General features: G+C 38.4%; 2 protein-coding genes across 2 annotated transcripts; both read right to left on the bottom strand.

Annotated features, from left to right (window-relative positions):
- Positions 1-3,981: 3,981 nt before the first annotated feature.
- FEZ2 (fasciculation and elongation protein zeta 2) lies at positions 3,982-32,288 on the bottom strand. The gene is made up of 9 exons (XM_086631621.1): positions 32,044-32,288; positions 30,340-30,448; positions 27,142-27,258; positions 25,628-25,772; positions 22,001-22,269; positions 19,262-19,342; positions 14,700-14,775; positions 12,049-12,114; positions 3,982-5,308 (listed from the first exon to the last, which is right to left on the bottom strand). Exons 1-9 carry the CDS (start codon positions 32,286-32,288, stop codon positions 5,292-5,294), a joined length of 1,125 nt encoding a protein of 374 aa, XP_086487747.1. The 3' UTR covers positions 3,982-5,291.
- Positions 32,289-37,973: 5,685 nt separating this feature from the next.
- CRIM1 (cysteine rich transmembrane BMP regulator 1) lies at positions 37,974-229,561 on the bottom strand. The gene is made up of 17 exons (XM_086628070.1): positions 229,210-229,561; positions 215,196-215,369; positions 137,107-137,349; positions 129,119-129,239; positions 113,618-113,739; positions 100,945-101,127; positions 95,708-95,905; positions 79,791-79,919; positions 66,862-67,018; positions 61,507-61,628; positions 56,968-57,177; positions 52,040-52,255; positions 50,125-50,346; positions 45,426-45,620; positions 42,506-42,628; positions 40,896-41,083; positions 37,974-38,150 (listed from the first exon to the last, which is right to left on the bottom strand). The coding sequence occupies exons 1-17, from the start codon at positions 229,559-229,561 to the stop codon at positions 37,974-37,976; spliced, it is 3,132 nt and encodes a 1,043-aa protein (XP_086484196.1).
- Between the last annotated feature and the right edge of the window lie 14,232 nt (positions 229,562-243,793).

Raw genomic sequence — 243,793 nt, 5'->3', positions numbered from 1 at the left:
TTTTTATGTCGAAGGGTACAGGACAATGAATGATCATCAACAGTTTGCTAACCCAAGCATGCAGGATTAGATACAGGGCTCTTAAAACTAGCCCGGAGACCATAGGATTTTACTCAATTTTTACCCCAAACTTCAACACTTATTGTTCTAAACCAGCAGTCATATTTCAACTTCTTGAGTCAGTTCAGAGCAGCACAAAAATTTAACGAGGCACTGGAAAAGCAATGTCTACAGAAACAGGAAAAAAGACCTCCATGTCCCTCCTTCACGGCTGAAGGGCCCTATAGAAATCTTAAGGACGTCAAGGGCCTTGCCCTACGGAAGCTGTCACTGCCGCAGTGGTTCTGCAGGACCCTCCTTCAGAAGCAAGTGCTGGTGCATCAGGGCAGCAGGCAGCTGCGGTGCAGCGTTGTGCTTCAGCCAGCAGCATTTTCACAGGGTTCCGGAATTGCTCACTGCACCAAATGTAAAGTGAAGCCACCTAGGGCTCGATCTTTTACCATCTCAGATATGCATCTGAAGGAAGGAATTGTTCAATTTTAGGCAAAAGCTCAGTGGTTCTGGTGACAATGAGGTTTAAATCAGGCTGATATGACTGTTCCCTCCATGCATCAATGACAGACGCACGTAGAAGGGAGCAGGTCTGCACTCAACTGTTTTCATGCTATCGCTAGCAGACAGTACCAGCTTCTTCTGGAACTGAGTGACAGACGTTCTGCATTTGTCTTTTTCAAATTTATCTCAAGGACAATTTCTATCCCTCAGGTTGGGAAGAGGTGAATGCAGGTAATACTGTCGAGATGTTTATTCATGATGAAATAGCTGTAAGGTGTTTTGAGGGACTTCCATGCTAATTTAGCAATCTTCCGATCCCAGATTCCAAAATATGGAGATAAACAGCATGATCTATACGGCATTTCCTATGCACGCTCAGTTTTCCTGTGAAGGCAATACAAGTAGAAGGAGAAACATTCCTGGGAGCAGCCAATTATTTCCCTACAGATAAAAATGAATTAACATTTTAACAGCGATGCTGTCATTCCACCCAAAGGAATTCCTGTATGCCAGCCTGGTTGAGCTGGGCAATGGAACATTCCTGAAAGCCAAAAATGCAGCAAGTAGGAAAATCTGGATCATTTTCTTTGACTTGGTCAGTCTCCTCTGAATATCATCAAGCACGAGAATGGTGCAGGACAACATATCAACTGAAACACATGTAGGAGCAGAATTTGCTTTCTATAGTTTTGAAATTGGGCATTCTCCAAACAATTTTTGGGCATTCTCCAAACATTTTCCTGATCAAGAAAATCCAAACACTTTACCTTCTTTGCTAAGTTTTTCACCCCATTGTATTCAGCCTAAGTTGTAACATGTTGTTTCCAAGAAACATGTACTTGAATTCATAAATTTGCATGCAACACTACAGAAAATTAAAATTATTATTTATTACATAAAGTTAACATAAAACCCAAACACAAAGACTGGCCGGAAAACGAATACAATTACGAGCTCTGTTTAAATTAGCATTCAGTGAAAAGAGGGGCTTCTATCCAACTTTTGCACACTACAAAGGAGAGAAAAACAAAACAGTGACAAAATTCAGTAACTAGTTCTCCCAGTTCATACAGTTTCTTCAAGAATTATTGTCAGGACTGGACACGGATCAGCTAATCCAGACAGCCACTGCTGATCAATACATAAAAATGAAAAGGCAAGAAGTCTTGAGTTAGTCACTGCTACCTGCAAAATTGTAGACATTTTGAAAAGAAATTGCATTATCTTAGCATTAGAACAGGTAGATTTCCTGGATGACAATCAGAGCTTCTTTTTCGGCTTAAAGCAAACACTGCTGTGCCCCCAAGACAAGCAGAATACTAAATTCACCCAACGTAATTCAAGATCCATTTTGTACCAAGATTTCATTTTTTACTGGATGACAGAGGTTTTTTTTTATGGCTTCTGGAGTGACTTTATATAACCAGAGATAACTTGGAGGCCCATGAGAAGTTTTAAAAATTAGGACTGATACCTGAATCAGAAAATAGTTCCAAACCTAGGCAGATTCTGTTACTGTTACAATACTGCCCCATAGCCCAAAAGAAAGATAAACTTTGCAGAATGAGTCGCGTCAGTAAGTTCAGGCTTGAGTACATTGGAGCTGGGAACGCTTCACTAGGAAGCTTTGTCTCTAGGCCCTTCCCAACTGAATTGGGCAGATGCTGCGTTACGTGAAGCAAGCTGCCGATCTCCACTGCCTGCTGCTGCCACAGCCAGAGAAGCAGGTTTCCTGCTACATGGGCTCTGCACCATCTACAGCTTCAGGAGATGAAACCTGCATCTTAAATTGTCCCTTCGGAAATGAGGAGGCAGGTGCTGCAAACAATGCTGTGCAGAAAGATGCACTTGATAATCAACACTGTTGCCAAGCTCACACATGCAGGAAGAACACCAAGGTAACCCAGTCTGCAAGCAACAGCGCTGTGAACTGCTGCAATAAAACCACCGCTCCAAGTTACAGCCTACAACTACCTGGCACAGTCAACAGCAGATGTTCTTTATCACCAATTACCTAACACCAGCTAGGAGTCCAGCTGAACCACTATCTTTCACCAGAAGGGAACTGACATTGTTTCCAAGTTTCTTTCCTTAATCAAGAAAATGTAATTCTAAGATTCTTGACTACCTCTGACACACTGTCCAGACAGTCCCTGACTCAAGCATTTGACTCTGGCCAGCAAATGAATAACTTTGTATCAAACAAAATAGCTGAAACCCAGGAAGAGGGTTAGACGAAAAAAAAAAAGGAAAAAAAGACTATTAAGGCAAGTGATACAAATAATCTAATCATAAGTAACTCAAAATTCAATGACTTTAAAGAGACTTTGCTTCCAGGACCCTTTGTATTAAAAATGGAACAGATTTTGGTAAAAATGTATTTTTACCAAATTTCTTCTAGGGTATTTGTCAGCAACTCTTCTTGGGTGGCCATCTACGGCTACCACATGCTAAAAACTAAAAAGAATAATGAAATCCAGCTCCCTGAAAGAATGCAAGATTCCATAATGCATCTGGAAAAAGGATGCGTAACATAAAATATGAAGTACATAAAACTCAGCAAAAAAGCAGATTTGCATGGTTCTTTTTATTCCTATGTTTTGAGATCTATTTCTTATGTACATATACAGGTATATAGAGAATATTTGCCACCTTTGCCAGCTGTTGTTTAATGCCAGGATTCTACATACAAGGTAAACAGGTACTTTTCACAATGAAATCTTGTTTAGTCTGATGAGGTGCACAATATAACCAGGCAGATGCTTAGCTCACTAAAGCTGTTTCTGGTCTTTAGTGCTGGGTATACTTTCAAGTTTTACTACTTTTAGTATTTTGTGATTTAAAGTCATCCAGGATTTGCTACAATTAACACCACAAACTTTGTCTAAAGCTGGGGTTTTTTTTTGTATTTTTCTTTTAATTTCCTTCTTTTTTGTTTCCTCTTGTCACCTCAAGCCTCAAAAGTACACTGAAACATCTCTGAATAGATCTCATTTGGAGATATGGTGTGTTTCACAACACGTAATCTTTTTCTTTTTTTTTTTTTTTTTTTAATATGAAGCAAAGCATATTTAAAATTTCCAAGAATCAATAGTCAACACCAAGCATTTCTAAAGAAAAAGCATGCCATACTGAGTTCATAACACATCAGCTAAAGGAATAAATGGCAGCTTTCTTTATACACAAACCATAAATGAAACAGGATGAAGCATTAAAAAAAACCAAACACCTTCCCAACATACGAGACACTTATGCAGAGGATCTATTACTCCTGAGCAGGCTGGCAAGTATCCACTGGTGGTCAAGTAGGGGGAGAGGGAGAGGGAAAGAATTTTAAGCTGAAAACTCTAGCGACTGAAAAAGGCACAAAAGACAAAAATATCAAGGCATTTAGAAAAAAGAGAAAGCATTCTGAGAACTATGTGTTTTACTGATGAAAATGAGTATTTAGTGACAATAAAATTATTAAAGAAGCAACACAAAGTATTCAGGAGCAAATTTCTCCTCAACTAACAAAAAGACTGAAGACTTTAAATGGAAAAAACTGACTGAAGAAAATATGTTTATCTCTTTAGAACCTTATCTTCCAGTGCCTTCATATATGCAGTATATAAATCTGGACGTAGAAATCAATAGGAATTCACCCTAGAAAATAGCTCCTTTATTTTTATTAGTACTTATATTTCAATCTAATCTTTAAGACTGGCAAAATTATTCGTGGACAAGTATTTAATGTTGAGATTACAGGGTATGTTTCTTCTATAGGATTTGTAAAATACCTTCTCGTCTGTTTGAATGCAGGTACATCATCACAGAGGAGATAACGCATACCATTTACAAGAGAGATTTATAGTAAAATTTAGAGATACACAACAACCAATATCTCAATAGAATACTAACTTGGAACCCAGATGCAAGTTTTTCAAACTGTACATGTATTTTTAAAAAGATACAGCTTTTTAAAATGTTTATATACTGAAGCATTTTCATTAAGATCAAACTCTTATTAAAAACAGTAAAATTATAGCAGCAATATGAGAGAGTATCTAAGCCACATGAACATTAGTAATTAAAATAAAACCAAGTATGAAATACTACATTATTTGGATGCTTGCATTAGATAACAAAGACAGGTAACACACCAATTACTCATATCAAACCATCAGAGAATCCAGATTTGTTCACTGTATGAACAATACTGTTGTATAGCTCAATCAAAGTTACTGTTTTAGAGGAAGGGTTGAATGCTGACTTCCACCAACGCTGTTCTGGAGTGCTTCTTGGAGAATTCATTTGAATCTTTTAGTCCAAGTACAACTATGATCCTTTTTGGATCTTTGCTGTAGGAACTAAGGATGCTTTTAAATATGGACTCCGTAAAACTAGGCTTATTTTATTTACACTATTCAAAGTTTATTCCTCCATCCAACAACAAAATGTGCAGGAGGATTTACTACATGCTATACAATGTAAAAATAGACTTTAAAAAGCCAGAACAATGTGAGTAAAACTGTACAATGTTTGTTCCCTGCTCCAGTTCATTGCACTATTAAGTTAAAACGGATGAGTTGTCATGCCCAGAAGACTTACTGTAGGATCAGAAAATCCATGCACATACAGAGGAGCTAAACGCATACTGGTTTAGGTATAGTGCCAAATGAAAAAATACTGAGTTATATCCATGGAAAGGTTCTCTTCATAGGAAGGAGCATGGTTATTCTGAAAAGCAGTCCTCTTCATGTAGGACACAGAACTGCAAAAGAAACACAAATACATCTTGATAAACATCAGTGAAGTTAGTCTGTATAAAAACGCATTGTGTATACTAAAATATGTAAATGTTGAATTCTACCCTATCAGTAACACAGTAAAATCTAGAAATCAATTGAAACTGGCAAATAAGATATCATTCTCTTCTCAAAAGATAATTAAGTGACACAACCCACTAACTTTAACTAATATTACACAGAAATGAGTTAACTAAAGGTCATGTCTTAAACAGTGCTTTTTGAACATTAAATAAAAGGCGACGCATGCAGTTGTATTTTACAAATATGCACTGACAATCTGAGACTCTAATTCTGGTGAGTGTACTAGAATCACACAGTGGGAAAATAAGACATGCCCTTCACGTGTTTCTCATTCCTGTTTCACATGGAATGCACAAACCTCAGAGCAATCCAGCTTTCAAACCAGTGCTAGCACAACACAAAAGCAAATAAAGAAGTCAGGTGTAACAATTAAACAAAAACTTTAAAGGCAAGAAAACAAATGTTCTTGTTATCTGAAATACTTGCACAATTAAAAAATAGAACAAGGAGTAAATTCTTGCTTTATTAAAACAAAAAACTGGGCTTTTTTAAGCCTTTACTAGAAGCTTGAAAGATCAGATATGAAATAGCAAAGCAAGCTGAAAGACAGAAAACAATTCTGCTTTCATGACATCTACATTCAGAAAAAAGTCTAAAAGAAAATAATACTGGACATATTTAATGGATTTTACTCAGTAGTATTGTATAGTATATTATTTTTAGCACTGTATTTTTATGTCACAATTACTGTTTAAGGACAATTGGGAAAGAACACAAAGCTTAGCAATAAATACATCTTAGAACAGCTTACTGTAAGGATACATCTCATTTCAAAGGCATGTATTTCAGCTATAAATACATTACTTATATATTGTGGTATATAACAGTTGTAAGAATGCCGCAATTATTTACACTTACATGTGTTCTTGAATTAAGGAAAAGAAACCAACTAACCTTGCAAGGGTACAGAGAATGACTTTTTCCAGTTTGTGTATCATACTGGTAGTAAGTTATATTCAAAAATTACCCCAGTACATGAAGTTAGATCTTCAAACTTTGTAAAAACTGGAAATAAAAACTAACAATCTTGAAATAATGTGTCTAAATGTGATACTAGACAACTTATCCCTAATATTTTTATTCTGTGTGTATCTACAGGCTAACATTTCTTATATCTCATCAATTTGCTCCATACGTAGCTAAGTTAAGGAACTCTTGCTTCCAGCAGATTTCCTCAGATACTCCTCCTTAACCTCACAACAACGAAACTATGTAATTTCCCTTCCCACTGTGCCTTCCTCAGCTTCTACTTTAAGTTTGCTAGGAACTCCATCGTATTGTTCCTCTGTCCTCATGCCCCCAAACCGACAGGAGCTACTGTAAGCGCATTCACCAGTACATAAACACATAAAAGCTACCTGTCCAACTGGATGGTGGCTTTTAAAAGCTGATAGCCTTCAGCTCAATAGAAACAGTCGTTTCAGTCCTTCTCCTACATAGTCAGTTCCCTACAGTATTTGTGGAACGCAGTTATTCCTGCAACTCTTCTTTCTGTCTTGTAGGGTTGAAACTGGCAATTATTGTTTGTGAGGCTCAAGAGACACACAACATGACAGCACAGAGGCATTTTCTTCAGAAAATAACCTAAACTTGCATACTTCAAGGATTACAGATGCTACTACTTGTTGCATTCTTGTACTTGGTAAATAAATCATAATGCAGAAAGTCATCATGTTACACGTTCAAGAATAAAGAGTGAAAGCTTCTGTAAAAAAAAAAAATTAAAATTCAATGGGTATAGTCAATACAAACATGCCTTCATCTAAGGATACGGTAGCTCTTCTTGTTGCGACACCAAAAACCAATGCAACCAATGCAACCAATTGCTTTACTGCTTAACTTGTGCACGAGAAACTTCGCTGCTTACTTGCTTGTTTAGGTCTTCCAGTGGAAACATAAAGTTTTCAAAGCACATTGTATTTGTTCAGCCATCAAAAAAGATGAGTAGAAAGATGAGCACCAACAGCATTTAAATACAGTGAGCTTTCTAAGCTGCCAGCTTCAGTCCAAAAGTGATCAAAGATCAAGTATTCAAAGTGTTGGCTTGGTATTTCTTTCCCTCTCAGCAAATGCATCCCCCATCCTTCTCCCAGTCTCAGTTTCTATTTCATGGAATCACAGTATCATTTAAGTTGGAAAAGACCCTTAAGATCCTTGAGCCCAACCATTAACCTAGCACTGCCAAGTCCACCACTAAACCATTCCCTAAGGGCCACCATCTATACATCTTTTAAATACCTCCAGGGATGGTGACTCAAACACTTCCCTGGGCAGCCGTTCCAATGCTCGATAACCCTTTCTGCAAACAATTTTTTCCTAATATACAACCTAATCTCCCCTGGCACAACTTGAGGCTGTTTCCTCTTGCCCTATCACTTGTTACTTGGGAAAAGAGACCAACATCCATGATCCCTAGTGATAAAATATAATAACAATATTAATATATTAAAAATATATTCAGAAAAATACAAGCACAATTGCAAATGTTTTTCAATTTCATGTTGCCATCTATTTTAATTCTAAAACTATAAAATAGAGTATGAATCACACGCTGGTGGGAGAACAACTGCAACATACTTGCAAAGCAAATCGCTAAGTCTCTTTCATTACTATGAACTTCAGGACAGAAACGGTCACTGAAAAGTAAAAAGAAACAAAACTCCACAGAAGGAAAAAAAATTCCTTGAAAATAATTTAGGTTGCATCAGAGTAACACAAATAAGAGAAAGTAAGTTACTATATTGTACAAGACTCTACATGGAATATGTACATAGTCTGGCTTTGGGATACTTATCTCTGAGGAGGTACTACTCCCTATGGAATAGATCGAGGGGAGAGCTAACTGATCACTGGAAAGAGGGACTTAAGCATGAGGACAAAATGATGGTATTTTTAACATTTTGGGGGACACAAGGGGGCGGTAGAAATTGGGAAAAGAGAATGTTTTAAAGGAGCAAACACTGGAAATAATTTAAAAACTAATAATCCTATTCAGAAATGCATACAGAGTTTTCTTTTTTCCTAACATGAAACGCACTGAGTTCCACTGGCCTTTTTTGCTTTTTAATTATACTGCATTACACATCCCTTGTTCTGAGGATTTCTACTTCCAGCATTTCCAAAGCATTAGCTGGTTATGAAAAAGAGTGCAAGAATGATCCATGGTAACATAGAAGGTCAACAGCAGTTCTGGTTGCAGAACTCTCTTTCGTTCTAGTCCATGCTCCAGCTCTTGGCCAAACTGTCTTGTCAAAACACATTTACTCGATCATTATTAAATGAAGATATCAAGTATTAGACAACACACACAGCGGGGGTCTGTGTGTGTCTTCCTACATGATCCAAATTTAGTCTTTCACAGATTTCAGAATTATTTTGGCATTTAGTTCAAGATATTCAAGATGGTGACACTTCTACAAAACACCAGGAAATTCAGGGAAAATACAAACTTATTTCATTGTCTTTTTGTTTTTATCAGAACATCAGTGAATTTGGCAAGACTTCTTGTTAAATCAACACCTACTGCTCAATCTTATGGTTCCATTAACTTTTCCAGGTTCACATTATTCTTCTCTTATTTGTCCCATTACATTTTTCCAACAATACTGTAGCAATCATTAGAATAAATTTTGTCCTGATATTTTTAATTCAGCTCTTGATTCTAAACAATCTAAGTAACTTTTCAGCGTCAACCAACAATATCTGGGCAAGTTTCTTACTAAGTCTGTGGACAGCCATAATGCCCGTGCAGGAATGGCATGCTCTCATTTTTTAAATACCATAGAATAAAAAGACAGGGCTGTTTTAAAAAAAACAGTTAAGGACTTACTGTAAGTTGTTTTTTTTTTCCTTTGCTGTGTAAAATGGAATACAGAGCTAGAAAGAAGGTTTTACCTGTGCTGACAAACCTCACACTAACTGGATTTACCGTAAAGCTATACATATCCTATTGTCACATATAATTTACTGCCTGCTTTTTTGTTGTACGATTGGAAAAAATGATCCTCAAAGGAACAAGAGGTTAACAGATTTTAACAGAACTAAGTATGGTGATATAATTCACACATTTCAGAATGTCACTTCTTGATTAAAGCTTAATAAAAAGAAATGGCATTCATTCGGTGTAAGGCAATAGCTGGATCATAGAGTAAACAGATGTAAAATGAATACAATTATCACTATACTATAATGGATAATTATTAACGGGTCCAGAACTTGTTACCTTCCTGCTTGTTTTGGAAAATAAATTCAAACCTCTAAATCCTCATAATAATTTTTACCTTGCCAAGACATTTTTCACCTTCCAGTGAAGAGAGCAGACTCTTCAAAAAGTAGGTCACTCTTTTTATGTTGAAATTCAGCGAGTAGGTTGGCATTTCTGATACAAAAGGTGAGCTGAAAGTTTCTCTAAGTCATTGTATAAAATCATCTAATCTCCCTTTAAACAAGCTTTAAAAATAATTTCCAGACAATGGACAGGAGGCTGGGAGTATTTTGTGCCATGTATGCAGCCGCACTGAGGCTTCAGGCCAGAGGTTTTAGTGGCAGAAAAAGAAGACAAACAGATTCCACCTTCAGAAACAAGAGGAAGACTCTGCCTGTTCCACAGGATAAATCTACACTATAACGTAGGGCTGTTAGCTGAGCTATAAATATTTAACATAATCTAAACATAGCAATATGAAGCTTAGTTAAGGCTACATTGAAAGGAAGAGTAAAGTTTTGTGCTCACTAGTTTGTATGACTGCTTACTGTTTTGCAATCAGGCCCACAGAAGATTGAGAAAGGCTTAGCTCTGTTCAGTAATGGAACTGCGGTAGCTGAGGTGACATCACCTTTTCCTATTAGCATGAGCGATGCGAGTGATCACTTTTCATACTCCCATAATTTGTGTTTTACAATTCAGAGAGAACAGTGCTTGTATATGAAGACCTGTTTGATCCAACACATTCAATGTGTGCATGATGTTTTTGTAATTGTTGTATCTAGCTAGTAGAACACCCCTGCTGATTTTAAAGTCACGAGCATGCAGAGGTAGGAGGGAACCTCAGTATCAAGCTTCCTAGATCATGCTGTCATACGTTCAGCTAGTCTGCTTTTATAAGCCTTCTATGCAGAAGATTTCTCCATTTCTCTGGGCAGCCAGTTACTTCTCAGCATCCTAGTAATCTGACAGCTTTTCTGAACAGCTACGTTTAAAAATAAGAGCAGACTTGTAAAGAGCACTCTTTATTCCAATCAGTTTCTACCAGATGTATGATGATGAAAAGCAAACAGCTTTATTGACAACAGTTCATCATCTTGGGTCAAAGATTCTGCTTTACAAAACTAAAGTTTAGTGCCATCACCATTAAAAAAACCTTCATCTTGAGCCTAAATGGCTCTCAGCTCATAAGCAAATACATCTGTGTAATGTAAGGAGGATTTTCAGAAAGGGTAAGTAAACAATGGAGCAATCAAAGGAATCAATTGAAAGGATCTCTACATTCTTATTGTATGTGGTAGTTCTGCAACCCTACACAAAACTTAGAAATTACCTTTTTCCAACAGAAACTCAGTCAGAGCTTCTGGAATACCACAAGGTGCACTCTTCAGATTTTCTGAAGCAATAGCACACTAAATTTCATCCACATTTTTAACCTGAAACTACTTTCAAATCTCTGCAAGATGAGTCATTAGAAGTCTGCTAAGAAATACAAATACCTTTAAAAATCATACGGAGGGAGTTAAGTCAAAGGATTGTATTTGAAAAAATCATGAGACTTGGAAAGCATGACACCAAAAGAAGAGAAAAAGTTTGCAGCATATGAACATGAAGCAGAACATAATACATATTTGGCTGGCAAATAAAAAGGCATCCATTATCCTTTTGCATACCTGTTTGTTCAGATCTCGGGCGTTTGATACATATGCTAAACTTTTAACACTAAAGAAGGACCATTTATATGTCAAGAATTAAAGTACGAATACAATCATTAGTAAATCTAGGCAAAAATGAAATCAGCAAAAAAATATTTAGAACTAATTTAACAACCTAGAAACTACCTAGAGCAACTCCTTAAAGCTAAAGACAGCAGTGATTTTCAATGTTTGACATTCTATTAATATAATTAATGTGTAGACCTGGAAAATAAATGATTAGTACACAAACCTTTTAAAAAAATGTGAAGAAGGTGTAACAAGTAAACGCAAAATAAATAATTTTTACTATTGATCAAAAGGTAACACTTCTAAAATGAAACTATAAGCATTTCTTCTAGCAAATGTATTATTACCAAAGCAGTTTGAATTCAGATTCTGAAAAACATGTAAAACACAAGTTCTTAACTAAACCCATCTAACTTTGTAAGCCAGACTGCTTTGCTCCTGCTGATGTCCTTCAGCTATTTGAATATACACCACATACACTGTATTATACCATCACAAACAAACAAACAACATTTTATTTATGAACTATGTGCTCAGAAACCCCGGACAAATATAATAGCATATAAGTGAGAGCCGTGTTTGATATAAGAGCTACATAATTCATGAATGCTGTAGGACTACTCTTTTCAAATATACATGTATGTACATTAAGCTAATTTAGAATAAAAAAATCCCTGCTAATAAACATACTCACCCTTTAAAATATAGTCTGTTAACAAGCTTGGCACTTTCTCACTATCCTCTTTCATGGCATGCAGGACTGAAGTATAAAAAAAAACACAAAACAAAACAAAAAACAAACAGATATTTAGTCATATATTAAAGACAACCCTCAAAAAAAAATACCATGCAGCTGTTTCAACTACTCATAGGGATACTACTACAAGGTTAGTAAGAAAAATCTTAACTGGAATACGAGAAGATAAAAAGAGACACATCATATCTCACCTTTCACTTACATAATTCTCACTGAACTCTGCAGTAGATGGATGCAAGAGACCCATTTTACGTGGTTAATTTATTATAATAATCATCAGTCATAACAAAAAAGGTACCTCTTCCCTATTAAAAAAAAAAAATCTCTTTCCAAAAGAAAGTCATCACATCCAGCACTAAAATGCCCTAAAAACTGCTGGAGAGTTGGCGATCTTAGGTAAAAAAGTATGCTCCATTACTTAATTTATTTCCTTGCTCTTCATCCTGAATGATAGAATAATGTCAGTTTTCTCAAGAAACACTACTGCGAATGATCTGATGAAAACGTGGCATTTTTCTCCCTGAAATGCTGAACGTTACCAGCTGCACTTAGAAAAATCTTAAATACAGAACTGAATTTGGAATTAACTTTGAATAATGCCAAAACGCCACTTTTGTGACTTGTATCAAGTCAAAATTGCCCATCCTTACCCTCAACTTGACATATATAAGCTTGTCTGTTACTTCATAAACAAAACCAAAGACAAGCCTTTATGAAGTGCTCTGGACACAACTGAAAGAATCCGAAGTACAGAATTATACTGAATAGCGATATTTCATAAGCTCCAAATTCCTCATATGAGACTCTGAACTCGTAATATAAGTGTTTTATTTCAATTTTTTTGTTCAAGTAAGATACTAATGTTCATAACTACGGAATAATACACAGTTTTGAAAGAAAAACCAACCAAACCACCCCGAACACCTGCTTTACCATCTGCCTTAACAGCACAGAGAGCGAGTCAGAAATCTGCAACTGAGTCATGGGATCAATTTCCAATTAGCCCACAGAAGGCCATGCTGTTAATACTCTCTACAGTGCATTTGTTTAAGACATTTTATTAATAAACCATCAACAACACAAAACGTTTTCAGGAGGCTTTAATCTCTCTCTGCTTAATATTGAGTTTTTGAGAATATTATGAGTTAATAATATGTTAATAATACAATATATATAATATATAATAATATTAATAATATATTATTGAGAATATTATGAGTGAAATTTAAATATGGCAAGAGGATAAAATTTCTCTGCAATTCTCTAAAATGAAAAATACATTTGTCACAGAATAAGTATAAATTACTAGCTATGGGTGCCTACTGCAGAAAAATAAAGGGAATTTATTTCCTGTTAAAACATTGAATTTACTCCAGAATTTGTAGAATATTTATTTTCTCTTTCTAGGAAACAATCAATAAGTCTTCTACCATCCCTCAGCCACCTGTGGAATCACAGACCTGTGCTGATGGAAAGTACCTTAGGACATACTTAGATCCAAAGCCCTGCACTCAGATCTGATCAAATACATTGACGCAAACTACCATCTATTTTTAAACTGTTCCTATAAACCTCAAATGAAGGAGATGCCATTGACTCCCAGAGATGCTCTGTTGTATTTAACCACCTTGGTAATTAATTTTTTAAAAATACAACCTTGTTTTTCTTGTAAAATAGAATAAAAAACCCCAGAGGACTTAAAACTTACAAATAATTTTGAGGATCTGGCCTAAAAAGATATGAAGAAAGGGGAATTCAAAGCACTGTCAAAACTCTGTTTGGTTTATATTTCCTTATTATTAAAATTAATTAACAAAAAAAACCCCAACAAACCTCAGAGATGCAGGCTATTTTAAAGTTAATCAAGTGCAATCACCACAGAATTACAGGATCATAGAATGGTTTGGGTTGGAAGGAACCTTAAAGATCATCTAGTTCCAACCCCTCTGCCATGGGCAGGGACACCCTCCACTACACCAGGTTGCTCAAAGCCTCATCCAACCTGGCCTTGAACACTTCCAGGGACGGGGCAACCACGACTTCTCTGGGCAACCTGTTCCAGTGCCTCACCACCCCCAGAGTGAGGAATTTCTTCCTTAGATCTAATCTAAATCCACCCTCTTTCAGTTTAAATCCATTGCGTCCCTTGTTCTATCACTACACACTCTTGCAAAAACTCCCTCAACATCCAAATTGTCCTGACATCCATTCCAATTTTTGAAAGTCATTACAATAACCTCAATAAAGCACAGCAAGTTTAAACACAGGGGTATGTCATATACTGTAGGGAGTATTGCCAACTTGCATGACATATGCAGTATTTCCATAAGGCCCACCTGTTGAAATCATGTGAGAACATTTACTTTCTGGTATGTGCAGGTTTCAGAGAAAAGCTACAAAACAAATATACCATCAAGGCTCAGAAAACAAGTGAAAACTGGCCAAAACGCACAGTTAAAAATCATGCAACTTTTCAAACATGCCATAGGGTAAGGGGGAAGAGATAACCGGATGATTCATTGGTTTTGAGCCACCACAGTTGGAAACATAAAGAGGAAAGCATCAGTGGGGGAACTTCATATACTCACTTTTGGTTAACGTTTGAAGATCTTCAACAGATGGGGGTCCATTTTTCTTCTCGTAAGGAATGACGGTCGTTAAGTACTGTCAAATGAACAACAGAGTTATGTCACTTTCATGCAATTTATGTTGCTTGCATTTTATTTTGCAAAAATTGTAGCAATTGAAATTGCTTGCCACAAATAAAAGCTTTTCAAAAGATCGTATTTCACAAGAGATTAAGATTCTACCTTTCCTATCCAAAAGCTTTTATCACGGAAGCCAGCTTCTATTTAAAAAAAAAAAACCAAAACCAAACGTGACCATTTTAGAAGTCATGCAGCTAAACACTAAAAAAAAAAGTATTTTAAAAATGTGAGCTGCTTACAGTAAAAAGTTTCTCCGTTAGGTTTCTTCCTCAGAGCCTAGGCATACCCATAGTAAAACCTCCCTCCAAAAGTCAACCAGAAGTCCTTCACGTATTTAAAGTACTTCTTACAATGAAATAAAAGCTAGAAGAAAACTTCCACACCACCTCCCCTCAAAAAACACTATAAATACACATGAACAATTTTCAAACTTATAATTTATTTTTTTTTAAAAAGTATAAATATCATGTATGTGTCACTAGTTGTATCAAAAAAACAGAAAGTAATTCTTTGTTTCCAGGAAGTACATTAAAAAATTAAATCTTTCCAGATAAAATTGATGTTGCCTTCAAACAATTTGGGAAACTGGTAACAGTCAGCTTTTTAAAAGATTCTAGAGCACAAATTATACAGGCTGTAGGGGCACCTTAAATAAGGTGTTCAGATTTGTACAAGTGTGCTTACAAGTATTTGGGAAAATTAAAAAAATAGTAAGAAAAAAATCTTCAAACTGGGCATATGCTGTGTTTGAACAACCTCAAAACAGCTGTAGGATTTTCTCAGTTGCTAGTTAACTCGTACTAAGAATGTGAAACGTTTCAAGGATTTTGACAGGTCAAAGAGCATCGCCCAGTCCCAGCTCTGAAGGTGACCTATAGTCCTCTGTACAAAGAAAATTAGGCTGCCCTACAGTTAGGTGAAAATGAAAATAGACAACTTTCGCCTTGTGATGCTACACACTTCCAACCAAAAGGAACAAAGCAAACCTAATTAAACATAAAAGAACACTATTTGGATTTTGATTTAAATTCTCAGTTTTAATAGTCAAACGTGCTAACAGCTTGTTTCAAATCAACTCCACTTTTGTTCTATTTACTCTTTACTGAAATCTTTTATTCTTGTCAGCTTTAAAAAAAAAAAGGCAAAAATTTTCTTAAATCTTTCAGGATTTTCACACCTGCAGTGCAACCAAGATTTGTTTTCAAATTCTTGAAGCAACCCTGTTGCTCTTTTATTAAATGCATTTAGGCTACATCTTGACTTTGCAGCCTATCTGAATGCATATTCTTCTTAAAGAGGTCAGCATTTCAAAACTACTGAAATCACTGGAATTTTCCCTAATGAAAAAGCTTCCCGAAATCTCCCTCAATTCAATTTTTAAGAATTTAACAGGAACTTTATTCTGGGTTAAGAGCTACAAGGCAGCAGGCAAAGCAACCCTCCATCTCTCGTTCAACTTGAGATGTGCGGTTCTCCACGTAACAATCAGAAAACACGTTATAGACAAGGTCTTCCCCTCTCCTAGTAGCAGCACTTCAGCAAGAGTCAAGCTTAACTCAGACTTTGCAGAAGATTTAGTGCTGCCAAACGCAGCTGCAACCGTTGCCATGCTCAGGGCAGGATGACGCACCTGATGTCCAACTGTACCCTCAGCCTAAAAGCCAGACGGATCCAGTTCTGTGTAACTCAAGCGAACCAGTTGCACAGGATGTACCAACACCTCACCAAGACCTTATGCAAACCCAGAGTGTTCTTCTCCACCTCCCTATTCCTTTTGCACTTTCCCACATCCACTTCGCAGAGCAGAGGAAAGGATGTGATGCTTCTCAGGAAACAGGCAAATTTCAGTTTCTTTTCCAGCAGACATAACCAACAGGTATCATTAGAGATTTGCACTCTTACTAAAATTACCACAATCAATAGCTAGATATAAGGCTGTTAAATCTGCAAATGTCAGAGATGAAAGTTACATCTACTAACTCAGAAATCAGATCTCAGGCTGTCATTCCAGCCTTCAGAACTAAGTGGCATTCTACCCTTTATGTAGACAATAAATCACTAGGACATGTTTCACTTGACCAAATACCAATAATCCCTGTTCTCCTTCTCCTGTGAACTCCACCTTCCAGTTTTCCTTTATAACAACATTAATTAGGAAAAAAAAAAAAAATTATTTCCTAGTTTCCAGAAATCATCTTGTTTTTCTCACCAGTACTTTGCAGCTGAACCAATAAATCTCTATAATGGCACTATTAAAACTTATCCCCTGAATTGCTGTATGAAGCATAACGTATTATGAAAAGGAAATGACTAACATGTAGCTTACTGACACGGGCAAATGTTAAGTCTACTGCAACCTCTAAATTGCTGAAACGGATCTGACAATCTGATAAGCAGCAATTACCACTGCAATTTGCAATCACTCGTAAAAAGTGTTCGACATGCCTAAAAAGCAAAATGAAGATGACTATTTTTGAAATTTCTTCTGGAAACATGATCACAGAGTGAGCTACCAATATTTTAATGGCTTTTATGGAGTTGGTAGCATTTTCTTCCAATTGCATTATCAGATGGGAACAGGTAGTTTCCAATCAAAGTTTCTCTTTAAACGCTGAAAAATTCCAAGTCATCTGCACTTACGTCTCACAAAGAATTAAATTTTAAAAAGTACCTACTATCAGAACACTACTACTCAAAAAATAGTAAAAGTGGTAAATACCATTAAAGACTGAAAAGCGTTCTGATATAACGGCACGAGCTTGTCATAAACTTTATGCTGTGAATTTATGTGTATGAACTTCCACTTTCAAAGGGTACACAAAAAATTGTCCGTCCTTGGATTTTTTTTGGAGCACAACTCCAGATTGGTAACTAACTCTTCCCTGCTAGCAGAAAACACCGTAACATGAGTTTATAATAACAATATACCCTGAAAAAACACTTCTATTTTCTGAGAGCAGCACTAAGCAACTGACCATCTGATACTTTTTTTACTTTGTAACGTGCTGCAATAAGCAGATGACACCAGCATTTTAAAAGCAGGGCCAGGGTTTGGTAATGTGACGAAGCCAAACAAACAAAAAAGCCCCAAACAAAAGAACAAGCCATAGAAAAATGGATTTCCAGGACTAAATCAGAAAACAGCTGGTATCCTTCCTACCTTTCTCCCTATTTTTTAAGTTTTTGTTATTTCCATGACTGACTTTAGGATACAGGAAGGCAAAAAAAAAAATCTAACTCTGCTGACAAGGATATAGGGTAAGATAAATCAGGGGAAAAGTATGATCAATAGGAAGAACAACATTAGTAAACTAACTCAAAAAATTACTGGAAGAGTTATCCAACCAGTGTTATTGTTAAGACATGATTATGCTACTTACGTCTGGAAAGTTAGGAGACAGTCGAAGAAGAAAAGGTATACTTGAATAGACATATGCATATACAAGAAGTTTTTTAATCAAAAGTACGAAGGCCTGGTATAGCTAAATATGTTTACTTTATGAAAATACATGATATTTAAAATAGCTAAAGATACACGTAAACAGCTGTATTTTATTATTAAATGGTAAAGACAGCAAAGAAAAAAAAAAACAGCACTGCTATTACTTTACCAGTATTGAGATGATGTAGAGTGATAAACACCTCTGTTAGGTAATCAATATGCATGTGTTCAAGATCCCCAAAGCCTGGGACAAATAGCTGGATGCATCTATTCATGAACTCTCATACATACACCTTTCTTGAGAAAGAGGGTAAGTCTATGTTTTCTGACCTCATGATTCAGGAATGACTTGAGAGGAGTTGTTTCACCTCCTGAATTCCTCTGCAGGATACTCCAGTCATCTTCCAGACAAAAGTCTAATCAGCCATGACTTCTAAACTACCAGGCAGTTTACTGCCTCAATGGACTTCTCATTGAGGGGTGGTGGTGGAATCTAACACACTCTGACATAATGGCATAAACTACAATGAGTGGGTATGTATTAAATAACATGAAATACCAATATTTTGTGATTTGTGCCCAAAGCCTAAACAATAGCATAAGTATTAACACTTTACCAAAATATGGAATGCATTTATAAAATACATACTACAGTTCTCAAACAAACCATCAAGTATGACTTTGAAATAAAGTGTAAGAATCTTGCTTCTAAGGTATATGTAACATCCACAGCGATACCCACTGAGGCTGAGTCTCTGTGCTGTGTACTTCAACATTTAAATAGTCAACGAAAAGACACAAACTTGTATATAGCTGAGTGTTTAGAGCTGTTGAGGAGAGAAAGAGTCTGTAGGCTGACCAGAGTCCTGAAGCAAGGAAAGAGTACAAGCTTCTACACGTTTTCCTGTCTCAGCATTTAACTACTATCAATTTTCAAGATCTCAGCTCCCACTGAAAGTGCAGGCAAAGAACAAGGAAAAGAGGGAATAGAGCCCAGCACCTGTTTCTCTCCACCTGAGTTTCCAAACGTGTGGCGGAAGCCATTCTGTATGACATTTGAGATCCCTTCCATGCTGAAGCGCTAAAAGTAGTGAAAACATAGCAGAAAGAAAAAAAGGGACAGAAAAGTTCAGAAGACTATTAATCAGCATTTATCAAGACCATAAAAGATGAATGACAAAGACAAGCTCTAAGATGTATTTCAGCACATTTTTTTTCTTTCACCTACTTAATTTTTGTAATTAAAAAGCAAGCAGTATATCTACATCAAAATTTAATTAAACAAGATCTTCACTGCACACTGCAAACCCAACAATTGAGATTTGCCTTTTAAGGCTGTTTCATTTTGAAATGTAAAAGTTGTATTTTTGAAAGTTCAGTTCACAGTACAATCTCCTTTAAAATTCATGTTTGAGCAATACACTTTTACAGACACTGATGATACCAATTTTTCAGATTTTAAGCACCTACTAGAACCACTGTTCAGAGGTAATAATTTTCAGCTCCACTTCTTTAAAACATTTTATGCTTTCATGCTTCCTTTTCCACAACTGAAGCAACAATTTGCATTCCCCATTTCTTTTGTAATATGATAAAACATATACAATTAGTTAATAACACATCCATATTAATTTCAAGCTCTTTTACAAGGAATCAGGCAATGCATGTACAGAATAATTAATACATAATCAACCACAGGTTTTTTTCTTGAACTTTGTAATCCTTTTTGCTTGCTGGAGAAGACAAGTAAAAAAAAAATAATCAAAACAATTTTGATGTTTAGCATGAGATATAAAAATCAGCAACTGACAAGAACATGAAGAAACTGTCAAGCTGTTGACAGGGCAGTACAATGCGCACACCTCAGCATACTTATTTGACTGTAGTTATTTATGGGAGGGGGAATAAAATGTGCTGGAATACAGTATTCATTTACTTTCTAAAGCACAATGAGGTCAGTAAATAGACACAGATGCTGCCAAAGCCATCTTAACTCTTTTAAGATATGCTACTTAAAGTAACTGGTATCTTCAAGCCCTGACTATTTTTAATTATGTCCCAGTTTGCCCTTGTGAGAGAGATGAAAGTTTTAGAAGTCTATGAAAGTGATTTACCCAAAGACTGTATTAAGGACAAAGAATTAAAACCTCTATTTATTAAAATTCAATTATAGTACCTACAGGATAATTGATTTTCTCATGGTATGAAAATTTAACTCTACTTCCAATCTTTGTATTTAAACGAGACTTCACTATAATTTTAGTTAATAAAATTAATTTATACATTATTTATTAGCAGAAACTCACTCCTCACAAAGTTATTTGAACATACTACCTGCACATTCTCAGCAGTTCCTTAAAAAAAAAATAAATAGCAAAATCTATTTTCAAAGGAACCACACATGCAACCTACAATCTTATTTGGGAGCTAATTTGTTCAGTCCCTCTCAGAATCAATCTGACACATCTACATCTTGAAGCAACCAAATACAAAACCAGCTTATATTGAGACCACATACAGTTACACTGAAAGCATCATTCAACTCTCTAAACTTGAAACTAACCAGAATAGCTTAGGAATCACTTGACTCAAGTTTCAAAACCAAATAATTATTTTTCTTTCTAGTTAGAATACCACTTTTTGTTTTTCTTATGACTGAGAACCAAAAAGGAGTACATTTGAACTTTTCACTGTGCCCTTGGCAAAGGGATGACAATTTCGTATTGTTTTCCAGACATCTTAGAGTTCCATTAAAACTTAGCTATACACACAAAAGATGTCTTTTCATTAGATGGAAAAGATCAGAACTCTATGAAGTTGTATCGCAGGTATCTTATTCTTCTAAGTTTAGAAATAGATTCTGAAGAATTTATGTTTCATTACAAATGCTTATTCCTTATGCTTGAAAAACAAACCCAAAAGCCTTCTGATGTCGAACTGAAGCATTCCTTCTGGGACTTAACCAAGATCTTCCATACATTAACCACATTTTCCACATCCTATAAAAGACGCTTAGAAACTCTCTGATATCCCACTTAAGTAATTTAAAATTACACTAGACAGATAAGAAAGAAAAAAAATCAAATTGACAAGATAATAAGCTAATTTATTTCATTCTGTGCCTCCTATAATTCAAAGTCTGTTTGAAAGTAATTTTTCCTTTTGTTGCTATGTTCTGTGAAGAATAAACCAAATTACCTTCTCCCTGTTACAGCTGCACTACACTTTGGCCTCACCCTCGTCTCTCCTTGGACGTAGTAACTGCCACAGGTTTCAAAAGATCGAGGGTAGAGTTTTACTGTTTTCCTACCTAAAAACCAACATGATCAGTAAATATCTGTACAACCACACCAACAATAATACTGAATTTCCTGCACGACTAACAGTGGCACACACATACAGAATTCACACAGTGATTCTGAACAGATAAATGAGTTTGCCTACTGACAATAGAACACACAGCAGTACATCCGAAGACAGAATTTTTTGCAAGAAAGGTATGCTGATTACAGGCTAATTTGCAAACAGTAAAATATCTTTTTTGAGTAGCACAAGAGTACAATGTTACATGACCTTGTGAAAAACACAATCTCAATAGGAAGTACCTAAGCCTCGTCTGCAAATGAAGGCATGGAAACACATGTACCAGGTATCTTAATATCATCTAGGACTACTAGCTCCCATAGGGAAAAAACAAAAACTATTTTGAATGTATAAATAGTTACAAAAATTTTCTTACTGTTCCAGGCATATGACCTCTTTCTTGTTTGCCATTCTGAGGACTACCATTTTTCAGCTTCTTTTTCTTCTTCGCTGTTTCTTTGTGTTCTCTCTGTTTGTTTTGTACTTCGATGAGGACAGAAATGAAGCTGTTTTTCACTTCCTTCTCAAACTCCAACTCATCTCGTAGAGCCAACTGCTGTACCAGTTCCTCAGAATAATCTTTAATAGCAGTCTCAATTTCTTCTAGCAGTTCATTTAACTCGGCAACTGACAATCTTTTCACTCCTATAAATAGTTCATATAAAAAGTAATCTGTCAAGATTTTAAGTGTGAGAATATTTGTGGGAATTACAACAAAAAAGTAACTCTGAAATTTACAATACTCCTAAAGGAATAAACACATCACAGAGGCAAAGAGATTAGCAGCAAGAAGATGGTTAAACTTTCTTATTTTTGAGAAATCTGAGATAATCTGCAAATACAAAGAGCATGCTGGAGTTAAAGAAGCTGAAGTAAGCACTAAACTTCTAATACTGACACTTCTGCTAACTATTACTTTCCACCTACACTCACTGCTCCAAGTAAGAGATCTCCATATATATATTCCAACATGACAATCAACACTGGCATTTCTGGAATCCTCGGATTTTTCACCTACAGTAATACAGAAACTATACTCTATGAGCAAGGAAACCTTCTTGGTGATATTGCTGATGTATGCATGCATATCAGTAAAAGTTTGCACCAAGCTTTTATGATAATATTTTTAAATACATTTAGTAGAAAAATCAACAATGTCTTCCAAATTTTCTTTGTCTGGGAATTGTAGTCAAAAGCATGGCCTTGTATTGCCTGAAACAAGGACCTACATCAAAATTAGCTGACAGGCTCATTTCAAGCAAAAATAAGCATTAATAGTTCTGAGAAAGCACGAGACTGAATTGGTCAAAGCTGAATCAGAAGCCTGTAAAATGTCAGTTTGGAAATTAAAAGAACCTCTCCAGGTTTGCATTTTAAAGGTACTATTAGGTCATGTGTTACAGACAATGAAGTTATGACCAAGAAGAATGTTTTGAGACTTGCTTAGGTTAAAAGTCCCCATTTTTAAAAAGGGAAAAAAAGAAGACCCAGGGAACTACAGGCCAGTCAGTCTCACCTCTGTGCCCGGCAAGATCATGGAGCAGATCCTCCTGGCGACTATGCTGAGGCACACAGAAAATAAGGAGCAAATCCTTATTTGGACAGCCAAAGGGCAAATCCTGCCTGACTAATTTGGTGGCCTTCTATGGTGAGGTTACAGCATTGATGGATAGGGGAAGAGCAACTGACATTGTCTACCTGGACTTATCCAAAGCATTTGATACTGTCCCACACGACATCCTGTCTCTAAACTGGAAAGATAAGGTTTTGATGGATGGACCACTCGGTGGATAAGGAATTGGCTGGATGGTCGCACTCAATGAGTTGTGGTCAACGGTTCAACGTCCAAGTGGAGGCCAGTGACGAGTGGTGTTCCTCAGGAGTCACTACTGGGGCCACTGCTATTTGACATCTTTGTTGGTGACGTGGACAGTGGGATCGAGTGCACCCTCAGCAAGTTTGCAGATAACACCAAGTTGTGTGGTGCTGTGGACACGCTGGAGGAAAGGGATGCCGTCCAGAGGGACCTTGACAGGCTGGAGAGGTGGGCCTGTGAGAACCTCATGAAGTTCAACAAGGCCAAGTGCAAAGTCCTGCACGTGGTTCAGGGTAATCCCAAGCACAAGTACAGACTGGGCGGAGAATGGATTGAGAGCAGCCCTGAGGAAAAGGAAGCCGTCCTCGAGGAACATGCTTACTTTTCATAGAATCATAGAATGGTTTGGGTTGGAAGGGACTTCAAAGAGAAGGGACACCCTCCACTACACCAGGTTGCCCAAAGCCTCATTCACCCTGGCCTTGAACACCTCCAGGGATGGGGCATCTACAACTTCTCTGGGCAGCCTGTTCCAGTGCCCCACCACCCTCTGAGTGAAACATTTCTTCCTTATATCCAATAAGATATAAGACAAGAGTAAATCAAATGCAGAAGTCTACTTGGATTAAATCTTAGATATGTAGGCTAAAGGACTCACCTGTGTAACCAGAGCTGTAACTGGTTTTATTTTTGGACCATCTTAATACATGTATTTTCCTATCCAAGAAATAAGTAAATACAAGCTTTGATTTCCTGCTCTCAATCTCATTCAAACATTAACACCTCTGACTTGTCCTATAAGAGCCAGACAGTTTCTAGGAAAACCCTGCAACAATTTCAGAGAGATGCAGAATAATTCTGAAGCAGCTTTGCACACAAAAAAAAGGTAGCTAGAGCTTTTCATAAAATAGTGACCTGAAAGACACGAAGTCAGATTCTGAGAAACTGGTGAAGCAGTTAAATTATCTGCCAAAGTATCCCAAGGCATCATTTGGTCAAGGCTGACCTTTAAACCATAAAGATGCAATAGACAAGCTGAACGCCTGAGGCAAAGCAAAATAAATGTGATATGAAATATCAAGTAAGCTTGATTAGCTCCAAACCTAAGGACATATGGAACTGTCAAAAAAGCAGGAAGCCCTGCTGAGTGCTGAGGAGGATACACTTTGCTTTCTCGTTCCTGAAATTTATATGTTGAGACAGCTAGGAGTCCAACCATGAAAATAGAATCTCCTCCATAAATCTGAAGTGCAGCAGAAACTGTAAGTTATGTCACAAAAGGTCACCCAGTTTTCTGAATCTTCTACAGCATTTATATGGCTGACCCAGCCTACAGAAAAGAAAGCACCAAACCACGGGAGAGACCAAAGTAGAAGGATCATCTAGCAAATACTCTATCTTCCTATCATCTTCTAGAATTGATTTCAACAAATACATAGATGAAACAGATTTCCATCATGAAACTGATTAATCACAGGTTGGTTTACATACAATTCAACTTACTAAACTATACATGTAATCTCTCCTTTCCTTTTATATAGGGATGAACAGATGATGTCATTTGAGTAGAAGAAGATATAAAGGGTTTTTTTTAACTTCTAAGCTTTCTGAAGAGGAATGGAAGGAGAGGAGAGAAAAATATGCAAAGTCCTTACAAGAGAAAAGCGCAATGGTTTCCTTATCTTTGCATAACTGTATATCAAGATGTGTTGTAGTGGCTGAAACAGTACCAAAGAAACACCACTTTCATTATCTACTGCATAGCTTTCAAAAGCTTTAGCTAATCTTCTTAAAGACAATGTACTGGCCTCAAGAAAGCGTCTCAGTTTATAAATCGATCATTTTTATTACACTTTATTAGTTTCTATATTATAATTTCACCTACAAAGGGACCTCATTCCAGTGAATCAAGCTTGGACCTCAGTCCAGCGAATCAAGCTTCAGCATATTTGCTTTAATTTGAAATTCTTAAAAGTTTTATTTTTATTCTAAGTTATGAAAGCTGACAAAGATAAGTCTTCTATTTATGTTCTAAATCTAGTTTACTCTTTCAGGGCATTTTGAAAATATTTTTGAATGCAGATACTTCACAAGAAGGGCTTGTTATAAATCAGACACATGGCAAACTTACCCTTTAAATTATTTTCAGTAAGCCTAAGAGCGAAATACTAAATACATATCACTTACTCTCTTCATAGCTGTTGTTCGTACTGGATCTCTTAAGTGTCTGAATTTCCTGAGAAAGTATGGAAAGTCGATCTGATTGGGTGGGTGTTTCATCATCTTCTGGATCAGGTGATTCTTGCATCATTTCCTCTATTTCTTCAATCACCTTCAAAAAATGAAAACCGTTATGAAAACCCTTCCTGCACAAAGAGAAACAGCCTGCAGTTTGAAGCAAAGCTGTTAAGAGCTTAAGGTTGTGGGTTTTTTTACTTTCAGTTAGTGAAGATGCTACTGGACAAAACTAATACCAAGACTGGATTGAGAAGAATCAACAAAATCATAGCGACACTTCCTCCCCATCCTTGTTCTCTGGGAATAAGTCTACCCTTTCAAGTAAATTGGTGACCTCATAGCAAGCAGTGTGTTGAAACTACAGTTATTTCGACATGAAGGTACACATGGTTCTGCTTAAGAGAAGTGAACTAAAGAGTGAGCTGGAGTATCTTTCCCAAGTATTCAGTTGAAGGAAAACAAAACAACAACAAAAAACAACTACCTCCCTCCCATTTTACTACATTTCTCTAAGCAAAATAAAATAAAAAAAGCTCTGAAAAAACTGAAAATCTGCTGTGCTTATGAGAAGTTTTATGATCTGATCCATCATAACCTGAAGCTGACTCGTATCCCTTCACAAAAGATCTCAGCCAGAAAGTATGAGAACAGAAATCCTGTGCATAAAGAGGTTACTTTTCAGTACAGAAATGATCATATTTCTACAGGCTAAATTATTAACTGAACAGCTGAGTAAGTAACACATCAACATTTGCAGGTTTAAAGGCTCTAGACATTGCTGAGATCCATCTCAGTAAAAAAGAGCTGAGGCAGATCAAATGATACTGTCTTTCATGCTCTTAATAACCATGTTCATCAGAGTTCACAGGTAACCATTTAAACAACAAGAAAATACATTCTTGTGTTTGCTTACTAAAGCAGGATCTTAATGGACAGTCATTAACGTTACTCAGAAGAGCAATTTTCAAGATAACTTTAGTAAATCCATGGATTTGGAACAGAAGCCTTCAGACACAAAGTAATTTGAAAGCTTCGTAGCAGAACTGTTGATCTGCTCTCATATTATGCAAAAACTTCAAAGAATTCTTGCTAACCACAAAGCCATGTGAGGATATGAATGGCAATATAGTCATGCTGGAAAACTACATACTCTACAATACCTCCAACATTCTGAAATACTTTTGCTTCTTAACACATACATTTAATTTAGCAGTATTTCTGACTAATTCATCATAAAGAATGTATCAAGATTTCAAAGACTCTAGACTATCAACCTCACCTGAAGTACTGGAATACTTTGCAAATCTGAATGACTAGTAATATCTCACACATTATTACAACCCCAAATAAAGAACAATCAAGAAGCTTAGCTATGGTGAACAGCAAGGAAGAACAACCAAAAATAATTACAGACTAAAAGAAAATAATACAACAACAATGCTGTCTTTGGCTGAACACTTTACCTGTTCTGCTGTGAAGAGCGGTTCGTCATTGATGCAGGAAACAATGATGGAATGCATATCCAACTGTTCTCTCAGCTCTTCATCGTCTGACAGGTCAAGGTTCAGGTTATCATTTACCTAGAAAGCATGAAAATGTGTATTTTAATAAATGTATATATATAGACATGCGTGTATATATATAAAAAATACACATATATATAAAAAAAAAAAAGGGAACTAATAGTGAATTTTAAAAACGAAACAGATTCCTTGCCCGTCATAACGAAATCAATGATTCTTGCTGTCAAATACCTGGAAACTGAAATACCTTAACAACTGAAATCAAAACTGCAATTGGAGAAAGTTAAAATAGCTGTCAGTCTTTAAATACCCCCAGCATATAAAGACCATATGCATAATGACATGCAGATATCTGCATGGAAGGCAGTCAATCTAATGTAGATATTTAAATCTTAAATGAAGATAGACATTTGTCAGTGTGGGCTGAAAACCTATTTATATTTGCTAATGTTACACGAACCTATTATTTTATGTGCTTTTATAGTGCTACTTTTTCACATAATAAAAGACATTAAAAAAAACTGTTTTAAAAAACAGAACACTGTTACCACCTCAGATTATTTTAAAAATATATTGTTCAGTATCCCAGAGTCTTTTCAAAAAGAAACAGAAGTAACGCTGTTTCCACATTTTACTATCAAATTACACTCGTCCTTCAAAATCAAAGATGTACACACAGTAAAAGAAAAGATTTAAGTCCCCTCCTTAATCAGTCAGGTATATTTTACTCTCACACAGTGATATATTTTAGTTTATTTACAAAGTTGTTTGTTGTTTCTGCATTTTGTCTATTACTAGATTCCAGCCAAACCATCCTAGAAGAGTCCCCCAGCCCCTAAAAGCTGCAACCTCCAACATTTGACATTTTGAGCTCAATCACTTTAACTGATTTTCGGGCTAATTTACAAGCATTATGTCTAGCTGTATAAAGTCCTTGGTCTCACCATATCAGTTTTCGATTTTTGTTGTAATTCCTCCAGTTTTCCCAGTTTCTTCGGAAACCTTAATAGCTTTCAGATTCATTTTCAAGATGCTACTGATATTCCCAGATAGCTAGTCCATAGGGGAAAACACACTATTCGTATTTTTTCAGCCATCAGAGTGAAAACAAATGTCCACTTTTTCCAGAATCTGAATGCTAATAACCATGCAGTGACAGGGCTCCAGCACAGATATCTGTTCATCTACATATATCCCAGTTTTGACATTCTTTAAAGTCTGCAGTCCTCAAATGCTTGTCCATGTATATAGGATTATGACAACAACTATGGGATAGCAAGCAAGGATAACAGTTTATCTAGGAGGTCAGCTTCCCATTCTGACATCTCCAGAAACATTTTGAGAGACTATCAGTTACAGCTGATGTCAAAAGGACCACCTGGCTTTCCACCCAGTCAAAATCCATGCCTATTTCTGCCCTCACACTCCTACCAGGAAACGACCAGTTTAAAAGTAATCTAACGAAAATATAATAAATGAGCAATTGTACAATCCTGTTCCTTGTATCACTGTACAACCCTTCAATCCAACTACTTCTTTCACTGTCAGAGCCATATAAAAGCGTTCGCAGATCTGTGATGTGAAGCAACAACGATGATATAAATCACCCTCATTCGCCTTACATTTTTTTCCTACTAAAACAGGAAGAGAAATACTTTAAGCACAAGTCCAACAGCATATTATTAGTTTCAAAGGCATCAAAAAAGTGTTGCTTAGCTGTTAGTATTCATTGTAAGAAACTTAAAACAAGCTATTAGCTGGCCCATATGTGCTGTCACATAACCAGAAATACTGCTGAAACACAGAGAAGGAGAAAAAAAAAAGTATGTCAAACACTCCCAAACAGATGGCTTTACACATCAAAAGGCATGCCAGGTGGAGTGAAAGCTGAAAAAACTTGAGATATTTTTAATCCATAAACTGACTTTCCCTCTACTGGCAGCATACCTAAGATTTTTTCTAATGCAGCAACACCACTTTACATTTTATTTTATGTAGTTTCTTCATAACTCCCTGCAAAGAACTTACAAAAACTATAGGAAACTTTTTTTTTTTATATTGTACCTAGTTCCTTATCAAGAAATCCATCAGTCTTCCAAGTCCATTTTTTGGTCACACACCAGGGTCACAGCACAGGGGGTTGTCTTTTTACTTTAAATGTAAGGATTTAATTATTCTAAAATCACTTAAAAAATCTGAACAAACACTCTTAACAAAAATTGGAATAAACACTAGTCAAATTCAAGGGATAATCATCAGACTCAAATCGAGAAAGTGAGTTCCAAATTGCCATCTTCCCCTGCTGAACCCCGAAATATCCTCTTCAGCAAAACAATCTTTGATTCTGCCACAGTAAAAAGTGGCTGTGGATTATATAATGCACGGCAAAAGTCAAAGCATTACCCTATTCTCAGATTACATGCACATATTCTTACACCGTAACTCAACTTCACTATGTTTAAAAGTAAGCCACTCATTTCCTCGGAAGACCTGGGAGATGGGAATTCTTCCTAGCTTTTCTTCCTGAAGCGTTTTAATCCACTTTTAAGAAGATCAGAGGACAACCTTTGCCATAAACCTCTCTGAAGCTCTTCATTCCCTGCTCCCTCCCCAGACAACTATTCTATTTAATAAATAAGAAAATCAGAGCAAAACAAACTCTCAAACTCTTGCATTTCAGTGTCTCCTGGGTCACCTTTCCTGTAAAAGAAGCCATTTTAGTCTCCACCTGACTGCAGAATGAGATGAACTTAAAAAAAGTCCACACTGGATTTACTAAATGAGAATACTCCCGCCTCTTTTCCTCCCTTACCCAGAATAGTGTTTAACATGAACAGAGAGTAGAAAAATTTTATGTGAAACACTTTCTCATTTGATATTTTTTTCTATCTTGCTCTGGCTCTAATGAACATCCATCTAAAACTAAACCTGAATTATTCCAAACCAAGGAGACGTAAACATACATCACAGGTTGTTTGATATTCTGATTTCAAAAAAATCTCTCATGTATAATAACAAACACTAAAAATATTTTAAGCCATTTAATAACACTCCTTTATACAAACACAATTTGTTTTTTTTATATCCCTTCTGAGTATAAAAGATCCAAAGAGGGTATTTCTGCTGATCAGAACTTACTCCTTTTTCTGAAAGATTCAGTGTTGGCAAGTGCAAAGCTCTCGTGTGGGAAGATTTCCAGTCAACAGGCATTACGTTACCATAATTATCAGTCAAAGCATTCCAAATCCTGGAGAGAAGAATAAAGGAACAAAAATGCAGGCCTTAAAACAAGCAGCAAGTGATCAGCAGTAAATATATTTGTAATGATACTACACTTCTATCAACAACTATTTTTTCGTCTCTAAATATTCATCTACAAGTTACTGACAATATTTTTATAATGTTCTGAAGCTAAGAGAAAATGTTTTCTGATAAACATAATTTATTTCTCTTTTAAAACCAACAGTGGTGAAATAAAACAATGTGATGAAGAGAAAGCTTAATTACTAATTATATAATCATATTCGAAATCTTCTTTGGGAGTGTAAAGGAGTCCTATAAATTCCTTTCCTAGTATCGTTCCTGTTTGCCTTGCCTTTTGCACCTTAAAATCAGGAATTAGCAAAGGCCGAGTAGCAAATTCTGAGCCAAATCTTTTTCCTCTTTCTTTCCATTTATCACAGAATGACAAGCAAGCACAAGTTATACTAAAATTTTGTACGAATTTCATTTTATCCAGAAGCACTCTTGCTGCGCTCAGCCCACCACTCTCATCTACAGCTGTGTCTACAGTGGTCAACCTCTCTGGCTGCACTAGAGGCTTGAATACGCAGCCCTATTCTGGTATTCAAAGTTCAGACTTTGGAAGAGAGCAGCCCTGTTAGCAGGTCACCGCCTCACGCCAGGGAACAAACCCTGTTCCTGAGAGCTGTGCTGGGGATGTGTGTTCGGAGCGGTTGCCCAGCCAGGCTCAGAGCAGGTCAGAGGAATGGCTGAGCCAGACACAGCCTCACCACTGCACAACATGTCTCTGATTCACGGTTCTCCGAACTTAGCTCACTGTTTATACCATAGATTCCGAGCCTTACCGCTAAGAGAGGGTGATGTTCTTTTTTTTTTTTTTTTTCCTCTTGGTATAAGACAGACAATTTAGTTACCTCAAGGAGTAACTGCAGTATTTTTAATGAAGATGACTGAAATGTACTGTAAAATAACAAGTGTAAATACTTGTAAAACAGTGTTAAAAGCAGGAAGGCAGCACAGATCAGAAAGGCGCTGTTGCTCAGGGGAGAAAACAACTATCACAGTTGCAGCTGAGATTCTGTTCTCCGTCTGCTTTCCGCACTTTCCATGCTTAATTCCAAACACTGCAACGGTGTTTGCCATTCTGCAAAAAGCTGAACAAGCACCACCCTCAGCCACTCCGCGTTTCAGCACAGCTCCTCTTCCTTACCGCGGGGCTACGAGGCACTGGGACGCACACACACGCTTCCCCGGCGATGAGGGGCACAAAAGCCCAAAGGCCTCGATGTCAAACCAGCGCCGGCGGCCCGGCCGCGGCCGCCCCCGCCCCCTGCGCCGCGCAGGCCGAACGCGCCGCGCCTGTCCCCGGCTCCGGGCCCGCCGGCTGCCCGCTGCGGTTCCGCGGGCGGGGAAAGGCTTCAACCCCCGCGGCCCACAAGCCCCGCTGGGGCTCAGCGAGAGAAGGCCCAAGCCAGCAGGCCCCGGGGCAGCGCTTTCGCCCCCACCCCCGCCGGCCCCTCCGGCCGGGCCAGGCTTCCTCCCCGGGCGGCCCAACCACGGCCGCTCCCGCTCCCTGCCTCCCCCCGGGCCTGCACTCACTCGTCGTCCTGCAGGGCGCTCTGCTCCGTGAGGGGCCGCAGCGGAACGCGGCTGTCACCGCCGCCGCCTCCGCCGCCAGCCCGGACCTGCGGGGGCTCAAAGCAGAGGGACAGCTTCGCCCCCAAATCCCCCCCGCCCCAGCCGCCTTTGTCACGGGCGGCTTCGGGCCCGCTCCCCGCGGAGGGCTGGAACCCCGAGAAGTCCTGCCAGTCCCCCGGGTCTCGCTGCGAGGCCGCCGCCGCCATAGCTGCCACCGCAGCTGGAGACGCCGGGCTGCGCGCCCCCGCCCGCGGCTCCCGGCGGTGCGCGCTCCCGCCGCCTCCCGCAGCCCGGAGCTGGGGGCGGGGCGCGTGACGGTGTGGGACCGCCCAGCGGCCGCGGCGGGAGGCGGGAGCGGCCGCCCTGGCGGCGGTCGGCAGCGCCGCCCCGGGCCGAGGGAGGCGGCAGCTCCGCGGCGGCGGCGGGAACCGCTCGTCCGAGCGGCCCCGGCCTCCTTCGGACCGGAGGGGGAAGGGGAAGGGGGAGGGGAAGGAGGAGTGTTCGCGGTAAGTTTCATTGCAGCCCGGAAACCGAGGGATGGGTGGCTTTTTGGCTGTCGTTTTTCCCTCCGTTCAGCCACCTAATACGTGTAAAACTAAGTTTTGGAGATAACTGGTTGTTACTAGCAGTCACTGCTGTGCCCATCGCCTGCTAGCTTTATGTTGTTTTCTTAGGTGCCACAGCTTCTGGTGGGCGTTTTTTATCCAGTACTTTTCTGAGCTGCTGTAAACTTTTAGTATCAGAAAGTAGGTGGCAGGAATTTTCTCTGCTTCTCGAATTTAGTTTAGGCCTCCTTTAAGTTTCTTCTCATACATCCTACTCGATGTTTGGAAAGAGACACAGTGAGCAGAAGATTCATTCTCTGTTAAGCTTCTGCATGCCACTGGGGTATTTAAAGACCTCATCCTATTCTACTCGGCTACAGCTTTTTCAAGCCGGCAAACACCAGCACATGTAAGCATTTCAAATATGATCCTTTCTGACATTGGGAGTAGGGCATAAGAGGCCAGGACTACTTTTGAGCATTCAAATGTGAATGCACTCTTGTTTTATACCTTATCAGAATGATGTTTTCTGTACCATTCTGCTGAAAAAAACCCAAAATGTTTGCAGGCAGAATTTGAAGATGCTCTTGTTGAAGAGAGTCTTTCGTAGTCTCAGGAAGGAGCAAAAATGCTGCAACAGCTAACTAGCAAGGGAGAGGAAATTACTGGAAATTCAGCATATATAAATGTAAAGGGATGCATAAAAATACCCATCTATCCTAGTCGAAGTCAATTACAGGCTTTGCAGTAACTATTAGTACTTGGGCATTTTGGATTATTGCAGCTAGCTCCGCAAGAACATTGACTCAGCGGTCAGTACCAGTCCAAACAGTAGATACGATGCTAGTTCCAGGGCGTACCATGTTCGAACAATGCGGAAATTTCAGTGCCTTTGCCTTTGATCTCAAAATAATGTAATAAAATGGCGTATGGGTAGTCCAGCTCATAGATCATAAACAAGTTTCGGCAATGCCCAGCACACGCAGGCAACTGGCGAGGGGGTTGTAAAAGCGACCCAGCCTTGTACCACCTTGAGGCCCCATCTCTGCAGAGACGACCCATGGGGAGCTGTGTATGTAGCTTAGCCCAGAGTTGTCCAATAAGCCCTAGACTAAACAGGGAAGTGCTGCATCCTTCAAAGAACCGAAACTTGAGCTGAGCCTTGAAATTCCCTCAACAAATACTATGCCCTGAGTCTCAATCCAGCCATTATTCAGTTGCCTGATGAAGTGAGATAAAGGGAAGCTGGAGAGTTTCAGTTTCACCTGATAACCTGTGTACTCAGACAACCACAGAGCAGCAAAGAGAAGTAAAAAGTAGAGCATACAAAATTGCACCTCAGCCATGGATGAATAAAGAAAGGTAAGGGGAAATTCCACCACGCCGCCAGAGATAACGGTATGATCCACTCAGCTGTAGTCCTACACACAGTTACATAAACCAGGGGATAAGAACCCAAAGATTTGGGTTGGGAATACAGAGTCACTTCCCCAACTATACAGGTGGCCTGTGAGGAGACCCTTCCCCCTTGATTAGGACACTGGCCGAGGTAACTTCTCTGGGGGGTAAGTGAATATTTAGCATGCTTTAAGTTTGTAACCACGGGTGATTAACTAATACACATGTAATATTTAGTGCGCTTATGTGTTGTAATCTTATGTGAATCTCTCGTGTGTTGTAACAGTGTATTGTAATAAATAGCGTATTCTTGTTTTTAAATTGCAGTAGTGCGTTCCTCCGTTGTATCCGTAAAACCTGCAATAGTGGCATATTGTATATGTAAGTGTAGTTCAAATAAATTGTTTGCTTGAACCTTGTAGCTGAGTCTCTTTTCGCCACAAATGGGAAGTACAAAGAACAGCAAGGTTGGCTGGAAGGTATGGAACAGCTCCCAAAGACCCATCCTGGGCTTTTCAGCACATAAAAACTGCAGAGAAGATACAGGTCTCTAAATGAAGGGGTGGCAGATAGATACTGCTCCGCTGCTGCTTTGAATGCGGAAAGGAAGGGATACCTAATGAAACCATAAAGGGGTAGGTTCAGAGAAAGAAAGGAAACAGTTTTTCACACAGCAAGTAGTTACACCGAAAAAACCACCTTGCCTCAGGATGTTACACAGCAGAACTTTGCATTGAGTCCACTAATTTACAAGTTAATAGAAGAAAACAATATTATAGGCCAATAGGTCAACGAATGATTGGTGGCTCAGGAAGTCCTTGGAGGGCAAATTCTGGTTCCACACACTTGCTGAATTACCTCATCTCACAGCCCCATATGATTGATTATGGCTCTTCCACAGGGACAACAGGTGGGCTCAATGGCAGGGCAAAGGCTGAACTTAGTGTCTGAGAGATTGCTCTTTACTGGATGCTGAAACTATGTGGAAATTCCACAAATCCCTCTAGTGTGAAAATTCAGTAAAGTAAACCACAGAACTTTCTGTGACTGCACCCTGTTCTTTCCCCATTTTCTGAACTGATCTAAGGTCAACAGGACAATAACATGAATTCCAACTCCCGTGGGAAAAAACCCACCATAATATCAAAATATAAACTAATGTCTCAAGGACATTATGTATGGAGGCAATAAATATGAACACTTAAGAAAATACGCATTGATAGGTTTAAAATTTTTTTATTGTGCTGCCAAGAGCCAAATTACAAGAAACCGCCTTACAGTTAAAAAAGTAAACAAGCAATCTGCTGAACCGCAGTGCACTCCGAGTGCCACATATGCATCTATTTTTCAGAAAATTATATCTGCATTTCTCTTACAAGAGCACAACAGGAACCAAAGTAAAAGAGTGTAATGGATACAGCACATAGGATAAATCATATCTTTAAAATAATAATAATAAAATAATAATAATAAAAAACATTTTACACCATGTCCTATATCCTGCTAATATTTTCAGAATATGGCCTTGATTGTAAAACAAAAGCAAGCATTTACAATTTCTGAATAAAGACTGCTTACTCTTATGCAAGGAATGGATGTTTTGTCTTGACAAAATCTTTATAGTAACTGGACAGAAACATCTCTGTTTCAATATCAGATTGAGTACAAAACACTGGGGAGACCACATTTTTTCTTATTGGTGTTTGGAAACTGAAGTTATATAAGCAGAAAAAATGTTGACCCTTAATGATACACCTATTTTTTTTTTTCTTTGATGCAAACAGCTAGAACACCTTTTTGATATTCTAAAACAAAAAAATTGTTAATCTTCAGATTAATAAATTAGGTCATTATAATAATAAATTAGTTTTTTTTTTCAGTTTTAAAGTTCAGCAACCTCTGACCAAGTATTTACAACAATACTTGAGAGTTCCTTTACAAAAAATACATTTTCTTTTCACATTAAGCATACTGGGTATCTGTGTCTCTTATGACAAGCATTTGTAAAAGAAAAAAAGGCAATGCACAAATGGGTAATTAGTATAAAAGTGCCAAGACCTGTTTGAAAGTTAACATTGTATTATACAGTCAGAGTTATAAATGAGGCAAGCTACAACAAACTTCCAGCTTAATGTGGACAATATTCCAGTAGTTGTTTCAAACAATTGTTTGAAAAAAAAAAAGAAAGAAAGAAAGAAAGAAAAAAAAAAAAAAAGAAAATCCAGGAGCTGATGGTGTTATTCTACGGAGCTGATTAGTGCTGCATGTATATTGTCATCAGTGTCTTTAGCCAATGCATTCATTAAACAGCCTTTTTAAGGCTAAGCAGGAAAAGAAAAATAAGAAACACCCTGAAATGTAGCAAGTAGCAAGAGCAACGCTTACTGCTATAATCGTGCACGTACTGTACACACGCAAACACAAGAGTGCACACACACACACACGCGCGCACACAAACACTTTCAAATCAAATCAAACTGTAGGTAGAATGAGATGCTCTTTTCTTGTCTTTCCTAAACTCACAAGCGATTAAGCATTGATATGGAATGCCTGTTTATCTGTTTCTGCTCTGGGTAAAATCTCTCTCAGATAAAAATACATTCAACAAGAAAAAAAATAGAAAAAATATATACTGTATACATAGTGTTTTATATATACAGTATATATATGTATACTGTATATACACATGCACGTATATATACATATGTATACCTACATGCATTTGTATATACATATATATACACAAACATACAAATACTTTTTGTTGTTTTTAGCATAATTATATTTACATAAATATTCCTATAATGCTAAAGTTTAAAGAAGCATGATCTCCTTTTTTTTTTTTCTGAGCTTCAAAAAAGGTGCTTGAGTAATATACAATTAAAATTAAGCAGCTTCCTAGCATGGAAGTAGTTTCTAAATCTGCATACCAGTAAATAAGAACATCAACAGGAAAAAAACAACAACCTTAAAACAGTCTCTTTTTTACTCTCTTGTAAGCAAGAGCTTTGTCCGACAAAAATATTTTTCCTTCTCCTGTATGAACAACCAGAGATTGATATAAAATAACAAAACAAAACCACAACAGACAAAACAAACAAAAGCCCCTGGAACTGCATGGTGTTCTTGACTTTTCCTTCCTTCCTTCAATACTGCTGTCAGAAGATCCAGTGCTCATATCAGGAATTACTTAGGCCTCAGTTATTTGCTAACTCTGCCGAAGTCTGGCTAATCTAGCCAATCAGCTTTGAAGAAAACAAAAATAAAAACAAAAAGCAGCACAAGGTATAATTTTATACATCCTTAATAAACCCACCCTTTATTTTCTGCTATAACCTTTTCCTTGCTATTTCATTAACTACTGCAGCTTCTCATCATATAGAAAAATATTTGCAGCTACACCACACCTGTGATGTGACAAATTCTGTTCTAGGAGTATATTACTGTAGCAACAGCTGGGAAAAAAAAAAAATCAGACCTTTTCATATTTTTTTCACCTGGGGGTTAGGCTTTGCTGCAACAGATGCAATTTCAGAGCAACAAGAAAAACCACTATCCTGCTGCTCGGCAGTATGCTTTATTTTCTTCTCTAGCCAAGCACGACTAGCTTTTCTTCTCTGAAGCTTCCTTTTACCTCATTGCCTACCCCTAGCCCCTGATTCCCCCTCCCAAAAAAACTCTATAGCTATGTTACAAGCAAATACATCTTAACAAGTTTTAAAACTTTGGTTCTAAGAAAACACTTGGTCAGTTATCTCAAGGAAAAGTGGGAATGCTTTTTCTGGCACATTGCAGGAGTCAGAGCTCATCCCAGTAAGGTCTTAGAGCTGTACATGTAGTCACAAATCCAATACAATCCACTAAGCAAGTGCACAATTCTAGTTTTATTTTAATAGCAGACAGTCTCTCTCTCTCTCTTTCTGAAATCCTTGGTAAGGGTGCAATTCTTCAAACCGTTTGATAGAAATTATCTGCCTGTAGGTTGTTCTGTTTCTGCATGCTGTAAAATCCACTGTATCTTGAATCTGGGTCTGCAATTCTTAGCATCCTCTGAGAACTGTCCACCTGGACCATGGTACCTTTCTTGCAGTCCACATATACCAGTTGATTGTTTAGGCAAGAAGGCTGTTAAAACAGAAAGGGAATATTGAGTAAATTACAAAAAATTTGTATTCCACACATAATTAAAAAAGTCTTTGTGGTTCAAGTCCATAAGCACAAATCAAAATCAAATCGGCAATGAAAGAGCCTGGACTTTTGCTAAACTTGGTCAATGTTTATGGCAGGCACAGTAACAGATCAACCCTCTCTTCTCAATCACCATTTTTCATCTCCTGAACGGAGCTCTGGTATTCTCACAGCCCAGATGGACTGGTTAAACTCAACTCTGTTAGACTAGCACCACACAAGGGCTTAACCTTGTTGCCCCACACGTACAGCAGCTTGTTTCCAAGACTTTTAACAGCCTCTTTATTGCTGATCATTTTCAAGAATGTTTTGTTCCTGGCTGCAATTCCACTAAGAGAATGGGAGAGATCTTGACTCTTACAGTTAATCCTGGCATAGGGTGTCCTATGGGATCCTTCTATTTTCCTTTCCGAGGTGGTTTATGTATTACTGCCTTAATGAGGAAATCATCCACCTTTTATCTAGTGTTTGCTAGGCCTTACACCCTTGCAAATCAGTGTGTTATTGTGGAGATGCCAGTGTTGGCATGACACTTGGTAGAGTTGTCCTTGCTTGTAACTGGGGACAAATAGGGGATTTCATTTTAGACAAATGTCAGTAAGTGAGGGTTTGTGTATGTAATGATCAAGCGTGAATGCACATAAAATATTGCTCAAAGAAAGAGTTGAACTATGTTGTACTGGCTTTCCAGTCCTGCTCTTCCTCTGTTTGAGGATCCTTAACTGAAAGATTCTGCAGCTAGGAGGAAGGTGAAACATCACCGGGTGCACGTTACCTTAAACGTCTATGGGCCAAGCACGAAGGAAGACAGGCAGTATACGCATATGCTATGGATACGTACGAAGTTAGTGACAATGCGTATGCATGCTCACGCTGTAAGCATACAAATGGACTGCAAATCTTAAAAATTCCAGTTTCCACTGATGTAGCTTTTTTCCAACTTAAATCAGAAAGGTTTTTATTACTACAAATTCACATTTGGTAACCCTTATCACAAAAGGTTTTTTTAACCCAGATATTCTAAGTATCCGGGTTACCAAAGATTACAAAACATTCTTTCAAGATGTTCTACATTTGGCTCTTTAAAAGTCTGTGGACTGAATTCACAAAGAAGTCCTGAGGTTCACTGATGCTAATGGAATCAGGCCTAAACATCAGGAGTCCATCTGTAATTTTAAACATCTTTTCTACCATCTTTCTTTTGGTATTGATATGACTAAGCACAGTTGTTGATTTGTTCTTTAGTAAAGAGCTGGACTATTTTGAACAGAAAGAACACAAGCCAAAAGAGGCTTGCCAAAATTTATTACTAGGAGCCATCAGTCAGCCAGGAGGAATAGGAGAAACTAACAAGTGACATTTGGTTGAAGAAACCTTAAAAGAAAGATACACTTATGACAATGACCCTCACAAGAAATCTGAGTTTCAGTATATCCGCAGTCTTGCACTGAATCTGTGTGTGGCTTAAAGTGAGCTTTCTGAGCATATGGATGATGCCTTTTGATGACAGTGAAAAAAATGATGTTTCAGCAGTAGAAGTGTTTGAGGAAAACTCTGTTCTATAAGTAAAAAAGTACATAGAATTACTGATTAGAGTTCCACAGTTAGTAAGTTGTGATTTTCATTTCAGCTTCAACCATTTTGTCACACAGCACTTGGATGGAGAGCAGTCTTTCTGAGAGTTTAGGAGTGAATCCATTAGAGTTAAAAATGAATTTTTTAATGCATTCCTTAAGAAATTCAGAAACTGGTATTGCTTACTTGTCTTGAAAGACTGGAAATGGATTAATATCAGATTCCTCATGCTTCCTATTTAATTACAATTGAATTCAACTTTATGCTCAGATTGCTTTTTGGAAATGACTTTTTTTTAAAAAAAAGCTCTGCAGCAGTGATAGAATATGGACACTTCATTTTTAAAATTATTGTATTACTCTTCTAGGTGGAACTGAAGAAAAGATGCTACCAAATTGTGTTCCAAGTAAGGACAAAGTCTGATTAGAATTAGGAAGTATAAGTGGCATAAATTTGGGGACTGATATAAATGGCATTTGAATATCGAGTAAGGTCTTAGTCGGCTGATGAAGCTATTCCTCAAAACGAAACAATGCTCTTTTCACTGTTCATTTCCAAGCTACCTGTTTCTTCCTTTTTTTTTTTTTTGATAGTCTCAGAATACTTCATTGGTAGAGATTTCCCGAGATCTCTCTTAAAATATTAATCCCAGAACCATACGATGCAGTTACTAGAAAATGTGATAAACACTACTAGAACATACAGTACCTGATGTTGGAAAAGACTTTTGAAGTGAATAAAAGTTAAGAAAGCAAAAATACTCTAAGAGTTTGACTGCAGATAAGCAAATCGCATGTATTTACTCACACATACACAGAGCGGATTTTTTTTTTTTTTCTTCCATTTTTTTTGCTGATCTTGATTTCTGTCTAGTGACAACTCATTACTAAATGGGGCAGGAAATGTTTTCATTTGATACTGAAAAAAATAATTTAGGAGACTAAATAAATACCAACAGACTGCCTGGCATGAAACAGTTTAAGACATAAGGAGAAAACAACTTAAGAGAGTTCAGATGATGTGAACTCAATTGCATCCTACACAATACCCTAATTAATCTTTTCTTCCAAAAAAGTGAAAACCTGGAAATAGACATAAACACGGCACCTTTGTTGGAGCTTTGTAGCAGGACACTGGAATCCACTGCTTTTTCTGATTGACGAGCAGAAGGACAATGATCAGTAACAGCGCTATCGTGATTGGAATCGTCACCAAGGCAACAGAGCTAACTGATGCATCTTCACTTGGGTGTGGTCCGCTGCCACTTCTGTACTCTCCCTGGAGGTGATTCATGTCTGCGAGGCAAACGTGAGTGTTTGTTAGTCACTACAAATGTGCCTTGACCATAAAGAAGAATGCAATTATGAAAGTCCCAGTCGTGGATCTCGTCACCCACATGAATCTGGACTTTTTCTCCGGAAATGTCACCTTATTCATGTAAATTAGAACAACTGAAAGGTAGTATCTTATATAGTGACTATATTAGCTGGGAAAAGGCCATCAAAAAGAGAGGAAATAGCATGGAATCTAAAGCACAATAACAAGCAAGTGGAGCAATAACCTCTTAGCTCAGTTGTGTTTGCATCATCTTATCTGATCACAAGCAAATTCTGACTTGTAAAAAAGTCAGCCTGTGTTTCTATGCTGAGGAAAACGTGGAAGTCTTAGGATGAAAGCCTTTTTAAAAAAAACTCAACCAAACAACGACCAACTGGTAAGACAATTACGATGTGCACGCTCTCTCATTTGTTGAGAACACATCACAATACTTGCACCACTCAGCCTGTGAAAACAGACCACTGGCAGTCTACCAGACTGTAGCAACTTTTACATGTAATTGCAAAGAATAGTAATTTTCAATGATGTATACAATGCTCCCACACAGTTTGCAGTGTATGTTTATAATCCCCAGCTGGACAGTGGCAAGGCTACTAATGACTGAAATAAAAATTCTAAAAGTATAAGCTTATAATTTTGTAAAGCGGTTACATTTCATGTATTGTTTCTCCTAGCCACCAAACAACAGTATGCTATGAGATCAACCTTGGATTTTAAAAAAAAAAACAAACAAACACAAAAATACAAGTTTAAGTAGTTCTTCAATTAGAAAAGGTTAGCAGACTGTGTCATAGAGTGTTTCCTCTACCCTGGAATAATGGTTTTAGCTCAGTTTTAAACAAAAGATGGATATACATCCTTAGACAACTTTATTAGCCCTGTGTCATTATACCTATGAAGTGTTTTTTTTTTTCGGTCTGGCATTTGTCTGTGGTATATGTTAAGTTGCGGTAGGTATTTTCCCATTTTCGTTTATCAATATAAGAATGTCAAATGGATCAAATGAAGGTTTATCAAGTCCAGTAGCCTGACAACAGTCTGCTTTCTAGTTTTTGTATGAGAAAAGATACTGCAGAATCACTGCTCATTCATCTTTTTATTGCATTCTTAATTTTATAGAACTCCATCATACCAATACAGATGTTTCTTCCAAGCTGAAGATGGAATGGTAATGAGACCAAATTGCATAAATTAATGTAATAGACTGACTCATCTTCACTCAAAGCAAAATGCATGTAAGAGCTGTGCACTGGAGAATATTCTCAGATAATGCCTTTTCAAAGCACTGCACAAACGCTACCTGAATAGAACAAGTAGATACATTAAAACATGGGGAATAAACACAGACCTAAGTTAGCCCAGTTTATATCAGATCTTACCTCTGTGAATGTGGATGATGTCATTTTCACTTGGTGTTGGCCAGTTTGGTACTTCTAGTTCAATGTCTCCTCGATGATTTGTCTTCTCAATGGGAATGTTAGTAGGTTCAGGTACGTACATCTCTGTGAAATGAGATAAATATGTTCCACAAATTACAGGCTGCTTAACTTCCCAGTGCTGCTCTTAATTCAGAAAATACAGTTGGCCATCTGCAGCGCTTTGTCCTATGAATGATTTCATTTGTTTCAGAAGTTTCACCATTACTAGTCTGGGATTTTGTTCTAAAACCTGCTTCATACTGTATACTGGACATCTGCTGGCTGCCGTTATCGTTTTCCTAATGCAAATTGGATGATACAGTTGTGTGGAAAAATTTGCTTTTGAAAATACCATTTCAGAATACACACTTTACTACAGTCTTGCTCCTTTGTGATACTAAACAAGAAAAATACCAAGGGAAGGCTACATTTTCCTAGCTAGTGTGTAAACTGTCACTGCTGGTCTCTTTGCCTTCCTTTTTTGTAATCCTCAAAGCAGGAGAATTGCAAGAGGGGCTACTGCTGAATCTCCCCAGTTTTCCTGTCCTGTCCAAAGGAATACCAGCTGAATGACTAAGATGAGCAAACTCCTGCAGAAGTATGTCAGGACTAGCATTAAAAACTAGTTACGATTCTTATGTTCCTTGTGTCCGTAGCTAAGAAAATTTTATAATTACTTTTAAGCAAAGTTAAAATGATAAATAAAGCAATGAAATATTTGAAAAGTAATGAAGAGACTCAGAAAAAACAGAAATGTTAATCACTGGCAGAATCTATACAGATAAGAATATAGGTATGTAGGGGACAAAAGGAAGTCCAAGGAGAACGGAGGCCCCCTCCGGAAGGATACTGGTGCTCTGGTCACCCGGGACATAGAGAAGGCTGAGGTACTCAATGAATTTTTTGCCTCAGTCTTCACTGATAAAGCCTCTTGTCTTACCACCCAAGCTGTGGAAAGAACTAGCAGGGACTGTAAGGATGAACCACTGCCCACTGTACTTGAAGAGCAGGTTCGGGAACATCTGAGGAACTTGAAGGTGCACAAGTCCATGGGACCTGATGAGATCCATCCGCGGGTCCTGAAGGAACTGGCGGATGAAGTTGCCAAGCCACTGGCTATTGTATTTGAGAAGTCGTGGCGGTCTGGCGAGGTCCCTGATGACTGGAAGAGAGGGAACATAACCCCCATTTTTAAAAAGGGGAACAAGGAGGACCCGGGCAACTACAGGCCGGTCAGCCTCACCTCTGTGCCTGGCAAGGTCATGGAGCAGATTCTCCTGGGAACCATGCTAAGGCACATGGAGAGCAAGGAGGTGGTGGGTGACAGCCAACATGGCTTCACCAAAGGCAGATCGTGCCTGACCAACTTGGTGGCCTTTTATGATGGGGTGACAACATCGGTGGACAAGGGTCGACCAACGGATGTCATCTACCTGGACCTGTGCAAAGCTTTTGACACTGTCCCGCACGACATTCTTCTCTCTAAACTAGAGAGGCATGGGTTTGATGGATGGACCACTCGGTGGATAAGGAATTGGCTCAATGGCCGTACTCAGAGAGTAGTGGTCAACGGCTCGATGTCCATGTGGAGACCGGTCACGAGTGGCGTCCCTCAGGGGTCCGTGTTGGGCCCGGCCCTCTTCAACATCTTTGTCGGTGACGTGGACAGTGGCATGGAGTGCACCCTCAGCAAGTTCGCCGATGACACCAAGCTGTGTGGTGCCGTTGACATGCTGGAAGGGAGGGATGCCATCCAGAGGGACCTCGACAGGCTGGAGAGGTGGGCCCGTACCAACCTCATGAAGTTTAACCAGGCCAAGTGCAAGGTCCTACATCTGGGTCATGGCAATCCCAGGCACAATTACAGACTGGGTGGAGAATGGATCGTGAGCAGCCCTGAGGAGAAGGACTTGGGAGTACTGGTGGACGAGAAGCTCAATATGAGCCGGCAATGTGCTCTTGCGGCCCAGAAGGCCAACCGCGTCCTGGGCTGCATCAAGAGGAGCGTGGCCAGCAGGTCGAGGGAGGTGATTCTCCCCCTCTACTCTGCCCTCGTGAGACCTCACTTGGAGTATTGCGTCCAGTTCTGGAGTCCCCAACATAAGAAGGACATGGACCAGTTGGAGAGGGTCCAGAGGAGGGCCACGAAGATGATAAGAGGGCTGGAGCACCTTTCCTATGAGGACAGGCTGAAAGAGTTGGGGCTGTTCAGCCTGGAGAAGAGGAGGCTCCGGGGTGACCTTATAGCGGTCTTCCAGTACCTCAAGGGGGCCTACAAGAAAGATGGGGAGAGGCTGTTCAGGAGGGCCAGTTGTGATAGGACAAGGGGTAATGGTTTTAAAATAGAGGGAGGTAGATTCAGGTTGGATATTAGGAAAAAATTTTTTACCATGAGAGTTGTAGAACACTGGAACAGGTTGCCCAGAGAGGTGGTGGATGCTCCATCCCTGGAGACGTTCAAGGCCCGGTTGGATGAGGCCCTGAGCAACCTGATCTAGTTGGAGATATCCCTGTTCCTTGCAGGGGGGTTGGACTAGATGACCTTTGAAGGTCCCTTCCAGCCCTAACGATTCTATGATTCTATGATTCTATGATTCATTTTCCTACTTCCCTAATGTATTTCCATTGCCTTGTGAAAGGATACAGCAGGGACAAGCAACTAATTTTTGAGTTCACAGTTCTCAGAATAAGTAATATTCAAATGATATATTTGCACAGTATGCCCATCTGTTAAGAATATTCACTTTCCTGAAGTCTAAATGTCTGTTGTCTTCTTGATACTGTTCAAACATGGACTGATGTTCAAAAACCAATTAAAAAAACTTATTATCAGTGCTGGAAAACCAGCATTACAATAATCTGGGTTGTCACATCACATTACCTGGACACATGGGGCAACAGCTTCCCTCCACGTTGATGGGTTCAGCACAGGGGAGGGGTGGGCAGCTGACAGTGGAGCAGAGAGTCTGACCCTGCAGGCAGTAGCAGTGTGTGCAGCTGTCAATGTCCCAACGTTCCTCATCTGCGTATGTCTTTCCATTGAAGTGGCAGACCACTTTCTTTGGAACTGTATCTTCTGTTGAAGGACAAGAGAGTTGTGTGATCACGCGGTAATGGCCAATTACACACAAATCTGCTTTCTTCTCCAATGCAAAAGTGAAACAATGGCTACAAAGAAATCTCAGCTGTAATTAAAAAGACCCTCTACCACATCTTCCGGAAAATCTTTTTTAACAAAATGTCATTTCTGCTTCTTCGTGATGTACATAATTAGCCTGGGTTGCTTCTCCTCATTTTCCTCATGCAAGAGTCTAGAAGATGGATGATCGGAACATGAAATTATATCAAAAGCGCTGTGAAAATGAAGAAAAATTGATTTTTTTTTTTTATGTTTGACTGTTTGAGACTGCCAACTACTCCTCCTCCTCATTTCCTAGTAAATCCTATTTAACTAATAAAAAAAACAGACTACCTACATTTCTAATTATCAGGCTTCAAGAAAGATGAACTCAGTCTGGAATACTTGAAGAAAAGATTAGGCTGGATGCCAAAAAGGATGAAGTAACTCTAAGGTGACATAACTAGAAGTGCTTAGACTATTATGATGAAAGAGATTCGAAGAGAGCCTGATCATTCCTTTTAACTGCATCAATGGAAAAATCCCAGGAAAAGGGCAATAACCAAACTCAGTTTCATGGTTAGTATTATATAATTTGGAAATTGGTGTGATCTTAACCCTCAGTAAAAACTTAGGTTCCACCACACCTTTCCCAAAGATTGAGAGCTGTAAACTAACAAATTTGCAGATAGATTTTGACACAGTAAATAATAGTGCCCTGGACTTGAAGCAGCAAGTGGGTCTTGGGAAAACACTTAAAAGAAGCATTCACTCTCTGCCTAAACATTCCATATACCATCTTTTTTATGCTGCATCCTATGCAAGCCTTTTAGGTGGTCTGCAGTATACCTTCTATTTCACTAAGAAGACAGTCAGGAATTGCTTAGTCTAGGATGTTTTTTGCTTCTATAGCACTTTATAGATAATCAAAATAAAAGTACACAGCAGAACTTCCAAAAGCCAAACAGCACCTCATTTACATCCTAGCTTCTTACTACCTTTTTTTTCTTCGAGGCAAAAATTATTATGACGAAATCTGCTGATGACATGAATTTGCAGATTAAACATATACATGAGATGACAGAATGAAATCGCGAAGTTCTTAAGCTGTCAGAGAAATACTGGTTGAACATTAACATACATTACATATGTAAATATGTCAGTTAGAATTACCTCCCACATATAAATAAAAAGCCTTATTAAATTATATGGCCATCAGTACAGCTTTTAATTAGTGACAACATAATAGATTGACGTCATTCGGAGTAACAAGGTTAGCAGTCAGCAGACCAGTGCAACAGATCTGGACAGAGTAAATTCAAACACAAAAGACCAGCAAGAAGTACTGTTGTGAAAATACTAAGGGAATTATCTGAAAAGCGTAAATGTTCCATTGGTATGGGTATCTCATGGCTTTCATGGCTGTAAGCATGGGTCCCAACCTCTCCAAACAGAAGACTTTGTAAGTGAATATGGGGTAGACATGGGAAAGGAAGAGCGAGAAGAAAAGGTGCAAGCTGCAAAAAGCACATCAGGTTATTCCATAGATGACTTGCGTGTTGGCATATAGAGTCAGTGGAGCCCTGTGTTGGTGAAAAAGTAGCTACAGCTGGGGAGGGGGTGAGGTGCACAGCCTGAGCAGTCTGTCCCCTGCAGGACACCTGAAGCTGAGCACTCCCTGTGTGCTAGGGGCTGATTTGTTCCCAAAGTGCTCCCTTGCCCCACTCAGGACAGTTGCTTCAACTCAGCAGCGGTTAAGCCCTTTAACTTGATCAGGGTTTTGCAAGTTTGTGAAGAACACATCACATTTTAATATGGTAAATGCACTTTTTTAGAAGATTGAGCAAGAGTAAAAATCACAATAGCAGTGTTACACCTTTGAATCTCGAGAGGAAACTTCTCAATCCTAAGAAAGCAATACCCTGTGTGCGTCTCCAGTTTTGGTGTCCGTCTCTATGCAAGTATCTGCACAGGATGAAGATGAAGAACACAACACCAACAAGTGCTAAGGACAGTAGAGAGACTTGCAGTAAGAAACTCACATTCAAAAATGCAGTTCCGAATACCACGTGTAGCTCTACCTGCCTTCTCAAATTTCCTCTTATTGCACCAGTAAATCAATCTCATCTGGTAAACAAACAGTCATTGCTCTGTTTTCCCGCAGAAGACTAATCTTGTCTCTAATCAAATAGACATCCCTTTATCTGCTCTGAAGTAGAAGGTTATCTTTCCAATTTAATCTTTCTTTGCATGGGAAAGAAGAATGTTGAAGACACAGGATGAATTTGAGGATTCACACGAGAGAAAAAAAAAGCATCCAAGGCCTGTAAAATTTTGAATTTGAATCTGTGCTAACTTGCTAGGCATTAACCAGATCTGGATCTAGAAAGAAGCAGAACAAAATACAGTGCTAGAACCCTGCATTATTTTTGAAATTCCAATAAATGAAAAAGGTCTGTCTACACAGTTTGTCTACTAAACATGAAAGTAGTAAGAATCTGTACAAAAATGTACTTCACATTCTCAAGACAAAGAGTAAACCAGAAGGAACCAGGAAGACAAAAATTAATGTATGACCTTATTTCTCTGACAGAGAAGAGTATATAGTTCATAGAAGCCACTAAAAAAGTAAGTTTCCATTAATTTCAGTTATTTAGACCACAAAGCATACTGATAACATAGTACAGCTTAGATTAATACAATGTATCACTATTGAAAGTCTTCATATCTGAGCATTAATTAAAATCTGGCTTCTGTATTTTGTATTGCTGAGCAGTTGTTACTAGAAAAAAATCATTAGGTTTTTATAGCTCACACATGTAATTCTTTGCAATATTGTGCAACTATAAGGCACTCAAAGTGAATTAATTAAAGACATATCTACATATTATGTGTATATATTTGCAAACCTGACATGCAAGGTGCAGGCACAAAGTTCTAGAAGTTTTATTTTTGTAGTTCATGGAACTAGTCCCTGTGGGGTACATCCCTTCCTCGATCTAAAGAAGTCTCCAGTACTATCCTAAGGCTCATGTTCTGACTCTGCTGGTTTGATTGCCCAACTTTGTACACATGCTGTGTTTTTTTTAATGTTAAGATGTATTCTGGATTAAAATTATTTTTATGGTTGCAAAGTCAATCAGTGGAAGAAAAGCCTGCAGAAAGATAGCTGTCAAAGAAACTTTAAATCCTCCCCATTTTGTATGCAAATCGTGATGAGAAAATAGTAAGAGGATAACACAGTATTTTCTCCTCAAAACGTCATCATCAGGAATCTAAGTAGGGTTCCAAGGGCAACCGAAATTTTGATACTTTCTAACTTTTCCAGGCATTTATTTAATGGAATTCCTTCCATATCCTATAAAATTGAAAACTGTATCACCTATTATTAAAGATTTTTTTTTTGCAAGGAATTAAAGATTTCAAGAGCTACATCAATGGTACATGTTTGAAAGGACTTCACAACCTTTCCGATGTTTTTCTGATGAAGTGTGTTTTTTATAGATGGGTAAGCTGATTCACCTGTTCAGTTAACAATTATTTTATTATAGTCCTTTTTACTGAATTCTTTTCTACTGTATCTCCACCTACTACTTTTGGAAATAAAGGTTATAGTAAGCTCTGAATGCTTTCCAACAATACTACAAAGACTTAATTTCAATAAGTTCATTATACAATTCTTTTCTATCAGCAGCTTCCATTCTACAGCCTTTGTACTCACAGTGACCTCACAAAAAAGTAATCTGTAAATAAATACTCCTATTCAAAATAAAATGAAAAAGTGATCAGGAATCTCAAATTCTGCAACTTGAAAAATGCCTGGCAATTTTCACTATCTACAGCATCCACCTTCAACTCCAAATTCAAAACCACAGCATGGCCCTTAATTCTTAATGCATTTTTAGTATTTTAAAAAATTATTTTCCCTTTTTTTTTTCTCAAATATATTATTGCGCCTCTTCTATAACTATCTTTAACGAACTTCTTGTTTTTTCCTGTATTTTAATTTAGATGCCTTATTAACACTTCTCCATTCACCTCCATTCTCACATTCTCCATTGAGCATTTTCCATAATGCTTCAGCATATCTTCTGCTGTTGCAACTAATATTTTCCTCATATTATCACATCCCTTGACATAACGTATGTGTTACTTGGCAGATCTTCCTTTAAATAAAACGATTTTTGTGTATTGTTTTCATCCAGTAAGATATATTAACAAGTTTTCAGGATGTCCTCTCAAGTTCGTAGGCAAATTACATTTATATCTTCCTGCACTTCTACCTCAAAACCACAAATCATGATCCTCAAAGCTCCCTATGCAGATTTCACTCTCTAGTTCAACTGAAGGCAAAAATTGCATCTCCCCAAAACAGGGAAAATATATTTCAGTTTGGAAATAAAACTTCTTTCTTATTGCCAAGAAGGGAGAAGCAAGTTATCAACTATTTTTATTTGCTCACCAATACAGTAAGGACAACATTGTCCCTTCCTCAAAACAGGTCTCTCACAGGATACAGGTGGGCAAGACTCAGAGTAGCATCTAATCACACCATCCATGCAAATACAACTAGTGCAGACGTTGGGCTTCCAGGACTCAGCTGTCAGAAAAATATCTCCTTCGTCATTTTTGCAATAACTGGGCATGCTCTCATTGCTTGATGAAGAGGGCTGAAGAGGCTCGTCTGTAAATAGAAACAGATTAAGTTATTTAACTTGCAGTAGCTAACTTCTCTCATGTTTCCTCAGAGGGTTCAGTCTTGAATAACACAATGGAATTGTAACACATTGGCTCGCTACATCAGAAGAACTAGAAAGGCAGAATCTTATGCCTATTCAGTCATTACGTGTGATGAGGATCTCATGATGTGCTCTAGAATAAAGTTTATGTAGGCCTTTATTGAGTTTACTCAAAAAAAATGAAAACAGAGTAAAAAGGACTGCAAAGTGAAAAACAATCACCATCAGAAGCAGCTCCTCAGAAAGCCACTCAATGCTCTGAACTGAATGGTATATAGGAATTCACCTTAGATTAGAGAGATTACATTTTATATCTAAAACTTGAATCTCAGCTTCTGCCATGTCAGTTCAAATCCTTGAACAATGCAAAGTGAAAAGCTATTATGCTGCTGTCACCTTCGCTAGTGGACTTACATGAGCTAATTACAAGCTGTTGAGGAACAAATGGAACTCGACTGGGCTTCAGCCTGATGCCAATGGGTCTGCTTTAATTCTCATGCCCGCGCATGGGGGAGACATACTCTTGCAATGAAGCTCTATCTTAACAGATAGTATAGATCAAGAAATATGGCTGTATGTGCAGAACATATAAGAAAAAGAGGAGGAAAAAAAGCATTCATAAGGGCACTCAGATCACATTCTCAATCTAGCCGCATAAGTTATGAGACTAAGCTCCATATATAGCCAATGAGGAAAAATCAGCACCTCCAGTGTTTTGAAGATAAACAAAATGAGTATTCACTGTTACTAATAATGAGAAAAATACAAGTAAGGAGAACTGCCTAACTTTTTGACCGAAAATATTTTGTCAGAAAAAAAAAAAAAATCACCTGAAAATCCAACACACACTCTGTAGAAGACATGACAAAACCTAACTTTTTTTTTTTTCCTAAAGCAAAATTTTTAGATTTTGTTTTTAATGAAGACAAATCTTTTCTCAGTGAGTTTACATACAATTCACAGGTTTGGAATAAATTTTCACTTCAACAAACTCCCTTATTTGCTATGTAAAATAGGATTCATGTTCATTTATAATTGTATCCCTTTGCTTGAGGGAAAGCAAATCCTGTTACCTTCTTGACGCTGTGAGGCAGTCTAGGAGGAATCTTGCACACATGCTGTACTGGAATGCTTTGATACTACTCAGCTGGCTTCAAGTCACTCTCAAATCATACCAGACCAGGTAAAGCAAACAGAAGTATATTTGAGAGCAAATCCCAAATAAACAAGATAGTAATAAAAATGTTCACAGAAACTAAGTCACGCAGGAAGGAAAAGAAAAAAGCCTGTATCTGCCTAGCACTATACTTTTGAAGTTTCTCTAATCTTGCATGTTTCCATAAATGATCCACTGCATATTTTATAAACCTGCCAACTACAGAGTCTGATTCTCATGCAACCCTTACATCATTAGGTTGCCTTTAAAGATGATGTTCAAACTTCAGGGCCAGAATGTAAGATATCTCTTGCACACAGACAAGTTTTGCAACAGAGGACTGCAGGCTGTCACTCCAAACTGTTAAGAGAATGTAAGGCAACACAACAACCAACTATGCACATACCAAAACCTTCAATATTCACATCATACATTCTCAGATCAAGTAAGGACTTTGATGAAAGCTGGTTGTCAATATATACCTGGGCATTGTGGACAGCAGGAGTCCTGTGTGCGGGTGGGGTTTTGACAAAGAAGAGGTGGACAGACTTCAGTCTCACACAGGACACGTCCACTGTGGCATGTACATTGTGTGCAAGAATCAATATTCCATGTCTCTCCTTCTACGAAGTATTCCCCACCAGGAGCATGACAGATCGATGGACTGGTGAGCTCTGGCTTCTGCACAATTATTTCATCTGGGAAAAACACAATTGGAAGACAGGCAAGATCAACTGTGACTCTAATGGTTAACAAATGCACCCAAGATTAATAATTTCTGTTATTACTGAAAATATTAGGAATAACAAAACCAGCTATAACTATATTCTTAATTAACTTCTTGTGACTTTATGTGACTTTTGACTTTATGTCATCTGCATCTCATGGAAAGTGTGAAAAAATATAAACAAGAAACAATTTGAAGTCTGAACAAACGCTAGTTAATATAAATCAAGATACCTTCAAGCATTATTGGCATTTCAGAAAAAAAAAAAATCAAACCAATCTGTGATGTAGGAATTCCAAGAGACAACGGTCATTTTCTCATAAATTATACCGGACAGCATCTTAACTGCTAAATATTAGCATCAGTGCAATTCCTGAAAGGATGGATAAGTATGCTTCTCGCCTGGGATATAGGAAGTCCAGATTCAATTGCTTACCTTTAAGTTTCCTGAGTGACATATGTCTGTACCTTGGTGCCAGATTGGGAAGGGGGGGGTAAAAAAAAAAAAAAAAAGAAAAAAAAAAGAAAAACACAATCTCCCCCTTAAATCCCTAAAAATATATAAGCACCTAACATTGGTGGAAGTGCTTCACCACTTTGTTCCATTAAAATAAGTAAATAAGTAATTACAAAGTTATCTACAGTCCCTGAAGTAAAAACTGCACCCAAGGATATGCCACAGTGTGTAGAATCATATTTCCAGTGACCGTACCTTCACCAAATGAATCTTAACTCCTTTTCACACAATTAATTACATGACCTCTACAGCCCTGGCTAAAAGACTCACCTAGTCTGTACCCAGGCAGTTGAGAGAACAGATGTGGCCTTCTTCAAGTTAAGAAAGGAACTGAAACTGTTTTCCTTGTTTAACATAAGTGTCCTCCGGCCAATGGGGTATTAAAAAACCAGGAGAACTCTCCTTACACCTCTTGGTGTTTTAAAAGAATAAAAGAAACTTTGAAAGAGTTTAAGCACTTACCATCAAGAAGTTTATGCCACAAACTGCATATGCATCCCCACAGTCTGCTTAAAATGGTTTGAAGCCCACCCCCACACAAGGGGCAATAACGGGCAATAGTATTTTCCAGCTTACCACGCTGGTTGCTTTGGATCTGGAGTGAGCCAACTAGCTTTTTCCATGCGCTGTGTATAGGAATCAACATGCCTCACACAGCCTGTTTTATTCAGCTACACGAGCCACGAATTTGAAAGCTACATGCTGCAACATGAAGCTTCAGGCTGTTGTTCCTCAGAATGAATTCTGCTCATCTAACGCGAGACAGCCAAGTGAACTGCCTATGTCAAGAACTGAGCTACCCTGGGTTTCCTGTGCTATGAATGGAGGGGATGAGAAAGTGACTTCCAGGTAATGACTCTGCATCTCTAAACCACTTTCTGAAGGTCCCTCTCTCCCACTTAAATATAAAGATGCCTAATGTGAACATCATCCTAATGGAAATATCTTGGTTAAGGACAGAAAAAAAACCCAACACAAAACCAAAACGGGTAGCAGCTCCTCTAGTCATTTGGTAGCCCAAGGCTCAAAGTGCACGTGCTTCTCTCCACATCCATAGCACGGCTGTACTTTAGTCTAGACAACGGTGTTTGTGCACTCTGCTCTAAGACATTGCCCTGGAGAAGATACACCACTCTATTTGTTTTCATTTCTGGAGAATGATCAGTAGAACTCAAGGAACCCAACAGAGTTGGGCAATGTCTTAGAGCAGAGGGCACAAACGCCATTCTCTAGACTAAAGTACAGCAGTGCTGGATGGTTGCAATGCTTTATTGTTACAAACATATAACTATTATATTCCTGAGGAGCGTCTAGCCAAATACGCTCTTTCTGGGAAGCGTGGTTCTGCAAAGCACTAGCAGCTAATGGCTTTCTAAATCTTAAAGGAAACCTGGAGCTTTTCACAAGCATTGCAACCATCCACTTAAACCTCTTAATATATAGAAACACGGTTATAATGACTGTTGTAGCAGTCAAGGTATATCTTGCTATGTTGAAAACTAACTAAATATGAAATTGAACATAACCACTTTTTTTTCAGTCTGAAAAATGATCTCTGAGTGCAATTCAAAATTCAGTACATTAGGATTGCTAATTATTTCAATATCCTTACACTAGACACTTGAGTGATGTGCTCACAGTATCACAATTCCAAACTGCATACCTATTTACTGGAATCCATGATATTTATTTAGCAACAACAGTGGGGAATCAATACATTGCAAAATAGAATCGGAAGTATGTTTCTAATAAACAGAAAACCTTGGTGGGGGAAACAAAACCACACTGAGGCTAATTTGGCCATCTGAATTCATACACTCACATATGCAATCACTTTAAAAAAACCCGCTGTGTCTGCCCTAGCACTGTAAGAGTACGTACCAAGTATGACTTTGCTAACACAGAAGCTAGGTGACTAGTACCTCGAAAGCAGGAAAGGATGTCAGAGAGAAACCTATGCAGATACTGTATCTCAATGAACCGACACCACTGGGTAAACAACTGCTCTTGTATACAAGAGACTAACATTGGTGGTGCTCAGAACGAAACACTGATCTCATCCATGTGAAACGTGAGAAGATAGAGACTGCTCATTTCTTATACTGATCTTCCATGGACTGAACAAATGGATGTACCCACACTCATTCTCCATACACAAAGTAACTAGCCACTGGTGCTGCTGAGAGACCAAAGTTAATTCTACTCTTATTTGAATGCTCTGAGGTGTTATGCATGTGTTCAATAAATCAATACGCACAACCATGCTGATAGTAGAGTGAAATCAGGAATGAGTCTTGGGGACCTAACAACAGAATTGCTGGAACTGGAACAACTATCCTACATTTTAAATTTTGAATCTTTGATGTTTATCTAATGCAAGACTGACTTGATAACCTGTCCCCATCCACATAAAGTATACCATCCCCTACAATAACACACAAATCATTGTGAAGAGGTGAGTGACTACTGCAGGTATTCCAAAAGTTCTGTGCGGTCCTGAATTCCAGCTAGCGTGAGCAGAACACAACATCCCTCTCCAGTGACATGACTACAGGAATATGATATTCTGTATTTATTATTTTATTTGCTGTTTGGCTGCTCTTCCTGAAACAATATTCACAACTGAATCTTTTTTGTTGTTTTCTTAATTTTTTTTTTTTTTTTTTTGGCCACACTGAGGTTTCATAGGGGAGAGAACTGTACAATAAGACAGACTGTGGATGCGCATGTGTGTGGGGAGCTGGCGAAAAGAACAAGAATACTTGATGGAATGCATCTGGACCAACACTGCATACCACTGCAGCAAACAAAAGTGCTCCGAGTTGATAAAATGCTGAAGTTAGCTTTAAAAATCTTACCATTTCTAAATTCCCTGTCAGCCTAGGCAGATACTCTATAATGGGAGAGAAGCAAGCGAGTGAAGGATGCTTCCCCTAGTGTGCGTAACTCTTTAGTGTTGTCATCTCAGCTAAAAGTTTCATTAATGGTTGTCATTACTAAGATGCTAAGCACTAAGAGCTCAGCCTCATTAACCGCTGGTAAACTATTTCATATCAAAAATAGCTCTGGCTCCATGAAAGCCAGTGCCAAAAGCAACACCATGGCTGGCCCTGGAACCACAGACACTGTGCCTGGTTGTGATACTGAGGGGAGGGGAATGGTGCAGACTGAGAAAGGCTGAAAGGCAGGCAGGCCTTTTGGAATCCCGCATCATTTTGGGGATGATGTTCTTCCAGTTACCACAAGGTGTGAACGGGATTGGAGGTCAGTGTTTGTCCAAGCAACCTAACGAGACTGGTTATCTTGGGTCCTAGGGAAGATACACTGTCACTTTCAGAAAGAGGAGCTGGCTGCTTATTTTGCTCCTGTTCTTTACAAAGAATTTGAAACAGTTCGTAATCGCTTATGTCTTGTCAGTGCTGTCTTACCGTTTTGCCATTCACAGTAGTATCATGAGCCTCATAGTTCCTACTTGTAACATGACTTCCAACAGTCATAGACAATATCACCGTATTACAAATTAATCTATTTAGCACACAAAATATTGTAGGAATCATTCTGAAGACAGAGGATATTAATCTTATACTCTACCCACACTCTTAACATCTTTCACAGATGTTTTTCATATTAACACTTACTATTAAAATTGTCTTATTGTCTTTATTAAAATAGTCTTCTACTGCTGGTGGCATGGGAGCCTTCCCTCAGAACACAGAATCATAATGTTTAATTGCTTAAGACATCTGTTTAAATGTGTACTGCTTTGAGGGGTTGTGAAACATAGATCAGGAGGCAAAATTTAATGAAACTCCACTTCAAATTAAAAAAGAGAACATGTAATGGCTTGTTACGATATTTGCTATTATAGGTAACAAAACTTTGTATAAGTTTGCTATTATAGCTAATATAGACTGGAAACTTTTTCTAGCTCAAGATTTTTCTAGCTCATTTTAGGACCCAGAACATGCATATACCTTAAATATTTGAGTTCTCATTTTTCAAATCTGTGATCTTAATGAAACCTACTCATCATGTTATATTTTGGCATAGAAACCTTCATATACACCCATTACTGAATAAATCATGAGATTAGTTTCATGTGCTAGGAAACAGAACTCACGTGAAATGAAACCTGAGTACAAAGCACACAGAAGAAAGCATGTTACCTGGACATGATGGGCAACACTGCCCGGGATGTATGGTGGGGTTGCCACAATTAGGAACGGGGCAGGTGATCAAGGCACACATTTCCCGTCCATTGTGACAGTAACATTCCCTGCAGCCATCGTGCCAGCTCTCCTCGTTCTCGTGTCGGCGCCCATCCATTGACAGGCAAGAGCCTGTTTTAACGGGAGGCATAAGAGAAGCAGTTGCCTCTGCACAAAATCAAGGGAAAATGAAGTATCCTGATAAGCATGTGTTGCTTAGAAAAGAACACATCAAACTTCATGCATGGATTGCATTTATTTTTAAAGCACATATAAGACCAAGTAAATAATAATTCTATCATTTACACTCAGAAATAAAGTAACAACACATGAAACAACTGAAGTTATACCAAAGGGGATGGTACGATGTAGTAGAAAGTATTTCCTTGGAAAATGTAATCATTTCTTTCTGTTGCACCTATACTGTTTTTACTCATACAGAAATGCAGTACTGCCTAAATAATATAAAAAAGAGAAATGCAACGGAGGGAAATAGCAGAAAGCCCGAAGCATATTTAAAATTAAATATTTAAATATTACAGTGTATTAGATTATCTATCATATGAGTATCTGATAGCAAGTAGAATATAAAATAATTTACAAGAGCTAAAGATGGCCTTATTCATATCATGAATGAAAAACAAATACAAGCAAGTTCTAATGGGGTCATGCTAGATACTGGAAATATTTCATGAAACAATTACCTACAAGAAATTATTTGTTCACGTTACTATGATAACGGAGATGTTTGGAAAATAACTGCTCTGACAATTTTATCCCTCATTCCTAGCTTTTACTGAGATGAGAATACAGTAGCTTGGATTGCTGCATTACTTGCACTCAGCCAGAACACACAAGCAGTTGTTTTAGGGAGGATAAAGTCTCATTTGTATCTCAAGGAGTATTTAAGTGCTTCAGGATTCAGCCTCAATATATTCTTTGTTAATCAGCAGAGTCGATTTAGAGCCCAACACTCCCTGACTCACATCATTACTATGATGAAGGATTTAGGATCAGTTTGTCAGTGAATTGACTTGTTTTCAGTGGTATGTCAATCAAATTCTGCTGACATTTACACATATATATAAGGTTATTTGTATTAAGTTGTTTATTTAATTTTCTGTTTAAAAAAGGATGGGATATGAAAAGAAGTAATGGTTATATTTAATTTTAGTAAGGGTTTTGGTTTTTTTTTTTTAACTACCATGTAGGTCAGCAATTCTTCAGCTGTGGCAGCTCTGTCAAAGGTGGTCTAAGAACCACAAGCAGATGGTATGAAGTCAGTTTGTTGCATGTTATCAGAGTAAGAACCCAATACACTGAAATTACATTAGTATACCATTTCGTGAATTAAAAAGAAAAGCCATGGCATAAGGGTAAAACGCTTCTTAAAACAGACTTCATCCTATTGTATGAACAGAAGTACTATGAAAAAAATTTACATTCAGTTACTGCACTTTTATATCTTAATATGAAATTATATATTAATTTTTATTTGAATTAATATCACTGGAATACTGTCCTACATCAAAATGATTATTGACATGCAAAATCATAGATGGAAATATCCTTCCCCTTCCTTAATAAAGTATATGATGTAATCAAACTTTTTTTTTCCCCTGAAATATTCTAAAGTATACTCCAGAATTTGGAGAAAAGCATATAAACAACTATTCAAAATTAACTTCATAAACTAAGATTGTTTTCACTTTTCAGTTTTTAATTCAAATTAGTACAAAACATAATGCTTAAAGAAAAAATCAAATGCCCAAATACAAAACGGGAATAACTGGATAACTAGAGGTATGGTTGAAATGATCTGGGATTATAGTAGGTCACAAGTAAAAACGAGCCAGTAATGTGATACCACTGCAGAGGAGGCAAGTTCAATATAAGATACAAGTACAGGAGCACTGTAAATTTAAATCCAGTACTGCTATCTTCTACTAGTTTGAAGTGTTTGCTACTGCTAAAGTACAATATGCAGTTTTTGAACTGTGATGAGACACCACAATAACTGGGTTCATTTGACTTAAGGAAAAAAAAAAACAAACTCCAAAAATGTTTAGGGGGCTCCAGTTACAACCATTTAAATATCGCAAGAATTCTAAAGGGAACGGTGCTTAGCTGTTCCATATGCCTGCTGAGCTTAGGACAAGAAGTAACTGGTTCAACTTGTAGAAAGGGAGACAGAAATATCAGAAAATTTATTTTAAAATGCATTTTATTTCAGAGAGTTGGTGTTTTATGGTGTTTTTTTTTTTTCTTTCTTCTCCCTTCTGAAAGTGGAGATTCTTACTAAATTAAACTCTAGACAAACATCTGTCAAGGATTATCCAGATACACTTGAATTTATATGAGGGCAGAGAAACGGACTCTCAGTTTTCCAGAGAACTAAACCAGCCCTGTACTTCTATGCTTCTACTTCTATTAATGCTAGTGTAAGCTATTTCTGGCAGAAGCAATTTAGAAAGTGGAGCTAATTCACAGGCAGGGGATTTACCCATCCCTTTCTCTTACTTAGGGATTTTGAGTCAAGATTTTAACAAGGACTCACAGCTCCCCCGAAACACACTGGTGATTGCTCTAATTATTCTTAGACAAGCTACTAATGACCATGTTGAGGTGATACACTCATAGCTCAGTATCTTTATGATTGTTATAACAATAAATACTACTTAGAGAGAAATCAAATTATTTTTGCTAAATATTTGTGCATGTTTTAAAAGCCATCCTTGTTAAGGACAGCACTTAAAATAAGTGCATACACATAATTAGTAACTGAAGAGTTGCATCTGTGAATAGTCTGTGAGGCAATTATGGCACACCTAAGAGAATACCTTGTGTATATTCCATCACAGCATCATGACAATCAGGAACAGTGTGTTGATTGTGAACATGGAGACAAATGACAAGTGATGAGAATTGTCTCAATAAGGAGACCTTTCTTATTTAATTATTAAAATTTTTATTTCTAGTAAAAGTCATATACTGCAGCTTCTGTCAGTGAAATCTCCCTCTACTGCTCATATCTGCAAGGTATATTTATAACATTTCGATTTTTTTTCACCTAGCAATCTTAAAAGTTTTGTTACAATTGTCTGCTGCAGTGTATGACGTCATGTGGAGAAAATATAATGTCAGATCCTTCTGATTTGTATGATTGTATGTTTGCCTTCAACTACAGGAGAGTGACTTCAGGAACTCATATAGTTTCTTCCAGTCTCATGTTCTCATACCTTGTCTCGTTATATTTTATCAGTTTTTAAAATACAGAAGAAATAGCTGCTAAAAAAGTTAAGAATGGAGTCATTACACAAAGCAATTGGAAAATACTCAAACTGGCTTGCCTATAGCTGGAAATCAAAACAGACATGTCAAAGAAAATAAGCACAAAAGAGCAGTTAGGATCAGAGAGAACCTGAGAGCACAAACAAAAATTACTAAATGCAACACACAGATGAGCAATGCAGGAAGCCTGATATCCAGACCAATATAAAACATAAACTGAAAATATCTTTTATAAAAGAGACATGTTAAAAGCAGCACAAAACTAGAGTAGATAATTAATGAACATCTTATTTCAATCTCCACCTTGAACTTGGTGGTTACAAGTTTGGGATTTGCCATGTGTGAAACCTTTACCTTAAGAATACCTAGTCCTTTCTCCTGGGTAAGCCACTCTCTCTACTAATTGTTGCTAGAGACCACCTGAAAAGCATCCAAGAAACCGCACTCTTAATTTTAGGTGGTGTACAGGGCATCTATCAAATCCCAAACTTGAGTTTTTAAAGAAAAGATGACAGTGAAGAAGCCAAGATGAATACTGCTGCTGAAAAAAACCAAGCCCTCAACTAGCTTATTTCTAGTAGTTACTTATTAAGAGCCTGATCTAACTTTATTAATGATAACAAATTGACTTTTGTGACTTTGTAATGGGAGATGAAAGCACAGCTGAGGCTTTCTGTTGAAGCCAAGATGAACACAGACAATCAACATCTGTAAAACAACACACTCCTTTCAGCAAGTGGAACTGACTCCCCCACCAGTTACCAGATTTTAATTTCATAGATTTCATAGATTTCTAGGTTGGAAAAGACCTTAGAGATCATCCAGCCCAACCGTCCCTGATCTCCCATTAAACCATATCCCTAAGTAGATCATCCACCCTATTCTTAAACACATCCAGGGATGGAGACTCAACCACCTCCCTGGGCACCCTATTCCAGTGGCTGACAACCCTTTCAGAGAAGAAATACTTCCTAACATCCAACCTGAATCTCCCCTGACTAAGCTTATACTCATTTCCTCTTGTTCTATCACCCATCACTATGTAAAGAGCCCTTCCCCCACCTCCCCACCATCCCTTCTCAAGTATCTGTAGGCCGTCTTACCTATTCTTACCTATTCTGTGCAGTATTCCCTTTTCTTTTGCTCTAGCTTCCAACTGCTTTGAAAACAAGTTGTAATTAGAGGTGGCAATGCACTCACACCTACCTCTGCACTTGCAGATAACACAGCCATGACTGTTCTGCTGGAAGCCCATCGGACAGATTTTACCACAAGGCAGTTCCGGGCATTTCTTACACCGACAGATTTCACAGCCATGCTTGTTCTTCCTAGACGACCAAAAGAATTTGTAAAAGGTGAGCAGGTCACTTTAAATATCCACATGTCATGATCTTTAAAGCAAAAAATCAACCCCTAAAGAAGTCACTGATCCAGTAAAGAAAATTATCATTAACCGTCACCCTTAGGTTCAGTGGGTGTATGGGGTGTACAAGTCTCCATCCCTGGCATGTGACTGGTGAGATCTCCGCATTTGGTACTTTCAAGCCACAGCAGATAATATAGATGTATGTGCTTGTGACTACTATTGATGATCAATTCTTTTTTCAAGTGAGAAAGTAGAAAGAATTCACTTCTAAAACTGTGTAAAGTTGGAGGGGTAGTCAGGAATCTGTTATAATTACTATGTTTTTGTAACACAAATTACTGTTAACTTTTTTCCTCCAACAATTGGTGAAGTAGATTTCTTCTCTTGCATATTACAACTGCAGAGACTTCCAAAAACATTTAGTAAGCTTACTTGAAAACTAGCATGTGGAATGCCAATAACCAAATAAAAAGTAGCAGACACATTTATGTGTTTTGAAACAGAAAAACAGTCAACTTTTCAGAAGACAGAGTACAGAGAGTCAAGAACACAAATGCTTCCAAAGCTTCCAGGTGAAGCTAGGCAGGAGTCTAGAGCAACACCTGACAGCATCTCTTCACAGCACCATTAACATGCTACTTCTGAGAATCCTATACTGAACATTTGCTTCTCTTTTTTTCAGGAAGACAGATAATACCATTCAAACTTTAAGCACAAGCGTTCTATTTCCCTTTGTACACAGAATAATTTTCTGTGCCTTCCCAAGATACTGGGGGAGAAAAAAGAAGTTTTAACAAAGAAGTTAAAGACAAAGAGGGGAAGAAAAACAATAAATGTTTTTCATGAGTCTGCTGATAAACGTATCACTCTATGTAACTCACTAAAATTGGGAAAAATATTTATTGGGAAACTGGGATCCCTCATTGAGTACTACACCATTAAATGCACACCAGTTCCAGCCAAAACAAATACAAGTCATGGAAAGTTAAAAGAGAACATCTAGAGGGATAGAGAAGAAATAAATTATGTAAATCTCTAGAAAGTCTGACTTTAAGCTCTAGAAAACTTTATTTAATTTTTAGTTAAAGGCTGAGGGAAACAAATCATCACACAGTAGGATGGAGAATAAGAGACTTTCTGTCCTCCTGTCCATCGATTTTCCCCTCCTTAATGTCTGTAACCACAGCCCTTTTAATATCAAAATAAATGCTTCTTTCCATTACTGTGTAGAGCTTTCAAACGATGAACTCTATTGAGCAGGGTTTTTTTTCCACACAATTGTGAAAAGGTTTTGGTTTCTTTAAAGATGCACAAACTCAGATTTTCTAAGTACTAACCTTTGACATTCTTAAAAAAAATAAAAAATAAATAAATCACAAACATGATGATTACTCCTTAACTTTTCATCCTCTGATACACTTTGCTTTTAATACTTGCTTCCTTAGTCTTGTGTTTGTGACCAAAGTTTTATATTAAAATAGAGATTTGTCTTCCATTACATCCCATGCTTTTGATGGTCAGAACAGGCTTGGAAGCCACATAAGGCTTGCTATTTTAAAAAAGAAATTGGCATAGTAGCAGTAAAGAACTGAACAAATGTACTATATAACTGCAATAATAATAATTTTTTCTTAAATCGTCTGAAGACTTATTAAACACTCATGATTTAAAAATATCAGCCAAGCATTGTGCATAATTAAATAGAAAGCAAAAATTAGAAGTTGCAGAATAAAAATATATGTAAGCAGAAGTAAGGCATGCATCTTTACTGAAGGCTAAGGAAGAAAACAGGATTGAAGAAAATACTATTGTTTTTAGCAATTATACATGGTCTGGTCACTAATGAGGTAGACTTAAATCAATAACATTACTGCCAGTCACACACACTGGGAGCACAGGCTCAGGAACGGAAATGTACTGTCTTTACTTATCTTAAAAGAATATTTGCTTTTTCGTGAAGATTCAGAATTTTGAAGGTAAAAAATACTCAGTTCATCATAAGTTATTAAGGTCTCTATTATGTTCCATTTAAAGTTGTAAAAATATTGTCCATTTTCTTCTAAACAAAAATTACAGTTTATATAACCAAACCAGACAAACCTGCTCGTTATGTGAAAAAGAGTATTTCTTCCTAAATCCATGTTGTTGGGAAAGGTTTTGTACAATAAACTAAAAGAATGTAACAATACACTTAATATGTTTACACAAACAAAACACATTAATAGTACATGACTTTACTAAGTATAGTTCAGAACAATCCATATCAGCAGTAGAAAAACAGTTTTAGCACTTCATTGTGACATCTATGTTAGGACTGGCAGCAAAGAAAACCACTAGTAGTTAAACGAAAAAAACACAAGGAGAAACAAGCTTGACTGCTTTAGATACCGCAGGGAAGTCAAAGAATAGAGTTAGCTGGAATGGAAATAAACACCTAAACCTTGGTTCATGAATATATTCAAGGTATTTCTGTATAAGTCCAAAAAGGCAATGACAAAAGACATTAAATAGATCTTATTTAACGTTTTTCTCATATTAAAACTTTTGAATAGGATAAAGCAAATGGCCTTGAAAATAACAATTTATTTATGTACTTGTAATATTAAAATTAAAAAAGGCTTTTCCTGTTTCAAGCTGCACACTATTCAATCGCACTGAGTAAACAGTAAAAAATTCATCCAAACTGCCACGCTCACATCCTGTACTTGCTACTGAAGATGCTTTATGTATCATGAACAAAAAAGATGGCTTCCAATTTTGTTGTAAATAGCAATGAAGTAATATTCTGATGGCCATTACTCAGAACTTCTCTCTTCTGTGCCAAAGTTCAAAATCAAATATAAGCTATCACTAATTATTTCAGTGCCCCTTGAGAAACGGTTACACCCTCTGAGGACTATATGGCAATTTCTAGTAAATGCTTGAGTGTAGTTGTAAGTTGTATTCATTCACTGCTCTTTTCTCATCCCAATCACCCTTCCTGCTGATTCCAGCATAGAGTTCTCCGTTCCAGCATAGAGTTCTCCGTTGCAGACACCCGACACCATTTGCCTCTGGCTCCCAGCTTTAAGAGACTTCATCTTGGATTTTGTGCCTGCTCAATGGCATGGCTCAAACTTCACTCTCCCCAGATGCTTTCTAAGCAATTCTGCATGCTTTGTACTTCTTTTAACTCACTTTACTCCTTTGATCCTCAATGTAAGCAACTTTATACTATCTAAAAAACCTGAAACATCTAACCAGTCATTATTCCTGCTCAATATTTCATGTTTCTTTCGTTCTGCTACCCATCTTCAGCCATCCTTGCCTTTGAAGCCACTGGGCAAAAGTTCTGGGGACAACAAAACTGACATCCCTTTTCTGAAACTTCGCTCCTGCTCTACTTTCTCTTACTTGCAAAACTGAAAATAGCTCTTGCCACTCTTGAAGTCAACATGCCTAAAGATAATTCTATTAACCTTTTCATTTAAAATGTTTACTTGTCCTCTCTCACCTACTAAACTTTCGATTTTTGTGGACAGAAGTGAAGTTTTGTTTAATCTTTGTTGTCTTTCCCTTCTTTTGTCCTATTTCAATCCTATCACTCTCATGAGTGCTGTCTCCTGCAAAAATTTCTACTATTTAACCAGAGGCAAGTCTAATTCTGTATCTCAAGTAATAGATACAGGATTATATCAAATGGGATTACTTTGTTTTGCTGGACTGCTATTATGTAGGTATTTTCTAGTTATGTTAGGAATGCCTCAAGGATAAAAGCCAAGCATCCTTTCTAATGTAGGAAAAAAAAGTGACTCAATGTTTTCAAGGCAAACATTCTTCAAACATTATTTTTTTTTTTTGGCTGTGTATTGCAGCATATTTGTGCCATTATTGTTCCACGGGACATGAGTCTGCTTTTTGTTTGATCAATGTAATGCCATCTTCTGTTTAGCACCATGCGCAATGCACAAGCTGTATGGGCAATAAGAGGGAGGTCAACCAGAACGCTGTATTCACCTAAGTGGAACACCACACTCTGTAGCAAAGAACAGCATGAAGATTAAAGGAAGGTGTAAGGCTGGTTTTGGTTTGTTTGTTTTTTTTTTTTACTTTTGGAGCACAACTGGAGAGAATATAAACTGTTCACTGGCACCATCTATGAGCAGAACTCATTAAATCTGTGAGAATATCACTATGTTACAGCTTGATTTCTCTTTCTCTAAAATCTCTGGTACCTCTCTGCTTATTCAGGTTCTACCATATTTCGATTCCTCCAAACTTTATTAAAACCATGTACTAAGAGGAGGACACAGTATAGTAAAGGTTAACCTGCAGCATTTATGAACAAGTGTCAAACAGAACTTTGAAGTGAACCAGAAATTAAGAGTATTAGTATCAAACACTAAGAGTAGCAACATTAGTAAACTGCATTACAAATCCTAAGAAAACAAATTCCATATGAATGTTATCTGAAGATCAGTTGTCATGAGGTAGAAATTAAACTGTTATGAAAAACAGGCAGTAAAATGGAATGGACTCATCAAAAGTAAAATGTATTGGTAAAATACATATAGAAGCCACCAGACTGATTACTAAGAAATTTGTATGTGACAGAAGATCTGGCCAATTTGTCACTTGTTCCACAAATGAATAAATACTGCAAATATTTCCTTTTATGGAGAAACACCACCAGCTTTTGAATACATTTACAGAAACTCAGATAAGAGATGGCACTGTTCTTCACTAATCCTGTAAAGTAACTATCAGAAATGTCTCACTAAAACTAATCCACTGTCATATCAACATTAAAAAAACCTTGAAATATTATGAAATCATTTAAATAAAATAAATGGGCTATAAAATGAAAGAATATCACAGCAGAACATGCAAAGAGAATTTCAAAAAGCTATATGCAAGAGATGTCACTTGTAAGTAGTTTTTTCATCTCGTTCATCAAATATTCTTCAAAAAAAATTAAGCGCTGCTTTGCTTTTATCAGATACCACTGTTTTTTTAGTTGCTGTTTCTTAATGTCTTGATCAAAATCCATTTTGAAGTATACTTGCATCACACATCAAGTAATGACATTTCTACTTTCCTACATTTCCCCCTGCTTTGCCACAAACTAAACACAAGTACACATGCCTGGATTTTTGCACAATTTTCAGTATGTACAGGGATTGTATTAAATGCGCTTTCAGAACGAGAATACGTACAAGTATCCAAAGGGACAGTACTTGTCACATACAATGGGTTTGCACTTCTTAGGCCGTGGTCGGCACTGACAAATCTCACAGTTGTGGACGTCAGTCTGGAAGCCGAAGGAACAATCCAAAGAACAGCCTGAAATGAGGCCGGTGCACAGCTCCTCCCCTGCGAAGGACACATGCAGGTTATCACAACGTGAAAACTGATTATACCAGACAAATGCATCTTCAGCAGACTCAATCTTCTGTTCCCTTTTAGTTTGTAACTTTTAAAATATTGGTAATCCTTACCTTTGGACTGTCCTAATTTTAAAATATTTAACAGAATTCTCCAGTAATGAACCAAACTGTATGAGCAGACACTACACGACGTCTTCAGTTCCAGTGAAGAGCTTGGGGGGTACTACCTGGTACCCTAATCTAACATGATTTTGTGAACATATGCACAGCCATAGGAGTCCAGTGTCCATGACTCTGTTGGCCTTTAATAAAACGTTCAAAATAACATATACTTTCAACACATTATATAGGTTTAAAAGGTTTCTATTCAATATAGAGCATCTTTATTTCTCCTCTATTTTAAATAAGACCGAAAGGCTGAGATATATTAACAACTTTTATTCCTTACGCTGTTTGCTGCCAACTGTTGGGTGATTAAGACGTGTTTTTAAAAAATATAACTGTAGTACCCTAAGATGTGATCTTAGCTTAGAGATGCTAGACTAAAAGACCTGTCTTGAAGTCCACTACTGTGTTTTATCAGCATCTTGTGGCATAAGGGAGATGCTGGATTGCTGGCATCTCAGTTCCTCCAGTATAGAGGTATACAACAGTCATTATGTTTACCCTCACTGGAATTTACTGTTTTGAGAATGATCAGTTTCTTTTTGTTCTTCTTGAAAGAAGTGGTGCCAAAAAGACCACTCTTCACATACTCTAGGATACAACGTTCATTCGTTGATTGCACAGGTGAGAAGAAACAGAAGATATTGACTTTTGTTACACTAGGGATGCAAACCCCATTATTACAATAACCAAAGTAGATAAAAATAGAAAAAGAGGGAAATATAATTAAGATTCTTCAACAGAAAAATATGATGGGTGAAACCCAAAGGGCCAACTTTCAAAGTGATATTTAAAAGACGACTGATTTCCAGTTGAAACATTGACACTACTACAAAGTGCTGGTTATACTGAGGGCAGCTGCAGAGTGCTTCTCATTCGAGCTCTGAAGACCACTTTTTTTCTAGGGGTATGAACATCTAGTGATACAGTTTTTCCGAAAAGGAGGTCAGTGCATCCACTTACTTTGTTCCTTACACTACTTCTGGGGATCTGAAACACAAAGATAATCTTCATGTCTCTAACGCAGTAATATACTGAAGGCCAACCAGAGCAAGAATCTTTGTTTACTCAATTGCTTTTGGACTTAACCAGATGTCGCTGAGCTAAGTGTTTCCTTACCTATTCTACCAGGTTAATGCTCATTTGGTTAAGAAGATATGTTTCTTAGTACCTCAGAGTGAGACTGAAACCTTGAAGAAAACTGGCAAATTCACTGCCTACTTCTGCAGTGGAATTTGGGCATACAAGTGCAATGGAACCTAAGAGCCCAGTTCTCAGTTTAAGTAGGATGAAGATCATCAGGTTCATGGCTCCCTCTTCGTCACTTTTATGAGAATTTGGAGTCTGAAGCATAAAGGATGCAAGTTTTTCTGTCATTTGGAATATAGCAAAAGAAATGCCAGATTCTTTCACAACCACTCTAGAGGTTGTCTTTGTCAGTAGAGTACCAATGCCACAAGATTGAACCGTTTACTGTCAGTCAGATCTAACCTTTGCACAGCAATGGTAACCTTTATCTCAGGTTCTTGCTTTACTCTGAGAGAAACACATATACAAAGATCTTCATGAAGTCTTACAAGTTTTTGAAGGATAGAGTTTAGGCTGATATATCAAGAATACTAGACCTTTTTAAAACACAGCCACTAAAAAACCATTATAATGCAGAGGAAACTGAGACATCACTCTACCAGAGAAAAGTATGTATAACACAAAGAAAAATATTTTCCTTGAAGCAAGTTAAAATAATGAGAATTTGTTTTTAATTTATGAGCTTTTACACTAGGATGTTTGTACACCATTATTCCCTTACAGCATAGAGCAATAATAAAATTAACTAAATTTTTCATTATGTGTGACTTAAGGTAGTCATAATTTTTAAAGTTAGACTTGAACTTTATAAAGAATGTGCAGAAAAGTACACCTACACTGGAATATCCCCAAAAAGAATGAAGGTCAGTTATGATCTTTGATATAGAGTAAGTTAATGATATCTCCTACCGATGCTCAGACTGATCAGTTAATAATCCCAGAATTGCACAGGCTGGATCGATTAGAACAATTTATTTTCTGAAGTGTAGTCTGCCTTGGAGATGAAGTGTTTAGGTGGCCTTTTATAAATGTCAGTCTTATGGAACACAAGTCAAGGAACAAAAAGGTATAAATGGAAAGGGATGGAAGAAATGAATAGGCATCTTAAAAAAGTGAAAGGAAAAGCTGGAAATAAAAAAAAAATCTAAAAAAATTATTTTGTTTTTTAATTGGCATACATCTTTGTCTTATTTTTCTCCAGATTATATGTTAAGGAGATGTATCAAAGGGTAACACTCAGGTTTGAGTATGAAGTTATAAAAGGTGGCAAAACAGTAATTCCTCAGAATTCCATAGCCAAATATGTTTTTGTTTACAGTCTTCTGCTTTGATTTGGTTAGTGAAGCTGCTTTTCAGAAACACAAAACAAGTTTGTGACGTGTGAAGTTAATATACTTTATTAAAGTGGTCAAGGTGTCTACGACAGTGCTATACAAGCAGGAAGACACTGTCTCATCCCAAGTAGCTTATGATATTAAATATACTTAAAACTCAAATAGACAGCTGACATAGTAACCAAAAGATCCAGTCTCAAGGCAGTATCTTCCTTGCTTAAGCCTTTACATAGTGAGGCATCCTCAAAAAAGAATTTTCATTTCTTAAGTGGCCAAGAAAGAAAAGCTCTTCAGAGCCCTTGGGGTGGATGACTGACTAACCACCATTGCCCCTCAGGGACGGACAGTGAAGAGCATACAAAACATCAACAAAATTCTGGCTTTGTCAAACATACAGGGAAAATATGCTGAAGTCAATACAGATCACTCTTCACATTTGAACTTTACTAGTGTTCTGTCAACGCTGTATGAGGAAATCAGAATAATCTCCACAGATCTCCGCTGACAATCTAATAAGATGCTAAAAATGATGCCATCTAAGATAGTTGTTACAAAAATTAACATCTTATCCTACTTGAATTTCTGAATAGTATGACATTACAAGGTGTGGAGATAGCTTTTAAATAGTTTTCAAAAAACACCCTCTATGAAGAAATTTGGTGTCATGAAAATCAGAAAGTGAATTCTGGTCTGCTTTCTGACTTCACATCTAACCATTTAAATTCCTCCTATTAAAACAGCATTAAAACATTACACCTACAGGCAGTCTCAAACTGAAGTACCATCTGGTACACACACACAGTTTGTGTCTGGTGCACAGGCCTGCTACAAACCTTATTCCACAGTTTTAAATCGGGTATTTTTTTTCAGAAAACTGGGAGGGAACTCATCTATTATGCAGAGCAGAATCTAGCTATCAGAGAAAGTGGAAAAAAAAAAGAGGAAAAGATCACAAGCCTAAAGATTCAAATGTGACTCAAATTCAGCATATGCAATTGTCATCCTGACAATACCTCTATAGCCTTAGCTATAAAGCAATCATTAATAAAATAATCACAAGTTCATTATGAAAGGATAAGTAAAAACAGATTTTCTGCTAAGGTTTTGCATTTCAAGAGAGAAATAATAAAGAATAAAGAGAATTAGTCAATTGCAGTGAACCAAGGAAATTTATGTTAAAATGTTAGGAGGTTACTTGTTTGGGGGCTTTTTCTACCTCTGCTTAGATAAATTTAATCAGGAACCTGAATCCTACATCATGGAACATATTTGCAGAGAGGAGATCCAGCCTTAACTGGGCTTATAACTGCTTCAAGAGTATATGAGGGGTTAACCAGACAGTCTGAAAGGAGAAGACAGGAAACATTTTGAAAGCCAATTTCCAAAGGGAAACTACCTTTTGGAGTTTGAGAGAAGTGCATTACACACCTGCAACTCTAACAGAATGGGATGAAGCCTCTTGATCACAGAACATAAGTTATCTTTATTTCTCTAACTGATTAGTTATAATGGTATTACCTAGGGAACTAAATTAATGGCTAGATAGGAGGTAGAAGACAAACAAATAAAATGATGAATAGGAAACTAATCAAAGGGAAGACATCTCTCACTGCACTGCTTAGGGAAATATCTGACTGGAGAGTAGACTTCTTTTACATGAGTAGTAGAAATATGTTCATTAATTTTTCTTATAAAAAATGAAATGTCAATGAGGTAATGTCAATACAGAAAACAATCCTTTAATGCCAGGTGACAGGAGGGCTTAAGGGTATAAAATAATAATAGTGGGGTGAAATGTAATACTGAAAACGTGTAAAGTCATGCTGCCCACAGGGAATAAACAAGAATTTGTGCTACAAGCTGAGCTCATGTTCAGGATATTGCTTGATCTCAGAATGATACTGGCGTGATGTGACTTTAGAAAAAGATGAACATGTTCCTGAATGTCTCAGGCGAATATAACTGTATTTTTACCACAAATACTTAGCTTTTTAATGTGAGGACAGACATTAGCTGAAATACCACATAAAAATTGGAAAGAATTTCAACTGAAGAAGCCTAGGACAATAATCATGGAAAGGCTGTTTGTCGTCAACCAATGACATTATCAGAACAGTCTCCTGCTAGGAATGAATACTCACTTGAGCCCACACAACAAGACTATGCAGTTTTCTTTTCATGTGAACCATGACTGCAAAAGCAGCAGCAAAGCCAATTGTCAACAGGTCCACGTTTTCTTGTCACAGTCTTCACTAGACTACTGGCAAAAGCTATTGCTTGTAGACTTGGACCCCTCTGAACACTGTAGTTCTGACAAAAATTTTGTGCTGTAGTTTTCAACAATTTAACACATTCTATGCTGACCTGGATATAGGAATTTCAAATTATTGGATTCTTTTGGATCAATTTTGGATCAGCTTGTGCGGACGACACCAAGCTGGGAGGCTGTGTCGATCTGCTTGAGGGTAGGGAGGCCCTTCAGAGGGATTTGAACAGACTGGATCGTTGGGCTGAGGCCAATGGCATGAGCTTTAATAAGGCCAAGTGCAGAGTCCTTCACTTGGGGTACAAAAACCCCAAGCATTGCTATAGGCTCGGGGAAGAGTGGCTGGAGAGCTGCCTGGCGGAGAAGGACCTGGGAGTGCTGGTTGACTACCGGCTTGATATGAGCCAGCAGTGTGCCCAGGTGGCCAAAAAGGCCAATGGGATACTGGCGTGTATCAAGAATAGTGTGACCATCAGGAATAGGGAAGTGATCCTGCCCCTGTACTTGGCACTGGTGAGGCCGCACCTGGAATATTGTGTCCAGTTTTGGGCCCCTCGCTTTAAGAGAGATATTGAGCTCCTGGAGCGAGTCCAAAGAAGGGCGACTAAACTGGTCAAGGGGCTGGAAAATAAAACTTATGAGGAGCGGCTGAGGGAGTTGGGGCTGTTTAGCCTGGAGAAGAGGAGGCTGAGGGAAGACCTGATTACAGCCTACAAATACTTGAGAAAAGATGGTGGGGAGGTAGGGGAAGGGCTCTTTACATTAGTGTTGGGTGACAGAACAAGAGGAAATGGGTATAAGCTTAGTCAGGGGAGATTCAGGTTGGATGTTAGGAAGTATTTCTTCTCTGAAAGGGTTGTCAGCCACTGGAATAGGCTGCCCAGGGAGGTGGTTGAGTCCCCATCCCTGGATGTGTTTAAGAATAGGGTGGATGATCTACTTGGGGATATGGTTTAATGAGGATTAGGGATGGTTGGACTCGATGATCTCTAAGGTCTTTTCCAACCTAGAAATCTATGAATCTATGAATTTAATAAGATGCTGTTGGAAAAAAACCAAGTAGAAAGGGAAAGAGCAGTTGAAGATGAATTTTTTTTTTTTTTTAAATTGTGAATTATTAATGAACAAACAACTATTAGCATCAAGGTTCTTAAGCCTGGTCATCATTGCCCATAAACTCCTTTTAAATATAGTGGTTTCTTTCTTTCACTCACTCACAAACGTTTTCATATACACAGACTATTATAAAACAAATACTAGAGTTTCAGAAGAGCATGATACTGTTTAAGGGGAATCTGTTTGGGATATGGGGGATGGTACAACACCCTGAAGAAGAAAGTCTTGTCTTAAGAACAGATGATTACCAAGACATGGTGAAGCTCTACCCAGCACAGTACACGCAAACTATCTGGTGTCTTAAAACTTTTTTCCACTAAGTATCTTATTCGCAACCCTAACATCAACTCTTGTTTTAAAAGGTTGCAGGATCACTGTTAAGACTGAGTCACTAGCTGCTAAAGGAAAAGAGAGAGATGCACAAAAATCAGAGTGTGAGAGCAGCTGATACAGCAGCATGACAGGGTCCATCCTGTAAATATGACAACAACAAAATTCTGTCCCAGGATATGCAATGTTAGCAATCTTTGTATTTGTGAGGATTCGCTCAGCAGTCAGATATTTCAGACACAACACCATCTCCCCTTCTCAGGTACGGTATCTCGGAGACAATGTATCTCAAAAGGAATCACAATTCTTTGGCCTGAATTCAAACCACCAGGTGCATGATTTATTCCTGAGTTCAGACTGTTCACATTTCCACCTTGCATGAACCTATGAATACTGGAAGTGTTACAAAACATTGCTCAAAAATCAAAGAGAAAAGTAAAAAAAAAAAATCAATTTCATGAGTTGCACGTTTAGGCCTAAAAAAGGTCTTCTGTTTGAACTTCTAATAGCTTGATTGTAATTCCAGCTAACTCTTTTTTAAAAAAAGACTTCTCAATTTCCTTCTTCTAGCATATATATGGCATTAAAAAAACTCTTAAGCTCTTTAACTGGGATATTTATTATTTTTCTCCAATTTATTATTTTACATATGGACACATTGACAATTGTACTGTAAAGACCGAAAGTCGTCTTAGTCTATAATGTTTTGAAAATGCATTCTAGAGATGCATAGCCTGTTGAAATACTTTTAGTTTTCAATCCTCTAATTCACAGATTAAAAAAAAAAACTGCCAGAGAATATTAATAATTACTTGAGAAGAACTATATCAGTATTCCAACTTAGCTTAGGCTGGTGCTTATTTCTCGAAAATCTGTAGCGTGGCTACAAAAAGCTAGCTACATACCTTTACCATCATTATTTTCTTGACGCTGAGGCTAGATCATATCAGGAGAACTGTTTCACAGTACCTTTATAATTAAGCACTCCTCAGCCGTCCTCTCGGTGTGGATTGCTACTGCTGGTTAATCTTCAGGGGTGGGGATCTGGGGAGGCAAATTTATGAAGGAGAAAACTAGGTTACTTATGAGTAACTGGAATTCTCTGAATATATTGCCTCCACAGATCCACACTAACCCTCCCTCCTTTCGTTAGAATTAATTCACGATTCACAATAGCTGGATAAAAATGAAGGGACTGGGTACTGTGATGCTAGAAAACGCTGTTTAAAAAAAATAATCTCAAGAGTCCGTTGAGGCAAATTACCCGCTTGGATACTTGCTCTAAACAACTCTAAGGTTCACATACAACACATGACCTCATGAAAATGGATTTGTAGCAGTGGTATCTTAAAGATGGAAATACTGGAAAACAATCAAGCTTCCACAAACCTTCTAGGAGCACACTGTTTTGTTGTTTGTTTGTTTGTTTTTTCCCCACAAATCAAGTCAAATGAAGTTCTTATCTGCTTCTATTGCATTAGATATATTCTAAGCATTACTAAACCCAATATATTGTTGGAATCTTCAGAGATCCCTGTGAAAGACTTTCATCTGGTGAGAAGACAGATAATATTTATCTGGCACGAGTAGTTCATCATAATTCCACTCTCTTCAGGGAACACTTCCACTATCTTCCACATGTGTGCTTAGAGTTAATATTTCTATTCTAGTATGTGCTTACTTTTTTCTATCTAAGCCTTAAATTTTTAAGAAGCATGCTTCATCTCCAATTTTCCATGGCTGTATTTCACTAACTGAGGTCTAATATATAATAGGTATTTCCTTTCACATCACTGCAGAAGGATAGTAAAACATCCTTTTTCTGCCAGGTCCACAAAATTACTCAAAAATCCAAGATGCACTCTCCTTGCACTAAGGGAGACTACCCTGACTGTCTTTGTTTTTATATCTTTTTTTCCCCCCATGGAATTTGTTGCTAAATCAAGGTAACAATGGGAGATAATTGTTATAAAATAGAAGTGTGTTACCTATTTTACTTTATTATTTCCAGGAATTTTGTGTTGCCTGAAGTGTACACTTTGTGTGCTTAGTGTGTGTGATTATTTATCCTACCTTAGTTTGACATAAAAATAAACAAAATAAATTTATTTAAATGGACAAAACAAACACTGAGGGAGTTCAGAAGTGTTCAGAATGCCTCCCTGAGTATGGATTATTTACAAGAATAAAGGAACGAAACAATCAAATTTTGGATAGAAAGAGTGCAAGGTTAGCAAAACCAATCCTAAACTCTAACTACTGAATGATTAACACACAGAAAAGAGGAGTTGAGATGTACTCTCCCACTGTAGTCCCTGTTGTGTTTTTCTTAGGCTTTTCCCCATCATTACTCCGTAACTTTTTCAGAGCCTTAACTGCTGCTATTTATAGGCAGCCTGTAGATGCACCTATCTACCTTTTTTCAAACCTTCCAATCCTGCCTTTCAATGTCTACACAACTAAACCAAGTCCCACACTGCCTTACACAAATTCCATGTCAGAATTCCACTCTGCTCCATCAGCCATACAGGGAGATGGCGTGACTCACCAGAACATTGAAGTCCATGCTGCAGATGTCTGCTAGTATAGAGTGAATGAGAGAATGTCAGTACCTCCTTTTTAACTCCATAGTAGAGCACATTTTCTTCTCATCTAAGATAAAGGTATCAACACTCTTCCAAAAATATTTCTGTATCTATATAGACTGTGTTCAGGGGAAAGGTTGTGGTTTTATGTCTAGAGAACTATGCAAACACATAATACACCAGGATTTCTATTTTTTGAATAGTAATTTCATGGTTTGCTTCAACAGGCAAAAGAAACCAAGACATGAAGTGGATGATGGTGCCCTATGATGTGCAAGAAAAATGACTCGTCTCAGCCTTCCACAATTGCATCTCTCCATAAGCAGTCGGGAATTAATGAAATTGCATCTTGTAACTGCAAAGGTAAGCCTTCTAAATGAATTGACAGCAATGCTCTAATTTAATTTAATTGTAGTAAGATTTGAAAGGTTAAAAAATACTAAAGTCATACACACTCGCGGTTATACCCTGAACAGTACTTCACATTCTTCAGGTAAAACACTATAGTCTAAGTTGCAGGAGAGATTTTAAAGGCTTTTTCTTTTTCATGAATATAATACAGGGAATAGCCAAGGCCAGATAAAATACTAGCCCTCACTGCAGACTCTCACTGAAGAACGTTTTATCATCTAGCAGCAACAATCAGATTTTAAATCCTATGTTGCTGCAATCAGCAGGCATTATGTACTCGTTAGTCCTCTTCAGAGGAAGAGGAGTCCTGCCTCACAAAGAGCCAACTGCGGGTCTTGTTTCATTCCCCTAATGTACTCTTCCTCCTAAAGACTTTAATCCACTCCATTTCTCCCTATGAAAGCAAAGGCCTAGACACTCCAAACACAATAGCTATTGCTGTACCCTATGAGTAACAATTTTTGTTATTTACTTTTTCCTATTTGTTTCTTGTTTTCTTATATCATCTCACTTTTGTTTTTGTTGTTTCTTGGTAATGCATTTCATGTTGTTCCTAGTGTTTTAGTTTTATTCTTGGCATTCTTTAGTGGTTCTTCCTATATTCTAGATTATACTTTTCTCCTTTTATTCTCATGTAGTGCTGCTTCGGCTTTTATACGCTCCTGGTTGGTATGATCATTCCTTCTCCCTCATCATTTGGCATTCCATCTCTACTCACTGGAGCTTTCCCTCCATATCTATCTGTGCTCACCATCTGCTCAGCAGTAGTTTTTTCGTACCTTCTCTCACAACTGTGGTCTGCCCCTGCCTTTAAAATTTTTCTATTTATTTATTTATTTTACAGCATGTATGTTTTCATTGCGTGTGTTACAGCACGTTTTGTGTTCACTGTAAAAACAGGAAGAAGGATAAAGTAGAAAGTAAAATACTTCTATTAAAATTGTATTCTAGAAATGTTACGATTTGCTTCTTTCTTCCTTCTCATTCTGTAGTTGGCTTCGGTCAAGCTGGATAAACTTGAAACTAAATTACAATAAATCTCCAAACAAGTTTCATTATATCATACTTAGATAATTATTTCAAATAAAACTGTTGTACTGATTTCTGGCTAAAGGAATGTAAATGAAGGTAATAATGAGGAACAATTTACAGCTTTACTCCATGCTCTTCTTTGTCATTTTGCTTTTATTTTGGCTGAAATAGATTGAAGTATAATGAATCTTCAGCATAGATATCTAAAGAGAAATTAACAAGATAGGACACTTTATTTGGAAGAGATTAGTAGAGTTAGGATATCATGACTTCAAACAGTAATGGGAGGCATGTGGGCCTCCTTTACTCACATTTTAAATCTATCTCAGTTGAGCAGCTTAGATCAGCAAGAAGGGAGTGTGGTATAAAGATAGTGATGTTCCCAAAATTCCACGAGTCTATGTGAGCTAAAGATAATACTCATTCTCACATTCTTAGAGAGCCAAGATGCAACTAAACTGTTTTGGACATGACAATATGTAGGATCTCAAAACACACAGAACTAGTGCAGTACGTTTTCAGTACATTTGACTTAAAACTCTTCTCAGTGCTCACACACTCATTTGTCAAGAGCCTTGCAAGTGAGACACGTTACTTGACAGACAAATTTATTTCTGTCATTTTGACTGATAACCAACAAGTGGTGAAGACTTCTAAGCTGTTATTTTTCTTCACTTCTTTAGAAAATAAAGGTTTCCTTCTCTGAATGACTGAGGAGAAATTTAAGCAATCTAGAATTCAAGTTATTAAACTGAAAATGTCAGACAAATGATACTACTAAGTTTGCTCCAGATAGTTTGCTACTGCAAAATGAAAATAATTTCAAGCAAATCTGGCAAAAGAAAAATTCCCTTGAATAGGTTCTTAAGCACTATTTAATCAGAAACGCTCCAAGCAAGAACAGAGACTTCCTGGGATGTGGTATGTGGACGCGTGCAATCTGGTAATCTAGGACAAAAGAAATGATCCTTTGGAGTGATGGGCTGTCTGTGCAAGAAACGGGAGGGAAGGACTGCATACACAAGTACAGACGAAGAAATTTGCTGAGTACATCCATCTTCTTGTTTGCATCAAACTCCCCAATCAATTTAACAACAATGAAAAAAGAAGGAAAAGTCAAATTTCAGTGCTAATAGCAGAACTTAACATTTCTAATTTTGTCCTTAAAAAGAACTAAGACAGACATGTATGCGATAGCTTGGATGCAATCTATGTCACGAATACAACTTGTAATCAAAAGTATTATCTCGGCATTACCATAATGCCATTACTGCTTGCGATATATTTACTTGTTAAAATGTCCAGTGCTTCACCTTATGGAAATAAAAAACTGCATATTTCCCCAGGAAAAAAGTTTTAAAAAGCCAGGACAAACTCTTTTCTTGCTCCTTAAGCAAAACACTAATCCAAATCCTCAAATTCTTTCATTTGTACCAATTAAGAGTTTTATTCTGACTGTTTCTACTGAGGACCTCTAAAATCATCATATTGGTTTACAAAGTGGCTGAGAATGGGCCAACTGAAATCAAAAGAAGAGAGCTGAAGTAATACTTCAGTTGTGAAAGCCTCAGAGGTCACAAGTTGCTGCAGAACTACAATAAAATCACAAAGCAAGTTTAAACCTAGTCCTAGACTGGGCTGTCAGGCAGAGTGAGGCATCCTGCAGCTGAGACTAGTACTCCACAGGTGTCCCTTGTTGGGCCATTCCAGCAACCAAACTGACCTTGCATTATATTTCACCTGTAAGCACTGAATTCTTAAGGAAACACATACAGAAAATAGATTTTTGCTGCTTTGCTGATACACACAAAGTTCTCACACGGCACAATGATTTTCCTTGGGGAAGAAATAGATGTTAGTCTGCATAAAGCCTAATTTTTTTTTATATATACATATTATAAACACCAGAATATGTTATAGAAATAAAATTATATATGGATATGTTTGTATATATACACAAACCCCTCCAGGTGTATAACTTCTAAACATTTATCCTTAAAACCTAACTTTTGAGAAAAAAAAGCAGTTTTCTAGTAATACAAGTTTTTGAAATGCACAAACCTAGATGCTCTTAAACTCATTACATATATAGGGGGAAATGAAATGTGGAAGTCTGAATGAATATTAAGTCTCAAATTATTGCCTTTTCTACCTAGCTGTTAGTTTTTACAGCTTTACGTTTTAGTTTTATGTTCTTACATAATTTTTACAGCTTCACATTTTATGTTTTCCTCCAAACACATTTTAAGCAAGCCAACAAGCAATGTCAGAATCAGGAACTTATCCTTCAAAGATGAACAACTATAAAGCACAACATCGTGTATTAACACAACATATAATCAACATTGTGAATGGAAAAAACAGCGTACTAGCATTGTCACATATAGCTCGACACAAAAGGTAGAAGCCACTGTATTTTAGCATACTCACTAGTTTTGCACTGACAAATGCGGCAACCGTTTTGGTCCAGTTTGAAACTATAGATACAGTCTTTTTCAGTCAAAGTGCAGTTCACCAAAATCTCACAGGTTGGTGGACCTATTGTGATGTATGTTGGTTCTGAAGGTGAGAAAAAATAAAATAGGTAAATTTGAGATTTCTTGAGTATTTTAATTAAGTTCACAAAAAGGCATGCACATTCCACCTGGCTGGAGGAAAGGGATAATTGAGTTTACTGGTCTGTGTGGATTCGTTGGCTTGGCACATCAGACCACCAAAAGTATAAGGTCAACCAGGGCCGTCACAACAACGAGAGACAAAGTGGGAACGTTCCGTTTCTCCGCAAAGAAGTGAGCAGAGGAGAGATGATGATCTCATGGAGATGATAACCATCCCTACTCTGTCCCAGCTGAAATCAGGACAACAATGTAACAGTGAAGAGAATAATTCTTCATTAATTTTGCTTCTGATCAATGAGTATTCATTGTATTTCTGATCCATTCAAGAAACAGGCTTTGTTTTGAAGTAATGTACACTCATCACAAACAGTATAAAGCTGCATAAAATTTTTGCAATATTGAAACAGCAAAAATGAGCTTTCCAACATAAGCAATTTAGAACTGAATGCTGCATACTTATTTTGCCCACTTTTCTCTGAAAGTATTTGATCAAAACTTCGGGCAGATTTTTTCACTTTAGAAGCTGAACAGAGCTTTCTCCAGAGCTCAGCTGAATGATACTACCAAGCTGCAAATCAAAGCATGTGACTCAGTAGATCAAATCTTTCTCTGTGTGAATAAGATCACTTCTATTGAAATTTAGAGCAGAAGAGACTCTGAATATCGAAAGGGAATGTAAGACACATTGCATATAAAAGATCTCTGGAAACATTTGACATGTCTGTTCACTGAAAACATAACTTCTTACAGTATGCTTTGCAGTACCAGATTATGCTTTTTGAAGTTGATGATATTATTGCCAATTATTAGGTGTTTATGAACAGCTTAATACTTACTTTTGGACACCATTTAAATATGTTGGAGTATGAAGTTCGCTTTATTACATATGGTAGCCAGAAATATTAATGTGTTTTAGTATATAAAGTGGTTAAAATAAAGTAATATCCAAAGACTTATGAAAATAACAAGAAACCTCAACAGTACCATCACAAAATAAGATACAGAAGGAACAAAAAGCCTGTCTTTTCCTGAATGACTTTTTGCTCCGTGAGACTAAGTTAGTGTATCTTGTGTTTTCCATAGAACTCAAGCACTTAAGAACCAAAGAACTTATACTTACAAGCATTATTAACATGATACTAACTATTCAGGAAACACGAATTGCATGACTTTTAAAAACTAACTGTGAGCTTTCGTTTCACTGTTTCAACTGTTTGAGTTCATCCTGTTCCTCCACCTCAAGAAATCAAGACTTAAAGGAAAATACATTCTTAAAAAAATGCAATACATGTATCGATAAATTGTGAAAATATGAAGAAATGGTTTACTACCCATCAGGGCAATGAACCATAACGTGTTTCATGCAGTATGCAGATTTTCATGGACTGAAGGTAGCCACATCTTGCCACCTCTCATCCTCAAACCAAATACACTGAAAGGCAGATTTTGCCATCCTTAAAAGCAGCTACTCTTTACTCTCAGACTGAGGTCAAAACACTACTCAACCATTGATTAATTTTTTAGAATTATATACTGTTGTGTATACTAGTTTGGCTGGGATAGAGTTACTTTTCTTCACAGTAGCTAGTATGGGGCTGTGTTTTGGATTTGTGCTGCAAACAGTGTTGAGAACACAGGGACGTTCTAGTTACTGCTGAGCAGTGCTTACACAGAGTCAAGGGCTTTTCTGCTTCTCACACCATCCCACCAGAGGCTGGGGATACACAAGGAGTTGGGAGGGGAGAAAGTTGGAACAGCTGACCTCAACTGACCAAGGGGATATTCCACATCATATGATGCCATGCTCTGCATATAAAGCTGGGAGAGGAAGAAGGAAGGAGGGAACATTCAGAGTGATGGCATTTGTCTTCTGAAGTAACCATTAGTTGTGATGGAGCCCTGCTGTCCTGGAGATGGCTGAACACCTGCCTGCCCATGGGAGTGGTGAATGAATTCCTTGTTTTGCTTTGCTTGTGCGTGCAGCTTTTTCTTTACCTATTAAACTGCCTTTATCTCAACCCATGAGTTTTCTCACTTAGTTTTCCAATTCTCCCCCCTATCCCGCTGGGGGCGGGAAGCAAGTGAGCAGTGGTGCGGAGCTTAGTTACTGGCTGAGGTTAAACCATGTCAACTGTTAACCAAAATACAAATTTCTGGCTCCATGTCCAGCAGGCAGCTTTTACACCCATGCCTTCCAGTCAAGTGAAAATTATCCCATTACAAGCATGTGCTCTTCTGCTTTCATTGTCTTTCACAATTTTCAGCTTTCATAGCTTCTCCCAGCCCTACGCTTCCCTTCACAACAGTTTATACAGCAGATGAACATTTTTAATCCTTTTTAAGCTAGGTCAGCTAAGTACAGGGTTTGGAGGGGCAAACGGCATGAAGGATATTACAGTGAAATTAGATGACTTCAAACTTATCTCAGAGGTCATGGTTCAGATTCCTCGCTTTGCTGAAAGTTTCAAAGTAACATTGAAATTCTGTTATTTGTGTAATTCTTGTAGGAAAAGTAGCTATGCACTTTATACGTATATAAAACACCACCAATAGCTTTGTTGAAACACAAGCTGGAAATTTGTATAATGGCATTCATGTCTCTGTAGACCTCCGAATCTCTTCTAATTTAAGTTAAAACTTTCCCAGATTTGTTTTCCTAAGAATTTAATATAGATTACTAGGTTGGAGGTCAAAGGAGAGATTTTACAAATTTCTGTGAATTCTTCATTTTACAGCTCTGAGCTTGCACACATAGTATGGAAGAGTAACCATAATGAGTGATGTATTTTATAATCCATGGATTCTCAAATTAGACTTCTTTTAATCTCAGTGAACTCTTTGTATTTGTTTTCAAGTTCATTCAGTAAACTATCTGAATAAATCACATTAATGTCTAATATTTAACAGTTGAAACTTCAACAAACCATTAGTTTAGGAATCAAGAGCATATTGATATATACCAATAATATGATATATTCCAGAAATTCCATTAATTAATCTTGTCTGTTTTGGACTCAGAGTACATAAACTAGTTTTGCAAACAGACTTTTAGCATCAGGCACCTATTCTGAAAATGTTCTTTCCTACCTTCCTCCATTCTCTAACCAAAATACCCTAAACATGCAAAAGACCAGAATACAAGAGTTACCCTGAAGCTACATTCAGGTTACTGGGCAGTCAGCCCAAGTCCTACACTTCAAATGACAAAAAAGCCACAGTAATGCTTATAGTCACTGCTAGTTAAAACCACTACAAATCATATGAATCATTAATACTACCCAAAGCAAAGTTCACAGACAGTAGCACAAGCTGGAGAACTGAAGGAGATTGTAACTTTACCATCTGACTGCAGAACCGTTAGGTAAAATACGTAGTTAAAGAACCCACAAAAACTCACTGAAAGGTGAGATGCAAGTTAGTATTCATTGATCCACTTGGGTGTAAACTAAACCTAGAGAGAAAGAGGATTGTGTTTCACCCCTATCACTGAAGTTCACCCCTCAAAGTAACTTCTCTAACTGCAGGTATAATTTCATATCTAGCAAAAAACCAGCAGATATTTTTAATATATTTTTCGTGGTGACTTTTCAAACATATTTCTGTGTTTTGATGCTCTTGTGTCTGGGACAGACGGACACAACAATTTTTTGCCCCCTTGATGCATCCAGTAGTATAGTTTTTCTTACAAGGGTCAAAATTAAACTGTCATATTAATTTGAAAGCTTTTTATTAGTTCTCTATTCATTGTGTTTTATTATACCGTTTCCTCCTACTTTTGTGTTTGCTCTCAGCATCCTCAGTGTTTCCAGACAAGCTTACAAATCTGGTTTTGCTCCCTCCAGTCCCTAAAGGTAAGCCCCGAGATACAGTAATTTTATATGCATGCCTGCTTCTCAATGAGCTGCAAGTAGAGGACAAAAGAAATAATTTCATTCCCTACCCCTACATGTGCAAAAATGCAGCCATTAGAAAAAAAATAAAAAAAAAAAATCATCCCCTTTCACTTCACTAGACAAGACTCAACAAATAAAGCCAGCTCTGCTCTACCAGGCTTCTGGCTATTTGAATAGGCAAGCAGTAGTTAAGCTTGAAAAACCATGTAGCACCACATGATCCAAGCTAGGCTTTCACTGCCGCTCTTGGTAGAAATTGCAGAAGAAAGATCCAATGCACAAATGCAGAGACAATGGGTAGGAAAAACAGGTGCTCTTTCTGTCTGTGTGCTTTACAAACAATAAAACTACCGCAGAATGAAAGAGAGAAGAAGAAAATTAAGAAAAGGGGATATAAAAGAGTTTGGATGAAAGCAATGGATTTTTTAATAGAGCATACATAGATTTTGTGGATGTCGAATGCTTATATATATGGTTAAATGCAGATTTCTATCAAAACATCTTGCTTCCATATACTCTCTCTGAACCTGATACTTTCTATGCTGAACCTTAGGTGCAGAGGATTATTAATTAGCCTGCTGGGAGGCTGATATAAAATCTTTAATTCTTTACACTGCCATTTACTTAAAAATAAGTTCAAAAATTTTGAAACCTGCAGTGGATATTTCAGCCACTGATAGTCTGTCAGTCTCACTGGTCCATTGAAAAATATGGTATATGTGATCAAAACCTTGAATCTTGTTCGTCCCAGCTAGAAATCAAACTGTGTATTTACAGAGAAAGAAGGGAAGATGGTGACATCAGACTAATGCCTGGAGCTGGCTGTATTCTTACAGAGCCTACATTAGCAATACCAACACAAAAACTGGATGTCACAAAAAACAAACCCAAAGTTGGCAAGGTGGAACAAGACTCTATTTTCACTGATATTTTTCTATCTAGGATACTTTTGTAACATGAACGAAATCAATCCCCAGGCCCCTCTTCTGCTACTTTCTAATTTTTGAGACCTCCCACTGCTCCTATGAGTGATGTGACATAGCTTGTATTACAAAGAGCAGACATTTTCTTCTTTTAAAAAGGTAAAATGAGATATAGATATATATGTATATATACACAGGAACATAGGATGGTTCATCTGGTCTAGTACTGTGCCTCACACACAGATTTTGTTATACTTGGATGAGTATTGAGGTGTTAAGATTACACTCAGCTGAAGTATTCAGAAATGGAGAGAAATTGATGCATCCACATTTCAGTGAGAACAGGCAAAAATTCTCAGGATTAGAATTTCATTATCCACACAGTTTGATCAATTAAAGCTATCAAAAAGAAGAGAAAGAAAACTAAAATTCACCATTGCTGAAGTCTTGGAAAATAAATCAAACAAAAAAGTCAGTGACAATTTATTGTCATCTTGTTGACTTCTACTGTTTATCTGAATATTAAAAAGGAATCCTTCACTGACGATTTAATTTTTCCTTCTAACTTTGGCAAATTCATTTACATAATTCTTTAGTTAATTTTAAAGAGAACTAAAAAAAATCCCCCTTAAGGTTGGAACCAGAATGAAAAATGTTACTTATCTTCCCATCATACCTTTAGTTGTTCCAAATCTGAACTCTGGCCCTTTAATTCATACCAGAAAACAAAGGGATTCCACTTAAGTGTACTACTGCAAAGATGCATATATTAGCTGAGCATCAAGTGTTTAGTTTTGGTTTGTATGAAGGACCAGAGGGAATTGTACCAGCAGGAGCACAGTGTGCAGATGCAAGGACCTGATGTTTCTCTTCTATTTAGCACTTGCATGACTCCATGAATTTCACTTTCACACAAACTCAGGACATTTCCCAGTGAAAGCAGTGATACTCTTGACAGATCCTAATCACAGCACTGAAATCCAAGACAAACATTTAAAATTCTGATGATTTCTGTATGCTTTTGCCAAGCACCGATTACCTTCTTTCCACAATAAAAATACATGTTTGCCTAATACTATCTCTCTGAAATCTACTCAATGACTTAAATAGTAGCTTTTTATTCAAGAAGCAAAATTTCTTCCGGCAGTTATAACATTAATTCTCTGTGAATCATTACTTAGTGACAACCACAACCAACTTTAATTAATCTCAATTTTGTCCTCCTTTGAGTTAATACATTACCCATGCTTCACCTCATGGCAAGGTATTTTTATTGTTACTACATGAAAAACACCTAAAACAAGCCCTTTGCTTTGTTTCACTTGGAATGCAGTATTTTGACCCAAATCAGTTTTTGTTTCACACTTTCAGTAATACCATGTGAGGGAAACACCTACTCCAGGCTTTTATAAAATTGATTTTAAGTAGAGAAATAGCTATTGCCTTCTAAGCTTTTTCTTCTGCACATTATTCTTCCGCACAAATCTACTCAGGATTACTCTACTCGCATTTGCTTGAAATCTAGCAAGTCCCACCAACATTTGGTGTGAAGTGTCCCAAACATATCACAATATTATTTGCAAAAGCCATAAAAGCAAGCTACAACACAGTGTGGGTTGACAGCAGTCCATGTATATACATCCAACAAAATCAGGCAAACAGAGAACGTTTTGGATTCCAAAGATGCGTTTTATGTATGTATGAATGTTTTTCTTGCTTTTTAAAATTTTTATATATAAATCTGTTTTCATATAAAACCGGCATTTCCAGCCAACTTCACACTAACAAAGAGGTTTCAATCTGCACCATAGAAACACATCTCTCCATTAAAACTATAAAATTGTAAGCTCTATAGATATATCACTACATAGAGGTTGAAAATTATCTTTTGAGATCCTTCTTTGAATATCGAAACCACCATGGATTTCATCAATTCCACTGTAAGACTGCAAACTACTGCACAAGTACTTATCTTTTACAGGGAATGTAGGAGCACAGGCCTTAAAAATCCATTGCCAAGCAAACAATTTTTACATTAAGAGACACTAAAAACAATGTCGCTGGAACCCCCCGGAATACTATTCCGTAATTTCTTCGTATTTATTCAGTATTTGTATATTGACTATTACTGGTGTGCTTAAAAACAGTTTCAGGTGTTTGTTGTCATAGTTACTATATAACAAATACAGTATATTCTAATCAAGATATTTTGAGGAATTATTTGGAGAATATTGCTCATGCAACTGGAAGATAAAATTGCTATTGATTTCTTCCCACATATAAGAAAAACATTTGGAAAAAAAGAATGCAAAAAAAAGCATGCAAAAGAGCATTTGTACTTTTCAAAGGCTAAATTACAATCAAGACAATTTCAACATTCATGTTCATACCAGCAGTAACACATGAGCTTTTCAAACATGCCAAACTAACTGTTCAGCAGCAGAATAAAGACACCAGGCCTAAAAATAATCCTAAATTTAAATGTGAAGACTATGTAGTCATAACTGTAGAATAAGAAACGGGATTGTGTGCTTCACTGCTCAGTGCTACAGCTCCCCCATCTCCTCTTTGATTCACATTAACAAGATGGGAATATAAATCTGTCGTTTAGCTAAAGACAGTCAGATAAAATAGATTAATTCCTTGAGCTTGTGCACACTAGTAAAAAGGCTGAAGCATGGAAACACATTTTCAGTGTATAGCACAGGGAAGCTTTATATCCGCCTGTGAGCAGCACTATGTATGTTCTCCCTACCTTTGGACCAGCAGTATTGTTCACAAAAAAGCCCTTTTCAGTATGAATAGGAAAACAAGTCAAATAACTCCAAATTCTGCCCATTGATATTTCCAATACTTTTAACAATAATTAACTATGGGTGTGGGTTTTTTTTGTTTTGTTGAATGTTTGGGGTTTTTTGTTTGTTTGTTTTTTCCCCAAGAGGTACAACAATAAGAAACTTTGTATATAAAGGTCTTATTTTTTGAATTTGTGGCTGAGCAGAATAACTATTTGAAGTTTACATATTTAGATTACAATGATTTTTAACCCCAGAGAGAACAACTCATACAAAATAGCAGCGCATTTAGATTCTGCAGCGATTGGTCTTGGGCTATTTGGAGAAAGTGTTAGCCATATACAAAGAATAAGCTCAACAGAAGAGGATTCTAGAAAGCCCAACATCTCATTAGGAGCATGAAATGAAAACCTCTTCTGGGGGAGGAAGGAAAAATTATTCAAAATCACGTTCTACACATGGAGGAAGACCTCTAACATCAATAATAAAGAACATGCCTGTGTTTGGGGAAAGTGAAATAGCTCCCTCTTCTGTAGTATTTGATAACACAAGCTACCTCTAAAAGGATCAAGTTGTTCTGATTCTACGAAACCACCACCAACTGATTTAAAGAAATACAACATCGGTGCATTCGAGCATTTACTCTAAAAATTAAGGGGAAAAAAAAAAGTGAACAGTATGCTAACTTTTTACCTCATGCTTTTCGTGATAAATGGCTAAAAACTGGTCCTGAAGGGTGTGCTGCTCAACAGCCTTTCACTCTAGTCTGCATACTTGAATTTTGTCTGCTGTCCAAAAAAGTTAACTGCAGCCTACTAAGCAGCAGCATGTGTGTTTACTTAAGCTTCCTGTAAAAACATTCATATCATTCCAAGAGTGACTAAATGTTTTCCATCCTCATAGTTTGCATTCCAGCCCTCCCCGCCCCTCCAGTTCATTACATGAAAAATATCAGTCCCGAGTCCTGGGCAAGAGAATTTCCTTCCTTGGTTTGAAATATCTAATGCCTTGCAGGAAATTTTTTCCCAGCGTTTAGCTATCTGTGTTAACTATTAGTGTTCAACAATTCAGCATCACATAACTATTTATAAAACGTATGCAAGGACTTATGTGATAAATTTCTAATGTCACAAATAAGCCCGAAAATACATTCTAGTAATACTTCCAAACACACAGTTCAGTTTGGCAGGCTTTTCTTTCAAATTTTATTCCTGCTGTCAACCTGAAACTACTTAAATATGTATTTTTCCTCGAAAGTAACTATTATAATCCAAGACAATTGTTGCAAGCTGAAGAAGCCTCCTATGAACAAAAGCTGCATGGGAGGGGGGTTCTTTTCTGCAGAGATGCAAAGTTTCACAAACTTTCCACTCCCAAGATGTTGGAGTTAATTGTTGTAATCAATTCTTTCCAGTTTCGGTATTCCATTTCAAATACATTTTAATGCTGATGAGACTTTTTTGCCAATTTTAGGTGGAGTGACACTAAGAAATAACCACCTTTAATAAAGCAGAATCAATTAAGCCTGCCTATCAAGAAATGTCCAAACAGGTAAGAAGGTTGTTCAGTTATCGTTATGAGTGAAGATACAGCAAACACAGTAAATTAGCGTGCATCTAGGGCAAATCTATGAACGCTACAGGCACTGAAAAGAATTAATTAGAGGATCCATGAGGTTCTTTATAAGCAAGACATCCTTCACTGCATTGATACATATTCATTAGGATTCTTTGGTTATTTATCCTTTAAGTAGTTTTCTACTGAACTTAATCGATCACCGAAAATTAGGAAAAGGTTATTTTCTACTAGTATAGTCTTCCTGACTTAAACTCAGAGAGACTTTCATTGGCAGTAGATTTCATTATACTCTGGATTGTGTGATTCAACAACTTCAGCTGCCTTGTCTAAAACCGCTGTACTAAATCATGATCTGGCAGATGTAAGCCCAATTCTCTGCAGCACAGCGTTTGCATCCCTTAATTGACTTTGATGAAAAGGCTGGTTGAGAGCTACAGCGCTGCTGCCGAACAATAACTCATACTTCACACTCTAAGGAGATCTCTGGGCTCAAATCCTGCACCGGTGAACACTGCTCACTACCACTGGCTTCATCCTGAATGAATCAAATTTCTTTTCATTGGACTCTGTCACCTGTTTTTAGTTAATGAAGTGCTGGGCACGCTAAAGGAACTGAACTGAATTACATCTCAGCTAGAGTTTGGAGCCCTTTATTGATGAAAATGTTAATTTCTTTTTGTGAAGATAAAGTGTCAGCTATACTGACAGCAAAGTAACGCAAGCCTTAAACAAAATCCCATTGGAGGATTTTCATGAGTAACAATTTTTCATTCACAGCTGATGCAGGCACCCTGCCCCCTGTACCTGAGGGCTCTCATGCAGAAGGACGTACTGTGAGATAACTGATTACTGCCTATCAGCAGACTGGGCTGCAGCTTTCCCTCTGAATAGCCTGAGCTTCTGGGAGATGCCAGGGAACACAACACAAGTGACCACAGACTTCCCTACAGGACATTTTTGACATCAGTGCCAGTTCTGAGCACTTGTATTTAATATCTTGTTTAAAACTTAAAAGAAAAGAAAAATCTGGTATTTTCACACTATCCAACCCAGTACTTACTTTCTGTGAACACGACTATTATTCCAATTTGCAGACCATTGTCCGCAGATGCAGACAGCCTGAGAGAAACATGGTTATTTTCTTCAATGTAGCTTGTTTGATTTTATGGATACGCTATTATATTTTGATAATAAATAGCTATTTTAAGCTCCAGTATCCACTATTTTTTTGGGAGTAAAATTCATTAAAAACAGAATTGCTACTTAAGCCACACCCATTTTATTTAGAAAATAAACAATGGTTAGCCCAAAGGAGAAGCAAGCAGCTCTGTAAGCAGCAGTACTAACAGCAGCGTGACAGCCAATGGATCTGGTTACCTGCAACTGGTCAGGTACATGGATCAGCTCCTGTGAAGAACCCTCTGTGCTTAAAGAAGTGTGAGTGCACACCAAAATTTTGCAGTCCCTTCTGACACTTGAAAAATAACTTCTTCCTAGCTGTCTGTTTTCATTAAATCTGTAGCAATGAGTTCTCTTTGAGGCTTCCTCACGCTGCAAGAAGTCACTGGTTCTAAAACTGTACGGAAAGCAAAGAGGGCCAGTGTGACTACCTAAGCCTTAGCTCTTAACGAAGACGGTCTAGAAAACAAAGAAAGATTAAATAGATAATAGATTAAATAAACAAAGGCAAATCCCAAAGGACCAATATCTTTACAGCAGTCATAGAAGCTATATAGAAGCATCCATCAGAAGCTTAAAATGAATTCCTTAGGTTGGATCCACGGGATTTGATGGGCCTGCTTTTCCCAGCTCTCACCAGTGAAAGGAGGTGCCTGCCTTGAAAAGCTATAGATTGAAGAGCTTGAGTTTGCAGACAGGCTAATGAAGGAAGGTCTTCCCTCATCAAGAAGGCTCACGTTGAGAAGCTCAACATGAGCCAGCAATGTGTGCTTGCATCCCAGAAAGCCAACTGTATCCTGGGCTGCATCCAAAGAAGCGTGGCCAGCAGGTCAAAGGAGGTGATTCTGACCCTCTGCTCTCGTGGACCTCACCTGGAGTACTACATTCAGCTCTGAGGCCCCCAACATAAGAAAAACATGGAGCTGTTGGAGAGAGTCCAGAGGAAGGCCACGAAGATGATCTGAGGGCTGGAGCACCTCTCCTACAAAGACAGGCTGAGAGAGTTGGGGTGGTTCAGCCTGGAGAAGAGAAGGCTCCGGGGTGATCTTATAGCAGCCTTCCAGTACCTGAAGGGGGCCTACAGGAAAGCTGGAGAGGGACTTTTTACAAGGGCGTGTAGTGATAGGACAAGAGGCAATGGCTTTAAACTGAAAGAGGGGAGATTTAGATTGGATATAAGGAAGAAATTCTTCCCTCGGGGTGGTGAGGAACTGGCACAGTGTGATGTTGTGGATGCCCCATCTCTGGAAGTGTTCAAGGCCAGGTTGGATGAGGCTTTGAGCAACCTGATTTAGTGGAATGTGTCCCTCGTGGCAGGGGGGCTGGAACTAGATGATCTTTAAGGTCTCTTCCAACCCAAACTATTCTATGATTCCCTTCCACACTATACTGTCTCAATGTTCCTCTGTCTCTCACCTCATTTCTTATCTTTGACCTTTCCTTTCTGCCTCCTCTTTAACTCAGACGCACTCACCTCGAATCAGCCAGCTCCCTGCTCACACCTTGGGCTTTTATCTATACACTCCTTGCACCAGGACAACTCACAGGCATTGCTGTGTTGGAAAACTGGCAAGAAGTGACAGCATGGACATGCTATAACAAAGGTCTTACCAAAAGGGCTTTGATCACTTTGATGTTTACTCAAGAAAACCCAGCAGCTATACAATGGTGAGCCACAGCCATCGCTTGCATAAACATCAAAGCTACGTGTGAATTACTGTTACTGCTTTCAGTTGTGTGTGCAAATCCCTGAGCGAATCTCCTTTTGCCGAGGTAGAAAATACAAACTGCAATGCCCTGAACACATCAAAAGGACAATCTTAGTCATGACACGCCACAGGAGAAATTTTGTTTTCCTCAACAACCTTCTATTTTTCTCTAAAACAGATTTTTCCTCTTGCAATTCAAATCCATCCCTTCCTGTCCTATCTTTTTCTTTGCAACAACCTTTTAGGCACTTGGAAGACTGCTACCTTCTCATTCCAACTTCGTAATTTCCTCTTTAAGATAAACCAACCAAACTGACTCCTACATTCTGCACTAGTCCCCAAAAAGTGAAGCAGTTTATGTAAAAAGTAAGAGCTATAGCTTAATTAAGAAATGTAACATGCAATACATGTAAGAGCAGAAAAATAAAGTATATTCATGATGAAATTGTATAATAGAACTTTGAAATTAGTATACACTGTTATTTTAAACTGATCTACAAAAAGAACATTATTTCACTATGGTATATTCTCTATGGATTGAACATTGAACAGCCCCTAAGTTTACACTAATTTTGCCCATTTATTGAACATCTCGCTACCTCCCTTGAATTCCTTTCTCGGATAACTTGCACAGTTGAAAATATGACACTATATACCGTTAGTGATCCCAGAACTCAGCCCACACTAGATACAGATTTTGGTTTTCTATGTCAAATAGTAGGAAATAAGAGATGCAGAAGGATGGGAAAAAAGAACAGATTGGAGAGCAAAGGACAGTGGGTTTAAGCTGTTAGTGCTACGTTAATAATGTTTGAGCTTCCATTCAGTTGATACTTCTGTTCACACTCTAAACTGCAAAATTAAGGTTAAGCTACAGATGTGCACATTTAATGGGGTAGTATACAGAAAAGCATCATACAGCTGACATTGAAGGTTTTTAATTCCTCTTAGGAAAAACTGCACCTGGGATGTATTTTATTGCCTGTAGATCTTCACTAACCGTATTGCACATCTTTTTCATTAGTAACATTAAAATCAAGGGATTGATTTGTCAGCCAACTTCCCAGCCAGGACTGACTTCTCACCTGATCCCACCAACCCTGCAGGTCACTGATGATGCAGTGAGTATTGGGAGCAGAACCTCATCAACAGAAAAGACACTCAGGAAAAAGAGTGAGAAATTGATTAAAAAAGGGAAGGAGCACCAACCCATGCAGCCTACCTGGTTAAGAGAACAGAGATATCGGCTGGCTGATGGCAAACAAAACAGCATTTCAGATAGGACCATGTTGTCATTAAAACGATATAAACAAAATTCAGGACAGTAAGATTTGCACAGAAAGCTATGTTTTTAAGGCCTGTCTTCCCCTGTCATATCTATCAGTTCAGTCCTACCATAAGGAGAAAACCAGAGAACAGAGATCTAAGCAGCCCCTTGCCTAGTGGGTTAGCAAGCAACAGCTGTATTGTAAAAAAGCAGACAGTACTTTTTTCCACCCATGCATCAAACTCCAACTAGAAACACTATTAATCTCAGATTTAAGTCTCAAGATACAAGATGCTATCTGACCTTGAAGGTGGGTCATAAGTCCATGGTTAATGCACAAATCCCTGTTGCCATCAGCTCAAACATTTACTTTTTTCAAAAATAATTTAAAAATACACAGTATGCAGACAGCCAGCATCTAATAGATTATTATTTTTTTTGTAATGTTCTGGGATTTTTCTTAATGCAAGCTTCCAAAGAAAAATGTTAACAGATCCAGAAAGAAACAAAAATCTCTGTAATTAACAAGTTTCCAATCTGGTAATGCCTTGATCTCTAATACATGTAAATATTTTTATGCAGGCTGCTAATCACAAGGCTTAGCAGCCTTGAGCTTGTTTGATGCCCTAAAACATAAATTCAAGGCATTTGCTGGTACCCTTGATTTGTTAATTTCTCAGGGATTTTTTGATTTATTACTATTGCAAGATAAGTTTTTCAGTCTCAGATGCTGAAGTAATTTCTCATAAAGTCATACAAAGCTGCTTCTTGCAAACTCTATTTTTTGTATCTTGGGTTCCAGCATCTGAGCTCACTGTCGCTTTTTAACAGTTCAGATTTTTGATCCTTGAAATACTCCCAACTCTAAATTCCTGAAATTAAGTAACTTGGCATTATAGAGTATAATAATCTGTTTTGTTTGGTTTTGTTTGCTCTGGAGGACGGAAGGGAAGAAAAAAAGAGAACTGCAGAGTGTTTTCAGGTATCTTCTGATCACTGGCAGCTGAGCATGCTCAAATTCTCTCCTAGCATGAAATAAAACAACTTCCACTAATTGTTGGCACCATCATTTATGTAATTTCATTAACCCTTGATTGTTTACTTGGCTGTATGTGCTATCAAAACACCACCAAATGTGATGCTTTCTCTCACTGGAGGAAAAAAAAACCCTCAACATATTGAAAATACTTCCATCAAACTCTCTCCCCTTGTACTACCTTTTCAAGCTTGCTCACATACACACTAAATAATGAGGGGTGTCAGCATATGCTCTGTGATATCCATCATGAGGGGATCATCACTGGGGTTTAAAAGAAGTTAACCTGCTTCATCACTGTAAAATTAATTCAGCGCAAATACCAAGTCTCTACAATTCACTGGCAGCTATTGTACATTATCAGACACCTTCTTATCTTTTGACGTGCATTTTGGAATGAACGCACACCTATAAGAAATCTTTATGCTCCTCAGATTTATCCTAAAAGTTAGTATCCCAGTGAAATTGGATGGATATTGCAACCCAAGAAGGGGCCTGAGACATATGCACTTACACAAAATTCTTTCTGTCAAAGATGGAACAGGAAATACATAAATGGTAGCTCATTGAGCACCCACAGGCATTTGTGAAGATGGCTCTGGAGACATGTCTAGATTTACCATTTCTAAACTTAGCAGTCTGATATTTTTCATGATGAGCAACTACTCCATAAAAAGCAACTCTGAACATACACACCTATATGTTTTTATTTTTTATTTTTTTATAAAACAAATTTGTTCACAAGTCTTCACATTTCCATCGCCAGGCTGGGCAAGCATTTACCATGTAGTTAAGTTAAAATCTCATGTCAGTTATACAAGATACATGTATTTCCGCAAGGTAACGAAAACCACATTTTAAACTCTAAAAATTAATCTATCTCCCAGATACCATCATCCTTTGTAAGTTTCACTGAAATAACGTTTTATTCAGAGAATAATTATGTCCAATATCAAACTATTTTGCACAAAATGTAACTAAATGAAACTGATGAATAACAAATTGGAATAATCCAATTATCAGTAATACCAGTTGATGAACATTTTTATATTTTAACTTGATCTATGTTTATTAATAAGCTTTAAGCATAACTAAGAGTAAAATTACTTTATAATGCTGATCTTGAGTGATCTCTAACTATACACTTTTGGGCCAAAAGAGTGTCAGACACTGCCACATACAGATGTAGCTAAACCATGCTTCCCGCTGCCTCCCCACTAGTTTATTCAGACACAGGCAATGCTGCACCAGCTACTCCAATCCTCCAAAGTTTTCAAGGACACCAGGAATTACCAAGTAAGAAGCAGCCCTGACAGATGGAAGCACAATACAGGACATGGAGAACTTACCTTCACACACGGGACAGCACTCCCCAGGGACTTTAACAGGGTTTAGGCAGCTCTGCCCACAGGCCGTTGCAACACAGTGCGGATCTCCATTGATGCACTGGCAGAAAGTACAGTCATCCTCTCGCCAGCGGTCTCCATGAGCTTGGATCTGACCATTGGCATAACAGCCAGCAGGGTTATTTACGGGATAAACTGGGTCTGAAATGAGAGGAATCGCAAGAGAATAAGAAGTTTTATCTTCCCTTTTACGTCTGAACTTTATATACGAATAAAACCCTAATATCGTGATTTTACATGACCTCAAAAGGGCTAAGGGCAGCCACTATCGAAACTTAAAAGAACCACAATGTGGTGTACAGTGATAAAAAGATAGGTAACAACTTAGATATTTCAATATTGAAACTTACTGTTGAAAAATTTAAGTCAATTTATACTGAACATTTGCAAATTCAGATTTTTTAACTACTTCAACTCAGATTCTGTATGCAACAAGCAGATCTAGAACAGAAAATATATCTTCAAATGCTGGGCTATTTTTTTTTTTTTTAAGAGGCTTAGTTTTTGGATTTTCTGATTTTGTTCTTCAAAACAAAATGGATCTTAGATCTATTGATTCATTTTTTTGTAACAACTTAAATTCTGAGGGGAACTGAAAACACCTCAGTGAACCACTTGAATGACTCCTGCCAGCACTGCACCACTATTTTATAGATGAGGCTTCTGGCACATTTCCTGCTAGAACAAGCAGGAAGCTTGTTAAGCTACATCTCGTCTCAGTTTTGGAGACATATTAGTTTTCCTGGACATATTATCTGGCTCAGTTTTCAATTTCATTTCAGTTGGAGCTTTTCAACCCTTAAAAACTAAACAGTTCATTTCCCTGCTAGCAATCAAACTAAGACTCTGGTATTTAAATAACAGGATTTTTGGGGATATACTTTATGTAAAGATTTCTACTCAGGTTTCATGCAAATAAATAACGTGACTCTGTATATGCTAATCCATGACTTGAAATTAAAGCAGTTTTTAACCTTAGAAAAAGAACATGCTTTATTCTTCAGAAATGTGACAAGTGACACTGATATTAACAGTAAAAACATATGCATTTGTGAATGTATGCAATTTATCATGGTGGCTAATAAAAAGAACTGTTAGACTCAAAAATTAAATATCTGAGAATGTACGGTAATCACATCAAGTTTTCAAAGCAAGCAATAATACAAGTTACATATTAAAGCAAATTCAATATATTAAAAACAATAAATACAATTGAAAGTATTGTTTTTAGTGGAGATCAGATAGCAGAGATCATAAGCACAGGTCATTTAACCATAAGTCAGTTTTCAGAAAGCATTAGGTTTGAAGGGCTTGGGAGAAAAGAGATGTCCTGTCTAAAAGGGGTGAGGGGAAGGGACTCAATGAAACTTGGACTATTTCTCTGAAGTTTCATCAATCCCCTTTGAAAGGAAGGCAATCCATGTTAAGTGTAGATAAATCCAGTAGCAGCGCTAATAGCTGTTGTCTTATTACAAGCCATTGTATCCCTTTATGACAGTATCAAACTCTGAACATTTGGAGTGAAATTGCACACAACTTCTACCTGGCATTTGCTCCCATCCTGAATTTTAGTGATAGTCCCAATTTTAGCAAAATGGGTTAAGTCAACATAAAAAACAGGAGTTTGAGAAAATAAGACATGTAAAAATTAAGATGTTTCCTGATCTCTTAATTTTGCACCTTTTATATTTTAGGATTATCTTGAATCTTTAATTAACTATTTTGACCTAGCCCAAAATCAAATCATACACAAGCAAATGAAGTGAATTTTATTATTCAGCTCATGTATGGGATTCTGATTGACACAGGAATACAGAGAAAGCACAGAAAAGCTATATAAGACTCGTGTTATTTGCAGTAGTCTTTTATGTGAGTCAAAGCACAAAGTTTTTGGTACCATTAAAGGTCAGTAGTATTTAAAGCTATAAATTGAGCCCAGCAAACTACATTTCCTGACGCTGAGGAATCCTACAGGACTTTGAGAATGAATTCCTCCTGCAGCTATGGCAAAAAGGGCTTGTGCCTCTACGACACAATGCACAGCAAATATACCAGTTGCTATATTTAAATTATTGCAGAAAATAAGAAAGTATTATATGTCTTTATATTTCTATCATCAAGAAAACATTAGTAGGAAAAAATTAATCACCTTGAAAATCGGTCATAAAATAATCAAACAGAAAGAGAACAGGTAGAAAAAAATGTCATCTCTACACCAAGTAGAAAAATGTGAATGAGCAGGCTGTTAAGTATACATTCTGCCCATTGAAAAGACTAACTTTGTCAATTTAGGTGTCGCTTAACATAACCTGAGTTATGTAGAAGGGATCAGAGCTTTCTTTTTTTAAATGAAGGAATCAGGAAAATAAACAACATATATCTTACTATCCAATCATTCAGAAGTGAGAAATCAGACTTCCTTGATCACAGAATCATAGAACAGTTTGGGTTGGAAGTGACCTTTAAAGGTCATCTAGTCCAATCTCCCCTGCAGTGAGCAGGGACATCTACAACTAGATCAGGTTGCTCAGAGCCCCATCCAACCTGACCTTGACTGTTTCCACGGATGGGGCATCTGCTACCTCTCTGAGTAACCTGTTCCAATGCCTCACCACCCTCATTGTAAAAAAATTTCTTCCTTATATCTGATCTAAATCTACCCTCTTTTAAGTGTAAAACCATCACCCCTTGTCCTATCGCAACATGCCCTGCTAAAAAGTCTGTCCTCAGCTTTCTTATAAGCCCCCTTTAAGTACTGGAAGGCTGCTAGAAGGTCTCCCCAGAGCCTTCTCTTCTCCAGGCTGAACAGCTCCAACTCTCTCAGCCTGTCTTCAAAGTGAAGTGTTCCAGCCCTCGGATCATTTTTGTGGCCCTCCTCTGGACTCCTCCAACAGGTCCATGTCCTTCTTATGCTGGAGTCCCCAGAGCTGAAGGCAGTACCCCAGGTGGGGTCTCATGAGAGGAGAGGGGCAGAATCACCTCTCTCAATCTGCTGGTTTGATTTAGTGCTACAAGCCCTTTCAGAAAAGCACACAACAGAAACAAGCAAATCAAACAGAGCCAGATCATTCAATAAAGGACCCTGTAAGTCAGCATTCTCAGTCAGCTGAGTAGAAATTAAATCACAGCCATTACTTGAAAAAGAAGACTGTACTCAATTATAACTCATTATCCATTTTATTCTACTACTGTAGAACACTAGCCTGTCTTGAGAAGTTTCCATTGCAGGCCTAATACACACCAACTACTTCAAACTCAAACATTAACAGGTTTTCTTCATAGTCCAAGTCAAACGTTGGAAAAATGGAGAAATCAGCTTTTAACACTGTATGATGATATTGCAGAACAATTTATTGATAAATCATAAGATAGCTGAGTATTTAAATCACCAAAAAGGATGAAGGACATATTTAGAACTGTAAACCCAATGTGGAAAATCAGCACCTACATCTGAGTATGACAGAGACAATACAGAGCCCCCAGATTACAGATACATTGCTTATGTATATAGATACATTGTCATAATAATTTTGTAATGCCATACCTCAGAATATTCACATATGTGAAAAATAGTACTTATACAAAAAAATAACAGATTCCACATACTCTATCGACTCAGCAGTTCCTTCAGAAGTGGATCTGCACTACATCAGGAAGGGTTTCATCTCATCATACATGCCTTCTCTAAACTTTTTCAATCATTAAATGATGATATAGCACTGAATCTTTTCTTTCCCCACAGTTGGAAGGCTCTTAAAAGCAGAGGTACAGCTGTACGAGGAAAGACCAAGAAGTCTAGCATCCTGTCTCCAACTACAGGCAATAACAAATGGCTAGATCAGATCTTAAACACAGGGTGAACGTGCACTGGAATCTCTTTAGAATACTTAAGCCTAGAGCATTCGTATTTCAGCGTCTCTACAGGTTGATACACAGACTTCACAGATCTGATATAAACTGATACACTAAAACATATAAAAATAAAAATATACTTTAAAGAATTACTTCCTACTTTACTCACTCTGATATTTCACTATCCAGTTTTTGTTCTTTTAAAAACTTCTTCAGAAGTTTTCAATAGTTTGTAACAAAACAAGCCACCAAACCTGTGTCCTTCACTAGATCCTGTGTTGATTGAGAAGTTCCAACACTTACAGCTGCCTCCTTTAGACTCACTTTTACGAGGTTCTTTAGTTTCATAATTCTCTGTTTGGAACAAAGCACAACTGTAACGGATCTTTTGGCTTATTTGCTCCTGTAAGGAACTACACGAATACTGAAATTAAGTACACTGGAAAGTGTCTGAAAGTGACATCAATAATTAGATTCCTCTCCTTCTAGGAAAAGATTTGAGCTTATTTTGATTATCGAGAAGTAATTCCTAAGTTCACATTTAAGCACAGGGATCAGGAGGGCTTCACAGGCCTTTGACTATGTTGTGGCCATAACATGACCCCCACTGGGGCAAGACCGAAGTGTAGGGCACTGGCCCCATCTCCCTCTGCTGGAACTCTAGTTGTATCCTGGCAGAAGAGGCGTCAAATATTTTCTAGTGTAAGCAAGAGCGTCAACGTAAAATTTCCCAAAGAATCCTTTTTAGGAGGACTGCATGCCCAACAAGCAGAGGAGAAGGCTATCAACATGGCAAAGGAGGAAGAGAAAAAACAATGAAGTCGGATTACTGCCCCATTTCTTTGCTATAGTTGTAGAGAAGAGAAGGTGTATGCACTGGAGTAGCTGAATAGAAGACTGGAAGAAGTAGGCTGAAAAGCAATGGAAATGTGTCTTAGGGCCACCACTGCTGCTTTGGAGAAGCCTGTCTAAATACTTGTGCAGAAATCAGGAACAACTTATGTCCTCTGGGAAGGAGGACCCCTCCCAAAAAGTACTGCATGCTTGACCACACTAGAGGAAGCTCTGACACAGAAGGAAAGGAAACCTAAACAGATATATATGAAAAGGGCAGAGTGTCAACATCACCAAAACACTGCAAAAATCAAGACACCACATTCAGACACAGCAATCAGGAAATGCAGAAATAAACTGAATTAAAGAGGAATCTGCAAAGATTCTGTCTTAAAAGAACAAAATAAGCACTTATTTGCTCATTTGCATTGAAAAAGTGAATAAAAACAAAGCAGCGGAATTAATGAAGAAACAGGATTAAAAAGATACTGTACCTTCACACACTGGGCAGCACTCTCCTTCTGGCACATAGTACCTGTCGCAGTGTAGCTCACCACACTGGGCAGAGAAACAAATAGAGACTCCACCTTGGCATCGACAGAAATGACAAGCATCCATTCGAAACATCTCTCCATCATAATATTCCATGCTGTTAAATATGCAAGTTGGCTTCACTTCTGGAAGAAAGAGGGAGAAAAAAAAAAAAAGAATAATGTATTTTACAGATATTGATAAATGGGAAATATTTAAACTCATGTCGCTACTGACAAAGTATCAAGAGACAACTGGTTTTTCTTTCATTTTTTAAACTCAAATACAAGGTTTTTTTTAAGAACATGGTATATTTTAGTGTGTTTCAAAAACAGAAGAAAATAAAATGCTGTTCAAAATTACTTTCAGAGTAATTATTCATAAAAGTCTCCATTTTAAAAATTAAAACACTGAAGGAAGGTTAAGGCACTCATATTTCTTCATAGGTGTTAAATATTTCTCACTCTGGATGAGCCAGAAGCTATTGCAAATTTCAGCACACGAAGCAACAGATTTTTCTGTTTTAAGAAGAGAGTTTCTGATTTTTCTTAAGTGTAATCTTTCTTTCTGCAGGACTTGGTACATAGGTGGATAAATTGCACTAAAGCTGTCCAATCCATAGAGATATGTTTAAAAAAATCCCAACAAACGTATGTTGTGATTGAATGATCTGTTATGCAGAACTGAATACTTCTCAGTTGTGCTAGTTAGCTCACATCTATACTCCCCACAGAAAATAACCTCCATTGTAATAAATATTTATGTGATCACTTTCGTGTTTCAAAAACACAAGGCTATTTCTTGTATGCCTCCATCTACAGTAGAGCCTTAACTTATAATTAAATCCAAACTTTGTGGGAAACTAAAAGCCTCTGAAAATTCCTAAATATTTTGGGAAGGATATTTCCTATTTACTTCGTTAACATTAAAAAAAAAAAAAAAAAAAAAAAAGGAAAAAAAAAGGATGCTAACTAAAAAAACCCAAACAAATATTTTGTAGTTTTAACCTTTTTTTTTTTTTTTTAAATTTTTTAATACCAAAGAGGCTTGCTTCCAGAATATGAAAAGCAGAACCACACACCACTGATATATCATAAGGTCTCCTTTGGGCTTTTGACCTTTCAGTTACTGCACACATACACACCTTCCTCCACCACCTATGGCCAGCAGAGCGTATTCTGTTCGACCAGCTATCGACACACACACAATGCTGTACAGCTCCATGGCCGAGGCCTGAAGCACTGAGACTCAAGACACCGTAGAAGAAATACTCCAAATTGATGTTCAACGATAACACACCTCATTAGTCATTAGGAAATCATTACTTCAGTTTCATCATTATGTCACTGAACGAATTAAGCCTCCTCCCTCTTCCTCACTTCAGAATAAACTTTTTGGCCTTCTATGACGCTAGCCCAAGATACCTGAAAACAGCAACCTGAAGTAAACCAGTATCTAGTAAACAGATGTATTTTTTTTGAAGCTATGAATCTAGCAGTCACTAGCACAAGGTTCTGCAAATAGGAAGCTAAGTATTTCAGCAACAAAGTCAAAATTAAAAATATCAAATTTCTTTACATCTGAACTAAACATAGCAAAGGAAAGAAAGTAAAATTGTCTATGTTGATAATTTCTGTAGAATATATGGAAAAGACTATTTCTTTACTTACACGTGTAATGCCTAGCCACACAGGGCTGAAAATTGTGCTCACTTAGCAATCAGGTGATTTTTCATTTTTGGTTAGTGCTCAATCACACATGGCAGATGAAAAATATTTAAATGAAAATTCATGATTCCTTGTTATTCCCCCCAATCCTCTTACTTTTGGGGGCTACAAATTTTTCATCTGAGTTACTCTTGACAATGATACAGGCTTTCTTTAGAACTCTAAAGCATTTCAGGGACTCTAGGATTTCTGTCCACATGTGCTTATATTGATCTTCAGCCTCGAGTCATTTAATACGATTGTAAAGCATTAGAGTTGAAACTTGGAATTATCCTTAGCAATGTTCGATTTTTATATGCCTGTTCTGTCTTCAAGGCATAATGTAGAAAGCAGCATTAAAACAAAACAAAATAAAAAAAGAGAAGGAAATACCACTGTGTCCGGGAAAACAGCTATGACCTCATTAGAAAGCAATTCACATAAACAAACACTTGAGAAATATTTCAAGTTTACATAGCTCAAGCTGTTAGTCTAAAAACCTTCTCAAAAAGGAAAAAGTGCCAACACAACTCAAAAGGCCTTTAATCCATTTGCTTCTGACTTTACTGTTTTGATTACAGCCTTCCAGATTTTTACTGATCCCTCCCCCCCGCAAGAGCGGATCTGAATTCCATCCTAGTTAGAACTAGAAACATCATCTTCCATGAATTATCATTCATTTTTAAAATGTCCAAACAAGACCAAGCAAGTAACTGTAAATCCTGAAAGCAAACAGCATGTTTTATTCACACAATGAAAGCCACCAAAGAATTTCACTATATGCATATTTTTACCATCCAGATTTATGGTAGTGTATACATCCCTACTAAACTACTGACCTAAACCTATACATCCCGCGATGAGACAAGGATTACTTTTGTTAGAATCATATGTGAGACTGCAGTCTTAAGACTCAGTCAAGCCAAAACAAGCACTAAACGAAGAACTCTAGCTGTAGATACTCATAAAGTAGAAGCTTAATGAAAGAGTGAGAACCATGCTGTAGAATTGTAACGATGCATTTCTTCCACTACAACATGCTGGAAGATTCTCTCAGTTCTCTCTTTTTAAAAAAGGTGCTGATTTTGTTGCCTTACTGGTCTCTGTAAGGCAGTCACACATAAAGCTAACATTAAATAAATGCATCTTTTCCTAAAGGCCAGTAACCACGATTTCATTATTCTGCCAATAAAGAGAATACTACAGGTAGAATTCTTCAAGTACCAAAGCTTTGCTGCATGACAAACTAATTTGACTGAACTTCATAGCACAAAGCACTTAAACATATCCAAAACCCCAAATCCCATTTCTGATGCAGACAATCACAAGAGATTGGGGAGCATGAGAAGACACCCAGGCCATGGATTCACAAACATGAATTCAATGCCTGCTGGATTTCAGATAACCCAGTAATACAAGATGGATCTTGACCAAGCACAGACATACAACTGTCCATCTGTGATAGGAGCCATGACAGCGCAGATGGTACCCAGCACAATACAGAGTTGATACTGGCTGAGGAAGGACAGATGATATCACATCTCTGCTCCTATGTAAAGTTAAGCACGACTAAGAGCGTGGACTTGATTTCGCATTAAAGTTCCTGCCACAAAGTTAAATTGAGAAACAGTTGTGGCACAAATTTAGCTCTACGCATCTCACAGCCGCAGTCTTTTTGCTCTGGAAGTGAGAGCCCTAAAAGTCAGCGTGGCAGCGAAACACACAGCCTCACACTACATAGACACAAACTGTGCTTGTTTCTCAAGACCTTTATCAAATCGGTTTTCTAAAGTATTTTACCTTATGCTTTTGAAACTAATTAAATACAGTTCTATAGGCTGAACTAGCCCAAAAGAAAACTTCTGTTACTGCAGTTTCCTGAAACTTGTGGTTTTCTTTGCTTAGAGTGACGGAATGGCTCAGAAACACACAAAGTTTGGCAATCCATCCCTTTCGAGGCAGAAACTCTGCACATGGTTATGCCGAGTGCACGAGGTGCTTCAGGCATCAGCTGTTTGTAGGCAACTTTGGGCACTTTCTTTTGTAGTATCAGGAATTCCAGCCCTCCTGAAGCGGAAGGAAGATTCAAAACAATTTTCTGTTGTTTAAAGGATTAAAAGGTTCGTGATTCCAGCACTTACAGATGTTCCTTCAGTGTACAGAAGGACTTGTACCAGACTCTTGGAAGGAACTGGGGCAACTACTGTGAACTTTTGATTAAATGAAAAGGAAGGAAACCGATAAACTTGAATCCTGTCCCCTTATAAACAAAATACAGAAAAGCTTGCCGTTTTTCAAAAGCTGCGCTGATACGGAGTTGAAAAAAGGATACTTTCATTGGAATTAGCCCATAACAATGCTAAAGGACAACACACAGCATGCTTTTGTTTCCTTGCAAATATATATAAAAACATGCTAGGCAGAAAAAAAATATTTGGGTTCTTACTCTTCAGGTTGTACTGCTTAGTGCAGCGTACTCCCTGTTAACACAATTGCAGGACCATTCTGAAAGTTCCTTGTTCCTGCTTCTTCTGTAAAGTTCATCCAGAAAAACAGAGTTCAGAATTAAATATTATTTGTAAATCAATGCAATTATTTATGCATGCTTTTATACAATTATTTATATATACTTGCACATCTTAAAGGAGAGAAACATTATGTTGTTGCACCTGTGGTCTGTAAAAGATATTAAAAGATACTCAAGATGCTCAGGAAAAATCAAATTGAGCAATTCACCTTTAAAATAAAATTGAAATAATCAGATTTTTATAGTAAGGTTTCTAGCAGAGAAAGTCCATATCATCGCATTAGAAACCACTTTCATAGCCAGCTGCCTCAACCTATATGCAGTACTGACTTCCAACAGTCTTAAAATTTTCTGTCCACCTCAGCAGTAGATCCCAGTTCAGTAATCTTTAGACAGCTTCGGAAGACAGCTCTTGTATAGGTCGATATATGTGTCCTTTTTACACACAGTAGACAAGACTGTGAGGTGCTCCCCATAGAGACAGAAGACTTATTTCTAAGTCACCATATCGGATGGTGGTTGCATCATGGAAAAGAGCAGAGAAAGATCCCCAAGAGAACCAGCTCTACCTGACACATCCCTGGCTTAATCTCTTCTTTAAAACCACCAGTAATGGAGAAATTGCAACCTGCCTATTAAACGATTCCACAGCTTTAACTACTGTAACTAAGTTCAATTCACAGCAAGGGTAATTCAGCTTAGAGAGAAACGGCGAACAAATGGAAACGAAGTTTCCCAAGTTTCATTACTTCTCCCATCTTTAAGGTATATGTCCTACTGTTTTTCACCTTCCTCCAATGTGCAAATTTTTTGCTAAGAGGATTCATCCTGGATGTCCCTGCCACCATATTCTCTTACAGATAAAATGCACATATTTCTTTCAATTTTAATTTTTCTTCATCAGGTCATGCTTTTCAGTGTTTGTTTCTCTGGCTTTCCTCTAGGCTATCCCCCTTCCTTCTGGAAACTAAGCAGTGCCACTTTTTAACATCCTGCAGCAGGTTACAGAAAATCACAGAAAACCACCAGAACAGCCAAAGGAGGAGCCAGGGCCACCAAGGGCCATGGCTGTGCTCTAAAACCCCCAGACGGCAAAAGATTTTTTCAGTAAAATTGCCAAGCAATTCTTGGAAGCAAGCCATGTTCTTCATAAGAGAGGATGCGTTTAAATCCCAGTAATCTCTGTCAGTCTATCACAGGAGAAAATACAGGTTGTGATCAGTTTGGCCTTATGCATGTTACCAGGACACAGATGCCTGAAACAATCTCAGCACTACTAAAAGGTACTGGCATAGCCCCTCATTCATTGCCAGTACATTTACGATAAGCCCCCATGAGAAGTTAAAAATTGCAAGAAAAAAATCCCCAAACCTGTAACACAAGGCTGTGGTTTGGTGTTACAACAGGTCTAACAGTTTCTTCCATTCTTTGAGAAAAATATTTAATTCTAACTTTGTCCTCCTAAGTATTGGCAATCTTGTCCAAGCTTAAGCATCTAGAAATAGTCAGAACATTACCGAAGACATTATTAGCTTGCCAAGAAAAATCACTTTGGCAAAAAACATTACAACTTCCAAGTAAATACTAGAAATACTTTTTCTTTTTTAAAAAAAACTTTTAAAACCAGACAGAAATGCACCATCTGGCATCTAATATTTTTCGTATACGACATATCATCAGTTCCACAGAATCTATCTAGCATCTTGTTTTTCATTAACTCATATGAATGAAAGAAGTGAGTTTGACTTTATCCTTATGTTATTTAAAACTCAGCCTCTACTAGCCATTGACCAATCCCTGCTCATAGTGAACCACTGTAAAAGCTTTGAGATTGGTTTCATATTCAGCTGTGATCCCGACAATTACTATCCCTCCTCTTTTATTTATTTACATCTTCTTTCTTTTTTTTTTTTTTTTTAAATATATATCTGTAAACTGAGTATTTTTACCAGGAATTTTGGATTGACTGGCCTTTTGACTGGCCTCCAGTTTTCTGCATTTTCTCTTTCCCTCCTGTTTTAAATGTAACTGGTAATCACTTGCATTGTTTCAGATACTTGTCCCAATTTGACTACAGTGAGTATAATCCAGGTTCAGAGGATCTAAAACATTAATTTGGTTTGGCAGACTGACCTTTTTCACTACACTAAACCAAATTCTCACACTGCTGTGGCTGGTGATTAGCCATGATTTTCAAATACCGTTCAAATGTTCTGACTGAAGAAAAACCAAGCAAACCTAAAAACCAAAAGCCCACCCTCACAGCCAATAAATCTCTCTCCCTTTTTGGCATCAGATTATCTTCCTTTATTATTAATCTTCCTTTTATTACTTATCAAACGGTTTGTTATCTTTTGCTCCTTACAAGCTGCATTTTGCATTCTGTTATTTTTTTTAAGCAGATGTTTATTTGAAGTCCACCACAAAATTCTGTGGTTTTGGATGTCCACAGAGAAATATGCAGTAATGCTTAATTAACATCAGGACTAATATTCAGTTCTCTGCTCTGGGACAGACTCTGTTACCTTGGTCAATTCCTTAAGAGCAGACAGAGAATAAGTTTAATGAAGTGCAATAGAAGTTCTCTCACAATTAGTGTCATAAATAATGGGAACTCTGTCATAATTAGCTGGTGTCTGTGAGGTGGTTCACTTGGACTCCATTTTTCCTTCTTAAGTGAAGATTTTCCTTGCTGACCTGATATTCCCAAACAAATCCTTTCAGTATTCATTGATGCTCCCTTTAGAATCAGGTGATTCTTTCCCTTTAGAAATAAAGGAATCACCTTTATCCTCTTCCACATCATGAGCTTAGTAACAGAACTGCAATCGCTGTGAGGAGTAAGTGCATCAACAGGTAGCAAGAAGTGTGATTAAAGAGGGATTTTAATCTCTCCTCCAATGCAGTACCACTGTACAGAGACACAAGCATGAAGAAAGCCGGAAGGCACAGAGACAAGACGAATGTCTCACTTCTGTCAGTGGTATCTTCTCAAATGAGGGGAAAAAAAAATACAGAAGCAGTTACAAAACACAGGTTATGTATCATGTCAAGTGAATGAGCTTGATGATTAGGAGATCACTTCTATACCATCATGTGATCATCAGCACAGCCTGACACAGCAGTATAGACAGGGTCACAGTCTTAAGTTCCAGGGGAAGCTGTCTTCCTTTCTTCCCTGCATCAATGCCACCTATTTTTGTGCATGCATCAGGTACTGCCTTTTTAACCGACAGGGCAACAAAAGTCCATACCTCACCATCAGAGGAAAGTGATGTGAAGTGGGGCTGCAGAGCCATTCCTGGTGAGGCTGGACTCTCAAGTCACAGCTCATACGTGGCTGTGGCAGAAAGCAGCCTGGTCCCCTCGACCTTGGACCACATGGACATATTCAAGGATCACTCTCACATGTGCACCTTTCATAAAGGGATTGGAGACCCTTTTAAAGTAGCAATTGTATTCATGTAAACTTCTAGAGAAGTGGACACACAGACTGACAGAAGGAAGCAGCTGCAGGCTGCTTGGTAATTGCTCTCTCAAATTTCTAAGGCTCAGCTCACAGTCAGTATGTGCTCTAGCTTAACACATTCAAGAGCCCCATGCATCAATACCTAATTAGAGAACAGGCAAGTCTGGATCCTCTCTTGTTTCCAAACACTTCTACTCTTGCTGCACGTGCAGCTTTCAATCTCTTTGGATTCACTCGTTGACGTTTGTAATTTAATGCTGAATCAATTTTTTTCTTTATGAGCTCTCCCATAAGAAAAGGCAGCACACCAGGATTAGTAGACAAAAATCTTTTTGAGTAATATATTTTAAGCGGATCAGAAGAAACCTTGAATTAACTTCTGTAAAATGCAGGATTTTGGGAAGGACTGCATCTTGGGAATCCCTTGCTCAATCTTCCCCAAATTTATATCATATACTATCTAGTATCCTCTATGTGGAAAGCAGATTTCAGATAAGTGCAAGTAGGGAAACTTCACAGCCATTGGAATAACTTGCCTTTAAACAAAGTAATATGCACTCTGTTACAATGCACTGGAATCACACAACAGGCAAAACCTCATTTTCAGCTTCAATATATTAAGATGAAATTATTTGGTACAGATTTCCCACATTGCCTTATTTTCTCTGTGTTGACCTGACACTTCTCAGAACTGAGCACATTTGACTATGGACATAGCTCTTCCCTGAAAGCTTCACTACTAAACTCCAATATACTAATCCCTGATTCCCAGACGCAACAAGCAGCGATGTATATAGCTACACCAGCTATACCTATATTTGTACGATTTTAAAGCAGCCAGAGATTTTAATTCAGTAATTCACGCTTCTGTCTCCTTCAGGCTAAATCTGTTACACGCACGACCTGGGGCTTACCCTGACAGTCACCAGGAAAGCAAGATTAGGAGAAACAGCCAGCCAGTCATCTTCTCAGCAAAGATGACTGACCAAATTATATCACCATTGCTTTGTAAATCAGTGTTTATCAACAGTTCCAGAGAGTTGCAAGGATTAATTTACAAATTAAACACTAAAGACCTTTCTTCTGACAAGGAAAAAGGAGCAAGAAACAACAAAGTTGCAGCCATCATTATTGTCCAAGCTACCATTTTAACACCCAAAGACCAGATAGGGTATATGCTCTGGGACGGCCCAAATAATCACACCACATAAATGATGACAGAGGAACTTCCCTGCATCAAAAGGGAACTTTGGCTTGATCCCTACCACCATTTAAACAATATAGAATGATTTTATTTACAAAGATACTTTCCTTCAAAATTAAGGAATGAATACATGCCTCTAAAATGGACCTTTTTAATTGACTGACCTTTGGGACAAGAACCACATTCTAACAACAGTAATACTTGTGCAGTAATTGTAATGATGAATTCTTTTAACCACAGCAGTGTTTTAAAAAGCACAAATCTGTGTCTCCAGTTAGTGAAACAGTTTCATATAAAATACTCTGATCTCTGCATAGATTCATGACGATTAAAACAGAACTGTTAGGAGCATCAGCTCTCTCTAATGTATTTTTTTTGTTGTCACCAATGAGAAAGTTGTGCTCAGTACTTTCAAAGTTATTGCCTGCAAAAAAAAAAAATCAAAAAGAAGCTCAACCTATACGAAGATAGAACAGCCAAAGATAATGGGTACTTTACAACAAGCTACAATTATATCAAAATATCAGGACCATTTCCAAGCAGGATAAAACATTATTTTAGTGATAAATAATGTTTATATAATCATATAACAACATAAGAGAAACAGCAGATTACACATGATGGGAAGCTTAAGGACACAATATACGCCTGAAGCATGAAAATAATGATTAGTTTATTGACTTACTGCTGTATTTATAATCAAACAGGAACCCTCAATTATTTAATTCTAACATTAAATAGATATTATAACAGCAGGAAAACTATACTAATGTGGTTGTGCACATGTCCTTTTTATTTCATCCTCTTGCCTGTTTTCAGAGATTTTTCAAATACTTAAGTAACTAATAGAACTCACTGGTAACATTGATTACAAAACTTCCCCCCTTGCCGTCTATAAACCCATTAACTTGCATTTGATTAAAACACACTCTTTAAAAAGGCATCTAATCCTAATTGGAAAAGATGAAGATAAGGAATTCAGCATCTTCCTGGCAGTCTGTGCCAACAGCTAACCACCCTCACTGCTGAGAACAGCATGTCCTAGATCTTACAGATTTGGCTCTTGTTACTTTGATGGCAATTCTTTTTAATGAAGTGAAGAAACTGATCTAAGTCTATCACTGTAAGATATTTCCTCCATCTGTCACTGATATCTACCATATCTCTTCTGTACTTGTTAGTATTTCAAGACCCTTCTAAAAACCAGAATCGAGTATTATATTCAACTATCAGTCTCACGCACAACATTCCCCCCTGCTTTTCTTCATTTTAAACTGACAGAAGTAATGGTAGGGATTTTTTTATATATATATATATATATATATTTTTTTTTTTTTACCAGTTTGTCATTGCACTAGACATTTATCAAGTAAGTTCTTGTCAGAGTTAGTTTTCTAGGAATTTAGAGGTTTTAGAGGTGTGGCTTGCAATATTTGTCCCTGATACAAGAAAAACCATCCTAAAATGCACTTGAAAGAAAACAAATTATATAGCAATGCAGATCAAGTTCTATGACTATTCTGTCCTCTTTACAAATGATCTGTCAAACAATTCAAATGTCACATAGAGAACTCCTCACAAGTAGTTTCACATTTGCTCCCAGCTTGTTGATAAAAATATTTAACATCTTCAGGCTTAGAATTATTTCCTCTTTCCCAAATGAAGCATAATTAATAATTGCACCTAGAAATTTCTCACTTCTAAATATACTTAAAGTGCTTTCAAGTCACATCATACAGCATTATTTTTTAACATCTGACTGTAGCATTAAGTAGCATAAAGAAAAACGTCCTTTTTAAAAAAAGTAAACAAACAAACAACCAAAAACCCCAACCCACAAGTATTTAACTTTTTTGACTAGGTTTCTAAATTTTTTTTTAAAAGGAAATGATAAAAAAAAAAATCATACTTGCCTGTAATATTTTAATACTGATGTTTTAAGGACATAAACAAGACAAAAGATTATCTCTTCCTACAAACCATCGTTTCCCTCTAATCTGGCCTCTCTGCTTCCCTCTCTGGCATCAACTTCCCTTCAAAAACTTCTATTTTTTCTTTCAATTTACTCTGTCTTCATAGACTACTAAGGTGAAGATTAGGAAAGGGAAAGGCTGAGAGGCAAAAAGAAATCCTTATCCAAAAGCAGGCTGAACCTTTGGAGTGAGTTACAGTGAGCAATAAGGCCATGATGCACAAGGCAAGAGTGCTAAGACATTCATTTTCCATAGTTAACAGTGAATGTGGACTATAACTCCTCCTTGGAAATAGGATGTGAAAATTACTTAGGACAAAAAGCGTGGGCAATTTAAACAGCTCTAACGGCTGATATGATATATACTACAACAATTTTGATAGTGGTACCCACAAATAATTTGTGAACTGAAGGGAAACAAGAATGTTAATAAGCTGGTTTGAACCTTTAAGACTGTTTCACACCAGCAAAGACATTGTATCAGAAATTGGCTTCACATTTCTTGTTCAAAGTGCTAAAGAAAATCCTGAATCAAACATTCCATTGAGGTGTGCCACGCAGTTAAATCAAATTCAGAAATGATACTTTAACAGAATGACACCAATATGAAAAAAAGAAAGATGAGTATTACTTTAGTATAATTGGCACTATATAATCAGAAATGAGGTAAGTTGCTTTTAATTCTACAGTATCTACAAACTTATCTCAAATAGTGAAAGAATTAATCTGAAAGCTAAAGAATCTGTGATTCTTCCTCATGTAAATTCTTCTATTCATATAAAAGAAGTTAATTTTTACATATAACATCCCATTATATGTACTAAGTGTTATTTTTGAATCAGTATTTGAGTATTTTAAATATTGTTTCATGTAAAGACTCTTAACATTCTCCTGGGCAATGTCTTTATGTATGTTTATGTGCATATGCAATGAAAAATGTAAAATAAAATCTGGTTTCCAACATATGATACATGCATTAATAAACAAAATTAAATATTGCTGAATAAATATTAATTAGTAAATAATGCCCCAACACGTAACTTTTTATGCTCAGAAATTACCTGAGCATGCAACCCTTCAGGAGTATTTTTCCCCTTCTACCTACCAACAGTCAAATATCTAAGTCTCTTTCCAAGTCACCATATATAACATATATGCAGTTCTATATATACAGCATAGAGCAGTCCTGAGATATAGTCACCTGCATAATAAATTCAAGGTTTTGAAACATTTTCTAAACATTTACATTGGGAAGCAAAGAATGCAGATCAGTCTGTTTTAACTGACTTTAAATTTCCAAAGGTTGTACATTCATGTTAAAAATTACTTTGCAAATGTTTCTTAAGGCAAACCCCATAGTCTAAACAGTATGCTTTTGCTTACAGGACTGCAACAAGCAGCTGCAGTGCTTGGCAAAAGTTTGCTAGTGTAAAAAAGTGCTTAGCAAAATGACTCTAGTGTATGCTACTGGCAAAGTAGTACCTGAAAAACATGCAGTGAGGGAGTCTTGCTAAACTGTCATTCCCCAAGTTACAGGGAAAAGTGCTTTAGAAATTAACAAAACACGACAACTTAAAAATGACACAGTTTCTCACTTAAGTATCTTCAGCAGAGCTTCCAGTCCCCTCTTACTGAACAAACCTTAAGAAAATTATTTCTCTTAGATCTTGACAACACAGTGAAAATAACCAAATGCCCAGCATCTTCCACAGACAGATAAAATCCTCCTCTGCAGGTGGAACAGAAAGCATCACGTACCATTGACACATTCAAAGACATCACAGCACTTGCCAGGTGTTCCATCTCCACGCGAGACTATCTGGGGAATGGAGCCTGCCTCGCACATGGGGAAACCACATAAACCAGAGAGACACTCGCATCTGAAACCAAAGAACAGTAAGGAAAACCCCATAAATAAATGAAGCCACGTATAAGAGGAAAGAATAAGCAAGAGGAAAATGGAAAGCTACAGCACAAGTTCTAGTATTAGCATATTCGTATCTTAGAATCACCTTTTATTCACTCAACAACCAAGATAACTTATCAACCTGAAGTTTTTTTTAACAATCTGAACTCCGTTTGCTGGTCAAGCAAACAAGAAGGTGGTATTGGGCAACACTAGCACTTCTCTAGTGCTGCATGTAAAAACATAGAAAACTGTAATATGAGATTGTTTGAAAATAATTGTATTCTCCAGACTTGCAAAATTAGGCTTCTCCTCCAATTTTCTCTGAAAAACCAAAATTGGTGAAACACTAATAGTAGGAACAGCACCCATTCATCAGAAGAATGCTCTCTCATTAGGAAACCGCATTATGCCCAGTTTTACATAGGGAGTCATTAAAGGGAAAGGAAGACCATAAAGAATCATTAAATCTGAGCCAAATGAAAGTAACTGCAAGTTCTCTTCTGTTTTTTGATGATGCTGCCTTCAGTTTGCGGTGGTGGGGTAGTGAGGGGCAACCAATTACATGAGATGCCAAATAACGTGGGAGGTTAAGTATATTAAATACTGTGGTTAGTTTTAGAGACCAGATCATTCTAAAATGAATATTTTCTCTATGTAAGTAGTATTTATTTGCTTATTTAAAAAAAAGCCTAAAGAACTGGAAGACATAAAATGCAGATAAACAATAGTCACATTTGTTTCCAGATTCTTTGCTTTATGATTAACATCATAGTTTAAAAGTCAAACACTTAAGACTTTTGATAAGTTTACATTTAACAGAGTTCTTGCCTGGAACAATGGGCGCATTATAGGGATAAGCAGCAATGATTCAATAAAACGAAAGACAAAATGAGCAAAGAGAAATATGCAAATATCATAGCTGAAAACTTTATGGAATAGCATTTAAATTTTTCAATTGCAAATCACTAATTTTTTTTTGGTAAAAAGACTTGTAGATTAATTTAGCGTACTGCAAATACACGTGAATTTCGAAAGAAAAAAGAACTCAGCAGAAGATCCTGTATTATGAGTTAAAGAAATGAAAATAAGAACTTTACTTGTTAATATTTCAAATGTTTTAAACTATTTCAAATATTTTAAACATTCCAAGACAATCTCCACATTAAATTACCATTAGTAAGAAGCATCATCAGCACTTAATGAATTTGCTTATTCTTTATGTTTAGAAAGCAAGAAGTTTGGTTCTCCTCTACAATGCATATCTCCTTAATTGCCCAACAGCCATCTCCTCTCAGAGCCGCATTCAATTAATGACGAAGAGCCACCTCTCAACAGACAGGGTTTTAATATCTCTCCCTTTAACCTCATCAGTGTTAGACAACATTGTTATATTCTCCACCATAAGGTATTAACCAAAAGAAAGTTTGCAAGAAGAAATACAAGTAAAGGAATCTCACAGAATCTTTATTATACTAACTGAAAAGGATTCTTAAAATATTGTCTTATACCAGTGTATTACTATAAAGGGATAAATGAATCCTTGAAAAAACCAGTATTAATTATATCACATTTTACAAATAACATTAAATATGTCAAGATAAAGTGAAGCAACTCTATGTGCACATATATTCTGCAGTACAGTAACAGTTTAAAAACAGGCATTTCAAGGAATTTTTTTTTTTATAATTTTGTGCTTACCATAACAGTAAAGGATAATGAACTAAACCAACAAAAAAGAAGAGTACAGAAACTAATGCTGTATTTATCATACTTTTGCTTTTTTTCATTTTCTTCTCAACTTACTTGTAAATACAAAAAAAGGGAGAACCCAATTACTTTCTTTATTGTACGCCCTTTGCCTCAGAGATGTACGATGAAAAAAAGCATTATGGCTTCTACTACAAAGGATCAAAAAACCCAAAGGATTTCTGACAGCAGCTTCCCTTTAAGATGACTGTAAGTAATCTTACAGAACTGTATACTAATATCTCACCTTTTGCTGCCCCAGTAAAAGGAAGATACTTATGGAGGAGGGAGGGGTGGACGAGGAGGAAAAGAAAAAAAAGACAACCTCTAGCAATCAGTGAAAAAAACCCCAAACAATTAGCACTGTCACCTTCAAGGAATTTAACCCACCTAGCAGACATCGCTTTGGAAGATGCTTTTCCCTCATGAGAAGAATGAAACACAGAAATAAGCATCTACATACTACTAAAGAAGAAAGAAAAAGACCTTTCAAAACATATATACAAAAAAAAGTACAGACACAATCTGAAAGCAGTATTAAAAGCCTAGATAAAATACTAGGTTTCACTTCAACCATCCTACATTCAACGTCCAGATAACCTCTAGGAAAGTAAGTAGATCAAATTTCCTGAAAATTCATGTCTTTCACAGAGAAAATGGCACATGATAGAAATACAGTTGTAGATCTTGATTTTCCAAGTCTCATGAGCTGAAATTACCACTCTTAGCTTTGTTGCCTTCACAATAAGCTTTTTCAGACATGCCTGTATCTTCTCTATTCTTTGCATCACATTTTTTTATCATTGATGATTTGAATTGCAGGAGAATATTAAATGATTAGATTAATAACTTGTACTTTTCCACTCTTTCTCCTCAGTCAACAGCTTTAAAAAAAACCCACGCAAAACCAAACAACAAAAAAATACGAATCACCAGATTAAATAATGTAAGATAGGACAACCTTCCAGAAAAAGGGCTGAAAGAGATGTTTACAAGCCTGGTGGGAGTTAATACTCCTTTCTGCAGAAAGGACTCCCTCCCATTCAGAGTAAGGCAAGCTTCGCATACTCATTCACAGTGTAAGCAAACAAAACCCCACCCTCCGAAGTTTTATAAACTGACTTCCCATTTGGTTAAAAAACAATCCACGCATAGGAGAATGTCAAAGTAGCAAATGGTCTCAGATGGACTTTTAAATTGTTTGCATTCTTTTCAGCCAGCTCTGCTAGGAAAACCTTTGACCATCATCCAGGCTATTAGCATGGAAAACATTGTTTTGGAGACAGAAGTCTTTCAGGAAGAAACCCAAGGAATTCTGGTAGCCAAGCATGGCTGTCACATTGCCAAAACAACATCTAGAAATTCAGAATAAGTGATTCCGTTCCTAGTGAGAGAGCAAAATGAGCTTCATAATACTAGACTTTGCTGAAGTGCCTTTTGGAGCAGAGGGACAGACGGAAGAGAAGTTGCCATCCAGCTCTGTGCTCTATCACGGGCAGCTATCCACATCCAGGGTGGATCTTAGCCTTTGTATTGGGAATTAGGTTTGAAGAAATCTGTCAGGCTAGATTGCAACAAGCCTGTTGATAGTGACCGTGGTCCCTCTCAGAGTAATTTTTACAAAATTTATCTGACTGCTGATCAGTAAGGCACAATGTTGTTTCTGAGCTGCTCCCTCTATAACCATAACTTGCCTATGGAAGACAGACACAGCAGAAGTTACTACAAGCAAACCTTCCCAGAGAGAAGACAACTTTATATATTGCCTCTCTTTACATAGCCACACCACTGCAACATTAAATAGCACAGTGACATCCAAAAGTTCCAAGATTAAAGGGAGGTGAGCACTTTAGGTACCGAGAAGTTGGCACTCAGTATCTGCCCCTCACGCACCTTATTAGCAAAGGCTCTAAGGAAACACGTCTCTTGAGTGCTGTTACGGTGTCACATCTCAAGTCAAGCCAAGAAGAATGTGTCCTTCTAGCAAGGAAGAACAGTCCCGTAAGAGAGTACAATGTCCCCTAACAAGAGGGCCAGAAAAACAAAAAGAAGAATCAAACAGTTATGCGAGAAGACTTAATGAAGTACAGCCGGAAAAGGTGGTGGGATGGCCTAGAAGGAAACAAGAATCCCAAGTAATAAATCGGCTGTACTGAAATTTTGAAAATACAGAATCAACAGGACCAGTAAAAGGAACTGTTTCCAGTTCTTAAGGTTAAAAGAGTAATAACAACAATAATCCTAGAAATATCAACAACTGAGCAAGGGAAACTTCAGTATATAAAGAACCAGAAACAAGACCATGTTCATTAATCAATGCTTTACACACTGAGGAAGGTAACTGCTTCAGTAATACAAATGGCCTGATTTTTGATTTTCATTTTTAAGTTCTTCAAAACAGAAATAATTTCATTACTTGTTTCTTTTGTGTTTGAGAGGGTTTTTTTGCTTTGTTTTCTTCGTTTTTGTCACTTTTACATAATAATTTTCCTTTTTCCTTTATGTTACCAAAAGTGCAAAAAGGAAAAGGAAGAAGGGAAAAAAGTAAATCAAACTGAACACTTGTAAATGACAATTTTTATTTAAAATCTAATTATCTTGGTTTATTTACTTCTGCTATTAAACAGATGAAAAGAGAGAAGGGCTTGGTTAGCCTCAGAAAAGCTGTTTTGATGGTAGGATCAAAAGAGTTCTCCAGGCACAAGGCATAATGGCTATGAAAATAAGAACAGGCGCCCTGGAAAAAAAGTACCAGTGAATGGGAAAGTCAGGGTGGGGGTGTGTTGAGAAGAGGAATATTTATTTTGAGGTCAAAACAAAATTAAGTCTAAAGCAATGAGACTAGAGAAAAGCATTCCTGAAATATACATCACATTCCTATGGAGATTTTATCATGGTTCTCCTTTTTTCCTTGCAGGAATCTAATATAATTTGCATTAATGTTATTGGCATTTAAGTTATCTAAATGTAGTAGAAAGAACTCCCATAGATCGGTTAGCAATAGAAACACTTAAGGATACTGTAAAATAAGGAATTTTCAGAGGAGAACTCCCAGCATCATCAAATCATGACAAGCTAGTGGCAAGAAAAACAGATTAAATACAAGACCCTCTCTATCACCAAGCATAGAATTTAAGAGATGACAATACAGCAAAATGAAGTATTAACACAGAAATCTCATTAAATCAGTGCAGGATTATGTCCACGTTATTTACGCTTGAAGCCACAACATCACTTAAGTAGGTAAGACAACGAGTTTTAAAATGGTCAAGCTACAGATTAAGAAATCAACTAAATGCTAGTCTTAAAAAAGAAACTCCAGTCCTACACAGAAAGTGACACTGCAGGTAAAGACAAAGCCATTGGGACACCTCCATCCAAGAAGTTCAGCTAGACCTTTCCTAAGTCTTCAGAAATACAGACTGAAGAGTTTTTGCCTAGAAGTTCAGGGGCACTGTTTTATGCATTCTGAATTTTCAGTTTTAAACATATGATTAAGCAAGTCAATAATGAAAACATTCCTCTTTCCTGGAAAGGTTTTCGTATTTTATTTTGGAGATCAATAATAAACCTGTAGAAAGAGACGTCAGAAGAACTGTGGAAGTTGCCTATAATACATATTATCGGACCATTTCCAAACGCTCAAAAGTTTTGCACCACTTCTGTATGAACTAAGTGACTCATATGGAAGTTGTTCCTATTTTAATTCTCCAGGGGGCCTACTTACCAAGAAATCAAAGCCAGTGTGCTCCCAAGTAAGAAATGCTTTCTAAAATTCTGGATATTGTTACAAACAGATACCAAATACAATAGTGCATATTTCCATGAGTATAGTAATCTTTATACACAGGGGACATCTAAATATTACAAAAGGCAACTATCTAGCTTTTAATTAAAGATGGTGTGAAAGAGAATGGTTTTCATGCATCTTCTGCATATTATTAGCATTACAAAATAGCAAACAGATGCTAAGCACGGGAAAAAGTTGTAAAATCTGCATTCACATCAAGACAACTACCATCTTTCTAAGTCTTATTAGAATTCAAAGAGTTCATTTGACTAAGAGACTTGATTTCATCCTTTGACTAATGTTAAATCAACTGCTGTGTTTCCCAGAGGGATGAGACAGGAAAATGAGAACAGCCACAAGAGTCACGCCATGGAATCAGTAGGCATACAACCGCAGGCCAAGCACACAGATTTTTCAAGTGCACTGACTTTTTCAAGTACACTGATACATACAGACTTTTTTGAATTCATCAGTATATGAAATAAAACACAATATAAACAAAATATAAACCCTGCATTTTTCTCATATTTTGCCCTACCAGCTTGTTTTTCTGTTTAAGATCTCTTCGGTTTTTACCGATATGTACTTCAGACACTCTTTTCTTAGGTTTATCAGCCTCACCCTTCATTATATAACAAACATTTCAAAACCAAACATAAGGTACTAGTTAAGATGTTAGACAAATGTCAGTTATCTAGTATTATAAGAATCTATTTCTTTTCTTATTTCACTGCTTTTTAAGGAGGAATTATAAATACCTGATCTTCTTTTAAATAAAACACAATTCCTAAGGACTTGAGGTCAAAAATCACTTACAAATAATAGTTTTATAATCAATTCACTAACTTCAATATTCCTGTAACTCCAGACTTTTACTCCTGAATGATGTATGTCCCTCAAACTAAGCCACCAGAGGCTCAACATAAGCAAACAAAAAAACCCGGAAAAACAAACAAACAAGGCAAAAATCCACATCATCCTCCCCAAAACACATTATTTTTGATTTATCTGATTATTTAATTTGGTGTCCACTCTTTCTGCTTTGAAAGAAAAAACCTTCCAATAATCATTCCATATTTAGCTTTTCTATATCATTTGTGGTATTAAACACCTTTCTTATAATTTTACAATGCTGATGAAAACTGAAGGCACAGCAAAGCTTCTGTGGAAGCCTTAACATGCTTTTGTTAGACCTTTGGTTCAGTTACCCAGGTTACTCAGAAGTCAAGCCCTGAATAGAAATTTCAGGAAGATACAGGTGCTTGGATTTGTATTTGGTCTTACCAGTTCCATCTTAACTTTCCTTTAACAAAAACTGGGATCCACAATCACTTTCTCTTGGATATCATTTCTTGAAAATGAGATGGGTGGAAGACAAGGATCTGAAAATCTAGAACAAATACAAGGGAGACCTCTATATCAGCAAAAGTTGCTTAAGAGAGGTGACTGGTACAAGGGGAAAAAAGAAAAAGTTACACCTCCTGAAAAATCGTGACTGGCTTCTAAAGAAGGTTTGGAAAAATGAAGTGGTGAATCCTGTACTGATCCAAACAATATATCATAAAATTGAGGTCTTCCACAGACAGGAAGACCTAAGAAAATAATCTAGACAAACATACAAGAATCATGTCATATTTTGATATGGAACAACGTAGAAAATATCTACGATATCTAAGATATCTAAGAAAATATCTTAGCCCAGTCAAGCAGCTAAGAATGAACAGAAAGGGTGTACTCCACCCCTCCTATTGAGTGGGACAGACGCGAAGGTATTTAGGGACTCAGAGGCCACCTCTACAGATGCTATCAGAAGAAAGTATTATCCAACTAGTGTGTCTGAGTACTGTCAAATGTAATGCAAATATAAATTGATAATAGCTTAAAAGCGAACTTACAACTATAGACTTCTTCCCAGTTATGATTCTGGTGGCTGCCATAAAATGGGAAGAAAAGAACTGTGCTGGTTTATGTGTAGCTGCCACTAGGATTCCCTGGATGCTGGTGTAACATGAAATACAGAATATTAGCTGGTAGGTCTAATGTTGTGACAGATGTAGACACAACAGATGACACCATGACAACAGGTCCAAGTGTCGTAAAAAGGGATAAAGTACATTAAAAGCAATTGCTCACTAGGCAAAGTAATCTAGAAGAATAACAAAACCATAAATAAATTTAAATGGCCTCTGAAGGGGTGTGATTTTTGCCACAGGACCTCTGTTTCAGTTCACTAACATGAAAAGACAGCATGGTTGACTTAACTGGCATCTACAAGTTTTCTGAAATGTAAAAGTGAAACTACTAACAATGAGTTTCAGGTATCATCTATATTGTACCTAAGACAGGACAAAGTTCTATTAGAAACAAAAGACAACAAACAATAAACTGGTTGATTTCTTCCTTTGGAATAAAAAACAGTTCAGTAACAGTATACAAAATTTAGAGACTCTAATATAAACCACTACTATTCCTTAATGTCTTTAGAACTGCTAAATAAAGCATACTGATTTAAAAATCTTTCAGTATAGGACAGATGCAAAAGTGTGTTTTCTTAATGTAATAGATTATTCTTAAAGTGAAACATGTTTTTGTAAATTTACTCTTTTTCCTACTATTTCATCCCTTGAAAGGTAATTTTACTTAACTAAATATGACAAAAAATTCTAGTTTTGTACTGTAATAAGTTGTATTCAATTTCTATCCAAACATAGCTTAACATAAGCCTTGGATAAATAAATTATTTGCTACTACATCAAAGTATTATTCATTTTCTTGAGCTGTATAAAAACGTAAGTATTTAAGAATTTGGGGAAGGAGCAGGGTGGAGCTGGGCTGTTTTTTAAGTAAAACTTTATGTTTGGGGAAAACAAAATGCACATATAAATTGCTCCTCTGATCATCCAACAGGACTAAGTAGATGATTACAATGTAAACCAATATTTTACTACACAATCTGGAGAACTAACACTTTCGCTGGCCAAGCATATTTCACTCCTTTACCACACTGCAGATCAAACTGTGGTGCTGCCATTCACAGCAGCCCCAGATTAAGACATTTTAGCTACATATAAGGAAAAAGCAACAGGGAAAAGACTATTCAAAACAGGAAAAAAAAGTTCTATGACTAATTCTTTTAAGAAACTTTTCCAGAAGTTTTCTTCCAAACAATAAACCTATAATCCTACTCCTCCACGCTACTTGAGCCAATTGAGAGTTTTGCATTTGCAATGTCATCCAGCCATCTGTAACTAAGTGACAGTGAAATGGTCCAATTCAAAGAGTCTTCATTCACTCATCCCTCAAGCCCAAGTCTTTTGGGCTCCAATCTTGCAAGACTGTATCTGTAAAAAGCTTTTCTTCACTTTTTTAACTTATCATAGAATCATCTGGTTGGAAGAGACCTTCGAGATCATCAAGTCCAACCATTCACCCTGCACTGTCAGGGTCCCAAAACTATGTTGCTCAACACCAAATCTACACAGTTTTTAAACATCTCCAGGGATGGGGACACCACCACCTCCCTGGGCAGCCTGTTCCAATACTTCACAACTCTCTCTGTAAAGAAATTCTTCCTGATATCTAACCTAAATTTCCCCTGGCACAACTTGAGGCCATTCCCTCGCATCCTGTCATTCATAACGTGGGAGAAGAGACCGTCCCCCATCTCCCTACAACTTCCTTTCAGGTAATTGTAGAGAGCGATAAGGTCCCCCCTGAGCCTCCTCTTCTCCAGACTAAACAGTCCCAGCTCCCTCAGCCGCTCCTCATAGGACAAGTTCTCTAAACCCTTCACTAGTTTTGTTGCCCTTCTCTGAACCTGCTCCAGCACCTCAACGTCCTTCTTGAAGTGAGGGGCCCAAAACTGGACACAATACTCCAGGTGTGGCCTCACCAGTGCTGAGTATAGGGGGACAATCACTTCCTTGCTCCTGCTGGCCACACTGTTTCTGATACATGCCAGGATTCCGTTGGCTAAAACATGAAATGGGAATACAAGTTCCGATGACTTGTTTAGATATATTAGGTAGTTCACTGCTGTTAAAGCTTCTGTCTCTCTGTAACTTGTTACCTGCTTCTGTTATTCTTCATTCACATTTGTTTTTATCTCTCCTCCTCCCATCACAACTTTCAAATTGCTTTTTTAAAGCTAAGACTCTGATAGAAAATAAACTACTGGAGATTTTGATGGATAAACATATATCAATTATTTTTCAACTTTTTCTAATCTAGAACATTTTCAGGGTTATAGTGTGAGGTTTTTTAAAGTAGTATGGCAAGCAAACTTATCTGGGGGATTTAGTGAACATACTCCTGGATGCTTGTCTCCTCTCAGAAGGATATTATTCTACCCTATATTATCAGCAAGATATTCAAGCCAGCGTGTGCTTGCTGCAAGAGCTCATCTCAGGAGGTAAAGGACCACAACGCTGACTCATCAGGACTGATTCACTTGCAAAATCTGGTGGATGAGGGGGTGTGGGAAATATTCTTCTTCAATTTTAAGTAGCTCGGGGAAGGGGATAAATTTCTGTTTTATATAGCAAGCCCTGTGAGACAATATTAATTAAAAAGTCCTAGGGGTTTTTTTGTTTGCTTTATTTTTTTTTATTATTATTTTTTAGCTAGAATCCAGTACAAGGAGAAGGACTGGTGACAACAGGTGACAGAAATTGAAAAGGAAGGCACTCTGATGGTCAGATTTTTAAGGCAAATCTAGTATCTTCAAAAAGACAAAATCAAGTTTTGTAAAACTGCCTCTGTCAAAAGGAACATCAGTTGATTTTAGCTATACCTACATCTTCTTCTCCTCAATTCAATCCTCTATCAGTTTTCCCACTATTTTTCTCAGAACTGGTATCAAGATAACCAGACTTTAATTACTTAGTTTTTGTAATTACTTAGTTTTTGTTCTTTTTAATATTGGCACAGTACTAACATCTTTCTAGTTCTCTAGAGTTTTTTGGTTTATCTGATTTTTTTAAAAAGACTGCCCAAGAATAGCCGGGAGTGGGGAACACCTCTGAGAGCACTGAATGAATCTTGAAGTTACCACATTTGTAACAGGCAACAGCAGGAAGAATGGAAACTGGCACATGGGAAAAGACTATACATAGATTATATGAAAGGAAAAGAGCATAGAAGCAGGGGGATAAAACTAGAGCAAGAAGTGGAGACCCAATAAAGACTACATTTCCGAATTTTTCTAATAAAAAGAGCAGCCAGATAGAAAAAAAGATAATCCACAAATACTTTGTGCAAAGCTATCCAAATATGCCATTTACTCCATTGTATATTATCCTACGAAAAACATACAAAACCATGTGAGCTATAAAGATATAAGCCAACACTAATGACTGAAATCAGCTCCTGTTGTTACAGTCCATTCTTCATAGTTGAAAAATTAGATTTTGATAAAGATCTTCACACTTAAAAATAAATTCTCAAAGGGATCTGAAAATTTGAAGAAAATTAATTCACAACAGAAAAATGGGAAACATCCAAAGACAACTGATTCTCTACACTTCATATTGATCGTCACTTCATTTAACTTCGTAACAGAAGACAATAAACTTGTATTAACAAAACTGTGATAACGTGTTCTCTTGCAAGAGCTCTAACACATTTTCATTTGATAAGCTCCTTGGAGAAGAGAGAGTCTTTACCAATACCAGAGATAGACATAAAATTTACTTTTCCTAACATAATAGCTGGAAATTTAAGGTAAGTGTTCCATGACAATCTGATGAAAGCTGAAGCAACTAGTATTTTGATATCAATGCCATATCAGAAGGCTGTTCTATTTGCAGTACTGCATTAGAAATCAGTGTGAAACTAAATGTAATGAATGCAAGTACAAGAACTTTCAGTATCAGACGTTTGTTTACTATTCCCACCTTCTCCCCTGGCACTGCTAGAGGAGTTTTCAATATTATGAATATACATTCAAGAGCTCACACATAAAACAAATGCCAACTTAACAACAGACTTCAGGATCTCTGTTTTCCTAGCATATTACATACAAGAAACCAGCCAAGAACAAGATGTGGGACAGAGGTCAACCTGCTCCTGCTGTACGTGAAGTTGTCAACTACTTGTTAATCAAGTCAGTGACATCCCATCCATCCTTATCCATGCTACTCTCATTGACACCTCTCTGGTTCTGCCGTGGTAGTAAATGAAACAATTGTAATTTCTTGAAAAAGTCCATAATCTTAAAAATATTTTCATGAAGTCTAAAGACTATGACCTTATGAAACACTATCTCTTTGCTTTTAATAAATTATTCTCAAATGTACATTAAACTTACAGTGCCACTCTTTTGAACTTAATTCTAACAATTAGAAAGATACACGATATGGATTTAGGTGATTTTAAACTGAATCACAGTCAGTGGAATGTTAATATTTCATCACGAGCTTAGTAAGAAAATCCAGAATCAAGGAAAAAACCAACCCATTTTCCCAGTGTACAGTCATTCATTCATAAATCTGCACTTTATTTGACTTTTTTCCTATAGTTTTGAAACACAAGTCTCAGGATAGACTCCGGCTTCAAATATAAAGCTCCAGTGTTTCCTCAAATCTGAGGAAACACTGAACCTGAATTCAAATGGTTTGACTTTCATGTTCCAAGCAACTGAACTTAGTTTCCCTTTCTGCTCTCTCTCTCTCTCCATACATAGACTTCTCTTTCCTCTAACCTTTATTTAATCTTTCTTTTCTGATCATCCCCATGTCTGTATCCCTTTATTATTAATATCTGTACCTCCAGCACATGACTTACTATTACAGCACCATCTTCCTTAAGAAGCACAACAGTATATTAAAAAACTAAATACATTTCTAGCAAGCTCACAACAATAAAGCATCTATATGATCTTATTGCTGCCAGATTTAGCTTTCCTTCTTTTCTTCTCACCTACTCTATCAAAAAGTGTGTTACTGCTTCGGCTGAATTAAGGCAATCCAAAATTCTAGCAACCCACATAATAACTATATACAGCAACATAGACTGAGCCAGAAAATTAAAAATTAATGGAGGATTATGACACCTATAATTGTTTCAACCTGTCTGCAGACTCAGAATAGGTTATGCTAAATGATTTTTTTTTTTTTGGCAGTTTTACACATCAAGGAGGACAGATATACTAACACAACACCCCCTCAGATCCAATCGTAAGACCCCAGGAGCTAAGAATCCATTTATCCCAGCTCTGATCTCTTCTTAAACCCTGATCCCAGTAATGCACAGCAATCTGATTTCCAAGAGGTTTCAGTGCAATTCACAGTTATCTAATAATTCACACACTCTTAAGTCTGCTTGTATAATTGGGTCTGTGTGCAGGAGATGAGAACACTGGTTTTGTCACTTAAGTACCATGCATGTGTACAAGTACTTTTCAGACACCAGCTACAGTTAACACGCAGCAAATTAACTAGTTTTATTTTCAAATGTTACCAAAAAAATAAAAAGATTCTTTCAAGAACATGCTTGCTTTAGGTGTTTTATTTAAGATCAGTACCCACGTGTGTGCTAGAAACAGAAAATATTTCCAACTGATCATTTTTCTGAAGTAAATGAAGTTTCATAAATGAAGTTTTATTTTCTTGGTACTCTACGTTTTGTGATAGAAGGAACACTGAAGTTATCATCTACAAATAATAAAGTGGATATTTTTCATTCCCTCCACCCAAGTGACAGAAAAATCAAACCACAATTTATATTAGTCTGCAGAAAAATAGAACACAATTTTACCTTTGGGAAACAAAAATAATTTGGCTATGCATCACTTTTTAATCCAGCAAGTTGAAACAAATTTGGAAGTAAAAAATCTACCATTAATCTAAGTTTTCTATTGTGTCTATTGTGTCAAGGTATATGAGAGTTAATCTGAACTAGAAACTTAGAAAATTTTAATCTGAGATTGCTTCTTTGACTTTATAGTCTATTCTTCTGAATACAGTCCTTAGTAGCATCTTAGTCTAGTTACCTGTTTTAAAAGCAGAAGCTGAAACAGTGGTGCAGAATTTTGGAACAAAACCAACTCCAAATTGTCCTGAGTTGTACTGAACTATACCTACTTGAACAACAACAGAAGTAAAATGGACGCAAGTACTTGAAACTTCTGTTTCCCTACAATTCCAGATAGTAACGGTCTTTTCACGTTCTTACGGTGGTTTTCCACATACAAAAAACGAGAATCACAGAAACACAGAATGGTATGGGTTGGAAGGGACCTCAAAGATCATCTAGTTCCACCAAGGGCAGGGAACCCTTCCACTAAATCAGGTTGCTCAAAGCCTCATCCAACCTGGCCTTGAACACTTCCAGGGATGGGGCAACCTGTTCCACTGCCTCACCATCCTCAGAGGAAAGAATTTATTCCTTAGATCTAATCTAAATCTGCCCTCTTTCAATTTAAAGCCATTGCCCCTTGTCCTATCACAACACGCCCTTGTAAAAAGTCCCCCTCCAGCTTTCCTGTAGGCCCCCTTTAAGTATTGGAAAGCTGCTAGAAGGTCTCCCCAGAGCCTTCTCTTCTCCAGGCTGAACAATCTCAACTCTCCCAGCCTGTCTTCACAGGAGAAGTGCTCCAGCCCTCAGATCATCTTTGTGGCCCTCCTCTGGACCTGCTGCAACAGGTCCACATCCTTCTTATGTTGGGGACCGCAGAGCTGAACGTAGTACTCCAGGTGGGGTCCCATGAGAGCAGAGTAGAAGGGCAGGATCACCTCCCTCGACCTGCTGGCCACACTTCTTTGAATGCAGCCCAGGATATGGTTGGCTTTCTGGGCTGCCAGTGCACATTGCCAGCTCATGTTGAGTTTCTCATCCACCAGCACTCCCAAGTCCTTTTCCTCAGGGCTGCTCTCAATCAGTTCTCCACCCAGTCTGTACTTGTGCTTCGGATTGCCCTGACCAATGTGCAGGACCTTGCACTTGGCCTTGTTGGACTTCATGAGGTTCTCACAGGCCCACCTCTTGAGCCTGTCAAGGTCTCTCTGGATGGCATCCCTTCCCTCCAGCGTGTCAACCACACCACACAGCTTCATGTCATCAGCAAACTTGCTGAGGGTGTGCTCGATCGCACTGTCCATGCTGCCAAAGATGTTAAACAGCGCTGGTCCCAATATCGACCCTGAGGAACACCACTCGTCACTGGTCTCCACCTGGACATCGAGCTACTGACCACAACTCTTCAAGTGCAACCATCCAGCCAATTCCTTATCCACCGAGCGGTTCATCTGTAAAATCCATGTCTCTCCAATTTAGAGACAAGGATGTCATGCTGGACAGTGTCAAATGCTTTACACAAGTCCAGGCAGATGGTGTCATTTGCTCTTCCCTTATCCACCAGTGCTGTAACCTCGTTGTAGAAGGCCACCAAATTTGTCGGGCAAAAAAAAATATCTTTAACTAGGTGAAATTTTCTCTGGCATATCTTTTGCCATCTCCATATTTTAATTCCTTACTATCAAAGGCCTTCAAAAGGTTCTCAAATAATTTACTTTTGTAAAATTAATTGAATACATTGAAAAATTAATGTAGAGGCACAAATCCCTCAGATAATTTTAGCAAAAATCATTTTTTCATGCATTTCATGCATTTGCACTGAGAAGAATTTATGTCTGCTTCAAAAAGATAGATCTCATATTTCTATCAGCCTGATTATATCTTTAACATACTTGAACATACTTTATCTTTTATTCTGTATTAACAGTTATTTCCACAGAAGTATGTGTTGTTATCCTGTATTTATAGTACTTCAATTGTAGAGAACAAGTTAAAAATACTCAGCCATTAAGACACCAACCTTGTGGGCAGGGTACAGCAGCCATCAGCCGTCAACCTGACTTGCGTTTCATAGCTATCCAGGGGGCATACAACTTGTTGAACAGGAGGACATTCGACTGTGCTGCAATCCACACTGAACACTATGGAAGAAAGGGAGAAGAAAATTCCTTTTACTCATGCTTTAGAAGCTTTTTGCAAATTACTACTTCATAAGCAACCAGTTATGCATCAGCCTTTTAAGTCAGAAAAAGTATCCAATGAATGCATGCTCGGTAGGTAACATTACAAAAAGACTTCAATTCTCTTCGAGATTCACTTTTTTAAATTATTGACTTGGTAAGCAATTGAACTAATATTAGTTAATAAAAAAATTTATAAAGGTTAGACAGGCAAACTTACAGGATCGTTACACCTGTGAATAATATTCGTTACTACAAATGTACTAGGTTACTGAGAATATATTTTCCCCACAGCTTTTAAAAGTTAACAATTCATTGTTTAACTTTTTCCTGATTAAAGTCTTTTTTAAAAAAGTAAAATACTTAGGTTGTAGGAAATCAAAAATACATTAAAGATATACTGTGGATTTATATCTGTACATGTTAACTACATTTTTAAGGATTATTCCATCAGGTTGTGTTTAAGTATTTACATATGCTGAAAAAGAAATGCAAATTACCAAATCTATCTGCATTAAAAGATGAAGAATTCCACAACAGGCTGAATATACATTTAATCCTACGAGTCATTCTCAGGAAAGTTGGAACACATCTTTATCTTATTCGGTCCTAAATCTCCCATGTTAACAAACAATACCAGCTCAGGCATTATTCATTTGCTATTCCTTATCATAATTATACTAAGAAAGTACAGAATAAAACATGGTTCCCTCTTTAAAGAAATAAGTTACCTACCAAGTAGGCAGGATAAACAGAATGTTATCAGACTGAGAATTATACAGTACGATATCCCTGATAACTGATTAAATGTCACGTCAGTATTGACATTATTATGACTGCTTACTGCAGTGCTAAAGCAGCGTGGCAATGCTACACCACACTTCCTGCAAGAGCTGATACCTTTCAAAGTCCCATTTTCTGTCTTCTAGTCCTACATTTTTCAGGCTCGATCCTCAGAGGTACACAGCAACAATAATTCAATTGGTCATAATGAGACATCAGTCTCAGAACTACACCTACTTAACGTATCTCATTAAGTATTTAAATGAAAGTACAAGTTCAATGAAACCGGTTTGCAGCTCATCAATGTCAGGACTAGTAGGTTTGTCCTCAAGACCATTAACTTTCAAAGTATGTGAGTATCCTCTGTATAACCAACATTCAGAATCTGCCTTTTTCCAGTTATTTGGGAAACAGCCATCTCCTAAATCAGAGCAACCTGACAAGTTCAAGAAGCTCTCACTGTGAAAGGTAGAAATTTAAATAAAGTTCATTTCTAGAGCAATGCAGAAAGTCATTAAATTTCAATGGAAAGATTCCAGTGACTGATCTTGACAATGACAATTATGGAATTCACTTTTACATCTCTACATAAGCACACAAAGATACCCATTTGCTTTTAATTTCGTAATATTTCACTTTAAAAAAAACCTGGAGTTTTATGCTCCATTTTATTTACAAATAACATGTTTGAAACAGCTCTTCTGTAAGAAATATACATCGCAGTCCTCCATTATCCCAACAGGCACTGAGAATCATGAGCTCGTCAGTATGGCCCAATAAGAACAATACAATTAGTATGATTCTGTTGTGCCAAGTAACTACCAGTGTTCAGTTTCCTGAATTTAAACTCGTAACCTTTCTACCTCCCTAGATTCAAGGCCCCCTCTGCCTCATGCCCAGGCAAACAGCCTGGGAAAACAACAGTCAACGAGTTCTACCAACAAGCTGCTACTGCACAGCTATTTCTGTGTCCGTCTTTCCATATACCAGTAATGACAATGAAAGAAAAGAAAAAACACAAGGAAACTCCCTAAACTCAGCACCAACTCTCAACTAAGGTGCTCTTTCTTCCTAAATAGTTTCCTATTTCTTCCTAAAAATTCTTTCCAGTGGTTACAGTGTGCTAGTACCTGCCTCACTAACACTGAAAAAGAGCCCAAACAATCTTTATTAAAAAAGTACAAATCTAAGAAAAATTACAAATTAACCTTAAATAAAGAGCATTCAAATAGAAAATTCTCATGTGGCTGTAGTCACTCAGTGGTTCCTCTGTTTGATTTAATTCACAGAATGGTTTGGGTTGGAAGGGACCTCAAAGATAATCTAGTTCCAACCCTTCTGCCATGGGCAGGGACACCTTCCACTACACCAGGTTGCTCAGAGCCTCATCCAACCTGGCCTTGAACACTTCCAGGGATGGGGCAGCCACAACTCTTCTGGGCAATCTGTTCCAGTGCCTCATCACCCTCAACATAAAAAATTTATTCTTTAGATCTCATCCAAATCTCCCCTCTTTCAATTTAAAGCCATTGCCCCTTGTCCTATCACTACATGGCGTTGTCAAAAGCCCCTCTCCAGCTTTCTTGTAGCCCCTTTAGGTACTGGAAGGCTGCTAGAAGGTGTCCCTGGAGCCTCCTCTTCTCCAGGCTGAACAGCCCCAACTCTCTCAGCCTGTCTTCATAGCAGAGGTGTTCCAGCCCTCGGATCACCTTCATGGCCCTTCTCTGGACTCACTCCAGCAGCTCCATGTCCTTTCTTGTGTTGGGGACTCCAGAGCTCAATTTTGGCTCTAGACGGGGTTTTAACTTGCATCTCGGTTCCAGCTCACTCGTTGGTTCTAGAGCAGGTTCTAGCTCACTCGGTTCTAGCTTGCTTGTTGGTTTTAGAGGGAGTTCTAGGTCACTTTTTGGTTCTAGATTGGGGTTCAGTTTGGTTCTTGATCGTTATGTAACTAGTTTGGAATTTAATTTGCTTACTGGTTTCTGATTGTTATGTACTCAATTTCATGTTCAGGAAGATGGTTGTTTTGTTTTGGATTGCAGTCTAGCTTACTACTTGGTTCCAGAGCATGTTCTAGCTCGCTTATTGATCCTAGAGTGTGTTCTAGCTCGCTTGTTGGTCCTAGAGCAGGTTATAGAGTGTGTTCTAGCTCACTTGTTGGTTCTAGAGCAGGTTCCACGACAGCAGTTCATTCTAGAGGCGAGAGTGGGTTTTTCTTTCCTTTTTTTCTTCTTTTGAGAGGCAGGCTCATAGAATGGTGATCCTGTCATCCTCCCATAACTCTCCTAAGTTTGTGGCCATTCTTTTCTCTGGAGACAAAATTGGAAACTGGTTATCACACTAGTGATTTGGAAACAGGAAATCAATTTGCATGTATTTGTTTTAGATTCAAAGTCCCAAGGAGCTGAGACAAGGGGAACTCACGCATTTTTATTTATTTTATACTGATTTTACTAGTACCAGAGCACCCTCCAATTCTTGTAAGGTTTAGTAGGATTTGGTGAACAAAGGGTATGCACTGAGCTTATCTACCACCCACAGAATTTTATAATCCACACTCATACCCCACCTCAGTCTTCCCTCCAAACTGGGAGATCTTTATTTTTACGTTATTAGATTAATCATAGAATAGCTGAGGTTGGACAGGACCTCTGGAGGTCATCTGGTCCAACTCCCTTCCCAAGTCAGGCCATGTAAATCTGGTTGCCCAGAACTGTGCCTAGATAGCTTTTGAATATCTCCGAGGATGGAAACTCCACCACCACTCTGGACCACCTGTACTAGTGCTCGGTCACCCTCATGGTGAAAAAGTGTTTCCTGATGTTCAGAGTTGTTCTCCGTTGTTCAGTTTGTTGCCCATTGACTCTGGTCCTCCCATTGTGCATCATAAAAAAAGAGCCTGGCTCTGTCTTTACATCCTCCCTTCAGGTATTTATATACATTGACGAGACCTCCCTGAGTCTTCTCTTCACCAGGCTGAAAGGTCCTGGCTCTCAGCCTTTCTTCACAGAAGAGAGAGGGAGAGAAATAAGAGATGAAAGATATTTGAAGAAAAAAAAAGTTTCTACTTTTTTTCAAATTTAAACAGGTTTCTCAAATTGGAAAAAGGATTGAGCCCAACTTCCACATAAAATGAAAATACTTTAAGATTACCAAACAGTCTACAGAGATTCTTCATTACTTAAAAAGATGTCCCCCAGATTAGTTGTACTACCGTCCTAAAAAAATAAGACTGCAAGCATTTTCCACTGAACTACTAGTTTTGTTTTCACATCTTGCTTTGATTCTGATAATTACAAAGTGTACTTTTCATGAACAGGCTTCTTATAAGGTGTTACTATATATTTGATTATAAGCTAGAAAAATTTAAAATCTTGTCTAAAGAAAATTATTTTTGTCTATCCTAGAAGCTTTAAATATATAGTTTGACAAATATATATCTTCAAGAACTCAAAAACATGTTGCAATTTCCTATCACTGAAGAAGCACCTCATCAACCTTTGCTTACAAGTCTTCAGGAACTTTCTCATGCGCTGAATTTGTATACAGTAGCATCTGAGAGTTACTAATTTTTCTATGAGAACATAGCAGAAACCTTAACAGGGCTGCAGACCCTGACATTGCTGCAGTAATATGCAACCTCCTTTGTAGACTACAAAACTGAAGGTATCTTATCATGAAACTGTTAATATCTAAGTGTAAAAAAACTTTACAGTAGACTATATTAACACAAGTATATTAAGCTTCACCTTACATATTATGCTGTCTTTTCAATAAATAGAATGTGCGGTTTAGGGACAAGATCTAAATAGCTACCTATGCATCTAAAGGTCCAGGATCAAGGCAGTACTTGCATCTCTGATGCAACACAGTGGCTCAGCACAGGAAAGACTTCATATTTTTCCAGTAGTCACACTTTGAGGGCCCAGCACAAGTGTAAACAGTCTGCTTCTAGAGCAGCTAAGAAGCATCACATAACACCCTTTGTTTTCAGTTCAGATGCATTTCAACCGGTCCCTTATAAATAACATGACAAAGTCTGATAACAGTAGTTATGCTTTCTGCTCTGGGAAAAGGAGAAGGAAAGCACCAGAGTATCTCTCCATGACAATGCATAATTTTTACATTCCTTCACACTTCAGAATATATTAAATACAGCCAGAACTGACGGCGTTCCTGGAGTTTCAATGCAGTTGTACCACTGTTTGAATCACTTCCTTAACTCGCCTATTACAGATATTTCCCAACATGGGCTCCTGCATTTGTTGATTTTTTATTTTTTCCTCCCTCACCATCACTGTCAACTTATAAGCCATTTCTCCAGCTCCATTAGAAACATATCTGTAATTCTTCCCCAATCATATTCCAATCTAATCTCTTAAATCCTCTCAACATTAGCTTCTAACAAAGTGTCCAATAAACACATAGTATTTCTGTAAGCAACACAGAATAGAAAAAAATATTCTATAGTTCTATTTCTCTCAACTATGTATAAAAACTTGATTTTGTTGACCCTTGTCCTTAGTGCAATACTATAAAAATTGCAAACCTGATTTCCAACGCTGAAGCTGTACCAGGGTGGAGCACAAGTTACTTCCCTGTGCATCATTACACACTACCTACTAAATTTTGCTGCTGATCTCAGACTTTCCATCAAGCTCTGACTGCACAGAATTCTCCAAGGAAATAAGCCAAACAATAATGTTCTCTTTACAATTGTGTTCAAACCAAGATTTGGTACCAGAAGAAACCACTACATTTCCATAAGAGTAACTTTCAGGCCATGCAGGGGTGCTGGAGAAGATGACTGTATGAAATCTCTGCCAGAAAGACTGCTAGAATGACAAATGAGCAGTCGTTTCAACAGAGGTTCTGTTTAGCATGACAGACATTTCCCAGTGCTTTCCCAAGGATGTCAGAAACTAGGAGATGACACTCCCTATCTCACTATATGCAACAACAACAAAAATATATCAATGAAGGTACAACAAACATCTGTTGGATAAGTGTCAAACTAAACTATTTACCTTTCTTTATTCAGAAGTGGCAGTGAGAATTCCTATCACAAATTCAGTAAAATACCTTTTAGATTAGATTTTAACAGCAAACAAAAGAAACATCTAGACCAAAGTTATAAAAGTCAACTTGTACAGCCATTGAAGCCTAACTTGACAAAAATTAGGCTATGTAGTGATTAATAATCCCATATTAATTGCACTTTTTTTTTTTTTCCCCTAAAACCAAGGCACTGCAGCAAGTAGGGGCCCCACTTACTCTCTAGTTTGTAGTTTAGTCATTACATCTCTCATCACCTATCGCTGCAGGGATGCACAAGCATACTCATCTGTGGTCCTCAGCTGCCAAGACACTGTCTAAGAAATACACTTTCGTTATCTCCCAAGGTAAGGGAGAACTCTGCTTTCCTTTAGCCTCTTGATTTCTAACCCTCATTGCAAAGCTCTACACTTCCCTTAAATCCCATTAGTCTCCTTCCCCAATCTCTTCAAACCCTCTGCTCTTCCACCCTCCTAACATGCATCTTCATTTTTGCAGTCCCGTGTACCTTCACTTCTTAGCTCCCTACAGCAAAAATACAAACTACTTCAGAAAACAACATACACACAGTTAAAACTCACTAATGCAATAAATAATTACATATTTGATTTAAAGATTCTGTAATACTAACAATCAGAAAACAACCTTCAAGAAGTAACCTACAAAGGTAAGTTTAAACGGAGTTATTCGCAAACTACAAGATGGGAATGCGAACAGTCGGAAGGATATGATCAGAGATAACATTTATTCTGAGAAAAAAAAAAAATCCAAAGTCAGCAGGCTAAAATTCAGTAAAGGAATACTTGAAGTATATAGCTGAAGAATTAAAACGTACAATCATGCTACAGAAGGATCTGGGGATCACAGCATTTCACAAACTAAATATAACTCTTGCAAAAAAGTTGGTTCTTATTTAGAGTTTTACATGAAAGACAGAAAGAAATTATTCTACAGTATTTAGTGCTGATGAAGACTCACCTAAAATAGCAGCCTGCTTTTGGACACCACATTTTATAGACATGTGGATAAACTTAAGAAAACTTATAGAGGGACAACATAACAAGGAAGGAGTCTAAGGAAACAATACCATAAGAAGCTACAGCAAATTCTGGATGCAAGTCGACTACGGTTGACAAAATGTTCGAGTAAAAATTATCATAAAGACTTGTTCACCAACTACACAGGACAGAGAACAAAAAAGTTTGCTTAAATTTCCACACAGGCAGATTTGTGTTGCCTATTAGGAAAAACACAAAGAGAAGCACTACAAGATACAAAGACTGTACAATCTTCTTCTGTGGAGGATTTAAGAAAATGTTAAACAAACATAGGAAAGGCACGGCTTAGGCATACTCAAACCTGTCTGCATATAAGACTTTGGATTATACAATTTTATATGCCTGCTTTCATCCCTCTATTTTTATTATTCATCTTTACCAAAGCCTGGATCAAAAAGAAGAGGGAACTACATCTTCCACTTCACCGAGAATAATAGATCATAAGAAAGAGTGATTTCTGTTCTTATGAAATGGAAAATGGGAAAATACTGAAAATGTTGTAGTCTTTCAATATGACCCTCCACAATCCTTTTGCTCTTCAATTTAAGGGTCATGACTTTGTAATCTAAAGAAATCTTAAAATAGAAACCTTAATTCCCTGTCCATGTACAATACATTCCTACTATGAAAAGTCTTTGTATAATCTAATTAGTATATAAAGTATGTCACTTTCACTAGTAGAAACCAAAGAATGTGACATTCTCAGTAGGCTACTTTTCCTTTGTTGCTCAGTTCAAATTAATGTCTGAAGTAAAGCAAAATTTATCATAATATTTCTCATCGTTTTTTTTAAATGGGTATTGCCCACACATCATCATTTTAAGAAGAATTTAGAGGCTATGTAAGCTTTATTAGATGCAATTATATAGGTTACTGTGCTTGTCAGACACAAAAAATTGAAATGGGAAAAAAAGAATCATGCCCACTTTTACCTGGTTTACATTCATAGAGATCACAGCATTCCCCTGGCTTTCCTGATGCCTTAGAAACCAATATATTCAAGTAGCCAGGTTGGCAAACCTTCCTCAAGCAGCCTGCAGGATTACACACGCAACGGCTCGGGAGTGGACAGCATTCACCGGGAGGAGCATAACCTTCAATCAAGATGGAATCTTCTGGACAGCGAGGAGAAAACTGGACCTCACAGCGGGCCTTGGAGCAATCGGGTTTCTCTTCTGAAAGGGAGAGAAAAATCAGCATGCCATATATGTCAGTAAACACTGTACTGAAGCTATAAAGATGAGCACAGATAAAGCTCCCTTTCTTCTCCCTTCCCCCAAAACAATAAAAAGGAAACTGCTGCTTCTGAACTGATTAGCAAAAATTATGGAAGATGCTTTAAAAAATCTTGGTATTTGCAAGTTGGCAGATACGTTATGAAATAATTTACAAAAATTCTTATTTGTGCTATGTGCATGACTGCTGCACCTACACGTTTAGGCATGACATCAAGAAACAACTTGTCATAGGAAGCAACTTGTCATATCAAGCATAGCCCTGATGTTCACACCTTCAGTTTCCTAAGACTTTCCAATATGAGCAACGGATTTTAATTGAATGACTTACTACACTTGATTGGCCTGAACTGAGCTTTCACATATTCAAAAACCTGGTTAAAAGTTCAACAGCTAACATATTTGATGAGTCCATATATTAGCAGAAGAGGATTTTTCCTGTACATGCTCCCAATGCCCACATTAAAAATATTGTTCCTATGTACTGCAGCAGCTTGAACAGCAGGAGAAGATTTTCACTAGCACTGGCTACAGGCACAGAGCAATAAGAAAAGGAATACTGAGGAGCAAGGTCAACAAGTTGGTAGGAATGGTGACAACCTGGACAAACACTGAGATAAGACAAGAAGAGAACAAAGACATAGAAGAAGGTTTTTCTTCACACTTCACCAGGTGACACACTTCCAAAACTTGGAAAGGAAGTCAAGATTCCCCATTCTCAAAAAAACTAATCTTAATTCTGGCAAAAATGTTGAGACGTGCCCTCCCATGACTAAGCCACACTGGAGAAAAATGAGACCACTCCCACGACCGATTTATTCTGTAGCTCAAACAAGTGACAAACTTTCTTGTATTGAAGAAGGTCTCACTTTGCTCAATATACCTGGAGCACTGCTAAAAAACCAAGTGGATTCAAGATGCTCAAAAGAGCATTATCTTTAGGTCAACAGGATATGGTGACTTAAGTGTTTGGAGGCAACGCAGGGAGTCTTCTCAGGCTTGACCAGAAAAAAAACAAACAATAGAAAACCAAGACGTGAATTTATAAACTTTTTGTATCACTCTCTGGTTATTTGTAAGTTTCTAAACCAGATGGTTCTACTACAAATGTAACTATTACCCCTACAAAATTAATTAACTGCTTTACTTGTTGTCATTAAAGTTAGATGCAGAATAGTAGAAACAAGTAAAAACAACACTAACTTTATTAATCTGATGTTTAAGCTAAGGTTATTTAAAAAATTAATCCCTAGTGATAATTTCAATGATTGAATAGAATGTATCAAATATTATAATCTCTGATAAAAAAAAAATCAGGAATGTCTTCTCCAAAATTTTAGGAACTCAATGTTTTTGGATTTACTAAAGTTACTGGATACTGTGTTTGGTTTTTTAAACTAAAAGCAACACAGTGAATGTGTTAGGAAGCATAATTACGTACACTGAATGTCAATAACAGCATTTTTTTCTTTTTCCAGAGGATCATTTTTACACTTAATTCTAGTATCTTCTTTGGAATCCTAGGTCATATTGAAGAATCAAAGGATGTCTACATGGTTGATTTGCTAACTGTGCTTCAGTTTCATTTAAACTTAGAGGGATATAATGCCTAGACATGTAAAATATTAATCTAGGTCTTAGCAGTACTAATTGCAGAAGGACATAATGAATATAAACATTTGCTTCAATTTTAGTTGGCAAATATCGCAAAATAGCATAAAAAAATATTACACATATTTCCTTCCTGTGCAAGTGCTTTATATTTTTTATTACAAGCAACAGAGATTTAACTTAAATGTGATAGTAGATAGCATCATAACTCTTTTCCTACAGTTAAAAACCCCACTATTTCCATCTGTCTTTAAAACAGCCTAGGCTAGATACATATTTTGCCTAGAATTTTAAATAATGTTTGTAAGACAAATTTTTTTAAAACCTACCTTTATGTTTAGGCTCTTATCCGCTTTATTAAACACATTGTTCAGACTGAACGTTATGGGTTACAGAGGTTCTCTGCAGAAAGTTGTATGAATAATAGATAACATACTAGTTTCAGTATTCTATTGATATTCTTTAGTTTATGGATATAATAAAAGGCTCGACATTTTACCTTTTACAATATTTTCATTTTCCACTGCATGTTGCTCAATTGTGCACAGAGACATGATAGAATAGCAGTGAAGTAGCAGACCTTGAAGGTCGTACTCATGACAGCCCCTTAAATTCACACTGTTCATTATTTGATCTGCCCTAGCACTATACATCCAGTGATCTTCTGATTTCCGTGACTAACAGATAATCCCATCTTTAGGCAGTCCTCTCTCGTGAAAAGACTTCATATTATACATATTTTAAAAAGTTTACCTACTATTTTTTACTTGACTGCATTTACATACATACATATACCTATACCAAGGTGTTTCCCTAAGGACTGTTTGTATTTGACCAATTTAGCCAACTTTCAGAAACCAAGGTTTGCCAGAAATGCATGTCAAACTGTTGGGATTCAGACTGTTCAGGACTCTAGATATATTTATTTTAAAGACCAATGCAAACCTTACTGTTGGAGTTGATAAGATCGCCTAGCAAAAATATGAAGAAAACAAGGATATGCCACTATCAGCATGTAAGAAGCATCACGAGCAGTAGAAGGAAGAAATTTTAAACAGACAACTGTGACGAGAATTTTTGTATAAAGTGTTCACTCAGTGTTTCATAGTTATTATTTTTTATAATCTTTTCCACAGCATAGTATTGTGCTCAATGTAATTAGCTAATGAATACGAGAAGGCTCTACTATTCAATAAAACCAGCATCACTTTCAGAGGAAATGTTTTAAACACAAGCAACCATCACTTTGCAAATACATGTCTATATTTTAAAATGAGGTTACATAACACCAGCAGATATTTAGAAATCAAACTTTAAGGTTTTCTTTTTAATCCAGTGTCACTGTCACTTTTGTACTTCATAGTCCTGAAAAATACACAAACAAAACCCCCTCCGTACTACTACTTGTGTAAATATTGTGCTTCCAAATTATAATCTCAAACTATGTACATGGTAAAACACTCCTTTCCCAGTATGCAAATGCAACTGAGCCATAGGAAAGTCAAATGTATTAACCCAAGCTGGTTCAGACAACAGACAATTGTCCTTCAACTTCCTCAACTCCAACTCACAGCAGAGTCAAGGGTAGGTGAAGAAACTTCCTGGAGACTACATCATGATTTGGCTCTCGATTTAGATGTGGGTCTCCTTTTGTGGAAAGGAGCAAGTGGCTGAAATTATATGTGACTGGCAGTATTTAAAGTGTTTTCTCGTAGAGTCCCTACTTCATACTTCTGAAAATAACCTTCATCTAAAACATTGAGATCCAGCAGCTCCCAGCATAGTATTACTGTATTTTAGTTAAAGCTTTAATCAGTTAGCACCACATCAGCGTAACTGCATCCTGAGCCCACCACTCACTGCAATAAAGAAGGTGGGAGTTCTTTTTTACTACAGTGCAGTAAAAACTGATGAGGGCTCCTCATTTTGATACCAAGCCTGAATAAAAGACATTACTTCTAAGAAACCATTAAGAAAAGTTTTTCTTATCTCAGCAAATGGCAAGCATACCCTTCTTCTCTATTTACAAGGATAAAGGTTTGTATATGAGACATATTTCTACAATTTATTGTACTAAACTTGTTTACCTTTACATTGCTTGAACAAAGAAGGCATCAAAATGAAATTTGTTCCCAAAATAAATTACATTAATACACCTATAAATGTCACTGCTTTAGCAAGATTCCTGATTTAATTCTGTCACATACAGCTATTTAAGATTTCATCAAACAAGAGGAATCGTTTAATAGCTCTTTTTCCTTTATTAACAAATACTTCCAGGCCTTACAAAAGGAATAAATAAGAACACCCATCAGAGCAGAATAATTAAAAATACAACAGGCTATCTCAAAAGACAGACAGGCAGGGCAATGGCAAGCTGCATTCCACAGAAAACAACTGTGAAATCATTCACCAGTGATGTTTTTGCTACTTTACACCCTTTATATACAAAACAGGGACTATTTCAAAGCAGCTTCTCAATAGACCAAGGCAGATTCACAATAATAACCTACTGCTTCTCTGTCAAATACATACATACACTATGAAGCATAGACCTGTCTCCCAGACATTGTTTTAAGCTACTGTCTAGTACACAAATCAGGATCTTCCTAACTGTCTTCGAAGTCAAACAAGGTACCAGGACTTAAAACTTCATTTTACTCTCTTCATTTTGACATTAAACAGATTAGAAACAATTACTATATCTGCCAAGACACAGGAGAACTTCATTTCTCAAAGCAGTGTATCAAACATAAAAAATTAGATTTTTCAAGGAAAGGGAGAACTATATATGTGACTTACTACAAAATAAACTAGCATAACAAATATTTAAAATACTTATTCCTGAATAAAGAAGCATCTTAACACAGAGATTACATGGCAAGACAACAGGTATGCATCACATTCTCCTAATCAATAATGTAGATTCTCTCACAAGAACAATTTCATGCAACCTTATTCATATGTAGAAAGAAAGTAAAACTATTTGTTAAAGATGTCTGTTTTTGCAATTAAGAAGTTGTACTCAGAACACACTAATTAAAAAATATTTTTATAAAACATTGTTTTACCTCTACCCTTGAAGAAGCTGATAGGTCTCATTTAATAATTTGACCCTTCTAGCAAGGCAAGAAATTGCTTGTACAACTCACCAATTAATTTAATGAAATGTGGAGACATATACACTTCTGCTGTTTGATTTTCACAGAATCAGATAGTTAATGGAAAAAGCCTAAAAAACTTAATGGCATTTCAGTCTCTCCTTTTAAAAAAAAAAAAAAAAAAGAAATCATTAACAAGGAAAACAATTACTTGTCAAGGATGCATCCATCAAACTTCTCTTAAGTCTGAACAGATAACCTACAACCCACTAAGAAAAATGTAGTTGGCTGCAAACATTGCCTTTATGATCAAAAAAGCAGCATTTCAAATGACTACACAAAGACCAGAAGCTATCAGTCAGTTTGCTGATGAAGTTTCTCTGTGGGACACACTCTCTTTATAGACTTTCATCAAAAACCTCCGAAGCTGGAAGCATTCTGCTATCTCTGACATCTCACCAGCCTGAGCCAACAAAGAATCTCTACAGAGATAAAGGAAGAGTCTGGATCAATCAAGCTTTTACAAACTATCTGTTCTGAGCCAGTCAATCTTCTCAAGAAATTCAGAAATGTATCTGGAAATACAGCATTTTTAATAAACTGAACACAATCCAAACAGGAAAACTGACACTTTGATGAATTCAAAATAAGACTCCTATCCTTGGAAACAAACTTCCTATCTACTCTAAAAGGCAGCCTTACAGATAGCTTAATATAAAATTATTCAGTTTATCAGTGACAGTGCTATTTCCAGGTATAAATTACTACTGCTACCAGATTTGCACTGATTTACATTTCAAGACAAACTTTACTTTCTGTAGGTCTGAAGGTTGAGGCTTACTTGCTGTTACTTTGCAATTAGTCTGCAAAAGAACCTGCTGTTACTAAGCACAGAGGATGACAGAGGATGCCCTACAATTACCAAGAATAACTAAACCACCTAAGTTACAATGTATAACTGAAAAAGAATAACTAAGTTACAGTGTATTGTGTGCTTTAGTACTAAAAAAGTTTCACAAAGTTTCTCCATATCAAAAGCTACTACATATTTTAAAAATTGTGTTTCTCATGACCTTACGAAGTTAGTAGAGGGGAGTGGAGATACAATAGCGAGTTACTACGTTTCAACAAACACTTTCTCTGAGAGGAGGTAGCTTCTTTATCTTCCTGAAAGGTTTATACAATAACTAGTAGCCAGTTTGAGAGAGTAAGAGGTGTTTTTATTAAGACAGCCATTGAATATAGGAAGGCTAGATCTCAGAGGGTTTTTGTTTGTTTTTTTAAAGTAGAACAGTTGTAACCAAACCCAACCAAGCACACACATACACACACACACCCCCACCCCACCCCCTGCCACCCTGTCCTGGCTAGTACCAAAGTAGCGTGGAAATAAAAATGGTTCCTGAAGAAGAATTTAAAACTTCGCTTTCACTTCTGTATCAAATTCTTTTCCTTCACTATGTTTGCATGCTCTGCTTTGACACGCAGAGAAAGCATATGCCAAGTTTAGTTAATGAGAAAAGCAGAAGAGTTAAAGCACTGGTTAGCGCAGTGAAAGGTTCTTAAGGTATAACCTAGTGCGGGAAAATGGAGAAGAAAAGCCCTGATGGGGGTGAGAGGGTCTTCTCCTCATTCTTCAGGTGATATGACAACAAATCCATGCTTTTCCGGAAACCTTTTCAGGGCCAGATTTTTATCATTTTGTCAAAACTTCGTGTGACCATAGTAATGCCTTTACTCAGTCACCACAGATATAAGCACGGAATGTTTTCATCCAAAGAGAAGGCTGAAGAGAAGTATCAGAGACTCAAGTCTGAACGCTTCCACCAAGATACTTAAACTGTTCTACAGCTGTTCCTTTAAAAACAAGTTTTAACACGTACACATAGGGATATACACATACATATGTATCTACAGAGAGAGAAAAAAAATTTACTCTTTTGTGCTACGTCCCTAAGAAAAATACAGAATAAGAAGCATTTTGAAATAGCTAGCTTCATATATCATTTTTCAGAACATTTCAAAATAGAATATGGTTCATAAAGATGAACATTTAGTACGACTAAGTGAAGCGATGCACTAAGTTCAGCATACATGCTTTGAAGACACGTGTTGCTCAGCTTTGCATTTGTTTCATTGTAAACCGGTTTTGTGAAATCTAGGCTAAAATAGAGCCACTTTTACTGTACAGTCTTACAGTCGTCGCTGAAACAGTTTCCAAACAATAGGCATACTGTACTGTTATACAGCAGCAGGAAGGAAATATTAAAAGGATTAGGGATAAACAAGAAAAATGATTACCCAGCTGAAGCAGTCAGACAGACAGGGATCGATATCGGAATGCAAAATGCCCAAAAGGATTTTCAAGAATCAAAAGGACAGTTATAGTAGATTAAAAAATGAGATTACCTTACACATACACCATGCACAGTACTGTATACGGATGAACTGCTGCAAATAAAAAAAAGGAACTAGAGCCTGACCTTTTACCTAAAACTGAACTTTATTTAAAATCCATCCTGTTTTTGCAAATGAGTTTTGCTTTGCTTTCCAGCATTCTGGCACTCTGGATTTTATGTACGGCACAGTGGAGCAACCTGTCTCACCCATACAATAGCCTCATCTTCTTTGTAATAAGAGCAACAGCCTGCAACTAACCTCGGTTAAAGTCACACACAAAAAGACAGTCATAGACACAAGTTTTACTAAATACGGACTTGTTGACATACATCTTTGCAACATGGTATTCACTACAGATTTGCCAAAGATTTTTAATTTCAGAACCAAATAACCAGGAACAAGGGTTTGGCCGCTCGAGATAACCAGAGCCAAGAAAAATTTGAACAGCAAAACTATTAGGACATTATAATCCCACTTCTTTAACTTCTTTTCCTGTACTGAAAATACTAAAAAGAATGGTGGTAACTTAAAATCAAACACACACCAGAAATGTAATCAAGCCTTAACCCAAGCTCTTGTCTACCAAAGAAAGGGTTTTAACAGAATCAATGAGGATTTATCAGAGGTCAGATACTCTGCATCTAAATGCAAATGCAAGTTCTATGAAACCAATGTTGTTTCTGGCAGTAGCTGAGTTTGGGTTTAAACCTCCCAACTCAAAGCATTTCTCCGTTAGGCTTGAAATGGTCCTGTCTGGTAAACATTTTCCATTTCCCCCATTTAATTTCAAGTCTATTTTCAACAGATACGTATTAACATTTTTTAATATAAATTAACAGCTTGACACCAACAAGTTAATCCAAAGCTATAATTGATAATATTAGCTTTCTGACAGAACTGTACATGCAGAGAAGGACATGAACCCAGCCCACTGCCAGCAGACAGGGAGGTGTGTCATCTCAGGGATAGGATCCATTTCCACTGCTAACTAAACTGCTTTTCATAGCAATAAAGCACTTTTAAACTCCAATATTGATAATCCTTCAGAAGTTAGATGGAGAAATGAGCAGATAACTACCTACAGTCAGATTTACAGCTGAGTTGCCTCCATTGTAATTACAAAAAAAGTGTTTTCAATACTGTCATGACTGCAATAACATCATATGTTGCTATATATATGAGAGCCTATTACTCTGCATGAATGACGCTACTTCTACTATTGGTCAATCTTTATAGTGGCAAATCAATTGAAATCTCCAAAGAAAGAAAGAGTATGTAAACAGTAATGAGGTAGTCTTAACTACAGAGCCAAGACTTTAAAGAATGCCAAAACATTTTGGAAGTAAACCAAAAATGAAGACACTAAATTTGCAACCAGTATAAACTGCATACGCTTCAATGACTTAAAAAAATATTCACCAGTAGTAAATTTACCTAAAACAGAACCAACTCTTTATTGCAATGATATAAGCCGCTGCAAACCAAAGGTAACACTGAATACGTACCGAAACAACCACAAAGCACAAATATTTGGAACAATTCTGCTTAATATAGCTTAAGAAAAATATAAGCTAGCTGACATTTGGATAAATAATCACAAGTATTCACTGAAGGAGGAGTACTGAAACACATGCGTTGATGTGACAGAGAGAAAGGGATTTGAATTTGAGCACGTAACTTATACCCCACAAAGGACAAAAACCTCTGGAGGCAGCTCGAGGCATAAGGAACAAACAACATGCTATACCACATAAATACAGTAAAAAGTAATATTCTTGAATCACTGTTTGCTGAAAACATCTGAAATCAAAGTTTGAAAACATAACAGGGACCCAGAAAACACTCACATTTGCAACAAATGCAAACTACAATCAAAATAAATGCATGATTTTACAGAGAAATGAGAATTCATGTATAGAAGAAGTTAGCAGCCAAGACAGAACAGCAGGAAAAGCAATTAGTTTTCTAGATCTAGATTAAAAAAAGGAACTGAGGTGTGAAAATTAACTTATAAGTGAGGGTTTTGATATTCAAAGGAACACAACTTTTTGTTATTACTGAAATTGAATCAACTCCTGTTTGCCCTTCAGTGTTTTAATTTAAGTCGATAAAAACAAATTTAAGGTATGAGCTTTCTTCAAGTTCTTTAATCTCTGCTAACATTAAACCTCCCCCCCAAACAAACCACCAAACAAAAAAACCCCACCAACCCAAAAAGCCAAACCCACACATAATAAAATGAGGACTTAAATGCCTTAAGATAACTTCTGGAAAGTAAAATCTATTATGCAAACTAGCTTTTCTAGCTATTATGTTCAACGTACCTCTGTATATTTGTTAGCAGCTCAACCACATATTTCTTAAATTCTTTCACAAAAACACTCAAGATGCATAAAATCAGAAAAATCAACTCTCTTGAGTGTTTCATTCTTTTCTTCTCTTGACTAACCTGAGACACCATAGGTATCAAAGTACGGAGAGAGGCATAGTTTCCTTCTTTAAGGAAAACAGAAGCTGACTGCTTCCAATGGCGAAGGCCAATGCCCAAGTGTTTCAAGACATTTTCTTTCTCCAACTGCTATGGTTCATCTCTCTTGATTTCTCTGGGTTGGCTTCTTCCTAAGTTCTTTCAAATATTCTGGGCAATCCCATGCACAAGTACAGGCTGGGCGGAGAATGGATTGAGAGCAGCCCTGAGGAAAAGGACTTGGGAGTGCTGGTGGATGAGAAGCTCAACATGAGCCGGCAATGTGCGCTGGCAGCCCAGAAAGCCAACTGTGTCCTGGGCTGTATCAAAAGGAACGTGACCAGCAGGTCGAGGGAAGTGATTCTACCCCTCTCTTCAGCTCTCGTGAGACCCCACCTGGAATACTGTGTTCAGGTCTGGAGTCCCCAACACAAGAAGGACATGGAGCTACTGGAACGAGTCCAGAGGAGGGCCACGAAGATGACCCGAGGGCTAGAGCACCTCTCCTATGAAGACAGGCTGAGAGAGTTGGGGCTGTTCAGCCTGGAGAAGAGAAGGCTCCAGGGTGATCTTATTGCAGCCTTCCAGTGCTTAAAGGGGGCCTACAGGAAAGCTGCAGAGGGACTTTTTACAAGGGCGTGTAGTGATAGGACAAGGAGCAATGGATTTAAACTGAAAGAGGGCAGATTTAGATTAGATATAAGGAAGAAATTTTTCACTCTGAGAGTGGTGAGGCAGTGGAACAGGTTGCCCAGAGAAGTTGTGGATGCCCCATCCCTGGAAGTGTTCAAGGCCAGGTTGGATGAGGCTTTGGGCAACCTGGTGTAGTGGAGGGTTTCCCTGCCCATGGCAGGGGGGTTGGAACTAGATGATCTTTAAGGTCCCTTCCAACCCTAACCATTCTATGATTCTATGATCCTCTCTAAATTTGGAATTTAAATGCATTTATATTACATACGATTTTCCATATTACCAGAGACTTCACTTAATTCTTCCTTTTTAAAAAAAAAAATAAATGAAATTAATATTTCTGTTAAATTTGTCTCCCTAGAATGGATTTTAATACTCCTATAACTATCACTCTGCAATTCATCTATTACTAAACCTGCATCAACTCACTAAAGAAGTTTCTATGCATTACTTAGGACAACAGAAAGAGAACTCTAGCTAGAACAGGAAATATGACAGCAGAGCAAAAAGGGGTCATTACAATTTTGAATGAAATCTATACTAATACAGTGAATTCTTATGTAAAGATTCTTTCTGCCTCGCAGTGAAGAGATTCTACAATATTTTTACTATGTGTTCAATTACAAGAAAAATTGCCAACATGAAAAAATTTACTAAACAGTTCAGTCCTCCAGAAAAAGTAGATCTGAGTTTTCACAAGATTTATTTTCGCAGAGAAATGACACTGAACAAAACTCTAGTTAAACGAGTTTCACTGAATACAGAGATGGTAGAGATGCTACATAAAACGTTATTTTCTCTCCAAAGACGAAGTCTTCTAATAAACTGCCACATCTGACACTTAAGATGATATACTGCTTATTTGTGCCTCTTGCAACAGTCTTTAGTTATAAAAGAAGTTAAAGCACTCTGTTCTTTGGTTCCTATACTGAAGGCAATTTCTCATATTCCATGTAAAAATATGGAATATTTAAAACATAATATTCTCTGGATATAGGCTTTCTTGAACCCAAAGAACATGTGTTTTGGATTCCAAAGAACAGGAAAAATAAAATTAAATAAGGCACTTAACGCAATTAATTCTGTTCAATTCCAAGTTCCTGCTTGCAATACCTGTTTCAAGTGCTAGCCTGGATGGGTTTCTGTTTTTTCGTAACTATCAATCACACAAACACAAAAAGAAAAACATCTATTTATTGGGAAAAAAACATCAAAAGACAAAAGGAAGCACATGAAATTTAAATTTTAGTCTAAGATCTAAGCAGCTTAAGTTTGAGAAGACAGTTGTCCAACCGTTTGCACAAAAGTTTGAGAACTGATCAGAAAAATAAACAGAGAACTGGAAATTTGAGAAACATCTTACTCTTCCTGCTTCCAAACTACAGTATATCCAAACCAGAAATACCTACACATCTAAGTAATAATGAAATAAAAATAGCAACATAAGTCACACACACACGTATTCATAACCAGAAGAGCCCTAAACCAGACTAAAGACCACAAGGAACCACAGTATGGGAAGAGCAAACAACTTGCTCCATTCTGCAATACTGCCACACCAAACCCAACATAAGAAGCCAGATCACTTTTAACATGACCTGAGACACATGCAACATCCACAGTCTTTATTCCTCACATGGCTACTAAACAGGTGCCTGCGGAGGGCTCTTCAGGCATGTAAACAAAACACTCGAAACGGACATTATCAATTAAACACAGCTTCATGTCCATCATACATTAAATGCTACTAGATATCGCCGCCCTGTTGCAGCATCCCTTTTTCTACCTCAGAGCAGCAACATTCCACAGAGAGAATTAAATGTCAAAACTACAAAAAAAGCAGAAAGTCAGAGCTTACACAGTACTGAGCTTCTGTTAACACTAGTACAAGGATTTTGATGACTGCAGTAGTCTTTCAACTTGGACCCCTCTATTTCAAGCTGGAAGAATGCCAACACCTTTTATCATGAACAAAAGACAGCGAGTCTGGAAAAAGACCAACGATTCTATGCCAAATATATAAAAATAATCTCTCAATTTCAGAATATTGTTGGCTGCAATGTTCTTTAATTAGATGCAGTTTCTGATATCATTTGAAGCATACAGTTGAGTATTAACTAGCTAGAAAGCTCTTTTCCAAGAGCACCTTAAAGGAGAATGATCTAGAAGACTGCAAGTATGGTAATCAGCTTTTTCCAAGTGTTCTCTTTTGGGGTTTTTTAGGTGGTTTTTTTTTGGTTTTGTTTTGGTGGCTGTTTGGGTTTTTTTTTTGGTGTGGTTTTTTGTTTGTTTGGCGATATATTTTTTTTTCCCCCCAGAACTATCAAACTAGAAGAACATCACAAATTACCCTGGCTCAGAGATTTATTTTGATTCTTTACCCTGTGCTTTTCTTATTCTTTCTTCTTCATTGTCCTTTCCTCTTAAGTTATCCACTCATTGTTTATGCCTCCTTTAAAGCAAACCCCAAAACTATCTATTGCACATATTTTCTAATATTTTGTCTTTCTTACTATACATCTCCATTAGTATAACATACAGCAATATACTTGGTTTGCGTAACAGTCTCCCTTAATACAAAATACTATTTTTTTTTAAACAAAGAAATGCACATTGTGGTGTTTTGCGTACCAACTTCCATGATGCAACTAGAAAAAGACATAACTCAGAGATTTAGTGGTAGAAATACTTCATTAGTATAATTTCTTAGGTCAGTTTGACTAAGCCTCGAATGTAGAATCAATTTATGAGCACTAAAACGCAGGCTACATACCTTTGTGCAATGTCACGCGTACTGACAGAAGTTACTGCCAGTGAACTGCAGGTACGGTTGCACTTATAAAGTGAAGTGAAGCAAGATAGCACTATTTCTATTAATATTTCCATGATGGCACTCCTTGCATAGGTTTGGAATTCAGTCAAATCCAAAGCCATTTTTAGATCAAACTCAGTACAGGGCAAGGCTCAGGAATCTGACACAATCAACATACATTAATCCTACCCATAAGTTTGCAGCAAATGTTATTTTGCAGAGTAAGGTTCGGAGACAAGGCATACTGGTTTATTAATAAACCAGTGAAGCAAATGAGATGGCAGCTAATCCACAAATGATGTTAGTATCTCCAAAACAGGAGAGCGCCATCAACAATGTACTTGAAGACCTGACAGACTCCTCATGGAACAAGGACAAACTCTACAAGCAGGAAGATGACAGGCACAGTTTTGAAGGATAACCACCCAGTCCCCCAAGGAAGGGACTGGCTTTGTACACTCTCATGTTACAATGATAGCGATCCTACCTGCTAAACACACACTAAGAGGCAATACAAGCAGGAAGACCAGAATTTTAATTGATAGCTGTTGTGAACAAAACTATTCTCCCACTCCAACCAGATTAAAGAAAAATGGAAAGAAAATAAATTGTTGAGGTTACTAGGAAATTATATCTCAAAAGACACAATGATCCTTACAACCATGATACTGCACTAATCCATAAAGTCATGCAATACATTTAAGAAATCCAAAGACTGAGAAACATATTCCTTCATACAGGCCAAGCTGAGAACTGGTATCACAGAATTCAGCAAAGCCTGAGAGGTGCTAACCAGGAAAGTCTGCTGACTTCCAACAAGGTAATGAAAGAAAGCAAAAGCTAACAAATAGCTTTACCAAATACCACAGACACCGACGTTGATGCATCCCAAAGCAGAGTGATGCTACTTTAAACGATACTGTTTTCATGGTTTTTCACCATTTGGCTAGAAAGAGACATCAGATAGAATAAAAACTAGTATTGCTACATGATAAGGTACCTCACATGTCACCTGAGATACCTCCTCCATGGTACCCTCCAGTGAACAGCCGTCCTCACAGTCTTTCTATTAAACCAGAAGCAACGCAAGTAAACGAGAAAGAATGAAAACATGTTTCTCTATACCTGAAACCAGATCCTGAGTTAAAGCAGTTGTAGGTGTTAATTGTTAATGAAGACAGTATTAATGAGGTGAGTTTTAAACGTCACTTTTCCTTAGTGTAACTCAGAATGCACACTTTTTTTTCAACAAAGACTAAGTTGTGTAACGTACCACCCAGTATTACTGCTGACAATCAAACAATTCTCCTCTAATCTTTTGTCCAATCCATGCGACGAATACTTTTTCTCAACACAGAATGAATACTTGCTTTCATGGAAATCTGGATCAAGACTTAAGACGACTTATCAGAAATCTCTGTAATATAAGCACGCAGGAAAGACAAGGTTGAGTAATACTGGTATGTCAATAATGGTAAAATAGGATGCAAATATGTCAACTCTGTCACCTGTGAAGCATGCCTTCAGAACCTTACCAACGTAAAAAGAAACAATAATTGAAATAACAGAAAAATTTTGTATGTTTCACTCTATATTTCTTACCACATGCATACCCTTCCCATGCACTGTGTCTCATTAATGCCTTAGATGAATGCTTCAAAGCAAGCAAAGCTATTAAGTTTAATAAATCTTTTACATACTTGCAGTATTTATCCTAACCTTATGCTTCATTCAACTAATGTCCTGTGAAGCAGGTTTTTAAATATCACTGTTAACATGCTGACCTTTTCCCATTTCATGTCCTTCTCTCAAATCATACTGTAGATCTCAAGATATTTTAAAATAGCATTTAAACACTATTTCAGAAAAAAAAATTAAACTGAGGTAAAAATTAGCCTAAAAGGCTAACAAAGACTAAAATGAATGTTATTTTAGTCAGTCTCACTTTCTACCTACAAATTCTATTATGCTGCAAAATAAGCAAAACTTAGATCACACAGAAAAACGGACAGTAGGAAAAGCTTAAATAAATGCACAGTTTAAGATTCTCTTTGGAAACAAATTATTTATCTACCAAGATTTAACAACAAATCTTCAGTTATCATAAATTATCTTAGATGCTTGACTTTGTAATCAAGATCTTCAAGGTACTTATGTGAACTTATGCTGTCTCATGTCCTACACATTACAACGTGGTAACCAAGAGCACTGACTAAAAAACACAACTCAACAACCCGTAACAGAAAACAACAACAAACCAAAACAAACCCAAAAAACCTGCATCACAAGAAGGTAAGACAAAAAAAACCACAAAACCCCAAAAGAACAGAGATGCTTTGTATGCAGTATTGTGCTTTCTATAACACATGATCCTTTTTTCGGTCAAGATCCCTAGGTGCTGCCAAGAAGAAAAAAAAAAAAAAACCACAAAAAAAGAGAAACTGTGTAGTATGTGTCTGAGAACACTATGCAGCTGCTAGAAAATCTGAGAAATGCAGAATATTCAGGAAAAAATGCACAATTTTTTGTTCGACAGAAAAATTGCATCCGAGTATAATTTCTTGACTAGAATCAGCTGAAGAGAAGTTAACACAAAATACCATCAAACGAATACTCACTGATCAGTTACTGGCAAGCAGTTGTGCATTGGTGTTTTGCAATTAATACTAAAGAAAGGAACTTCAGTTTACCAAAGCTTTAAACTAAACCAAAGTATGATGTATTCATTTTTCTTTTAATTAAAGAAGAAATCTAGTCTATATACCCACGATGCAGTTAGATAGTTTGCTAGAAGCATATTATACTGATTGGAATAAAGGAAGAATGGAAGAAAACATATTTTGGTTAATCTTTCATAAACATTTTTTTTTCAGCAGGCAGATATTTCAAAGGCCAGGTAGAAGAGCCAACCATTGACCCAGCAGAGCGAGCTCTAGGAAGTAAATTTTTAAGCTGTCCCAAATACATCATAAAAAAGAAGAGAGATAGGAGATACGTAACTGCAAAGTAAGAAGCAGGTAAAATATTAAAAGTCTCATAGAATTTAACTCTCTACAAGACGACAACTATCTGTTCTAACTTACATCATATAGAGAAAGAGAAAAAATAAGAGCACGAGACTTGCATGAGTCTTTGCAAAGGTCTCACAAGACTTTTGTAAGAGTGAGGGAAAAACAACTCAAGGTGGCCCCTAGCCTCTCTCATTATTATATTCATTACTGCACTATATTTTCCATCATCGGAAACAACCAGTCATTCACCAAGGGGATCAGAAATTCTAAGAGGAAAGTATGCTGACTGGAGAACTTGATTTTCAACACAAACAGCATTATAGGGCCATCAAATTTCTTTGAGAAAGGACTACTTTACTTCCAAACATAAAACACAGTAATGATATTAGCAACCTTTACTTGTCTACGTTGACTTACAATGAGAAAAGGGAATACATAACGGTCAAACCACATACTGGGGCTCTGGTATGCAGAAGTTAAGACAGTACAAAGCCGGTGCTCTTCTGTGTATACATTGAACTCTTAAATTTCCATTTTTGAGCTTCCTAATCTATAGATAAGACATCCACCACGAAGTGGCTGGATAGGTGAGGGAAATATGAAGGACTTCCTTTCCAAACGTTTCTGCAGTTGACATTAAGAGACAGTATTAGACTTCTCTCGAAACAGAAACACAGGAATGTATAACATAATGATGAAGTGTTCAAAGGCCACAACAGCATGCATCACATATACTGTCTTGCATATGGTGTCTTGTAAATACAGCATCAAAACGCTCCCCCCTGCAAAACAGGAATATTCTTGCCCTTTGCAGTGATCGTCCAGCTATTTTGTAGGGGTGCCAGTAACATTTAGAACACTAGAGAACAAACCCTGGCAGGTAATAAGCAGTCCATAATTGCTCTGAAGAACTGTAAATGTTGCTAAGTAACATCTCTGGGCATTTACCCCAAGGGAAACCATTTCAGAACTCTCAAGGTAGGCCTGACTCACTCCACCACTTTTGGTGAGGGTTTATCCCTTCTGAGTCTGCCAACTGCAGAGTAATCCCAGTCCAAAGGGGCATCTTGAAGTCACCTGGTCTCATCCTCTATTCAGAGCAAGGCTGATGCTACATCAGCTGCTCAGGTCCATGTGAGTTTGGATGATCATGAGGATAGCAATTCCACCTCCTCTCTGGGAAGCCTGTCTCACCATTTGACCACCCCCACAAAGCACCTCCCAGCATCTAACTGGAGTCTTCCTTGTTGCACCTGACATACGACGCTTCTCATCCTTCCACTGTGCACCCTGGAGTAGCACCTAGTGCCCACCTTCTCTGTAACCAAGTACAAGTCAACTGAAGACAGCAATAAAGTCCCTTCTGCTGCTTCCTTTCCTTAAGACTGAACAAAACCTCTTCTCCCTCTAGACCATGTTCCCCGGCCTCCTACTTTGAGTACTCTTCTTGCATTAGGGATCCCCATAGTGGGCACACTACTCCAGGTGAGGTTCCATAAATGCTGCAGAGAAGGTACGCCTGTCTCCCATCCTGGTTCCACTGCCTGCCTCCCACTCATACAACCTGGCATGCAGTCCGCCACCTTCACTGCAAGGGCACACTGCTGACTTGCCTTTGACTTGCTGTGCTGCCTGTTTTGGTCAGGGTCAGTCACTACTCCCACCCACGACAGGTAAGCTTTTTCCCTGCCGAAATTTTCACGAGTGCAGAAATTTCTACAATTGGCAATGTGTTGCTCCCAGTGTGACCTTTTATTTATCAGTAAAGCATCCCATCATTGGCTTTGGCAGTCCACCAAGCCAAGCAGAAACTCCAAACACTTTAATTTTCTTTTGGAGCTAGATGCTTGTGTCCAACAAACGTGATAAGGGAAGTTCAAAGATACATTTTTTTTTTTTTAAATCTTGGATTCAATTTTTATCCTCATTCCATCTCAGTTATGTCTCCTGAAGCTGCTCACACATTGAGTAGTAGCACAGGCTCATGCACTGCAAAAAAATAAGTTCATTTTGTCCACAAATTACTACTGCAGCAGGGAATTTATGTCGTCCTTATCTCTTAAATTGCAGCCAGAATTCAACTTCACCTATAGCAGACAAATTCTGAATAAACAAGAGGAAATTTTCAGAGTATTACACTTTATTTACTGCTCGATTCATAGAGAAGTATTTATTATTTTTGTTAGGAACTGCAGCTTGTTTGGACTATGAAGGAAGCAATCCTGCCTAACATTTTGTCATCCAGCCTTCATCATTTCGGAATGCAATCTGATCTCCACACAGACAGATCAGATGCCTTCTTCCTTCTGCTCTTGATCTAAATATTAACAATGAACTTAGCTTGATTCGTTAGCTAAGAAAGAGCTGTATAGACAGTAATGTGCAAATAAGCTTCTTTCTAGAGTTAACATATGTTCTTCAATAATTTACTGACTTGATTTGATATAAGGGGATAGTGCCAGAAGCATTAGGATGAGTTACGACAACCTTCTCTCTCATCGCAACATTTCTATTTCCAGTACTTGAGCATGGGGTGGAGGGGAGTGCGCTGGTGGAATATCTGTATTGAACAACAACAGAGGAGAAACAATAGTACTCTCCCCCCTAACTCCAAAACAAATTTGTCCCAAAATATTTAATATAACCTTAAGTTATCCTGGAAGCTCATCTGCTCCCAAGCAAGAACCCTGAGACCTAAGGGGTTGGCATAGTCTGAGAGTTATCATATCTCCTCCATCTTCACTGAGTCTGTGTAGCCCCTCTTCAGATGCCCGCTCTTGTCCAGACACGTCTAAAAAGACTACAGCCTTGTTTACACAGGCCAAGTAGAAGGCATGTCCCAACATACCAAACTTGCACACAACAGGTTACATTCCTCCATCTAAACACACCCACCTATACTAACAGCCTCAGCTCAGCTATCGGAAACTTTCTACTATGTTGAGTGACAGGCTTACCACACATGTTGTGTGGTCATGTATCAAATCAAAATGACCACTCAGAATAACTAAACAGATACGTATTATTTATACCTACATAGTGTTTAACTATGTACATGACTGGCCTGCAGTAACTTTTCCTGTAAGGACTCAATGTAAGTGAATGTAATAAGACATCATTTTCACTTTCACTACAAAGCGCTTGCCTTCAAAAAAGACTTGGCTGCGATGAACACTGAAGTAAATCAAATACAACTGCATTCATGCCCATGGTCACAGCTCCGTTTGCCCTGTAACACCAGGTATATCGATTCTCCGATAGTGGATGCAGTTGATTATTACAAAATACAGCAGTGAAATAATGATCTGAAAATAAAGGGAATAAAGTTGCACAGTAGCTCAACAGTATTCCAGTAGTTGCATAGTAGTCCAACAATGAGTGGGCAACATTTGTTATGTTAAAAAGGCTCAGATGTTATAGTTACATCAGTTCTGTGCTTCAAGAACACTACCATGTTATAGTTAAATAAAAGTATTGTCTGTGTTACAAGTGGTGCGAAATGAATTTTTTTTTGTAAATTTGAGATAGAAGTTGTTTCTTCTAGAGATTTCAAGTACTGATTTTCTTTATATGTAAAATACATAGACTAATATGTTAATAAAGTATTAAATCTAATATAAAATAACTGGTATATCATTATCTTTTTATTTAAATATGTATTCAATTCTGATCTGTACACTTAGCAAGACCAAACGTGTAATGCACCACACTTCTTCCTCCTGAAGAATAAGAATATTGGACCTTTTCTCCTACCTTTTAAAATTGTAATTACTTGAAGTATTTTAAATAAAAAATAAATACTGCTTGAACTTTAAAAGAAAATTTATGGAGGACATATTGACAAAACACTAGAATCTTGTATATTAAGTAAACAGTTTTCCTATTAAACAATACCTAAACATGATCCTACATCATCTGTGTGAAGCAGAAAGATTTAAACTGTAGCAGGCTCACTGCAGTCTCAACTTTACTACAGTGATTCAATTTCATGAGCAGTAGTATCAAACAAAAGGATTTCTGTAATACTCTTGTTTCCAAAGCAAGAAGTCAAAGTGAAATACAGAAGCAAAATGTCAAATCTAACATTAATATGGTGAAGTCTTAAAATAAGCAAGCAAACTCTTAAAGTATTTATAGAGGAAACGATGCAAAAAGCCACTGGCAGATCTTGAAAGTATGTGAGAGTCTAGATTACTACTTCACATTAACTCGAAATGTTCAGCAGGCAATCAGACAAACTTTTCAAGACTTCATTTTTATAAACCCTCATAAGTAAACTGGAGTTATGTCATGGCTTAACCCCAGCAGGCAGTTTAAGTACCACACAGCTGTGCACTTGCTGCCTGTCCACCAGTGGGATGGGGAGAGAATTGGAAGGGTAAAAGTACAAAAACTCATGGGTTGACACAAAGACAGTTCAATAAAGACAAAAAAGAGGAGAAAAAGAAAAGGCAAAACTCCCCAAAGAAAAACAAAACCAAGGAAAATAAGTGACACAAAACCCCCCAGTTGCTCACCAACTGCTGACCAATGGATTCCCAGCTAGTCCAGAGCAATGGCAGTGCTGGCAAACCTGTCCCTCCTCCCAGTTTTTGTTGCTGAGCACAATGATGAATGGTATGAGGTACCCCCTTGGTTAGCTGGAGTCATCTGTTCCAGCTTTGTCCCCTCCCAAATCCTTGTGCACCCCTAAACGACTCGCTGGCAGGGCAGCATGAGGAGCAGAAAAGGCCCTGACTCAGCATAAACACTATTCAGCAACTACTAAAACATCAGTGTGTTATCAAAACTAGTTTTATGACAAATCCAAAACACAGCACCATACAAGCTATTATGGAGAAAATTAACTCTATCCCATCCCAAACCAGCACAAGTTTATACTGGAATTGATCTTTGTGATCCAAGAGGAACGGGTCAAGGATCTGCTCCTTCGGCTGGATGCCCACAAGTCTATGGGGCCTGATGGTATCCACCCGAGAGTCCTGAGAGAGCTGGCGGATGTCATTGCCAAACCCCTGTCCATTATCTTTGGGCAGTCTTGGCTCACTGGGGAAGTTCCGCTGGACTGGAGGCTGGCGGATGTTACCCCCATTTACAGAAAAGGGCGGAAGGAGGATCCGGGGAACTACAGGCCTGTCAGTCTGACCTCGGTGACGGGCAAAGTCATGGAACAGGTTGTCTTGAGTGCTATTAATGAGCACATACAGGTTAACCGGGTGATCAGGCCCAGTCAACATGGGTTTATGAAAGGCAGGTCTTGCCAATCAAACCTGATCACCTTCTATGACAGGGTGACCCGCCTGGTTGACGAGGGAAGGGCTGTGGATGTAGTTTTCCTGGACCTCAGTAAAGCCTTTGATACAGTTTCTCATAGTGTTCTGGTGGAGAAACTGGTAACTGCTGGCCTGGATAGGTACACCCTCCTTTGGGTTAAAAACTGGCTGGATGGCCGGGCCCAAAGAGTGGTGGTAAATGGGGCTAAATCCGGCTGGAGGCCGGTCACCAGTGGGGTTCCCCAGGGCTCAGTGCTGGGTCCAGTTCTGTTTAACATCTTTATCAATGACCTGGATGAGGGGATTGAATGTACCCTCAGTAAATTTGCGGACGACACCAAGCTGGGAGGCTGTGTTATAAAAACCCCAAGCATCGCTATAGGCTCGGGGAGGAGTGGCTGGAGAGCTGCCTGGCGGAGAAGGACCTGGGGGTGCTGGTTGACTACCGGCTTGATATGAGCCAGCAGTGTGCCCGGGTGGCCAAAAAGGCCAATGGGATACTGGCGTGTATCAAGAATAGTGTGACCAGCAGGAGCAGGGAAGTGATCCTGCCCCTGTACTCGGCACTGGTGAGGCCGCACCTGGAATATTGTGTCCAGTTTTGGGCCCCTCGCTTTAAGAGAGATATTGAGCTCCTGGAGCGAGTCCAAAGTAGGGCGACTAAACTGGTCAAGGGGCTGGAAAATAAAACTTATGAGGAGCGGCTGAGGGAGTTGGGGCTGTTTAGCCTGGAGAAGAGGAGGCTGAGGGGAGACCTGATTACGGCCTATAAATACTTGAGAAAAGATGGTGGGGAGGTAGGGGAAGGGCTCTTTACATTAGTGATGGGTGATAGAACAAGAGGAAATGGGCATAAGCTTAGTCAGGGGAGATTCAGGTTGGATGTTAGGAAGTATTTCTTCTCTGAAAGGGTTGTCAGCCACTGGAATAAGCTGCCCAGGGAGGTGGTTGAGTCCCCATCCCTGGATGTGTTTAAGAATAGGGTGGATGAGCTACTTGAGGATATGGTTTAATGGGGATTAGGGATGGTTGGACTCGATGATCTCTAAGGTCTTTTCCAACCTAGAAATCTATGAATCTATGAATCTATGAATCTATGAATCTATGAATCTATGAATCTATGAATCTATGAATCTATGAATCTATGAATCTATGAATCTATGAATCTATGAATCTATGAATCTATGAATCTATGAATCTATGAACTCAGCTTGCAAGGTAGTATATTCTGCTGCATGCATACACGTGGTACAGCTTTACCCACCCTGAAGTACAGAAGTACACATTTTTGAGAGATTAACCCTCTCTGATTATTCTGAGATATTCAAAGAGCATTAGAATTTAACTCAAATACTGTATTTTCCTATTAGAGGAATGTTTTCCCTAACGTTCTCAGATCAACTTTATCTACATCACAATCTGGACATCAGTTTATGAATTTTCCAAGTCCCACTAATGTGCCTAGTAAATAATTGAATGCAGAAACATTTTACTCCATGACAGAAGTAGGAAGACTTTTAAAAACCATCTATGTATAGAAATATATATTTATGGATCTCTTAAACTAGAAAAAAAAATGGCATCATTTTGAATTGTATTAATTCACCAATAGGAAGGATATTTATTAGATTCACCACAGACTTATAATGTCTATAAATAATTTCTACCAATAACACCTTGCAAGATAGAGCAAGTTACGAATTTCTATCTAGACCAACATTACAGTGAGTCAAGAACCAACTTACTCTGTATTTGTTAACAAACACATGAAATTCGTCAATTATTCCAAGACTGGATTATAGAGATACAAGGTGCAAAGACCCAAACCTTTGCAGAACTTCCTCTCCCCTCCTCCCCAAGCATCAGTCCCTTATCACACCCCTCCATCGTCTCTTCTTCTTCCTTCTGAATTCCTGCTACTGTTTCCCTCATCTCCAGTTACCTCATGTTTACATTCCTAGTCCTCGCCCTCTTCCATACTCTTCCTTCCCCTTCTTCAGATCCCATCCCTATTCCACTCAGTTCCAACAAGCTCCTTCCACACACTGTCAAAGTTTGTGTGGAGCAATAAGAGCACAAAAGTCTGTCCTTACTTTCAATCCTTATACCTGACAACAGCGCAGAGCTATGAGATTGCATGAAATTCTCCTTAGCCTTCTCATGTCCAAAGCACACCGAAACCTCAGAGAACTAAAATTGGAAGGCTTTTTCTTAAATCTATACTGAACCTTTGCAAACTTTTTTTGAATGGTTTATATCCTGGCCAACTACAAACAATGTCTTTTTCGATAGATAATGTCATATCAAAAAAAAAAAAAGGCAGCCAATAAAGGAAAGAGTATAATGAATACAGATTCCCTACCAGTTATCTCCAAGTACAAAAATCAATGTCAAAGTTTAATTTGATGTACAGCATACCCATAGCAGAGCTCTTCTGTGAAAACACTGCAGAAAGGTTTTTGTGGGTTTTTTTGGTTTTGTTTTTAAAATCATGAACATCACAGTGTACTTAATAAAAAAACCTCAAAGATAACAAAACCTATACTCATTATTTGCTTTGGGATTGCACTTTGTTGTTCTCATTTTGTTTTTATATCATCCAAAAGCAGATGTAGCACAGAGCACTTCAATTTACACATCTAAAGTTCAGCAAAGAGCTACTCAGCTGAAGACAGAAATATTTAAATTGCTAAATTATCTCGACACTAGTCATAACTCACTTCCTACCTACCTCATCTCACATAGGGAATGCCACCAAGAATGCAAGAGAAGAGCACAGCAACTACCACAGGAGTTTTAACAGCCTTTCTATCCTGTACCATACAAGGAACACAGAAAGAAACAAGCAGCAGAAGGAAACACACCTTCTCCTCACTCTAAGAAGATTTTAAGTGATATGTTTGCCTTCATTTAAAGGTATACATGCAGAAGAACAAAAAAAGAAATTCATCATTAGCTTGAAAGGACATTTGACATGCACAACTGAAAAAAGAGAAAGACAGCCAGAACCCAGTAATTGTCTAAATAACTTTCCGAGACAGTAACACAGCTGAGCGGGCTAGTGATACCAAGTTTGCACCTGAAACATGATATAAAACAGGATCTTGATCTAGTCACTAACATAAAGAGAACCAAATATCCTGTGTACTTGCATATTTGTTCCACACAGTATGGCTGTACCCAACCCCTTGCCTTAATGAACTAATCTACCCAAATTTAGGCAATTTCAGCTGTTGTTGGTTCTCTTGACTTCATCAGGATCACGCTAGCAAAGCTATCCATAGTGCTTACACAACTGGACCACTCTTTCCGAGACAAGTATGTTAGAATATGTTACACTTTTCATTAAGTACTTTATAATTGCCATATTGATTCAGCAGTAAACTTCATGAGAAACGGGCAGATCTGCAACTGCACATTTATCCTCCTCAAAGAGAAACAAAATTAAGAAAAATCTCTTACATCAAATTATATTCTGAAAGATTTTCTGTATTACATACCATGCTACAATGCATTTACATTGTATTATGTATTATACATAATTATACATTACCTGTATTACATACCATGCAGACAATGCAGTCTGACACCTAGCGTAAATCAAAACCCTGTACATGTCTCTCTAAGTTTCTATAGGTTTTGTATAGGCCTCAGGGAGGGCCTATACATAAATCCATAAACACCTGGATGAGGGAAAAGAATGGTGTGTTGTGATTATCACAAGGGGACCTTCCTCAAGGACTTGGGCTCTAAACCCTGTCCTGGAGATCAGCATCTACAACACGCCAGCAGTTTCTCATGATAAAAGACCATTTCCTTTTTTCCTTAAGAATCTACAGTAAGCACACACTCACCACATTAAATGTGGAAAAAAACTCAGGTTCAAATCTTCTTTCTCCATATGAATCTAAATTCATTTTCAAGAGCATACTCATCACAGAATTTCACAGAAATTTAATTTTTCCAGTTGAGGCTACTTCATTATGCATTAAAAATTAAATACTATCTTTCTCTCTGCATTACGTTGCTCAGGAATTAGAAGCTTCACTTCATTGTAAAACCAAGTTTTCATTCCTTCATCAATTAGTACTTACATAAATTTATACAAAGTACAACATTTTCAACCACAGACAATGACAGAAGCCACTTTTCACAAAACTACTGTAGCTTAATGTAAGAACCCGGAAAAAAAAAAAAAAAAGACTTGCCAATTCCAGTTCCTATAAATATTCTTCTGGAGCCTATAAATATTCTTCTGAGCACAGGTGCTTCAGAAATTGAGAAACAGATGATCCCAACAACTGAACATTGAAAGTAATGCACTTAAATATACAGATGAAATGAAGAGAGAGAAGGCTTTAGCCTTAACAAAATACTAGAGAGAATAGTTCGATACATCTGAAATGCTATGCTTTAAGTGGTACAGCTGTAATAGTAAAGACTAGCAGAGATATTCTCTGTGAAAACAGCAAGAAAAGTGTCATCCCAGCTACTGAATCAAAGACATTCTCAGTATTAAGAGACATGGAGAGTATGACGCAGGATGAAAGAGGATGAAACTACTTCCCATATAACTTTTGTGGGAAACAGCAAGGTTTGGGGCATGCTTTTTTGGCTTCTAAGCTTCAAATTCAGCTTCAAACAAACAAACCCCATGCACTTTTCAGTGAAGATAGATTTCTCACATCTACCCAACAATATGGGGAAAAATAGGTAGGACAGATTAGAAAGTAGAAGAGCATGCTGTTAATATGCTAAATCATATTTTAGAGTAACAAATATGGGAATGGCAAGTCTAAGCTTTGCCATTTAACAATGTGAATTATTAAAAGGAAGCCTTCCTGCTTCAGCAAAACATCAGCAAAATGACAGCAAAAGTCAACTTGGGTTTCGTACAAAGACGTTTTCACAGAAGAGGACAAAATGACATGAGATGAAATGCTGGCGAACTCTTTGTTGACAGGAAAAAAACCCCATAACTATTAAAAACAAAACTAAGGTGTTAAGACTACTTACTGTACCTGGGGTATTCCACCAGTGGTAGAATAAACAGTGTGCTCTCAAGAAAAAGTAAAAGCAAGTTAATGGTAAGGAGTTTACCTCTCAAACTTCACAAGCGAGCCCACAGTGACTGCATGACAGAAGAGTACATACAGGCAGACGCACCCTAACAAATAATACACTGTAAACTTACACTCCCAACTTGCACCAAACACTAAGATAAAAATTGTGTCCTTTGCTGTCTGTTGTAATTTTATTTTTAGGATCGTAGTTTCTTGTTGCTGGTTCCAGCCTAAACCTGCCTGTTGAAGATTCATCAAACCTGAGCTGAAGATTCATCATTGCTGACTCAAGAAAATATGTAGTAAGAAGAAAATAAATGAGGCAGTGTTCATAAACATGAGATGCTCAGAAGTACAACTTTAAAAAAGGCAGGCTTTCCACATAATTCTATTGGATTTCAAGAAAACAAATTTGACGCACTGAAAATGAAAGAGACTCTTAAAGATTAAATGCATCCTCACTATTAAAATATGAGTTTAGTTACTGTACCAGGTACGATATACTTGAAGCAGCTACACACACTTATGAATGCAGAAGCAAACTGCATAATCCATTGAAGTACAAAGCATAGCAATTTCTTTGAAAAAATAAATATGCAATAGACAAGAATGATTATTAACAAGACTCTGTCCAAATATCAGATGGTAAAACCTGAGTTTTTATTAGAGAAAGAAGGGGTATGGAAATACCTTCTGGAATACTAAACAAGCAAAGAGCAGAATGACTACATGAACCTCGAATAATTGGCAGGATGTTATTTCTAGCTTTGCTGTTTCCAGTAACAGAGGCTGTAAACATCATTTAGATACCGTTCAGCTAGAGTTCCTAAATATATGGAAACAACGGAATCAGTTGAACTAAGTTTCCAAGATCACACCAGAAGTTATCATCTTAGTATTATATGAAACTGAAATTTTCAAAACAAAAATTTCAAATAATGTAATATCTTAAAGAAGTCTGCCTTAATATTAAAATATACTAAAAATAAATAACTATAATAAAAAAGTTAAATATCTTTGATTATAGGGAAAAAAGGTAATTACTATATTACTGTTTTAAGACTGTGAGAAAAACTTCAGGGGGGGAAAAATACAACAACCAAAAAACTATAAACCACAAACACTCTTCCATTATCATCAGTGTATTTTTCCTTATCACAAAGCATACTGTTTGGCTCCATATATTTCTGACCATGCTGAACTATGCATAACATTTGAGATGATACACAGAGTTGTTCTTTGAAATGATACAGAAGCAGTGAAGTACTTAACTGTTTTCTTTAGGAATTCAAATGGTAGGAAGATTTCCACATAAGTAAGCTAAAAGCCCAAAACAATAAACTATACTGCTTATTCTAAAAAGACCCCTCTCTCTGCCCCTCAAACACACAAACACAAATCCCATATTCTACATTAGTAGCCTCTTATGTTCCTGAAGTTCACACTACAAAAAACAAACGCTTTCAGGAAGCAGCTGATACATCAGGGTTATGAACCAGTGCTACAACATATGATGAAATTTTACTCAGATGGGTCTACAGGTCTGGTATAGTTCAGTTTATATATACATGTTAAAAAATACATAGATATATAAATAATATATATTAAAAAATACACATATAAACAACAACAAAACCCCACAACATTACACCATCTTGGTAAACCCACTCACTAAAATTATCATTGAATTTGCTACAATATTATTTTTACACCTACTACTACTAAATTATAAAATGTGTTGGTGGATTTTTGTCTTGATCACTGTTCTTAAATTAGAAACATAAAGTGTCACTGGAAACAAGCACTGGAAAATAAAGAGCCACCAGACCTGTATCTTCAGAAAAAACGAGCTACTGTCATTTTGAAATATATATTCCCAGAGTATTCAAAACTCATCAATCATATGCTAATTCTCTGCAACACCACAAATGTGGATGAGAAAGAAACACACAACCAGATCAACCCGAACAGCTCTGCTGCACTCAAAAGAAAAGGTGTTTGCTATTGCACGGTGTCTAATGAGGTAGTCAAGAACTCCTCCTGCGGAGAGGATCTCTCAGGGGCATCACTGAAGCAAGCTACAAGTAAACAAACAAGAAATACTTCTTTTGTCTGAAGACAGACGAGTTACTCAAAGGTACAACAAATTTGGGAAGAGTTAATTACGACTGCTACATTGTGAGGAACAGCATAACTGCAAAACACAGCAAAGACTAAGAACAATCTCGATCTTCAAACAGGCCATGTTGCATAGCAAGAATTGCTTGCACTCACCGGAAGCATTCCCCTTATGAACTGAGCTTGACCTCCTCACAGGACCAACGGAATCGTAGAAGCTGCATGAAATAAGATACAGCCAAAAAGGCGACTACATTTGCAGAATCAACCATGATAATGAAGAAAAACAGCCAACGTGTTGATCAACCAGCCACAGAGCGTGGTGGTGAGCAACATGCTGGAAGCAGTCAATCGAAAACACCGCAAAATGAAACCACAAGTGGGTCAAGGGCTACTTGACCCTTGGAGCAACTTTCAGTTTCTTTTATCACATCCGCTCCAAGCATATGCTTTCTCCATTAAATGTTATTGCTGGGACAAAACAAGCAATAAAGTCATTCATTTTTTCCTTAAAAGGAAAAAAGGTAAAGACAGGACAAAGGGTAACGGATTTGAACTGAGGGGAGATTTCAATTAGAGATAGGAAAGAAATTCTTCCTTCCAAGGGTAGTGAGGCAGTGGAACAGGTTGCCCAGAGAAGTTGTGGATGCCTCATCCCTGGAAGCGTTCAAGGCCAGGCTGGATGGGGCTTTGAGCAACCTGGTCCAGTGGAAGGTGTCCCTGCCCATGGCAGGGGGCATTGGAACTAGATGATCTTAAAGGTCTCTTCCAACCCAAACCATTCTATGATAAGCCCATACAGAAGAAAAAAAAATACCTAAATCAAGTTTTGCTGCAATTTTTGATGATGATGTTGTTATAAAATATGCAGAGCTTACTAGAATATCAAACAGTCCAGGGCACTGTTTTACTGAGCAACTGAAGAGACTGACACAACCCTGCCTGAAGGTAAAATCAACTGCAAAACCAGCTCTTGTGCTACCAAGAAAATTTACCATCAGATGCGCAAAAGATTAGTTTGGGAGGATTTTAAAGGCATAGAGGAAGCAATAAGGTTGAGAAGGAATATCACACTGTGCAAACGGCTTTTATTCACTGGCACAGTAAACACCAAAATCCTCCCTTGATGCTAGGCAGAGTAAACAGCAGAGAATTAACGCCGCAGTAGGGTGCTCCGCCTGAAGGCAGTGCCAGAGGAAGAGCCAGACAGCACAACCGCACGGTGCGGAGCACAGTGAAACCTGGCAGGGCTGCCCGCTCGCTTGCATCCCAAAACAATCCCAAGCCAGACTCAGTCGGCATCTCAGTCCTCACTAGTGTCTCAGCACGCCAAAGTGGTTTTGGCTACCTGCCCGCTACCAATTTCTCTGCAACAGAAACAGCTCCTGTCGCTCACCGAGGAGTCGAGCACTGCAGTAACTGCAAGCACTGCACCTCGTTCCTCTATCTGATCATATTTTTTACAGCGGGCTTGAAAATATCTGCATCAAAGGGAATTTTCATACTATTTTCATTCTCCAGTCTAATAGTGAAAAACATTTTCAAGGCATATTTGTGATAAACATGTAATATGTAGCTTCACACTGCAAAGATGTTTCCACACAGAGTGAAGGTACATAATTGCGCAATGAAATTCCAAAAACCTTCACATCAGACACTTCTTAACGCAGAGAGGATTCCTTTCATGGACACCAAATAGCTACAGTGACTACGTGGATGTGGTATTTGTGCATTGACTATGTCAGTTATAACAGACAAGGGCATTTTTTCCCCCTCAAATCTCATGCCTATCTAAAATATAATTCAGTTACTCAGAATCAGCAGTAATATATACCTGAGTACCAGAGATATCTTCCACAGATTTGGTGGGTATCATGCTGGTATTAATAAGGTCATCAACAAAATGAATTTACATACTACATCTAAATTCGGTCTACTTCCAGCTTGTATCTACTGATGCCAAATCTACGAATGCCTCCGCCTAATTAACGGATGAAGTACAGAGAGGGGCAAGTTGTAAACCCATGTCAACCAAAAGACTGAGAGAGATGACAAAGTATTATTTGAGTACAGATAACATTTAGTTTCTTACTTGTATTGAGAGACTATTTTGATCAAATGACACAAAAAACAAGTATAAAAATATTATCAGTCACCGCTTAGAATGTAACACCACCACCACTCATTTTTATAATAGTGCTACTGCTCCCTGCAGAAATTATTAAAAAAACAAGACATAAGCATCTCCAAGTAGTATGTTATGTTTTACCAACCCAGTTATCAGTAACTGATTTTTTTTTTTCATCTACTGTGTTTTCTAACATATTAATACAATGACAACAATATATTACTTAACACTGGATGGGACAACAGTCCCAACATTACACGTTAAACAATATTTTTTTTTTCTGGAAGGATTTTTCATATCAAAAGTACGTACAGAGAAGAAGTGAATGATAGAAAGAAGTAACGTACAGTCAAGGTCAAGACAGACCTAGAGATGAAGAAACATCAGCCATAAAAAGCCTCTAGAAATTGAAGACAAAATTTCTTCAAATTTTTCATATCAATTACAACTTGAAATGAGAAAAGCTTCAAATTAACATGAATATGGTTAATCTCCTTTTGTAAACAATGCAATTGTTTTTAATCTGAATTTAACATTACTTTACTTACATTGCTCTGAGAAAGGATTCACTAAGTCTACTTTAAATGACCACCATCTTGTCTGTAACACGGAATATCATCACATGGCACTCAAATCAACTACTGAGTACTCAAATAAAAAAATAGAGTACTATTTGATTAAGCAAAAGAATAGAGGTTTTAATAAATAAACTATTCTTAAAAATACTGAAATGCGAAATCTTTGTATAAAGTAAAACAAAATACTTCTAACTTGTGCCTCTAAGTACAAAGTACCTTTACTCTACCTCAAAGTACATTTACTTCAGAAGTCTCCTCTTGTTCTACTTTGCTTGCTCGCACACTTTTTTGTGGATGTGAGGTGCTATATTTTAAATAACGGTGGAAGATGTTAAAAAACGGCAACAGTCCTTTTACCACCACCTTCTTCAGACTCTCATTTAGGCATGTTTGCAGTCTCCACAAATTACCATTGAGTGCTGGTCCACAAACTCAAGGACCCACTTACTAAAAGCTTTAACAGATTATTGTTGCTAAATCTTGAGTATTTGGACCTCTCAGATACTCTTTCAGTACTAATGGCTATTATATAGCTTTTGAACTGTAGTTGTTTATTTTAGTGACAGTATTATCTAAGTCTTAAACAGAGCTACTAGCTAACCAAGTAACACTCAGTGTGAAGCTGAATTTCAATGCCAGCATTTTAGGAAAGAGAAAACTTGTTTATTTGAAAAAGTTTCTCTAACTTGTTGAATCAAGCACTGCTTCCAACCAACAAGAAAAGCTTCATCATCGAGTATCACGTTGAACTCCTTCAGACAGAAGATAGGAAACTGATCTTAAAAAAGGCCTAGAATTAAATAGTTTGTTTTCAACCTACAATTTCCTTTTAGCTAACCACCTCCAAAAACATACAGTAGTTAATAGGGCTTCTGTAACCTGCAAAAGATCTTTAAAAAATAAAAACAAAAAACCCTATCAGTGTTTGTTCTTCCCTCTCTCATTCTAAAGTAGCAGTCCTGCCTCTCTATACCAATTTCCACTATCAAAGCAGGACTTCATCAGAACCAGATTGACCAAGAGGAAGAAACAGAGCAAGCGCAAGAATACATTCAAGCCATGATCTGTAACACTTGGTGGTCTTTTAGCTTTGTGACCAAGATTACTGACGGAAGGAAGGAACCACAGAGACTGAGGCGCGCATGGGAACAGATGCTTCTTTCTCAGTACAAGGAGAAGGCGGCAGTTAACAGACTAACCAGGAGCTGCAGAAAGGCACAGTCTGATAACCCCGTAACTGGGAGGCTATTAAGAGTTTTTCTCCAGATGAAAACGTATGTCAAAAGAACTCTAACATACCTGTAACCTGCAGGGAAATGCAAATATTGCATGCCATACAGTTAAAGGTTGAGGGGAATTCACATGCTGCCTGGGAAGAACGGAAGAACAGAAGAACAGGTAGGAGGAGAGGCACTACTGTCCAGGCCTCCATCCCAATGGCCTCTACTCACCCACAGAACGACTGAGGCTGCTCCTCCTGCAAGGAGACCATCTGGGGCATCAGCAGCAGCGGGAGAAGTCCCACTGTGCAACCAGGAAAGTGGGAAGGGGAGAAGACCACCTACAAACAACAGAACAAAAAGTAAAATTCAATTTAAGGAAGCTGAGATAGGTCAAGCTCACTGGATCCTAAATTCTAAGAAAATATGCTTGAAACTTTAAAGGAAATCAAATTACATATCTCAAGCTTAGAAAATTTCATCTAGTGTGTTCTTAATAAAATGGAAGATTTTATCCCAAAGAAATTCCTGGAAACATTCCAACTGTAAACAGCTATGTGAGGAATTCAGTTCAAATATGAACCAATCCCATGAACAACAGATACAAATTACCTAGAAAAAACTATGACAAAGCTGCATCCAATAAATTAAACCAGTATTTTATGAACTAACATTTCCACACCCATGCCAATCTACAGCAAAGCAATGATATCTATGTAATTACTTAATGCCTTCTAGGCCAAAATCAAAATAAAACCAGACATGCTGCATCTGAAAAAAAGTCAGGACTTGAGGGAAAGGCAAGTGACATCTGTTTATATATTTTCCCCCAATTTCCCAAATCCTGTTATGTCAGAAGAAAATTATAGAGGGCTACACTGCACCACAAAGTGACATCGATTATGACTTACTATTACAATCTAGGCCTGGAGATCTAGCAACATAGAGAAAGAGACACATGAAATTACCAGTCTAAGCTCTGCCACAAGGAATGTAGGAGTTTGTTTATACCATTTAGTTTAGACACACAAAAAATTACAAACTCTACTAATCTTTGTTGTCTGCACTACAGTGTAAACCTTCAATAGATCTATTGCTGATAACTACTGTTATTTAAACAAGTATACAAAGAGTATTTTCTTCCTTTTAAGTACAGCTGGATAGTAGCATCTTAATTAAATTCTATATTGAAAAAAATATTAGATAAAAGCATCTTAATCACCTTGGACAATCGATCTCACCCTAAATGTTTAAAATAATTAATCATGTTGAAGACAGATGCGTTATTTGTTTAAAGGCTACAGTCATAAAACCAATCAAGTCTCATATTTATAGAGCTATTTAGAATTAATAAAAAGGCATTTTTTGCATGAATAGTTTCCTGCAATTTCAGAATCCCTGGAATGCAAATTCCGTTATGAAACCAATTAATCTTTTAAATTACTTAATTATCTCTCAGATCCAACAAACAGGCAAATGTAAAATATAATAGACATAGGAGGCAGAAGGACGGCATCTGTAACTGTACAACTTCTAACCTTCTGCAGATGAACAACCGCCCTTTGGAAGTGGCAGTTACCTGTGTACGGCAGGAATTCCTGTACTCCTGCAAGCAGTCGGGCTGCTCTGGTTGGAGTGTTTCCCAAGTGCCTGTGTACAGTCTATTTGAGATTTGCACATATTTTCATCATAGAAGATGAATGTGAAACAGACTGTCAACAGCAAGGAGCATCTTGGATTCAGACTTGATTTCAAAAGACTCCTTTCAACCTTTCTGAAGCAGAAGGTTCATGTATTTCTCCTATCTTGAGGCAGATTGAGTAATTTTTACTTTATATATGAGAATATATATTCCTTGTGAACAAAAGTTAGGTATTTTTCTTCAATGCAATTTATCGAGTTTATTTTGATTTAGCACCTGTTCAGATACATTTTTTTTAACTCATTTACTTGACTTTGCTAATTTGCTCTTATTTTGTCTACTCAGTGCATTAGTGCCCTTTCATCTCATCTATCACTGTTCCCAACGTGGTATGTATCTGCTGCATATTCTCAAAAGACCAATGCAGTACTCTACACACTCGCTTATTAGAGAATCCCAACCTTTTCTTCAGGCCTGGAGAGTCCACATAAGCTGCTTTCTTTTGCAAACGGGAACAGTTCACTTTTGGGAAATCTATGTCGAGATAATTGTAACTAAGAGTTTTTTTTTTTTTTTAAAGCAGCATTGATCTATCTCATTCCAAAAAATGACTTAAAATAGTCTATCGATACTGTTGGCCACCCAGTCACTAGATCTGCAAGCCCATTCTGCCCTCCAACTCCTGATTTCAAGCACATTTCAGATATACATGTCTGTGGTTTTCTTTGAAACTCAGCCACAAGTGTCGTGGATATTTCCCAAAGTTTTAAAACAAAAAGCACATTGTGCTGAAAGACTGTGTAGGGAAAAAAAAATAATTCCAAAGCAACAAAATAAGATAGCATTGAAAGTCTCTGGTTTGGCCACAATTTCTAATGATGAAATGCAATTAACATTATTTACCATTTGCCTTAGAAATAATATTTAGTTGTTAAAGGCAAATCAAGCCTTTAAACTGGAATTCTTTGTATTTCCATCTTCAGGCTCTACTATTAAGGAGAAAAAAACATCACATTTCAGCAATGTCAACCTGGATTTCTACAAGGAAATTAGAGGAGAGAAGCAATACTGGCATTTCTTGTCAGGGCTGAAAGCAAGTTGATCTTTTTGTATTCTAGTTTCCCAAGCTTATGTAATCCACTAGCATCTCTACCCACGTGCTTTTAAACTTGTTGCCAACTCCAGTCAAATAAGGACACATGCCAGTATGTGATTATTGCCATTAACTAGCTACCTGACAGACAGAAGAGTAGAAAAGGTGGAGTTTTTGTTGTTTGTGGTTGTTTTTTTTTTGTTTTGTTTGTTTGTTTTTTAATTCAATACTGTTATGCCTTTTAAAAGTAGTTGGCAGATAATTATCATATGTTTAGCTGTTAATTATACACTATGCATCTTTCTTTGCCTAGGGCAGGTGCCATGAAAGATGCAGAAAGAGTCAGGAAAAAGTAAAATAAGACACAAGCTTGTGTAACAATGACCAGGAGCTAGGAAGATGACTCCCAAAATTGTACCACCTAGATGCATTGAACTTGAGGCATCCAGCTGAATCATCTAAACTCTGAGCCCAAGTTTTCCTCACACTGATATAATGCTGCAGGCAGGGCTGAATATATGCAAAGGCAGTTCAGACCTTTGGTGGCCTGGATCATCTTCCCCAGCTTCCCTTCCCCTACCAGCTGCCATGCAACAAGTCCATGCTTTTGACACCCGAAAAAAAAGGGTAGAATGTATCAGAAGTACACTAATAAATAATCTAATCCAAATAGCCCAGTAAAATCTTCAGCCCTTTGGAAGAACAGGATTACCCCTGTATTTTATTATGCATAGTAGTACTCTGTTACAATATAAAATGACAAGTTGAAATATTGTTCCACATTTGGGAAAAATGAAGAGGGCAAATACAGTACCGACAACAAACACATGGGAAAACAGAGTATGATGCAAGGACAAAAACTCTTCTAGAAAGGAAGAGTTTGACCTGTTGCTCATTTTTCAATATTACAAGTAATTTTTATACTAAAAAATTAGGCTAGAAGTGGGGAGAAGATATATAGTCATAATTACATTTATTATTTATGAACTTTGTTACTGACATAATTTGTATAGAACAGTACGGGAGAAGGTAAAAGCTGCAGTGTAGAAGAGACGTAGGTGGAGGGGTTGGGAGAGGCTGATCTGAACAGACAGTGGGAAGCAGGGTGAGAGGAGTTGGAGCCATTCAGCCAGCAGACAGGAGATACTCTCCACACTGACGCACCCAGCATTAATTGTCAGATGGTTTAAGCAGCTCCTACTGCTGTTTGAAGGGGCAGCTTTAAGCTCCTGAAGGTTCTTCTACAAAGCTGCTTTTAGAAGGCCTTTTACTTCAGGGATAGAACCTCAAGCGCCCTCATCAACTCAAGCAGCAGCTTTGACAATCTCCAAATCTTGTAACACAGACAAGTGGTAGATGATTACTGATCCATATGCTTTAAAGTTACACTGCGAACAGCACATGAAAAAAAGTGAGCACAACTCAATTTCCACACCTTCTTCAATGAGGCTTTAGGGAGGACAGTTAGGAAATACCTCACAAATTAGAACATTATTTCCATCCTGCTGAAGGTCTCCTAGACCAGCTAGCAACCTAGCATGCCATGAAAAACATTTATAAATATAGAAATACTATACTTTTGCAAGATTTCCTTAACTTTAAATTAGCTCCATGAATTAAAGAATTAAGCACTTCATGGGGCAATGGAGACCAGTCTAGAAACCTTTACAGTGTCTTTCATCTTTTTGAATTTAAAAGAGCTATCATCATACTAACAGAAAGTTAAGGTTTAGTCTACTGTGCAAGTCAAGATTTTCACACTGTCAAAATGCTGAACTTTACAGCACACTCAGTGAACCAGAAAAAACAATAAAAGACTGCTGAGGCAAAGTAGGACATTCATGGAAAGCAGCAGGGAGAGAGGTAGAAAACCCCAAAAGCAGAATAACAAAAAAGCTCTTGTCCTTAGCTCATATTTATTTGAAACATAATTACTTCGGAAAATTAATTTTGGATGCCAGCATTTGTTGGGATTTTTTTCTTCCCCAAAAACGTAAATACATGCAGAGAAAGTTTTCATCTGTATTTTCAAACATTTTGTTTTAAAGACTGGATTTCTTAGACAACACTTCATGGTTACTTCCACAGTTCTGAAACAAGCCAAGAACATCTCAATTGGACTTTGAAATTAAAACCTGGCCAGTACAAAGGTAGAATATATGCTAATGAACATCATATACAAGGTGAGACACACTACCAAGAGCCATTTTCTTCCAAACTAGAATGACAGTAGTATGAAAATCAAGCCACAGTCTAGGGATTAGTAATTATATCTTCCTCCTCCGAGGTTTGAGGGCAGAAGATTGCAATAAGCTTTCAAAAAATATATTAAAATATATTTGGAAAATTGACATTTTCCTGCAATACTGTGGTATTTTAATACCACTATTAAAGCTATCATTTCATGCAGGATGTATCATTAATACTTTTACGTAATAGAACACTTGCAATTTGATGACACTAAGACAGGAGCATACTAAGAAAATAAAAGATGAAATTCAAACATTTGGTTCATGATTATCACAATTTCTGAATTGGATGGTATTTCTATTAGTCTACAACTCTTTTAAAATAAAACCTCCAGGGTTTTGCTTCTGTTAAAGTAGTACTTACAGCAATTATTAGCCTTTATGCTCAAAGGAGAGAATGGCACGACCCAGGCAGTGCCTTCCTGTCTTATGTGCCATTATGAGCACATCCTGAAAAATTCCCCCTGCAGTAAACACTTCATCTTTTTCAGACAAGCAATAGATATTACATGTCCTCTTCCTCAAAGACCTACAGAGAAGTTCACAGCTGTGGAAGAGGGCACAAAAGCCTTTACAAGCAGGCTTAAATTTTTTTTTTAAAAAAAAAGAAAGAAAATTCACTTTTTCTTCCATAAAACAAAGCCAACAGTTTTGTGTCTAAGGCAGGGCTGTGCATTGCTAAAATATTAACACACAAGCAAAAGTTTTGTTTGGAGCACACAACTTGCTTACAGAGGTTGACAAGTGGTACTATTCTGTTTAAATCAGGAGAGAAAAACACAATTTCACACTTTAACAATACAAGCCCCAGAGTTTTATTTAAGTATTCAATACATATAATATCTTCAATTTGGTGAAAAGCTTCAAATAAAAATCACATTACAAGCTGTGACACAGTTAAGTACTATTCTAAAAGGCCCACTTACAATTTAATTTTTTTAATAAAAGCTTTTTATGAAATTGCACTGTCCTAGCTCATAGAATCAGAGTGGTTGAAACAGGACAGGCATTTGGAAGTCATATGGTGCAAACTCCCTGCTCAAGCAGGCCACCTTCAACAGGCTGACCAGAACCATGTCCAGATGGTTTTTGATTATGTCCAAGGATGGAGACTCCACCAGCTCTGTGCCAGTACTCGGTCACCATCACAGTGAAAAAGTGTTTCCTGATGTTCAGAGAGAACCTCCTGTGTGCCCACTGCTTCCTATCCTGTCACTGGGCACGACTAAAAAGAGCCTGGCTTCATCTTTACATTCTCCCTTCAGGTATTTATGTGCATTGATGAGAACTCCCAGCTGATCAGTCCCAGCTCTCTCAACCTTTCGTCATGGGAGAGATGCTCCAGTAACTAATAATTTTTGTGTCCTTCATTCTCTCATTCTGGAGAGCCCAGATGTGGACATAATACTCCAGGTGTGGCCTCCTCAGTGCTGACAAATGGGGATGAATCACCTCTCCACCTGCTGGCAACACTCCTCCTAATGCAGCCTAGGATACCATCAGCTGCCTTTGCCACAAGGCCATATTGATGGCTCATGGTCAACTTGATGATCACAAGGACAGCCAAGGCCTTTTCTGCCAAGCTGCTTTCCAGCTGGGTGGCTCCCAGCATATACTGGTGCATGTAGCTTTTCCTTCTCAAACACAGGACTTAGCACTCCTCCTTGTTGAACTTCATGAGGTTCCTACCAGCTCATTTCTTCAGCCTGTTAAGGTCCTTCTGGGTAGCAGCATGACCCTTTGGTTTATCAGCCACTCCAACAAGTTTTCTGAGGGTACGCTCTGCCCCATCATCCAGATCGTTAATGAAGATGTTGAACAGGATTGGACCCAGTATTGACACCTGGAGTACACCACTAGCTACTGGTCTCCAACTAGGCTTTGCACCGCTGATCACCACCCTCTGGACCTGGCCACTGAGCCAGTTTTCACTTAACTGTCTGCTCATCCAGCTCACACTTCATCAGCTTTCTATGAGAATCATATAAGGAGGCAGTATCAAAAGCCTTACTGAAGGCAAGGTAGACAATTGTCCACTTATCTTCCCTCATCTACCAAGCTAGTCATTTCATCATGGAAGGCTATCAAGTTGGTCAAGTATGACTTCACCTTGGTGAATCCATGCTGACTAGCTTAGACAACTTTCCTGTCTTTCTGAATGTAGCCCATGTACATTACTTCCTCTCTTTACACTCCATTCAAATAAACATTGTAATATTTCATACATATGCTCCCTGAACTATTTTAACACCATGAGGAATAATCAGTATTACATAAACTGACCTGTGTAATACACACATAAAAAAAATCCTAACAGCTATTGTCTCCAATTAAGCTGAAGAATCTTTTTAGAAAGATATCCAGATTTTGACTTTGAAACTCCAAGTGGTGGTGGTGGCGGGGCGGGGGGAAATCTACAGTTTAAACAGTCTTAATATTAAAGAGATATTTTTCTAAGCTTTAGCTTGCAGGTTCTGGATCTGTTACATTTTCATCTTCCAAGCCCACATGTCCATCCCATTTAACGGGATCTTTTCTCCTGTTACCGAATTGTAAGAAAAATAACCAGTAAGACTTCTCTTTATATGCTAAACACACTGAAGTTGCCTTACAAGGTAGAATGAACTTATCCAGTTCTAAAAAAAGTTACAAACACATCTAGAAATCTTTTCCTAAGAACACAAACTAGTTATCACTGGTAAGGTTCTCAAACCGATTCACAGGAAAAAAAAATAGTAGGAGAGCTCTGAAATAGTATTATTTGATATTAATTTCCCTGAAATATATTCACAGTACTGAAGAGAGCTATGCATATAGAGCAAGTAAAAAAAAAGTAAAACAAGTAGAGTGCATATCTAACAACAATACCCTAGGCAAGGTTTAGTTAGAGTGCCCTGAAAAAGCAACCTATGCTTTAGACTGATTTGGCTTTGTTCACTGCTTAACAATCAGTGAATATTCAAGTAGCTTAATTATCATCCAGATACATCAATCCTGCTCCACCACAACTGCAAGCTAAAGAAAAACTGAGCAAGTAATTACAACAGCTAAAGAGCAAGGCTGAAAGGCAAATAGACACCCTCCCTTCAAAAATGAAGTGATGCTACCACCCTCAGATTATTAGATTGTCCCAGTGTCGTTATCCCTAGACCCTTATTAAGCTCCTGCTAAGATACCAAATACAAACCTTGACAATACTCCATTTCCAATGCTAGCCTCCATGCTAGAAAACTTTTCATTGATTCTTTGTAGTCAGACATTTGTTGGTATCCATCACTTACTTTTTGTTAAGTTGGGCAGAAAAATATTTTTTGTTTGAATTTGTATAACCCCTAATGTGACTGGAGCCTTTCAGCCAGGCACACATTATGGAAGAGTCATTAAAAAAAGCCAACAAAAACCAAAACAACCCCCAAAAAAACAAAACCAGTCTGTCTAAATTGCTAGCCACACTGATTAATCTATTTAACTGCTACGCTCGATTACTACAACTCACAAAGAAAAAACATCCATTTTTAATACATACTGTGGATAAAACAAATTGAAAGAACTATTCAAGAGCATATGATTGCAGTACAAGATTATGTTGATGATCTAATATTAAAATTGTTACCTTCTGAAATTCCAGATTCCTGTCTAGTCGTATCAGCTAAATTTCAATAAAAATTAAGCTGTCAACCCAAGCCACCTGGTAACTATGTATTTTGATACAGTATGGTAGATGACAGGGCAGGAGACCAGAATGGCTAATTATGCCCAACTGAAAGAGAACAGAAGTCTTCAGCACAGGTGAGACTGGGGCGGGGGAGGTTGGTATCTCATGTTTAACAGCCACAGGGAAAATTCAAGCTTTGGCTGAAGATGATTCCTTGTGAAAAGAAAATTTTCTCCAGAAATACAACATTTGGAGTGAGCTGTTATTACAAAGCCTTAGAGAAAAATCACAATGCAAAAATATGTGTTTTATTTCAAATACTTCATTTTTAGCTTTACATAGTTGTCTTGGCCTTACTAGTTGTATCACCCTGCGTTAATTCTGCCTCTTCTCCTGCCTCTGGAACTGTACCAGCACTGGGAACAGCAGCCAGCAACGGTCTCAATTCAGACTTCCTATGGTTCACCACAAAGCAACTATCCTGTGGTGAACCAGAAGTTGGAGTGCTGTGGTGCTACCACAGTACTCCAGGGCACACTGCCAGTTGCTGGGGAGTTCTCCTGCCAGTATCCCATACATACACATCAGAGAAATGCCATGGATGAACCTGTCAAGTGCTCATTAAGACAGCTATGCTCTTCGAGGATACAAGTCAGGTACCTTAGAGCATGCGTGGGTATCCCTGTAGCAGTGCACTGTACCCAGGGGCACTCTTTTAGCACTCAGTGTCAAGTACGTTGTTCTTTGGTTAGGTAAACACTGAGTACAGTGAACATGAGGAAGGTTGCCTGTTTACCTTGTCCAGCCTGTTGAATCCCTTCAAGTGAGATCTTATGAAAGAAGGGAAAAGTGCCCCTTTCCCTGGAGGCAGCTAACCATACCCAGACAGGGGAAGCTGCTGCAGTCCTGGAAAGAGACAGCAGGCAGGCAGAGACACACAGTAAACCAGGATCCAAATCCACACGAGACCTCTGAGAAAGCAGAGAACAGGCAAACAGACAAGACAGATGCGAGAAAGACAGCAGGGCCTTCCCAGGGTGGGGATTTGGAAAGGTTTGCTATGACTCAGGAAGCCTGTTAAAACTGCCTGGTTGAAAAGCAAAACTGAGAAGGACCACTCTGCAAAGACAGAATAGACAGTTTTGATTTTTAACCATTAATGTCAACATTTCACCTAGCAGATGTGAGTTCCTGTAGTACACAGATTGACTTAAGTTAGTATTTTGTACTCTGACATAACCTCTTTTAAAGGGAAAACTTAAATATTTTGGGAGATTCACTGTAAGCATAGAGCAGGGCAGTTCTACCTCAAGGCATCCAAACCAGCAAAGCCATCACAACAAGTACAAAAAGGATCTTTGCTTCTGTTTCTAAAATGTTAAGACTACTCTGAGGATCAATTTTGTTGTTCTATACAAGCAATTCTTTACCCAGCATACTTGCTGCTATTATATATTCCAAAACCAACTAGCCTGAATGCCTGTTCTGGTCTTAGAGTAAGGTCTGAATTTCAACTCAAAGTTTATTTTGGAAAGAATAAGGAGGAGTGCTATGGTTTAAGGCGTGTACTGCATTTGAGTATTTTCACTGGTTATTGCATATGGACCGTTTTGCTATTAATCTTTTCAATTAAGTTTCACTGACTAAAGTTATATTTGTCACTTTAGACTGGAGGCCAAATTGAATGTTATCTTCCAGCTCAAGCTACAAGAATTTGGTGTTTGGAAATGCTGTAACCCAAAAGTACCCTGAATTCTACATACTAAAACTACTTATGAGATCAGAGTAATTAATAAGCCTATTGGAACTATTACTCCAAGTTTAAGAGCTTTCAGTATTCTCTTAAACACTGTAATCCCCTCATTTTAGAAAAATATCCAGGAAACGGATGCCACTAATTTCTATTTCGGAGTCAAGCCTGTTATAGGTAGTACTATACTCTCCACATTTGTACTACAGCACAAGGTGAAAGCTGACATGATTAGCCACCTAATGTGAGAACCCTTCAAAATAATCCTAAGCATTTTGTCCATGGCTTCTTGGTTTCTTGCTCCAAGAACATTCCACTTAGCTTACAAAAGTACTTCTTTCATTGCTGAATATTCTTCTTAAAAATTCAGAAACTAGAAATTGGATTATGATCTTAAGACGATGAAAATATCAGCTAAACGCTGAAGAGTTCCTGTTAAGAAACCACAGAAGTAAGAATTTATAATTAACAGAGTTGCACAAATCCGAAATGTTAAGGACACAGTAAAAATAAAGTACCAAATTGCCCTGAATGATTCAGTTCCCAGGATGTTCTTTCACTGTAAGTCACTGCTAGATCAGACTATGTTACAGTCTGACTCGCAGTTTTAAGAGGCATAAGGTGTTCCTTTTAACCCTAAAAATACGATTGATACCTATATTTACACATGCCTGTTTTAAAAACAAGACACACAGAGAGTTCTGAAATTGCAGAAATCTGCATATGAAACTGCAGAAATCTGCTATGCACAGAAATCACTACAAGAGATATTGATTATAAAAAGTAGGAGATAAATGAAGTTTCAACAATGATGAGTTACCAGAACTAAAGTTTCCCTTTACGAAATTTCAACGCTAATAGATACAAGGAACGTGTATTTGAAATAGGACAAACTAGTGAAAGAAGGAAGATGAAAAAGATGATGATTCTCTGCAGAGCTTCATGGAAGATCTCTTATTCCTGCTCTAGTATGCAATGGCTATTGAAACAGATCATCAAATGACCTAATTATAGTATGTCCTTGCAGCTATATCCCAAATCATTACATTGTTCATTAAATGATTACAGTTTTATTCCCCCACCCTCCCAATAATTATTTCAAGTTTCTTCCTCTCTTTTGCCTCCACCTAAAATAGAAATAATATAAAGAGAAAATTTTAGTGAAGAGCTTGTTACATATTTCTAGTTTCTCTGGATACACATAACGTGCTTTACTTCTTGCACAGTTATTCAATTCAAAATCACATGGAAGCTTTCATACATACACTGTTTATTATCACTTCCAGAACACTGACTGACAACACAAAAACCTACTCTATCAACACAATGCAGTGCCCTAATAGACAGCTATTCTTACATTCAGTATTACAGCATTTAGTACTGACCTTCCTTATATTTATCTTGCTTTCCAAAATGTGTGAGTATTTCAATTCCAGGTCCATCTGAAATGCTGCTTTATTATAGCGACAGTTGCTTAGAGCAGATTTATTAATTTATCAATTATTCCTCAAGAACAAAGTGAGTAATTGACAACATTAAGAAGACACTAAGACTAGAACAAACAAACTCCGTGTACTTGTCACTCGTTCTTTCCTATCTTGCTTAATATTAGACAATTCATGAACCACTTATCCAATTCTCATCACCTACTTAATTCAGTTTAGTATGAAAGATGCAACACTGTCGTAGTAAGTTATAGCCAACAAAACCAATGAGGAGGCCACAGATCACTGAGTCAATGCGAAAAAAAAAAATCAAAGGGCAGAATAGCTACAAAGCATGAAATCCTTTTCTGAAGTGTACACACAAGGTGGGAAATCTCCACAGGAGAAGCCTCACAAAGGTGCTTCTGATCAGGACCTTCTGCTGAGGACCTGATGTGTGAAGTGCTGCTCTGCCCTGTAACGGTTATTGGTCACAGACCCAGGCACAAGGTCACTCTCTTACTTGCCTTCATCATGTACAGCACATTCCGTACAAAACATTGATTTAAAACTTTCTGAATGTTTCAATTTACTAGGAAAGTATGAGAAGAGACTTAAAATTATAGACAATTACTACCATTTTCTTCTGTAGATTTTCACAATTGTACTGGAATAAAACTGATTTCTTCTCAGTGTGAAAACCCAACCCAAATCTTAGGACTGCTATTAGCAAGTGACTCCCAAATTCTCATCATCTGGACTTTTTTTTGTTTGTTTACAAATAGACTTTATCAAATGTTGGTTTTCTAAAGCTCTTATCTGTACTTCAGCCACGAATATTTTTTTCCATACAACTTCATCAAGTAAGAGAAGGTACCACTTAACATCTTGGGAACAAGAACAGACAACAGTGATGCCTTTCACTGAATGTTTAATACTGATTTTTAGAAAATGCCTCTTTCTTTCTGTTGTGTACCCAAAAGATAGTTAACTCCACTGCTGCAAACTATTGCTTAAGATTTGTTGTCCTTGTAAAAAGGGTCAAGCTTTTCTTAATATGCAGAGTTATATTCAGTATACAATAGACCAAATCTGTGAACAGCTAAAATAAACCTAATCTTTTCCCAGACACTTCCTGAATGAGGAATTCTTGACTGTATGCAACTTCAAAATAAAGTGTAAGTGGAGCTGGGCTACTCAGAAAAAACACAGAGACCCTGCTTAGATACACAGGGATGAAATTAAGAAAGCCAAGTTGGGCTGGATTTGAAACTGGTAGTGAGAGTAAAAGCCACAAGGACTTCTGCAGGCTACGCTGGCAGCAAAAAGAAAATTAAAGAAAGCAAGGGCAGCTGCCCAATGGATGGAGGACCTGGCAATAAAAAATATACAGGCAAGACTAATTTACTCCATGTCTACTTTGCCTCAGTCCTCCCTGAAAAAGTCTACTGTCAGCCCTCTCTGGTTTCCACCACTGTGCATTCGTGAGGATGAATGACTATCTCAGAGTTGAAAAAGATAAAGTTGGAGACAACTATGAGTAAATTGGACGTACAGAATTCCTCAGTCCATAAGAAGAATATGGAGCAAGTCATTGTGGAAGCCACTTCTAGGTACATAAGAACGTGACTGGGAACAGTCACCATTGATTGCATTACGCCTAATCACCCCCTACAACGGAATGACTGGTTTGGTGGACGAGGAGAGAGCAGTGGATGTTACTTACCTTGACTTTAACAAGGTTTTTGACATGGGTTCCTCCTAACATCTTTTTAACATCTTTGTCGGCAACACAGACAGTGGGATCGAGTGCACTCTCAGCAAGTTTGCAGATGACACCAAGCTGTGTGGTGGTGTTGACACACTGGAGGGAAGGGATGCCATCCAGAGGGACCTTGACAGGCTGGAGAGGTGGGCCTGTGAGAACCTCATGAAGTTCAACAAGGCCAAGTGCAAGGTCCTGCACATGGGTCGGGGCAATCCCATGCACAAGTACAGGCTGGGCGGAGAATGGATTGAGAGTAGCCCTGAGGAAAAGGACTTGGGAGTGCTGGTGGATGAGAAACTCAACACGAGCCAGCAATGTGCGCTGGCAGCCCAGAAAGCCAACCGTATTCTGGGCTGCATCAAAAGAAGTGTGGCCAGCAGGTCGAGGGAGGTGTTTCTGCCCCTCTACTCTGCTCTCATGAGACCCCACCTGGAATACTGTGTTCAGCTCTGGAGTCCCCAACACAAGGACATGGAGCTGCTGGAGCGAGTCCAGAGGAGGGCCATGAAGATGATCCGAGGGCTGGAACACCTCTGCTATGAAGACAGGCTGAGAGAGTTGGGGCTGTTCAGCCTGGAGAAGAGAAGGCTCTGGGGTGATCTTATTGCAGCCTTCCAGTACTTAAAGGGGACCTACAGGAAAGCTGGAGAGGGACTTTTTACAAGGGTATATAGCGATAAGACAAGGGCAATGGCTTTAAACTGAAAGAGGGGAAATTTAGATTAGATCTAAGGAATAAATTCTTCCCTTTGAGAGTGGTGAGGCACTGGAACAGGTTGCCCAGAGAATTTGTAGATGCCCCATCCCTGGAAGTGTTCAAGGCCAGGTTGGATGAGGCTTTGGGCAACCTGGTGTAGTGGAGGGTTTCCCTGCCCGTGGCAGGGGGGTTGGACCTAGATGATCTTTAAGGTCCCTTCCAACCCAAGCCACTCTGTGATTCTGTAACATCTTTGTAGCCAAAGCAGCGAGACATGGACTGGACAGGCGGACCACAAGGTGAGTGAATAATCAGCTAGACTACCAGACGTAAAGCACAGTGGTCACAGATCTGATGTCCAGCAGGTGACACATTAGTGGCAATGCTCCTCAGGAACCTTTACAGTGACTGATGAAGTTTAGCATCTTCCTGAAGCTGGATGATGGGACAGAACACACTTTCAGCAAATTTGCAGACGACACCAAATTGGGAGGTGTGGCTGATAAACAAGAGGTGATTCAGAGGGATCCTTACAGGCTGAGGAAACAGGCTGACGAGTTCACTAAACAGAAAAGCACTACTGCTGGAATGAACTAGCCCCACAGAGCAGTACGGGCTGTGGCTTGCTGGTCAGAAGGCAGCTTTGCACAAGACAAGCTGGGGGCCCTGTTGGACAACAGCTTGCAGGTGAGTCAGCAAGGTGGCTCTGGCAACACAGGCTACCAAACACTAGGCTGCACAAGTAAGAGTTTACCCAACAGGCTGAAGAATATTATTATTTCCATCTGTGACATGGGATACTATGCTGGGCAAAAAGTTTGGAGATCCTAAGTAAAAGGTACTGACGCATTGCAGCAAGCCCTGAAGAGCCACCGAGACAAAGAAGCATACAACATACAGGAAGAAGCAAACAGAAACGGTATCGTTCAGCATCAAGGAGGAGGCTGAAGTGGATCTCACTGCTCACTTCAACTGCCTGACAGGCAGCTACAAAGAAGTCAGCATCCAACTCTTCCAAGAGGTGACCATCAGGAGAGTGAGTGCACCAGGGTCACAAACCGCAGTGAGAGATGTTCCAGTGACAGACAAGGAAAACGTTCTTCATAGGATAAGTGGTCAAACACTGGATTCAGTTGCCTGGAAAGCAGCCTGTCACCATTACACTTGAAAACATGGCTTCAGTTACTTTTACTTACTTCTTAGCTCTAAACAATCCTCTTGATTAAGTGCCAGATTTCTCTTTAACAAATGTTCTTCCAGTCCAATGTACTAGTCACAGTGGGAATTTCTGGTGTCTTTTGAAGCTGGCTGCATGCTTCATTACAGAAAATTTCAGGTTTGGGTTTGTTTGTTTTTTTTTTAATTCACACTGCAGTACTACTTCTCATTGCATATCACTCATCAACTGCTATAAAGCAGTTTCAGAGCCTTTTCTGAAAATCTGTTCCTCTTTGATTCCAGAGGAGGAATTGACCAGTTGTCTTGTTCTCCCTCACTCTAAGTATAATATACTTTTAAAACAATTTCTGTTCTTGGAGGTTTTTTTCCCTTTAAGGTCCATGTATAATTTATAACAACCATTATTAGCTATAATCACCTAAAAGCTATGAATTATTAGTCAGATGGCTATATTTTACCCTGTGTATCCAATGAAGTGTCAGTAACTATGGTACTCCCACATCATATCATACACTATTTCATAGTTAATGTCTTTTGATCATCTCTGTATGGAACATTTCACATCTAAGTAGAAGTTATTCACCATATGTATATAGTTCCTTTGAGAAGGAAAATCGGCTGTCGCCAAAGTGAGGAAATACAGCTTTTCTGAAACACATGGGAACAAATGGAACAGGAAAGAAAAGCTGCACTGAAACCTGCAAGAACATTACCACTACAATTTTCTGAACAACTCAGAGAGGGGTAGGAAAAGGGAAAAAAGTGATTACGCAGACTTTTGGTGTTTTCTAAGAAGGAATAAAAAAAAAAAATAGAGGACTTGTCTCCGTCTTGCATTCCTTCTGTTTGCCTCTTTCTCTAGTTGACTGTCACACCCTTTGCTCCCAATTAGAAGTGGTAAGACGGCAGAGGTGCTAACTACATATATCAAAGCATGGAGCAATGCAGTTTCTAGCTAGAAGTACTACTGGACACTCTTCCAAGTAGTATTTGTGAAAAAGATGAACTGTTTGTGAAAAGACACTGTGCGTAAATTGCAGCAAACTAAGGGTTGAAGGCATATATGCCAGCCTTTAACACACCTTTTATTTGACATGTATAGAATCATAGAACGGTTAGGGTTGGAAGGGACCTCAAAGATCATCTGGTTCCAACCCCTATAGCCAAAATGTTTCTCCTTCCAGGCAACTGCAAGTGTATGCAAGTTAAACACTTAAAACTTTTAATAGCTCCAAAATTATGCCAACAGTTTCTCAGTGCTAATCTACTATTTTCTTCTCAGCTCCTGTAATCTCACTAAAATGGAACTGCCCACTAAAATCAACTGTGGGATAAATCTATTCCTCTGCAGACTTGGCAAGCCTAGCCCTTTAGCCTTACCTGTCTCTGTTATTACAGACCCTAAAAATACACGAGCACCCTCTCACCTTTATCAAGCTTCACAGAGATACATAGCATTTTTCACATGAAGAAATTGGAGCAGAAAGAATATTTGTTTTTCAAAAGGACCAGAAGGAAGCCTGCTACGCTTACAAAAAACTTGATATTCTGGCTTTCTATGTCTGCTGAGCTACCAGATTATATTCCAAATATCCAGAGTTGAAGTTAAGAAAGTCTTATCAAGCATTAATACAGTTACAGACATTAAAATGATTTCAAGGCATTAAGAGTGGAAATCTATGACAACATGATAACATTATCAAAATTAACTTTAACTTGTAAGAGCTGATGATGATAAAAACAAGAAAAGTATTAAATTATGAATCATCAATTAATTTTTATTTATTTATTAACTAAAATGCTATGAAGGCAATGTTTCCATGTAATTGGAGTTCAAGGAAAAGTTCGACATTCACAAAGGCTACAAGATCAGTTTATATTTGTCCATATAATAACCCCATTAACTAAACAATTATCTCTCATCCTCCAATGTTGCCGATTCTTCGTTAAAGTACTGTTGAAAGATACACGTGACAGCAATTTTATTTCATAATAAACCTTTCTTCTATCCTGTAGAAAGGAATCATTTATCCTCACACGCCCCAGGTCCTAAGGTAAATGCATGTGATAACGCATTTAAATCCATCCGTACTCCTGCTTTGTTCATAGCATCTTTTTGTATTATCATGCAAGTTTCAGCAAACAATGTAAAGATTGACCTCGTTAAGCAAATTTTTTGTCAGCATAGACGACCTTATCAACTCCGTTCAAGGCTTTCTGGAGGCTTCCATTTGGGTTACACAAATTTACCCCAACTCTTTGCTTACTCAGAAGCATGGCAAACGCCATTTGATGAATGAGCATTCCACACCCTGCTTTTGTGATTACACTTGTAAAACTATCGGACAGTTCACTTTTACAGCACAGTAACTTTCACAGGTTACTGTGATCAGATTTTTTTCTATGTACTATCATTACCTTCTGATACTTTACGGAAGTTATTAGGGAGCCAGCGGCAATCTCAGCGTAGAAACACAGCCAAGATGATTCCTGAAATCTTTCCAGTAATTTTTAGTGCTGGCTTTAGCACAATAGTCACAGTCATGTACTTTCCATTGAAAATCAACACTGAAAAATAGCTGTAATGCTGATGCTATATGTAAACCGAATCATTTTCGTCATACGGCATTGAGACGTTGCCTGCTTTTCAAGGCTAAATAAAACAGCAACAGATACTGAATTTAAGGGGCATCACTCATTCATCTCATGTGCAGATGGAAGAGATAGTTAGTTGTCACTATTCACATTTCCCTTCCTCTGGCTACAAACAAATGTGCCATGGGCTTTACTGATACCAATATGTGAACACCAACATCATCTTCCTCAAGCCTACCATATCATACTGGAATGAAACACATGATTCCAAAACACATCAGAGGCAATTCAATTAACGAACATGTTTCCCTGCAACATCAAAATGCCACAGAGCCAAACAGTGGACATAACTTTGAAATGCCTTTAGTCCTTTTCCAAGGAAATCATGCTCTTCCATCTGATTTTGTCAGATATTTTTTGCTTAGGATGAATTTTCTACTCTTAATATGCTCCCTAACATTGTATTTGAGCTCTTTTAATCCAGAAAGATGCTGGAGATTGAAAATACTGCTACTCTGAAGCTTCTCAGATTCAGAGCACCCTTCACACCCCCTTCACTTGCAATAACTATTCCTAGCTACTCTGACCCCCTGAGAGTTTAAGATGTGCCTTTAAGTAATACAGAAAGTTTCCTGAGAAGCCTCAGGAACAGGCACATTTTCATCTAGAGTCAATCATTTTTCCAGAACAATCACCACATATTGTAGAGGACTTTTATGGGAGGGGAGGAAGTGTTACTTACCAGTAGTCCTGTTTATTGCAGTCTTCCTTTTCCTCCAGCCTACAACAGAGTCCTTACACTAAGCGTTACGGCTCCCACCTACCAGGAAGCAAAAGAATTGTCAATCAAGGTCATTAGGGAAGTACCAGTTTGTGCACTTCCATCTCAGTTACATATCCATAGCATGGAAACCTAAACTGCATGTGAGAGTCTAGAAAAACTTCATTGTCAAACTGTAACAAAGAAGAAATAAAAGGCAAGTAGTTGTGTGAGGTATTAAGAGGATGGAGAGAAGCAATGACTTATTGACAATTTCTCTCTTTCTCGCTTGCCACATGTTTCTTAAATAGGAGCCTCTGCTAAAGAAATCAGAAAGAAAATGCTGCTATAAACAGTTATCGGAGGCCAAATGCATACTCAAGGCATCCGTCCAAACCTGTGAGTCTAAACACTAGGAGAACAGTTGAAACTTAATGGGGCATAGCAAGTTACAAAAGAATAGGATTTCATTGCTATTACGGACAGTTACTGTTTCCGCTATGACAAGATGATGTGCTACTAGGCCAAAAAAGCTTCAGCTATCTGCAGTATTTTGCTATGTTGGCTACTGTCCTTTGAAGACAACAGATATGAAAGGACTTATGCTTCTTCATTAATGCAACTTCCAAAGCAAAGACTGTACAAAGGATTGATGCATATAATCCATCTTAAACTATTCTGTCTGTACCTGTGTTTCAGTAAATTCTTTATCTGCGCTTAACTTTTTTAAAAAGGGTTGTGGACAAGTGTGTTATGCTTACCTATTCCTTTTGCTGAAATCTATGAAAGTATCTGCTAAATTAATCTATGCTTTTTAGAGAGGGGGAACAATTACCTATTCCCACAAGTCTTTAAAAAGGAAAGTTGTACAATGTATTGGCTAGGGCAAAACACTGTTTTTAGGAACTGTGAGAGCTGACGCAGATAATTTACCTGTCTAAAGTGAGGACACCTGACAAAGTTGTCATAAGATTTCATGCCTCTAACATGCTTTTTCCAAGTATTACAACTACTTTATCAAAAAAAGTGGCTTTTGAGGTAAAAGTGACAGGCATCTCAGCTGCCAAAGTTATTGGCATTATCACACTTGGAACTCATCATCTCTATGGAACTCAAAGGTATAAAAAGCTTAGCTACAGACAAGAGGTTGATGTGATGATACATACGATGATGAGAGAAAACGAGAATAAGATCGTCTTTCTATTTGAGGTTCACCTTTCCCTGGTGCTAACTTTCTTTAGAAGAAAGCTTCTCTACATAAAGTTTTTTAAAATTGCCTCTTAAGAGCTGACAATCAAAAATAACCCACTGATCCGACAAATGACAAAGTTTTCAAGGAAAGTCACACATTACTATCATTTACAGAAACTATTCAATAAAGCCAGAAAGCTCAAAAAAGCTAGCTTTTCCTATTTTAGTTCTATACAGCATGTTACATGTAGTTGTAAGCAACCGGCTACTACAACTATTTAAGAAAGAGGGGTGAAATGAGAAACATTAGTAAATGAGAAAAATTTTTATTATTTGACGAAATAAATCAAACCACAGAAAACATCCTGCGTGCCAAAGAGAATCCAGAGATACAGACAGCATGTCAGTGAAGCGATATCTGTGTGAATTATGGACTTGAGACACCCAGAGAGCTTATTACACTTAAGGTGTGCATGACTCAAACAACATCCCACTAAGGTGAGAATTTTGAAGGAATGGAGTCTCTTCTTTATCGATTGCCAAGGACTATTCCTGGAGGGTGTTCCCACAGACATAACTCAAAATATTACAATTTAATTTCTCTGCAAAAATGGAATCAGATGTCTGCATTTGGGAGTCCGTAGTTTTCAGACAGTGCTTAAAAAAAAAAAACACAAAATAACGGTAACATAGTTACCAACAAAATGCAAGCAGAAAAAAAAAATATTGTGGAAAAGGAACATTAGGAAGTATATTAAACAGGGAAGGAATCAAGCATTTAGCTTGTGTAAGACCACAGCAAGAATAGAAGCAGTACTCATTCTTCCTGTCATTCAAAACCACCCAGTACCTCTAAAAAAACTGAGAACCTTTGCATGTGGAATTAGCCAGGACAACTGAACAGGAGTTGAAGGTTCCTGGTTTGAAGTCAGAAGTTGAATACCTCCAAAACTTCAAAGTTGAATACAACCTTTATCATTAGCACGAAGCCCAGCAGCTTAAAAAAAAAAAAACACACCACCCACCCTCAGGGCACTAAATATTTAACCCACACTGTGTTCAGTCTTGACCCAGTAAGTACTAGGTAAGAATCACTGGAAACGTGCACAGAAAACCTTCAGGCAAATACCTAACCAATGCTTATTACAGTTGCTTTAAACACTACTCCGTTCTCTCCCCCTCAGCCAAAATACAATTATTTACAATAACTGAACGAGCATTTCTTCACACAGATGTGTTGACTCAGGAAAACAAGCTCGTAAGTGGGAAATATTGTGGTTCTTCACCCTGACAGACTGCACCTTAACGCTACTCAGCATCTATCTTATCAAACACTCTCTGAACACATTTGTAAGCCATCAAGCTGCCAAAAGCCCTTCAACAGGTATTTAACACTACAATGACTTTCCTGGATGGCGATATGACTTGCTTCTGTTAGATGTCATGTTTCTGTCAAAATCAAAAGAAAAGAGAGCTCTTAAACTCCCAATCCACAGCTGACCTTTCTGCCTCGGAGAATTAATACTTTTCACATCACTCAGTCATATCTTCTGTACTTTCCCCGTCACTGATTCATCTCATCATCCACAAAGACAATTTTCCTTAAGCAGAGTGACACTTTTCTCTTCCATTCACAGTGACAGTCGTCCTCTTCAGTCACGTTATTAATGCCTATTCTGTTACTTGCATTCCTGGACCTTTCTGTGCACCACACCAGCTACCATCACACCTCAACCTTTCCTCTTTTGATTCTCACCCAGGCCTTAAGCTGTCAACTTTATCATCTATTTAGTTTCTCTTCTGTTTTCATATCTAAAAAAATCCAATTCTTGGCCATGCCACTGCCTGTTTCTTTCTTTGATTAAAGTTCCCATTAACTGCCATCACTGCATTTCTTACTTGCCCATTTCGGTTTTCAGCCCCTTTGCACAATATTAACAAAAAAAACACATATACGCATTGACACTTGTCTAACATTACTCCACATCTTGAAGGAAGGCATTCCTATACAAATGTTTTCAAGACAGAAGTAGCTCACAAAAAATGAACTTCTGTGAAGCAGTGTTTGCCTCTCAATATTCAAATTGGAGGTGTTAAGTTTTCTGTTCTTTGAATTTTACTTTCTCATAGCTACATTCTGGTTTAAAATTAACTTGGAGTGAAGGAAGCCCCTTGGAGCCTTAAACTCCAAAATACTACCATAAGATAGCATCTCATTTACTTCAGTCCTTACTGGAGTTTACACAGGTTTTCATCCACGTTCAATTAAAAAAAAAAGCCGTCTGAGAAAGCCTGTTTGCTTCCCAAGGTTCACTTTAACTACATTGGTAACTATCAGATGGAGGAGTTTTACCAGGAATGACAAAACCACAAAAGCCTGAACAGAGTAAAATGCTATTGAGGATGTTCAATAGCTCTGCAGCAAAGGAGACAACTAGTATTTTAGAAACTATTTTTTTCCTTTGTTAATGCAAGCGAAGAAAGATAAGCAAGCTGTGATTTCCTTATTGCACAGTGACTCAAGCCATCAAGAATCATGTTCAAAAATGTTGAAAGGAAATGATGATTCCAGCCTCTACTGATGGAAAGACCACTACATACAGCTCTTCAAAAAAAAAAAAAAGGGAAAAAACCTGAAACGCACAAAAGTTCCATATCTCACTAGGATACAATCACTAGGGGACTAAGCAAAGCTTCCACAAAACTTCAGTCAATGAAATGCACATGTAACAGCTGAAGCTACTCAGAATTAAGCATCTAAAGACTTTTGGAGTCAACAGAATTAACTAATAAAGTGTATTAGGATCCTCAAGGTGGGGAGCAGAATGAATTTGGAGGCAAACAAAACCCAAAGCATTTGAAAATGCCTGTGTAGATTTTTCTAGGGAATTACCGCAAGGACGATTTCTCTAAAATAAAGTTTCGAAATCTGTTTTATTATTGCAAGGACTCTCTTGGGCTTATGAAAAAAAGAAAAAAATGCTTTTTAATTTAGAGCAACAGTATTAGTTATTGCATTACTGTATAGAACAAATATAATAGGGTAGAAATCAAGGATGGATAATACTGGTCAAATTTTAAATTTTTAATACTTGCAGTGAGGCCAAGGACAGAAATATGTTATTTAAACCATATTGTCTTAACAAACTAACACTTATCAGCTAAGCTGTGACAAGAAATGGCAGGCTGCTTACTCTGTTCCAAAAGCAAATTCCAATTAAACTTAAGAATTTTCATTTGCATTTGCAGTAAGCTAAGCATGTGGACAAGAGCATTTACAATTTATTCAGTGGCCACCCACCTAGCTACTGTCAGATCACATATCCCCACATTGTAGAAAGAAAGTAAATCTAATTATAGAAGAATTCAAAATGGTTTTGAGTGTAACAAATATTCAACATTGATAGTAAATAATCAGTAGTATTTACGTGCAGATTTAAGACTTTCATACACACTTCCATGGATACTCCATGAAATAATTCCCTTCTCCGCTAGAAAAGCTATGCTTTAAGATCATATGTGGAGAAGTAGAGCTGCTGCTGAGAAATATTCTTACTGTGAACAGAACAGGAGAATACGCTGTAAGGAAGAAAGCCAGCTAAGAAAGGCAGCAGCCTAGGGAAAGTAATTTCTTGAGTTATCTGAAAGAAATGGACAATCCTAGATCCAAGACAAGAGAAGGGAAGAATTAAAGACAAGATGATTAACTTAGCATAATTGAATGTGAAAAGCAAGTATACATTTTCATCTAGACACTGTAGTCCTATTACAGGACTGCTAAAATTAAAATATTATAGACAAATTTCTTTTTTCAGTTCATTTGGTACACTTACCAGCATTTGCTGTACAGAGAATTTCATTGATGGGTCAGTTGTACTTCCTCTCTAAAGTGCTTTGAAGGGAGCTCAAGTGCATCCTCTTCCTCAATCTTTGAAGTGTTTACCTGTACCACCAGCTTTGAAAGTAAAAGGCAACAGGCAGGCAATGCAGAGACAGGAATGAGGCTGAGTACAGTACTATATTACTCCAAAAATATTTTAGTGTTGATCTTCAACTCTTACTGGGACACAAAGTCTTTTTTTTTTTTTTACCAAGACTTTAGATATTTAAGAGATACTATTTGACATTTTAGAATTAAGTCAGCAATATATCAGTTGACAAGAATATAAAAACAGATAATCTGAAATCATATACATTATACACACATACATATAAAACCAAGAGAATTCTTAATAAATAAAATTATTGGTGTGCTGTAACAAAAAGCAATTGGAAAACTCCCAGTATGAAATAAAACAGAATCACTATTGGATACTAAGAACCAATGGGAGCACATTATAATAGGAATGTTGATGAGTGTGGAGTTATGAAAATTAATTATGTCTGTATAAACACAGAGTAAAAAGAAAGCAAACAGTGGTGGAAATACCACAGGTGAAGACTAAGACTGGCAAAGATTTGTCCACAATGCCAGGGGATTGGGGTACTATTTAATGGACAAGAAGTGAGATTTATTCAACATTCACATCAAGTATTTTATATTCTAAAAGCGACTCAAAAAGATAATCCTACTCTGTGGCTGTCAAATTTATTAATAAAGTTATTTCCAAAACCCAAAAATTAAATCTGTAGGATGAAATGTTTCAAACAAGAATTAAAAAGAACTGTCAAGGAGCAGATTTTGACGACTTCTGTTTATGTTACGCACCTTCATATTAAGAGGACAAGCGCCCTGCAAAAGCATGAAAACGAAGTAGTTTGAGCTGATGGCTGCAACTAAGGAAACTTCCACCATACTTAAAAGTTAGGAAGCTGTCTGAGCGCCTCGTTTTCATAGTATATACTCTAGGTCTGCTGACTTAGCAAAAGTAACCTGCTTCTTATATAACCTGGAACTTAGAGAAAATAAGGAAAATGAACTTTTTAAAAAAAAAATAAATCTAACTGGTAGACAGTCAGGCTGCACAATGCTAGAGGATCTAAATATGACTATGCAAGAGTAAAATACTGGGAATTGATTCAGTTTAGTCTTCCATCTCTCTCTGTAAGGAAAGGATGAGGAGAGAAAGAAAAAGGTAGCGGTTGTTGCTTCTCCTACCTTCTCCAACTGGTGATTTTTTTTGTTTGTGTTTTTTGGTTTTGTTTTTTATCAGGGTTTGGGGTTTTTTGGTTGTTGTCTTTTTGAAAAGTTTTAAAATTTTCATGACTAAACTCTAAAAGTCAGTTTAAGAAATTTTTTTTCTTGATCATGGAAGTGTAGAAACAAAAGTACTATAAACAGTGGTAAAACTTATCCTGTACTTCCACGTGCAATTAGCAAGGAGCAATTCTGGCATAATATTAAAGTAGGAACATTTCATAGTTTCTGGGGAAATACAGCACAGAGTAAAGCAGATGTCTTCACTAGAAAGGAAAGGATTTTATTATGGAGAACAGTGAACTTCTCCCTAAAATGTTAACCCTAGAGGTGAATTAAGTGAAATGTAAGAATATAAAGCTCCCTCTATCAGCTGAGGAAAATACAACACAAATGTTAGTATGCAAAAGAAAGTAACTATAGGCAGAAAAACATAATAGATAAATCGAACAAGAAAACTAAAAGAAGATTCATAGGTTGCATCATGTTTGTTGACTAACCAAGAGGAATTTTCCAGATCAAGCTACCAACAATATAACATGGATTATAATAGTCTCATATTTGCTGCAACAGAAGCTTCAGAAGTGAAAACTACAGTGCACCAATACCATAATTTGCATTGAAAAGTTGTTCATGATTTAGCACCTGTTTTACAAGCAAAAAGGCTGGAAATATAGGAAGACAAAATTCAATATCCTCTGCAGAGAAGCTTCAACCCTGTATATAACAAACTCAAAACCCTTTCTCATTATGAATACTGAGAAAAAGACAGACTGTTTTCAACACTTATGCCTTTTTCCCCAATTCTTAAATTCTTGATACATCATTATTTTCTTAATGTTCTTCCCTCTTTTTAGCTGTTATTTCCTGTTTTATAGATTAAGAAGTTAAAACTAAGATGCAGTTGAATTCCTGTGTGGCCAGGACCTGCAGTGGGAGCAGGTGAGAGTTGACTTGGACAGTAGTCATCTTTGCTTCCACTCCTATACAAGGCTCACTGCAGAACAGTAAGAATTGCAAATATCTAGATCTCTCCTCAAGTCACAGACAGTGGAAGTCTCAACCTTTTTTTTTTTTTTGATGTTAAGAACCACAGTTTGTTTACGAATTTTTTTAACAATAAAGAGAAAACTGTATGACATGACTATGAAAGATATACTTCACATTTTCATGACAAAAACATCTGAACATTTAGCATGCCTTTTGCTAATTTTTAATGGGGCAGGGAAGGCAAAAACCACTTATTAAGCTTGAAAGAAAATAACTCTACCATCGCCCTCAGAGAAGGAGGTCAATGCCTTCGTACGCAAAAGCGGAGCGTCTCAAAACTTTGGGAAAGCACAGTTCTTGCTTGGCTCATTTGTTCTTGCAGAGTTCTTTGTATCAGCTGCAGCTCCAGTACCAAGGAGCGGCCACAGGCCTGTCCCCTTGGAGGAGAGGGATGGCTGTCCATAGTTTCTGCAAACGCTCACAGTCAGAAGCCACAGCCTGTTTTTCGTCTCCCTGGCTGAATGGAGCAAAGCAGGGCTGCAGGAGGAAGACCCACAGTACTGCTTTTGAACGCTCTGTCATCCCCTTGGATCCAGCAAAGCTTTGTGAGCTTTGAAAAGCCATGCTGAGAAACGCTTCTCTGCAAGAGTTACAATCACAACGCGATCGCTTGGCATGCACGGCGTTAGTGATGGACCTTTAATGGAAAGTGGACTTCAGATAGCCTTCTTGGGAAGGAAACTCATTCATAAGTTTCACATTCATAAGAAACACAACACAAACTCTCATAGTTACTTCCTCAGAAACTAACTAAAAGTGATACTGGGTTGTTTTTTTTTTATTCTAAAGAAAATTCCCTTTTAAGGGACTTACCTTCTCCAGTGCCAACGAATCCACAGGCTCAAGGCTGATGGAAGCCAGGGACTGCAGAGCTGATAGACTTAATCCACCTGCTAAAAAGGATCATGCTGGAGCTGGTAAGAACCACTGGCTGCACAGTCCAAGTCTAATTTACTTCACACAGTATGAAGTCTCTACAAAACTTTATTGCCTGGCTTTGGCCAGGCAGAGTCACAGAAAAAACCTGAAACCAACAGCCCAGGGTGACACCAGTCCTTGAGGGGGGACAAGACACACGAGACCAATGTGTTGCTCCTCAAATGCACTCTCATAAATAAACAGAAAAAGAATATCCTACATCAAGTTATATTGCAGAATTAAAATACGTACATCCCAGTTAGTAATTACATCTACTGTGAACTGGAAAAAGGACTGCAGGGTTGAAATTAAAGCTTATTCATACAGAAGTTGGCAGGAAACTCATTTGAACTCTCTTCTTCCCAGGCCGACAAGACCACAGCCATAGAAGCGTACAAGCCAGCACATCAGTCTTCTCTGTCTTTCATTTCAGAACAACTACAGGATCGTCACCATTTCAGGAATTCAGAAACACCCTTTCTAAATAAAGCCCACTGCATTCTTACAGTTTCAGTACAGCCCTGAACATCAGGACAAAACAGTGTTTTGAAGCCAATCCCCTCTTCAGACAAGCCTGTCTCCCCATCTCACAGGTAGACATCATACAGTATTTCTCCAAAACAAGGCCTAACATAACCCAAGGTTGATAGTACAATGTATTTTCCCCATACTGTGCGTTTCCAGTTCCTCTCTCAGAACAAGTGAAAACCCACCAGGACCCCACGCAAGATCTCTGCCACAGAGAACTTCTGTTGATGAGAGGATGACTAACGTAGAAGAGGACAGAAATACACCTTTATCTCTAATACTGCTTCTCTGAATGCACACTCCACAGCTATCTTTTGAATTTTACTCAGGGTATTATCAGTAAAATAGTATTTTCAATGTTTCCACATATCAACAATGTTGTGGGTTTTCTTCCCAATAATCCCTTTCAGCAACACTATAGGCTTTGAGACTTTGAACTCCTCAGCATCTGAGGGCTGCCAAGGCTTGCTTAAGAAGTTATTTTCTCTCTACATCACTGCAATAGTCTCATCAGAAGTCATCATCGCTTCAAAACAGTCAACAAAACTGGGATGTTACATCCAGGCACCACTCTTGCTCACAGTTCATCCATTTAGCACAAACTTGCTTTCATCACCTGCTCAGTACACTAGACTGTGTGCCATCTTAAATGACAGCATTAAGATTCACCAGGTGTCACACAGATCCTGTGCATCAGAATTTTCAAGTTGTCAAGGTCCAACCACCAAACCACTAGCTATATTCAAGATGGCATAAGGAAGCAAAGTCAACTCATTTTCTGAAAGGAAGACTGCTTTCTATGCAAAATTTTTTAAAAAATGTCAAGATCTAATTACAAATTAAAAAAAAAAGAAAAAAAAAGAAAAAAATCAAACTTTTGCTATTCAAATGGCTATCACCATAACAACCAATTTCCTCAAACTTTCAAGAAATACCATCTTCAAAATGAGTAGGAAAGCAGTAACTTCAAGTAAGGAACTGAAGGCATTTATTAAAGATATATTAGAGATAAGTTCAAAACCAAGTCTAATTATGCATGAATACCCATAGCTTTTACACCAGAAACAAAGCCTGCTGAATGACCCCTGTGGTATTGGTTTATAGGTAGCCATTATATGGAGCTGGATGACATGAACAAGATACCTGAAAGAAACCATATGCATAATTCTGAACACCAAGAGGCTTCAGGCATTTCTGTCAGCGCAGCGTATTTTTAAAAATACAAACAAATCTACAGACAGAGTAGCATCTTCCTGCAAACTACCCTAACTTTTTGGCTTAATTTCTTTATTTCACAGTACTTTCTTCAACGCTCCCTTACACATTCCACAAAGACTCTTAAGTCAAACACTAATAATTTTAAAGGAATGGTCAAGACAAACCAGCTTGAGACACATGTAACAATAAGGAGCTTTTCAAGGTAGGCCACACTGCCTGCATTTGACAGCCAAAGATCTCCTCAAAAAAAACGCTGTCCAGACTAGAATGAGAGTTACACTTCGCACGACCCAGAGGAGAAGTTCCCAAACATCCATATCACATCCTCAAAGTGGTACTGCAGAGCTGGACAGTGGCTGCAATAGCACTTGCATTTCCTGATCAGCTGTTCAGAGCAGATCTACAGAGAATGAAGTGAGGAATGAGGTGTCCATGTGGTGTGTGCACACCCAAAGTCATCAGGAAAGAGAACCAATTTGATGCAGGGAAGTTGGGGAAAAGATGGTTAGCAGTAGGCACAGTAGATGTGTTAGAAAGGTGATGGAGCAAGAAGGTTGTGCACAACTAACTGTAGCACTGGAAGAACATTAGAAGTAGGCAGAACTTTTGCATACAAACTTTTACTTAGACTTACTGAGAAATAAGACTTGTACAATTCCTCCAAGACACTACATTCAAAAGGTCATTCTCATTCACATGATTATCCCAGAACTGCAAAATAAAGTTATAAACTAATCATCAGATACCCATCAAATGGAATAAGCTGGCATTCGTTTGTATTTCTTCACAGGTGAACAGAAGTATCTGTATTAAACTGCCCTCTTGCAGCAGAGCACCAACTGTATACAAAAGTCAGAGGAGGAACCACATTCTGGTAAGTGACTCTAATCTCTTTCAAAAACCTTAATCAAGGTTTAATACAGCACCCAAAGAAAGAAACCCATGTTGTTGCTTTCAGATTTGGCATTCAGTATTTATCAGACTCATTACTAGGCATGCATCCATTGAGGTCTTGATTAGAAGAGATTGTGTACTTATGAAGTAGATCAAAAAGATGTGGTTGTCTTCTGGCTTGGTCCCAGTGCATCCCCAAATGCGAGATGAGGGCTGTACTCCAAGTATTATGATATGCAAACATACAATAGTAATCACAGAATTTTTCATGCCCCTACACCCAGGACCTAGCCAGCCCTCTATTAGTAAACACAGGGAGGCAACGGCCCTATTCTTGGGCTGTTCTCAGCCACCTCCCTAGCCTCTCTCTAAGTCAAAATAGCAACAAAACGAGGCTAAAATAATCTCTCACATTTGAGTGGATGACAAGCACACTGCAATCAAAGACTAGCACTAAGAGAAGAGGAATCTTAAAGATAGTCAGTCATTAATGTTCAGAAGACATTGCTTCAAGTTACATGTTTTCAAATGGTAACTTTATTCAGCTACAAACATCTCACCAACAGAAAAAAGAGTCACTCCACAACACTGCAAGCTTCCAACACTCAAAAATCATGTCTTTCACCACAGGTTAAACTCAACTTCACCATCTCCATGCCCCTACCACCATCCTTACAATTTATTCTTCTTAAACATCACTTTGTCATCAACTCATTTCTGATCTATTAACAACAGAACCAAAAAACTGGGACAGAAGAGAGTCATGTGTTGACACCTAAATGCAAGCAACTGCTTTGAGTAGCAAGCTTTTCACAAAGGCTAGAAGTCTGAACAATTAAAGACAGAGTGTTGAAAGCCCTGCACGTTTCCCAGAACAACTACCAATATGAGCCCCACTAGGATAGCACCTAAGCATCCCTACTGATGTCTATTCTCACTATGCTATAGCTCAAAAATATTTTCAATACGTTCAGATGTTTCAAGACACAGAAAAACACATCCACAGAATAGATGCAGGGGTTCTGCCACCTAGTGGCATCTAGAGCCTCAAATTATTGTTTCTATCATATTACTATTATGCTTTTTATTTTTTTAAATTTTTTAACTGGAAGCATTTGACAGCACAGAAAACAAATGGTTTCACTAGCATTGAAATTACCAAGCGTGAATTGCATTCTGAGGCATCTAAGCTAATGAGAGTTCCAACTGAAGCTTTACTAGATGTTTAGATACTCATAGTATATTTCATCTTTGCTGCAGCTCCCATAGATTCTCTGCTGCCTAGTATTGAAATTGATGACATTTTGTATAGTGTCTCTCATAGTGTCCCATTTTCAGTTCCTGCAGTATTCTAGTATCTTTGAGGTCCCTATCCATTTGTCATAATTGCTGGAATCAGATAAATCTCTAAAGTATTTATGAGCAGGAAATGTAGAAAGGCAGAGATCAAGAGGCAAAAGTAGCAGAACAATAAAAGCCTCGTTTCCTCACGACACTGTCTGCATCACAGTTTGTCAATAAAGAATCTTTGTCAGCCCCAACAGCTTAAGGGCTTCCCCTGCCCAGTTTACAGCAAGGACCCCACAGCATGTCATGTCAAACAGGGACAAGGACACAGAGGAGCACAGAGGCAGGAGCTCCTTAAGGCAAGTGACTAGCAGAAACCACCCTTTTTGCCAGGCCATAAACTCACAAGCCCCCTTTCCCACTTGGAATTCAAAGCCAGAAGCACTTTAATGCCTAAACTAGGTCAGTCTTTGTTTACACAAAACACAGATGAGAAAGGAAGTATATCACTCATTCAACTTAGTCAGGATAGGTCCAAAGCCCAGAACAGCATATTGCATCTCTTATTCCCACCCAACCCCCTCCTCCAGGAAACAAAACCTTATCAAAGGCACATGCAGAGAACACACCACACAGACGTAGCCAGGTAACAAACAAATCTTCTCCCTATAAGACAGATATGCTTCCTCTGTGGGAGTATCAACAACATCATTTGAAGTGATCTCACATTCTTACTAGGCTATACTCTCACAGATGCTTAAAGTCCCAGCCTCCATTCAGCAACTTTTGCAACCCTAGTAAGCCATGTGCACTTCTGGGCTACATTACTACAGATTCCTTAGTAAATAACAGTTAGGTTTGCATATTTGACTTTTAGTCCGGGGGGGGGGGGGGAAACAAACAAAACACACACAACAAAACACCACAAACACAAAACCAAAAGAACTTCAACCAAAACACCCACACTCACAAAAACCCCAAAACAACAAAAAACACAAACCCCAAAAACCCAAACATAAACAAGATCACAAGCACTACACAGCTGTAAGTCCTATCCTTTTGACATTTTTTTCCTTTGCTTTTTTAATTTTTTTCCTCTGACTCCACAGCAATCCCTGCACTCCCCACAAAAGTTCCTTAGCTGTAGCCTATGGCAGTTTTCCCCTTTAAGGGATGGGAAAGAATAAGAAGGAAAAAAGGACGATCTGCCATAGAAATCCACAGATGAGCCAGTACTGCAGAGCTCGCAATGATTCACAGATCTCTGCTGGACTTTTATCAGACAATAAAAGGAGACAGTTTCAGGAAGTTTCATTTCTCACTCTGTATTTGAATTTCAGTTGTGTTAAGGTACAGCTGTAAAACAAGCACGTAAGAACTACCACAGCAATGAAAAGAGGTTCATGTGTACCTTGATGTGCAACCACATTTGATCAATCAGAGATGAGTTTTGTGGACTGCAGCTGTAAAGACAGATGAGATTTCTGCTAGAAAGTAAAGCTCCCTTTCCCTTGTCAACAAACTAGTAGCTTTCACAGCAATAGTCCCTATGATTCAGAAGGAAATGAGAGACTGATAGAATAAATTGTTGGCAAAGCAATGCTTCACAAATGTAGGGCTGTAAGTAAAAGCCAGATACAGATTGCTTCTGTCTGCAGCCTCCTGAACCAAACCAACGCTGGCTCAGCACAGAAAGCATTAAGCTTTCTTACAGGGAGCATTCATGCTCTGGTCTATGTGTAGAAAGCTACTCACATTACTGGAACGTCATGGTATCGTTCAAAAGAAGTTAGGGATGTGCTATCGTGAAGATACAGCTTTATCTCAGTTTCCAGGTTTCACTTAATCTCACTTCACATTAGTGCTGAACAGCTCTGTCGAAACTCAGCTGCAACCCAAGGAATTTGCAGAGTACAGTAGGAGACCACAGCCCCTTATATAGGGCAGTCCTCGTAAGAGATTAGAGGTTAACCATACCCAATAAAGAGCTCGCTCAGATAGAACGGCACAGGAGCCAGCAAGTTGTCTTCAGGCAGTATCAAAGTGTATCATCCCTTTATATGATGCTAGCTCCTACAAACCTGGTTTGCAAATCTCACTAACATGCTACAGAGTTTTGAAAAAAGACTAAAGAAACACTTTTTAAAAAAAAAGTATTGATAAAGTTAGAATAACTTTATGCAGTAAAAAAGTTCTAAAATAGCACATTTTACATGTTGAGAAAGGCAACGATTTCTCCTCTCATTTCTATCAAACTCTAGAGTTGTGCCTCAGATTCATTCATTAGATGTTATGCATATCATGTTTTATGAGAGATTCAGATCTATCAGTCAGGCAATTCACTTCTTTCTTCACAATGAACAGAGCCCCTGCTATTCAGGTACCGCCCTTGAGTCAGGGTCCCAGTCCTGTCCATCCTCGGTTACTTGTATGTTCTACCAAAATTCCACTTTCCTGAAGTACTCAATTTCTTGCTTAACACACCTAATGTCACACAAGGAACAGCATTAGCAGACCGATCTGTTAAGCATTTTAACTCTCTAACACTAGGAGGAGATACCTGGAAAAAAAAAAGATAGGTATTGCTTTCTCCTTTTATTCCCCTTCCCCCCCAACATGACCTTGCTTGCACTTGCACTTAGAGTCTTCAGCTTCTAAAGAAGACAGGATGAGGAGCCCTGCCTTATTCTGCTCTTCTTATTCATGACTTCTGAGGGATGCTAGCATCTTGTTCCAGTTCAAGGAGACAGACAGCATTTAGCTCCCAGTAGCTATCTAGATCTAGTAGGTGAGTTCCAGGCTCAAGGTGTTTGTCCTTCTACCCAGTCTGACTAATTTGCAGGACATCAAAGCCCAGAACCAGCAGAAGGTACCTGGTTATTGCAAGCTGGAAGCTGAAAGCAGTGGCTTGCACAGAGGGCAGGTAAGGACTGGATGCTTGGAATGGTGTAACTAAAGCATCCATTCTAACTCTACAACTGATGTGGCAGTACGAAATGCAAGACTTATGAAAAGCAGCAGCACTGAGACTGCTATTTTAGCTTTCTGTCACTTGCCATCTATCCAGGTAAGGAATACTCACACTGCTCACAAACTCTAACAGCACAATAATTAGAAAGTTTTGTTTAACAGACTTATTTTATTTTACATCTTGTTTTCTATCCATTGCTCTACTATGGTATATCAGTCATAAGTTTACTGGACAATTTTTGATGTTTGAAGTGATTTTCTTCAGAAGCAACCAGATTGGCTTTTTAAAAATACCGTATTTTTACTCAAGTTGTAAAATCTTGATACTAATATTCTAACCTGGCTTCTAAAAACGTACAAAACATTAGAAACTTGTGTTCCAGGCTCTTATAAAGCAACTAATGCATATTATAGAAAGATCCAAAGCTGAAAAGATGAAACATGTTGCTTTTCGTGTTACTGTCCCCTCTATTCACTTCAAGAAACCTGCAATGACAACTGAGGAGAGAAAAAGATCAGACCTACACATGTAAGCGTGCCAAACAGCTGAAAACCCCAGCTCAGATGGCTAGAATGTCAGGCATTTCCTCCACTGCTCTATGTGACTGCATCTACCAGCCAGAGGTCAAAAGCAGATTTGCAGATTTCAGTTTCCAGTTTTGGGGGTTTTTTTATGTTTGTTTTAAATCAAGAGAGTGTTTTCTATGCCCTTCTGAAGTTATACCCTAGTGCCAACATGTTTAACATTTAACATATTAGTGCATTCATTTATAGAAGCTGGCATATGTATCTGACAAGTCATTTAATTTCTAGCACCTTAAATTATGTAGATTGGTTTGTCACTATGACAACAATTTTTACATGTCTCTAGAACAAAGTTGATCACACAAACGTACTATTTGTTCTCTTCCTAACTGAAGCCAAGAGTTAGTGAAAGCTTTACTTCTTCTGGACCGAAAGGCAGAAGTTTCATCTTTTAACATGAATTGACATAACATATCTGATTCTAGATAAGCTATTTAACATACATCATGCAAGTTACTTGATGAAGGAGGAAGGAAGTTTTCTTGGATTTGAACAGCAAGAACTTAAAAAAAATATTTTGAATACAGAACACTTGAGGGAATCAAGAACACGCGCAGGAATTCAGGAGGGGGTAGAGCTACTGCTCATCAGCACAAAGCTTAACAATGCCTTTGGTTAGGGGCTTTTTCTTGAGCAAGCCACTCAACCTTGAGCTCAGTGTTTCGTCCATAGAACACCCACTTCATCTCCAAGTAATTGTGTAGAGGAATCCTTTATAGTAAATAGAAGCACAAACATGTGCCCAAAATATACTGACAGTGAACAGACAGATGCCCCAGCACGTGGAGAGCAGGCTTTTTATTTTTAAGCATCCATAGAGGGCACACATGTACCAGCTACGCTCAGGTCCAGCGCCTGAGGATACTGGCCAGAGTAACGTCTCACTGATGTGAGATGTCAGTGGGAAAGGTGGAACAGAGTCCTGAAAAGCCCTTTTACAACTAGGTAGTTTCCATATCCTTAAGCAGATGTTTGGACTCCTGTTTATACTGTGAGCTGTACCCCTGATAACACTGGGGTAGGGTGAGAAATTATTCTCAGTTGTCTTCATAAGAGGAACTTATAAAAAAGTTTTACGTGGGGGTTTTCTGGGGGGCAATTTTTCAGAGTGCAATCAAGCAACACCTGCTTATATTGAACCTAGAAGGACAGAGTAACAGGCAAACAGGAGTAATAAGCTCAGAGCAAAGCTTTCTGCCTAGCATCATTAGATCAGGCTGTCAGTGGCAGAATATAGCTAGTTACACTGAAGCAGTCGTGGCTACAGGAAAACCTGAAATGGTTTTGCAAACATACACACACATATCCCTGCCTTTCTTAGAAGGGAAGGGCAGATTATGGATTTGTCACATAGCATCAGCCAGATCTAATGCTATTAAATTAGTAAGGACTGATAACCTGGAGAAAAGAGGTTAGTAATGCAAAGTCCTCTAAAAATGTGCTAGTGCTCAATGTACAACCCCAAGATAAATCCAGGATGGTATCCTACTTACAACATTATTTTCCAGAGGTTATTATAATGAAGTCTTTGATATACTTCTGCTGAATGTGGAAACAAGCTAGAGACTCTTCCCTAGCAGATCAGCACCACTGCTGAGAGGAACCTTGGGCTGAAGACAAGAGGGAGCAGTTCAGCTAGACTCCAAGAGTTTGATCAGGAATTTAAAAAGCCTCCCCTGCGTTTATCAGCATAGAAAAACAGTGTAGAGAATCTAATAAAGAACACAAATATTATTATAATATTTTCAAAAAAACACAAACATACATTTTTGGTAGGGGAATAATTGTTTTTCTTATCACACTAATAATTCCATTGCAATACTAATCCTTTTGCTTTCTTACAGAGCAAAAATTGCGAAGTACTTCATAGGAACATGTTCTATTACCATACTCACTAGCAAGTGCTTTTGTATATGGGGGGGAAAGAAATGTTTCCTCTTCTAGTAGTGAATAGAGATACAAAAAGTTCATACACATTTTTGGAATGTTGAAGTTGGAAAGCATCGACTGAGTTAGCTTCTCAAGCATCTTGAAAAGTGTACAGTTGGAACAGCTATCCAAGTATCCTTGCTCTACTTAAAAGCTGCTGAGGAAAACCAACCTTATTAAGTATCCTATCTGCAGCCTGTTCTGAAGTAGAACCAGTGGAAGTTTTCCAGGAACACTGCTCTTCCTTTTCCCTCTCATCTTCCATCCTCTGCAAAGGGTTATCCAACTTCACCAAAATTTCTCTAAAACCCAGTTGGTTCACAGGATCTTGCTTCAACTCTAGTCTCCATCCATCCATCTTATTACAGACAAACATTTTGCTGATAACACTTCATTACATTGCACAGAAAAGTTAGTTTGATGCTGTGGAAGCTGCACAGTGTTTGTTATATTTTTTAAAAATAACAACCAAAATACTTCAAAAAAATTCAAGGTCTAAATTTGGAGACAAAGAGCTAAAATAGTTTGTCACCATGCTATACAACCATTCAGAATTACCAAATGTTGGCATATCACTCTTAAGAGACAACTGCAAAGTCTACTGAAGATGACGAAAAAAGACAACTTTCTTTTTCAGCAAATTGTTCTTTATTATTTACTAAGACGTAACCATTGTATTTCAATTGTCATATTGACCAGTATGTCACTGATAGCACTATCACTAGATACAATCATCCAACACTCACTTATCTCCACCAGCATCAATGCTGCGTATATCCAAACACAACTTCCCCTATCAAAACAAGACCTATGACCCAGCACACCGAGTGCCACAGGAACAGAGCTTCCTGCTAGTATGCAACGTTAGCCTAGTGTATACACACCATTCAATTTGAAATCTTTGCTCAGGTCTCTTCTGTCACATGTAGATAACTTTTGATCCTTAAAATCAACACTGCATCTGGAAGCCTGCTGCTAAAAGTCACATGCTTCATTTTCTCTCCTCCAATTTTAACAGAAGTTAAGGTCAAGCATTCATTAAAACCTGTAACTTGCCATTTCAGTAAAAGCAGACATAGTTCAGCACAGCCTCCTTGCCAACATGGAAATGAATATTTGGAAGGCACCGAACTTATCAAAAGCAAGATCTAACCAGCTGTAAGATACCTGTCCTGCTCTTTTCCTTCTCTTATAGAGGTTCCAAGTACAATAGGTTATCTTCTATTTAGTTTCAGATTAATGAAGGTAAGCATTTGAAACAGAAAAAGGCAAGAAGAATGCTCCTTTGTCTCTAGGAACAACCACGCTTTGACCATCCACATCTGACTACTAGCTTTGTAAGATGTATTTGTCACAGTCCTACCCCCAAAGCCTACAGTTAAGCTTACACTTCTGACCACAGCAATCTTGGAAACTGCGAGTCTGAAGGAAGCTGAAGTGCCACAAACTGAAGATCCAGTACCTTCTCCATAAGCACTACATACCCAAGGGATCTGGATGTAGGGAAGGAAAGGCAACAGTGGTGTCACCACCACAGCTAAACCACAACACACAGAAGGAAAACAAACTCAATTACTACACAGTAGAAACAACACACATTTACATAAAATGGAGAGGAAAAACAGAAGTGTAGAGATACAGTATTAGTTACAGTTTTAAGTAATTTCTGTGATGTTAACACTTCAAGGTTTTTTTCAACCAGCTGCTCAGTTTTGGCTTGTTTCTTCAGCCTTCCCTCCCAACAGTTTCTGTAATGCAGTTTTTCCTCCCATTAATACAAACGGCATTATTCATAATCTAATTAAGCCTGAAATTAGGTATCCAGCCACATCAATACAGAAATATGAAAGTCAGTGTTCCCTTTTGATATATTTCTGAAACTTGTGCAAGGCTTTCTTACTGTTAGCTTCAAATTTCATGGCACAGATGTTCTCTGTGTGACAACTCATCTTAAAAATAGGACATGCTAAAAGAGCCAATACATGAGAAAAAGATCATACTTCCTTGATCAGCGAACAGTCCTCTGAGGAACTAGAGTCAGAAACATGACAAGTCCTGCAAATTTAACACTGCTCTGTTATGCTGGAAAGGCAACTGCACTGCCAGATGTGCCACTGTCACAAAACCCTTTCATCAATTAATGAGCGAGTTCTCTTCCCCTTTGGTTTTTGGAAGATTTCTTTGTGTGTTCAAGTTTATGCCAGGATCTCTAATCTGTGCTATTTCCACATCAAATGGTTTTTCATTTTGTATCTATGCATTCAGAAACAAAGCCCGAAAGCTATACTGCTGTTTTCCTCCGTGTTTCGTGTGAAATTTTGCCTTCAAATGCATTTACTTGGCTCTCACAAGCATGTTGAAGGGTAAAGTCTGGACCTTTGCCACAGTTGCATTCCTTACTGTGAATACCTGCCAACCTTCAAAGTTCAGTTATTTGAGCAAAAACATACATTAATTGTTACGTGAGAGGAGTGGAAAGTGTATCAGATTAAGCCCATTTGAAAGTGTTTCACTCCCCTCCTTGCTTGATAATTCAGCATAAAGCTGGATTTATTCTGTTCTAGTTTTTCACCATAGCTGCAGCCATTAAGACCACACAAGTGAAGTTTAACACAAAATCAGACTTCATAACAACTAAACAAGCATTTAGAATAAAATTACCTTCTCATATTTGTTATTCCAGGACTGGTCTAACAGGTATTGCAACATTTGCCACATAAAGTTATTCAGTTACATGTAGAAAATAGTGGAATGCAAGAAGTATGTTGCAACAAGGCAGCTTAATACATACCAGTGACTTAAAAGGCCTTTTCCTTTCACCTATGAAGGACAGCAGTGAAAAGCTTGGAAAGGTGCAAGGCAGGCAACCAAGAAGCAATTATTTTAAAATAAGAGTTTCAGTAACTTAGCATCAGCAGCAGGTTTTACATGCAGACAGAGCTACAAGTGAAGGGTGTTCATTTACCTAAATCATGAATCACATCTTCCATCAAAGAAGGTACAAATTTTATCCTTCACATATATTCTGAATAAAGGTTGGGCTTAACTTTTACATGAAAAAACATATGCTTTTGGTAAGAGTATGAAGTGATAAAGTCAGTCAATTGGTTTCTCATCTTAGAGCTCAAGTGTGCATTGAGAGAACTTGAAAAAGAAGAAAAACACCACCTTTGCTATGGCTGGTGGCACTTACGCTCTCTTTAGTCCTGGAGAACAACTTTGTCTGTGGGTCACACCAGTACCTCATATTATCAAAACAAACACTGCTGCCAAACTACTTTAAAGAAGCAGGCTAGTACCGGGAAGTTACTCATCTTGGAAAGAATTTGCAGACTGAAGTTTTTAGTAAATCCAGTTGAAGAGATCCCAACCTGAAGTGCAGCCCACCTCATGAAAGACTGGATGCCTCTGACCCACGACTTTCCCCCCACCTCCCAGAGGGAAGAGTAGATAGCTGTTCTAGCAGGGAATGTTTTTTAAGTAGGGAGTTATTCCAAAGACCTGCAGCTCACAAGAGCACAGAACCTGACCTGCTCTGACAGAGGAGGAAGAACAAGCTCAAGAACATCCTTAGGTTCCCATTGTTTAAAGCTCTGCTGGGCTATCTGAACTGCTGCCAGAGTCTAGCATAGAGGGAGAGAAAAATGAAGATCCCAAAACTGGAAGACAGGCTTTGAAACTACTGAGGCTGGGTCACTTCAGGTACTGTCCTCCTATTGATTCTTCATACGTGGTAGGCAGGATTTTGAGATAATTTCATTGGCACTACACAATATGTTTTAGATGCTACTAGGTAGCAATGCCCTACAAACATATCTTGATGAAAAAAGTTATTTCCTCTTTCACTTCCCCTCACCCCCAAACCTCAGTGTCTCTCACAAAGTCTGAAGAGCTGACTCTTCTGTACTATCTGCAGTTAGTTCTCAGCAAATCATGACTGCAAGAATGTGTAGATGTAGCTTATTAGATTTCTGCCTGATACTGTGGCTCAGCAGACAGATGGCATCCAGTCACTTTTCACTCTCTGGCCATATTTTCCACAGTCCACTCCAGCAGACCAACTTCAACCAAGCTGTCATCGTTAGCAGTCTCCTGACTAGAAACAAGCTTTCTAAGCTCAAGAACAAAGGATTTCCTGAACCATATCACAGCAGGCACTCATCAAGACAATAACCAAAAGCAAAAGCATTTTTAACAAACAAACAAAAAACCCACCCCAACACAGGAATCTATTATTATTTAGGTATGTGATAGCTTTTCCAGACAGTTTCTTTCTAATCCCAAATGTGTGCATTTCCTCACAGTAGGATGGTTCACAACCTCAATACAAACCTTCTACATGAAAAGTCACTGATGTTCCATGCAGAGAAGCAGGCACTTTAAGACTGGTAAAGGAGCTAGGAGATCTCTAAGGCATGAATGTGATTTATATGATACTCTATTCAAGTAACAAGTCTTTGAACATTTGCAGTATGTCTACAAAAAGATTAGTTAGAAGTTAGCTATCAACCCTTTCATATGTATCTAATTCTTTTATTTTCCAGGAAAACAAGGGCAGGGGGAGAGGAAAACAACTGCCCTCAGTACCTGTATTACTGAGACCTCGCACTAGCCTCTCAGCACTTTCTCGCAAATAGACATCAGCACCCTTAACAGAAGTTACATACATTTGAGCAGAGATTAAAACAGACTCTCCTCTTTACAGGCTTCCCCAGTTCAGGGCAGAGCAAGATGTTGAGAGACAAAATAAAGAACGTAGCTTTCAGGCCCTGTCAATGACATCTAAGCACCAGCACCGTGACGTTAAGTGCCTGATTTTGGGATGGAAGAACAGATAAAGTTGTCTTATTTGCCTCATGTGGCTTGTTTAAGTGAACTGAGGTGCAAACAGCACGAAACAGGTAGGCAAAGAAAGCAAGAAAAGGAGGCAGGGAAAGGCAAAGCTAGAAAAAAATACAAAGAGCCCAGGAAGGCAGGCAGACACAAGCCAATAGGGAAAGATCCTACATGAAGCTAATAAGAGAAAACTTCAGGTTAGTTGGGCAAGCAAGCTAGAACTGACACCAAGCCCAGAAGGGAAGACCACACACAGCCTGAGAAGCTTAAGTCTAAGATAAACTAGATTAAAAAATGATGACTGGAGAGCCGCTTGAAAGGGAGGGTACGAGCACAAAATGACATGAGAAGCCAAAGAGCATGCAACAGCCCAGACTCCTTATCATATACACATTCATATCTGGAAACAGGACTCCAGTTTTTGGCTTGTCACCTATTATTTGCCAGGTGGTATTTATAGAACAGATTCCACATCTGCAGACAAAGGTAGCTTTCAGTGAGCCATACGGGTAGATAGGCTGTCCTAAGCATACTAAGTAACACACAGGGCCATGCACAGGAGATGCTGGTGCTGATGCACAGTGTTAGATGTAGTTCCAGCTCTAACTCCACCCCTTCCTCCTTCTTTCAAGGAAACAACAAAAAAAAAAATCTAACAAAACAAGAGGAAAAAGAATAAAGAAAGAAAAGCCACAGAACTCCTTTTAATCAGAACAAGCAAACCACACAGATCTAACACCTTTAGCCTCTATAATACCCTTGCCTCAACTGCTCAGGAAACAGAGAGACAAGTCCTCAGTTAAATGAATTTATACAGCCCAAGATAACTTGTCATAGCTATGCAGCTTTAATGAAATTGCTTGAGCCAGAATTTCTCTAGAAGCCATTGTATACTACTAATTTTCTAGGTTCTGATTTGTCAAATATTCTGTAAAGTTATAAATCTTATTTCAGCTGTGCTTTTAAGAACAGTACTACCAAAAAACAGTTTACTTGATAGGACCTTCCCCCTTCCCAATTACCTCCTTCATTAGAAGGAAAGCAATGTTACTCATTTGCCCCTTAGCAGGATGGAGTTAAGTATCTTCCCTTGCCTCAGTTGTGTTATGGAAGTTCGTCAACATGTGAATGATACACAAACTTACAAAGAATACCAAAAGTCTTGCAGAGTGACACATGTCACTGAACAACACAAAACATACTCAATTGCTTAGTAAGTATCCTTAAAGTACAACACACACAGAAGTAGCTCCTTAGATGGCACTTTTCTTCAAGTTTTCTTCAGAAACTCTGACTATGGTGTATCCATCATTCAGGTGCTTAACTTGCATCTTTTTAATCACACTGTGTATTTAATGATCCACACCAAGAGTGGTGAGGAGAGGGAAGGTTGACTACCTTGCCTTGGTCCCACTTTCCATAGCAGCAGATTCAATTAGAGTATTTCAAGATTTAAATTACTAATTTCAAATCTTCCTGCTGCTATCTTTAACAGACAAGCCAAAAGAGTGAAGCGTACATCAGTACTTTGGATTTCCAGAAAATCTTAGACATATTTAACAGATCTTATGAATCATGCCTTTTTACATGACACTACAGTTTAAGACTTAGCTTACCTTCAAGAAACAGAAAGATTTGTCTGTATTAACATGCTCAAATAACCCTCTGGTTTGCATACTACCTAAGCTGTGTTTCAGGTGGACTTACCAAATGGATTAATTCAACTTTTAGACTATAAACTTTGAAAGCCTGAAATACTCAAACTGCAAATACTGGCTCAGACACATCAAAGTGGCTATTCCACTCCACCTAAAAGACAGCTTGCTTACCAGACAGGGATGTTGCAAGCACAAAAGGAAAAAAGTTATTCTTCTTTTCCATTAGCTTAAGTACAGCATTAAGCATACGTTTTAATTACCGAAACAAGAAGTAACACATTTAAAGAAAAAATCTCTATAAGCCATTAGCATTCGATTCCCAATCCTACTTAGAGAAAGAGGGAATAAGCATTTGCAGTGCGAAACACAGTAGGCAGATTTGACTGGATACAGCTGTCAAAAGCAGAAAAATCGAAGTCATAGCATGAGTTCTGCCCTTCTATTAGGGAATACAGATGGATTTGACTTCAAACATTCCTCAGTGGTAGGGTTTCATAGTCTGAGGATGCAAATGCAAATTCACATTCTTATGAGTAAAAGCTGGACTGTCACAATATTCAAGTTATAATTGCCAGATTTCTGGTATTTAAGGGTACCGTTGTTGTTTCGTAACTTTCATCAACCATCCTTCCTATCTATGAAAGATTAAAAATCAACAGGTCCTAAACTCTTTTACTGGTGCCCTATAGTCTGAGGCTTTGGAAGAATGCCCTCCAAAAAAAAAATAATTAAAACCAAGAGAACAAATAAACAAAAAAGAAAATTACACCTGTGAAAGCCAACTGCACCACTGTGGTCATACCAGACAGTTTACATGTAGAATGTTGTTACCTCATGGCTAAGCTTAGAATGCAATTCTTTTTAAAATGGGAATTTAGCCAAAACAAGAGGTTGCTGAAGGCAAACTACTCAAAGAATCAACCTGCTTTAACTGTGCCATTCCACAAACTAAGCCCATTTCTTCCAAGTCTGCAAAAAACAAAAAGGCATTCACAGCAGATTCTCCTAGCAAGGTAAACACATGACAAACTGTGATGCCAACAGAAGTCCTGCTCAACTACTACAGACTTAAGTCACACGTTCACAAGTGAAAAAAGAAGTGGTGAGTAAAGTTACTTAAGAACCCATATACATTACTGCCCACTTCTACAGCAACAAAAAAAAAGGCCAGAGGTTGTGCCTCTTCCTAGGACTAAAAAGACCATAAAAAAACCACACACTAAGCACCTCTACACCTTCAGTGACCAACACCATGACCGACGATAACAAATATATTTCCACCAGCTACGCTTTTCTCACAACATCTCCTTGTTTAAAGCCTGTAGCTCGAAAACAATTTTCTCATCACAAAAGGAATACAACAGATGACATCAGATCACACTTCCTTAACTCAAAGGTAGTACCTTTAAATATGGTTAGAAGCCTTACAAATATATTTGCTTTTGTGATACAACTTTAAACATTGGTTTAAAGCAGACGAATTAAGCAGGTTCACACCACTATCAACTTTCACATGTTCCTGGACACCTTGGAAAATAAACAGTAACTACAGCATCACAGAAAGCGCCCAAGATCAAAATCTTCTGTTCAAAACAATTCTAGAAGTACACCATGGGAATTTCATTGCAACTGGATATATTTAGGCCAACTCGTTTCCAGTTCAATCATAACCAACAAAAACAACCCAAACAAAAAACCCATCATATGTTTATGCTTCTGCACACATACACGTGGTCTAGTGCAAGTCTTATAAAAAAGAGCACGGAAAATGAAAAATAGGACCATTAAAGTAATGCTACATAACACAAACTGAAAGAAAATAGCAATTCATACATTCATATAAGAAAAAGTATAACCAACTACTCCTTTTTCTATACCTTTACAATTAAAATCCGCTGTGTTTTTATTCACAGTTCAGTCACATCAATACATCTAAAGAGACTTTTCCACACTGTTTTACAGCTAAAGATAGCGATAGATATCTTTACCTTGTAGTTGTACCTACAAAGGTAGCTACCATGAACTATAATAGAATGGTTTTAGTCTTAAAAATCTGCAAACATCGTAATACACAAAGCACAAAGTATTAGTTTCTTCCATTCTTAAACCTACGTATTTGGAAGGCCAAGCTTACTGAAATCCTGTCTTCCTTTAAAACATACAACTGTCTTCTGAAAAGTACAAGTCCATAGGTATCTGAAACCATCCAGGTCATCCTGAAACATATTAAACTAGACTACAGCTTTTCATCAAATGCACAGAAAAATTACTAACTCTGAATTACTGAAGACAAGTGCTTACCTTCAATCCTTTTTAAGGCCGACAGGCAAGTATCCCGGCTTGGAAATTCAAATGGATTATTACAGGTCCGAATGGTGTCACATTCACACTTCCCGTTGATTATGTTACAACCTGTTATAAGGTTTTCATTGCACGGTTCAAATCCAAGAAGCTGATCATCATCCCAGTTTTCATCTAAAATAAACAAACAAACTCGCTCACTATTGGATTTCAGCTGCAGTATATAAATTCAGCTTGCTCTGCAGTTGGATGAGATTTACTTCAACATTGTGCTAAACAGAAGATAACAGATTAAAAAAAATAACAGATTAATCTAAACTGTATGATTTGCCAAATACCATGTTTCGCAGCTGTTCTATTGCCCATTTTGCTACAGCTACTGGCATTGTTTACTTCCATCTGTATGAAAAACTACATAGTCTTGGGAAAATGCATAGTTGTAGTACAAACGAGTGCTATTCTAACCAAAATAACTTTCGCAGATACTTGAAGTTATATTTATCATGGAAGTGAGAATGTTGAACAGAATCTGCAGCTGCTATAGAAGTCAAAATTGAGTCAGAAAGAGAGCATTTTTAAACCTGATTAAAAAAATACATCGCACAGAATTCACTCCACGGAGATAACTTTTCATTACAAACATATTGCAAGATGCCAGGCCTCTGATTCTGCAATATGACCAAAAGTGAGTTTTCCAGCACTCCTGGATTACCGTCCATGCTTTAAGAGAATTGGTCAAGCACATCATGCTCCTTGCTATCAAGGGGCCGGGGGATAGTTGGGTTAAAATGAGTCTCTCTGCTCAAATAATTCTGCTGCTTTTGAATCAGTCCCATCAAATGCATGTAACTCATATTCCTACTGGACAACTGCCCATTTTCCTTTTAGGAGGTGACTATCTGCAATAAGGTGTTTTTTTTTTTTTCCTCCAGGAAGCGCTTAATCCAGTCGATCCAGAGTTCCACCATGATTACCAGTCCTATAGAATCTCGGCTTCCTTAGGTCAAGTGCGCATACAGCAACAACCCATCAACTCAGAAGTTTAAGCAAGATATATGCTTTTTACACAAGACTGAAGAAAATAAACTAGGGATTAGGTATTCTTCACTATAGGACAAGATCATTTTCCAACCTTATCTGTCTACCAAAACAAGTACTACACAATAGTCACACAGATAGTCCACTGACTTCCAGTAATGACAAAAGGAACAAATATCTCTTTTCAATCTTTACATCCTTATATTTAACAGCAGCTTTCACATTGTGCCTTCTAGTAGTTCGATTTTATATACTACCAACAAGCAAGTTTCCAATACAGAACCTGCCAAGAAACACTTCAAGAAAGTTAAGACATCTTTCAGCTATGAAGGATGTTTTTTTCTGTTGTTAGGGTTATCAGAAGCTGTCCTCCAGTATGGGAGGCCACAGCCAAGTGTGAACTGTTTGTCAGTCGGTACTCTGACACTCAATAGAAGTCTAAAAACTGATAGTAAATAACAGTATACACACACATATGCTGAGGTTGACATGTAAGTACTCTCCACTCACAGAAACATGGAAAATATCTGCTAACCTGCAGTTTTTCCTGTTTTGGAGAAAAAATAATCAACAGCTGTGAAGAGCTGTTTACCAGTTAAGTAACCATATACGACCTACAGCAAGTGGCATAGCAGATACTCACAGGTATGTTTCTCCCTGTACAACCAACTGCTTGCTTTCTGTTATAAGCCAGTAAAGTATGCTGCTGACAAAAAGCACCAGATAAACAACTAAGACAACTTTAGACATGAAGAAGGGAACCTCCATGGGAACCTCATTGCTTTCTACTCAACAAAAACAGCAAGGGAAGAATAGTCATTAACCCAGGAAGTAATTTGTCTTCTTTTTTTTATCGTTAAAGTTAACATATCATCCCATATAGCAACTGTATCAATAAAAGTCAAAGGAAGTGTAGAAGTTCCTGAAGAGAAACTATTAAAATTCCTTCAAGAGAACATGAAGCTTCAGTAAGGCCTGGGACACTTTCATTGTGAGGAGGCCTTGCATACAGAGGGCAGTGGGAAAACAAGGGAATTGGGAGAACAATAATACATCCTGTTTTTGACAAGCCGGAACACAGTCTGGACAATTTGTATTTCACAAGTCCCAGCAGTAAGTAATCCACGTAAGGACGAGAACAAAAGGGGCTACAATTAATGCTCCAAGATTTGGTGTCTCACGTTCCGCAACCGCAAGGACCTCGGCTTCATCCAGACCGGTTTGCTTAGCGGTCTTCAGAAAACGGTTTGCATTGCTCCTCGTTTCCGACAGGGAGGGTCTCCCCCTGCCCCGCTGGGCAGGCCAGCCCCCTCGCCCACCCCGCCGGCACGACCCCCACTGCAGATGGATCCCCGGAGCCGCTCCGCCCGCCGCCTCCCTGGAGCAGCGTGGCGCAGGCAGGCACTGCTCACAGCATCATCTGATGTCCACAACAGATCAGAGTTTGATATCTCACCTGCCACCTCTCACGGCTTCTCCAACAGAAGCAGAAAAGGAGGTACGCGCTAAGCATGGCCCACTGCGAGGTGCATCTAAAGTCTTCAGTGCCACACCCCTCAAAAATTAGTTCAGTAGTCATTAAGAGGATGGAAGAGAAGAGAAATCCCTCAGGGATACTTGCAGACTATACCTCTGACATGCTGAATCTTGAAACAAGGTATTTCTCATTACTGCCAGTGAATACAAAAGAGTCACATTCAGACAGGAAGAATGCAAATCCAGTTCTAGCCTGGACATCTTTTACAGACTGCTTTTTACACAATTTCATTTAGAAACAAGATTTCCATCAATGAAGGAGCAAACATGTAACAAGAAAAGAGCTTCTTCTAGTTTAGTAAATCAATACAAAGTCTAGTGTGATCTTTCATGCAGACTTGAGACTCCTCTTCCCAGTTGATTTTGTCCTTTTCTGAACAGAAGTTAAAGGTCCTGTTAAAAGAATACTTGTTTACGACTTAGGATAAACCCTCAGAAGTCCCATCAGTATAAATAGAACAAAATTCCCTGGAATGAAAGGTGCAACCACATGAAAGCACTTGCATGAGCTAAAGGGATGAATCCAGTGTCTCACATTGATTCAAATCTTTAGTTACGTGATGCAAAGGCATCTAGTGCTCTGCTTGATGCAGATAAATAGTGGTCTAGTACAGCACGCTTGTTCCTTCAGAGGTCAGCAGTACTTCAACTGATAATGGAAACCTGTCTTGAACAAAGTCTAAGGTCTCTAGGCTCTGTGAAGCATACAACCTAGGCGCTATTAATCCCAAAATCATCATGTCCTGCAGACTATTCCAAAACACAAACTTTCACACATTAATGATTTGGAGACTTGGGACAGTTCATGCACCATTCCAGACTGTGGCACAAACGGTTTCCTCCATGTTCTGTTTGACCTCCTCTATGGCTTCCTTTTCAGCAGAGTGCTCTTTCACACGTACCTCTCAGAAATCTGTATCTCAATTTCTTCCTTCATATCACCCAATCACGTGTGAATGTTTTACTTCTCTGCAAGCAGGGTTGACAAAACCCGAATGTACGAATCAGAGCCTCTCAAACCTCAGTATGCGCATTCTATCCTCTAGCTGACTTCTAGGACACTTAAAAATACAAAAATCAAGCAGGTGTTTTAACATTATTACATTTTTAGAAACAATCCAGCTGAAGAATAGCGCAAGCAAACTGCTGGTTTTCTTCCAAACTGATTTTGTTTTAGCTGCAATTTCCACTATCTCATTGTGCTGGCATAACCAGGTAAGGGCAAAAAAGGGAAGGGCCACTCTTTTTAGCAGTCCTGAGTTGACATTGGACTGTTGTTATAAAGCCACTCAACTACCTTTTGCGCACATGCCTAGACACAGTTCAAACGCTCCCAGACGGCTGATAACTATAGCTTGAACGTTACTCTTACTAATGATTTCCATCTACATGCAGCTCCCCACTCTAACTCATTCAGGCAAGTTTCCTTTTCAGACAATACAGTAGTTCTGCATTTACTCAAAGTTAAGTCTTGGATATAATACTTTTTTAACTCTTCTAAGTGTGCTTTCATACCATAAGGAAGTCATGGGAGAGGAGGCATCATGCTAGGTCCAAACATTTTTTGTTTTCTTCATCACTCATATAATCACTTGCTTTCTGCAAAGCAAATGTTTCAGCTTGCTAACAATTCAAGCAGTGCTCTGGGTTGCTGAACTCCCAAGTCCTGTCATAGCATGCATCTAAAGTAGGCAAGAGGATTAAGGCATTAACAAGTTGAACAAGAGGTCTTTAAACAACAAGTCTAGTCCGGGAAACAGCCTGAGAAGTATGTCTCTGGTAAGCAGCATTCCATCACTTCTCCCATGCTAAATCCTACATACCAGCACTCAAAACACAGCACCACAGCAGTGCGCAAAGAGTGATGCTCACAATTGAAGCAGGTATGCTGTCTTCACCTGAAGAGCTGCTTGTGTTTCCAGAAAAGCATGCAACTATGAGAAACTAACCTGGAGCCTTATTTTTGAAGTACGTGGTAGTTCACTATAGTTGCATTTATTGCCCCCATACGTAAAGGACCACCTCAAAACTGGTGCAAGTTAAAAGTACAAGGAAAGATCTTTTCAGAGACTCCTCCTCTAGTGCTTAATTTTTGCTTTCCTTTCCCTTCTTTCAAGTTCCCAATTCCTCCTGCCTGCCACAGAGTCTTCTCTTTTGTGCCTCAAGCCTTCTATTCCTTTCTGGACATTTAAAGAATATCAGCTATTGACTGGAAAACCATGCACCATTCTCCCTCACTGTTTATAAAGATAATGCATCATCTCAAACCAGCAAGGAACACACTGAAACAGTCACTAAAGTATCACCATTGAAAACTAATATACAAGCATTGCACCCACAATAATCTTCAATTACAGTTCAGGGGTGAGAGAGTAAACGTAACTGGAATGAACTCAGTAAAATGTAAATTATAGGCGTTAACTGCAGCATGTTACTCAGCTATTTCTGCCTTTTTAAAGTGGGATAGACAGCTTCTCAGGACGCTGAAAGAGAAAAGAGATCATCAAATACAGTGCTGATCTGAAAGTGAAACAGTCACATCTTGCAGACTCTTGCATCCTTTTAAATTCTGCATTTGAAGGAGGAGAGAGAACTGGGTTTCAGTGACACAGAGGTGATCCTTACTGAGACTGCTGCTGCCCTCTGGGAAGGGGAGGGGGAACCTTTCAGAAGCTTCTCCATCAAACCAGAGCCAAGGTCTGAGCCATACCACTCCAGCACACTGGTATACACAACAGCATTTTCAAATCAGTGGTATTCATTAAGATGGTATGAGACTCTGAAAGGATTCTACAGACTTTCTAAAAATCAAAAAAGGAAATACTTCTTGCCAGTAGGCATTGCCTTCTCTTTGAACAGGAAAAAAAGAATGATGGAAAGGAAATTCATGTTTTGGAGGAGCTGAACAATAGAAATGACTAATCACCACTAAAGAATGCTTGAAACCCAGCCCCAGACCTTGAAAAGCAGCAGAAGGGAAGGCTAGCCTTGAAGTGAATTTGAGATCATGTACTGGCTGCAATCCTCTCCTGCAACTTATTCCTTCAATGAAGTCACAAAAAAGGGATCAGAGCTGGCAGAAACTTTTATGGTAAGACACACAGCTGAGAGTTTTATGATAAAGCAGTTTTTCCACCTTTTGGATCAAATCTGCATGTGGAATGCATATCAGTACAAAAGGGCTTTGTAGCTTCCAGGTAAAATTTCTAGCCAAAGCTAGAAAGCAAAACCATACCATAACACACAGATACCTCAGGAACACCATACATGTAAGGCTTGTCTCAAATTTGACTGCCTGCTTTATCTTCTTCAGCCTGGAGAAGAGGAGGCTCCGGGGTGACCTTATAGCGGTCTTCCAGTACCTCAAGGGGGCCTACAGGAAAGATGGGGAGAGGCTGTTCAGGAGGGCCTGTTGTGATAGGACAAGGGGTAATGGTTTTAAAATAGAGGGAGGTAGATTCAGGTTGGATATTTGAAAAAAGTTTTTTACCATGAGAGTTGTAGAACACTGGAACAGGTTGCCCAGAGGGGTGGCGGATGCTCCATCCCTGGAGACGTTCAAGGCCAGGTTGGATGAGGCCCTGAGCAACCTGATCTAGTTGGAGATATCCCTGTTCCTTGCAGGGGGGTTGGACTAGATGACCTTTGAAGGTCCCTTCCAGCCCTAACCATTCTATGATTCTATGATCTTATTCAAATTAGAGTGTGTATCTCAGGTGATCAAATCTCCAATGTAGCAAGAAAGATTTTCACTGCAGCAGCTTTCCGTGCGACTCAAGGTAGTTATTTCACACTAAGGAATACAGAAAGTATTTAAACAAACCAGCTTTCCATTCAATTATCAGAACTGCACAGAAGCCATGAGGAAAGCAAGGCGATAAATGGAAGCATTAAGTGAAGCTTGTGACTTGCACAACTATTTCAAGTTTTAAAGTTTTCCCTTGCCTACACTGTCTGCAATATTTCAGTTCTCCAGGTACCTCCTTTTTTTTTTTTTTTTTCAGTCTTTCAGAGGTTTTTGTTTAGTTTGGCTTTTGTTTGTTTAAGACTTTCACTATTAGTGTTTTCCCCAACAAGACTGTACAATATTTCCAATAGTCTTCAGCCTCAAAGATGGTCTGAAATGATAAATATTTTGTTTTGAAGTCTGACTCCTAGACACCTAAGCACCTGAAAAAAGACTCGCAAATAAGTTATTTCAATCTTACGACCAGAACCATGTCTTGTTTGTAAATAGTTGACTGAAAGTATTACACAGTGTCCCAGGGTTTAATGGGTCACATACAGTCTCTGCCAGTACTCCCCTGATTAGAATGAGCATGGACAGCAGCGTTTCAGCTGTCCTAGCAGATTTTTCCCCTAGCTCTAGAAAACTCAAAAAAAAAATAAATTACTAAAGCCTCAGGAAAGGGCCAAACCTTCAAACTCATTTTCCAAAGGAGGCTAAAATTCCACTTCCCCCCCGCCAAGTTGCACACTGCACCCGTGGCACTTCAGTCACCTGCACATAAAGCAGCAACTATCAGCTTCACCGCAAAAAAGTAGCCGGTCGGCAGCTTGCTGTGGCTGCTCAGCAGAAGCAAAGCTGATAGAAGTAGGAAAAGTTTTGCCTAAGACAAATTCTGGAACAGGGCTATGAATAAGGCAACCTATACCAAGAACAATCCAGGCTATTAGAAGAAACACGATATCTTAAATCTTTTGCCCTTTTTCCCCTCCAAGTCATTAACACAGCATCACTGAACACCAGAATTACAGGATGTTTCAGAGGAATTACACCTAATTTCTTAGTCACAGAAGACTACAGGAAAATCTCCACATACCCTGGATTTAGAATCAGCCTCAGGGCTTTTTTCTTTTTCTAAAACCTAACTTGGAGTTAGACACCAACGTTGAGTCTTTCTATTATCAGAGCAGCACATTTTACTGCAGCACATGTAATACCATTATCAGTTATGACCCCAGCTTTTTATCAACAGCCCATCAGTGAGGGGAAGAAACACTTCCACTTTCATACAACCAGTCTTTCTCAAAAAGCTCCAGAACAGAGCATAACATAGGCTGTAGCAAAACCGTGAAGTTCAGTTTGTTTCAAGGATAACTGATTCCACAGAATGGGCTCTCTCAGATTCTGAAATACTACACTTGCTAGATTTTTTACTAAATAAAAAAAAACCACAAAACCCACACATCTGAAGCCTATCAGGATCAAGGCAGTTGGCTATACAAGGCTTAAAGTTTTGGAAGTGAGTAAGGACATGTAAATGGGTGCATGCCTGTGAGCCAGTGCTTTTCCTCCTGTCCACAACTGTATGCTTCCTTGTTTGTCTTCTCATCGAAAGGTTTGCACGCTCATGACCCACAAAGTGTTAACATGATTTGCAGGTTCTGAAGTTAAATACCCAGTATAACCAGTGAAAGCTGCTTGGGACTGAATATTGCCTCTGGTAAAGGTGTGAACTGCTTCCATTCATCTCAATACATTACTAAGGGCTTACTTCCTCCAAACAGGGCCAAACTAGTCTGTTTAGACTAGAGCTCCCTCAGGGACCATCTTTTAATCTGTATGCTTATGTGGAATTTAATCTAGGTAACCTTTATGCAAAGTTATCTTCCCATCTTAGTTTATGTTGGTAAGTTTCTCCATATACATAAGCTTTCTATGTCAGTATCAGTCATTTTCCAAACTGCATGCGTACATACCAAAAGGCAGAGTTAAAACATAGTATTGTCAGACTACACAACTGGTGCCACCTGAAGTCTCAGGCAAAACCCTGAATTTATCATTTCCAAGCTTACATTCCCTGTGGATTAAATGCATTCTCAAATGAAAGCAGTTTACAAGTCACAAGAGACGTTTAATAGGTCACTTCTACAAAGTATTTAATCCACTAAAAGAGAAAAACATTTAGTCCTGTCTGCAAGACGCTATAAACTTTACTCATTGAGATAAAGAATCCTTGAGGGGGGGGTGCAAAGGAAGAAGGAGAAGAGGCAGGCGTTTTTGAACCATATTAATGGATTAATTATTACATAATATGCCTGTCAGTCAAATGACATTTTGGTTGACTAAGTACTATGCAAAAAGTTAAATTATGCAAGTATTCTTGAATCAGCTAGAGGGCAGTTAAAACAGCAAGCATGCCTAGGGGTGCAGAAATTACTGGCAAGTTTGAAGGTAGTTTAAGAAAAAACAACTTCATAAGCAGCATGATTTTGGGGAACGTGATGAAATAATTTTCTATGGGGAAAAATTCACATCAGCAGAGGATGCTTGACATACAGTCATTTTTTTAAACCATTTGATCTCACATGAAATAAACAAAAGAAAGTATTTCTCTTAACAGAAGTTAAGAGATTTAGTCATTCAGCCTATCCATGGTGAGACTGCTAGTTCTAAACTAACTGTGCTGATCTACAACAGCGAGAAAACTTATGAATTCCTGCATCAATATCCCTCCTCATATCCGTTGGTCTTTTCCATTTCATTTTTGTTGAAATACTGGAACAAAGTGATTTCTAAAATGGAAACATGATGCCCAGAAACAGAGAAGATACCATTTCCAAGTCAAATAAGCACCTGATCTAATTCAAATTCCATGCCACGCTCAGAGTTACATGTTCTTACTGATGTTGAGATGTCAGCATTGACACCAGCCAGAGTAGAAACAGCTTACAAATTATCCAGCCTGTGCATAAGAAGTCAGTGTATGCCTAGTAAATGTTTTTGGGAGGGGAGAAGAGGACTGTTAAATATGGTCAAGACTAGCATAGTAGAAGCTGAATATTCGCCAAATAATTACTTCTCATTCCAGTTTCTCAAGTTCAATAAATTTTTGTGATTTTTTTTAACACCATGAATAATTTTTCCATTTTTTCCCCCAATAGCCTAGATTACTGTCAGTCTTTGAACCAAGTATTTTGACTGTCTTCATGCCAACAATCATTTGGTGCACCACTTAATTGATTAAGTCCCCAACTAGATCATCAGTTCTAACACTTGATGTTAGTGGAGGAAGTTCTCTCTACATAAACGGACATCAGAACTATTTGCATATTTCCCCAGCCATTCACTACATAAGAAAAAACAAACAAACAAAAAGTTAAGAAATCTGGGCAACACTGTTCCAGTCACACAGATATAAGCAACCAGGTTACCCACACCCAATTTCCAAATCACTTGAACTTCAGTAACTTGTACTCAAAGCAACTACTACTCGATCTTTAGAGGTCTGGACAGCATCACAGGCAAGAAGCCAAGCATGTCACATAGAAGTCTGGAGACAAAGCATCATATTCTAGTCTTTGGGTCCACTGATCCATTAGATACAGAGCACAGGATCCAAAACAACTAAAAACAAGGTTCTCCCAAGTGTACTACCTACAGAAGTTACAAGCACCAGCACTACTTGTGGTAAAAAGCACTATCAAATCTGTAAGTTGTTCTTACTTCAGAAAAGCAGAAGAGAACTCTGTTAGCATATGTGTAAACTGATGCCCAAACAAAAAAAAAAAAAGCTTGTCTCTCCTCCCCATTTTGAAAATAGCTAAGTTTTCAAAATTTCATTTCTTCTCATCAGCTCCAGTTTCACTGTGCTTTGGTAACATATTGTGCCCTTACATATCATAATCTATCAAATGTTTCTAGGGGAGAACTGTTAGATCACAGTAGCCTGAAAGGTGTGTGCATAGGGGAACATCCAAGCTCTCCCTGCTTGTCCCAACAAGGAGTCAGACAGACAGTAATGTTTCAAGCTCCCAAAAAGCTGCAGTTCAATAGAAGAGACTAGGACTAGTGAAAGTCGGGCAAGCTTCTACCATCATCCTAAATGATTAACTCACATGCTTCCTGATACTTGTCTAAAATTCACTACAGCAGTTTTCTCCTAGTCCGGAGGGAACGCCGGTTCGGAAGCTATGCACTAGGCAAACAAGCCTCAGGTATTCAAGGCAAGCCTTAAACTAGCTACAGTAGGCAAAAAGAATAGAGCAATAACTGTAGCCCTCCCCCCCCCCCCAAAAAAAAGAACATCGAAACCCCACCAAAACAAAACCAAACCCCCAGACAAAGTACTACATGTTATTGGTAAGCTACTGGAGCAGAAATACCTTCTTTCAATGGCTATCTAGAGGGTAACTCTCATGAAAGTATATTCTGAAAGGAACCCAAAGACAGTAGTTTCATTAACTTTGCATTTGAAGTATTTGTCACAAAAGCTTAAGTTAGTTTCTATAACTCAATTAAAAATAATATCAGCTCATTTTTAGCATTATTTCACATGCTATTGTTATGCCTTACAAGAGTTTAGCAACACAATCAAGGCCTCTTAGATGAAGGGTACCAGAAACTGGGCAAGTGCTGAAGCAGAGGTCATCACAAGAAATGCGCTCACAGAAAAACAGAACTTGTTTGGCAGAGCTTTTCCAAGGCTTCCTGATTCTCCAGAAGGCAGAAGCCTTGCCCAGCTGGACTGCTGCAGAAGCCAAGACTAACATGTTCCTGGAGAACTCCAGTTAATTATAGGGTGGTTCTAGGTCTACCTTCAAATGCAGAGAGCAAGTACTTTCCCTGCTTTGAGCTCAAAATTTCTGAATGCTAAGTGTTTGGAAGGGGCTCTAGGCTCCTGACGCCTCATTGAACAAGTCCAGCAGCATCCCTGGAAAGCCAACAGAGAGGCTGGAGGCGTTTAAAGTCTCTCAAGACTGCCCTTCAGGAAGAGTACCCACCCATGCCAGGGGAAGCTGACCTCAGAATTATTCTTTATCAAGAATACAATTGCATTCAGAAAGGGCATTTAAATACTTCCGGATAATGCCACAAATTGTGCCTTAGAATTGCATAAAGATGTGAATAGTTAAGGTGGTGAGATGAACAAGGACTTCAGGTTTTAGAAGGATGACAAAAAGAACCTAAAATCAGCAACAGATTCCATTAATAAACATCGGTTTAACAGAGACTACTCCACTTCTAGTTTCAGAAAGAGAGGCTACTAGTGACAGATGCCACGGAGACTTCTCCGTCAGATGTCAAAGAGTTCACTTACGTCGAGTGCATTAAATACAAATACTAAGTTAACAGACAAGTATTTTTACCTGCTGCAATTCCAGCTCAAAGTTTTCTGTAGCCTCATATGTGTTGACACTCTGAAATAAGACACTGGTGAAGCTTCAAAAATTATTTAAAAAATATGCTTATAACTGTAGCCAGTAGGGGTCATTTCAGTGTAAAAAATTGCAGTGAAAGAAAAGGCTAGAGACAGGAAGAAGAGTAAAAATATCAATTTATATTCACACAGTTCTGTAAGTCACTTCCATTTCCTCCTCCCTGAACTGGAGTAGGGAAAGGTTTGCACTCCCAGTAGACAGGATTAAAAAAAGTAGCCTTTATTCCGTTAACAGATAAAGGCACAGCTTAGTACTACTCACACATCAGGCATCACCAACCTAGCCTCTTGCATGTGTGCAACTGTTTAGGTCACAATGATCAAAAAAAAAGAGCACTAATCAACTTCATTTTAGTGATCATAGGTAGTACATTAAGTCCCCTTTCTTCCTTGCTGCCACCCCTCGTGCACAACACCCACCAAGAAGAACAACACATTACTTCTGTGGCCCAGAACACGGCAGCTGCCTGACAATTCACCAACAGGTATTCCAGGACTATTTATTAGCCTGACAGTTTAGCTCAGTTGCTTTTCATTTATGAGAATGAAAATTAAACGGATAACTTATCTCCCTGACTGTTTCTACAGGGACAGCTGGAACTAGTTCCTAACCACAACACTAATCGAAATGCAGTCTTGCCAACAAATGCTTCATACTATTTTCAACAGTAGATGGGACGTGTTACGAGTTGAGCTACAGCAACATACAGATTGCATCACTTCAAAGGAATGAAATACTCCTAAACTGCCAGAGACGTCCGTACTGTGATACAGTAAGGGAGCTGGAACATTAAGGCATTTAATGGCTGCAGGCTTTTAGTTCCTTTAACCAAGGTGGGGGGAAAGTGATTTAAGCCAAGCTTTTACTTGAAAACATGCAAAAAGAGAAACTCATCCAAAACCACGTAGGTTCTTAAAATACCTTTTCCCTCTCTGCTTGTACTTTTCCATTTAAGAAAACTTTTCCAATACACATCAAAAATAATAATCAGAGAGAGAGATTACAGCAGTGTACATATTCGGCAACACAGTCTCAACTACGGTCTTCCAAGTAGTTTAGGGCCGTTTTCAATCGTTTAGCAACAGAGCTTTTAACCCTGGAGCTGGTCCTACCCAAGCGACAACCGCAGAGGCCGATGGCACCGGTTTCGGCGCAGGCGGGACGCGCCGCCCGGCTCTGCTGTGCTTTGCAATTTATTTGTGAGGGAGGCAAACGGAGTTTTAAACTAATAATGAGCGCCGGGCCAAAGGTCAGCTGCCCACTAAAACCGACCGGTTTTAGCTCTCTCAAAAACCAGCGCATCGTTTTAAACACGCAAGTTTTTTTGGACAGATGCTGCCTCACCACCAGCTCGCCGGACTTTCTACTGCCCTCTACCCGCCGAGAGCGGACCTCCTCCCGCTCCCTTTCCAGAATTGTCGAAGCTCCCGCTCCGGCTCTCACATACATTTCATACATATCCCAAACTACTGCTTATTTGTAATCTCTTCGCAGCGCCATGTTTTCCCTCAGCTTGGGGGGAGGAAAGGAGCTGGATGGACAAGACAAAAAAGAGACTGAAAATTTGTCTTTGGCCTTTTGTTAAATTAGATATGTAAAAAAAAAATAAAATAAACCTGAGGGACTCGAATAGAAAATTTGAAGGGGGGGAGTGAACTCCTCTTGCGTTTCATAGCGATTCATCACCTCACAAGCAGCCGGCAGGAAGCAGAAGTGACTTTGAAAGGAGTTCTGCCGTGGGGATTTCTCCCTCCCCTTTGATGCTCCAGCAGGGAAAAAGACATCCCTTATCATCATATACCGAGTAGGACAGGCGGGGAGATATTAAGTGACAGGAACAGGAAGAAAAAACTTTTAACAACAGACGATCAGCCTTTGTGTTTCCTTACAGAGGAGGGAATCCGGAACAGGCATCACGCGTGCACGGCTGACCTCCGCCAATTTCCATCTGCCAAATCCGTCCCAAGCCCTTCCTCGAAGATTTTTTTACTTGGGCATCAGGGGTTGGTATAAGCTATGAGCAAAACAGCGAAGCGCTACGGAAAGTGAGAAGTGGAGGAGCCTGGAAGTCCAGGCTAAGAAAATTAAGGTTAAAACTTTTAAATAGAGGGGGTTTAGGGAGGAAATCTTAAAAGACACGCTCGCAGATGGGACGGGCGGGCGGCGGGGAGGGAAGGAGGGCGCACCGGCGCCGGTGCGCCCTCCTTCCCTCCCTGCCGCCCCCGGTTTACCCCCACCCCGGGGGACTGATGGATGACGTCCCGCCGCCTCTCACCTTCGCAGACCCCCACTTCGTACTCGGTGATGGAGTCTCCGTTGAGCGGCGGTCGGATGACACAGCGCAAGCCCCGGTCGCAAGCTCCGTGCAGCCCGTAGACTCCCCCGCAGCTCTCGTTACGTTGCCGAGCGCACATGAAACAGCAACCGCAGATCCCCAGCACGATGCTACCGGGGCAGCTCTTCGGTTCTTCGCATTTGGATTCGTCGCAGGGTAAGCAGACGAGAGCCCGCGTCCCCGACTCGCCCAGCAGCAGGGCCAGCAGTACCAGCCACCCCGCCGCCGCCAGGTGCCAGCTGCCGTCTCCGCCCGGGCGCCTCCTCCCCGCCGAGACCGCTGCCAGGTACATCCCGGCCGCCGCAGCCCGGCCTGGGCCGGGGTGGGAGCCTCTCGGAAGCCCCCTCGCCGGGCGGCGGACCCAAGCGTGCCGCGGCTCCTTCCCGCCGCCCCCGCCTCCGGCCCCCCGAGGAAAGTTTCCTCTCGCGGCGGTGGCGGCCGCTTTAGCCAAACTTCTCCTCCGGGCGGCGGCAGCAGAAGCAGCGGCGGCTCCGCCCGCTGCCCCCTCTGGGAAGCGGCGTCCCTCAGTCCGTTCGTCCCTCGCCCGCCAGCTCCCGGTCCCGCGGCACCGTCCACGCCGGCAGCGCGGCACACCCGCGCAGCTACAAGCGACCCCGGGAGAGGCGGCGGTGGCAGCAGCTGGCTCTGCCCCGCTCGCTGCCCGAGTCCCGACTCGCCTCCTGCCTGCGACTCGACTCGCCCCGCTCCGAGTGCGCCCTCTGCCCTCCCCCCATTGGGCGGTGATGGGCTTCACCTCGCCCCGGCCGCCCGCTCGCGCCTCCTCATTGGATGCCGCCAAGGCTGGCCCCGCCCGCTCCTCCTCCCGCCTCCCGCCCCCCCCCCCCCCCCCCCCCAGCCCCAGATCCTGAGGCTGGGGAGAGACGCCGCAGAGCAGCCTGGGCCCCACGGTGGCCGCGCCGTCTCCCCCCGCCCTTCCCCTCCCCCGCCAGGGGCTCCGAGCGCGGAGCGGAGTGAGGCGGCGGCCCGAGGGACACCTCTGCCTCCGGGGATGGAGAGGCAGAGGGCCCCGCGAAGGGCGCACCCGCAGCAGGGTGACGACGGGGGGAGCCGCGAAAGGCTCCTCGCGTCCGCGGCGGCGGGAGCCTCCTCCTCTTCCTCCGCCTGCCCCTCGCGAGGGGCGCGGGGATCCGCGACGGGGAGCACCTCAACGCGCTCTCAGCCCCTGCGCCACGGAGGGGGCAGAGCCGCCCGCTCCCCGCCCCGTCTCGTCCCGTCCCGTCCCGTCCCTGCAGCTGGGCCCCCGATCCCAGCCAGGTGCCCCGCGGGTGCGGAGCCCGGGGGCGGGAGGAGGGCTGCGCTGCCGCCCCTAACGGCTGCTGTCCCGCTCTAAGGGCAGAGGCACCGGAGTTCGCTCTCCCCGGCCGCCTCTCCGCCCGCTCGTAAACAAGCGGAGGTGCCGTGGCCGGCCCGTGGACCTCGCACCCAAAACCGCCCCCGGGCCGACGACCGCTCTTCGCTGGCGCACGGACAAGAGGCGCCCGCGGCTACCGGCCGGTCTCCCTACCGAGCGGCTGCCGCCGCTGCCCAGAGTCGGCCGGCGCGCTTCGGGAGCAGCGGGGGGCGGGCAGCCGCGGCCCTGCCGGCGCCCGGTGCGCTGCTTAGCGCGGCCCGGGGAAGGCGGCGGCGGGGGTTGCGGTGGCGGCGGCGCTGCCGCGCTGGGCCCGCCGCTGGGGCCGGAGTCAGAGCCAGGCGCTGCCCGGCGGCGCCCCCGGAGGGCCGGCAGGCGGCAGCGCTCGGCGCCCCGCTCGCTCCGGCGGAGAGCGGCTGGAGGGAGCTGCCTGCCCGAGCCTGGACGAAGGAGCGACCGAAGGGAAAACGAAACGAACGGTGTTGCCGAAAGGCAAACCGCCGGCTTGTCTGCGCCCGGTAACTGTAGGCGGCAGCGACCGGGCGGAAGAGGCGGCAGGGAAACGGGAGGTGGTTGCGTTCACAAGGGCAGCCTCTCGGTGTAACTGACGAGCGGGATCCGCTGCTGCCGTGTCGCGCCCTGCCCAGGGTGCGAAGGCGGCTGTGGGAGCAGCGTGTCCCGGTGCCTCAACCGCCTGGAGCTGTGGCGACTGAGAGAATGAAGTAATTTACTCGGCAGGTGGGATTGTGTCAGCTGCCCGGTGCTGAGCCTGGAAAGTCTTGGGTTGCACGTACTGGTGCCAGCGATGTGGGAAATTTTAGGAGAGAGGTTCTGGAAACTTAATATAGATTATTACGGAGAGTGCCAAGGTATGGCTTCTACAGTTTCTCCAGTCCCACGCACTCGTCTGCTTTACCAGAAAGAACCAGTTCTCGTGTCAATGGCGGGGCTGCTATGTAAGGGCAAAACTGTCCATTGGCAAGGCAAAGGACGAGCTGCTACCAGTAACAAGAGCTTTATCACCAATAGTGTACCTTTTTGGCGTGTTTTGAAAAGCACTATTAATTCACTGCCGTTCACTCCAGCCTAAATGGCTACCGGTAGCAAAGGTGCCCTGTTACTAGCACAGACCCATTACTAATGGAAACAGTACAGCTGTGTAACATGGTGCTGAAAAATAAATCATTTCCATAGTTGTCTAAAAGAAAGCATTTCCCATATTTGTCTATTATTAAAAATAAAGTTGTTTTTATCATATCAGAATAGCTATGTTCTGATCCATTCAGAACTTAAACTAAATTGTAGAAGATTATTTTTCAAGAGCTACAGACACTTTATTAGCCCCATTAGTTTGCAAGGCATTGGTCTGTTTTGCAGTGAAACATTATTGTGATAAAATGCTATCAATACACCATACGTTACCTGGATTAAGGCTGTCCAGCTGATACATCTCAACAATGAATGGACAATGAGAAGCAGTCATCGATGGGCATCAGTATTTGAACTGAGACTGCTACATTTTTTGATAGATTTGGCAAGTGAATGACGAGCTGACCTCAATAAAGGCACAGTGTTTTGGTATAAACAAACCCAATGCCTAAGAGAACAACCGAAAACATTGGGTGTTCCTCTATTCTGGAAAGCAGTAAGTCAGGAAAGCACCCTGAAGGTCACATTAGGCAAGAACTCAAACTCTGAGTGTTGCGGCAAAGGAATCATAGTCCCGGGTGTAGCAACACACGGAGCGAGAATTTTTGTATTGTTTCCCCAAAACTAGGTTCTTCCCTCAGCCGCAGCCCTCTCATGTCAGTTTGCCGAAGCACCTGCAGGGGTCAGAGTACTTTTGACTCACCAGAAGTTTCCACCAAAAAACCCAGTGTGATTTGGATGAGAGCAGTTTGTAAAAACATACCATTTCCTACCAACTGGAAACACTTTCACATGTCTTTCACTGACGAGGCGCATGAAGGGGTTTTACCTTATATGTATAGCGTCGCTGAGATTGCTTTTCGAATGAGGCGTACAGTTCCCGCGGCTGTATTTTTAAAACACTGTTCACAAACCCGAGATCATGCAGAGAGAAATCACAAATGTGATTTCAGTGCTAGAGAGGATGCTGCACAATACAATACGTGATCAGAGACTTGAATTCAATAAGCCTGTTTTATCAAAGGATGAGAAGTGAACTGATTACAGTGTATTAATCCCTTCATGTGGAAAAATGAACTGGTCTATGAAAAATATGTAGGTATTTTTCCAGGACTTGTGAACATAGCCAGCATGGAAATCCCAGACATGTTGGATTGCATGCACAGGCGCTTCAGTATTTCCCAGACATGCCAGACCTACCAGTCATGTACTGTACTGATGTGCAGTATACTCAATGCACAAAGAATTCATTGGACCTACTGTGCCTGTTTGCCTGTGTGGGAACGAACAAAGAAGCGCTAGAAGCAGTACAAAAACAGATGAAGAGGAGCGCTACGGACAGCTTAGATAAGAATGTTGTAGGGCCCTGAGAAAAAGAGCAAACTTTTGAGCTGACTGCCAAGTGAGAGAGGTTTCAGCTGTGAACAGGATTAGTACCCTGCTTCATAGACTGTTTACCCAGTGATAGCTGCCTGTGAGGGAGCAAAATACAGAAATACTTACGGAACGAGGAACAGAATTTAGGGTTCTTGTCTCCTCACGCCTTGCCCTTTAGGTACAAGTCATGCACTACTCATGCGTATGCTTGTGTGTCCCTTTTCTGGCCCCCTGAATCTAAATAACTTCATTGCACAGCAGCAGATTCAACAGGAAAGGTAGAGAATGCTCCTGCCCCAAACCTGAGAAGTGAATCTCCCTGCTTTCCGCAGCAAGGAGCAGTGAAGGAGCTTTACAGGGAAATTCAGTCTCCTCTGCATCTTGCTGCCTCGTGATTTATTAAGGGGTCTACTGGTCCAAATAGCTTAGGAGTAAGTAGATTCAGCTACTGAAGTGAAATCCAGCTCTTAACTTCCCCTAGAAACAGGTTAGTAAATACTGCTAAACACAACTGTGGGAGGAAGAAAAGCATTCTGATAAACAGGCTGTAGCAGCTGAAATTTCCTGGGCTTGTTTTCCTGTAATGTTAGTGTTGTATCGAAGCCACATCTAGGATGGATGGAGTTGCAGCAGTAAGCAAGTGGAGCTGTATAGCCTTCTCAGTCATCATGTAATGCAGGGTTTTTGCAAAACGATACAGAGCTATGAGAGAACTACTACCCCCTCACTAATTCCTTAGTCCTGTACTCACTCCCCTTGCTACTGGTGAACCTCCCTGTGCGAAAAATAGGTGTTTAGCATAAATCTCCTGATAAGTCTGATATTTACAATAATGACAACTGAAATACAGATTTCATTTTATGACATAGGTGAAGATATTTATACCACCAAAACAAAAAACATCTGTGTCTTTTCCCCCAACACTTAGTTAAGTACCAAAATGTCAATTCAAAAGTTTGTTTCTACCGTGCTGATACATACTGGTAATTCCTTATGTATCTCTGAATTTTGGAAACATTGGTAATTTTAATACCAAAGTTGTACTTTTTTCTGTGCAAACGTGGTTTGTTTTTTTTTTTTCTGTGCCTCGTTGTCTTTGTTTCACATTAAATTCCTTTTTTTATTCTTCAGTCTGTTAAGATCGTTTGTGTCTCCTTTGTAGCAGTCTCTTGACATAAACTCTTTCGTAAACAGGTTATACACATGAGCAATCTCTTCTCCCAGAAAAAAAGGATCAAGATGAAACCTGCCACTAATATAAGCAGTGCTGAATCAGTCTAAAACACATGAGAATAATTTCTCTCTTCACAGAGATATCATGGACTTATTACATTAGTAGCTGCAAGGTGTTTCAAAACCCTTAATGGAAAATGGTGAGAAATTGGGAAAGCAAATATGAGAATTCATTTTAATAGAAACAATCTTTTTAAGAATTGTTTTGAATCAGTTCATAATACATATCCCATCTGGTAGCCTCTGTTGGTTTTTCAGCCCTGAAAGCCTTTCCTCTCAGTTGAATCCCTAGCTTGGGACAGCTTAGTAGTTCAAAATTTAAGTCCGGAATAACTGACAGGCAGAATTGTTTGTAGCTTTTTCCTAATACATCTTGGATTGCTCATATGGAACATGCAAGTAAAAGGACCTGCTCTTTTGATGGCCTCAAACCGAGTGCATAAGCAATTTTAAAATACAATTGCATGATGAATTTACTTGTGCATGCTTTTTCACAAATTTAGAAACTATACGTTAATAAAAATTATAAATAAATAAGCTATACATGAATAGGAGTGGTCATTTACAGGTGCAGTTCTTCACATTGCACTTAAATTACTGAAATCACTGTGCTTTCAAGCTAAGGATTTTTTCAGATCTGAACATTTTATAATATCTATCTTAAAAATTGCAAGGTTAAAGAACTAGTGATTCAATATCTATTTAAGGCTATCTACCAGGAGCCTATCAGGAGAAATAACTGCTATATCTAGAAATGCAATTTTACATTTAAATTGATCACTCTCAAGGCCACGTTGGTTTTAGCTTCTTTAGCATGAAGAAAATCTTTTTAACAAATAAGCACAGTTAGGAAGCAAAGACAATTTGCTGTCAGTTTACAAAAGAAAAATAGAAGTCTTTTAAACTGGTATGTCATTCTAGGGATTATATGCATTTTTATTACAGAAAGTCTGGCCACCAGAAAAGTAGGTGGATTAGATCAGCATCTACAATCCTTGTAGTGCTGCATACTGATAAGATTTTAAATGTTAAAATATAAATCCGAAAATACTGTGTTTATTTCACTGCAATCTGCTGTGTACCAATAACTGCAGTATAAAATAGATGAAATCAGATAGGAAGAGGGATACGCTGGACATGATCTAAAATTTGTCACAGTTAACTCCCTAGCTTAGTATGTCCAAGAGAAGTTCATAGAGTTCTAGGCAAGGTACTTCCTATTCTGAACATGATTTTGAACTCTTGAAGGAAAAGCATGAGAGGCTGAAGTCGGTGGGTAAAGACTAAGCTGGTGGTAGCTGATTATCAAGGTCAGTCAGTCAGGCCTCAGCTGTAATACTCTTCATTTCAGTTCAGACTCATCAAAACTTGACTGACCTTCAAACTCTTCAAATAACTGATTCAAATAGGGGCAAAATGGCTTGTCCTCTAGTTTGCAGCTGAATCAAATGCTGCAAGGAAGGTTGTCTAATTATGGGCAAATGGCAAACTTATTCAGACACTACCGCAAAAAGACTTTTTAATAACAATGTTAATGGCAATGAAGATCTCCCATTTCTCTTTTGCTAGGAGGATTATACCTATAAAACATCTCCAAAATATATCTTCTGTGTTAGAGAAATTTCACTTTATCAGGTGAATTCATATGTGTGGACCTAGTTAGCTCTTGATTATCAAGAGTAACCTGAAAAAGGAAAGAAAAAAACCCACCCCAGAATCCAACCCTACCTCCAAACCCACAGGCAGTACAAGATGAATTCAAGGAGGTCTTTGGGTTTTTGGAAGACAGTAGGCTGGTGATACCAGTGATGATGGAGGTGGGGACCCCAGCGGGTGTGGGGTACGCCAGTGTGGCAGTGTCCTACAAACGCAACTCTTCTGCTCACAGATGTGAGCTGGCTTGTGCCAGGCTTTTCAAGTGTCTCCGGTCTTGCAACACGGTTAATCCATAACCCAGACAAGCCAACAGCAGTTGACTGACAGGCAACTATAGCTGATCCTGCTTTATGGCAAGGAGGCTACATAAACCCCTGGGAGTTTCTTGTAACTTTCGCAGACAGCATTGCATGTTCTGGCTATATTCTGACTGCTGGAACTCACAGACACCAGGGGTTATTAAGACAATCTCAACCTGGCCCTTTACTTATTTAGCAAATTAAAAGTATTTTTGATGTCTTTATTAAAGCTGCATAGAGCTTTCATTCCAAGGAATCACATCATATTTCCAGTGGGTTTTCTACCCCTTTCTAGATTTTAATGCTGATAAATGTAACTGGCCATAAAAATCAGCTGTCCCTACTGACTTGCTTCCATACACGTCTATAATCACCTTCTTGATTTCTGCAGATGGTGACGTGGGTTAGCAAAAACGTTTAGGGTAAGTCAAAGGCTGTTCTGATTATAACTTCATGCATACCATATTAAGAAGCTTACCTTCTGATATCTACCAAGCATGTTGAGGAAATCAGATTTTGCTAGTTCATCCATCTTAGGAGACTAATGTTGCTTATGAGAGTAAGGCAGAGACTTTTTCCCAAAGTTAAATAGTATTTCTATAAATTGTTTGAGCTTCTTTATTTCTCTTGATGGATAGTAAATAGCCAGTCTAACTGTTCAGCTTTTTTAACAGCTTGGTTAGAACTATGCACAGCTTGGATACCATTTGCAAAGTCCATATGTCTAAAGTTATTGTGGTGATTATAGTCAGAGAAAAAGATTAGTATAAATCAGCATTCGTATCAATTGTTTCTTCTGTGTCAGTTTTTAGGCAAAACATCTTAAGGCAAAAAAAAAAACAGATTACTATATTTTTTCAAGGGTATCTAGGCCTTACTTATTCATTGTTGGTTTTTTTTTTTTCTGTTAATATTTTCTTATTCGTGGTGTGATATTAGTTGGCCTCCCCTGGCTGATTTCAGTATATTAGTAAGAACTATTTGCAAGCTTCTGTTCTTTTTTCTTTACGTAGTTAGAAATATGGTGACTCATCTTGTAAATTGCTAAGTAGACTGGAAGACTTTGCAAGTCTGGATTTTGTTGTAGGATTCAACAAACGTTAAGGCACTCAGCCTATATCAGAAGATACTTGACATCATGCAAGATCACATTCCTTTTTTTTCAGTCTGCATGAAGAGGTGTTCAGTAGATTTCCTGGTCCAGCTTGGCTGAAAGAAGCAAATGGATGTTGCTGTATACCCAGTGTTTTGAACAGCATTTATCTTTTCAACTTGGAATCTTAAGTTTAGGAACTCAAGTAGGGGTTAAGGAAAGAAGCAGGAAGGTAAGACAGCTTGCCTGTAACAAGGGCAGCAATACAGTTAGGAAGAGAACACAGCATCTCCTGGTTCTCAAAACATTTCTGCCTCACAAAGTTAACATTTCACATAATGTTGGGAAAACGATGGTGAGACGAGAAAGCCCTGAATAGCAGAGAAGCCTCAGTGTCCTGGTTTTGACTGGAACAGTCAGTTTTTATTTTTAGCAGTTAGAAGAGCTCTGTGTTTTGGTTTTAGTCTGGGATTCTTTACGAGAAGAATATTGATAGCGCACTGATGTTTATAGTTGGTATTCAGACAACAAGGACCTTTCAGCTTCCTGTGTTTTTGCCAGTGTGCAGGAGCACAATAGGCTAGGGGGGAGCATGGCCGGGACCAGGGTCCACGACTCCCCTTATGATTTGAACATAGATTTAGGATTGAGGGCTGAATTGGCCAATGGAATATTCCATATCATGCAGCGTCATGCCCAGTATATAGATGACAGTTGACCAGGAAGTTTGGAACTCTCTTCGGGAGTCTCTCTTGGACTCTCTGTCTCTTGGAGTTCTCTCTCTCTCTCTCTTGCTCTCTTTTCAGGCCCCTCACTCGTCTGGGATTGCGGCATTGGGACTTATCTGTTTCCCCGGATGGGACAGGCATTGGTCACTGGATGGTAATCAATTAAACTGTGCATCACTTGTTGGTATATACTACTACTATTACTACTACTACTACTACTACTACTACTACTAGCTACTACTACTATTATTGCTATTGTTATTGTCATTGTTGTTGTTGTTGTTGTTATTATTACTATTATTATTATTATTAAATTGTTCTTATCTCAACCCAGGAGTCTCTTTCTCTCTTCCCTTTTAATTCTCTTCCCCATTCCCTGGGGGTTGGGGAGGGCGAGCGAGTGGCGGTGAGTTGCTGACTGGGTTAAACCACAGCACTCAGCAATAGGAAAGATGGGAAGGAGGATGGTTTGATTAGTATGAACCGCTACAGAGGACGCAGACAAGAAAGTTTTCTGAAGCCAGGGGAAAGATGGGATGGATGTAATTACAAGGAATAGCATCCTACCATTGGTAGGAACTTGCAAGATAGTAGCAGTTTCCTCGACATTTCTGATTCTATCACTTCCTAACAATAAAACAATAGAAACACAAGACATCATCTATATTATTCTCCCAGTCCTTCCCTCTTAATATATAGGGGATTAATGTCAACAGCCTACTAAGTCATCCCCTTCAAAGCAGAAGGGTTTTCCTCTCATGAAACCTTCAGGTCATCATTGATTTTGAGCACATTCTCCATTCTAGGAGATCCCTTATTTATGGAATTCTGTTAAAGCAGTAATTCCCCTTTCCTCTCCCAGCTAGTTGGTCTCACCCCCACACCTAAGTACAGCCTGTTTTAACCTGCCCCCAAATTAACTAGGCTCTAGACCAAGTAGGTAGATTTTAGCATGCTCTAACTCATGACAGTGAGTTTATTTATCAAAGAGATTTTCTAAGGTTTAATATAATAATGTGTTCTCTTCAGTGCTTGACTGACATATTTTTCCCTTTTCGCACTTTTGTTATTCAAAACTCTTTTTTTTTTTCCTTCAGAAAAGAACATACAGAGAGTTTAGGTGACAAATTTGGAAAAAAGGTTAATCAACTCTCACGAGCCAATCTTTGAATTCTACCAGAAACACTGCTACAGGGTTTCTATTATTTTATGGCAGTGAAGCTGTTAGTTTTTTTCTTATTTAGTAATAAAGAGAAAGATTTGCTGTTATACTTTGTCTGCTTAACTCTTCACAGCAATGCAGACTAGCAGTAAAAACTTACTTTTTACTGACCAGTTAATCTGGTTCTACAGGTGATTTTTCATTACTGGGTTTGCAAACAGCAAGCAGATCACACCTGCAACTATTGCTCAGGACATATACAGCCTTTTCACACTCTCTCTCAGCTACAGTCCATCATGGGAAAGTGTAGAGCTGTCACTATCTTGACTTGTGTTTTAGAAATGTTCTTCTCAGCCTTCAGCTGGATCTCTTGGTCAGATTGAGACTAGAGTGCTGTTCCACTCCTGTGTCAGCCTACTCTTTGTAGTATATTTTAGGAGGATAAAACCACCGATACTGTCTCACGAACACACGCATGTGAGCAGGAAGAGGACAAAAGTTCACAGTTCTCCTGACATACTTGAAAGACACTCAGAACAACTGGCAGCAGGATATAATCAAAGTCCGGGTCCTTCCTACACCTTCTGAATCAGTTTTTATATACAGCATCAAGCAAGGGCAAAAGCATAGAATCACAGAATCATAGAATGGCTTGGGCCGGAAGGAACCTTAAAGATCTCCCTGCCATGGGCAGGGACACCTTCCCCTAGATCAAGTTGCCTGATCAAAGCCTCATCCAACCTGGCCTTGAACACCTCCAGGGATGGGGCATCCACAACTTGTCTGGGCAACCTGTTCCACTGCCTCACCACCCTCAGAGTGAAGAATTTCTTCCTTATATCTAATCAAAATCTGCCCTCTTTCAGTTTAAAGCCATTGCCCCTTGTCCTATCACAACACGCCCTTGTAAAAAGTCCGTCTCCAGCTTTCTCGTAGGCTTCCTTCAGGTACTGGAAGGCTGCTAGAAGATCTCCCCAGAGCCTTCTCTTCTCCAGGCTGACAACCCCAACTCTCTCAGCCTGTCTTCATAGGAGAAGTGCTCCAGCCCTCAGATCACCTTCCCTTATCCATCAATGTTGTAACCTCATCATAGAAGGCCACGAAATTAGTCAGGCAGGATTTGCCCTTAGTGAAGCCATGTTGGCTGTCACCAACCACCTCCTTTTTTAACATGTGCCTTAGCATAGTCGCCAGGAGGATCTGCTCCATGATCTTGCTGGGCACAGAGGTGAGACTGATGGGCCTGTAGTTCCCGGGTCTTCTTTTTTTTCCCTTTTTAGAAATGGGGGCTATGTTTCCAGTTGGTGGGAATTTCAGCATCTTGAGCCACCTTCCTTTCTTTGGTCATGCAATTACAGGCTTCAGCAGATCAAGCCCCCAATACATTAGTGTTTTAATAACATTTTCCTATCTCTCAACTTACAGCTTTTTTTTTCTTTTTTATTTCTTTCAAACTAGAAAACGTGTTCCTTGATTTGGCTTAAGTGATGCAATTGGTATCAGATCATATGTTTTACAGAGAACCTTTCAGAATGAATACAAACAAAATAAATAAATGTACTATTCATTCTCAATATAACAATTTTGAGGCACAATTAAACTTTAAAAAATATCAAAAAGATAAATTATTTTTAATTCTGTAGCTGAAGCTTGGAAATTATAATTATGCAGTATGCAGTATTTCAAGTCCACCTGGTTATTTCTGTTACAAATTATTTAGTAATATTTTTGATCTTCTACATTTGTTGTAAGAAAGGAAGGTCTTCATAGCCCTACACTGAAAGCTACAGTAAAAGCTGCATTTACTCACAGTTGAGGTTGAAGCAGGAAGCACCTCATCTAGAAAATTTAAAGAAATAAAAATAAGAAATTAAGAGAAAAAAGGCTTACGCATTCCTTTCTACCTTCATACTATCTACAGTGCTATTAAAATGAGCTGTAGTACTTCACAAAGCTTGTATTTCCATTCATCACAGAAACCAAAATGGAACATAAACCCCAACTTTAAGTTTCCACTTTGATTTCTGAAACTTTGATAATGGTCTGGTATGGTATCAGCTGATCAACTCATCTGCCTTCCACAAATTGGCTAAGACATTTCCCTTAACTCTGCTGAGGTTTTCTTTTTTGGTTGAAGTTGTTACAGCTGCTGTTTTGGTCAGTGTCCTCCAGAGCTAAAAGCCTGAATCTGTACAACTTCTCCGGAAGAGAGAGCCTCAGGGCTGCCACAAACTCAGAGCGTAGGTGGGATGAACACAGTGGTAGATGCATACTTGGAGTGTTCAATGGGAAAGGAAAATGAGTGACAAATAAATGAAAAGTTCATCTGGTGGCTGTTACCGTGGCTCGGTGATGGTGAGCGATCGCCCCTGACTGATGGGCTATCAGCTTTAAAGTACATTCTTGTAGTGTGGACTATGCAATCAGTACAAAATCTGCAGTGTGTTTAGACTCTTTGTCTTTCAGATACTAATTTTAAATGCCCTCTCGGCGTGTGACAGAGATGACTGGGTACTGTCTTGCTCTTTGTAGAGGAGTTATCATAGAACTCTTTGATTTGATAGAAAATTCCCCAATAAGTTATACATCTACTTAATAGTTACCATTAGCAAACATACCAGTGGACCTTTCCTAACTCCATCTAAATGGCAGAAGATAGCATTTAGCAGCTCTTCTGTATGGGAGATTTTGGCTTTGTCATAAAGGAGAATGGGAATTTTAGATAGCACATTGAAGTAGTGAAAGCTGGTATTTTTACTTTCAGTGTAGAAAATCATCTCTCTGAGTTTCTAGGGTGTTAGGAAAGTCTTTTTTTGTTGTTTTGTTTTTCTTTGTATTAATGGATAAACCAGGGAAGATTTGTCATTGGTATCTCTGGTTTCAGTCTGGCTGAGTAGAGAAACGTACAACAGAGAGAAAATGTGTTGGTGCAGAAGACGACTCAAACTGATTTAGATCTTTTTTCTTTTTACAAAATAGGCAAAGAAAAGTGAAAATTCTCAAAGGGAATACTCCTTGGACATTTATTATTCTCTCTGTATCAATTAATTTTTCCAGATCTCCATGAATAATTCAAATAGACATCTTAGTTTATATTCCAAGCTTTGTCTTTTTGCTATTTAAATGCAATTTTTAATAAGTGAGATTTAAAGCTTAAGAGTGACAAAAAGAGTATTGGTTTAACTGTGGCTGTTTGATGAACATATTTTTAATAGAAAAATCTGCATTTAGCTTGCTCCTAAAACCCACTGAAGCTAACTTTTCATTACAAGAACTTTATGCATATAACTAGAAGACTGAACAGCTATTGAAGCTGATAGAAATGCTCTAATTAACTTCATAAAGTTCTAGCTAATAATTACTTGTGTGAAATACACGTATCTTTAATCAACTATCGTTCCGATTTTTCCTTACTTATGAACTTTGTTGTAATAAACTTGGCTTTTTGTAGGCACAGAAGCAATGTGCAAGGCTATACTGCCTATTTTCACTCTAAATCTAACTGGTCTCAGAATTTTTGTACATATATATTAATAATTTAGCTGGACCGTAACCATGACAATATTGATAGAATATGTAGCATAAATAGGACACAAGATTGCTTACCCAGGAAAAGTCAACATTATTATTACCAAGATATTTGCAATTCTCAGATGTGAACTAGGCATTAGTTATTAATACTGTTTCTGATATTAAAAGCTATTAGAGGTTAATTTTTTAATTTGTTCTTTTCCTGTTACACATTTGTCTATCAATAGTCTCATCCATTTAATGATCATGACATGTATAAAAGGTTAAACCTGACAGTTGTCCTTTAAATTATATTCCTTTAAACCTTCTGCTGGGGAGAGTATTCATTGGGGAATTGCATTGACTTGATCTCAGATTCTTCTTAGGCACTGTATTTAAGCCCATTCAGAGCAGTCAGGGCTGATTTTTCACTTCCTGGAACATCACTGCAAAGCACTTCACATCTAATATGGAAATATTTTATTAAATTGCAACCATATTATCTGAAATTATTGTTTGGAGTTCAAATCAGAGCAATCAGGTACCCTGTCTTTTGCAAAACTTCCCATTCATTGCAAAATACTATTTCATTTGTGCCTGTTTTCTGAACCACTTTTTTAGTTCAGAGCTTTCACTCATTGCAGTCAATACAAAGGTGCAACAGGGCTATAAAACGAGCTTTGTCGACAATTTGGGGACAGTGCAGATGACGGCTGTTGCTTGTTGTGGCGTGTATTTCAGATGAGTCAGATGAGAGCTCAAGTTCTACCATGCGCTGGCAATTTCTGTCAGGTGGGACAGATTATTGATGACCTTTACTGCTGGGTAAAAGCTAAAGAAAATCAGAAAGTGTCAATATAATTTTGGGTGAAGAGGGGCAGAGAAAGGGTTCTTCGGTCATCTTAGGACTCCATTTAGATGTATTTTCTGCTTCTTTCACAGCTGCAT

The sequence above is a fragment of the Tauraco erythrolophus genome, chromosome 2 (assembly GCF_009769465.1).
Source record: "Tauraco erythrolophus isolate bTauEry1 chromosome 2, bTauEry1.pri, whole genome shotgun sequence".
NCBI lineage: Eukaryota > Metazoa > Chordata > Aves > Musophagiformes > Musophagidae > Tauraco > Tauraco erythrolophus.
The sequence above is the reverse complement of the archived record's forward strand: the minus strand, read 5'-3'. Positions and strand labels throughout refer to the sequence as shown.

What these genes read in the sequence shown, in the direction of transcription:
- FEZ2 (XM_086631621.1), bottom strand. Translation starts at nt 32,288, where the DNA reads ATGGCGGCGGCGGCCTCGCAGCGAGACCCGGGGGACTGGCAGGACTTC. An exon ending in AGCGCCCTGCAGGACGACGA is followed by an intron (nt 30,449 to 32,043) that starts GTGAGTGCAGGC and finishes TCTTCTCTCCAG; the next exon opens with GATTTGGAATGCTTTGACTG. An exon ending in GAACAACAGCTATGAAGAGA is followed by an intron (nt 22,270 to 25,627) that starts GTAAGTGATATG and finishes AACTATTTATAG; the next exon opens with GAGTGAAAAGATTGTCAGTT.
- CRIM1 (XM_086628070.1), bottom strand. Translation starts at nt 229,561, where the DNA reads ATGTACCTGGCAGCGGTCTCGGCGGGGAGGAGGCGCCCGGGCGGAGAC. An exon ending in TGTCTTTGAATGTGTCAATG is followed by an intron (nt 101,128 to 113,617) that starts GTACGTGATGCT and finishes TCTTTCTTCCAG; the next exon opens with AAGTGAAGCCAACTTGCATA. An exon ending in TGTTATCTGCAAGTGCAGAG is followed by an intron (nt 57,178 to 61,506) that starts GTAGGTGTGAGT and finishes GATTTTGTGCAG; the next exon opens with AGGCAACTGCTTCTCTTATG.